The 275,142-nt window shown below is 43.2% G+C and overlaps 10 protein-coding genes across 15 annotated transcripts; 8 read left to right on the forward strand and 2 right to left on the reverse strand.

Annotated features, from left to right (window-relative positions):
• Nucleotides 1–1,094: 1,094 nt before the first annotated feature.
• Nucleotides 1,095–49,158, forward strand: EVPL (envoplakin). 3 transcript variants are annotated; one of them, XM_044000130.1, is made up of 22 exons: nucleotides 1,095–1,224; nucleotides 5,596–5,695; nucleotides 7,914–8,068; nucleotides 8,246–8,372; nucleotides 20,158–20,283; nucleotides 21,071–21,109; nucleotides 21,447–21,608; nucleotides 22,305–22,412; nucleotides 26,005–26,100; nucleotides 28,327–28,452; nucleotides 30,436–30,582; nucleotides 32,498–32,652; nucleotides 33,088–33,185; nucleotides 35,489–35,661; nucleotides 40,737–40,915; nucleotides 41,164–41,302; nucleotides 41,492–41,685; nucleotides 42,019–42,169; nucleotides 43,975–44,058; nucleotides 44,229–44,339; nucleotides 44,470–44,562; nucleotides 45,456–49,158. In XM_044000130.1, exons 1-22 carry the CDS (start codon nucleotides 1,142–1,144, stop codon nucleotides 48,903–48,905), a joined length of 6,096 nt encoding a protein of 2,031 aa, XP_043856065.1. In that variant the 5' UTR covers nucleotides 1,095–1,141; the 3' UTR covers nucleotides 48,906–49,158. The 3 variants fall into 3 exon arrangements, with proteins under 3 accessions (XP_043856065.1, XP_043856066.1, XP_043856067.1); XM_044000131.1 differs by lacking the exon at nucleotides 30,436–30,582; XM_044000132.1 differs by lacking the exons at nucleotides 32,498–32,652; nucleotides 33,088–33,185; nucleotides 35,489–35,661.
• A 704-nt stretch (nucleotides 49,159–49,862) lies between these two features.
• Nucleotides 49,863–56,967, reverse strand: CDK3 (cyclin dependent kinase 3). Its single transcript, XM_044004186.1, has 8 exons — nucleotides 55,575–56,967; nucleotides 54,354–54,483; nucleotides 53,898–53,975; nucleotides 53,651–53,771; nucleotides 53,381–53,551; nucleotides 53,179–53,280; nucleotides 52,742–52,945; nucleotides 49,863–50,647 (listed from the first exon to the last, which is right to left on the reverse strand). Exons 1-8 carry the CDS (start codon nucleotides 55,618–55,620, stop codon nucleotides 50,522–50,524), a joined length of 978 nt encoding a protein of 325 aa, XP_043860121.1. The 5' UTR covers nucleotides 55,621–56,967; the 3' UTR covers nucleotides 49,863–50,521.
• Nucleotides 56,968–57,079: 112 nt separating this feature from the next.
• On the reverse strand, nucleotides 57,080–90,412 carry TEN1 (TEN1 subunit of CST complex). Of its 2 annotated transcripts, none has more exons than XM_044001786.1 (4): nucleotides 89,941–90,412; nucleotides 70,552–70,685; nucleotides 70,283–70,440; nucleotides 57,080–57,948 (listed from the first exon to the last, which is right to left on the reverse strand). In XM_044001786.1, exons 2-4 carry the CDS (start codon nucleotides 70,638–70,640, stop codon nucleotides 57,779–57,781), a joined length of 417 nt encoding a protein of 138 aa, XP_043857721.1. In that variant the 5' UTR covers nucleotides 70,641–70,685; nucleotides 89,941–90,412; the 3' UTR covers nucleotides 57,080–57,778. The 2 variants fall into 2 exon arrangements, with proteins under 2 accessions (XP_043857721.1, XP_043857722.1); XM_044001787.1 differs by lacking the exon at nucleotides 89,941–90,412 and adding an exon at nucleotides 70,859–70,907.
• Nucleotides 90,413–90,417: 5 nt separating this feature from the next.
• On the forward strand, nucleotides 90,418–145,546 carry ACOX1 (acyl-CoA oxidase 1). 3 transcript variants are annotated; one of them, XM_044001784.1, is made up of 14 exons: nucleotides 90,418–90,554; nucleotides 91,143–91,302; nucleotides 95,993–96,153; nucleotides 117,034–117,141; nucleotides 118,194–118,313; nucleotides 119,159–119,274; nucleotides 121,040–121,209; nucleotides 121,895–122,057; nucleotides 133,266–133,456; nucleotides 134,364–134,543; nucleotides 137,793–137,898; nucleotides 138,019–138,162; nucleotides 138,292–138,498; nucleotides 141,709–145,546. In XM_044001784.1, exons 1-14 carry the CDS (start codon nucleotides 90,446–90,448, stop codon nucleotides 141,757–141,759), a joined length of 1,986 nt encoding a protein of 661 aa, XP_043857719.1. In that variant the 5' UTR covers nucleotides 90,418–90,445; the 3' UTR covers nucleotides 141,760–145,546. The 3 variants fall into 3 exon arrangements, with proteins under 3 accessions (XP_043857719.1, XP_043857718.1, XP_043857720.1); XM_044001783.1 differs by lacking the exon at nucleotides 95,993–96,153 and adding an exon at nucleotides 114,270–114,430; XM_044001785.1 differs by lacking the exon at nucleotides 90,418–90,554 and adding an exon at nucleotides 114,270–114,430 and having other exon boundaries at nucleotides 91,168–91,302.
• Nucleotides 145,547–145,886: 340 nt separating this feature from the next.
• On the forward strand, nucleotides 145,887–174,877 carry FBF1 (Fas binding factor 1). Its single transcript, XM_044005459.1, has 31 exons — nucleotides 145,887–146,024; nucleotides 146,876–146,940; nucleotides 147,197–147,288; nucleotides 148,791–148,818; nucleotides 151,073–151,114; nucleotides 151,795–151,885; nucleotides 152,671–152,731; nucleotides 153,337–153,387; nucleotides 155,505–155,649; nucleotides 156,483–156,560; nucleotides 157,311–157,430; nucleotides 159,884–160,013; nucleotides 160,173–160,306; nucleotides 160,384–160,486; nucleotides 161,013–161,465; nucleotides 163,052–163,150; nucleotides 163,572–163,672; nucleotides 163,836–163,894; nucleotides 165,165–165,320; nucleotides 165,511–165,611; nucleotides 166,789–166,995; nucleotides 169,072–169,179; nucleotides 169,287–169,426; nucleotides 169,581–169,699; nucleotides 171,180–171,302; nucleotides 171,387–171,572; nucleotides 171,887–172,063; nucleotides 172,167–172,304; nucleotides 172,643–172,760; nucleotides 173,000–173,109; nucleotides 173,613–174,877. The coding sequence occupies exons 3-31, from the start codon at nucleotides 147,286–147,288 to the stop codon at nucleotides 173,694–173,696; spliced, it is 3,465 nt and encodes a 1,154-aa protein (XP_043861394.1). The 5' UTR covers nucleotides 145,887–146,024; nucleotides 146,876–146,940; nucleotides 147,197–147,285; the 3' UTR covers nucleotides 173,697–174,877.
• An 8,526-nt stretch (nucleotides 174,878–183,403) lies between these two features.
• Nucleotides 183,404–190,121, forward strand: MRPL38 (mitochondrial ribosomal protein L38). The gene is made up of 9 exons (XM_043999806.1): nucleotides 183,404–183,576; nucleotides 183,703–183,882; nucleotides 187,444–187,575; nucleotides 187,652–187,860; nucleotides 188,206–188,278; nucleotides 188,502–188,547; nucleotides 188,849–189,007; nucleotides 189,225–189,361; nucleotides 189,566–190,121. Exons 1-9 carry the CDS (start codon nucleotides 183,510–183,512, stop codon nucleotides 189,700–189,702), a joined length of 1,140 nt encoding a protein of 379 aa, XP_043855741.1. The 5' UTR covers nucleotides 183,404–183,509; the 3' UTR covers nucleotides 189,703–190,121.
• A 10,487-nt stretch (nucleotides 190,122–200,608) lies between these two features.
• On the forward strand, nucleotides 200,609–213,637 carry TRIM65 (tripartite motif containing 65). Its single transcript, XM_043999372.1, has 6 exons — nucleotides 200,609–201,096; nucleotides 204,937–205,032; nucleotides 210,877–211,110; nucleotides 211,271–211,445; nucleotides 211,697–211,762; nucleotides 212,056–213,637. Exons 1-6 carry the CDS (start codon nucleotides 200,680–200,682, stop codon nucleotides 212,640–212,642), a joined length of 1,575 nt encoding a protein of 524 aa, XP_043855307.1. The 5' UTR covers nucleotides 200,609–200,679; the 3' UTR covers nucleotides 212,643–213,637.
• LOC122752548 (40S ribosomal protein S21-like) lies at nucleotides 209,853–210,215 on the forward strand. The gene has a single exon (XM_043999373.1). The coding sequence runs from the start codon at nucleotides 209,931–209,933 to the stop codon at nucleotides 210,180–210,182; it is 252 nt and encodes an 83-aa protein (XP_043855308.1). The 5' UTR covers nucleotides 209,853–209,930; the 3' UTR covers nucleotides 210,183–210,215.
• Nucleotides 213,638–230,451: 16,814 nt separating the features above from the next.
• Nucleotides 230,452–237,805, forward strand: TRIM47 (tripartite motif containing 47). The gene is made up of 6 exons (XM_044004454.1): nucleotides 230,452–231,136; nucleotides 232,622–232,717; nucleotides 233,317–233,547; nucleotides 233,905–234,103; nucleotides 235,604–235,678; nucleotides 236,063–237,805. The coding sequence occupies exons 1-6, from the start codon at nucleotides 230,459–230,461 to the stop codon at nucleotides 236,701–236,703; spliced, it is 1,920 nt and encodes a 639-aa protein (XP_043860389.1). The 5' UTR covers nucleotides 230,452–230,458; the 3' UTR covers nucleotides 236,704–237,805.
• Nucleotides 237,806–258,018: 20,213 nt separating this feature from the next.
• WBP2 (WW domain binding protein 2) lies at nucleotides 258,019–269,133 on the forward strand. Its single transcript, XM_044003292.1, is given in 13 exon segments — nucleotides 258,019–258,022; nucleotides 260,018–260,219; nucleotides 263,194–263,213; nucleotides 263,216–263,302; nucleotides 265,601–265,665; nucleotides 265,667–265,742; nucleotides 266,855–266,891; nucleotides 266,893–266,945; nucleotides 267,710–267,727; nucleotides 267,730–267,843; nucleotides 268,068–268,190; nucleotides 268,579–268,655; nucleotides 268,796–269,133. Coding segments are annotated over 13 exon segments (1,038 nt in total). The 3' UTR covers nucleotides 268,958–269,133.
• The last annotated feature ends 6,009 nt before the right edge of the window (nucleotides 269,134–275,142 follow it).

The raw sequence follows: 275,142 nt of genomic DNA on the forward strand, positions 1-275,142 counted from the left end.
TAGAGAGATTTGATAGGGATTGGACAGTCTGACCTCTATGGTAACATCGCTAGAAGGCCTGGCGACTAAATAACATTTCCAGAGACTCTCAGTACTGCTTGTCCCTCATCTTTCTAGAATATGTAACAAATGCAGATTAACTCCCAGCTTACTGGACAAATGCTCCTTTGCCCTCAGGGACAGTCTCCTCATGGTTGGTGGGAAAATAACAAACAAAAAGTTTGCCCTTGCCCATGAGCACAGCCTTAGGTTTCCCTTCTGAAAGATGTAGGGGTTGGATTAGGTCATCTCTAAGGTCACTCGGCAGCTCTGGCTCTCTCTGCAGTGAAGTGAAGTCTGGGTGCTTCCCCTCACAGAGCCGGGAACAAGCTGTAGTAGTCTCAAACCCTACATGTATTTAAATGAGAAGCGTGCTTGGCACAATTGTGAGGAGAGAGCTTGGGGCAAGTGCCGGATATTTGGCGGCTTATGGGAAAAGAGGGGGAACCCAGATCTTTCCATGATTGCTCTCATGATCTGCTGAGGTGCGTGTGTATATATTGTGTGCATATCTCCATGCACCACTGCAGAGTGCATCTCTGCATATCCTTTTCTCTGGATACATTTCCTAGACAGGCTCTCTTGTCTTTCTCACTGAACTTTCCTTGCTGCGCGGTCTGTGTCCCTGTCTGTCCTCATCCCTGTCCCTGAACGTCTCCCCACTTTGAGCAGAATCTTTGGGTAGCCCTCCTCCCTTGATCTCTGGGTGGCTTTCTCTTTCTCTGGGTGTGTGTGGGTGGAACAAGTCCAAACATTCCCTGGGAGTCAGCAGGCTCTGCTGCCGCACCCTCTAGGCTGTACTTACTTTCCTCCTAAACTGGTTGTGCTAGTCAGTTCTGAGTGTGAGTGTGTAAGGGGGGCGGGGGGGGGGCGGAATTGAGGTGTGTAGACTGCTCCAGCTCCCGGCCCGCTCAGTTACACTCACCTGCAGGGAGGAGCCTCCCAGAAACTACCCTTCTTCCCAGGCCAGATCCTCCGCCCTACACAAAACCCGGGCAGAAACACCAGGGACCCACTCGGCTGGAGCCTGAGCCTGAGCCCGAGCCTGAGCCCGAGTCCGAGCCGCAACCCGAGCCTGAGCACAGCACCTCTTTCTACCACTATGTTTAAGGGGCTAAGTAAAGGCTCCCCTGGGAAGGGGGGCTCCAAGGGCTCTCCTAAGGGCTCCCCCAGCAAACACAACAGGTGAGGAGGGAGCCAGGTAGGCGGGGATGTATTTGGGGTGGGAGTGGGGAGGTGGGAGGGTGGTGCTCTGTTGAGGATGGCCCCCACCAACCTGGAGGCTGCCGGTTACAGCTCCGGGACCTTGCTCAGCTCAGGCATCCCGCCCCCGAGGCCAAAAGGACCGAGGGCAGGGACTCTGTCTCATGTCTCCCAGCCCTGGCCTCTAGAAGGCAAAGGTAGAGGGAGCTGTGCCGGCTCCCTTGTGCACACCTTACAGAGTGAGAAACTGAGGTTTATGGAGGTGGAGGTGAGATTCTTAAAGAGAGCCCAATGGACCAGGGCAGTTCTCCCCCAAATAGAAGTTGGAGACAGGCAGGTGCCGGGGTGGGGGTAGTGGGACTCCGGAGCCACGGGGTGACCCTCAGGAGGTGGTGGGCAGCCAATGGGCTCTTTTCAAGTTGCACAGCCAAGAAAAGCAATCAGAGAGATGTCAGAAACTTTCCCCTGACCCTCGAATGGAACACAGAGCTGGGAGGGGGGGCGTTCCCTGATCAATAAGGAAGGCCAGGCTCTAGGAGAATCCTTCCGGGGCCAGCAGCTCCTGACTCCAGCTCTCTCAGGTGCCCCTGAAAGAGTGAAAGAGTGAGTAGGGGTAGGTCTGTCACTGACCATTAATGAGTCTTTCTTTTAAAACCGACGTCTTCCATCTTCATTTCCGAATATATCCCTTCCCTCTCCCCAGTCCAAAGTGCCTTCCCTCTAACAGATACTTAAAAAGAAAAACCAGCTCGGTAAAACCGAGCAACAAATAACTGAATCGGACAGTTGATGCAATATTCCATGCCCACAGTCCTCCACCTCTGCAAATGAAGGGAGGGAGGCACATATTTAAAACTCTTCTCCAGAGCCAAGCTTGGTCATTATAATTAAATTATAGTGAGTTCAATTTCACTCTATTGTTCTTTCTATTTACAATACTGTCATCGTGTGCATTGTTTTCGTCATTCGGTTTCCTTCCCTCTACATCAGACCTCATGTCTTCTCATGCATCTCTGAATTCTTCCTACTTGTCTTTTCTTAATGGGGCACTCATATTTCATTACAATCATGTACTACAACTTATTAAATCATCTCTTAGCCCAGAGGTACCTGCTTTGCTTCTAGCTCTTTGTTACCACGAAAAAAATGCAATAATTATTTTAGTGTATAGAGGATCTTTCTATATTTGATCTGCTTAGGGTATCTGCCTGCCACATTCCCACCCACCCTGCGAATGGATGCCCAAAGAGAATCTCAGAGGAAGGGGTTATGTCCAGCGAGGGCAAAAACATAAAGCAGAGGAATATTTCACCTTTTCTAGGGCTTGGACCCCTTTGTCAGACTAGTGAAGCCTGTGGGTCCTTTCTCGGGATAATGTTTTTAAATGTTTAAAATAAATTGCAAAGGATTACAGAGGAAATCAATTATATTGTTTTTATATAGTATTACATATTATATTATGTTGTCATGTGATATTATTGTATTATAATTATGTTATATTGGAAAAAATTATAATGCAGTTATCAAAGTTTTTTAAAACCCAAGTTTCCAGACACCATGTTAAGAACTCCTGGCATTGGGGGCAGCTAGGTGGAGCAGTGGATAAGGCGCAGGCCCTGGATTCAGGGGGACCTGAGTTCAGGTCCAGCCTCACACTCTTGACACTAGCCGCATGACCCTGGGCAAATCACTTAACCCTCATTGCCCTGCAAAAAAAAAAAGAAAGAAAGAAAGAAAGAAAGACAAGAAGAACTCCTGGCATTGTATTAGGACCTAGGGGAAGATATCAAGCACATAGAGCCAGGACCCCAAGGACAATACTCTGGAAGCATCACTTTTAGGCCTCCTGCTAGGAGCCACAAACCTAGAGCTCTTGGTTCTTACGCAGGACCAGAGTTGTAGTTGATCCTATGGGTAGTGAAAGAGGAGAAGCCCAAGTCTGGGGAGATGTTGGAAATGATGTGACATCTGTCTCTCTGAATCTCTGGCTAGGTTGGGTAATGATTTCTTTCTCGACCTCTGGGAGGAACGGCATCCTGAGGGACTGTCCCCTCTGCAATGGGATGATACCTGAGCTGATCTTTGGCCATTCTCCTCTGCCCAGTTCACCAGTAGAGTCCCTCAGGGTGATTGAGTGTCAGACATCCTATCATACAAAGGAGAGGAGACTGAAGCCCAGAAATCATAGGGGTTGGAGGGGGTACTCTTCCCTAGTGAGGGGGCTGATCTGGGCAAAAATCTTTCAGCTCTGTGGTCTTCCTTTAAAGCAGGGGTTCTTTTTGGGGGGCAGTGAAGCAATTGGGGTTAAGTGATTTGCCCAGGGTCACAGAGCTAGTAAGTGTCAAGTGTCTGAATCTGGATTTGAACTCAGGCCCTCCTGACTCCAGGGCCAGTGCTCTATCCACTGTGCCATCTAGCTGCTCCTCTTTTTTTCCCCTTTCTTTTAAAAAAAAATTTTGGCAGGGCAATGAGGGTTAAGGGACTTGCCCAGGGTCACACAGCTAGTAAGTGTCAAGTGTCTGAGGTAGAGCAGGAGTTCTAAACCTTTTTTGTACCATGGACTTCTTTGGCAGTGTGGTGAAGCTTTTGGACTCCTTCTCAGAATGATGTTTTAAATGTGTACAATAAAAAAAAATCTAAAATTACAAAAGAAACCAAACGTTTGTAAAAATAAAGATGCAGTTTTCTTTTCATCCGAGGTCATGGACCCCCTGAAATCTATCTACAGATGTTTTGAAAGGTGGAGTGTCCATGGACCCCAGATTAAGATATCTGCCTCAGATTCTTGTGAATCAGAAACAGAAAATAAAAGCAGAGCCTTTTTTTGGCCTTCTCAGCAATGAGTGGGCAAGCTGGGCTCTTGGGTTCTGTTTCCAGACCTCCCTGAGTTCCCCTCTTTTCACTTGGCATCAAAGTGACAAGTATCTGGTATCCTGGATTTCCGAACAGGCGGAGGCCCCAAGATGACACCTCCAGATGAAAGGCTCATTACGGGGATAAGGATCGGGGTAACTGCTTCAGGAGTCAGGTGTCTGTCTAGATTGGACATAAAAAGTCCCAGATAAGACTCCCAGATAGAAAATCCTGTCTGTTCCCTTGGGGGTACTGATGCCCAGGGAGGGACAACTCCCTTCAAGCCAGCAGGGTACATCCCCTAAAAGGTCAGAATGTGAGGAAGGGCATCCAGAGCCCCAGGCCCAGGCCACCACTGCTTTGTACTTTTGATGTCCTTGATAGGGGTGGACATATAAGAGTTGAGATAAGGGTTCTGTGTTCAGGATTTTAAGTTCAGAGAGGCCTCCGAGGTGACAAGAGGAGAAAGGGGAATCTATGGAGAAATATTCAGCTTCTGTCCCTGAGGAAGCCCAAATACACATCCCAGAAGGACCCACCAGTGGTGTCTCAGTATGTCAGATTGAGTCAGTGACTCACTGTCTACCTCTCCCTCCCAGCCAAGGAAGTAGGAGGAATCTGGGTGGGGTCCTCCCCTGCTGGGCCCAGGATGGGAAAAGCTAAGGGAGTTCAACAGCTGACTCCCCTGCTCTAGGGTCCTTGCAGAAAGTTGGTGATCTTGTTTGCTGAGCCTGTGGGGGATAAAATGAGTCATTCAGGTTGTGGTGGTGAGGGAAAAATAATGGGACTCCAGACCAGGAAGGGATCCCACACAAGATGATTGGGCCAGGCCAGCCTCAGCTCTCTCAAAGGGCAGTGGAGTGTGAACCTGGGCCAAGCTCCCAATCTCCAGCCAGGGGCCAGCAATGATTTGACCCACTGTTTCTGTCCAATGACCTAGCCGATTGGGCATATGCCCAGACCATTCAGGGGCCTACTGTGGTTTGGAATCCTCCCTGGTTGATGCAGCTTCCATAAGAGTTGGGCATGGACAGGAGTGGAGGCTTAATCCTTCCCCAAAGCATTGAAAGTTTTTTTTTATTTCATTTTTTTCAGTTAACAGGTATTTATTTTCTCTCCCTTCCACCCTTACTAAAAAAGGAAGGAAGAAAGGAAAGAAGGAAGGAAGAAGGGAGAATGAAAGGAGAGGAGAGAAGAAGGAAGGAAGGAAGGAAAGAAGGGAGGATGGAAGGAGAGGAGAGAAGAAGGAAGGAAGGAAGGAAGGAAGGAAGGAAGGAAGGAAGGAAGGAAGGAAGGAAGGAAGGAAGGAAGGAAGGAAGGAAGGAAGGAAGGAAGGAAGGAAGGAAGGAAGGAAGGAAGGAAGGAAGGGAGGGAAGGAGAGAGGAAGGAAAAAGAAAGAGAAATCCTCATAGCAAATATACATAATTAAGCAAAAAAAATTCTTTCATTCCCCAAAGCATTTATCCAACAGTACCTCTTTCTCCTTCTGATTCTCCCAAGGGCCTCTGCCCAGGAACTAGCACAACTCATCACCCGCATGCAAGCCAATGCTGACCAAGTGGAGAAGGACATACTGGAGACCCAGAAAAGACTCAGGCTGGTAAGGCTAGGACAGTCTAAATGGGGCAAGGGCTTGAGGGAGGTTAGGGAGAGGGTGTGTTTGTGTGTGTGTGTGTGTGTGTGTGTGTGTGTGTGTGTGTCTGTCTGTCTGTCTGTCTGTATTGGAGCATTCATTTATTTATCCATTAGCAAACATTTATTAAGCAAGTGCCATATGCAGATGGCCTAATGGCTAGAGAGCTCCCCCAAGGTCAGATTCCTCCTTTAACACCCTGGGCAAGTAAGCTTCGCATCTCTCCGAGCTCTAAGCAACTCTGTAAGTGAGTTTCCTCAGCAGGTCCAGTCTCTATCCTATGAGTGAAGAAGCACCGAGCTAGGGGCTGGGAATACAAAGATGACACGATGCCTGCCCTCAAGCAGCTTGCCTTCTCATAGTGAAATAGGGCACGTACACCAATAAATACAGGGGAAAATGTGATAGGGACAAAGGAGAGATCCAGTCAAAGACTCCTTGGAAGTCTGAGGAGGGAGAGAGCCCTTCTCCCTTAGATGCCACTTTTCAGTCTTAATATCCAAAGATTTCCCTTCTCTGAAAGATTCAGAGGGCAGAGGATCATAGATTCAGAGCTGGAAGAATCCTAAAGATTGTCTGCTTCAACACCCTCCTTTCGTCATCAAGCATTTATTAAGTGCTTTCTGTGAACCAGACAGGACAGATATATAGTGAAGTGGAGAGAGTCCCGGACCTGGAGTAAGGAAGATCTGAGTCTGAATCTGGCCTCAGACACTTGCTAGCTGGGTAACCCCAGGTGAGTCACCTAACCCTGTTTGCCTCAGTTTATTATCACATATATGTGTGTGTGCTCACACACATATATGTATACACACATATGGGATGTTCTTGGCAAAGATACTGGAGTGGTTTGCCATTTCCTTCTCTAGCTCATTTTACAGATGAGGAAACTGAGGCAAACAGGGTGAAGTGACTTGCCCAGGGTCATCCAGCCAGTAAGTGTCTGAGGCCAGATTGAACTCAGGAAGACCAGTCTACCCTGCTCCAGACCTGGCACTCTATCCATTGTGCCATGTAGCTGAATATATGTATATGTACATGCATGCATATATAAGTATATACAAATATATGTACATATAATGTGTATATAACAACAGAAATAAACTTGCTCAATGACCCTCCAATAATAAAATGAAGCAAACAGAATTAAGTGACTTCCCCAAGGTCACACAGCTAAATAAGTATCTGAGGCTAGATTTGAACTCAGGTCTTCCTTACTCTAGGGTTGGTGCTCTATCTACTATACCACTTAGCTGCCCATATACAGAATAGAGGGAAGGTAATCTCAGGGGGAAGGTTCTAGAAACTTAGGGGGAATAGAGAAAGACCTCCTGGTCTACATCTTTTTTTTTTTTTTTTGCAGGGCAATGGGGGTTAAGTGACTTGCCCAGGGTCACACAACTAGTAAGTGTTAAGTGTCTGAGACCAGATTTGAACTCAGGTACTCCTGACTCCAGGGCCTGTGCTCTATCCACTGCACCATCTAGCTGCCCCCTGGTCTACATCTTAAGGGACTCAGTATAAAAATGAGTAAACTGAGCCCCCCTTGGGGATTCAAGATGGGCAGAGGTGGTATTAGAACCCAGATCTTCTGAACCCAGACCCATCATTTTGTACCATGCACACTCCCTTTTTCACATCTGCTCTGGGGAAGCTTCCCATCTATGGTCGCCACCTGCTGCTCTCCTCATTCCTCATCCATCCCAGCAATGACAGTCTCTGCCCAGAAAGCCTAGGTTGAGAGGTCTTTCAGCAGTGCTGAATGCCTTGATGGGTCCCCTCCTGTACCTGAGGTGGACAGTCTCTAGCACCTTGCCTTCTGAGGATGCAAAAACAGTACCAGAGAGTAATAAGAACAGATGTTTGTTTATTTAAAAGTTTGCAAAGCACTTCCTGTTTGGAAAGCATTATCTTATCTGAGCCCCATGAGGTAGATAACCATCAGTCAGGATCTGAGATGTCAAATCTGAAGTCACACAGCTAATAAGGACCAGACACAGGATTTGAACATAGGTCGACTATTGGTGCTGGCAGCACTCTATCCACAAGTTGTTTCTAGGTGCCCCTGGCAATGGGCATCAAGGTAGCCGGCATGGACTTAAGTTGGTGGCAGCAGCCAGGGAAAGAGTGGTCGGCTGGGAAAGGATGGCAGAGATAAGCTGGATACAAAAATGTACACCCACAGGACAGGACAAACAATGAACAGAACCAAGCCCTCCAGTACCAAGAGGAAATAGGTCGGGACCTAAAGGAAGCTGAGATGCTGCTGAAGGACCTGTTCCTAGATATGGACAAAGCCAAGAGACTGAAACATCCACAAGCGGCTGAGATTGAGAAAGAGTGAGTGAGCTGGGGCCAAGGTCCATGGGGGTTGGGGAGAAAGGGAGAAAGTGAAGGTTGGTGGGAGGCATTGAGCCTCATAGTTCTTATGGGTAATGAAGGGAACCGGGTAGAAAAAGTCAAGGTGATGCCCCTTTGACTGAGTACTGACTCCCATGCCCACCTCCCCACTGGCAGTATCAAGCAACTACACGAGCGAGTGACCCAGGAATGCGCCGAGTACCGTGAACTGTATGAAAAGATTGTGCTGCCATCTGACATAACACCAAAAGTTGACTGGGCTCGGGTGCTGGAGCAGAAACAGGTAAGGGTTGTCCTTCTCCTCTACCCTAATGCCCTGATGCCCAAGCACCTGGCTTCCAAGATGCTCCTGTTTCCTCTCCATCTCCAGAAAGAAAAGAACACTAACAATTAGGGGTGAATTGAGGAAGACTTCACAGAGGAGGTGGTCTTTTTTGTTCAGTCGTTTCAGCCATGTCTGACTCTTCATGACCCCATTAAGAGTTTTCTTGGTGGAGATACTGGAGTGGTTTGCCATTTCCTTCTCCTGCTCATTTGACAGATGAGAAAACTGAGGCAAACAAGATTAAGTGACTTGCCCACGTTCACACAGCTAGTGTCTGAGGCCAGATGAGAAATCAGGAAGATGATTCTTCCTGACTCCAGACCTGGTGCTCTCTCCACTACACTACCTCACTGCCCCAGTGGCCTTTAAGAAAACTGAAGGGGGGCATCTAGGTGGTGCAGTGAATAAAGCAGTGGCCCTGGATTCAGGAGTACCTGAGTTCAAATCTGGCCTCAGACACTTGACACAAACTAGCTGTGTGACCCTGGGCAAGTCACTTAATCCCCATTGCCCCGCAAAACAAAAACAAAAACAAAAACTAAAAACTAAAAAAAAGAAAACTAAAGATTCTAAAGAGACAGAAGCCAGGGTGGAGTGCATTCCTGCCACAAAGGACAGCCTATATGGCACAGAGATGGGATTGGGAGCGGCATGTTCAGGGATCAGCTACCAGACCAGTTAGACTGGATCATGCAGGAATGGGATGGATTGTTAAATTTTCAGTTTGAATTTTGACACCTAGAAATCAGCAAAGGCTACAAAGCAGTTTGACTTGTGGTTTTTGATTGGCTAGACTTAAGAAAGTGATGGAGAAAATGTTGCTAATGCAGATTAAATTTAAAAGTGTATTGTGAGTACTGTTTATTTGTTTTTCCCAGGGAGCTGGTTGTTAAATATTTACCGGCACATCTCATAGTGTTTATAAAGGGAAGTAATGTGAAGGTTGAAGAGGAAGGTAGTTCTGACAGAGAGGTAAAGGTTGAGCCATATACTTTTGGATATCACCAGTGTGTGGATTCATCTTGCTTAGTGAGGTTTATTGATAACAAGGTAGTTTTTTTTTTTTAATTGAGGGGGATGGGATGGGGAGGAGAGAAAAGGAAGGGGTAATGATAATGCCCCCTTGATAAGAATATTAATGAAACATTTTTAAGTGTACTGAACAGAACAGAAGGAAGTTTGTCATTTAAAAAATAATATTCTGGGGCAGCTAGATGGCGCAGTGGATAGGGCACCGGCCCTGGAGTCAGGAGTACCTGAGTTCAAATCCGGCCTCAGACACTTAATACTTACTAGCTGTGTGACCCTAGGCAAGTCACTTAACCCCAATTGCCTCACTAAAAAAAAAAAAAAAAAAAACCCAAAAATTCTGTTTTTCCCAGTAACAAAGAAGAATTTTTAACATTCTTTTTTTAAATTGAGTTCCAAATTTTCTCTCTCCCTCCCTCACCTCTCCCCTTCCTGAGACAGTAAGCAATTTGATACAGGTTATACATGTTCAATCAAAACATATTATCATATTGTTGTTGTTGTTTGTCCTTCATTCTCAAAGAGGACTATGACATGTCATGACTTGCACTGAATTGGATTTAAGTGAAGAAGGGCTGTGAAAGGTCATCAACCTCACTCTCTCCTCCAGAGCCATCTGGGTCCAGTGGCAAGATATATATCAGGATGACTGGAGATGGCCCCAGATGTTTAAGGCAATTGGGGTTAAGTGACTTGCCTAGGGCCACAGAGCTAGTAAGTGTCTGAGGTGAAATTTGAACTCAGGTCTTCTTGACTCCAGTATTATCATATTAGTCAAATTGCGAAAGAAGACACAGACCCAAAGGGGAAAAAATGAAAAAAATAAAGTGAAAAATACTAAGTTTCAATCTGCATTAATCAGACTCCATCAGTTCTTTTCCTGGAGATGGATAGCATTTTTCACCATGACTCCTTTGGGTCATTGTATTGCTGAGAACAGCTAAGTCATTCATAGTTGATCATCATACAATATTGCTGTTACTGTGTACAATGTTCTACTGGTTCTGCTCATTTCACTTTGCATCAGCTCATATAAGTCAGAAAGAAGTTTAAAGGGAAACACCAATAAACAGGACAATTTTGGAATTAAGAGGCTAAATGTATACATAAGTTGTACATAATGGAGATTTCCCAGTTTTGTGTAGAAATCTCTTCTGTTCCTTATACGTGCAAATGCTGATATTTTTGGTGTTCATGAAATTCAAAATAATAAAAAACCCTTAAATGTATTTTTTTTTTGACGGGCAATTGGGGTTAAGTGACTTGCCCAGGGTCACACAGCTAGTTAGTGTTAAGTGTCTGAGGCCAGATTTGAACTCAGGTACTCCTGAATCCAGGCCCGGTGCTCTATCCACTGCACCATCTAGCTGCCCCACCTTAAATGTATTTTAAAAGTCTTTTCTTTTTAAATACATTTTTTAAACTATAGGGTGGAGCCACATTGTGGAAGGCTGAGTGGAAGATGGGCAGAAATGGAGGGCAAAGGAGTTTGTATTTTACCCTAATGGTGATAGGCAGTCATACATTTTTTTCTAGCAGAGGAGCAATATGGCCAGATACAAGTTTTCAGAAGTGGACAATGGATTGAAAAGAAGAAAAACAATTAGGAAGAGTAATTAGGAGGGTATCACAGTAGTCCATATTTGAATGAGAAGGGCTTGAATTAGAGTGGGGACCAAAGGAAGGAAAAGAAAGGTATACATGCAATAGAATAGACAAGACTTTGCAACTGATCAGATAGAGGAGAGAGATGAAGGACAACTCCAAGTTTATGAATTGGATATTGGTGACCTCAGTTGAAATAGAGACATCTTAAGAAGCAAATTCTATGGAAGGTAATGGATATTCCGATTTTGAGAAGCGTATGGAATATCCAAGGCAAGCTAGGTGGCTGACTGGCTAGAGTACTGAGCCTGAAATCAAGAAGACTCATGTTCCTGAGTTTAAATCCAGTCTCAGACACTTACTAGCTGTGTGACCCTGGGTAAGTTACTTAATGCTGTTTGCCTCAGTTTCTTCATCTGTAAAATGAGCTGGAGATAAAAAGGGAAAACCACTCCAGGATCTTTGCCAAGAAAACCCCAAATGGGTTCCTGAAGAGTCAGATGTGATTGAAATGACTGAACAACTATGGAATATCCAAGAGGTGTCTACTGGTAAAATGATAATGCAGAACTGGAGTCAAGGAGAGAAATTAGGGATGGATGCACAGATTTGGGAGTTACTGGCATAATAATTAATTAATGAAGCTCAGAGGAGCAGATGAGATCAGCGAGAGAGTATAGTGAGAAAAGAGAAGGTAGTTTAGGTCAGAGCCTGGGGAGACAGCCATACAGAGGAGGTAGGAGATGGATGGTGATCTAGCAAGAGAGACTGAAAAGTGATCAGCGAGATGGGCAGGAGGAGTACTAGGAGAGAGTGGTGTTACAGAAGTTGAGGGAGAAGGCGTATCCAAGAGGAAGGAGTAGTCAAAAGGATAAAAAGCTTCAGAGAGGTCAAGAAGAGAAAAGAAGGGGGTGGCTAGTGGCACAGTGGATAGAGCACTGGCCCTGGAGTCAGGAGTACCTGAGTTCAAATCCGGCCTCAGACACTTAACACTTACTAGCTGTGTGACCCTGGGCAAGTCACTTAACCCCAATTGCCTCACTTTAAAAAAAAAAAAAAAAGAAGGGCAGAAAGAAGTGCAGACAAATAGGACAGCCCTGAAGGTTGAATTTATTATATATTTATAAAGAAAAGCAAATTCTACAACCTATAGTAATTTGAGATCTGTGGTTTTACTTTGTTGTTCTTCAGTCATTCATTTGTGTCTAACTCTTCATGACCCCATGAACCATATCACACTAAAACTAGCCACAGGTTTTCTTGGCAGAGATACTAGAGTGGTTTGCCATTTCCTTCTCTAACTCATTTTACAAATTAAGAAACTGAGGCAAACAGGGTGAAGTGACTTGCCCAGGGTCACACAGCTAATATCTGAGGTTGGATTTGAACTCAGGTCTTCCTGACTGCAGGTTCAATGCTCTATCCACTGCGCCACCTAGCTGCCTAGCAGTTTCATATACCATCTTCTTTTTCCTTTCCACTATATATATAGAAACTCCCTTTTCATTTGGTTTATGTTAACTTTAAAATAAAAAATAAATAATAAAAAGAGTATGGTGGCAGAAAGAATAGAATACTTTTTTCTATGAGTATTGCAGTGAATGGGAAGAGACAGATTATAGGGTAATAGCTTGAGGGTATGCCAAGATCGAGTGAAGGATTTTTTTTTCTTTTTTTTAATGTAATAAACATTTTTATTTATAGTTTTGGGTTCCAATTTTTATCCCTCCCCTACTCCCTCCCAGAGGCGGCAAGCAATCAGATATGGGTTATACATATACGATTATGTAAAACATTACCATATTTGTCATTTTGTACAAGAAAACTTGATTTTAGGGGCAGCTAGGTAGTGCAGTTGGATAGAGCACTGGCCCTAGAGTCAGGAGGACCTGAGTTCAAATCCGACCTCAGACACTTAACACACACTTACTAGCTGTGCGACCCTGGGCAAGTCGCTTAACCCCAATTGCCTCACCAAAAAACCATCAAAAAACAAAAACAAAAAATCTAACACAACACACACACACACACACACACAAGAAAACTTGATTAGAAGAAAAAAATGAAAGAAAGTGAAAAATAGCATGCTTCATTCAGTCTATTCCATCAATATCAGTTCTTTCTTTGGAGGTGGATAGTATGTTTCATCAATAATCCTTTGGGATTGTCTTGGATCATTGTATTGTTGAGAATAGTCAAGTTGGGGGGCAGCTAGATGATGCAGTGGATAAAGCACCGGCCCTGGATTCAGGAGTTCCTGAGTTCAAATCCGGCCTTAGACACTTGAAACTTACTGGCTGTGTGCCCCACAAAAAAAAAAAAAGAGAGAGAATAGTCAAGTCATGAGTAAAAGGATTTTTAATGACGGGGTCCATCAGAACATGTTTATGGGCTGTGGAGATGGAACCAGTCCACTGAAGATGACAGAAATCTGATAGGTGGGGCAAACTTTCCAAGTAGATGGAAGGATGAGAAATGGGGGTACATGTAGAGGGATTGGCCTTAGCAAGGAAGGGCTGGCTGCCTGTTTCTTGGAGATCAGAGTAAAGGAGGAGAGGCTTGGCAAAGATGTCAATGAGACTTTAAGGCATAAAATAAGCAAGAAAAAACTCAGAGCAAATGGTCTCATTTTTCCTAGTAAAGAAGAAGACATTTGTTGAGGGGGCTGAGAGGCTTATGTTAGAGCTTAAAGGAAAGAGCAGAAATTCCCAGTAGCCAGTGATGGAAATGTGATAGTCCATCTAGTAAGAAGGAATGTGGTACAACAGTGAGAGTAATCTCAATGAGTTGAGATTAGATAATCAGTATTTGCAGTGGACCCCATCAGCACTCTTGTGTGACTTCTTGCAAAACTATTTAGTAGCTGGGAGTTGGAATGAGGAAGGCCCCTTGTTGTAGATGGGTTTCTTGCATTGGGTCAGGTGCGATAGGGTAAGCTGGATTTCTGGGGGGGGGGGGAATAAAAAGGATGCATAACACACTTTTCAGTTTAATTGCATTATTAATATTTTCTGCATCACTTTCTTAGTCTAGACAATCAACAAAATAGTAAATCAAGCCCTGATTTGTGACGTTTGCCAATTTCTGAGGGATGAATGCTCAAACTGAAAATTTAACAATCGGCTCTCTGAACTGGATGAAGCTAACTCCAGCACTCCTTGGGTATAGTAGATGAAGTAAGTGGGCAATGGACTAGTTTAGAACTCCATATCTACCCCCCAGGCACATTGCCTGCTGGGCTATAGCAGTGGGACGTGGAAAGATTACCTCCTTAGGTGATAGGATCATAAATCTGGAGCTAGAAGGGGCCTTACAGTCCATTGAGCTCAACCCCCATTTTACAAATAAGGAAGCGGAGGCACAGAGGGGTTAAATAACTTGTCCAGAGTTGTGCTGCTAGTAAGTAATGCAGGATTTGAACCCAAGTTTTCCCAACATCAAATCCAATGCTCGACCCACTAAATCGTGCTGTCCCCAATAAATGCTGGTGTGTAGGTCTTGTTCAAAATTGCAGTTTAATCGATTATTCTATTAATTCCTTCATAGCTTCTATAATTCTCAACTACTTTAATTCTTCTCTTATTCCTCTGACCCTTCTTTCTAGATTTCCTTTGCTGGCTGCTTTTCCTTCCCTCTAACCCTAATTTCAAGTAATTCCAAAGGTTCTTCTTCATTCACACTCTGTGGTCAGCCAATAGTCAATAAATATTTATTATGTGCCTACTATGGGCCAGACTCTATGCTAAGCACTGGGGATACAAAAAGAGTCCAAAGACAACCCTTGAGGAACTTACAAGCTAATGTAGCTAGGGGAATCTTATCCAATTAATTATCATTTCTATGTGAATGACTTAGAAGTTGCTATATTGCTCAGTAGATGAATCTCTGGGTATATAGTCTTTTTTTTTTGTGAGGCAATGAGGGTTAAGTGACTTATCCAGGGTAACACAGCTAGTAAGTGTCAAGTGTCTGAGGCCAGATTTGAACTCATATCCTCCTGAATCCAGGACCAGTGCTTTATCCACTGCCACCTAGTTGCCCCCTCTGGGTATGTAGTCTTGAAGATGAAAATTCAAGTCTTGCTTTTGTTGTTGTTCAGTTTCAGTCGTGTCTGATTCTTTCTGACCTGATTTGGGGTGCTTTTGGCAAAGATACTGGAATGGTTTGGCATTCCCTTCTCCAGCTCATTTTATAGTTGAGGAAACTGAGGCAAACAGGGTTACATGACTTGCCCAGGGTCACACAGCTAGGAAGTGTCTGAGGCCAGCTTTGAATTTAGGAAGATGAGTCTTCCTGACTTCAGGCTGGGTGCTCTATATGCTATACCACCTAACTGCCCCAAATCTTACTTTAGATACCATTGTGTGACTATGAATGAGTTATTTATCTTATATGTGCTTCAGTTTCTCATCTGTAAAACAGGGTTGGAAAGGGTTGGACTCCATGGCCTCTAATATTCCCACCCCCACCCCACCACACTTTAAATCTATGATCATCTGACTTGAAAATATTAATTTCTGCTGCAGATGATTTGGAGGTAGAAAAGTGATATGAGATTAATCCAAATGAAATTCTGCTGCTATTCAATTGTGTTCAATTCTTGGTGACTCCACTTGCGGTTTTCTTGGCAAAAATACTGGAGTGCTTTGCCATTTCCTTCTCCAGCTCATTTTAAAGATGAGGAACTGAGGCAAAGTTAAGTGACTTGTCCAAGGTCACACAGCTAGTAAGTGTCTGAGGCTGGATTTGAACTCATGAAGATGAGTCTTTCAGATTCCAAACCCAGCACCCTATCCACTGTGCACCTAGTTGCCCATTGAAATTCTAGAGTGAATTATTAAACCTATGGTTTCTGAACCTTTGAAAAATAAAGGTGGGAGCAGCTAGGTGGCACAGTGAATAAAGCACCAGCAGGAGATCCTGAGTCCAAATTCGGCCTCAGACACTTACTAGCTGTGTGACCATGGGCAACTCACTTAACTCTCATTGTCCCACCAAAAAAATAAAATAAAATAAAATAAAATAAAGGTGATCAGAAGGACCAAGTATGGGTTCACTAAGAACATGTAATGCTAAGTTAACCATTTGATAAAGCAAAATGGAGGAATGTAGACTGTACAGTTGGGTATCCTCATAACTGATGAACAGTTGCCCACAAAGGATATTATTAAATGAGGAAACAGTGTGATGTAATAGGAAGAGTGTGATGGAAACAGTGATGTAACTAGATTTGGAGTCAGAAGATCTGAGTTCTTATTAATTGAACACAGACTGAAGCATGCTATTTTTCACTTTCATTTTTTTCTTTTATTCAAGTTTTCTTATACAAAATGACTAATATGGTAATGTTTTACATAATCGTACATGTATAACCTATATCTGATTGCTTACCGACTTGGAGAGGAAGTAGGGGAAAGAGGGAAGGAGGGATAAAAATTTAAACTCAAAACTATAAATAAAAATGTTTTATCACTTTAAAAATATTTAACATAATAATAATTATTATAAATAATAATAATAAATAAAACAAATCATTAACAAAAAATATCTGAGTTCTGAATATAAACCCTACCATTTGCTTTTGACCTTAGGCAAACCACTCTCCCACTTCTTGAACCTTGATTTCCTTATTTTTGCCATGATCGACTAAGGTCCATTTTAGCTTTAAAAGCCACGATCCTAAGGTGTGTGGGGGTGTGAGTAGCTGGATGGGTATGCTAATCTAGCCATGTGGTGCAGTGGATGGAGCTCTGGGCCTGGAGTCAGGATGACCTGAAGATTTGAATCCAGCCTCAGACACTTATTAGCTGTGTGACCTTGGATAATCATTTAACCCTATTTTCTTCAGTTTCCTCATCTGTAAAATGAGCTAGAGAAGGAAATAGCAAACTACTCCAGTATCTCTCCCAAGAAAACCCCAAAGGGTTTCTCAAAGAGTAGCACATGATAACAACATGCTAATCCAAAGCTGAGGCTTTTTAAGACATGGGGAAATGGAATCAAAGACAGAAGGTAGTATAGAGTTGAATTGTTTAACAAAAGGCTCAATGATATTAAGAGATGAAAAAAGGCTAGACCCTAAATTGGGAGAGCTGGTAAAATGGAGGGTTAGAGTGAGGTCAAAGAATAGGTTTAGGAAGGATGAGGCAGAGGGGAGAAATGGAAGGTCCATAGGGTGTTGGGGCAGCTAGGTGGTGCAGTGGTTAAAGCACCGGCCCTGGATTCAGGAGTACCTGAGTTCAAATCCGGCCTGAGACACTTGACACTTACTAGCTGTGTGACCCTGGGCAAGTCACTTAACCCCCATTGCCCCGCAAAAAAAAAAAAAGAAAGAAAGAAAGACAAAGGGTGTTGGGAGAAAAAGGAAATTTCAGAGTTCAAAATCATGAAGGGAACATAGTTATTAGTAATGGTGAGCTGTCTCATAAGATAACATGTGATAGAAATCAAGGAGGCTGATGAACTGGGAAGACAAAGTCTGTGTGTATATATATATGTGATATATATATATCTATATATCTATAGATATATAAAATTTATTTTTTTTGCGGGGCAATAAGGGTTAAATGACTTGCCCAGGGTCACACAGCTAGTAAGTGTCAAGTGTCTGAGGCTAGATTTGAACTCAGGTCCTTCTGAATCCAGGGCCAATGCTTTATCCACTGCACCACCTAGCTGCCCCCAAAGTCTGTATATATTGAAGTCCTCAAGCATGAGGGAAGGAATTAGGATGGAAAGAAAGACTAAATTCCTTGAAAAAGGAGAGTGGAGTGACCTAGAAGCTGGTGGATCGTAGCAACTAAGGCTCGGACTGGGTGATAGACAGCTGAAATGAAGCATTAGGAAGTATCTGCAGAGGGGGCAGGGTAAAGGGAGAATCTGGAATCGACAGTAGGGTATGCCACCTCCCTCTGGCCCATTTTGTGTCTCAGGACAGGGCAGAAAGTTAGCCCTGGAGAAGGTGACCAAGGATGCAATGGATTCCAGAGAGCCAGATTTCTGTGAACACAAGGAAAGAGTGTCCAAAAGTAGGGCAGAAAAAAAAAAAAGTAGGGCAGAGAAGGAAAGGGATTGGAGGTAAACCCTCCAGGTTGAGATGAACTGAGATAAGAATGCAGGGAATACAGGAAATTAAAGTGGTGTGTAATGTTAGTGCGCTGGACTTGGAATCAGGAAGATAGGTTCAAACCCTGCATTAGACATGCATTAGTTGTGGCAAATGACTTAACCTCTCTGTGCCTCAATGACCTCATCTATAAAATGAAGGGGTTGGACTCAGTGGCCTCTAATGTCCCTTCCAGCTTTAAATCTATGAGATCCTGTGAGACATAGGAGGAGAAGGAGGTCCTTGCCTTAGGAGAAAGGGCCCAAGGGAACAGAAGGTATTAATTTGCTACCTGTGGAACTGGGTAAACACCCAGGCTCCAGCATTCTGTAATAATACTACTCCTATAATTAAAACTCATAATTTAAATAGCGCTTTAAGGTTTACAAAACACTTCTTCACAATAGCCCTGTGAGGGAGGAAGTACAAATATCATTATTTATTTCCAATTTTTATGGAGGCTCAGATAAGCGCTTGACAAATATTATCTCATTTTATGGGAGTTGGTGGCTGATTGGATGTGGGTGAAGAAAAAGATGATCAAAGATGAGTCAAATTCCCCCAAAGAGAAAAAGACCTATTTGTACAAAAATATTTATAGCAGCTCTTTTTGTGGTGGCTAAGAATTGGAAATCAAAGGAATGCCCAGAAATTGTGGAATGGCTAAACAAGCTGTGGTATATGATGGTGATGGGATATTATTTTGCTATAATAAATGACAAGCAGGATGATTTCAGAAAGGCCTGGAAAGACTTGTATGAACTGATGTATAGTGAAGTAAGCAGAACCAAGACAACATTGTGCACAGAGACAGCAATATTGTTTGATGAAGAACTGTGTAAGATTTAATTATTCTCAAAAAAAAAAAAGATTTAACTATTCTCAGCAATACAATGATCCAAGACAATCCCAAAGGACTATTAATGAGACATACCAACCACCTCCAAAGAAAGAACTGATATTGATGGAACACAGACTGAAGCATGCTATTTTTCACTTTCTTTCATTTTTTTCTTTTATTCAAGTTTTCTTATACAAAATGACTAACATGGCAATATTTTACACAATCATATGCGTATAACCTATATCTGATTGCTTATCACCTCAGGGAAGGGGGAGGAGAGGGAGGGAAAGAGGGATAAATATTGTTTATTACTTTTGACTTGTCCAGGGTCACACAGCTAGTAAGTATCAAGTTCTGAGGCCAAATTTGAATTCAGGTCCTTCTGAATCCAGGGCTGGTGCTTTATCTACTGCACCACCTAGCTGCCCCAAATGTTTATTACTTTATAAAAATGATTCAAAAGATTTGGGTTTGAATCCTGACTTTACTACCTCCTGACCCCTTTTTGCCCAAGAAATTTTTACAAGACAACAGGTATATAAGTAAATAAAATAGGTATACATAACCTTTTCCTGTTGCCAAAATTTTGGTGACCCCCGCTTCAGTTACATGAACCCACATCATTTAAATCCTTTGGACCTCAGTTTCCACATCTGTAAAACAAAAGGACTGGTCTAGATCATCTCTAAGGTCTCTTCCAGTTCTTTGCCAACAGTCCAAGCCTTCATGCCTCTTTGACTGAGAGAATGGTGGAGGCTTTGGCAGAGGTGGGGGACAACCTGCCCTAGAGGACAGCCCAACTTATCCAGCCTGGCCTCCATCTTCCCAATGACCAAATGTAGCTAGTGTTTTTTCCCAGCCCCAGGTTGTTGTTGTTGTTGCTGTTGTTGTTTGTTGTCTGTTGTTTTCTTCCTGCAGCAAGCACTGTAGGTGACTTGCCTGGGATACCTTCAGTGTTCAGGTCTAGCCCGTTTACCTTCATCATCCTCAAGTGGGTGATGGTGGTGGACATCAAAGAGAAGAGAGATGTGAATTTCAGATGCTCTGAGTCTCTAAGCTCCAGGAGGGAGGGAGGCTCTAGGGAGCCCTGGGTGGAAGGAGCTCACGTCCACCTCTTCCCTGGGCCCTGTCTGAATGCCGGCCCCTGCTTCTGTCTCCAGAAACAGATCTGTGAGGGGCAGTATGGCTCAGGCATGCCAGAACTGGAGCAGCAGATCGCAGAGCACAACATCTTGCAGAGGGAGATTGAAGCTTATGGACAGCAGCTTCGCTGCTTCAGTGGCCCGGTGGGTGAGCCCGTCTTCCCAGAACCCACCCTCCACCTCCCCATGCACCCATCACCCGCCTGACCTGCCCATGATGGGAACCCTGCTTAAATGAGGCAGTGACATTCTATGACAACTAAAAGCCTGTTCCCTTCCTCCCCCTACTCAGAAATGACCTGAAGCAGTGCTTTGTAGCAAATGGGAAACAAAGACTCGGGGCACACAAGTAATTATGAGCTGTGTGACCCTAAGCAAGTCACTTAACCTCTATGTGCCTCGGTTTCCTTATCTGTAAAGTTAGAGGGTTAAATTTGATGCCTTTAAAGTCCCTTCGGGTTTTAGCTCTATGATCCTACATTCTTTGAGTATCAGGCTTCTTTTTTGTTGAGGTAATTGGGGTTAAGTGACTTGCCCACGGTCACACATCTGGTACATGTCAAGTGTATGAGGTTGGATTTGAACTCAGGTCCTCCTGACTCCATAGCCGGTGCTTTATCCACTGTGCCACCTAGCTGCCCCGACCAGGCAGCTTTGAGATCTCGCATAGTTAAGTTCTAGAAAACTGGGAGGCATTTCCTTGAGGGTGCCTGTTGCCATGTGGGGTAAGAACAGAGGATTCTAGACTGGGGAATACTTCTCAGATAGATCAGGATACAGAGAGACCCCCCAATCAGATGACCCCCCTGCTCCCCATCCCCACTGCCCCAGGGCTAGCTTCTCAATAATTTGCCCCCCCAACCCCCCAAAAAAAAACAAAACAAAAAAATAATAATTTCCCTTATCTCCTTCTTCACCCTGCTAACCTCAGGATGCTGCAGCCATCAAGAACCAATACCGAGACCTCCTGGTGAGACAGAAATACTCCCTGGTGCAGGAACAGAGCAAGGACTATTGGGGAATGAGGGGATAGCTCAGGTGGCAGGGGGTCACTCTTGAGATCCGTGGTAGGGACAAGGGGCTGAGCTGGATTGGACAATAGGCAACCGGCAGTAGGGAGGAGAATGAATGTAAAGGGCTACCTGTGATCAAAATGGAACTGTGAAGTATATAGATCAATATGCAGATCAATGTGGGCCCCAAGCCTGACAATGTTTGAAGTGTTTCTGTCTCTCTGTATACATGTCTGTTTCTTTGAATCTCCATTTTTTTGTCCTCTATGGGGGCTTCTTTGTTCCTGAGCACAGAAGGCAGCCACATGGCGTGGGCAGAGCCTGGGGAGCCTCTACACCCACCTGCAGAACTGTACCCGGCAGCTCAACACCCTGGCTGAACAGCAGCGTCACATCCTTCAGCAGGACTGGAGTGACAACATGGCTGACCCCGTTGGGGTGCGCCAGGAATATGAGGTCAGGCACAAGTCATAACTAGCAGTTTTTACACGTGGGGATTTATTTTAATTTTTTTACAAAACACGCTTGGGATGAGCCACACCAAAGGGGTCCTCGATTCATTAGGGGGGAGAGGGACAGATATCCCCAAGGATAGCATGTACCTTCAGGTACCCAGGATACCATGAAGTGGTGGCCTCCTTGGCAGGGTGGGAGATTGGGGGTAGGCCAGAGAAGAGCTTACCTGGAGCCTTAGAAGAGGAAGCTGCCATCTTATTTAGGTATCTTTCCAATTTAGTTCTATTGATCAGTCTCAGTACATTTATTAATCATTCTACTAGGCGCTAAGCACTATCTTTGGTGTTGGAAATACAAAAACAAAAGAATGTCTGTCCTCAAGGAGTTTGCTATGCTCCAATCAGTTGTTTCTATGCTGCTGAAAGGACCAAAAATGCTCTTAGCATCCCTCAGATTTTAGGGCACTAGGACAGAGCTCCGGTCATCCCACCCTAGTTTGGCTACAGATCAGGGACTCCCCTGCTTGTTGCTGTATTTGGGAAAGTTGAAGGATGTGGGTAGGGACAGAGATAGGTAAAGGAGACAGGGCTGTAGGGCAGTGTTCCACTCCCCTGTGTTAAGGAATTCAGCCCTGACCTCGATAGGTGACACTCCCTATCTCCCCTCTCCTTCCATCTCCCCTTGTCTGTCCTCCAGCACTTCAAGAACCAGGAGCTGCTGATCCAGGAGGAGTGTGTAAACCAGCTAGAGGATGATGGGGAGCGTATGGTGGAGCTCAAGCATCCAGCTGTGGGGCCCATCCAGGTAGGAAGCCTATCTTATGGACTCTAAGGACAGGCCACCCATCTTCCATCCCTGACCTCTTCATCTCCAAGTTCCCAGTGGGGTTCTCAGGATGTGGACTTAGTGTTGAGGAGACTCACTGTGGCTCCCCAAAGAGGCCTGAGAAGAGTTCCATCTTAGAAGGAAAATTTGGAGGAGAGGAGTTGTGAGTGGGGATGGATGAATGGATGGATGGATGAATGGTTGGGTGGATGAACTGAAAGAACAAAAGGAAGGAAGGAAAGAAGGAAGGGAGGAAGGAAGGGAGGGAGGGAGGGAGGGAGGGAAAGGAAAGGAGAGAGGGAGGGAAAGATGGATGTATAGATGGGAGACAGACACCAACAGAGAAACTTTGACAGGGAAATTCAACAAACATTTAATAAGTGCCTAGTACATGCAAAGTGCTATGCTAGGCAGTAGAGGAGACATAAGATAAAATAAAACTGAGTCTCTGACCTTAAGTTTAAAATCACTCAATTAAATCAACAGGCACTTATAAAGCCCTTTCAATGTGCACGGTTAAATAGTGGGGATATCTGTGTATGTGTTTGTCTGTGGATGTCTGTGTGCATATACACATACACTGATACATATATATAACATGTATGTGTGTATATATTTGTGTGTTTGTGGGGATATTTGAAAAGCAAAACAGTCATTGCTCTCAAGGAACTCACAGTCTAAAAGGGAAACAACAATCTAGCCTGGGAGAAAAAGTGTGAACATTGTTATTGTTCAGCTGCATCCAACTCTGACTCCATTTGGGGTTTTCTTGGCAAAGATCCTGGAGGGGTTTGCCATTTCCTTCTCCAGCTCATTTTATAGATGAGGAAACTGAGGCAAACAGGATTAAGTCTCTTTCCCAGGATCACAGATCTGGTACGTGTCTGAGGCAAGATTTGAATTCAGGTCCTCCTGACCCCAGACCTGGTGCTCTATCCACTGTGCCACCTTAGCTGCCCCTGAAAGAGGAGTGTGATCATATTTTCCCAGAGCAGCCACAACTTCTCAGGGGTCCTTGAAGAATACCCTGGTGATTTCCATCCCACCCTGAAGCATTAGTTGAAGGAAGCTACATAATCATAGAGTGCTAGGTAACAACTTGGGAGGGAACAATTCCTTCCAGTTTGGGGAGGGGAGGTGGGGAGGATGTGGTTTGGAGACACCTTCATGGAGGTGGCCTTTGTTCCAACACAGAATCACAGAAGTTAAAACTGATCATCTAGTCCAGGGCTTCTTAAACTTTTTCCATTAGCGGCCCCTTTTTGCCCAAGAAATTTTTACAAGACAACGGGTATATAAGTAAATAAAATAGGTATACATAACCTTTTCCTGTTGCCAAAATTTTGGTGACCCCCGCTTCAATTACATGAACCCATATGGGATCTCGACCCGCAGTTTAAGAAGCTAGGCTCTGGAGAATGAGATGCAGATAAGAGGGGATAGTGCATTAGTAATACTATATAAGAGTTTATGTATACATAAATGACAAGCAGGATGATTTCAGAGAAGCCTGGAAAGACTTATATGAACTGATGTATAGTGAAGTGAGCAGAACCAGGAGAATGTTGTGCACAGTAACAGCAATATTATTTGATGAGGGACTGTGAATGACTTAGCTGTTCCCAGCGGTACAATGATCCAGGACAATCCCAAAGGACTAATGATGAAGTAGATTATCCGCCTCTGGAGAAGGAACTGATACTGATTGAACATAGACTGAAGCATGCTATTTTTCACTTTGTTTCTTTAATTTTTTTTTATTTGAGCTTTCATGTACAAAATTATTAATGTGGTAATGTTTTGCATGGTTGCACATGTATAGCCCATGTCTGATTGCTTACTGCCTCAGGAAGGGGAGGGGAGGGAGGTAAGGAGGGACAGAATTGGGAACTCAAAACTTTAAATAAAAATGTTTATTTAAAAAAAAAAAGAAGTGGGGGCAGCTAGGTGGTGCAGTGGATAGAGCCCTGGCCCTGGATTCAGGAAGACCTGAGTTCAAATCTGGCCTCAGGCACTAGACACTTACTGGCTGTGTGACTCTGGGCAAGTCACTTAACCCTATTGCCCCACCAAAAAAAAAAAAAAGTAAAAAAAAAGCAGCTAGGCTCTAGTGCAATCCATAGACAAAGAAATCCCCATTATAACATGCCTGGCTCATGAGGGCTCAGTGTACAAAGACCTCTAGGGAAGGGGAACCCACCCCATCTTGAGGCAACCTATTCACCTTTTGGACAGCTCTAAGGCTTAGGAAGTTTTTCCTGACGTCAAGCCTAAATTCACCTCTTTGCACCTTCCACCCATCTATACATTTACACATAGAATAAGATATCAATGGATGGGGATGGGGATAGGGATGAAGAGCATTCTAAAAGTAGAGAACTGGGGCAGCTAGGTGGCGCAGTGGATAAAGCACCGGCCCTGGATTCAGGAGGACCTGAGTTCAAATCCAGCCTCAGACCCTTGACACTTACTAGCTGTGTGACCCTGGGCAAGTCACTTAACCCCCATTGCCCCGCAAAAAAAAAAAAAAAAAGTGGAGAACAGCACAGGAAAAACATCCAGGAAGGAAAGCATGGGATGCGTTTCAAGAGACCATGAAGAATCCTTGACACTCTTGGGCTAGAGCATAGAGGAGAATGAAGGGGAATGTTACAAAATAATGCCAAAAGGTCAGTTAGAGCTCCATCATAAGGGATCTTGAATGCGGGTTGAAGGAATTTGGACTACATTTGCTGAGTATGGAGAAAGGGCAGATTGTCAGACAAAGACAGGAGCACAAAAGGGATGCAATAAGATCTAGGGGTTCTACTGAGCTCCATGCACCTCCAAGGGGTCTCTGGATAGAATTCAGAGGATTTGTGAACATGAATGGTGAAAAACGCATCTTTTTTTTCACTCCCCTCTAACTGCAATTTAGCCTTTCGTTCAATTATTTAGACCCCTTCTGAGAAGGGATCCACAAGTTTGGCACCAGACTGCCAAGGGGGTCCATGATACCAACAAAACAAGAAAGGTTAAGAAGCCCTGCTTTACATATGATTTTCACTTTATTTCGTGTTTTTTTTTTCTTTTGGTCTGTTTCTTCTTTCACAACATGACTAATATGGAAATATGGGGTTTTTGTGTTTGTTTGTTTTTTGGTGAGGCAATTGGGGTTAAGTGACTTGCCCAGAGTCACACAGCTAGTAAGTGTTAAGTGTTTTATAGGATTGCACACATATAACCTATATCAAATTGCCTACTCTCTTGGGGGAGGGGGGTGAAGGAGGAAGGGAGAAAATTTGGAACTCAGAATTTTAAAATAAATATTAAAATTTATCCTTAGGGGCAGCTAGGTGGCGCAGTGGATAGAGCACTGGCACTGGAATCAGGAGTTCCTGAGTTCAAATCCGGCCTCAGACACTTAACACTTACTAGCTGTGTGACCCTGGGCAAGTCACTTAACCCCAATTGCCTCACTTAAAAAAAAAATTTTTTATCCTTACATGAAATTAGAAAAAACCCTGCTTTAAAGGGAGGTCAGAGTGAGGGTGCAGCCACGGGGTTCTGAGGGCTCAGTGTGTGTCCCCAGGCTCACCAGGAGGCCCTGAAGACTGAGTGGCAGAACTTTCTCAACCTCTGCATCTGTCAAGAGAGCCAGCTACAGTGCGTGGAAGACTACCGCAGGGTAAGAGCCCCGGCTTGGTTTGGGGAGGGTGGCAAAGAGAAGACTGGGGGACCCATTTGATCACTGAAAAAATCACCCCAACAATTAGGAGTTTTAAAATATTCCACTGGCCAAAAAATGGATTTAATGTGAACGCGAGGACCACGAATTTAAAATAGTTCAAGTTATAACTTTTTTTTTTTTTTAAGTTATAACTTTTTAAAATTTCCAAGTTGGGGCAGCTCGGTGGCGCAGTGGATAGAACACTGACCTTGGATTCAGGAGGACCTGAGTTCAAATTCGGCCTCAGGGGGGCAGCTAGATGTCGCAGTGGATAAAGCACCAGCCCTGGATTCAGGAGTACCCGAGTTCAAATCCGGCCTCAGACACTTGACACTTACTAGCTGTGTGACCCTGGGCAAGTCACTTGACCCCAATTGCCCTGCAAAAAATAAAAATAAAATAAAATTCCAAGTCAAAAATCAAATAACATGGAATAAAGAGAAAACCACAGTTAAGAAGTCATCTGACCAGAGCCCTCAGCTAGCACAATTTCTTGTTTGCTGCCCTTCCTTCTAAGAATGGCAGAAGTCACAAGCAAACAAGATGAGGGGGGGCCATTGATTTTTTTTGAGAAGCAGGTTTCCAGGGAGATAATGTAGCTTAGTGCATGAAAGACCGACCTTGACAATTAGAAAAACCTTTATTCAAGTCCTTTCTCTGACAAATATTGATCGTGTCATTGGCCAGGCATCCGGCCTCGCAGGGCCCCAAACAGAGTAGCCAGTCTGCAGGAATGGAGGGAGTTTCTATACCACAAGTTCCCTACAAGGATGAAAGTACAGGTGTGGATGCTGCTCCTCTTCAACTTTCCCCCAAGTAAAGATCCTTTCAGAGCATGTCCTGGAAGTTAGTGTACATGCGAGGCGAGGTCACAAGTCATTAGGGACAGTCAGCAGATTTCATTCATTAACTAGAACCATTGAAAGTTATATCTGTGACCTTAGAAGTTTTGTAGGGGGGGGGGGCAGCTAGGTGGAGCAGTGGATAAGTCACTGACCCTGGATTCAGGAGGACCTGAGTTCAAATCCGATTTCAGACACTTGACACTAGCTGTGTGACCCTGGGCAAGTCACTTAACCCTCATTGCCCCACCAATTTTTTAAAAAATTAAAAATTAGTTATATAGGTGGAGAGAAGGAACAAGCATCTATTAAATTCCTACTGTGGGGGGCAGCTAGGTGGCACAGTGGATAAAGCACTGGCCCTGAATTCAGGAGTACTTGAGTTCAAATCCAGCCTCAGACACTTGACACTTACTAGCTGGGTGACCCTGGGCAAGTCACTTAACCCCTCATTGCCTTGCAAAAAAAATTTCCTACTGTGTGCCAGGCACTATGCTGAGTGCTTAGCAAACATTACCACACTTGACCCTCACAACAACCCTAGGAGGTAGGTGCTATTATGATCCTTATTTTACTGTTGAGGAAACTGAGGCAAACAGAGGTTAAATGATTTGCCTAGGGTCACAGTAAGTGTGAGGCTGAATTTGAACTTGGGTCTTCCTGATTCCAGGCCTGCTGTTCTATCCACTGGACTACCTAGCTGCTTCTAGTGGACTGTCAGCAATCCTCTTAATGATTCAAGTAAGGATTATAGCAAAGGTGCTCTCATGAATTTTATTTTATTTTTTCAGGGGATTTTTTCCTCTATTTGATTTTTTTTTATTAATTTTTTTGGGGGCTGAGGCAATTGGGGTTAAGTGACTTGCCCAGGGTCACACAGCTAGTAAGCGTTAAGTGTCTGAGGCCAGATTTGAACTCAGGTACTCCTGACTCCAGGGCTGGTGCTCTTTCCACTGTGCCACCTAGCTGCCCCATCCTCTATTTGATTTTGAGAGTTTCTGTTTTTGTATTTATTCCTAATGTACTTTAGAAAGGTTGTCAATGGGGTTGACTCTCAGTTACTCGAGAAGATTTAATTAAATGGAACACAGTTTAAGGTACCCCTGAATTTAGGTTTGGGGGCATTTTTACAAGGTAGATAAGATACAAAGAGAAAAATGCTTTTCTTTCTTTCTTTCTTTCTTTTTTTTTTTTTTTTTTTTTTTGGTGCTGGGCTAGTTATCTGTTGCTCCCAGCCCTGGCTAGTCTTAAGCCCTCCAGAGAAGTTTTAGTCCTTTGTAGGGTGGTGTTGAGAAGGACCCCAAAGACCCTGGGAGCTGACAGCCTTCTGGGTGACCCTCAGTTTCAGGATAACTTGGATGCTGTCAACCAGACTCTGAAGAAGCTGAGCTCAGACCTGAACACTAAGTACTGCTCTACTCACGGAGATCCTCCCGGAGCATCATCAGACCTGCTTCGGCAGCTGGAGGTAGGACAGTCCCCAGCCACACCCCTCAGGATGCCAGAGACAGAAAACCTCCTGGTCCCCAGTGTGAGGCTATAGGGTCACACAGCCAGAGGAAGTCAGAGACGACATGGACCCCAGAAATAAACTAACCAACCTCCCTTATTTTATATAAGAGAAAGCCAAGGCCAAAAGAGGGGAAGGGATTTATCCAAGGTCAGAATTAGCTACTTTGCCTAATTACCATAGAGAGCAAATGAAACTGTCCTCCCAGATGTCAGTGTTATACCACCATCCTTCACTCTATTCTGCCCAGGGGTGCATGCACACACACCCACATGCACACATGCACACACACACACACACACACACACACACACACGCACACCCTCCAACTAGGTCTCGGGTACTCAAAGAATGTATTGTGACTGATCTAGCTGACCAAGATAAGCTAGCATGGTAGCAAAGGCTGGGGCAAGGGGAATTCTATAATCCATCAATAGGCATTGATTAAGCATTTCTTCTGTGAAAGACAGATAGAGCACTGGCCCTGGACTCAGGAGGACCTGAGGTTCAAATCCAGCCTCAGACACTTAACACTTACTAGCTGTGTGACCCTGGGCAAGTCACTTAACCCCAACTGCCTCACCAAAAAGAAAGAAAGAAAGAAAGACACTCTGCTAGGTACCAGAGGTACAAAGACTAAAGGGAGTTAGTCCCTGCCCTCAAAATGCTTACCTTCTAAAGAGGAAGCCAGCATATCCATGATGTAGACCAGGTGGGGAGGGAGCGCACTCACTAGCAACTCTGGGGAGGGATCAGGGAAGGCTTCATGTAGCAGGTGCCGTCTGTGCCATAGTGTAGCAGGTGCCATCTGCGCCATAGCTTCCAAGAGGTGGAATTAAGGAGGGAGTGCATGAGGGACAACCAATACAAAGGCACAGAGGTAGGAAATGGAGAATTGAGTGAGGAAGAGAAAGGAGGCTCTTTTGGATCACAGTGTGTGGAAGGGTTGGTATGGTGGGGTTCAGTCATTTTCAGTCGTGTTCACCTCTTCCTGACCCCATTTGGGGTTTTCTTGGGAGAGATACTGGAGTAATTTCCCATTTCCTCCTCCAGCTAATTTTACAGATGAGTAAACTGAGGCAAACAGAGTGAAGTGACTTGCCCAAGGTCACACAGCTAGTAAGCGTCTGTGGTCTGATTTGGACTCAGGTCTTCCTGATTCCAGGCCCAGTGCTCTATCCACTGTGGTCCCAGTCTGCCCCCTGTGCCAAGGGGATTGATGTATTAAAAGACTGGAAAGGTAGGAAGGGGGACTGGTTGTAAAAGGATATAAATGCCAACATAGGATTTGATGCTTGATCCTAGGGGTAATAGAGAACCACTAATGTTTACTGGAGAGGGAAGGGGGAAGATGGAGGGTGGTGTGGTCAAACCTGAGCTTCAGGAAAATCACTTTAGCAGGTTTATGGAAGGTAAATTCAAATGGGAGGTTAATGCCTATGGAGTGGGTAGTTTGTGATGTGGGGCTGGAGCTCAGGAGAGAGGCTGGGAGTTGTCGGCATAGCAAGGGGAATAGAACCCCCAAAGAAGCTTAGGAGGCCGTTAAATGAGAGATTCTAGAGATACCCATGTGGAAGGCACTCAGAGTGACACAAATGATGGATTAGCAAAGAAAATGGAGAAAGGGGGAAGCTAGGTGGCACAGTGGATAGAGCACTGGCCCTGGATTCAGGAGGACCTGAGCTCAAATCTGGCCTCAGACCCTTGACACTTACTAGCTGTGTGACCCTGAGCACGTCACTTAACCCCGATTGCCTCACCAAAAAAAAAAGAAAGAAAGAAGGCTCTCTCCCAAGAATAGTCTTTGACATTCTTTGGGGGTTATAAAGAGGGGGTCCTAGGGAGACCCCCGGGACTCCAAATTCTAAGACTTCTGGTCCAAGTCTGCCCCAGGCCTCTCCTGATGGTTTCAGCTTTCCTTTCCCTTCCCTGCTCCCACAGGCTGAAGAAAGGCAGCTCAGTACATTGGAGAAGACCACCAAGGACCTGAAGAAGCAAGCCCAGGAGATTGCCCCCCTTCCTCTTAGAAGGAACCGTCTGGTGAAGCCCCTCCAAGTGGACAGTATCTGCGACTGGGAATCTGGTGATGTAAGTGCAATATTGCCGGCATACCTGGCTCTACACCCTGTCAGTCAGTCAGTCAGTCAATAAGCATTTATTAAGTGCCTACCGTGTGCCAGGGATCATGTGAAATGCTAGGAAGGCAGAAGACAGTCCCTGCTCTCAAGGAGCTCAAAATCCAGTGGGGGGGGTAGCTAGGTGGCGCAGTGGATAAAGCACCAGCCCTGGAATCAGGAGTTCCTGAGTTCAAATCCGGCCTCAGACACTTGACACTTACTAGCTGTGTGACCCTGGGCAAGTCACTTAACCCTCATTGCCCAGCAAAAACAAAACAAACAAACAAAAAAATCCAGTGGGGGGAGACAACACGCAAAGAAAGAGGTACAGTTTATATACCAGATAAATATAAAATAATCAACAGAGGAAAGGCACTAGAATTAAGAGGGATTAGATTTTTTTGGTAATTTTTAATTTATTTTTAATTTTTGGCACATTTAGGTTCCCCCCCCCAGGGTAATGAGGGTTAAGTGACTTGCCCAGGGTCACACAGATAGTTAGTGTCATGTGTCTGCAGCCAGATTTGAACTCAGGTCCTCCTGAATCCAGGGCCAGTGCTTTATCCATTGTGCCACCTAGCTGCCCCCAAGATTAGATTAAAAAACAAAACAAAACAAAACAAAACAAAACAAAAAAGACATGCTTCTGTTTGGGCTTCCAAAGAATCATTCTAACCAATGAAACTGCCCTTGCAGTTTCTTTTTTGTTTTGTTTTGTTTTGGGTGAGGCAATTGGGGTTAAGTGACTTGCCCAGGGTCACACAGCTAGTAAGTGTCAAGGGTCTGAGGCTAGATTTGAACTTGGGGCCTCCTGACGCCAGGGCCGGTGCTCTATCCACTGCACCACCTAGCTACCCCACCTTTGCAATTTCTAAAACTTTAGATCTAAACATAAGGGATCCAGGGGAATGTAGATTTTTTTTATGCCTACATTGACATGAAAACATTTCTTTTCATAGTAGAATTTCCTCACGTGCTATATTAAAACATTTACAGATTTGTATACAGTCAATAAATCTTTGTTGAACCCCACCCCCCAAAAAAAGAAGAGGGATTGAGAAAAATTTCCTGTAGAGGACCAAAAAGTCCCCAGGACCCTCACTCCCCACCCAGATTCAGTGGTTGGAGAGCAGGGTCCCCAGGAACTCTGTGCCCCACAAGAAGGTGGCCCAGGGCTTTTAGGAAACCTCAGGAAGGTATTGCATTAAAGGGGATCCACCTGCAGACCAGTACTGGTGTCGGAGTAGATCCATAGAAACCTTCACCACTTCTGCAGGTCCCCGGGTTCTCCTAGCATGGTGCAGCAGCCTCAGTCAGTCAGTCACTTTGTGCCGGGCACCATGCTAAGTCCTGGGACTACAAAGAAAGGTAAAAACACGGTCCCAGCCTCCAAGGATCTCACAATCTAATAGGGGAGACAGCATGTGAATAACAAGGTACATGCAAATCATGATCAGAGCAGAGGAAAAATGATCAGGGAGGGGTGGGAAAGGCATCAGCATGGAAGGGGAGCAGGAAAGGCCTCCTGCACAGACTGAGAGCTGAGCTGAGTCTCAAGAGGGAAAATAAAAGGAAGAAGCGAGAGGGCAGAGCATTCCAGGTGCGGGGTACAGCCGGGACAGAGACATGGGGACTGCAGCTATAGTGTCATGTTTGAGGAACCTGGGCTCCAGATTCCTGTTTAAAAACCAACCAACCAAGGAGGCAGCTAGGTGTTGCAGTGGATAGAGCACTGGCCCTGGAGTCAGGAGGACCTGAGTTCAAATCCGGCCTTAGACACTTGACACTTACTAGCTGTGTGACCCTGGGCAAGTCACTTAACCCTCATTGCCCTGCAAAAACAAAAAAACATAACTAACAAACAAAAACATCTCCTCCCCATCCAGGTGCAACTATTTAGGGGAGAGAAGTACACTCTGCAGGATAACAGCGACCCCCACACCTGGGTGGTGGAGGGCCCTGGAGGGGAGTCCAAGAGAGCCCCTGCTGCCTGCTTCTGCATCCCACCACCTGACCTGGATGGCGTGGCTAGGGTTGGCAGGTAGGGGGATGGTCCAGGAGGCCCAGGAGGGGACCTGCTGATTTCTAGTCTCCTGACCTTCCTGACTCCTCCTTTGAACATTTCCTCCCCTGCCCCTCAATTCTGGGTCCTGTCCCATAGTCTCTCCACACCTCAAGTTGTTCCACACCCCTGCCCCTTCTCTTTGGCCAGTTAGGTGGGGGCACCATTTTCTGGGCCCACAAAACTGGGCTCAAGCCAGGGGCACCTTGGGTCTCTGAAGACTTGCCTACCTTAGTACACTGCCCTAGTTCTCTCCATCTTCCTTTGGGTTTTCCTGGGTCAGGATACAGTTTTATCAGCACTGGGGAGTGGGGGAGGAAGTGGGAGTGCCCCAATGAGGACACTGAGGAAGGAGGGAGGGAAGAAAGGGAGGGAAAGGGGGGAGTTATCTTCTCATCTACCTTCCTATCCCAGGCTGGAGTCTGAGCTGCAGGCACTGAAACAGAAATGTAAGGACCTCCAGCGCAGTCTGGTGACTAATGCCAGCGAGCTAGTGCAGCCCAGCAAGCAGGGTATGAGGGCACAGGGGATGGTGGTGACATCATATGGAGGGCATAAAGGGGGTGTGCAGTGGGGTACAAAGGACACGAGGGTTATATGTGTGCAATCCTGTAAAATATATTTCCAAGGGGCAGCCAGGTGGTACAGTGGATAGAGCACCAGCCCTGGAGTCAGGAGTACCTGAGTTCAAATCCGGCCTCAGACACTTAACACTTACTAGCTGTGTGACCTTGGGCAAGTCACTTAACCCCAATTGCCTCACTAAAAAAATTAAAAAAGAAAAAAAAAAGAAAATATTATTGCATTTTATCTTCATAACCTCCATGGAAGTCAGGTGTTATTATTATCCCCATTTTTTAGAGATGAGGAAATAGAGGCAGTGGTGAAGTGCCCAGGGTCACACAGCTAGTAAGTGTCTGAATCTGGACTTGAATTCAGGTCTTCCTAACTCTATGGGCAGCTACTTGGTTCAGTGGATAGAGTACTGGGCCTGAAGTTCAAATCTGTCAGGCATTTACTAGCTGTGTGACCCTGGGCAAGTTACTTCACCTCTGTTTGCCTAGGAGGCAGCTAGGTGGTTCGGTGGATAGAACTCTGGGCCTGGAATCAGAAAGACCTGAGTTCAAATTTGACCTTAGATACTTACTAGCTGTATGAACCCTAGAGAAGTCATTTCTATTCATGTATAACTTATATTGAATTGCTTGAGTTCTTGGGGGTGGAAATGGGGAGGGATGGAGGAAGAGAAGCTGGAACACAAAGTTTTAAAAATTTGATGTCAAAATTTGTTTTTACTTGTTATTTGGAAAAATAAAATTCTAAATATATGTCTGAGGAAAAAACAAACAGACGAATGAATGGATGGATAGATGGATGGATGGATAGATAGATAGATAGATAGATAGATAGATAGATAGATAGATAGATAGATAGATAGATACTTAGATAGATAGATAGATGGATGGATGGATAAACAAGTCATTTAACTTCTGTTTGCCTTAATTCACTGGAGAAGGAAATGGCAAAACACTCCAGTATCTTTGCCAAGAAAATCCCATAGACAACATGCTATGGTCCATGGAGTCATGAAGAGTCGGACAGGACTAAAAGACATGACAACAACAACTTCCTGACTCTAGGTCAAGTGAACCACCAGAGATGTATGCTAGAGGCAACTCACATGAGCTTGAGAACCTGTTGTTCAATTTTCACTGTGAGCATTCACACCTCAGAAATTGGCAAACACTACAAATTAGGGTTTGATTTATTGTTTCTTTTTTTTTTTTTTTTTAGTGAGGCAATTGTGGTTAAGTGATTTGCTCAGGGTCACACAGCTAGTAAGTGTTAAGTGTCTGAGGCCAGATTTGAACTCAGGTACTCCTGAATCCAGGGCCAGTGCTCTATCCACTGCACCACCTAGCTGCCCTGATTTATTGTTTCTTGATTGTCTAGACTTAAGAAAGTGGTAGATAAAATGTTATAATGCAGATTAAACTTCAAAGTGTGTTGTGGCATTATTTTCCCAGAGAGCTGGTCGTTAAACATTTATTTAGCAACATATACTTACTACCCACTCTACCACCTAGATGCCTTTTCTTTTCAATTTATTTTTATTCTACTCTCAACAATAACCAAATAAAATGGACAGAAAAAGAGAGTTGCACATGAAACTACAAATGTCTACTAAGTACAGCTTGCTTTAAAAAAAAGTCTGTATTAAGTTCCACAGTAGCTTTCAAAGCAGTCCTACTTGTTTGTGCTTCTTTCTGGCCTTTTTTCTATTCTTTCTCTCTCTTGAAAAAAAAAGTCTTCAATGACCCTCTCCTCTTTTCCTTTTCTTTCTTTTGCTACCCCATCACTATATTGTCCTTCACTTCCCCACCCCTCCCCTTCCATTGGCAAAAAAGAAAGAGAAAAACAAAGTCCTGGGAACAAATGTGTGTAATCAGGCAAAACAAACTTCCACAGTGGCCATGTCTGAAAAGCACACCAAGAATTCTTCCCTCATCTACTTCATTCCTCCTTCTCTGCTCCCTATAAGCTGAGTTGCACAATTTGGTGGTTCCTGTGCTTAGGGTTGTGTCACTCACATTCACAGATAAGGAGCCACATTCCTATCTCCCCAGAACTTCTTTTCTTCTTTATCCCTTCCAGGCTTTATTGTGCCAAGTGTAGGATTCTGTTCAAACCTCCGTAGGTAGTGGTGACTGCTCCTTGAGAATGGGGCTTGGGGGGAAGGGGAGTAGGGAGAAGGGGTTTCTAGGAGTTGAGTTCTCATTCAGCCAACCTCCCCTGTTCTACTTTCCTCCACCAGCCCCCTCAGGGAGTGCCCCGGTCAACCCCCAAGCCCAGAAGCTGCTGAGCCAGCTGACCCAGTTGGATAGTGACCTGAACCAGATAGAACATGAGATTCTGGGCTGGGTCCGTGCCCCCCTGAACCACAAGACCCCTCTGGATGATCTCAACACTCGTATCCGGAGCCAGGAGGTAGGCAAAACTATGGGAGTTCTATCCTGGAGGGACAGGGTGATGGAAATAGGACCTTCATTCCACCAATATCTACTGAATGCTTACCATGTGAAGGCACTGTGCCAGGTTCCATGGGGGAATAAATAAGACATAGTCCATCCTCTCATGGAGCTTATAATCTAGTAGAGGAGATGACACGTATACAAACAATATTAAGAGGCAGAATGTGCCATAAATGAAGTACAAAGACAGTATAATGTGAATTGAATGGAGGGAGAGATTATATCCGGTTGGGGGAATCCCAGAAGGCTTCATGGAGTTGGTGGCCTTTGAACTAGGCCTTGAAAAATGAATAGGATTTCCATAAGAAGATATCAGGGAGGGGAAGGCAGGTGGTGCAGTGGATAGAGCACCGGCCCTGGAGTCAGGAGGACCTGAGTTCAAATCCAGCCTCAGACACTTAACACTTACTAGCTGTGTGACCCTGGGCAAGTCACTTAACCCCAATTGCCTCACCAAAAACAACAACAACAACAACAAAAGATATCAGGAAAAGATTTTTGTGGGGTTTTTTGTTTGTTTGTTTTAGTGAGGCAATTGGGGTTAAGTGACTTGCCCAGGGTCACACAGTAAGTGTCACACAGTAAATGTCAAGTGTCTAAGGTCGGATTTGAACTCAGGTCCTCCTGAATCCAGGGCCGGTGCTTTATCCACTGTGCCACCTAGCTACCCCTTGGGAAAGAGGTTTAGGGTCTAGGAATTGCAAGGAAAAAGCTACAGATGTGAGAAAATGCAAAGCAAATTCAGTATGAGCAGAAAAAGCAAGTGGTCTATTTGGTGGGAGCATGAAGGCATGTAAAAGAAGATAAGGCTGGGGGGCAGCTAGATGGCGCAGTGGATAGAGCACTGGCCCTGGAGTCAGGAGTACCTGAGTTCAAATCCGGCCTCAGACACTTAACACTTACTAGCTGTGTGACCCTGGGCAAGTCACTTAACCCCAATTGCCTCACTTTAAAAAAAAAGAAGAAGAAGATAAGGCTGGAAAGATTGTGTAAGGCTTTGAATGCCAGGCTATGGAATTTGGAGATGGCAACTGGGGAATGTTATTCCATCTGTGTTATATGGGACAGGATGGAGGTGGGGAGACCTCTTGTTATTACAAAAAGAGACATATGGAAGATCTGATCCATAGTGGTGACAGTGGGGAAGGAATGGTGTGAGGGAGCCAGTGCCAAAAACAGTTTAATGACAGAATTGGCATGACTTGGTGCCTCTTTAGAGTGAGGGAGGGTCATTTTAACAGAAATGGGAAAACAGGAAGGAAGAATTGGCTTGATGGCAGAAGATGAGCTTTGTTTTAGGAGGTGCCAGAGTGAGGCTTCTTAACCTTAACCTATTTTGCTCCATGGCCCCAGGTTTGTGCTGAAGCCAGCTTAAACTGGCTTGAGAGAGCCGATTGTTAAATATTCAGTATCAGCATTTATACCTTAGCAATCAGTAAATGCTACAAATCAAGGCTTCCTTTATTGTTTTGTTGATATCTAGACTTAAGAAAGTGATGGGGAAATGTTAATAATAATACAGATTAAACTTAAAAGTGTGTTATGTGTTTTGGGAAAACTGATTGTTAAACATTTACCAGCACTCCCTGCATGAACCCTTTGGGGATAACATTTTGAAATGCATAAAATATATAGCTTGGCAAAGGAAACCAAAGATTAGTGAAAATGATGGTGTAAATTTTTTTTTCTTATCTGGGTCCATAGACCCATTAAGATATTACCCCCTGGGGCAGCTAGGTGGCGCAGTGGATAGAGCACCGGCCCTGGATTCAGGACTACCTGAGTTCAAATCTGGCCTCAGACACTTAACAGTTACTAGCTGTGTGACCCTGGGCAAGTCACTTAACCCCAATTGCCTCACTTAAAAAAAAAAAAAGATATTACCCCCAGGTTAAGAACCCTTGTGGTAGCAGGTCATCCAGATGGAGGTGAAACACGGGATTGGAACTTAGAAATAAGGCTGAGGTTCTCAAATCTTATGGTGAGGGGGCAGCTAGGTGACACAGTGGATAAAGCACCGGCCCTAGATTCAGGAGGACCTGAGTTCAAATCTGACCTCAGACACTTGACACTTACTAGCTGTGTGACCTTGGGCAAATCACTTAACCCTCATTGCCCCACAAAAAAATTTTAATCCTTTGGTGAGGGGGGGGGGGCTTTTTGCATAGAGGGCTAGTTGAAGGCAAGCATTGTGAGAGAGAACATAAGAAGAGAAAGGAAGATGAAGGGGGTATGGTTTTTAGGGGGTACGACTATGTTTAGGGGTAGGAGGTAGAAGAGCCAGAAAGAAAAGTAGGACAGGGATGGAACCAAGATGGCAGAGGAAAGGCAGTAAACGCTCAGAGTTCCTGACACAATTACTCCAAAAAAACAAAACAAACAAACAAACAAAAAACCTCCAAACACAGCCAGAAAAGTAGGAGCATCAGAAGAATGATGTGTCATGCAGTGCCATAGCTAGGAATTTTGACACCTAGGTGAAATTCAGTGGAGCAGGGGTGGGAATGGAATGTCCAAGACAGAACTATTATTACTGTGTATGACTGAAGTAGAGTGTGTAGATAGAGATCATGGGAGTTGATAATGTTGAAGAAGTAGGAAGCTATGGAGTTTGACAGGAGCAGAGGTTGGGGTGGAAAAGACTGAGTCAGGTACTACACCTACTGGGGAGGGGGAGGAGGAATGACCTGGGAGTCCAGAGAAGATAGCAACAAGGATCTGGACAGGATAGAGTGAATGTAAAATAGAGACATGCCTACTAAGTGATGGTGGCAGAGGGAGGTTCTGAAAGTGGGGAGCAGGATATAGACCAATTCTGCCTCCTAGCCCTGTGTGTCAAGGCAGTAGTCATAGGAAAGAAGGAAGGAAGGAAGGAAGGAAGGAAGGAAGGAAGGAAGGAAGGAAGGAAGGAAGGAAGGAAGGAAGGAAGGAAGGAAGGAAGGAAGGAAGGAAGGAAGGAAGGGAGGAAGGAAGGGAGGAAGGAAGGAAGGAAGGAAGGAAAGAAGGAAAGAAGGGAGAGAAGAAGGAAGGAAATGAAGAAAGAGAAGGAAAAAAGGAAGGAATGAAGAAAGGAAGGTAGGAGGGAGAAAGAAAGGAAGGAAAGAAGAAAGGGAGGCGGGCAGCTAGGTGGCACAGTGGATAAAACACCAGCCCTGGATTCAGGAGGACCTGAGTTCAAATCTGACCTCAGACACTTGCTGGCTGTGTGACCCTGGGCAAGTCACTTAACCCTCATTGGCCCACTACATAAGTAAATAAAATTAAAATAAAAAAAGAAGAAAGGGAGGGAGGAAGGAAGAATGAAAGGAAGAAAGGAAACATTAATTGCTTACTGTGTGCTTACTATTTATTAAGTGTATTTACTATTTACTATGTACCAGACACATTGATCCCCATTTATCTAGGGCAAGAAGGGATTTCAAAGGCCATCTAGACTAATCTCTTCATTTTAAAAATGAGGAAACTAAGGCCCAAGGAAGTTAAGTGATTTGCTCAAAGATCACATAGGTAGTACCAGAGGCAGGGTTTAAACCCAGGTGCTCTAACTCCAAAGCCAGTGTTCTTTCCACTCTGCTGTACTATTTCTTAGGGTATGAGAGGAGAAACCTGCCTTGGAGAGGGTACCAAGAAATATGGTATCTTTGGAAGAACGTTAGGTTTCAGGGAGCAACAAAAAATGGAAGGAATGAGAATGGAAGAAATGAAGAGGAGTTTGTTAACAACAGAGGAAGATGCCAGAGGGCATAGTGGAAACAGAGGTGGGGCAAAGGAAGTTAGGGATTGAGGATGGGTACTGGTAGGAAAAGGGAGGGTGTTGGCATCCAGGCCCCAACCCTTTTGCCACCAATCCCCATGGCTTGTCCCCTGATGATTCCAGGTATGCATGGGTTCCAAGAGCAGATAGGGCATCAAGGACAGTCCACCCCAGTGGAAAGGAGGGCCCTAGAAGAAGGATGTGATACCCCCCAGCATGCTAGGGTGCTTTCTGGGGAGGTCAATAAGGGACTGTGTGGGTTGGACAGCTGCTCCAGGAATGGATAGTGGGAAAGTACACCACCCCTCCTACCATGTTGGGATCTGGAACAAGATCCCAGTGGCCCCATCTAAGTTCCAACTTGGATGTCATAGAAATCAAGGGAGGAGGGGCAGCTAGGTGGTGCAGTGGATAGAGCACCAGCCCTGGAGTCAGGAGGACCTGAGTTCAAATCCGGGCTCAGACACTTGATACTTACTAGCTAGCTGTGTGACCCTGGGCAAGTCACTTAACCCCAATTGCCTTACCAAAAAAAAAAAAAATCAAGGGAGGAGGAAAGAGGGAGGTGGTGGTCAGCAGAATCAAATGCTGTATGAACTTCATGGTACTAACAGGCTACCAGAAAAATATTTATTAGAGTTAGACTTATAAAGGATATCCCAAAGTTTTAATAGCCTAAAGTGGCACTAAGGTCTTTGGAACACCCTGAACATAATTATTTATTTAGAGTTATTTAAGTGCACAGGAGAAATGCAGACCAGGTTTGAGAGGGGAATTCATGGAGCCATTTCCAGCTAGAGATGGGATGTTTGGGGAGAGAAAGTGGCATTCAAAGGATTCAGAGGCAAGCAGGAGGTGAGGTCCTTGCTGAGGTCATTTGTTGGGAAGGAGGGAGGTAGGTGGGCCCATCAGTGGGCCCCAGCTCATTGCGGGGGAGATGCTCCATCCAGGAGCTTACCTTCCTTGGGACACTCTTCAGCTTATTAATGGCATTCTGGGGCAGTGGTGCCCAGGATGGAGCCCAACACTCCTAATGAGGTCTGACTAGTTGTGCTCTTAAGCACAATTGGAGCAGAATTCATTGCTGATCCATTCCCAACGCTGTTAATGGTATAGCTTACTCTCCTCCCACCAGCTCCCTGGGCAAATGGTCGATTATTCTGGGTGAAGAGCCCCAGTGCCAATGGGGCCCTGAGTGGCAAAGCAGTAAGTGGTGGTCACGCTATAGATTTAAGAATTCTTGGATCCACGGTAAACATCCACCCTTCTCTCGGCAGAACATCACCCGGAGGCTTCAGGGCCTGGAAGCGGAGAAAGAGGCCACACAGAAGGAATGTGAGTCTTTCCTGTCCTCTAAGCCAGCCGGGCCTGCTGTGCTTCATCTGCCAGTGACTCTTAACAATGTCAAGAACAAATACAACGATGTGCAAGTGCTCTGCAATCTCTACGGGGAAAAGTGAGTGTTCTTATGGGTCATAAATAGGGACTGACCTGGGGAGGGTTAGGGGGAGAGGGAGGGAAGGGGGAAGGTAAGGCCAGTAGAAATCTGATCATGGCCCTTGATTCAGGAGGACCTGAGTTCAAATCTGACCTCAGACACTTGACACTTACTAGCTGTATGACCCTGGGCAAGTCACTTAATCCTCATTGCCCTGCAAAAAAAGAGAAAGAAATCTCTGATTCTCTCCCCCTCTTCTCTCCCAGGGCAAAAGCAGCCCGTGCTCTAGAACAGCAGATCCAGGCATCAGATAAGGTGATTCGGGGCTTTGAGTCCAACCTGATCCAGGAGGCCCCCATCACTGCCAGCCCTGGATCACTGCAGGAACGCATCAGCCAGCTGCAGGTAAGGGGTCCAGGTGGGTGATAGTATGTTTAGAAATGAGACTAGGGAGAACACAACCTTGGTTGTGTGGGAGTGGATGAGAAAGATATGTAGAGGTGGATGCAAAGAGGCCAATGGGAAGGGATATCAGAATCTGGGCCCATGCAGTGTGGAATTATGTAGGGGCTGACCCTGCTCCCACCCCTTTAGTGGCAAAGACGGGATTTACGGGAGCAGCAGTCCTGCGTCCTGGGCCTACACCGGGAGCTGAAGGCAACAGAACATGGCTGTGGGGCATTACAGAACAACTTTCAAGAATTCTGCCAAGACCTGCCGCGACAGAGGCGTCAAGTGCAGGGGCTCACTGACCGCTACCATGCCGTGGCGGATCAGCTGGACCTTCGGTGAGGAGGAAGGGGAGGGGCTGGTTGATGAATAAAAGCAGAAAGAGACCATTTGTATGTGCTCCTGAGTCAAAACCTTCTCCCTCTGCCTTAGTCTTCTGGTCTATTAAACTGGAGGCTTCTGTTGCCCCTTGCACCCATGGTACCCCCCTTAACCTGGCCCCAGGAAGCCATGGGCAGGTGATGAATCATCAAAACATCTGCTTATCCCTTGGGGCCCCTGATTCATTCTCCCTAGATCCTCAGTCATGGTTCCTATGCCTGGCCCTTCCCCATGGCCCCGGGTCAGGTCCCCGGGCTGAGCTTGTCTGTTCTTCCCTGCCCATTCCCCAGGGAGAAGGCAGTGCAAGATGCCAGCCTCATTTACCAGCAGTTCAAGAATTACAGGGAGAACCTGCGCTCCTGGATGGAGCATCTCCCCCGCAATGAGCTGGGGCCCACTGATGGGCCCAGTCAAATCAACTACAAGCTGCAATCTCAGAAGGTGAGAGGGGACCATCCAATGAAAAGTGAACGTATGCGGAGGTGGCCACGCCACTGGGCAGGGGCTCCGTGGGCTCAGGTCACTGCCAGACCCTAAGCTCCTTTCCCTCTGCAAGGATGAAAAAGGCTCCCTGACAACTGCCCCTTTGACCTCGGAGGGAGGCCAACCCTTTGAGAGGCAGGGCTCCCATGCTCCCAAATCCTGGGAGAAGCAAAGAGGCAGAATGGGCAATGAAAAGGGAACTGGGCTGGAGTCAGAGGACCTAGATTTGAATCCGTGACCTTGGACAAATCATTCAACTCCTCCGGGTCTCAAGTCCCTCGTCTATAAAATGAAGGGAGCAGAGGGGAGGAAGAGAGGACTAAATAGGGTTCAATTTTCTTGTCATTTAATTTTCTATATGTGTGCACATGCTTCCCTCTGGTGGCCATGACTGGAAAATGTCCAAGTCCAACATGCAAGCTGTTGGTCAATGGAGAAAGGGCATATTGGACCCACTTAGAAATTCTTCCAAGCTACATCCTGGTCTCCTAAGACCAGCTCAACGCTGGCTGGCTGGAGGTGGAGAGGGACCTTGTCCATCATCCAAGACTAGACAGCTTCTACACAACAAAAGGCCGAGCAAATCCCCAGTAGATAACAGTTTGCAGAGGTTAAAACAACTCATGTCTTCTCTTTTTTCCTACCCTTTTCTTCCTAATCCCCAGCCTTGAGAGCTAGAGATTAATCCACAGCTACCAGTAAAATGATCTATTTGCAAGCCCATCTGAGACACCTGGGGGGTACAATGGGTAGAGTGTTGGGCTTAGACTCAAAAAAGATCTGAGTTCAAAAGCTCCATCAAACACTTATTAGCTGTGTGAACCTGGACAAATCACTTAATCTCTCTGTAAAAAGTGAAGGGGGTTGGACTTCATAATCTTTAAATTCCCTTCCAGCTCTGAATCTATGAGCTTATATATTCTAAGGTCTGGGAGAAGGGTCTAGTGTCACATTCCTTTTTTTTTTCTTTTTTTCTTTTTGTGGGACAATGAGGGTTAAGTGACTTGCCCAGGGTCACACAACTAGTAAGTGTCAAGTGTCTGAGGCCGAATTTGAACTCGGGTCCTTCTGAATCCAGGGCTGGGGCTTTATCCACTGTGCCACCTAGCTGCCCCCTAGTGCCACATTCCAATTAGGGAATTAGGAAGAACCTGAGACCCTGAGTCAAAAGATCTGGGTTTAAATCCTTCCTCTGACTCTTAATAACTCTGTTACTACCTTGGGCAAGTCATTTAACTTCTGGGTCTCAGTCTCCTCATCTGTAAAATGTGGCATTGCATTCAATGACCTCTAAATCTCTGATTCTCTAATCCCATGGGGCTAGCCTTACATAGGAGTTCCACAGAGGACAGCTAGGTGGCACAGTGGCATGGTGGCAACTACTGGCCCTGGATTCAGGAGGACCTGAGTTCACATCTGACCCCAGACACTTGACACTTACTAGCTATGTGACCCTGGACAAGTCAATTAACCCTCATTGCCCCACCAAATAATAATAATAATAATAATTCCATAGAGGGGGTATATGGAGTATTCTTGGCCACTACCCATAGGGCCATGCTGGTGGGATGATGGAAGACATGAAGTGAAAGGAACATGTCTATCCTATTGTTAGAATCTCCTTCCCTTTCATTTTATTTCATTGCCCCAGAGGGTCCCTAGAGGATGAGAGGAAAGGAATGTGAGATTCTTTTTTGGCTCAAGAGGCAGCTCCCTCCCAGCCCTGGGCTTTTACTGATTTTTCTTCTTTCTTTCTTATCTAGCGTCTGGTACAGGAAATTCAGAATAAAGAGAAAGACAAGAATACACTATTCCACCTATCTCAGGACCTGCAAGCTGCTCTCCAGGTTAGTGTGTTTCCTCAATTTTGTTCCTTCTCTTCCTCCTTCCTCCATTTATCTGCCCGTCTCTCTTCTCCAAGAGATGCCTTTCCTCCCCTTTATCCCTCTGACTGCTAGGTTTTTTGCTTCCTCTCCCTCCCCTTCTTCTTCCCCTTCCTCCTCCTCCCCCCTTACAGGACTATGAGGTGCAGGCAGACAAGTACCGTTGTTCCCTGGACCCCACAATGACTGGATCTGCTCCCAAGAGACCTCGGATCACTCCTCTGCAGGACAGCATCCAGGCCCAGGTAAGGCTGGGTTACAGTCTCCATGCCTTTACTTCTTTCTTCCCGGCCTACTGCTCCCCCATAGATTTGGGGGAGTGGCCACCCAAAGAACTGACTCCACCCTGTTGTCTGTCTCCCTTCCCAACTCCAGGAGAAGGACCTCACTACTCGATACACTGAGGTTGCTGCCAAAAAACAGCAGCAGCTGAGTCAGCTGGAGTTTGCCAAGAAGGTGTTGGAAAAGGTACCAAGCTGCTTCTTAGGATCCCTTTCCTAGCCCAGCTCTGGTTTCAGAGATAATGTGCCCACTCTTGTGATAGCATCCAGGAGCCTCCCCTGTCCATTCAGAGTGCTTCCTGATCATTCAGCAGTGCTGTCTCCCTAGCCCTACATCAGGGACATGGGCAGGCTGAGAAAGGTGGCACTCCCTGCCTGTAGCTCTCCACAGAGGCACATCTCAGCCTTCTTGGCCTGCAGCTCCTGCAGGATGTAGATCCTGAGTGTGTCGTTCTGTAGGCACTGGGCTCCCAGAAATCACAGCCTATCCAAGAATAGACTCCCACTGCCCAGGCTGGGGGACTAGAAGAGGGAGAGGGGCTGTTAAATGCTTCCTCCCGGGGATCCTCTTCATATGAAAGTACAAGGAACTCTCTTTTCTAGAGGGGATGCAAAGAATAAACCATATGGGGGAGAAGTGAGAGTTTATGCTTTTTTTTTTCTTTCTTTTTTTAGTGAGGCAAATGGGGTTAAGTGACTTGCCCAGGGTCACACAGCTAGTAAGTGTTAAGTGTCCGAGGCCAGATTTGAACTCAGGTACTCCTGACTCCAGGGCCGGTGCTCTATCCACTGTGCCCTCTAGCTGCCCCAAGTTTATGCTTTTTGAAAGGCTGGGTGGGTAGCAGGACTGGGACGCCCAGCCTGGATGGCATCACAGTTATTTGCCCAGCCTGTTGGGAGGGCATTCCACTGGGCCTCGATCCCCTCAAATCTGCTGGTTTCTGAGTGTTTTAGGGCCTCAGCCACACTTTCCCCATAGGCACCAAAGGGAGGAATCACTGAGCTGATGGGCTGAGGAAGGGAAATGTCCTCCTCCTGATCCCTCATGCCATATACACTCTTTCCCCTGTTTCTCTGCAGAAGGAAATCAGTGAGGCTAGCCAGCTGGCCCACCACCCCAAGCAGTGGTCAGAGAAGCAGAGCCAGGCCAGCGGAGAGTCAAAGGCACAGGCTCTGAAGTCCCAGCTGGAAGAGGAGAGGAAACGGGTGGCCCAGGTGCAGCAGGAACTGCAGGAGCAGAGGAGGCAGCTGCTGCTGCTGAAGACCCAGAAGCCTGTGGAAAGGCTGGAGGAAAAGGAAGTGGTGGAGTTCTACCGAGACCCCAAGCTTGAGAGCAGCCTGTCCAAAATGAAATACCAGGTGGAAGAGGAGGGCAAGAAGTGGGCCAGCATGAAGGCAGACCTGGAAGGTATGAACCGGCAGATAGCCCAACTGGAGAAGGAGAAGAAGCACATTCAGCCCCATCTGCTGACCAAGGAAGTCACCCAGATCAAGAGGGACCCCACCCTGGACAACCAGGCGACCCAGATCAATGCTGAGATCGAACATCTTCGGGGAGACAATGCCACCCTCTCTGCCCGGCTGGAACAGCTAAAGAGGGAACTGGTGACTCTGGAACAGAAGGTGGCAAACGTGAAGGAGAAAGTCGTGGTGAAGGAGGTAGTCAAGTTGGAGAAGGACCCCGGAATGGTCAAGGCATCCTGGGCTCTGAAGCGGCAGATCGAGGAGGATGCTGGCCGCAGGAAGGTGGCGGAGGAGGCGGTGGTCAAGTTACGGGCTCGTGCCCAGGAGCTGGAGCAGCAGATCAGCTCTATGGAACCTAAGGTCATCGTGAAAGAGGTGAAGAAAGTGGAGCAGGACCCGGGGCTCCTTAAAGAGTCCATGAAGCTAAGGAACCTCATTGAGGAGGAGAGGAAGAAGAACGTGATGCTGACCAGGGAGCTGAAGGACCTGCATAGCAAGTACAGTGTGGTGGAAAAGCAGAAGCCCAAGGTGGAGTTCAAGGAGAGAGTCAATGAGATCTTCCAAGTGGATCCAGAGACAGAGAAGGAGATCGCTCGGCTCAGGGCTGAGCTCCAGGACACCTCCCACAAGAGGAGCGCCGTGGAGAAGGAGGTGGAGGGACTTCTGCCGGAGCTAACCATCCTCCGGGCCCAGAAGCCAACTGTTGAATACAAGGAAGTGATCCAAGAGGTGGTGAAACATGAGAAGAGCCCAGAGATCCTCAGGGAAATTGACCAGCTGAAGGCCCAGCTCAACGAGCTGGTCAACACCAGTGGCCGATCTCAGGAGCAACTCATCCGACTGAAGGGAGAGCGGGATGAATGGAAGAGAGAGAGGACCAAGGTTGAGACCAAGATGGTGAACAAAGAGGTGATACGCTACGAGAGCGACCCAGTGCTGGAGAAAGAGGCTGAACGTCTCCGCCGGGAGGTGCGAGACGCAGTCCAGAAGAGGAGAGCAACTGAAGATGTGGTCTACGAGCTTCAGAACAAGTACCTGCTGTTGGAGAGGAGGAGACCTGAGGAGAAGGTGGTGGTCAAGGAAGTGGTGGTGACCCAGATGGACCCGAAGCTCCATGAGGACCACAGTCGCCTCAGCCACAGCCTGGATGAGGAGGTGGCCAACAGGCGGAGGCTGGAGCGGGAGGTGCAGCAGCTGCAGGCCACGGTGGAGGAGAAGGAGAACCTCCTCAGTTTCCAAGAGGACCGTGACAAAAAGCTGGCAATCGAGCAGGAGATGCGGCAGCTGAGCCTAAGGATCCAGGAGATGGAGCAGCGGCCTCCGGCCGTGCAAGAGAAAATCATCATGGAGGAAGTGGTCAAGCTGGAGAAGGACCCGGATCTGGAGAAGTCTACAGAGGCCCTGCGGCGGGATCTGGACAGTGAGAAGAACCGGGTAGCAGACTTACATCGGGAGTGCAAGAACCTGCAGGTGAAGATCGATGTCCTGCAGAAGACCAAGTCTCAGGAGAAGACCATCTACAAGGAAGTGATCCGGGTGGAGAAGGACCGCGTCTTAGAGAACGAGAGGTCCCGCGTCTGGGAGCTGCTCAGTAAGGATCGTACGGCAAGACAGAACAGGGAGGAGGATGTGAGGAGACTCAAGGAGAGGATCGAGAGGGCCGAGGCACTGAAGAGGACCTGGTCCCGGGAAGAGGCCGACCTTCAGAAAACCCGGAGCCAGGCCAGCCAGGAGCGTGCGAAGCTAGAGAAGGAAATGAGGGAGCTGGAGAGGCAGAAGCAGGAAAGGATGCTGTGCTTGCACGAGGAGTCCAGATTGCTCAGCCAGAAGACAGAAAGTGACCGGCAGAAGAGGGCCCAGCGAGGCCAGGAGCTCTCCCATCTGGAGGAGGCTATTCTCCGAGAGAAGGATCAGATCTATGAGAAGGAGAGGACTCTACGGGACCTCCAGCTCAAAGTGAAACAAGAAGAGATGAATCAGGACACCCAGTTGAGAGAGACCAACCTTTCCACGAAGATCTCCATCTTAGACCCGGAAACGGGGAAAGACATGTCACCATATGAAGCCTATAAGAGAGGCATCATAGATAGGGGACAGTACATCCAGCTGCAGGAACTGGAATGTGACTGGGAAGAGATCACCACCATGACCCCGTGTGGAGAGGATTCTGTTCTCCTGGACAAGAAAAGTGGGAAGCAATACTCCATTGAGGATGCCCTGCGCTGCAGAAGGATCACCAAGGAGGAGTACCATCTCTACAAGGATGGCCATCTTCCTATTTCCGAGTTTGCTCTCCTGGTGGCTGGAGAGACCAAAACTTCCCCACTCTCCATCGGCTCTATCATCTCCAAATCTCCCCTCCCTTCCCCAGCAATGAGCCACCAAACCACCAGCATTTTCTCCCCTGGTTCCTCACTTGGCCTCAGCGATGACACCTTTCCCATCGCGGGGATCTACGATACGGCCACGGACAACAAGTGCAACATCAAGACTGCCGTGGGTAGGAAGATGCTGGACCCCATCACTGGGCAGAAGCTGCTCGAGGCCCAGGCAGCCACAGGAGGCATCGTGGATCTCCTGACACGGGAACGCTACTCTGTCCACAAGGCCATTGACCGGGGGCTGATCGAGAACACTTCTACCCAGAGGCTGCTCAATGCTCAGAAGGCCTTCACTGGCATTGAAGACCCTGTCACAAGGAAGAGGCTGTCAGTGGGAGAGGCTATCCAGAAGGGCTGGATGCCCCGAGAGAGTGCCCTGACTCACTTGCAGGTTCAACACCTCACTGGAGGACTCATCGACCCCAAGAGAACAGGCCGTATTCCTATTCCCCAAGCTTTGCTGTCTGGTATGATCAATGAAGAGCTAGCCCAGCTCCTCCAGGATGAATCCAGCTATGAAAAAGAATTGATCGACCCCATCTCCAAAGAGCGGTTAAGTTACAAGGAAGCCATGACCCGTTGCCGGAAAGACCCAATGACTGGCCTGCTGCTCCTTCCCGCAACCCAAGAGAACTACTGTTCTTACCGCACAGCCTCCCCTTCTCTGCCTCGCAATCTGTGCTAATGGAAGTGCTCCTTGTGCATGCCAAGCAGGTGTGAAGGCATGTGTTAAACGTCATACATCTTTTTTTTTTTAGCTAAATAAAATTCCCTTTATCCTCCAAAGGCAGCCAGATCCTTGATCTCTATATTCAAATGCTTTATCATGAAGAGTGGACTCTGTATCTGAGCTTCCCTACCTTGGGTGACTAACCACATTTCCCTAGCCCCAGAGGTCAGTGTGACTTTGTCTTCACTCTCCAACCCAATGCATGCAATAAACTCCCCCACTGTCTCAGAGTCTGGAATGTCATTAATTGAAATATGGGATAAATGTATCAGGTTGGGGCAGGAAGGGTGGGGACACCTGCTGAGAACTGAGAAGACTTCTCCCAGGTGGGTGGAAGGGGGATGCTCTGCTGCCTCTGATTCTGGGTCTAGGATGAGATCCATAATGGGGAATACAAACTCTTCCCCACTGAAATAGGACTTCCTGCCTCCCCTGAATATCTTCTCCCCATTTTATTTGCTGTCTGAGCTCTGTACATCTCAATCTCTTTCTCTTCAGGGTATAGGTTCTTATTCATTGTTGTGCTCCCTTCTTGGAAAAAACTTTTTTTTTTTTTTGTGAGGCAATTGGGGTTAAGTGACTTGCCCAGGGTCACACAGCTAGTAAGTGTTAAGTGTCCCAGACCGGATTTGAACTCAGGTCCTCCTGAATCCAGGGCCAGTGCTCTATCCACTGTGCCACCTAGCTGCCCCTGGAAAAAAATATTTTTAAATGCATAAAATAAAATGCTTAGGATCACAGAGAAAATGAATTACATTGAAGCAGGTATCAAAATCTATTTTTTTAAAGTCCACAGACCTCAAGTTAAGAACCCCTGGCCCAGGAGCTACCTTCAGCCCCTTGGATCGCCAGGCTGACTTCTCCCTTTCCACTGAAAGCCCAGACATCATGAAGCTCAGAAACGTTATTTTTATTTCTTATTCTTAACTCCAGGACCAAATGAATGCAAATGCATCACAGGTAAACAGTTAACTGCTGAAAATATACCCAACTCACATACTTGCCACTGACCATGTATGGAAAAATCTCCCTCTCCTCTAACTCTTCTAAATGGAATTAAACTCTTTCCTAAACAGTTTAAACCCCAAAAGAACAGCAGGGGGGCTGGAAGTGGGGTGCAGAAGCAGAATCCCCTCTACCCTGAAATTCTTGAGCTGAAGGTAAAGTTTGGACAAGGTCAGTGATGTCAAGAGATCAATTCCTAAGGCGTAAGGTGGATAAGAAAAAAAATTGGCCCTCTTTCTCTGAGTGCCACCCCCCAGTGTTCCTAGGTACCAGGGAGCTGCTCTCTCGCCTCTCCTCCCTTACGGGGCATCTGTGCCCTCCACTCTGAAGTGATGCTGTCAAACCCAACAAAGAACACGGGAACTTTCACTAACCTGGTAGAAGGACTGGTCCAAACCTAGCCCCTCGGGGTCCCCAGGACACGGCTGAACCTAGACACAAAGCCCATCCTGCCTATAATTCTGCCCCAGTATTAGGGAAAGATAGAACCGGAACTGCAGAAGGGACTTTGGGGATCGGGCCTGAGAAGGAGGGGGAAGAGGGTAGAAGCTGGACACCTGTCCCCTTCAGCGGCAAAAATGCTCCAGCATGCACTGATGTGGGGCCGAGCATGACTTGCAGGTGGAGAAATAATGATGTGTCAGAGCTGCCTTGGCTGAGATGCGCCGGTTTGGGTCATACTGCAGCAGCTGCTGTAAAGGAAGGAGAGAAGCATGTTAATGGGCTCTTTCTGCCTTCTTCCTCAGTCGCCTAGGACTGTGGGGAGGAGGATGAGGATGAGGACAGGAGGGCATCACGTCAGGAGAACACGAGCCTAGGCCCAGAGGAGTCTGCAGAAGGCCATCCCGACGAGCCTCAGGGTTTATCTGGGTGGGAAGCTCTTCGGGAGAATGTCGAGCAGAAATTGACTGCTAGGAAGAGTTGGGATGTGACCCAATTTGGGAATAAAAAATGTTGGAACCTGTAGAGAGACTTCTCTCCTTTCTCTTGAGCCATCCCACATCTCTTCTAAACAACTGTGGGTGAGTCAAGCAACCTCTCCCCTTCCTCACTGAGCTTTCCTGCTCCCCTCCCAGCTCAAGTTGGGACAGGTTCTTCTTGAAAAGGTTAATGAGACCAGGAACATGATGGTGAAACTGTGGTGTATGAAGGCCAGGTCTTGAGGGTAGCTCTTGTGGCTCACACCAGGTCCACCCAGTCCCTTGCAGTTTTCTGCCTCAGTTTCCCTGGAGTCTTGCCTTACTGGTATAGAAAGTGCTCCCCCCAGATTAAGTCCTATGGGTTTGGGGGCAGCCAACGTGGGCCTTAGAAACCATAATGATAACATTTATCAAATGTATGTCACTTTGGACTTTGCCAAGTACTTTACACACATTGCCATTTGATCCTCCAAAAACCTGTTAGGTAGGTGCTATCATTACTCTTATTTCACAAATGAGGACACAGGTTCAGAGCAGTTAAATCATTCAGTTTCAGGGGCAGCTAGGTGGCGCAGTGGATAGAGCATTGGCCCTGGATTCAGGAGGACCTGAGTTCAAATCAGACAGTTAACACTTAGTAGCTGTGTGACCCTGGGCAAGTCACTTAGCCCCAATTGCCTCACCCCCCCCAAAAAAAAATCATTCAGTTTCTTCATCATTAATAAATTTAGTTTAAATTTAAGTCTGTGAAATAGGTTCTATAATATTCCCATTTTGCTGATGAGTAAACTGAAATAGAGGCAGCTACATGGCTTAGTGGATAGAGCAATGGGTCTGGAGTCAGGAAGACTTGAGTTCAAATCCAACCTCAGACACTCACTAGCTATATGACCCTGGGCAAATCACTTAACCTCTGTTTGCCTTAATCCACTGGAGAAGAAAATGGCAAACCACTCCAGTATCTTTGCAAAGAAAACATGGTCATGAAGAGCTGGAAATGACTAAATGACTAAACAACAACAAAGATCCAGAGAAGTTAAGCTATTTGAATGACATCTATATGGCATTTTTAAGGTTTACAACACACTTTCCATACATTAGAACATCTGAACCGTGTGCAAAATGACTTAGTCACCAATAAACACATGCAGATTGGCAATAGTGCAACTCAAGGGAATTTGTATTCCAGATGAAAAATGAAAGGGCAGTAAGAGTTCAATGTTGTTACAAACAGTTTTAAATGTGAGAATTGGAATAGGGAAGATAGGCCCAAGAGAGGCACTACAGCACAATGGATTTGTTGCCAGGAAATCCGAGGTTCAAATCTTTTTGTTTGTTTGTTTTTGGTGGGGCAATGAGGATTGAGTGACTTGCCCAAGGTCACACAGCTACTAAGTGTCAAGTGTCTGAGGTCGGATTTGTACTCAGGTCCTGAATCCAGGGCCAGTGCTTTATCCACTGCCCTACTTAGCGGACCCCCAGGTTCAAATCTTGACCCAATCTTACTAGCTGTGTGACCCCCAGGCAAATCACTTAACTACTCTATCTGTCTTCTCATCTGTAAAATGGAGACGAAAGTAGTTCTACCTCCTCTACAGGATAGTTGTGAGCATCAAATATAAAGCTCTTGGCAAGCTTTGAAGTGCTATTCAAATATCAGGGGGAATGGTTCTAATTAACCAGGTAGGGATAAAAAAAAAAAGAGGTAGGGATGAACAAGTTAAATGCCAAAGACAAAAAAAAGGTCAGCCTGGCTGATTGGATTGGCTCCTGCCAAAGCAGCCAAAGTTCCTCACCCTAACCAGACCTGATTCTGGAGCAATAGCTACAGGCCAACACCCTCTTTTCCATCCTTCATACACCTACCATGAGCAGGTCCTTGCCCTCTGGGTCAAGGCTAGGCACAATTTCCTCTGTCGACTTCCTGGTCCACTTGGGGAAACTGCCCTTATAGTCCGGCAGCTGGGTGACCCCTGGCCACATGGCCTCACTGGGTGTGCCCAGGGTTCGAAAAATTCGGAACAGCTGATCAATTTCAGAATCACCAGGAAAAAGGGCCTTCCGTGTCACCTGCAGGAAGAAAAGAGGATTCCTTGTTACCCCCAGGGCCTACTTCCTTTTCCTAGTCCCAATCCCACTCTAAGAAGAATCCAATCCCCAGAGCCATGTGCAGGGATTCTTAACTGTAAGGTATAGCTAGTTTTCTCAGCCCTCCAGCTAGCCCTATCATACATCCCCCAGGAGACTGAGCCTATGACTAAATTCAACACACCCTCCTGGGGGCCCCTTTTGTCCCCCTTTACCATCTCTGCAAAGATGCAACCAATGCTCCAGACATCCACGGCTGTTGAGTAGAACTTGCAGCCCAGGAGAATCTCAGGGGCACGGTACCAGAGGGTTACCACCTGTAGGGGCAGAAGCCAGTGCCACTCTGGGCAGCCCTGGTGGTTGAGCGGCAGTCCAGCCCACACACAAGAAGAACTCTGCTCCCTAACCCAACAGTACCTCATGGGTGTAGGTACGCAGGGGCACGCCAAAGGCCCGGGCCAGCCCAAAATCAGCCAGCTTGATGGCACCTAACTCATTGATGAGAAGGTTCTGGGGCTTTAGATCACGGTGGATGACCCGATGAGAATGGCAGAAATTGACCCCCTGGAGCAGCTGGAAGAGGTAGCTCTAGAACAGAAGGGCAAGCAGGCAAGTGGCTTAGCAGAAGGGTAGATGGGCCTGCATGGCTGGGAAGTGCCACCATCCCCACCCTCTATTTCGGGCTACCTTGACCAGGTGCAGAGGGAGCTCTGTGGCTGCAGCTGAGTCCATATATTTCTTCAGGTCCTGGCTGAGGAACTCAAACACCAGATATAGCTTTTTCTCGCTATGGACCACATCCAGTAGCCTGGTGGGAAGACTCCAGTCACCAAAAGGAGATACATTCTCCATCAGGGGGAGGTGGGTGGGCGGGGCCTTGCAGCTTGGGGCCCTCCACCCTCTCGGTGTCCTCAGCCTCTCCCCTCCAACTTACCTGACAATATTGGGGTGCTTAAGCTCTTTGAGAAGGGAGATCTCCCGAATGGCGGTGCTGGGGACACCCTCAGTCTCCCTGCAGTACAGGATGGGTGAAGGGAATGAGATTGGGGCAAGGGGAAGGGAGGCAGGAGCCAAGGGGGCAGCTTCTGTTTTGAGGGCCTGGCTATATTGCATTTGAAATGCCCCCAACCCCCACCCACCCTTACTTTCTGGGCACAAGAACCACCCCACCCTGTCTAAAATGGTGTCTCAAATGTAGACTCCCTTGCCACATAACCAGGGTGCAAGGAAGGCCCTAAGGGAGGCAGAAATCTGGGGCAGGGCAGATTGTTTCCTCGGGCACAAATGGGGCGCTCCCGGAGGAGCTGCCACTCTGGGCCTGGGGAAGAGGGAGACCCTTGATGGAGAAGGCAGACGTGGAGCTTGCGGGGAGGAAGCCCCCGGCACTCACGAGTCCAGGCGGATCTTCTTCAGGGCCACGAGCTGCCCCGTCTGCTTGTTCCTCGCCTTGTACACCACCCCATAGGTGCCCTCGCCAATCTTTTCCACCTTCTGGAACACGTCCATAGCGGTGGGGCTGCCTGGGTGACAGAGGACCTGCCCTGAGCCTCCCTGGCTGGGGCGGGGCCAGCTCAGGGATAGAGGGGTCGGGCCCACCCTGCCTCCCCACCCCCTCCTGTCAAGTGACCCAGCCTGCCTTGGGGAAAGGAGGATGGGGCTGAGGGCGGCTGGGCTGGGGGGGCAGTGGGGCTGAGCCCCTCCATCCCTGCTCCCCCCTCCTAGCTGTGCCCTGGTGTGGGGGCCCATTTCTACCTCCCACCCCCCAGGCTCTCGCCCACCCCTTGGGCCTGCAGGCTGGGCTCCCAGGCCTGAGGACAGGTCCTCCAAGGCACTTGGGGTCTCCCACTCGGCTCTCCTCAAGCACTGAAATCAACCCCACCCACCCCCGCCTGCCCTGCTCCTGCCCCCTATGGAGAACAGGCAGGATCAAACCTCCAGGCCCTCCTGTCTTCTCTGGCCCTCCCTGCTTCCCCCTGTCTGGCTCTGCCTTCCTCCAGGGCACCCTGGGAACAGCCTCAGGGGTCAGAGGTCAAAGGGCACACCTACATGCCCTGCAGGCGGCTGTCATGTCTGGCAGGCTTAATGGGCCTACTGCCTGCCTCCGGCCAGGGGACTGGGGTTCTGACCCTGTCCCCAAGCCCATGACCCCCTGACCTATGGCAAGTCCAGGAAACTAAGAGCCCACCCACACATTTTGTCCCCTTGTCTGTGGAAGGAAGGGACTGGCCAGAGGGTCTCTAGCCTCGCCTCTGGGTCCTTGCCCGTCAAGGACCCTGGGGGTCCTAGGCCCCCCCAGCCCTGCCCCAGCCCACTGGCTAGGTCACCAAGCACTCCAGGACCCCGCCCTGTTTCCATCTGGCTGCATGTGGGGCAGGTTCCCCATCTTGGCTTCAGGAGGGTGTGAAGCCACATGGTGGGGAGGAAGCAGGCTGAGAGCGCCCCTCCCCCCCATTGAGTAGCTCTTGGTGCGGGGGCAATAGCAGGTACCTAACTGTGGTCAATTGAGAAAAATCCCCCCCGTGGGGAAGGGGAAGGTTGATCAACTTGACAGTTCTGCCCTTTCTTCTTCCTGTCCCCCCCTCAAGGAACTTGATGAGATGAAGACACCGACCTGTTGGGAGCAGCTCCACACACGTGCTCTGAGCCTCTTGGGACATGAGAAAGCCCTGATTGGTTTCCAGTGACTGGAACCACCCTAGATTTGATTGGTCAGGGGGATGGGCTTGCTGCAAGAACCACCTCCCTGCCCTGGAGAGGAGGGCTCATTCTCTTTGCCTTGGACTTCCAGGCCAGAATGCAGTGAGGGGAGGGAGTGGACTTCTCCCTCCCACTAACACCAACCCCAAGAGCAGAAAATGGTGACCCTAACAGGGGAATTCCTAGATCCTCCTTTCCTAGCCGTCCTCTGCCTTTCTGGGCACGAGTCAAAGAGTTCTTAGGAATACTTTCCCAGGCTGGGGGGTTATCTCGTGGGTAATTCCAAATTTGAAAATCCCCAAATTTGAAATTGTCTGTGTTTTGAGCTCCCAAAGAGATGGTTCCTCAACAGAATGCTCCACACAGAAGGCAGAGGACCATCAGCACAGTTTCTGCAGCTGGGGAGCTAGAGCAAAGCTTCTTCTTAAACTGTGGGTCAAGACCCCATATGGGTTCTTGTAAGTGAATGTGGGAGTCGCAAAAAATTTGGCAACAATAAAAGGTTATTTATATCTATTTTATATTCCTATACACCTGGGGTCATGTAAAAATTTCTCAGGTGAAAAGGGGTCACAGTGGATAAAGTTCAAGAAGCCCTGGGCTAAAGTCCATCATGGAGGGGGAGAGGGGTCTCCCTGAAGTAAGTCTGATCCTTGTCAATTCCTTCAGTTTTTGCTGTGTCATTCTGACAGTCAGGTCTGCAGTGAATGAGGAACATTTGTCCCATATTTGACAGCACAGTGTCCCATAGCCTGGGATATTCAAATTGGCTGAGTATATTATGTTGGTGTATTTGTTCATGGGCTCCTTAGTCCCTTGAGTCATATGTCTTCTCTGTAGTGAGTCAAATAAAGTTTGCCCTATACCTATCAGACAGGTATAACTGTCATAAGCTATACCTGAGCCATGTGTGTAATCCTCTTTTTTCTGTTCTGCTTTGTATATGGAAATGCTCATTGTATTTGGTATCTGTTAAGTTCAGAATAAATTAATTACTGTTAAAAAAGAAAAGCTATACCTAAGCTTTATTTTTGGCGGGGAGAGGGGGCAATCAGGTTTAAATGACTTGCCCAAGGTCACACAGCTAGTAAGTGTCAAATGTCTGAGGCCAGATTTGAACTCAGGTCTTCCTGAATCCAGGGCTGGTGCTTTATCCACTGTGCTACCTAGCTGTCCCAATACCTATGCTTTATTTAATAGAGTTCCAGGGGGCAGCTAGGTAGCACAGTGGATAAAGCACCAACCCTGTATTCAGGAGGGCCCGAGTTCAAATCTGGCCTCAGACACTTGACACTTACTAGCTGTGTGACCCTGGGCAAGTCACTTAACCCTCACTGCCCCGCAAAAAAACAAAAAACAGAATGTGTTCAGAGAAGCCAGGTGGTGCAGTGGATAAAGCACCAGCCCTGTATTCAGGAAGGCCAGAGTTCAAATCCAGCCTCAGACACTTGACACTTACTAGCTGTGTGACCCTGGGCAAGGCACTTAACCCTCATTGCCCCACCAAAAAAAAAAAAAAAGAGAGAGAGAATTCCCTGGAGTAAATCTCTGAAGGTAGAGGTGGTAACCAAAGAAAGAAACTTATCTTCTTGGGGTCAAGCCCACAAGGATCCAACCTGGTCCAAATGGAAAGGGGATAGGGAGGGTTAGACCAAAGGTCACACAAAAACCACCCAATATTATTAAGTACCCAGCCATGTAGGAAAAAAAAAAAAATGTATTGCTTCCATTGACCTTCCCCCAGTCCCATCATCACAAAAAAAAAAAATGTGTCTGGGAAAACAAGTAGGCTCTTTAGGAAAAGAGTTAGTCCCTTATAGTTCTGTTTTCACACTATCATGTGGGCTATGATGGAGAGAAACAGATGAATGTTGGAATGCCATAAATCTGCTCCCCCAGATCTCTGGGGTGGGCTCTATCTGCTTGCCTCTAGGATTCGTGCTGCCCTCCCTGAGGATTCCTTCCAGTATTACAATATGGTGATTCATCTTCTTGGCACACTGTTTCCTCTGGCACAGCATGAAAACAAGTAAGGGACAGGGGCCAGATCGACATCTCTGCTCCAGGCAAAGACCAACCAATCTGTCAAAGCAGTACGGGTCTGGGTGCAAGCCAGAACTAGGAGTTGTCCTTGCTCTCCTGCCCATGTTCTTGGCTCCCTTTCCCTTGCTGATGAGGTTCCCTCTCCTGGTGGTACTTCCTCTGCTTCTGGATGGCTTGTTCTAACAAAGGCAGGTTTATCCCCTCCACACAAGTCAGCACACGAGCTTTTACCATGGAAACCTTATCTGAAAGATACAAAAAGCAAACAGCTTTGGAGTGCAGGTGCCAACACCACACAGTATCGCCATGATATTCTCACAGCTTCCTACATTGACCAACATCCCATCCCCCTTTTATCTTATTCCTAGCTTTTGCCAGTGGGTGGGAGCAGGGAGAGGGAAAGAATCAATAACATATAGGATGCTAAAATAACCTATACATCTTTTATCCTCAAGTTAAACGCTGGGATCTGCAGGCAGAATAAGACAATGGGGGAGAATGGGGTTATGCATTTTGGAACCAAGAGGATAACTTGAGGATTTCTGAGCAGGAGCTCATCCCTTCTCCCCCTCTCCTCAAGCTACTATTTACTTCCTGCATCTCTCCTCCCCCATTTCAGGCCCCCAGTGGGAGGTATCTCAAGAACCACCCAGCATGCCCTTAATGTGTCTGGGGGGGAGAGCTTCCTCCACTTCCTGTAGCTCATTCAGATCTGGGTAACTAGAGACACAAAGGATGGGTCAATGGTATCAAGGAGATTCTTTGGTCAATATGTAAATGACTTGTTTCTTAGGAACTCCCCACAGACCTCATTCTATCCTTTGTTTGCTAGTAGGAATTCCAGGATCCATTCCTCCCCAAACCTGCCTAATGTTTGATCTTATCTATGTGCTTTTCTATTCTTCTTAATGTGTACTTTGGAAACTGGGCTGTCAGGTTTACTTTTGGTCTTTGATCCCTATTGGCTCACTGTGTATTGGATGTGTTTTAGTCCTAGCTAAGGTATGGGGATAGGAAGTGGGGGTAGATAATAATAATAATAATCACTTATATTAACACCCAACAGTTTACAAAGCACCCTTACAGCAACCCTTGCCAAAACCTTGAACTATATATTATCATGATACCCAATTGACAAATGGGGAAACAGAGTCTTAGAGAACTGTAGTGACTTAGCCAGGATCACAAAGCTAGCAACAAATGAGACCTAAACTCGGGTCTTCTGAACTTGAGTCCAGAATTCTTTCTTTATGCTACCATTATCCTGCTTCTCCAAGACATTTTCCCCTCTAAGAGACTCAAGTTGTCTGTAGACAAATACCTCCCATCTAAGAAGACTTAAGCACTTCTAACTGCTCTAAGTTCCTGAGCCTGAATTTTGAGCGACCACTACTACAGCTCAGGGTGTGTCTGGGTGGACAGCAACCATTCCAAAGTGTTCTGTTTTTACGTATCAAGTGCATATATCCAAGCTTCCCAAACAGATATGGTAGGAATTATTTATTTCCTTTAACTACAATTCTCCTTTAGCATGGCATACTTGTGGAACTCCATGGTTTACAAAGCCTAACACAGTACCATGCTCTTGGAGGCACCTAAAAATGTCATAAATTGTCATAAATTACTCCTAAAATTTGTCATAAAAACGGTTGAGGAACTGAAAATCAGAACACTTAGGTTTTTATCAGGGCCACTAGGTGGCACAGTACATATAGCACTGGGCCTGGAGTCAGGAAGACCTGAGTTCAAATGTAGCCTCAGACACTAGCTGTGTGATCCTGGGCAAGTCACTTAACCCTGTTTGCCTCAAATTCCTCATCTGTAAAATGAGCAGGAGAAGGAAATGACAAACCACTCCAGGATCTTTGCCAAGAAAACCCCAAATGGGGTCACAAAGAATGAAACGACTGAACAAATTTTGATCCTAATTCTACTGATTAGGAACTGCCCCCTCCTAAGGCTCAGTTTGCTCCTCTGCAAAGGGAGAGGTTTGCACAGGGGCAAAAAAGTCCCTGCCATTTTGCAGGCTGTGAAGGATAATGATCCATGAAGGTGTATAGGGAAAAACCAACATTGCCTCAACCATCGCCCTGAGCCTGGTAGGGAACAAACAAAATGATCATTTGAATATTTTCCATGGTTAGAGCATGCCACCGAACCCGTCCCTTGATGCCCCAAATCTCTATCCCTTAAGTAGTATGAGTTATGCAGCACAGCCTATAAAGACCTTTTCAAAGTCTCTTGCTGAGGTGGTTGTTCTTTAATTGTCACCAACATTCTGATCTCCATTTAAACAATTCTGTACAGAGGAAGTCATTGCCTCTAAATGTTTAAATTTAGCACCTGCTTCGTTGTTTCTATAAATTCCTGAGGCCAACCTAATAACATTATATTTGCTTTGATCTCAAGCAGTTTGAGAATTGGCTGGTAAATGTATATTTGTTTTGCTTGTCTGTACAGACTGATTACAAGAAGGAGCTTGCACTGGCAGTGAAGAGAGGATGGGATACTGGAGAGCAATAGATACAAAAAAAGAAACATCAACAAAACATTTTTAAATGCACAGTAGAAAACAAAAATAAGTACACAATGGGACGCATTGTGGTACTATCTTATTAAATTTAGATATATATGTATATGTGTATATACACATGTATATATATAATCTTTTTTAAAAATCCAATTTATATAGAACAGAATTTTAGTTTCTTATATAATTTTATTGTATATTGAAATGTTTACACTTGTTGATGATTTTTACCTTAATTTTTAAAAATCCACTATTAAAAAAATTGTTGAGTACTTCCTCCAAGCTTACTACAGCTATTCAGTTAAAGCATTAAATGAATAAATTGAAAAAATAAGATTAGGAGGTTATTATAGATTGCTAAGATTCCTTCCAGTTCTCATGTTCTACATTTTTAATTCCAAGCTTGCTTCTCCCTGTGGGTGAAAGTCCATGTGAAGCTAGTCAGGTTATTCAAGATGATGCATGACAGCTTGACTGCCTGTGGGAAGGTGACTCAGAGTACAAGTGACACCATAAAGGAAAAGGTATTTGCAATTTGACAAAGTAATCTTTCTGGATTCCCATTCTAGTTCTCTATTAGTATGTTACTAAAGACCCTATTAGTACCACTAGACTGTGAGCTCCTTAGGGGCAAGAACTGTCTTTTGCTTTTCTTTGTAGCATCAATGCTTAGCACAGTACCTTAGCACATATCCGGTGCTTAATAAATGGGAGAGGATGTGAATCTCCGCTCTGCTTTCTGACCTCATGCAAGTTATTTCCACTCTCTGAGGCTCATTTCATGTAACAGAATTTTTTTTTTTTTTTTGGTGAGGCAATTGGGGTTAAGTGACTTCCCCAGGGTCACACAGCTAGTAAGTGTTAAGTGTCTGAGGCTGGATTTGAACTCAGGTACTCCTGAATCCAGGGCCTGTGCTCTATCCACTGTGCCATCTAGCTGCCCCGAGTCATCTAGCTGCCCCTCATGTAACAGAATTTGACAGTTGGAAGGGACCTTAACAGCCATCTAGTCTAAACCATGGATGAAGGGAACCCCCATCATAAACTATCAGATAAGTGATTGCCCTTCCTCAGCTTGAATACTTTCATAGAAGAGAACCTCACTGGCTCTTAAAGCAGCCCATCCTACCTCTGAACCACTTTAATTGTTAAAAAGGTTTCTCTTGAATAAAATGAGGAGGGTTTGAAGATGTCCTACACCTTTAATATCCTTTGAGCCTATGTCCAACCTTCTTTCTCTACATGGAAATTGCACCCAGATGTCAGAACTGCAAGGTAGGCTGCTTTAAAAGTCAAAAGTGTGGGGGCAACAAGGTGGTGCAGTGGATAGAGCACTGGCCCTAGATTCAGGAGGACCTGAGTTCAAATTCAACCTCAGACACTTGACATTTACTAGCTGTGTGACCCTGGGCAAGTCACTTAATCCATACTGCCCCGCCCCCCCCAAAAAAAGTCAAAAGTGTGTTGTCACCTTGGAAGTGAGGCATCCTGTCGCATATAGGCACCACTTTGTGCTTACATAACACAGAGTGAAGTAGTCCATTTGGATAATAGAAAAAACTAAACCAAATCAAGAAAATGTGTGGCCCTAAATGGTCCATATTGGTTACCTACCTGGGGAGGAAACTTGATACACAGAAAAGATAACTGGATTTGAAATCTAAGGATGCAGATTCAAGGCACACCTTCTTTTTATTAACTGGTGTTATTATTGTTTCCATTTTGTTGTTGCTCAGTCATTTTTCAGTTATGTCTGACTCTTCGTGATTTGAGGTTTTGTTGGCACAAACACTGGAGTGCTTTGCCATTTCCTTCTTTAGCTTATTTTACAGCTAAGGAAACTGAGGATCACCGAGGTTAAGTGGCTTACTTGGAGTCACAAAGTTAGTGAGTGTGTGAAGCAGGATCTGAAGTCAGGTCTTCATGACTCCAAGTCCAGCCCTCTATCTACTTTTCCATTTAGCTCCCTTTAGGAAAGATTTGGAATCAGAGGACCTGGGTTCTAGTCATAACTTCCTTACTTAGTAGCTGTGTGACTAGGAAATAACAATGTGGAAGCATACTCAAAACCTCCTCCTTAGTTTACCTAGTATTACTAAGAAATACTCTCTCTGTTCTAAAAAGCCCTTTCTAGGGGGGGCAGCTAGGTGGTACAATGGATAAAGCGCCAGCCCTGGAATCAGGAGGAACTGAGTTCAAATCCGACCTCAGACACTTGACACTTACTAGCTGTGTGACCCTGGGCAAGTCACTTAACCTCCACTGCCCCGCAAAACCAAAACAAAACAAAAAGCCCTTTCCAAAATCCTTGGAAAAGTGAGTAATAAGTCTGAGGACAAAATGTTTCTCTTGAGGAAATGGATTAAAGGTGATAACCAAACTTAACTCTGGTCTTGTTCACATCATAGCCTTCCCATCTGAAGAGAGTCTCTATCAAGAAAGGAGAAAGGATCAAGAAACCAATGAAAGGAACAAAGTCCCTTTGTTTACTCCAGGAGGGAGTGACTTGGTTACTCAACTATTCTTTAAAATTAACGCAGACTGTGTTTTAACATATCTTTTCCTTGTTCAAGATTCTTATAATAAAGGTCTTCTACTGACACAACCATTCTGGAGAGCAATTTGGAAGTATGCCCAAAGGGCAATCAAACTGTGCATACATACCCTTTGACTCAGCAATACCACTACTAGGTCTGTATCCCAAAGAGATGAGAAAAAAGGAAAAAGGACCTACACATACAAAAATATTTATAGCATTTCTTCTTGTGGTGGCAAAAAATTGGTAATTGAGGGGATGCCCATCAATTGGGGAATGGCTGAACAAATTGTGGTATATGAATGTAATGGAATACTGTTGTGCTGTAAGAAATGATAAGCAGGCAGATTTCAGATAAACCTGGAAAGACTTAAGTGGACTGATGCTGAATGAAGTGAGCAGAACCAGGAGAACATTATACACAGCAACAGCAATATCGTTCGACGATCAACTGTGATATTTTTAGCTCTCCTCAGCAATACAATGATCCAAGACAATTCCAATAGACTCAAGATGGAAAATGCTCTCCACACCCAGAAAAAGAACTATGGAGTCTGAATGCAGATCGAAGCATACTATTTTCACTTTTGTTGCAATTTTTTTGTTTTTTTCTTTCTTGTGGTTTTTCCTGTTTGTTCTGTCACAATATGACTAATGTGGAAATATGTTTAACATGATTGTAGTGTATAATATATATCAGATTGGTTGCTGTATTGTGGAAGAGGGAGGGAAGGGAAAAACATTTGGAACTCAAAATCATATAAAAATGAATGTTGAAAACTATCTACATGTAATTGAGGAAAAATACTATCAAGACAAAAATAAATAAATACATGACACATAAAATTATTTTGGGGCAAAGAGTTATATCAAAGGACATAGAGGGCTCTGCCTGTTTGGGAATCTCTCCCTCCTAGATAGAAATGCTTAGATATTAGTTTAATATTAAATTTAATAAAACTGTCCAGAATATTTAAACCTAAAACTGCAGAGGACAGTGTTAGTATTAATGTTTTTTTCTTTGACATCAAAGATAACTGACATTATTTGTAGACATAATGCATACAAAGGGCTTTCAAAATACACCTATTATTTTATATACCCAATAATCTTGTGAGGTAGATGTCACAAGTATTACTAATCCCATTTTATAGATGAGTAAAATATCTACTATGACACTCTGCCTTTCAAGCTATTCTCAACACCGATCAAATGGACAAAATATTTGCTAAATTTTCCCTTTACTTGGTGCCAAGAAATAGATCCTAGACAACTAGAAATCTGTTTTCCATATAGCTATCTCAGTCCAGCAAGAGGAGAACAAGGGAAAAACCCAAGTTCCTTCACTCACACTATTAACATTGATGGCTTGTGCTAGAATTTCTGAAGCTTTTACATTTTAGCATTTTCTTAGGCCTTTTACCAGATTTTAATGAATTTAACATCTTGTCTCTCCTCTCTCTCCATGGTTTGTGAGAAAAACCTCCTCCCCCAATTTAGGTTGTACTAAAATTCCCATTTTTTTTCCCTGTAAAGGAAAAAAAAGAAAGAAAAAGTTACCCAGTGTAAAATGATGTTTTGGAGATGTGAATGTCATGGCTGACAGGATGAGCGGTAGTCTTCCAAACTTACATGAAACTTATATGAAGGACTACAAAAATAACATGGAAGCAGGAATAAAATGGGGAGAAGAATGGGTTTGACGAGATTGGGGAACATCAAACATTATCATGTGGTACAGGGTGGTAGGGGCAGCAAGAAAGTGAAGGGAGGCATTCACTGCTCAGAAATGATCCAGCTGGAAAAGGTTTGAGAGCAGGAAACAGCCAGCAATTTGGAAAGCAACAGAGGGAGTGGGGAAAGGGCTGGGATTTTCTGTGGTAGCCGAAGACTGAAAGAAAGTTGCTACCCAACACTTGGGAATGGATTGCAGCCGTCACATATCAGTGTTGCCATGGGGCTTGGGATAAATGAGAAGTTTCTCCTGTGAGAAGCAAAACCAAAGATGACCAGATAACAGGACAGACATATGGAGGAATCAAGGGGACTATTAAAGTTTAGATTGGACAGCTAGATATCAGGACAGACACGCCTAAGAAGTAAGGGGAGATAAAATTCTATATCAGGAAAGTCAATTAGGCATGGCTACTACCTGACTGGAGCTAGGAGACAGAGATAACCTCAAAGGTCAGGACCATCATTTCAAAAAAATTCCCCTTGACCCTCAGGAATATGACAAGTATCCATGCCTTCCCTATCCCACCCCGAAAAGGAACTTTCCATTTTCAAGTGGACACCCCATCTATCTTCTATAAAAGTTCTCAGAGGAGGATTTTCTAAGCCACCTTCTCCCTGGGGAGGGGAAGGGGGTGAAGTCTTTGACATTCAGCTTTGTCACTTTCCCTAGTGTCAAATAAAAAATGACTTTAATTCTAATTGGACTGTGTGCAAGAGCGTAATTCTTTTTTTTGGCTGGGCAATGGGGGTTAAGTGATTTGCCCAGGGTCACACAGCTAGTAAGTGTCAAGTGTCTGAAGCCACATTTGAACTCAGGTACTCCTGAATCCAGGGCCAGTGCTTTATCCACTGCACCACCTAGCTGCCCCAAGTGTAATTCTTTATTGAGGAATACCTAGGGACCCCCACCTTTCCCCCCAAGACAAGTGTCATGGAATATTCCTGAGTGGTAAGAAATGAAAAATATGAGGAATTAAGAGAACCATGGGAAGACTTGTAAAACCAGGAGAATAATATAGTCTTAAAGACTATGGATGTAAATGAAAGTAACATTCAAAAAGAGCTCAACTCAGATTAAATGCAATAACCAATATTGATTCCAGAGGACACATAAAATAGACCTTCTTCTTATCAGTAGTGCCTGGGGAAGGGGCAGCTAGGTGGTGCAGTGGATAGAGCACCGGCCCTGGAGTCAGGAGGACCTGAGTTCAAATCTGGCCTCAGACACTTGACACTTACTAGCTGTGTGACCCTGGGCAAGTCATTTAACCCCCATTGCCCCACCAAAAAAAAAAAAAAAAGTAGTGCCTGGGAAGTGAGGAGGAGTATCTATGGATGCCAAATAGTAGGCTTCTGCCAGTCGTGGACAACCATGGATCAGCGCCTTGAAGAGCAACAGGCCACAGTGTGGCTGTGCAGTCCGATACAGGAGCTCCTGCCACAACGAGGACATCGGAAAACTGCACTCTCTGTTGCCCGTCAGTTCCTGCATCTCATTTGTTTTTCTTCCTCCCAAGCTTGAAGGCCCATCTCAGCTGCGCGCAAGTTGCTCCTGAGTACTGAACTCCATCTAGTGCAGTCCTTGGCCATCTCCTCCCAGCTGCCAATGTCTATTCCTAGAGCCCTCAAGTCTGGCTTGCATACATCTCTCTAGGGAAGCTGGGGGCATCCAGCAGGTCTTTGGCCTGAGGCTAACTCGCCATAGAGTAGGTCTTGAGGAATGCGCCCGTCTTGCATGTGGTGCACATGACCGAGCCAGCGTAGCCATCTTTGTTTCAGTAGTGTGTAGATGCTCAGAAGTTACGCATGTTGGAGCACTTCTGTATTGGTGATCCTATCTGACCAATATTGCCAATTGCAATGCCAAATATTGCACCAATAAATGGTAACTAGATGGCACAATGGATAGAGCACAGGGCCTACAGTCAGGATGATGTGAGTTCAGATCAAGCCTCAGACACTACCTGTGTGACCCTGAGCAAGTCACTTAAACTCTTTGCCTCAGTTTAGTCAACTGTCTCCCAAGCAGGTTGTGAGAATCAAATGAGATAATATTTGTAAAGCACTTAGCACAGTGCCTAGCACATAGTAGGCATTATATAAATGTTTCCTTCCATCTTTCCCTCCCTCTTTCCTTCCTTCCCTTTTTCCTTCCTTTCCAGATTCAGTCCTGGTCTTGATTGGTTTTTCTTTGTTATAGGGAAAGGTTCTTTTAGGAGGGAGCAGGGAAGGAAGATACACCAGGAGATGATTATATTGTAAAAAAAGAAAGAAAGAAAGTAAACAAAAGATATCATTAAAAAGTAAGAAGAAAAAAGTAAGAAGAAAGGGCACTGGACTTAGAGTCACAAGGCATCTAAATTCAAATTCTGGCTTTGATATTTCTCAGTTGTGTGACTTTGGTTAAAACACTGCCCATCTCAGAGTCACGATTTTCTCACATGTAAATAATACTTACAATGCCTTTTTCATGGGGTTGTTGTGAGGGAAGCATATTGTAAGTCTTACTTAACACACTATTATATATAAGCTATTATTATTGTTGGTTTTGTGTTTTGGAGGGTTTTTTTCAGGGCAATGAGGGTTTAGTGACTTGCCCAGGGTCACACAGCTAGTAAGTGTCAAGCTGAGAAGGAAAGAGGGAGGACCATAAAGTACTTTTCTAGGTCATTGGGTGGTATCAGTGGAGAGTCTACCAATAGCAGGAAGATGGAAAATCTTCTGTTTAGGTGTGCACGACTTTTTCATTTACATCTTGTAAGGATTGGAATGACGCCACCTGCTGGAGACATACTGTAGAAAAGCTCCGCCACGAAGTGAAGGTCTTTGAGGGCAAGACCAGGAGTCTTTTCTTTGGCGTCAGAAAGTGAAGAATCAAATGATTCTTCTGGTGGGAGGAAGAAGGGGGGAGCCTGGCGCTCTGACTCAGGCTCTTTCCTGGGGACTCTGGTGGAGAGCGGAGCTAGAAATGTGCTCTCCCTTTAATAGATAGATGAATGTAGGCCTTTCTCTCTCTCTTTACCAAATTCTTATTCTCCTTAATAAATGCTTAAAAGTCTAACTCTTGCTAAAGCTTATAATTTATTGGCGACCACTCATTAGATATTTTAGACAGACTAGCTAGAATTTTAGCCTCTAACAATCTTTAGATCTATATTATTAGCCTCGTTTTATAAGTGTTCCCATATTTCTCTGAATTCCCCATATTTGTTATTTCTTACCACTCCAGAGTATTCCATGGCACTGCTTTGTGTTGTTGTTGGTCTTTTGTTCTTGAAGAGGACTATGACATTGGAGGGATATCATGACTTGCAGTAAATTGGGTTTAAGTGAGCAGGGCTGTGTAAGGTCACCCACCTTACTCTTTCCTCCAGAGCTATGTGGGTCCAGTGGCAAGATATACATCAGGATGACTTGGATATTTAAGGCAATTAGGGTTAAGTGACTTGCTCAGCGTAACACAGCTAATAAGTGTCTGAGGTAAGATTTGAACTCAGATCCTCCCAACTGTGGCTGCTTTATTCAACCCCCAAGTGAATGGCAATGACCTTGCTTCTGGCTTTTGGCTACCACAGAAAACCCCAGCCCTTTTCCTATTCTTCCAGCAGGGAAGCAGCTCTCCAAACAGTGTTCCTTTATCTTTTCCAATACTATCAGGCAAGTAAAAAGTAAAATTCTGAGGTTCCAAAGAACAGATCTCAGGAAGGACCATCCCCCACCTTCCCTCTGCTGACTGGCCAAAGCTCTTCCAGGCAGGGCTGTTTGTATGCCTTGATGTTCCTGTGCTTTTTGATTCTTCTCTGTATAGAATTAATTGTTCTTTGAGGTTTTTATGACCCATCTTTTGGCTAGAATTTTAAAAATCCTTGGGGCTCAGGCCAGCACCTCTGCAAACAGTACGGTGTTCCACCCACTGGTTGTAGCTGTCGCCATGGCGCTGGCACCTCACATCATCACCACTTGCCGATGCCTACATGGGCCTGGCAAAATTATAATGACTGGAAGCCCAGTGAGGGCAGTCATGTGACTGTCAGTCAAAGCTACCAGCAAATTGGCTTGGGGCTGTGTGTGGTCAGCCTGGGGTCTGCTGGGAAGAAGGGAGGCTTTTCCACCATTGTGACAGGACACTGCTGTGAGTTCTCAGCTGATTCTGGGGCAGTGGTGTTATTCAGGTTGTATTATTTCCCTTTCCCCATTTTATTTCCTTTCCTTTAATCCTACTGATCCTCTTTGTGTTTTTTTAAGTTTGTTCTTGTTAAATAAATCCTGCTCTGTTTTGAGGGAGGCTGTCAGTCTCCTTCCTTGCCCCAATATTGTGGCAAGCCGCCTAGCTAACACTCCCCAATTAAAAATTAGTCCCTATACCTCAAAGGCCACCAAGTCTAAGGCCTTTAAAAGTTCACCTTGATTTGTTGCCTTGCCCACCCTTCTTTTGGGATCTGAAGAAGCCACAAGAGGTCCCCTAGGGCCTACCTTCTTAAGCTATGGGGCACTGACCTAGAACAGGGCTTTTTAAACTTTTTCTACTTGTGACCCCTTTTCACCCAAGAAATTTTTTCGCAACCCTGGGTACATAGTTATATAAAATAGGTAGACATAACCTTCTACAGTTGCCAAATTTTTCACAACCCCCACATTCAGTTCTATGACGACATATGGGGTCAAGAACCACAGTTTAAGAGGCTTTGACCTGGGGGCAGCTAGGTGGTGCAGTGGATAAAGCACTGGCCCTGAATTCAGGAGAACCTGAGTTCAAATCCAGCCTCAGAGACCTGACACTGGCTGTGTGACCTGGAGCAAGTCACTTAACCCTTACTGCCCCACCAAAAAAACAAAGAAAAAGAAGAAGCTTTGACCTAGAATACTCTAATCTCACTGGGGACATGCTGGGCCTATAGCTGGAACACAGGACAAAGTCACATAACCCTTAAAGGCAATGCTCTGAAGTTTAGGATTATTTCAGCTTTGCAAAAGGTCCTTATTACTCATCCCTTCCTTCCCCACAAGGTAGGGTAGGACATCTGTAAACTTGAGGATTTAAAGTGGATTATGATTTAAACTGAAAGTCATTTTAATTTAATTAAATCTATTACATAGGTAAACATCCTAGTCTGGGTGCATGTTCCCTCCCTCTTCCCTGAAGTGGAAAAACAATGTGCCAAAGGGTAAGATGAGATAAGTTAAAAAGCAGTCTGGAGCAGAGTCCTTCTTCCTGCTGTTGCAATCAGCTTCAAAGTCCTCATAAATCACCATTACCCTAGTTTCTCCCTCAAGAAAGAGAAGGGAGAAAGGGTAAAGTCCTAAGAATTAGCAAGCAAATATTCTGTAAAGTTCAAAGGTAACTAGCTCCCTTTCCCTGGCCACTTTTGTTCTCAATTCCTATATTTTGTTAACAGCTTTTCTATTCCCTTCACTACCACCACCATTATCCCTCCTAGTGTTACTCCTCCTCCCCAGCTCTCCTCCCCTTCCCTTCCCCACCTCTTTACCTCCCAGCCTCTCTCCCTCCTCCGAACAATCTACTTTCCTTGTTTCTGACCTGAGACCTTCAGCACAACTTCAAATCACACCTGATATCAAGTGTTTTGCCACATCATCATATGTGGGAGTTCCCATGCTCTAAGGCCGACCTCTGGTTCTTAGAGAATGCTAAGGTCAGTGAAGAAAGCACTGTTGTATCATAAACTATGACAAGGTTAGCCGTGGCTCCCTGGGGCAGATCCCAGAGTGCCCCAACCCAATCATGCCCCAGAGAGATCCTAAGATCAGTGCTTACCATCACTCAGTTCGTGCTCCCCAAGTACCATATACAGGGACCCTGTCTGGGCTTGGAACGGCTCCACCAACTTGGTGCAGATGTGGACCTGATGCTGGACCGATTCATGCTGAGCAACCAAAGTAACTCTGGAACGAACCATATCATAACAATGGAACCTGAAATTTAGTGAAAGGAGAATTGGTATCACCTTAATGAGGCCCTTAATGAGGTTCAAAAGGATATTCTACAAACAACTGCACATAAGGAAAGATGAGAACCACACTCACCTGCCAAATGTTCTCACGGTTTCTCCTTCTGGGACTACACCAGAACTGATCTCCCAAGGAAAGTAATAGATCCCAGCTCTGGGGAGCATCCTTTAGCTTCGGTAACCAGACAGGGTTTGAAGGACCCAGTTAATCTGCAGGATACAAAAGATGCAATGTTGCAAAAGCTGGAGGCTCAGAGATACAACCAGCTAGAAACACTGCCACAAGAGAATGAATTGTAGGCTCCCCAATTGTAGGTCCTCCCCAATCTTTCCTTCTCTGGTGTTTAGTTCAGGCCTTTTAATTAAATTCAATGAGCACTTACTGAGCCCCATTATATGCTAGGTGGTACAGTGGATGCAGCTAGGGATCTGGAGTCAGGAACATTTATCACTCTGATGTAGGAGGCAAAAAAGGGTTAATAGAAAAAAAAAAATCTAAGACCCAAGCTCTAGTACAGATATTAGCTCTAAAAGGGAGTCAGATCCCAGTTAATGGATAACTTACGTTAGGTTCTCATTCCCATAGTGATCAACATCCATAATGGACCAGAGCAGGTCAGGTCAAAATAACAATAAAGGAAAAAGACAACCTATAAAAATTCTAATGAAAAATGATTCTATTTTGAAACTAGCCATGGGAATCAGAAAGAGACATGCGCAGAAAAGGCCAAATTTGTCCCCAGATTCACCTTATGATGTGTAAACCCCCAAAACATATCTCCACTGAAAAAGGTACCCACCTCGGGGGTTGGCTTAGGACCCCAGGAATTCCAAATGAGGATAAACCCTCCCCTGAAACACTCCTATGTGGAGATTATTATAATGAGAAGGATAGGCCCTCCCTTGCATCTCCCCAAGGTGGAGATTATTATAATGAGACTGATAATCAATTATCCATACTATAAATATAACTGTCTTTCCTTTCCATATTGGAGAGATAGCTTTCCAATATTCTGGTTCTCTCCCTGTGGTCACCCACAGTATTGCAATAAAACTTGGGAAACTAAGACACTGAGTCTTGTAATTCTTTTGGGACGACTCACAATCAATTGGACCCCAAATTCCAGCCCACATCAACTCTGAGTTCAAATATGGCCTTGGACACTTACTAGCTGTGTGACCCTGGGCAAGTCACTTAACCTTGCTGGCCTCAGTTTCTTCATCTTCAAATGAACTGGAAAAAGAAATGGCAAACCACTCCAATCTCTTTGCCAAGAAAATCCCAAATGGAGTCACAGAGATTTGGACACGACTGAAATGACTGAACAACAAATAGGCCAAGCAGTTTGACATAGTAAAGAGAGAAAGAGAACAGATCTCAAAACCAGGAAGGCATGGGTCCAAGTTCTCTCTTGCCTCTGACATGTATAGGCTAGTATACCAGCCTAGTATTCCAGCTCAAACATAAGATAATTAATAATAACTACAACAACACTAGCTAACATTTATATAGTACTTACCCTATGTCAGGCACTGTGCTAAGTGCTTTACAAATTATTATTTCATTTGATCCTCACAACAACACTAGAAGGGGGATGCTATGATTATCCCCATTTTATAGATGAAGAAACTGAGGCAAACAGAAGTTAAGAGACTTGCCCAGGGTGACACAGCTAGTAACTGTCTGAGTCTTATTTGGACTCAGGTCTTTCTGACTCCAGGCCTGGCACTCTATCCACTGTACCACCTTGCACAAATTAAATGGATGAAGAACATCAAACAGACCAATCTGGCTGGAACACAGTGTATATGAAAGGGAGTAATGTGTAATCAGGCCATAGAGATAGGTTGGAGGTGGTTTGCAAAGGGTTTTAAAAGCAAAACAAAAGGATTTATATTTGAGCCTAGAGGCAATAAACTTCTTGGGGGAAGGGGGAATAACAAAGTCAGATCTACATTTTAGAAATATTGGGGGCAGCTAGGTGGTGCGGTGGATAGAGCACTGGCCTTGGAGTCAGGAGTACCTGAGTTCAAATCCAGCCTCAGATACTTAACACTTACTAGCTGTGTGACCCTGGGCAAGTCACTTAACCCCAATTGCCTCACTAAAAAAAGAAAGAAAGAAATATTGGTATGGCAGCCACTTAAGAAGCATTAAGGGCTTGAGCTGTAGAGCTGGCTGTGTGAGTGTAGAGAGGAGGGCCACAACCCACAGGATTTGGCAATTGATTAAGTCATAAAATCACAGATTTAGACCTCAAAGGAACCTGAAAGATCATCTGGTTCTAATCCCTTTGTTTTATAGTTAAGGAAAGAGGTGCAAGAGGTTAATCAATTAACCCAAAGTCACACAGGTAATAAAAAGGACAGTGGCAGAATTTGAACCCAGGATATGGGGGTGGGGTGGGGGGAAATAGGGGTAAATGAAAATGATGAGTCCAGGATGGCTTTTAGAGATGCAAAACCTGGATGACTGAAAGGATGGCTGTGCCCTTGGCAAAAACTGGGAAGTCAGGAAGGAGAGCGAAGCTTAGGGGGCAAGAGCTTGGTAGCTATAAGTTATTTCCAGGGCTCTCTCCCTCATTTTTCAAGCCAAGCTGCCTACTGCCTTCAGGCTAGCCATGCCATTCAGATCCAATGGGTAATATTTAACCATCAAAATAAGGGTTGTGACCTTCAGGCCATCCACTCACTGCCTGTTATAATTCTTCTGTTTCTGGAACCAGTTATCCTACTGCTCTCTCCATCACCTTTGTCCCCTTTGTCTCATTACATTTTCAACAACAAAAAAATTCATAGAATGCCTATGTGCAAGGGTTCAAATCCTGCCTCTCAGATGCTTACTTCTGTGCGATCTTGGGTAAATCATTTAACCTCTCCAGGCCTCAGTTTCCCCATCTGTAAAATGAGGGGGTTGGACTAGGTGGCCCCTAAGGTCCTTTCTCAAGATAATGATCCTATGCTAGCTATTCCAAACCCCTTCTCTCTCAGAAGATCATAGGATCATAACAATAAGGCTATTAAGCATTATCTGGTCCAATCCTCTCACTTTATAGATAAGGAAATGGAGCTCAGAGAAGTTGGATGATTTTTTTTAAGGTCATACGGTCTAAATAACCAAGCTAGGATTAAAATCCATGTCCTCTGATGCTAAAATCATTATTCTTTCTACCCTGCTGCCTCCTCTTACTTTATCAAGAAAAAAAATTGAGGTCATCAACCATGAGCTCTCTCGTTTCCCCTACTCATACCTTTGAATGCTTATACATATTTATTCAACCTCTTCTTTGCCAATAATGAGGTAGTCTTTCTCTGTCAAGGCTTTCCCTCCCCAACCTTATCTTTGATTCCATCCCCTCTTGTTTCCTCTTAGATTTTTGTCCCAACAATCATTCCTTTCCCCTCTCGCATCTTCAATCTTCCCCTCTCTACTGGTCCCTTTCTTGTTTCTTTTTTTCTTTCTTTTTTTTTTTTTTTTTGCAGGCAATGGGGGTTAAGTGACTTGCCCAGGGTCACACAGCTAGTAAGTGTCAAGTGTCTGAGGCTGGATTTGAACTCAGGTACTCCTGAATCCAGGGCCGGTGCTTTAACCACTGTGCCACCTAGCTGCCCCCTTTCTTGTTTCTTACATAAACATATCCAAATCTCTCCCATTCTTAAAAACCTTCCCTAGGATCTACCATTCCTTCAAGCTATTATCCTTTAGCTTTCTCCTCTCTTTTACTGCCAAAGTCCTAGAAAGATTTGGCTATTCTTTCTGCCTCCACTTCCCTACCACCCCACTCAGAGAATCGGCTTCCTGTCCAACTTCTCTCTGAAACTGTCCTCTCCAAGACTACCAGGATTTCTTCATGGCTAAATGTGTGGCCTTTTGCAATCTTCATCCTCCCTGAAGCTTACGACTCTGCTGATCACTCATTTCTTCTCTCCTAAACATTCTCTCCCTTTTAGCTTCCCTGATACTATTGTCTTTTAATACCTGTTGATCTCATATTCTCATCTGTCCCTTCTCTTCACTCACATAGCCATCACCCAAACTCAGTCCTTCATTATCTGTGACCTGGATTATTGAAATAGAGTCATCTCTTCTCCCTCCAATGAATCTCTGCTTGGTTTCTTAAGCCCTTCATAATCTGGCTCCAAACCTACCTTTCCATTCTTATTTCTTTTTTGTTTGTTTTGTTTTGTGTGGGGTTTTTTTTGGTGGGGCAATGAGGGTTAAGTGACTTGCCCAGGGTCACACAGCTAATGTCAAGTGTGTGAGGCTGAATTTGAACTCAGGTCCTTCTGAATCCAGGGCTGGTGCTTTATCCACTGCACCACCTAGCTGCCCCCTCCATTCTTATTTCACATTCTTCTCTCAGAAAATCTTTCCAGATTCACCACTCTCCTTTTACATAAATGAGCCCTCTCAGGGAGGAGTTCATATATATTACAGTAGCAGACATACTAGCTAAATTGTTACTCTTTGACACAAGGGACAGTTTGGGAGGAAGGGAGGGTGTCTCTCCCCCCCCCCCAATGTCTTGTAAGACAAAAAGCATCCACAAAATTTATTTTTAAATGATTGTGTATCTATTTATCTGCTTAGACAAAATCTAAACTCTACCCTTAGGGCTCTGAATTATTAGTCAAATTCTGGAAAGCAATTTGGAATTAAGTTTAACAAGCAAACAAAATGACAAAATGTCCATGCCCTTTAACCCAAAATACCATTACTAGCCACAAATCCCAAAGAGATCAAAGACAGAAAGAAAGATCCCATGTACACCAAAACATGCATAGCAAAACTTTCTGTAGTTGCAATGAACTAGAAACAAAGTCGTCACCAATCAATTGAGGAATAGCTAAACAAATTTTAGTACATAATGGTAATGGAATACTACTATTCTGTAAGACACTATGAATTCGGGGCAGCTAGGTGGTGCAGTGGATAGAGCACCAGCCCTGGAGTCAGGAGGACCTGAGTTACAATCTGGCCTCAGACACTTAACACTTACTAGCTGTGTGACCCTGGGCAAGTCACTTAACTCCAATTGCCTCACCAAAAAAAAAAAAAAAAAAAAAAGAACAAAAAAGGCACTATGAATTCAGAGAGGTATGGGAAAACTTAAATGAAGTGATGCAGACTGAATTAAACAAAACCAGAGAAACAAAATACCCAATAACAACAAGGTAATTGGAAAGAACAAATTCCCCAAACTAAATAATGTATAATCATTTATTATTATTATCATCATTTTACAAATAAGGAAATAGAGCCAGGCTAAGTGACTGATCTAGGTTCCTAGAGCTAGCTAGAGTTCAAAGTAGGTATCCAAACACAGATTTTCCTTTCTCAAACTTCTTAGCATATAATTATAATAAGCAAATTTGGCCCTAGAAAAGAGATGAGAAAATTCACCTCCTTCTTGGGAGTATCCTGGAGCTAGCCCCAACCATGAGCCAATTTTTACCTTGGAAACTGACCAGCACCACAAATCAGGACATGATTTATTGTCTAGACTTAAGAAATGAAGAAAATGTTTGTAATTCAGATTTATTTGTTTTTTACCAGCATACCCTTGCCCCCTCCTTCCCTTCTTTGCAAAGAGGGGGAACTACATGTGGGAAACATTGTTTACACTGTCAGACTTGATGTTACTGGAGATAGAAATAGATGGATAGAGCACTGGCCCTGGATTCAGGAGGACCTGAGTTCAGATCCGACCTCAGACCCTTGACACTTACTAGCTGTGTGACCCTGGACAAGTCACTTAACCCCAACTGCCTCACCAAAAAAAAAAATGTTGTGGTGATTTAGTCAATTTCAGCCATGTCTGACTCTTCATGACTCCATTTGGGGTTTTCTTGGCAAAGATACTAGAGAAGTTTGCCATTTCCTTTTCCGGCTCATTTTACAGATGAGGAAATTGAAGTAAACAAGGTTAAGTGACTTGCCTAGGGTCACACAGCTAGTGTCTATGGCAGGATTTGAACTTGAGGTCTTCCTGACTCAAGGGTGGGTGCTCTAATCACTGTGTCATCTAGGTGATAGATAAGTATGCATATATGTATATAAATATATACATGCATATACACATGATCTGTGGAATTGTGAGACACATATATCCATCACTCACTAATGGGGTGTCACACTCAAATGTATAAACTGCAATTTACCTGTCTATTTGTAGTCTGTGCAGTGGCTTGCAAAGACCCTGAAAATTCTTGCAACAAAAGTGACACTTGAGAGGAGACTTGAGAGGATGATCAGGATTCTGAGAAAGGCAATTCCTATATTACCTGTATTAGAGATAACTTTTAAAAATGCACAGATGCAGTGGAGAGAAAAAATACTTATATATGTACATATGGTCTCTCCTCATAGGAAGGAAGAAATTAAGTATTTATGAATCACCTATATGTGCCAGACACTATTCTAAGGGCTTTTATAGATATTATCTCACTTGATCCTTGTAACAATTGTAGGAGATGGATGCTCTTATTACCCCTATTTTATAGTTGAAGAAACTGAAGCAAACAGAGGTTAAATAACTTGCTTGAGATCACACATCTAGTTAAGTGTCTGAGGCTGGATTTAAATCATGCAATTCCAGGCCCACGGCAAGTTCTGTCCATATAGCTGCCTAGAATATAAGCTCCCGGAAGACAAGGTCTTGGGTTTTTATCTTGGACTTTCATCTAGCATAGTGCCTGGCCAAAAGTAAGTGCTCATTAAATGTTTATTGGTTGATTTATTGTCCTGTGTCTTAAGAAGACTATTTTGACAGGCTTATGGATTAAGACTCCATATTTTAAAATTCCTTGAACTTTGAGAGCCCACATTCCAACTACTGCAGGGAGTGGCCCTGAGAATGTAAATGAAGAGAGGACTATTTCTTGTCTTTTTTTTTTTTTTTTAGTGAGGCAATTGGGGTTAAGTGACTTGCCCAGGGTCACACAGCTAGTAAGTGTTAAGTGTCTGAGGCCCGATTTGAACTCAGGTCCTCCTGACTCCAGGGCCGGTGCTCTATCCACTGCGCCACCTAGCTGCCCCATTTCTTGTCTTTTTAACCAGGACCTAACAAAATGCCTTGTATAAAACAGGTGTTTAATAAATGTTTGACAGGGTGGCTAGGTGGTGCAGCGGATAGAGCACCGGTCCTGGAGTCAGGAGGACCTGAGTTCAAATCCAGCCTCAGACACTTAACACTTACTAGCTGTGTGACCCTGGGCAAGTCATTTAACCCCAATTGTCTCACCCCCCAAAAAAAAAAAAGTTTGACAGAGCAGCTAGGTGATGCAATGGATAGAATGTCAAGCCTAGGGTCAGGAAGACTTATTTTTGTAAGTTCAAATGTGGCCTCAGACACTTAATAGCTGTGTGACCCTGAACAAGTCACTTAACCTTGTTTGCCTCAGTTTCCTGATCTGTCAAATGAGCTTGAGAAGGAAATGGCAAAACACTCCAATATCTCTGCCAAGAAAATCTCAAATGAGGTCATGAAGAGTCAGATACAACAAAAAAAGACCGAAAAAAGTTGTTTGATAAGGTGAATGGTAACAGAAGATAAGTAGAAACACTTAGTAATCAGGTATGGATTCAGGCCTGGAGCTCAGAGGAGCTCCAGGGGATCATCCTAAAAATTAATAGCTGAGCCATGAAGGTAAATGAAATCTTGAAATATAGAGAGACAAGAGAAAAGAGATGGAGTTTTCTCAGGTAGCTCCTTCTTTGCAGAGGTTAAGACTTGTATTATTTCACTAGGTAGAATACTGCATATATTGTTCTTAGCTGATGTGATGACTAGTTTAGTGGAACTGCTTTTTTAACTCTTTTATATTCTTTGTTAAAAGGAATTACCCCCTGGGTTGCGGGAGGAATACCCGTTTTGGGTTTTGTTTTTTTTTGCAGGGCAATGAAGGTTAAGTGACTGGCCCAGGGTCACACAGCTAGTAAGTGTCAAGTGTCTGAGGCCGGATTTGAACTCAGGTCCTCCTGAATCCAGGGCCAATGCTCTATCCACTGCGCCACCTAACTGCCCCTGTGGGAAGAACATGCTACGTTAAAGGTGATATAAAATCAAAAATAGCTATGTAAAGGGGCAGCTAGGTGGCCCAGTGGATAAAGCACTGGTCCTGGATTCAGGAGGACCTGAGTTCAAATCCGGCCTCAGACACTTGACACTTACTAGCTGTGTGACCCTGGGCAAGTCACTTAACTCCCATTGCCCTGCAAAAAAAAAAATAGCTGTGTAAAGGGTTTTTTTAAAAGATAAAGGTCATATGAGGAATTCAGAAAAACATAGGAAGACTTATATGAATTAATGGAGAATGAAAAAACTGAACCATAAACACAATGATTACAACAACATAATAAAGCTGAACTCTCAAGTAATTGACAACCCTGTAACAGACCCCAAGAACAGACTATGAAATAAATCTACTTCCCTACTTTTGACAGTGAAGTGGGGGACTAGTAGGACAGAATGGCTTCCCAACTAAATTCTCATCTCCTACAGGAAGCCTTCCCCAAACCCTCTTAATTCCAGTGCCTTCCCTAGGTTAATTAATTCCTATTTATCCTGTATTTTACTTGATTTGTATAGATTTGTTTGCAGGCTGTCTCCATTAGATAGTAAGTTTCCTGAGGGCAATGATGGTCTTTTACCTTTTTTGTATCCTCATGTAACGATTGGAATGACGCCACCTGCTGGAGACTTACTGTAGAAGAGTTCTGCCCATGAAGAGAAGGTCTTTGAGGGCAAGACCAGGAGTCTTTTCTCTGGCGTCAGGAAGTGACGCGGGCTAGTGGGAGGAGGAAGGAAGAGACTGGCGCTCACGCTCACTCTCTTTCCTGAGGACCCTGGTGGAGAGGGGAGCTAGAAATGTGCTCTCCCTTTAATAGATAGGAATCTAGGCCTTTTCTTCTCTCTTTACCAAACTCTTATTCTCCTTAATAAATGCTTAAAAGTCTAACTCTTGCTAAAGCTTATAATTTATTGGCGACCACTCATTAGATATTTTAGACAGTTTAGCTAGAATTTTAGCCTTTAACACTCAATACCTAACAAAGTGCCTTTCATGTAGTAAGCACTTAATAAATTGTATTGAATGATTGAATGAATGTTGCATACATTGTCGGACTCAGTCACAGTATCAGTTGTTTTTGCTTAATTGCTTTCCTTTGTTACAGGGGTAGATTGAGTTCTTAGGGGAAGAGGTGATTGGAGAGAGGGGAAGGGTTTATTTGGAAATGATAGTTATAAAAACAAAAAAGGCATCAATGAAAGGTTTTGTTTTGTTTTGTTTTAAGGAAGTTCATAATATCCTCCACTGATGTTGTCAGAGGGCTATACCAGGCCCAATGATGGGTGGAGAGAGAAGGGAGCCACCCCAGTTGAAAGAACCTCTCCCTTTTTCATGCCACTGCTACTGAGAGGTCATCTCTAATATTAAATATTATGAGAAGTAGAGAAAGACAAGGTTGTTTTAGAAGGCCATAAGCCACTGACCTGCCTAGTTAAAGGTAGGAGAGCAGACCTCAGAAAATAGGCCTAAATCACTGGTCAAGGTCAATATGAAATAAGAAATCATGAAAGAAATATTTTTTTTAAAAATAATGGCTTTATTCCATACTAAGTAGGCTAGAAAGCATAATTCTAACATGATTTTCAGAAGGGCATTCCGTACCAACACAGGACATCTGTAGTGTGTGTTGTTTCAGACAATAGACATACTGTAAACTGAATTTTTGTAAACTGAATCATCAGAGGGCAAAGCCAAGCACCCATAATGAAAATAACTATGCCCTGATTGCTTTTTTAAGTTTAAAAATCATATATCTAGGGGCAGCTAGGTGGCGCAGTGGATGGAGCACCAGCCCTGGAGTCAGGAGTACCTAAGTTCAAATCCGGCCTCAGACACTTAACACTTGCTAGTTGTGTGACCCTGGGCAAGTCACTTAACCCCAATTGCCTCACTTAAAAAAAAAATCATATCTATATTGGATAGGAAGAGAAGTTTTTTTTAAAATCCTGAAAGGCTTAACGTCTCACCATTCCTTGTCACTATCAGAAAGTGGACACAATAAAAAGTAAAGAAAAAGGATTGTTGTTGTTTGTTCATTTTTCAGTCGTGTCCACTCAGTGATTCCATTTGGGATTGTCTTGCTAAAGATACTGGAGTAGTTTGCCATCTGCCATTTCTTTCTCTGACTCATTTTATAAATGAGGAAACTTAGGTAAACAGGGTTAAGTGACCTGCCCCCGGGTAACAGAGCTAGGACATGTCTGAGGTCATATTTGCCCTCAGGAAGATGAGTCTTTCTGACTTCAGGCCCAGCACTCTCTCCACTGAGAAATGGGATTAAAACATTCTTCTGAAAGTTAGCTGATACAACCTTTGATCCAATCATTAAAAATGCCCAAGAGAGTACACGACTCACTTCTTAACAGTGTTCATGGCAAATTCACAGACCAATAAATAAAGAGCATTTACAAGATTACATAACAACAAAGTGTCATCATCCAGCTTGTCCAGATGCCAACCAGAATAAAAGGGATACCTGGGGTAGGGCAAGGACTACTGCCTCAAGGAAGAAATGTAACATTTCCACTCTGATTTTCTATGCAGCACTGTAACATTAAAATAACCATAATTATAATTGACATTTACCAAGGGATAGAGACCGGACCTGTGATTTATTTCAGAAATGTAGGGTACTTGCTCCCAACACAAGTCAATGCCTTCTCTGCAATGTACAGTCTTAGCTACTCAGAGCATTGAGAAATTAAGTGACAGTGTATATCATATATGGCCCCTGAATCCAGGATTTCCTGGCTCTGGAAGAGGCAAGCTCTCTACCCACTTTGCCAATATACCATTCAAGGATATTAACATAGCACTTTAAAGTCTGCCAAACATTTGCTGTCTTTGAAAATCCAGTAAGCCTCACTCATTTTAAAAAGTTCAAATTATATATATTTTAAGAAAAGACAATTTTGGTTACTTTTAGGCACTACTTGTCTAGTTATGCCTTTGTTCAGTCATTCAACAGGTATTTTTTTTTTTGCAGGGCAATGAGGGTTAAGTGACTTGCCCAGGGTCACACAGCTAGTAAGTGTCAAGCGTCTGAGGCAGGATTTGAACTCAGGTTCTCCTGAATCCAGGGCTGGTGCTTTATCCACTGCGCCACCTAGCTGCCCCCCAACAGGTATTTATTAAATGCCTACTCTGTGCAAAGTATTGGGCCAGAAAATTCTGGAAAATCCAATCAGACTTGCCCAATCAGAGCTCAGAGTCTAGGAAGGGGACCATTATAGATCATCATCATCATAACTGACATTTACATGGTGCTTTAAAGATTTGTAAAACACTTTCCATCATATTATTTCATCTTAGTAATATAACTTAATTATAATATAATTTCAACTCTGTAATATAACTCCTAAAGAAAAAGGGGTTTTTGGGTGCAGATCTGATTTCATCAGTATAGGGTACTACAGCTGGAGGAACTTCCTCTTCAATACAGATCAGCAACTTAGTAATTTATCATCTTAGGGGCAGCTAGGTGGTGCAGTGGATAGAGCATCGGCCCTGGATTCAGGAGGACCTGAGTTCAAATCCAGCCTCAGACACTTAACACTTACTAGCTGTGTGACCCTGGGCAAGTCACTTAACCCCAATTGCCTCACTTAAAAAAAAAAAATTTATCATCTTAGAGAGTTGCCCAGGAAGGCATTATAGTTCATCCTTCATTTGGAAGACTGGTGACATGACAGAGTGTCCTGGGGTACTGAGAGGTCCTGGTGTCAAAACTCTAGGATGTTTGAGAAGACTGACTTGAACCCAGGACTTCCTGACATTAAGGTGAGTCACCATAACAATGCATTCAAAATCCTCAATTTATAGATAAGGAAATTGAGGTTCAAAGGTTAATTGATAAACCCATGGTTGGGCCATTTGTACCAGAGAGGAGAAACTGCCTCAAAATCCAGCTTCCCTAGGTGTAGGTAGAAGGCTCTTCAAAACTGGAAGGATCAGGGAAAGAATTTTGTGGCAGCATTTGCTATTCATACAATAAAGTTCTAATAAAATTATAAAAATTGGCTAAAATTTTTAATTCATAGTAAAGCTGCATTATATAATGAATCCTAAACATAAACCTCCCTAGTGATGTCTCCACTTTGTACTACTTATTCAGAAGGAATAATGAATACCATGTCAGGATTATCACAAATTCCTCTTAAGTGCCAAAAAACCGAGTTTAAATAAATAAATGAATGAATAAATAAATAAATAAAGACCATTTCTGCTATGGCTTAAAAAAACAAAACCCAGTTCTTTAACGAGTTTATTCTATCCTACTAACAATGTGTCACCAAAAATGGGGTGGTAGGAAAGACATTGGATTAAGATGGGGAAAATAGAAAAAGTTAACATTTATATTGCCACCCATGTGCCAGGCACTGTGCTAAGCACTTTTCGAATATTATCTCATTTGAGTCTTACCACAATCCTTCAAGGTTGAAGCTATTATTATCTTCATTTGACATTTGAAGAAACGGAGGCAAAGAGAGGCAAAGTGACTTGCCCAAGGTCACACAGCTAGTTACGTGTTTGACGCCAAATTTGAACACAGGTCTTGCTGACTCCACTATTCACTGTACCACCTGGCTGCCAAAGACGGTTTGGATACTGACTCTCCTTCCCCTTAATTAGATGTTACTCTAGAAGCCATTTAAACACTCTGAAGACTAATTTCTTTACTTCAAAATGTGAATTTGAAGTAATGACACTTCCAATTCTACCCCATTTTGTCATGAGGATATTAAATCAACTAAATTCATTGATCATAATAAATGACATGAGTTTTTTGTAACCATTACAGCATTACAGAAATATAGGCTCTTATTACTGACTTCAACTGATTTCATTAAAATGTAAAATGTTAGGGCAGTAAGAGACCCTCGATATCATGTATAGATGGGGAAAAAACCAAATCAACCTAGCATTGGACTATCTTGTAAGTAGCAGTCAGGATAAAAATTCAGGTCTCCTGATCCCTAGGTCAAAGGCTCTTTCCACTACACCACTTATAATAACCATAATAATAACTACCACTTTCACAGCACGTCTAATATTTGCTGAGAGCCTTCCATAGATGGTCTGGTTTGATCCTTACTATCCTATACGGCTAATGCTACAAGGAAGATTAGACCGTCTCTGTTTTAAAGAGAAGGAAACTAAGGCTCATTGTAAGTTAAGTGACATACTTATGATCATACAAATAGTAACTGTCAGAGGCAGGATTCTAATTTGTCTCTCCTGACTTTAAGTCTAGCAGGTTTCCTACTCTATAATTTATGTAGAATCCATTTGTTGTTTGTCTTTTATAATTTGTGATTTCATCTTCCTTGCTCTGAAATAGCTTTTGTCATTGCCTCATTATTATAGCATCCTCATTATAATATCTAGGGGCCTTTTTTTTCCCCTGTCCAAGTCTTCTATATCTGCAGCAATTGATGCTGTTCACTGTGTGTATGTGTGTGTGTGTGTGTGTGTGTGTGTGTGTGTGTGTGTGTAATCTTTCTCCTTGATGCTCTCTATCCTTGGCTTCTATAAACCTTCATTCTCCTCCTACCCCTCTGGGGTTGTTTTTTTTTTTTTTAATGAATAATATTTTATTTTTTCCTAATTACTTGTAAAAATGATTTTTAACATTCTTTTTCTTAATTTTGAGTTCCAAATTCTCTCCACCTTCCCATCCTCTACCCCCTCTTTGAGACAGCAAACAATTTGATATATTATACATGTGCAATCATGCAAAGCATATTCCCATATTAGTCATGTTGGGAAAGAAAACACAGACAAAAAAAAAACCCATAAAAAATAAAGTGAAAAAGAGTATGTTCAGCTAGGTGGCTCAGTGGATAAAGCACCGGCCCTGGATTCAGGAGGACCTGAGTTCAAATCTGGGCTCAGACCCTTGACACTTACTAGCTGTGTGACCCTGGGCAAGTCACTTAACCCCCATTGCCCCGCAAAAAAAAAAAAAAAAGAGTATGCTGCATTAGTTCTTTCTCTGGAAGTGGATGGCAGTTTTCATCATAAGGCCTTCAGAATTGTTTTGGATCCTTGTATTGCTGAGACTAGCCATGTCATTCACAGATGAACATCATACAATATTGTTGTTGCTATGTAAAATGGTCTCTTGGTTCTGCTCATTTCACTCTGCATCAGTTCATGTAAGTCTTCCTAGGTTTTTCTGAAACCATCCTGCTCATCATTTCTTATAGCACAATAGTATGCCATCCCAATTATATAACACAACTTGTTTAGCCATTCCCCAATTGATGAGCATCCCCTCAATTTTCCAATTCTTTGCCACCACAAAAAGAGTAGATATAAATACTTTTGTATATGTAAGTGCTTTTTCTTTTTCTTTTGGGATACAATCCTAGTAGTGGTATTGTTGGATCAAAGGTTATGTATAGTTTTAGTTCTTTGAGCATAGTTGCAAATTGCTCTCCAGAATGGTTGGATCAGTTCATGACTCTACCAAAAGTGCATTATCAGGGGCAGCTAGGTGGTACAGTGGATAGAGCACAGGCCCTGGATTCAGGAGGACCCGAGTTCAAATGTGGCCTCAGACATTTAACACTTACTAGCTGTGTGATGCTGGGCAAGTCACTTAACCCCAATTGCCTCACCAAAAAAAAAAATAATGACTTAGAGCATTTTTATCCATTATAGATAGCTTTGATTTTGATTTGTTTGTATCCTTGGGCCATTTATCAATTAGGGAATGACTTGTATTTTTATAAATTTGACTCAGTTCTCTATATATTTGAGAAATGAGGTCTTTATCAAAGATACTTGATGTAAAAAAATTTTTCCCAGCTTTCTGCTTTCCTTCTAATCTTGGCTGCACTGGTTTTGTTTGTGCAGAACCCCTTTTAATTTAATGTAATCAAAATTATCCATTTTATATCTCATAATGCTCTCTATCTCTTGTTTGATCATAAATGCTTTCCTTATCCACAGATCTGATAGGTAAACTATTTCATGCTCTCAGAAAGCGTTTTACTGGCTCCTTATCTACCTGCTGCCTCTTAAATGTAGACATCTCTCAAAGTGTTAGCCTCTTTTCTCTCTAGACTCTTTCATTGTGGATCTCATTGATTCCCATAGCTATGATCATCTCTTTGCAGATTATTCACAAATCTATGTATTTAATCTCAATCTCTTCTTTGAATTACAGGCCTGAATTTATCATTTCTTCTGGACATCTTCATTTCAATGTCCTGCTGATACCTCAAACTTAACATGTCCAAAATTGAATTTATCTTTCCTCAAAAACCTAGTTTCTCTATGTTTAACATGAATTGTACATATGTAACCTGTATCAGATTGCTTGCTGTCTTGGGAAGGGAAAGATGAGAAAAGAGAAAAATTTGGAATTCTAAATCTTACAAAAATGAATGTTGAAACCTATCTTTACATGTAATTGGGAAAAAATACTATTAAGTAAAACAAAAAAAGGTGAAAAGAAGATCAAGCAAAAAACCCAAACAAAACAAAACCAAAAACCTAGTTTCTCTATTTCCATTATTCACAGTCACACAGGCCTCTTTAATCTTCTTCTCTCCTACCCTTCATACTATGATCAGTTGTCAAGTTCTGTTGTTTCTACCTGGCAAGAAAGCCATAACTAGCAATTTTTGCACCCAAGACAAACATTACATAAACACAACCAAAATTCCCTTGAAGAACTAGAGGGCAGGGACAGAAGCTCCTTAGGTATTGGGTTGAGCTATTTACACATTGTTCAAGTGCTGTCAATAACCTGGTACAAATCCCCAACCCTACTTAATCCTCTGCCTGAAAATATTCCTTGGATCTGTTCCCACTTTTTTATTTCCCTGTAATCACCCTAGTTTAGGCTTTCATTACCTATCACTTGGATACCAATGCACAGCTTGGATCATACCACCTCTTTATTAAAAAACCTTACATGCTCCCTACTGCCTACTGAATAAAAGTATAAATTCCTTATCATGCTATTTAAGGTCTTCCAGAAGCTGACCTCAATCTACTTTTCCAGTCTTCTTTTATCACTTCCCTTAATGTATTGTACATTCCAGCTAGACTACTTTCTTTAACCATGCCCCCCCCAAAAAAGTTTGATTGATTTCCCTTTATATGTCATTTCAACATTTCTCCTCCAGTTGAGATCTTCATTATAACTACAAGTAAGCAAAAACACATAACATGGAGGCCATATCTGCCAATCTATAAAATATTTTGTCCTCCTTGTTTCCCGCTTCTTTGTGGTGAGATATTAACTTTCTTTATCTGTTTTTGAAAACATTCATTGGTTTTTCAGGTAGAGTTCTACCTCCTTTTAGTGATATTTTAATTAATATTGTGGTAGCCACTGTTTACATTGGGCTTTCTTTTTTACTTCCATCATTTACTCCACATCAAATCATACAAATCATCCCATGTTTCTCTGAATTCTTCATATCTATTATCTTTTACTATAAGTAGTCTCCATAACATTTATATGTCATAGTTTTTGTTCAGCCTTTCCAATCCAAAGATTACTCACTGTCTTCAGGTCTCTACCACTACAAAGAGCTCTGTCATAAATATTTTGGCATATACTGGACCTTTTTTATTTGTGTCTTTTAGTTCTTTGGGGTATATGCCCATAAACTAAGCTACATCTTCCACTGCTGGTCTGCTCTCTCACCTCCATGATGCTCATGTATCCCTGATATCTGGAATGTACTTCTACCCCTATCTCAATTTGTTTGGAGTCACTGCCATCATTCAAAGCCTAATTCCTTTGCCATTTCTTGCATAAAGATTTCCTTGACTCTCCAAGGTGAAAATTATCCATATTTTTTTAAATTCCTCATAATATTTGAACAGATTGTACTTATTGCACTCTCCTTTGCAACATGGTCATTTGGACACATATCTTTCCCCCCATTATTAGATTAAAAGAGAGAACAGGGGCAGCTAGGTGGCGCAGTGGATAGAGCACCAGCCTTGGAGTCAGGAGGACCTGAGTTCAAATCTGACCTCAGACACATAACACCTACCAGCTGTGTGACCCTGGGCAAGTCACTTAACCCCAATTGCCTCACCAAAAAAAAAAAAAGAGAGAGAGAGAAAGAGAGAGAGAGAACAAAGTATAATGCAAAGAGCACTGGATTTGGAGTCAAAGACTTGGAGTTCAAGCCCTGCCTACAAATTCTTTTTTTTTTTTTTTGCAGGCAATGGGGGTTAAGTGACTTGCCCAGGGTCACACAGCTAGTAAGTGTCAAATGTCTGAGGCCAGACTGCCCTTACATTCTATGACTTTATGCAGGTCCCTTCAATTCTCAGGGTCTGTTCCCTCATATATAAAATGAAGGAGTAGTCCTGTATGATCTCTAAGCTCTTCTAGACCTAACTTGAGAACAGGGTCCAAGAACTTTGTATCCCTGATGCCTTTGTATATATACACTTTCTCAAGTACTCAAATGAATCCAGGCAATTCCTGCTCAACCTTGTTCCTGTTCTCCCATAAATTCACCACAAAAGGTCCCCCTGGAGGCCTTCTACATTTTCTCTTCACATTGATTTCTAGGGTGCCAGTGGAGTAAGTCAGCTGACTACCTGGGCTCCCTCCTTCTTGTCACCTAATCAGACCATCTCCTTTTTCCATCATACAGTTACTGTATGATGACCTCGGTTACTGTTATAGCCCACTCTCATTCACATGTACTTTCTCATCACCCTCTATACACTTATTTTAAATTCTTCTGTTGTTAAACAGAAGCAGCTTTATTTCATGTCTCACTTTTACATAGCAGTTTTGTACATGTAGACACTTCAAAGTGGGGAGGGAAAGGAGAGAAAAGGTACCTACTATATGCCAGGCACTGCACTAAATGATTTTTTAAAAATATTATTTCATCTTATCTTCATCAAGCCCTTCATTTGATCTGTACCTCGTGAAAGAGGTACTATTACCAGCCCCCATTTTACAGTTGAGAAAGTGACTTGCCCAGGGTCACACACATAGGTGGAAGGCTGGATTGGTGCAGCACTCTATCCATTATACCACCAGATGCCTCTGGTCACTTTTATTTATTTAAAAAAAAATTTTTTTTTGGTGGGGCAATGAGGGTTAAGTGACTTGCCCAGGGTCACACAGCTAGTAAGTGTCAAGTGTCTGAGGCCAGATTTGAACTCAGGTACTCCTGACTCCAGGGTTGGTGCTCTATTCACTGGGCCACCTAGCTGCCGCTCCTCTGGTCACTTTTAAAAGGTTCTGTGAGGCAATACGATTAAATGAGAAACCTGAATTCAGAATCATAAGATGTAGTTTTTAAATTCTGGCTCCACCATCCGGAATCCATGTTCTTTCTTTTGCAAGATAGGGGCATGGTACCAGACCATATCTAAGACCATAGCATTTATAACTCCAAGTGACATCAAACTCAAATAGAAAAGGGGTCACTAAAAACCGTGCAGGGGAATAAGTGATTTAGAAAATCGACATATTCATATTATCTTACATTGTATTTTTATTTTGGTAAATATTTCCCAACTACGTTTTAACCTGGTTCCTTTAGTACTCAAGAGTGTTGCAAGCCAGGTCTGTGTTTGACACCTGGGTTGGAAGCTGTCAACTCGCCTCATTTTACAGGTGAGAACGTTGAGTCCCAGGCAACATAAGTGACCTGCCCGAGATCCCACAGATGATTTATAGCAGCACTGGGATTTGATCCCAACACTTGTTTCGAAAGCAGCACTTTCCATTGAACCACTGTTCTTCCAGCTCTAAATCCTTCTAACCTTCTCCATGACATCTAACACAGAGATACATATAGGATGATGTTAAGTTGTCAAATCAAGATTTATTAAGGCTTCCTTCCTTGCCCAGGCACAGTTCTAAACCCTCGGGACAGAAGACAACCCTTGCCCTGCACATGCTCACATTCCAACGAAGCAGACAAGATGCAAACCCCGATGTAAGGACGTGATTGACACAAGACAAATTAGAGGTAATGTCGGAAGGAAGGCCCTAGCATTGAAGGGGGATGTGGAAAGGCTTCTGGAAGAACATGTTAGGAGGCCTGAGCCACGAAGGGATCGAGGACCTCCAAGTGCGAAGGGAGAATCCATGTTTTTGGGCGCCCAGGAAATTCACAGCATCACTCATTTTTTAAAAATGGCTCCGAGGCCAAAACGTCTCCTCCACTGCAAGAGCAGGGTATCAAAGATCCCCAGACTTCCACCTCAATGTGCCGGCCTCTCCTTCAGGTGGGGAAGGTCAGTTTCTCCCAGACTTCCGGGCACGCCTTTGTCCTCGGACTTCCGGGGCCGGGGGAGAAGTAAGGCCGAGGCTCCGAGGCGCAGGCGCGGAGCCTCTCACTTCCCTTGTCCCTCTCCCGCCCCCCATCCCGATCTCCTCACCCACCTGTCCCAAGGTTCCCACAGTCGTAGCCTTCCGCAGTGGGAGATGTGTGGGGGGAGAGAAGAGAGAGAACTTTCTCCACGTGAACGAGAGCTCGTCACGTGACGGTAGCAAAACCGTCAGAGGTGGGAGACGGGAAGTAGAATGACGCTAGGCCCTACGTCCGGGTCGGCGTGGCGGAGGCGAGATGCGACGGTGCCCTTCGCCTCACGTTCCGCCCACAGCCCGGCTTCCAGTCCTCGAGCGAACGAGCTGTGGCCCAGCCTTCTCTCCGCCCTCCTCGGGGCGGGCGGAGCTCTGCTCTCGCTAGGCAAGGGCCCTCCCGCCCCGGAGGCGCAGGGCCGCGGTCACGTGCTAAGAGCGAGGGCGGACTCGGGGCGGGGCCGCACGTCCAGGGGCTGGCATTAGTCCGGGGCCCGAGACTTTGGAGCTTCTGAAGGAGTGAACGGGCTGCCGGAGCCGGGGACGTCTGATCGCCAACTCTTTCTGTCCCCTCACTGCCCTTACCATGAACCCAGACTTGCGCAGGGAGCGGGACGCGGCCAGCTTCAACGCGGAGAAACTCACTTACATCCTGGATGGGAGCCCCGAGAGGACCCGGCGCCGCCGGGAGATCGGTGAGAGAAGCTGGACGGGACCCCGGGGGGCTGCAGGGTAGCCGGGGAGAAATGCGGATAAGAGGCGCGAATGTGAGAGCCGAGCTGGTCAAGGTTTCCTGAGGGCCCTAGCGCTCAGGGCATCAGGTGGGGACGGGATTGGTCAGCACCCCCACCCCCCACCCCAGTACTCTGGCATGGCCCTATGGCTGCTAGGGAATAGTAGGGATCCCCTGCTTCTAATGGGCTTTCGCTTCCTCCACCTCCTGCCTTCCTTAAAGGCTCAGCTAAAATCCCATCTCCTGCGAGAAGCCTCTTCAGAACCCCCTTAACTCTAGTACCTTTCCTACGTCGATCGCCTCCAATTTATCCCATATGTATTTGTTCTTACGTAGCTGTTGGCATGTTATCTCTCCCATTAAACTAACTTCTTTGAGAGCTGGAACTGTCTCTTGCCTTTTTTTTTTAATTCCCTTAGTTTAGCACTTAAAAATGCTTCTTTCTCTGTCTCTTGAAAGATGGTAACGGGTTTCTGAAATTTGTGTACTCTGTCCCTCACCTTCCCCGCCCTCCCCCCATTCCCTTGTCCTCTTCCCCTCCCAACTTCAGAGAACTTGATTCTGAATGATCCGGACTTTAAGCATGAAGACTTAAATTTCCTTACCCGAAGCCAGCGCTATGAGATAGCTGTCAGAAAGAGTGCCACAATGGTGAAGAAGATGCGAGATTTTGGCATTGCTGATCCCGAGGAGATTATGTGGTTTAAAAAGTAAGTGTTCCAAACGGTAGAGATCTGAGAGCTCAAACTGCTCTTGGAATCTGTGCTTTTCTAGCTCTTGATCTTCTAGATCAGGGGTTATAACCTCTTTTGGTGTCATATCCTCTAGATCAGGGGTTGTAACCTTTTTTGGTGTCATATCCTCTAGCAGTACCAGAATGTTGTTTTTGAATACATAAAATCAAATGCATAGGATTAAAAGGGAAGCCAGTTCTGCTAAAATAGTTATCAAAATATTTTTTGAAAAAGTCATAGACACATTCTGTATAGATTAATGTTAAAAGAGAACTGGTGGTCTACTTTGTCAGATTAAGCAATGGATAGATCTAAGGCCAAAACTGAAGATTTCATCTAACTTTGTACAGTATTATTCTTCAAAGGCATAATAATTAGTAGAGGCATTGTGGAACAACTGGAGGTTTCTACAGTTTTCCCAGGTTCAAATCCTGCCTCCAACACTCAAGTTTCTGTGGACCTTGGACAGATCACTTTAGGGGGCCTTATGTTCCTCATCTTTAAGGAAGAGATGATTGAATTATGAATTCTGTTGCCCCTTCTACCTCTAATCTTACTTTAGCGACTAAACATTTTGGAAAATTGCCAATTGATAAGAGATCTTTCAATTCTTACTCTCAGGTATCTGTTCTATAGAAGGTACACTTTGGTCACAATTTCTTGTTTTTTAGAGATTTAAGCACTCAAAAAGTCTTCCTCTGCCTTGAAAATTTGGGAGGATTTCTTGTAAACCCAGAAGCATCTCATGGTAGCAAGAACATTCTTGAGAAACTGAAATTTGAAGTTTTTATTTTGACTTGGTACAGGGTTTGGCCATATGCTTTTGTAAATGTAATAAATAGCTCTTGTTAAAAATCATGAAAAAAGTGTGTTGATGGGATGACCATTAACTGATATGCTTAAATAGAATTAATGGAAAGTGTTCTAAGAATTGAACATTGTTACAGTTGGTGGTTATTTAAATGGAATTCATTTTACATGTAGGCTCTAAACAAAATCCATTTGATTTGCTGATAAATGCCAAACATACTTTGTCATTACAACCCCTATGTTTTTTGTGTTGTATGTGAGGGTTTGTGGGTTTGTTTTGGTTTTGGTTTTGTTTTGTTTTTTTTTTCAGAAATAAAACAGGTTAATGTTTTCTGCTTCATTCTGGATAAGTAGTGGTGGTTTATAGTTTATTTGGTTTATGAGTACCTCATAAACTTCATATATGTGGTGGTTTATAGTTTATTTGGTTTATGAGTACCTCATAGTCAATACATTTTCCCCTTCATAGCAGTAAATATTTTTGAACAATCAAAATGTTTATGCCCTAGACAATATGTGTTTTTTGTTTTTGTTTTTTTTTAAACTGATAGAAGGGGCAGCTTGGGGGCAGCTAGGTGGCACAGTGGATAGAGCACTGGCCCTGAAGTCAGGAGGACCTGAGTTCAAATCCGACCTCAGACACTTAACGCTTACTAGCTGTGTGACCCTAGGCAAGTCACTTAACCCCAATTGCCTCACCAAAACAAAAAACAAAAAACCTAAAAATCCTCTTGGGGGCAGCTAGGTGGCACAGTGGATAGAGTACCAGCCCTGGAGTCAGGAGGACCTGAGTTCAAATTTGACCTCATACACTTGACACTTACTAGCTGTGACCCTGGGCAAGTCACTTAACCCCAATTACCTCACCAAAAAAAAAAAAAAAAATCCTCTTAGTCATATTTGTCAGCGACTTGACCTTCATTTATGTTAGAGGAGATATTGGAAATAAGAACTTTTGTCAACTAATAATTCCATTCTTGAAGGATGTTGGACAAGTCAACTGCTAGTATTCTTTAGATATTAATTTCTCCTCATACATTGAGAATATTCTGCTTTATAAGAATATTACATGTGCAATGTGAGTATTTGTAAAATATTTTCAAATGGTCATGTTAAAGAATAAGGGCTATTTGAACCATCACTTCAGAAAATAGAACTTATTGTGTAGGGAACATTAGAAAAACAGTTTCTTTTTTTCCTATAAAGTTTTCCTAATGATCATTTTCCTTATGCAAAGAAAATACTCACTAAAACTCAGTTTTCTAGTTTTATATGTTTATACTTTTTTTCCTCTTAAGTATAAATTGAATTTGTTTATAAGTTTCATTTAGAGTAGTAGTTGAGAAGTACCAGTGACACTCTGTTCCTTAAATTAGGATTTTGAATAGGTAGCTGTTTTCATTTTAGATATCATGCATTTTTTGCAACCAGATGTGCCGATACCTTTTTAATTGTCATTGTCACCATCAATTTTAGAAATCCCAAAGGAATATATTGAATTATTTTACCTACTTTGTTCCTTCATAAAGAAATGTGATTGACATTTCAAACAAAGGCCACTATTCTTTACACTTAGGTTAATTCTCTTATTTGTAAGAATTTCTCTCAGATTTACATTCTTGCCTAGATATTTTTGGAGAGTGATTTAGTTATTACTAATTCATGTAAGACTTGATGTTATTAAGTATTAGGATCCCTCTTGTTTTTGAGATTGATTTATGAATTCACACTCCCCACTGAGATTTTGGCATTTGGTTGAATTAAATGCTGTTGGTGAAATTGATGACCAGATAGTGAAAAGACACTGGATTTGGTGTCAGAAGACAGGGTTCGCCAAAAAAAAGAGAAAGAAGAAGAAGATAGGGTTGTCACAATTCACAAACTTAATTAGTTGTGTAACCTTGGGGAAGTCATTTTATCTCTGGACTTGAGATCCCACATTTATGACATTGGAGATGGACTAGGTGATCTCTAGGATCTCTTCCAACATTAAGATTACATAATTCTAAATTATGCTGGTGTTAACCCAAATAACTTTGGCAATGAATTAACTCCTTTTCTTCCTTCTTCCCACTCCAGAAATCAAGTTTGATCTTTGCCGGTATTTAGGAATAAGCAGCTCATTTTATTGTTTTGTTGACACAAAAACCGGATTTGGCATCCAGAATGCAGTTATTCAAATAGACATCTGTAATTTTTGAGTTAAATCCATTTAGATTATTGGGATTGAAGAATATAGAATTAGTGTAGAAGTTTGTTCAAGTGACTGAAATTGTCATATTATTGAATTGGAAAAATAAGTGAGGCAGCCTGGCAAAGTGGAGTGAGCACTGGTTTTGGAGTCAGATGACTCTGTTTGAATCTTAACTTTGCTTCTCTCCATGTGACCTTAGGCAAGTCTCTAAACTTCACCTAGTTTCTTCACCTTTAAATTGAGACAGTTGGAATCTATCTAAATTCCCTTCATTTCTAAATCCTGTGATCCTATAAGCTTGTTTATATATTGCTTCGTATGGAGAAATAAGAAAGAAATGATGACATATTCCTGTTACCTCCTCTAATGATGGGGATAGTTTGATGCCTTCCTGTGAACAGTAAGCTCATCTGATCTCTTTTCCCCTCAACAAATCCTTAAATAATAATCACTCCTATTCCTTTAAAAGAACATTTCTTCAGTTTTGTTCAATTCTTTAAATGTATTGGAGGTTGACAGCATATTCACTGTATTGTTTTTAGTATTAGTAATCTATGAAAAAACTTAACTGGTTTGTGTAATTTGTTTTTGTGTTCAGAACTGACTTTGCATGAGGAGATAGTTGAGATGAATTTGATTGTGATTCAGCTTCCAGGTAGACATAAGTTAATTTCATTTTGTTAGTGTTTAATGCCAAGACCACTGAGGCTAGATTTGTGAGACATTGGCTGTACTGTTTACCTCACTAAGAATTTCTGTGTTCTAATACAATTTATGGGCAGCTAGGTAGCTCAGTGAATAGAGCTTGGGGCCTGAAGTCAGGAAGACTCATTCTCTTGAGTTCAAACCTGGCCTCAGATACTTACTAGCTGTGTGACCCTGGGCAAGTCATTTAATGCTCTTTGCCTCAGTTTCCTCATCTGTCAAATAATCTGGAGAAGGAAATGGCAAACCACTCTAGTATCTTTACCAACAAAACCCCAGGAACCCCAGATGGGGCCACAAAGTGTCAGACACAACTGAACAGCAACAACAACAAATATATTTTACCTGAGTCCATACCAATTCTAATCACTGCCTTTGGTTATCTAGACAAAGAAAAACGCCAAAATCATAGGAATACTCTGGAGGGATTTCTTTTGATCATCTAAGAAAATACTTTTTTCAGTTGCTGTCATAGGGAGACTTTACTTTCAGGAAATAATCAAAAGCAGTTTGAAGAGAAAATCTCATCCTGAATTAACAACTAGGCTAAAAGTAGAACCATCAGAGCATATACACCAGGAGTTTCAATTGCAGGTCCATCAGGTTCTAAAATAGTGAATGTGGTTTGTATAAAAAATATTGCTAAATTTGGGGCAGCTAGATGGCAGTAGATAAAGCACAGGGCCTGGATTCAGAAGGACCTGAGTTCAAATCCAGCCTCAGACACTTGACACTTACTATCTGTGTGACCCTAGGCAAGTCTCCTAACCCTCATTACCCCTCAAAAATAAAATTAATTTTAAAAATATTGCTAAAATTGAAAGATAAAGGGTGAAACTTATGACTTTCTTCTTGTGGGTGAGAACTATTTGGAGAGGAGGTTGGTATGTAGGGAAAAAAATCTTTTCAGGCAGTTACTAGAGTAAGGCTGAGATCCTTTTCTTTTTTCTCCTGTAGAGTACATATGATCAATTTTATGGAACCGGTTGGCCTCAATTACTCCATGTTTATCCCTACCTTGCTGAATCAGGGCACCACTGCTCAGCAACAGAAATGGCTGCCTCCATCCAATGGACTCCAGATAATTGGCACCTACGCCCAGACCGAGATGGGGCACGGTTAGTCTTTATCTAGAGATCAGTGAGTGAAACTGTTGAAGGATTCTAGCTGATAGTGACTCTTGGCATTGTCCCCTTTGAAGTCTTATTTAAAACCAAACTTTAAAAATGCACTTTTATCTTTTTGTTAGTATCTTGTCTAGTATATCTAGATCCCTAAAAATTTGTCAAGTGTCTTTCAGTCTTATTTCTTGAATTACTGTGCAGAGTAGTTTGTAAGAATAAATGCTGATAATATTTAAAGAGTGGCAAAACATCTGCTTTATATGAGATCAGGTCCTGCTATCATTCTTGTAGCTCTCTCCTCCATCCAATGCCTTCACAGCTTTGTTTAGTATTCTTCATAGCACATCAATGTCTCAGCAATGTAAGGCACTCATTTACCCAGAACTGGTTTTTATTATACCAGGAATGCAGGACTTGAATAGGATGTAGAATACTAGTAATGAAAACCTTCCTTATTTGTTTGTTAGGCCCCAAAGAGAGTTAGGAGATAATCAACGAACATTTATTAAGCTCTTACTCAGGCACTGTGCTGAGTGCTGGAAATATAAAGACAAAAAGAAAACAGTCCTGCCTTCAAGGAATTTACATTCTAATGAGTGAAAGAGAGAGAAAGAGAATATTAATATCAATGAATGAGAATAAACATATATGAGTATATACATATGGAATATAAAGTAACACCTTGGAGGAGAAGGCACTAGCAGCTGGGGGACCAGGAAAGGCCTCAGTGCAGAAGGTGGTACTTCAGCTGAGTCTTGAAGGAGGTGGCAGTCTGATGGGAAAGCATTCTAGGTAGGGGGGACAGAGATGGGAAAGGGAGTCTTATGTATGAGAAATAGCAAGTAAGCCAATCTGGCTGGATTGTGGAGATTGTGGAAGGAAGTAATATGTAAATACTGGAAAGTTAGAAAGGCACTAGAGTGGGAAGAGTTTCAAAATGCTGAATAGGAATTTACATTTGATAGATAATAGGAATCCACTGGAGTTTTTACTGGGGGGGGGGGGTACATAGTAGATCTGTACTCCAGGAAAATCACTTTGTCCTCTTTCTGGAGGATGAACTAGAAAGGGGAAAGACTTTGACACTAAGAGGCTATTTCAGTTGTCCTGGTGAGTGAGGGGTGGTGACTGTGGTAAGAAGGGGGACTATGTGACAGATGTTGTAGGGTAGAAACAAGATTTGGCAGCTGATTGGACGTGTGTGATGAAAGGAATTGAGGATGACACCCAAGGTTGTGAAATTGAGTGACCAGAAGGACAATAAGAGAGGGATTAAAAAAGGGACCAGTTTCAGGGAGAAGATAATGAGTTCTTTTTTGGAATCCAACATTGAACTCATTCTGTTTCCTCCAGACCTTACCCCACTTCTGAATCTCTCTATTGCTGTCAAGAGCATTCCCATCCTTTATCACCTAGATTTGTATGTAACCTCAGTATTATCCTTGACTCCTTGCTTTTCCCTCGTCCTCATTGCATATACTCAGTTGTCAACAACAATTTTTAAAAATTAAAAACAAAGGTTGTTCTTCAGTTTTTATGGATCAGTATCATGCCTGGGCAATTGTGGATAAGTCCATGGTGATAGTACTGTTCTAGTAGTTTGGTTGAAATCTCCATTAGTTTTTGAGGTCTGTATTTATTTGTAAGTATAATGATTCCAATAAATAAAGTAAGTTTCTGGTATAGAAATCTAACCACCAAATCATGTCTTGTTAGCTATCTGATAGGCACTAAATTTTCAAAGCCAGTAGATGTGTGGCCTAGTTTCTACTATTTCCTTGTGCAATCTACATAGGTCTTTAAGTCCAGCCTCCCCAAGAATAGCCTTTTTGTAATTTCTCCCAGCAGTGACCTGATCCTGAATTGCCATCATAGAGCCCTTCTTGTTTCCAGAAACAAACCAACATGACTCAGCCGTTTGCTTAGTGCTTCCTGTTCAGCATAATTGTGTGTTGGTTGTGTTCACGTGTCTGTCACCTGTGGAAGGCTTATTTATTTCATTCTTGGATCCATCAAGAAATAAACCATTTTCGGTTACATTATATAAATCCAAAAACCTATGATCAACTTTTACTACCATTGCTTGAGGAAGTACCATCTACTTGTTCCAAAAGTGTTTCTGAAGGTTTGGGACCTATTTGCCACGTGTTCCAAGAGTTTCCATCAGCGCTCTTCCTCCTTTTTGCCAAAGGAGCATTCATCTTTCTATAGCTGCCTTAGGGTGAGGAATGTTGTGTTTCATTAGTATTGTATAGGTTTTTGTTAGTATGCCTTACAAATAAATTGTGGTCCATTTTACAATTCCAAAAGCATACATTATGACAGATATTGAGTGGGTGTTAATTAATTGTGTTAAGCTTTTTCTTCTCATTCAGCTTGGATTTCAGGACATCATTTAGTCTCTTAACATGTTTAGCCACAGCCTGTTCCTTGATATCTATGTTTAATGGGTCTTGCCTGGACACCAAGGTATCTATAGTTATTTCCTATATCCATTGTGAATCCATGTCAGGCTCTTCTCTCCTCTACTAGCTCCTGAAGTCTATCTAAGCTCATGTTCATTGCTTCCATGATACTATCTATCTATCTCATCCTCTGCCATTCCTTTTCCTTTTGCTTTCACTCTTTCCCAATATCAAGGTCTTTTCCGGTTAGTCTGCAATATCTTGGAGTGGGTTCTGAATCTTTTTTAAAAAATAAAATTATATTCTCTATAGTTTGTACTATTAGTATTCTAATTCTTTGAAAATAGGTGATCCATATATGGATGGCATCCATGGTGGATGCCATATTGACCATAATATTTGATCGAATCGTCTTGTAGGATTTGGGTCTGGAAGAGAAGGGAACTCAGAGGGTATCTAATCTAACCTCATTTTAAAGATAAGAGAACTGAAAATGAGAGCAGTCAAATGGCTTATTACCCAGGGTCACGGAGATGGTTGTTAGCCAGCCAGTTATCAACCCATGTAATCTGTCTCCAAATCCAGTGTTCTTGTCCACCACACTATGTTCCCTACCTCTTGAAACATGCTGGCTGAGAGCATTTAGCACTTTTTAAAAACTAATTATAAGCTATTCTTTCAGTTTTGTGAAAATAGTGTTGTGAGTGCTTCTCCTCTGGTTTCAGTGTCCATTTCTATAAAATGATTGCTTAAAGCCTCCACCAACTCCAACCTATATTTTTTCTTTTTTGGAATCATTTCTATCTTTTTTTAAAATTATGAACTTAAGTAAATTTTAAGAGAAAAGAGCTTAATAACTATTCATCTCCATTAGTTCTCTTCAAATTTGTTTCCAGTCTGTTAACGTTATACCTGCCACTTTGTGTTATGCTTTTTTAAACTTTTATTTTACATAAATTTTTTTCATATCTTTGTCTAGGTAATTTACTTGTCCCTTTCAGTAGCTAAGATTCCACCATGTTAATTATTACAGTTCACTTGGCCATAACCTTAGTGTTGATGTTTGGTTGTTTCCAGTTTTCTACTCTTCTTAGTAGCATTGCTGGAAACATCATTGTACAGATATTTTTTTTCCTCCTTAGTTGTTTCTTTGGGTTATAATTTTGTTGCTTTTGTTATATATTACAAGATTGCTGTTAAGACTAAGCCACTCCAGAAATATATTTAATGTGATTGTATATATGTAACCTATATCAGATTGCTTTCTGTCTTGAGGAGGTCAGGAGAAAAATTTGGAACTCAAAATCTTATAAAAACAAATGTTGGGGGCAGCTAGGTGGCATAGGAGATAAAGCACCAGCCCTGGATTCAGGAAGACCTGAGTTCAAATCCAGCCTCAGACACTTGACACTAGCCTGTGTGACCCTGGGCAAGTCACTTAACCCTCATTGCACTGCAAAAAAAAAAACAAATGTTGAAAGACTAAGCTAGATTTTATAGTGCCACTTATATATAGGATAGATATGTGTACATATGTATACATATATGTACGTGTGTGTATACACACTAATTTTCTGACAGTTTCATCATCACTGAGCTTTATAATTTTTATTTGTTAATTTAGTATTTGAATAATGCTACCTGAAAGCTGTTTTAATTTAGTTTTCAATAGCTAGCTGGGCCATGCATTTCTCCATGTGATTATTTGTTGTCTCTGTAACTTCTTGCTTTGGCTTCCTGTTTAATAGGCATATTAATATTAATATATAATAGTGTGCATATACTATAGTAATATAAGTACAATAATAATAATAGACTCTTAAGTATTGACTTAATATATTTATTCCAGTTTTTTAATTTATTTTGACCAGTAAATTTTTGTTACTTATGTTTACCACTTTCACATTCTGTTGCTCTTTTTCTTTTTTTTTCCTTTCTTTTTTGGGGAGGGGCGAGGCAGGGCAATGAGGGTTAAGTGACTTGCCCAGGGTCACACAGCTAGTAAGTATTGAGTGTCTGAGGCCAGATTTGAACTCAGGTCCTCCTGAATCCAGGGCCAGTGCTTTATCCACTTCGCCACCTAGCTGCCCTCTTTTTTTCCTTTTATGATGTTTCATTGTGTACTTTTTTTTTTTTTTGGTGAGGCAATTGGGGTTAAGTGACTTGCCCAGGGTCACACAGCTAGTAAGTGTCAAGGGTCTGAGGCTGGATTTGAACTCAGGTCCTCCTGACTCCAGGGCTGGTGCTCTATCCACTATGCCACCTAGCTGCCCCTTAATAGCTTTTTAAAAATGTTTCCATCACTGAAGTTTGCACTTATCAATAGTTATTGATCCAAGTTAATTCTTCTCTGTACTGTTAAGTGTTCCTAATATTAGTTATGAAATAGTATTTCTTTTTCCCATCTTGTTACTCCAGATTTTAATGTATAGAGAGTTCTTACAATTGATTGACATATTAGTCCAGTGGAGTAGATCTCATGAGGGAAGGGTTCCAAACTGATTGGATGAAAAATCCCTGAGTATGTAAGGCAGTCAAGAAGATGAAGGTTCACATTGCCAATTCCTCAATTCTTCAAAATCTTCATGAATATTATAAACATACATATGAAAGGCCTCCTTGAAAACAATGTGAGAGGAGAACTGACTGGCTTTAGGTTTTGCAAGCTATATTTCTGCAGCAGAGACACAACCTGCTTTATCTTGTTTATTGTTTGTTGTCTCATAGTACCTGAAAGAAAAACTCCAAAGCAGTTGCTAGTCAAGAGACTTTTACCTTGCAACGCAAGGGAGAGGCACACAAATTTATTCAACACACAGCTCAATTAACAAAATATAAAAGTTGGAGGTGTTTCTTCAGATATATACACCTTTGGTGTTCACCTGTCATTCAGCTCTCACCTGTGGCTCCACAAAGCTATAGCATGTATATCGGCCATATTCCTGTTAACCTTCTCAGCAGGGAGGCTAAAACAGGTTGAAGGCAACAACTGATAGGCCTCAAACATGTCAGCGAGTTAGGGGGATGTCTACCCCAAGCATGTGAAAACTTCCCCTGGCAGAATGGGCGGATCAGAATAGTTTGTCCCAAAGACCATGAAGCAGGCACTTTGGAGTACTTAGAGTTTGGTCAGACATCAGAGATGCCAAGGTCATCCAATGCATCCTGGGCCACTGCCAGTCATCCTGACTGTTGTCTTGCTACTGGATTTTGAGGACTCTGGAAGAGAAAGTGAAGCTGACTTTGTGCAACTCTGTCTCACTTAAGTGCAGTTCATACACTAATCAAGATAGCACCCATGATGTTGTTGGTCTTCTTTTAAACAAAAGACAACAGCATTGTTCTGTTTTACACTTAACTTAGCAAACTATGGGAACCATGTAATGAAAGATGGAGTTAGGTTTAGAGTTTGTTCAACTTGATTTCAATTGTATATAATTTTATTTGTTAAGGCAAAATGTAGCCTTGAAGGCTCTGTTCTAATAAACTTTCTCTCATGCATGTACTGAGCCTTTGAGATACCCCAGCTTGGCAAGTTCGTCCTGTACATCTTTTATTCAGTACCCATTCTACTTCGTCTATGAGAATATCTAGGTTTGCATTGTTAGAGTCTAAATGTGATAACTCTGGGGCAGCTAGGTGACATAGTAGATAGCACCAGCCTTGGATTCAGAAGGACCTGAGTTCAAATTCAGCCTCAGACACTTGACACTTACTAGCTGTGTGACCCTGGGCAAGTCACTTAACCCCAATTGCCTCACAAAAAACTAAAAAATAAAATAAATCATTAGTGATTAAAAAAAAAAAGATACTGTGGCTGGAACTATGCCCAAAGGGCTAGAGAACTGTGCATACCCTTTGATCCAGCAATACCACTGCTAGGTTTATATCCCAAAGACATCTCCAAAAAGAGAAAAAGATCTATTTGTACAAAAATATTTCTAGCAGCTCTTTTTGTGGTGGCTAAGAATTGGAAATCAAAGGAATGCTCATCAATTGGGGAATGGCTAAACAAGCTGTGGTATATGATAGTGATGGAATATTATTGTACTATAAGAAATGACAAGCAGAATGATTTTAGAAAGGCCTGGAAAGACTTATATGAACTGATGTATTGTGAAGAGAGCAGAACCAAGAGAACGTTGTGCACAGTGACAGCAAGATTGTTTGACAAAGAACTGTGAATGACTTGACTATTCTCAACAATACAATGATCCAAGACAATCCCAAAGGACTATTGATGAAACATACTATCCACTTCCAAAGAAAGAACTAATATTGATTGAACACAGACTGAAGCATGCTATTTTTCACTTTCTTTTCTTTTTTTCTTCAAGTTTTCTTGTACAAAATTACTAATAATGGTGATGTTTTGCATAATTGTACAGATATAACCTATATCTGATTGTTTACTGCCTCAAGGAGGGGAGAGGGGAAGAAGGGAAGGAAGGATAAAAATTGGAACGCCAAGCTATAAATAAAAATGTTTATTACTTTTTAAAAAAGATATTGTAGTTGGTAAAGAAAAAGACTGAAGGCACATTGTAGGTGCTACATGAATGCTAGCAATTACTGTTGTTATTAGACAAAATGAGAAAGCATTATTTGATCCTCTGGTTATTAATATCAGTTGAGGCATAAGACATCATGTTATTGTCATGTAGGCAAGAGTCTGCATAGAATTCAGATAGAAGAAATTTTCCCTATAAATCCCATTCTGAAGCTACTTATTATAGTTAACAAACATGTAAGTATCTACCACATACCAGACACTGTGCCTGACAATGGAAATAAAAATATAAAAATGAAACTGTTCTTACACTCAAGGGGCTTACATTCTCTTGGGGGATGTACATGTATATAACAGGTACATAAACAATTATATCGGTAAATTTAAGGTAGTTTGGAGAAGGAAGGGCATTAGAAGTTGAGGTATCAAGAAGGGCTTTATGTATATAGTAATACTTGAGCTGAATCTTAAAATAAACAAGGCATTCTTCAAGGCAGAGGTTAGGAGGAAGAGCATTCCAGAGCAAAGGAACAGCAAGGGCAAAGGAATAAAGGTAGAAGATAGAGTTCTGTGTCTGAAAAAACAACAGTAAGGTCAGCTGGGCTAGACTATAGTTATTCAGCAAGCATTTATTAAGTGCTTCCTATGTCCCAAGTTTGGTGTATGAGAAGGAGCAGTGAAGCTAGTTGGGCTAGACCATAATCAATAAGCATTTCTTACTGTGTGCTAAGCACTAGAGACACATTAAACCATCAAGATGATATCCTTATTTCAGATCCCCTCAATTTATATATGGATAGCACTTGTAAGAATTTTTTTATATTTGGGAGAATAGGACCCTATTAGCATCTTTTTCATGTTTACTTTATTTGTAGTTCTTCCATTTTCATCTGTAAATGCCTTTGGGAAGATTTTGCTTAGTTGATTATCTTGCCAAATTTCCTTTCAACTCCTTGTAATACATTCATGGTACTTTTTTTAATGAGAAGAAACAAGTCAAAGAAAATAAACGTGATTGACAGCACACATAAATTTTTGGTTTTATAATTTACCTTCCCATAACAGGGTTGCATGAATTTTCTTTAAGCAATTGATTCGGCACTGCCAATAAGCAACACACACGAATCGGACACAGATTTTACTTCATTTTATTCATTCAGAGTCTGACAGTTCACCAACAGTTGATGGAAATGTGTCTCATTAACAGTTTGACTAATAGTATTCATACATTACCTGAGGCAAAGAAAAAAAGATGGCTGTTCATTATAGTGCAGTTGGTTATTCCAAGGGGGAAAAAGTGTGCTAGCTAAGAAAAATGCCCATCATTAGCTTGTAGGGGCCAAATTTATTATGGGGAGAGTTAATTGGGTGGCTTGCCATAATACTGGGGTTCAGAAAATAATGAGGGACCTCTAGGTCCAAAGTTTCCTCCCTTCCAAACTGCCTTTTTAGCTATTTCTCCCAGGCTAATAAGAAAGGAGATTAACAGCCTCTTTTCCACAAACAAACCAGGTTTTATTAATGGGAATAAAATTTACAACAAAGGTGAAGTTAATAAAGCCAGGGACAAGGGAACAGGGGGAGAGAAAAACAGATAAGCTCCCTGGCTCTAGCAAAGACTGACTCAAACCCCAAACTTGCTTCCAGTTCAGCTAGCTTGAAGAGCAGGCCTCGCTTCTAATAACTCACCACCTGGGGGTCCCTAGTTTCAATGGGAGTCAGCTGTGCAGCTCCTCTCCGGTATGCTCCCAAAGCTCACCAAAGGGAAAGAGAGCTTCCAAAGAGCCAGCGTTCTCCTTTCCTACCTTCTTTCTCCCTCCCCCAAAGGGGAGGTCCTTCACGCTGGTTGGCTGAGAGTGGTCCCCTGCTGACGTCAGTGGTACACCAACATGTCACTCAAGGCTGGCCAGGTGTGGCCTCCATCCAATTCAAATAATACTAAGTCAATCAGGGGGGCCCCTGGGAGTCTGCTAAATTCCATTATTTTATCACAAGCTACAGGAGATTGAGAAGGGATGTGTCCTTGTTAGTATAGCTAGTAGCGTTGAACCCAAAGGAACCTATCAGGCTGGATAAAGGAATGGAGCATTCCTTAGGCTGTTGAAGTCCTCTCTTTTTTTGGCCATTAAGTCTTTTTGTACCAATTAAGGAAAGAAGGAAGACAGTGAAGGGAATCAGATATTGCAACTGGTCCTGTAGTTCATGTAAGGATCATACATGCCAAAATGTCAAATACAGAACAATATGGAGTCAGTTATGGCCTCCAGAAATCCACTTTCAGCAACAGTAAGGAAGGAATCTCAGTTATCTAGAACCAACATTGGCCATTGTATTTGACCTGAATTCTGTTCTGTATTATTATATTGTATATTTCTTATTGTATATATTCTTTTGGTTCAGCTTTCTTTACTCTGCATCAGTTCATATAAATCTTCCCATGTTTCTCTGAAATTTTTGTATTTTTCTTTTTGTTATAATAATATTTCATTATATGGATATACCACACTTTGCTCAGCTATTCCCCAAGTGGTGAAACATGTTTCCATCTTTTTTGCTACTATAAATAGTGCTAATGTGAATATTTTGGTACATAAAGAAAACCTTTGCATCACTTCTTGGAATATAGCCCTATAGTGGGATTCCTGGATCAAAGAAAATAATCGTTCATGTTAAAAATCCTAAAATAGTATAAGAATGGAAGACCTTTCTTTAGTATAGTCAGAAACATTTATCTAAAACAAAGAATTAGCATTATTTGTAATGGAAAAACATTGTTAGCTTGTCCTTTAACTTTAGGCATGAAGCAAAGCTTCATCTTCTCTCTTTTATTATATGACATTATTAGAAATATTAGCTGTAGCAATAAAACAAAAGAGGAAATTAAGAGAATAAACATTAGCAAAGAAGAGGCAAAATCATCCCTATTTGTAGAGAATATGTTGAATGACTTAGAAAACCCTGGAGAATCAGTGAAGAAATTAATCGTAATAATAGCTTCAGCAAGGCTCCAGAGTCACATAAGTCATTAGCATTTCTATATATTACTGCAAGCTAGGAGGTAAAGATAGGAAGTGAAATTCCATTTAAAAAACTACAAAATTGGGGCAGCTAGATGGCGCAGTGGATGGAGCACCAGCCCTGGAGTCAGGAGAACCTTAGTTCAAATCCGGCCTCAGACACTTAACACTTACTAGCTGTGTGACCCTGGGCAAGTCACTTAACCCCAATTGCCTCACTTTAAAAAAAAACAAAAACCTACAAAATTAATAAAATATTTTTGGATTAACTGCCAACACAAATACAAATTCAAAATATTCTTTACAGAAAGAAAGAAATTGGGGAGAAATTTCAGTGTTCTTAACTAGCCTGTACCAATAAAATAAAAATGACAGTCCTGAAGTTGCTCTACAGATAGGGTTACTTTTATAGTAACTGAACATGTTGTTTCTGTGGTTTAGAAGAGTGGTGACAAGTTCAGATAAACACAGGGCCACTAATCTTTACATAATGATCCCTGCAGGCCACATGTGGACTTAGTTTTAAATTTTAATATTAAGTATGTTTTATTGCATTTTTTTATTTGTTTTGTTAAATATTTTCCATTTGCATTTTAATCTGGTTCAAGCCACACTTGGGAGTGCTGTGGATTCCATGCCCCCTCTAGTTTAGGAAGCTCTTACTACCAATACAGAAAGGAGGCAGAATTTTGTAACTTATATCTTAGAGAATCTTGAGGGTCACTAACAGGATTCATGACTGGCCTGGGTTCACATAAGCCAGTCTGTCTCAGAGATTGGACTTGCACCTAGAACATTCCTACTCCAAGGCTTGACTTCTATCTATAATGCCATACTGCCTCTTATTTTGTAAATAGGCAAAATAATAATTCATATGAAGGGACAAAAAGGACAGAAAATTCAAGGAAAATAATAGGGGAAAAAAGAAGTATGTCAGTATCACCAGATTTCAAATTCTTTTATAAAGCAGTAATTATCAAAACTATTAAGTGCTGGGTTTTTGTTTTTGTTTTTAAGTAGAAGAGTGGAGTGGACTAGATAAGACCAAATAAGACCAAAAAGCAGATGAACACAGCACTTGGTGTTTGAAAAACCCCAAAATATAAACTACTTGGAAGGCACTCTCCCTCTATAAAGAAATGGGAACAGGCATCTTCTCATTTCTTATCTTTGGAGACAAAGTTGTTCTTTGTAATTTAACAACATTTATTTTGAGTTATTTTGTATTGGTTGTTCTTTGTATTGTAATTGTGTAAATTGTTTTCTTCTGCTTACTTCACTTTGTAAGAATCTTTCCCAAGCTTCTTGGTATTAATCATATTTGTTGTTCTTAAAGCACAGTAATATTCCATTTACATTAATGTACCACAGTTTAGTTAGCTGTTCCCAAGGAGATGCCCCCTTAGTTTCCAGTTCTTTGGCACTACAAAAAGAACTACTATAAATATGTTTGTATTTATGGGTTCTTTTCTTTCTTTGATCTCTTTGGGGTATAGACTTAGTAGTGGTATCTCTAGATCAGAGAGAATACTGAGTTTAGTGACTTTTTGAGCATAGTTCAAATTGTTTTCCAGAATGAATGTATCAATTCACAGCTCCACCAGCAATGCATTAATGTGCCTGTTTCCTATACTCCATCCAATATCTTACTTGTTCTTCTGATTTGTTTTGTTTGCTGATTTAATGGGTATGAAGTGGAACTTCAGAATTGTTTTAATTTGTGTGTCTCTAATTATTAGTGATTTGGATTATTTTTATATGGTTGCTGATAGCTTGGATTTCTTCCTTAGAAAACTACCTGTTCATACATACTTTGACCATTTATCTATTGGAGCATGTTGACCAGTCAGTGAGAGCCAGAGTGATTTGGGCTTAAGGCATAATCCTTAAAAAAGAAATCTAGCAATTTCAAAGAACTCATGATGGAAAATGTTTTCCACATCCAGAAAAAAGAACTGTGGATTCTGAATGCAGATTGAATGATCTTGTTTCTACTTTTTGGTGGTTGGGGTTTTTTTTTCATTTTTTGAGGTTTTTCCCTTGTGTTCTGATTCTTTCACAACATGACTAATACAGAAATATGTTTAATGTAATTGTACATATATAACCTATATCAGATTGCTTTGTCTTGGGGAAGGAAGGGAGGGAGGGAGAAAAATTTGGAACTAAAAATCTTATGAAAACAAATGTTGAAAACTATCTTTACATGTAACTAGAAAATAATAAAATACTTTTATGATTAAAAAAAATAAAAAAGAAATCTAGCCACAAACCTCAAGATATCTAGCAAGGTTTCAGAGATCAAAATTTATATTCCTTTGGGCAGAACACCCACTGGCAAGGCTGTGATTCCCTGTGTGGACAGAGAAAGGGGAAGGAGAGAAGGAAAAGAAAAGAAGAAAGGAGAGAGTCAGTAGAAGGAGCTGATGGTTCAGAGTGTAAATAGTAGTTGTTTCTGTTGTGACCAGACACCCTTAGAATCTTCCCCTCCCAGATTGGGTTTTTTGGGTTTTTTTGGACTGGGTAAAAGAGGACATTCTTTGCCTCATTTCTTCTTACCTATTCTTTTTTCCCCTTGGGTGAGGTCATTGGGGTTAAGTGACTTGCCCAGGGTCACCCAGCTAGTAAGTGTCAAGTGTCAGGCCAGATTTGAACTCAGGTACTCCTGAATCCAGGGCTGGTGTTTTATCCACTGCGCCACCTAGCTGCCCCAAACAAGTTAATTACTGTGGGGTTTTTTTTCCTTGTTTTTGACCAGGCAGTGAGAGTTAAGTGACTTGCCCAGGGTCACACAGCTAGTAAGTAAGTGGTCAAGTGTCCAAGGCTGAATTTGAACTCAGGTCCTCCTGAATCCAGGGCCGATGCTTTATCCACTGTGCCACCCAGCTGCCCACGGCTTTTGTTCTTAAACATTTAAATCAATAACTTGAATATAAGAATTTTATCAGAGAAATTTGTTTTAAAATTTATGTCCATTTTTCTTTAGTCTATCCCTTTTCTGCTATGAGGAGCACGTGATTATTTCATCCTTGGTTTTTTTGAGTCATGGTATTCATTTTATTGATCAGAATTCTGAAGTCTCTCAAAGTTATTATTCTTTAATTCCAAATGAATAAATATTCTGAATGTGAAATACCACACCTTATAGATAATATCTTTAATAATTATGGATAAGGGAAAATTTGTAACCAGACACAAGATAGAAAAATATAAAAGATAATGTAGAAATTCACAATTCCATAAAACTTAAAAAATTTTTTCAATAAATAAAAGCAGATTGGAAGAAACAAATCTTTTCATTAAATGTTTCAGATGAAAGTCTGCCATCCAAAATTTGTAGGTAATCAATATGAAATATCTAAGCCATTTCCCAATAGACAAGAGGTTAAAGGATATGAACAGTTTGGGGTTTTTTTGAGGGGCAATGAGGGTTAAGTGACTTGCCCAGGGTCACACAGCTAGTAAGTGTCAAGTGTCTGAGGTCACATATGAACTCAGGTCTTCCTGAATCCAGGGTTTTTATCCACTGCACCACCTAGCTGCCCCTTGAACAGTTTTTAAAAGCAGAATACAAACTGTCAACAAATTACCGGGAAATAAATGTTTGAAAACACTAATAATTAGGAATGTAAATTAAAACAACATTGGGGTCATCAAACTTAGCATATATGCTAAAAGATGGGAAAAACTCAGTGTTGGAAGGGATCTGAGAAGACAACCACACTAAATCCTGACTGACGGACCTATGAATTGGTTCTAGCCATTTTAGAAAATAATCTGAAATTATGTAATTAAAATTACTTAATTTCTCATAGATTCCACTATTGGGACAGTATTCCAAGTAGGTGACTGATGGCAAGAGAAGACCCACATTTATAGCAGCATTATCTATGACCACAAGAAGCTAGAAGAAACAAGTTCCCAAAGATTAGGAAAAGATTGAATACATTGTAAATGACTATAAGAATAACAGATATTGGGGTAGCTAGGTGGCACAGTGGATGGAGCACCGGCCCTGGATTCAGGAGTACGTACCTGAATTCAAATCCGGCCTCAGACACTTGACACATGCTAGCTGTGTGACCCTGGGCAAGTCACTTAACCCCCATTGCCCCGCAAAAAAAAAAAAAAAAAGAATAACAGATATTAAGAAATCAGTAAAACATGTTAAGGAAATGATGCTAGGTAAAGAAAAGGCCAAAAGAAAAACCTATTCCAAGACCTCAAAGCTGTAAATTGAGTCAGGGTAGAGATACAACAGAAATCAGGTTGAAAGCAAAGCCTAGTTGTTTGTTTGTTTGTTTATTTATTTATTTTGGTGAGGCAGTTGGGGTTAAGTGACTTGCCCAGGGTCACACAGCTAGCATGTGTCAAGTGTCTGAGGCCGGATTTGAACTCAGGTACTCCTGACTCCAGGGCCGGTGCTCTATCCACTGCACCATCTAGCTGCCCAAGCCTAGTTGTTTATACCATATTGGGAAATGTGTTCTAACAATGTATCAGCAAATTAAAAATAAGGAAGGAGAGGGCCCTAGTGCTTTTTCATTAAATTAATGTCGACCTTTTGTTTGAAATATATTTTTAACCATGCATAACCAACTTTAAATGTAGATTCCTTAGGGTTTAGACCCAAAGACCATCCGAACCACCCCATTTTCAGTTGCCCACTGACAAAATTGGAGGAGGGTTGGAAGGATATAGAAGGGGGCATTAACTTTTGAGCAATCTTCACATAGTAGCAAGGCGCTAACTATTGTCTTTGAAGGAGATTTGTACTTTATTTGTACTTAATAATTATAATTATATTGTTATATTCCCAATATTTTTATGTAATTTTTTTTATTTTTTTGTTGTTTCTTAAACTGTCTGAAGTCTTTGAACATCATGACAACATAAAACCCCAAAGTATAATTTTGAAAAAGTATTTAATGATGATTACAAAAACTATGGGTGGTTAAGTGATGCAGTGGATCAAGTGGCAGGCCTAGAATCAGGAAGACTCATCTACCTAACTTCAAATCTGGCCTCAGATACTTACTAGCTGTCTGACCCTGGGCAAATCACTTTGCCCTGTTTGCCTCAGTTTCTTCATTAGTCAAATGAGCTGAAGAAAGAAATGACAAAGCACTTCAATATCTCTACCAAGAAAACTCCAATTGGGATCACAAAGAGTCAGACACGACTGAGAAACAATTAAACAACAAAATAAAAAACTGTAGGATGAATTCCTAACTTGCATACTACACTGATTTCCATCAATGCAGAATTTTTCTCAATAAAAACCTTTTCCAGCCCTCAATAAATGAGCCTCTTTTTGTGCTAGAAACCTATCCTTAAGATTTTTGTAACTAAAAGATATCCTTGTAGTCTTGTCTTTTCTCTACCAAGGAAAATCTTTACAATCTTCTTGGATATCTAGATTGATTTTTCAGAGTTATACTACTTTTTTATAGTTGTTTTTGTAAACAGTAATTATAGGCATGTGTTGTTGTACTAGTTCTACTTATTTTATTCTGCATTAATTCATAAAAGTCTTCCAGTGTTTCTGTGAATTCCTTATGCTTGTTACATGCCTAGGTTTTAAATAAAGTTTGTTTGCCATTTTTGACATCTAAATTCTAAGAAGAACCTGTTTTACACACTGAGTACACATTTGTTTGTTTATTTTGCTAGAAACCAGTATTCTTTTAAAAGCTTGACAATATAATTATAAGCCACAAGTCAGAAAGTTGAGCTTAAAATGTAGAGAGAGGCATATTTTCAGACGTTGTTTTTGTGAGAAATTTAGATTCTTGTCATGATAAAGAAAGCTTACCATGTAATTTGAAAGTGATCTTGACAAAAGTTTCTCATTTTCTAACTATTTTGTGTTTGTTCTCTATATACTTTAATTTATATACATCAGAATGCAAGCTTCCTGAAATTAATTTTTTTGCCTTTGTGTCTCCAGCCCTTAGTACAATGGCTGGCACAGAGTAGATACTCAGTAAATTCTGTGATTGGTTGGTAATCCTAGATTCATCTATTGGTATGACCTTAAGAAAAGCCATTTAACTTCATTTTCCTCATCTGTCAAATGAATCATTGGACTAGATGGTCTTTTTTGTTTTTGTTTTTGAGGGGCAATGGGGGTTAAGTGACTTGCCCAGGGTCACACAGCTAGTATGTGTCAAGTGTCTGAGGCCGGATTTGAACTCAGGTACTCCTGAATCCAGGGCCAGTGCTTTATCCACTGCGCCACCTAGCCACCCGACTAGATGGTCTTTTAAAGGTTCCCTCTTAAGAAAAGCTTCTGAGCCCTCTTGCCTTTTTTCTTTTTCTTTTTTTTTTTTTCTGGCAGGGCAATGAGGGTTAAGTAACTTGCCCAGGGTCACACAGCTAGTGAGTGTCAAGGGTTTGAGGCCAGATTTGAACTCAGGTCCTCCTGAATCCAGGGCCAGTGCTTTACCCACTGAGCCACCTAGCTGCCCCCCTGAGCCCTCTTTAAATAGGGGCTTTGGGAAGAAGGTTTTTTTGGTTATTTTTTGGTAGTTGGTTTGGTTTGGTTTTGTTTTTGCCTAGCTCTCCAATCAGTGACAGAGGTAACTGAGGGTCTTGATGAGGTATGATTACCCAAGTTGATGAGATCTCTGTGATAATGAATTTCCTAAGTGTTTGAGTGGGATGGGAGAGGAATGATGATGGTGGAGTCAAAACCATATGGAAATGAGAACCAAGTTTAAACCAAGATGGTGGAAAATGAAGATTTGGTGGCCAGAATTCTCAACCCTCTTTAACTGAGAGCTTTATGAGGAATTTTTGTTCAAATCTTGTTGGACTATTGGTTTCTAATGTATGACTTTTATGTTTGAAATAGAAATGGAAAACTTTTAAAAATCAGTATTAAATGTTTCAGGGTGGCGTAATAAAGGGTTCATAAAGATAAATTTGTAGCTAGAAGCCTCAGAATACCCAAAACAATTTTATAAAAACATTGATACATTGAGGCTCAATGACCATTTGAATCAAGATTCTTTTGTGTTATGGCTTGTACTGGTGGAGTTCCTTCCAATTGTAAGGACCTGTGACTTTTACCATGACTGAACATGGTAAAAAAATGTTCATAGCATTCTTGGATTCTTACAGATTTTTAATGGAAAGTTAATTTCAGGAAATGACTTTGAAATTAACTGAATATGTTCATAATAATCACAAATGAATACTTACTTTGTATGATCTCTTAAATAAATGTATTTATCATTTCCTTTATTGGGTCTAACTTTGATTTTTCTGAATAAATGATTGGGATGAAGAGCACTGTCTGTTTCTATGTTAGCTCAGAAGAAGATAATTATATCTTTATGAAAAAATGTGGTAGGGTATTGGGGGTTTTCTTGGCGGGGTGGAAGTTTTTTTGTTTTGTTTTTTTGGAAATTGTGACAAACAGAATTAGATCAGAAATCTTTACCGGTTTCTGTGTTAAAACTTTTAAAAAGATACTAGGCTGGGGGGCAGCTAGATGGCGCAGTGGATGAAGCACCAGCCCTGGATTCAGGAGTACCTGAGTTCAAATCCGGCCTCAAACACTTAACATTTACTAGCTGTGTGACCCTGGGCAAGTCACTTAACCCCCATTGCCCCGCCCAAAAAAAAAAAAAGACACTAGGCTAGGAAAGCTGGTATAAGAATGGCTGGCTCTCTGTAGGAGTGACTTCCTTTTGTTTACTAGTTGTCCCCAAAGGCCAGAGCAGCTGCATTTCATGGCAGGGCCATTAAAGGTACCATATGTTACCAAACCCTCTCATTCAGCTCTCTGCTCCATAGCAACATGAAATTGATTCCTAGTTTAAGACAACCTGTTCTAAAAATGTTGTTTCCTTTGATTTAAGGATCTTTCACTTGATCCATGAGATAATTATTTTTCTGTGAGTCAGCAGTCAGTTCTCCCAAGGAAAATAATTTGATAGTTTCTAATTTAAGAAACATTAGAAAGTATTCTGTAGCAAGGTCACAAAAATCAAAATAACTAAATTTCTAAATTGAAACAGACAGTGCTCCAAATCTATACTGAAATCCGCACACCTAATTCTTACTTACACAAGGTCTTTTTTGTCTCCTTCCCTTAATCTTTCTTCCCAAATTGGTGAATTTCTTGCATCTGATGACCCTCAAATGCCCAACCTTGGCATGCCTTCACAGCTTTGTGCATCGTGGGCGTCCTGAGCCTCTGGACCTTCACTTGGGCATGTTTCTGCCCACATTACTTCACCAGGCAACACAGGAGCAGCAGGAACGCTTCTTCATGCCAGCCTGGAATCTGGAGATTATTGGCACTTATGCCCAGACAGAAATGGGCCATGGTATGATACATTTGGTCTATCATCTGGGGTGGTTGGGCTTGTTGTATGGAAAACCTCTTATACATACAAAGGAAGAAGAAAGAACTTCAAATTCCAAAGCTTTCATATGTATTGTCTTGGCATAGAATTGAGCCTTGTTCAGTGGAAGTAACCAGAGTTACATGACTTCACAAATCAGTTAACTGTACATTTCTATCATGGTTCAGTTATGGTTGCCTTCTTTAAGGTAAAGGGTATAAAAATCAGTCATTAAGATTTGTAAGGATTTATAAGTCCATCGAAGCCTAGTGTTTGTACTTTTCACTGTGACTCATCTTTGTCATTTTTGTGACTTAGACCTTGCTCTTATAATCATCTCTAGTATAAACACAACTAATGTGATACCATGACTTTGACTTACTGCAGGAATATACCACAGAGCAGGCATTCATGACAAAGAAAAGGTAAGAACTTCTGCCAGAGAGAAAATATCTAGGTTAAATTATACCTTAAAGGAATCTAGCCCAAACCCACTACTGGTAAGTGACAACAGAGGCAAATTTGCACCCAGGTCTTCTGACTCCAAAGCTAGTATTATTTTTACTGTTGCACTACCTGCAGAAAAAAATCAGAATCATTTACCTCGAAGGGAGTAAAACAACTTTATTTCAGGACTGAATGGATGGAGATTCCAGGCCAAATGACAGAATACATGAAACAGCATTCCTTTAAGTTAGCTCTCACATTCTGCACTGATCTCCTTATTTATCTCTTTTCTGTTTCTTTTCTTCATTAATTATAAGAGCCATTCCTCTTAACACCCCTCTTCTCACTTGGTATTAGCTACTACCATCATTTACTACAACTTCCATTCTTCTCCAAGTTTTCTGAAAATTACTTATAGTTTGTGCTGTATACTCATAGGTGGGGGTCTTTTCCTTCCACCCAAACAGAATCTTTTTTTTCATTCAAGAGCACCTTAACTCTAGAGCCATAGAGACAGAATTATATAGGATTTGCACAATAGAACACTGTACATTTATGATGATATCCTGTAATTGTCTCTCTTGGCTTGTTAGACATTTTCATACTTTTCTTTTGAAGGACTTTTCCTGGTTGGTTGATTTGTCTGTGTCTTTTAAAGAAAGAAAGGGGGGAAGGATGATGAAAATAAAAATGCTTCCTTTCCAGTAAAAAAAAAAAATTAGGATCTGTCATTTAAATGTTCTGAACTCCTTGTATAAAGGCAGTCCATACTGAGAACTTAGGCATTAGTATTCAGCTGAGGAGCTTCCAGATGTTTTCCTTGAAACTCTTTTAATATTTACTGTGGCTTGGCAATGTGTAAGCAGTTTTGTATTGGTAAAAAGATTTCTCATAAGTAAAAAAATTACATGTTTTAAAGACCACTCATGTGACATTAGGAATTTCTGAGTTGTTTGTTCATTTAACTTTTAGGCACTATCTAACTCCTGGATTTGCTCTTGTTCCCAAAAAATTGAGGTCTTCATTAACATCCAAAGGCATTTTTATTTATTCGTAGTTGAGATGTTGCCCCTTCCCTAGAGAAGTAGCCAATCTAAAAGGCAGACTCACTTATAGACTGGCAGATTGCTGCCTGGCATTGAAAGTTTGCAAAGAAGATGCATACTTCGCTATTTTGCTTTCAGGAATTCAACAGGGCACTTATAAAGGATTCCTCCTTTCCCACTTGGCCCTTGCAAATACTTTTTTCCCTCCTTAATCTCATTACATCCTAAAATAAAATCCTTCATTTACAATCTTGCTATACCTGTTTCACTCAGTGAGCATTTATTTATAATGTACCAGGTACTTTTCTAAGCTTTAGGAATACAAAGAAAGGCAAAAACTTGAAGCATCGTTTTACACGTACTTTAATGTTATCTTTGTTTACTTTAACCACAGTGCTTTTCTTCATCAGGTAATCTTACTCTTTGTAATGACATAAATACCTAGAATAATGAGTGGGTATAACAAATATTTTGTTAGTTGATGTAGGCATATACCCACCTTAGAGCTAAAAAGAACAGTTAATAACCCCTTTGAGATTACAACATGACTTCATTCAGTGATTGTTATGCTGTAATCTCATTGGAAAGAGATACTGTCTTTCTAAATAGGTGTAGCTTAAAGTAATCTGAATTCTGTTTTGTACCACAAGTATATGGTGCCTTATTATCAAGGCTAATACAGAAACAATATGAAGCCTATATATTGAGATATTCAATAGAAAGCTTATTGCTTACATTCATCACTTTTTTGTTGTTGGCCTTATGATTTAAATGGCAGAGGAATTCCCTGTGTGGAAAGTGGAAATTTCCTCCACTTTTTGTACTTCTACTCTTAGTTATCTGTGGCACTGTGAGGTTAAATGATTTGCTTATGGTTAAAAAACTGGTATAAGACAAGACATGAACGTGGATCTTCCTGACTCCAAGACCAATCACTATATCACATTGCTTCTCAGCTCATCTGTATGAGGAGCTTTTTTAATGAGCAATCACAGAAATTGAAGAATTGAGCCAAATGTAACTCAGGAAGTTCCACATTATTCCCATTTTCCCCATGCTTTTTATAAACTTAACTGTAATTCTTTTCCATAGGAACTCACCTTCGAGGCCTAGAAACCACAGCAACATATGATCCTAAAACACAGGAGTTTATTCTCAACAGCCCTACTGTTACTTCCATTAAGTGGTGGCCTGGTGGACGTAAGTAACTTTATACACATTTTCACAGTCAGAAATGAAGATTTATTAGAAGATTCTATTTCAGATGTCAGGCCAATACTAAGATGTCTAAGTGTATATGTACAAATGGAAAAGGAATTTAATCAACCCAAATTTTATTACTAATCATCATGTAATATATGTACATTATCTTTTTTTCATTGTTGTAATGTGTAATCTTGTTCCCCCTTTTTCACTTTATTTCACATAGATTTTCTATGAATTGACATAGTATGCAAAATTGTTGTTTTTCATAGTTAATATTCCATACTTTGCTTGTTCATTCCTTTATTGTTGGATATTTGGACTGTTTCTAGTCTAAATATCAGTGATATGAACACCTTTGAACAGATGACATTTTTCCCCCAATTGAATTATCCTTTGGTAATATTTCCTATAGTGGGATCAATAGTTAAAAGTTCAGGTTTGTAGCTCTAATTGCATAATATCAGATGTTAAATAAAATTTTGATAGGAAAAAAAGAAAAAGCATTGCTAGAAACACAATCCAAAAACTTGAGAAAAGAAAATTTTTGAAAAATTTTAAATGAATTTCCTCTTTTAGAAAAGTGGATTAGTTTGCTTTTAAAATTCAGAATATCTGGGGGGGGGGCAGCTAGGTGACGCAGTGGATAAAGCACTGGCCCTGGATTCAGGAGTACCTGAGTTCAAATCCAGCCTCAGACATTTCACTTACTAGCTGTGTGACCCTGGGCAAGTCACTTAACCCCCATTGCCCCACGCCCCCCCCAAATTCAGAATATCCTGGGAAATGGAGTTGATATTTAGCAAAAACTTGTTTAGGTAGATCCTCTTTCTGAATATTGAATGTTGGTACTCTCATTGCAAAGTGTTTCTGGGAACCTTGTGGTATAACCTGGAAGCATAGTTCAGACCTTTGAACAGAGAGATAATTAGGTTTGCTGGTTGAGAGAGAGAGAGAGAGAGAGAGTGAGTGTGTGTGTGTGTGTGTGTGTGTGTGTGTGTTTAGGAATCTTTTGATCACTTTGCTTATTCTTGGTCTCAATGTTGTAGTTGGGAAAACCTCAAATCATGCCATAGTTCTGGCTCAGCTCTATACTAAGGGAGAGTGCTATGGATTGCATGCCTTCATTGTACCTATTCGTGAAATAGGAACCCACAAACCTTTTCCAGGTAAAATTTTGTTTATTTGGTACCATGGAGGGAAATGAAATGAACCACTGTGGTTATTCTGCCAGAGGCATTCCTAGTGCTAGGTAGTTTACTTTTGAAGCCATGTATTTCATTTTACATTTAACCCAGATGGAGGTTGAAACTGGTTGTAGATAGATTACTTAGATAACCATGGTGATCTTTAAAAGACTACCAAGGAGGGGCAGCTAGATGGAACAGTGGATAAAGCACAGGCCCTGGATTCAGGAGTACTTGAGTTTAAATCTGGCCTCAGACACTTAACACTTACTAGCTGTGTGACCCTGGGCAAGTCACTTAACCCCAACTGCCCCACTAAAAAAAAAAAGACTACCTAAGTTATTAGCATTAGTGGGAACTATTAGATTATTGTTGTTTTCCAGTTAAGGATAATATTTAGAGCCATTGCTAATGAAGGAAACCTCCTGTGATTAGAATAGTGCAGTGGGGTTGCCTTATCTGGCTTAAGAATGAACTAATATGAGGGGCAGCTAGGTGTCGTGGTGGATAGAGCACTAGCCCTGGATTCAGGAGGACCTGAGTTCAAATCCAACCTCAGACACTTAACATTTACTAACTGTGTGACCCTGGGTAAGTCACTTAACCCCAATTGCCTCACAAAAAAAAAAAAAAAAAGAATAAACTAATGTGATTTGAGCTTAGAATTCTCATGTATTCTTGGTTTGTTATGTTTTCCTTTGCTCCTCATTTCCCAAAAACATTTACTAGGAATAAATTATTTCTAAAGATAGATGTACCACAAAATATTTTCTGTTTATACCAGAGTTAGCTTAATGTTTCTTGACCCCTTTTTTCTTGCATGGTAGGCATTATTGTTGGAGACATTGGGCCCAAGTTTGGCTATGATGAAATGGATAATGGTTACCTAAAGATGGACAACTATCGCATTCCTCGAGAGAATATGCTGATGAAGTATGCCCAGGTATTTATAGACACAAAAGAGAAAAATATTAGTTGATTTGGAAATTCTGGTTGTGAGTAGCCATTAGAATAGAAAATTGGGGGGGGGTTGTTAATTATTAATATAATTTTACTACTCTGTTAACTTTATTTTATTTTATTTTTTAGTGAGGCAATTGGGGTTAAGTGACTTGCCCAGGGTCACACAGCTAGTTAAGTGTTAAGTGTCTGAGGCCAGATTTGAACTCAGGTACTCCTGACTCCAGGGCTGGTGCTCTATCCACTGCGCCACCTAGCTGCCCCCTCTGTTAACTTTAAATGAAAATCAAATCCGTTTCTAAGGAATATCTTTTTTGTTTGTTTTTTTTTACATATAAGGTATTTTATTTTTTCCGTTACATGTAAAGATAGTTCTCAACTTTTGTTTATACAAGCTTTACAATTTCAGATTTTTCTCCCTCTTTCCCCTCCCTTCCCCCTCCCCTAGACAGCAGGTAATCTGATATAGGTTATATCTATATATCTATATATCATATCCATATCCATATAGATAGATATATATATACACATAATAACATTAATCCTATGTCTGCATTAATCCTGTTACAAGAGAAAAAATCAGAGCAGTGATGCAAAACCTCAAAATAGAAAAAAAAAAAAAACAACAGCACCCAAAACAAAAGAAATAATATGGTTCAATCAGCATCTATACTCCACAGTTCTTTTTATTTTTTTTTCTTGGATTTGGAGATCCTCTTCTATCATGAGTTCCCTGGAACTCTTCTGTACCATTGCATTGGTGAGAAGAATATAGTCCATCACAGTAGGTCAACACTCAATGTTGATGATACTGTGTACAATGTTCTTCTGGTTCTGCTCATCTCACTCATCATCAGCTCACGTAAGACCCTCCAGGTTTCTCTGAACTCCTCCTGCTCATCATTTCTTACAGCACAATAGTATTCCATTGTATTCATATACCACAACTTGTCCAGCCATTCCCCAATTGATGGGCACCCCCTCAACTTCCAATTCCTTGCTACCACGTAAAGAGCAGCTATAAATATTTTTGTACATGTGGGTCCCTTTCCCCCTTCCATGATTTCTTTGGGAAAAAGACCTAAAAGTGGAATTGCTGGGTCAAAGGGTATGCACAGCTTTATCGCCCTTTGGGCATAATTCCAAATTGCTCTCCAGAATGGTTGGATCAGTTCACAGCTCCACCAACAATGCATTAGTGTTCCAATTTTCCCACAGCTTCTCCAACATTTATTATCTTCCTTTTTTGTCATTTTAGCCAATCTGATAGGTGTCAGGTGGTACCTCAGAGTTGTTTTAATTTGCATCTCTCTAATCATTAGAGATTTAGAGCATTTTTTCATATGGGAATAGATAGCTTTGGTTTCTTCATCAGAAAACTGCCTGTTCATATCCTTTGACCATTTCTCAATTGGGGAATGACTTGGATTCTTATAAATTTGATTTAATTCCCTATATATTTTAGAGATGAGGCCTTTATCAGAAGCACTGGCCTCAAAAATTGTTTCCCAGCTTTCTGCCTCCCTTCTAATTTTGGATGCATTGCTTCTGTTTGTACAAAATTTTTTTAATTTAATATAATCAAAATCATCCATTTTGCATTTTATAATATACTCTATCTCTTGTTTGGTCAAAAATTGTTTTCCTAAGGAATATCTTTTAAGGAACATGTTCTGTTTTGCCCAAACTACAGTTCAGAATTATCAACAAGAAAAAGCAGTCTCTGAGTCATTTTTTTTTTCTTTTAGGTCAAACCTGATGGCACATATGTGAAGCCTCTGAGTAATAAATTGACATATGGAACCATGGTGTTTGTCAGATCCTTCCTTGTGGGAGAGGCAGCTAGGTCTTTGTCTAAAGCCTGCACTATAGCCATCCGCTATAGTCTAGTAAGGCACCAGTCTGAAATCCAGCCAGGGTAAGAGTGATGTCTGAGAAGTAGGGTTTGCTAAAGACCTGCCCTTGTTTGTGCCCGTTCAAAATAGCAAACTTCCTGGATGTTGCATATCCATAAATCATGTAGCGATGCAAGATTGAGACTCGGATACTTCTGTTCTTACTGCTGAAACTCATACCTCTATTTTCACCTGTTGTAAAATGAGAATTATACAGTTTTCTCACCGTGGAAGCAGGGTGAGCCTGGGGAGAAAACCTTCTCAGATCCCTAGACATAGATATCTTGGGAAAAGGAAGTAACTTTAAGCTGAGTGTTCTTTTCTTTTGAGTGATATAAAATGGGTCATCCCTCCCTCTGCCATCAATAAGCATAGCTCCTTCATAACCCTTTCCTACCTGAAAAAGAAGTAATTAGAAGAAGAATGGACTTTTAATGTCAATGACTCTTTGGTCAACTAATGAATTTTTTAACCCTTAAATATCTCCAGTTCCTCTTTCTAAAATTATGATCCACTCACTTAGCCACAGACCTCATTGCTAAAGCTAATCCTCCATAAATGTTATTTATCACTTCCTTGGAATCTGCTCTAGCATATGATATCCTGGCTTGGTCAGAAGAGAAACTTAATAAAAAAAATCAGAACTGAACATCTGAAGAATTGTCAGCATCTATGAAACATACTGTCCTTATTCTCATTTTGCTGTAGTGATCCTGAACCCCAGATCTTGGATTTTCAGACCCAGCAGTATAAACTTTTTCCTCTCTTGGCCACTGCCTATGCCTTTCAATTTGTGGGAGCCTACATGAAGGAAACCTATCATCGCATTAATGTTGACATCAACCAAGGGGACCTGAGTGAACTTCCTGAGGTATTTATTTGATCTGGGTGACCAAACTGGTAGATCAGGAAAGTACCTTAGATATGGTATCCATAAATTTCAGTGATGCCTTGGACAAAATCTCTCATATTGTCTTTCTAGACAAAAGAGAGAGTTACGGGTTGGATGATAATACAGTTTAGGGTGTAGAAGCTTACAGTACTGAGACCTCAGTTGTTTTATAAAATGTTAAGAAAAAAATACCGTGACAGTGTCCTGGTCTGAAGTCATTGGAGTCAAATACCTAATCAGACTTCCTTGCATAGTTCAAAGAGGGCTCAGTTCCCTAAAACCAAGGCTTAGTTTTCTGAACAAACAAAAAGTGGGAGTATCTTGTTTAATCCAATTAAGAGAGGTGTCTCTTTTGTACATCCTTGACTAAATTCAAAGGGGAATCCTTAAAAGAGAATAAAGAGACAGTAATTGGTTTTAAAAAGCTGTTTCTCCAGAGGTAGGCTGATATTGACATTGCTGTTCTGCTTAAGCACATCAGAAACCCTAACCCTAAATTCCATACTTTTTAATTTTGCTGTGGAATTTTGTCTTTTGTTTCATGATAACTATAAAGTGAAAGGAGATGCTCTTTTGAGCTTCTCTCTGACTTTGGCTATAACTTTAATCTCAGCACCAAAATGATAGCACCTAATTAGATGAAATTTAATAGGATTTAAAATACTCCTTATACTTGGGTTAAAGTACAGGATGGTGGAGATATAGCTAGACAACAGTTAAATGCAAAACTCTTTGGAGTTTTATTGAATTGTAAATTCAGGGTAAATTAGCTGTGAAGTAGCAACCAAAAAAACCCTCCTATAAACTTAGGTTGCATTAATAGATACTGTCCAGAACAAGGGAAGTAGTGGTTTTACAGTAGTCTACCCTGGTCAGACCATATGGTTTTTTGTTTGTTTGTTTGTTTTTAGTGAGGCAATTGGGTCAAGTGACTTGCCCAGGGTCACACAGCTAGTAAGTGTTAAGTGTCTGAGGCCGGATTTGAACCCAGGTACTCCTGACTCCAGGGCTGGTGCTTTATCCACTGCACCACCTAGCTGCCCCTGGTCAGACCATATGGAAAGAATTTTGTTCAGTTCTGGAAGCCACATTTTAGGAAAGACATTGATAATTTAGAACATGCCCAGAAGGAGGGTGGCTAGGATGGTAAATGGCCTAAAAACCGTGCCCTAGGTACAAAGTTCTGTGAAGGAACTTGAGGTGTTTAGACTTGGGAAGGAGGACCATGATAGTTTTTTCAATTATTTGAAGGAATCTCATGTGGAAGAAAGATTCAGAATACTTGGCTCCTCCGGGCAGAACTTATAGCAATAAAGCTTGTAGGAAACTGTCAATATAAGAAAAAACTTTTAATTCAGCTTTATTTTATTGTCAGTTCCAGATTCCCTCCCCTCAACTCTTTCCTCACCCACTAAGAAATATAAAACCCATTTCAAATATGAAGTCATGAAAAAACAAATTTGAAAACAAGAAAAAAGAAAAAATTTGCTTCATTGTGCACTCCTGAGTACATCATTTCTCTATCTAGAGACAGAGATAGCATTTTTCATCATGAGTCCTTTGGAACTGTGGTAGGTCATTGTGTTCATCAGTTACTAAGTCTTTCACCGTTCTATCTTTACAATAAAGGAAGAACTTTCTAAGCATTAAAACTATTCAGGAGTAGAGTGGGCTACTTCAGGAAGTGACCTGTCACTGTAGGTCTTTAAGTAAATGAACATTTTATCAGAGAAGATGTAGAAGGGATTCCTGTTCAGGTACAGGTTGGGCTAGATAACCTCTGAAGCATCTTCCAACTCCAGAATTGTACTCAAAGTAGACTGATTCTAAAGACTACAAAGAAATTCCAGACACTTTTTCAAAAGATAGGCACTTTTTTTCTGACAGAAACTGAAAATTCGAGATGAAGATATGTAGAGTATGGGTTTGGGTGATGTGGAAGAAACTTTCTTAGAGAACACATTGTATTTATTTAGCCAGTGTCTGTCAGAAACAGTTTATTAATATTTTCAAGTATTGTTGCTTGGAGAGAGAGCCAAACAAGCAAGTTTCCCTCTGCTAATTTGAATTCTCCTTAAACCAGGATATGTCTTCTTACATTTTATGATATTCAAGAAACAAAAGACAAAAACTTCTTTAGTCTTACCAAATACGAACTCAAAGAAATACTTTAGTCATTCAATGAGCATTTTTTAAGTACTTACTCAGTGCCAGGCACAGTGCTAAATGCTGGTAGAAATAGTCTGTAATGATTGGAATGATGCCACCTACTGGAGACTTACTATAGGAAAGCTCCACCATGAAGAGAATGTCTCAGAGGGCAAGGCCATGCGGCTTTTCCTTGGCTTCAGGAAGTAACGTTTGCGCATGGGTACTGTCTATCAAGGCTACCAGCCAATCAACTTGAGGAGCCTCCCGTTTTCTGGGAGGGGACAGGAAGGAGGAAGGAGGGCCTGCTGGGAGAGGTCTGTCTCTTTTTGGTTCCTGACTTCATGGTGGTGGTGCTGGTGGTGGCCCAGGACTTCACAGGAAAATTGAGGAAAGATAGGATTGCCATGCTGTTGGAATTCTGTTCTCAATCTTTCTATCTTTCAATAAACCCTTAAAAACCTAAACTCGTTTTATCAGTGATTTTAGTCAGTTTCCCCCAAAACTGGGGGAACAGATTAGAACCCACATTTAGGGGGCAGCTAGGTGGTGCAGTAGATAAAGCACTGGCCCTGGATTCAGGAGTACCTGAGTTCAAATCCGGCCTCAGTCACTTGATACTAGCTGTGTGACCCTGAGCAAGTCACTTAACCCCCATTGCCCCACAAACAAAAAAACCCCCCACATTTAGAATCTTAAATTACACAAGTCCCTATTCTCCATGACAACTAGAACATAAAGAGATACATACATAATAGACAGAAGGGAATATAGAGCAGAAGGCACTAGCAGTTGGGGGGACCAGGAAAGAATACTTGTAGAAGGTGGTGTTTGAGTTTAGTGTTGAAGGAAACCAGAGATTCACAAGTTGGAGGTGATGAGGAAGAGCCTTTTTATCGTGAGAGACAGCCAGGCAGGGAAAGTACACAAAGTTGGGAGAGAGTGTCATGTTGAAAGCAGGAGGGCCCAGAGAGCTAGAGAGTTCTAGAGGAAGTAAAGTGTAAAAAGGAAAGTGTAGGAAGGAAATTTCACTAAATCCATCAACCCAATTCTTCAGCCAATCCTTCAGGTATTTATTGAGCTCCTGCTATGTGTCAACCAGTATGCTGGGGGTATGAGTCCAAAGAATGAAATAAGCCTTCCTCAGTGCTTTTTTTTGTTTTGATGGACAAGATGACAAATACATGTGAAAATATATTCGGTGTAAATATAAAGAGGGATTCTGAGATAGGAATGTTTTTGAGGCATGAGGGAAACAGCCCATGCAAAGAAAGGCATGGAGATGTCCAGTTTGAAGAACAGAGAGAAAGCTACTTTCCTGAATTGCACAGTGCAGGAGAGGTAGTAATGTCCACTAAGGCTGAAAATCTAGGTTGGGGGCTGGGTTTAAGTCTTTAAAAATTAAATGAAGGAGTTTGTTTTTCCTAGAGGCAATACAATACTCCTGGAGCTGGTTGAATAGGAAAATCATGTCTTCAGATCTATACTTAAGGAAAATTACTTTCACAGCAATGCAGAGGATGAATTGAAATAGGGAGACTTGAGACAAGGAGACCAGTAAGGAAGCTGTTGCTGTAATCCAGGCTAGAGGCAATGAGAGTCTGAACTAAGGTGATAGCTTTGTGAGTTAGAGAGAGGGATAAGATGCAAGAGATGTTGTAAATGTAGAAGGCAAAATGTGGTCATTGATTGCACATGTAGAGCGAGAAAGAGCAAGGAGTCCAGGACTAAGCCCAAAATTACAAACCCAGGAGGCTGATGGAATAGTGATGTGCTTGATAAAAATAGGGAAGTCTAGAAGAAGAGATAGTTGAAAGGGAAAGATAATGAGTTCATTTTCAGACATGTCGAATTTAAGTTGTCTCCAGAATATTCAGTGTCTACTAGGCAGTTAGTGATATGAGATTGAAGGTCAGGAGGAATTGAGGCTGGATACCTAGATCTAGGAATCAATACATAGAGATGATCTTTAAAACATAATGAGATTTGATGGGGTTAATGAAAGGGGCTGTAATATGGATAATGAGCCAGCAAAGGAGACTGAGTAGGAGTGGTCACATGGTGAAAACTGAGAGGAGAGAAGAGGGTGGTCAGCAGTATCAAATGCAGCAGATGGGTGAAAAAGAATTAGGCCTAAAAAGAAAACCGAACAGATCTGGTAGAAACCTCTTTGGAGAGAGCAGTTTCAGTTGAGTGTGAAATTGGAAAACATTGCAAAGGGTTGAGGAGTAAGAGGAGAGGAGGTAGAGACAGTGAGTGTAGACACCTTCAAGGAATTTGACTGAGAGAGGAGTGATAAAGGATAATATCCTAAGGGAGTGGTAGAGTCCAGTAAAGGATTTTTAAAGATGGTAGAAACCTGGGCATATTTGAAATTGTTGGGAAGAAGCCAGTTGATAGGAAGACGTGAAGATGAGGAAGGGGGAAGCTTGAAGATTCAGACCTCTAGAGAAGAAGGGAGTGGGTGAAACCAAGTGCATAAGTATCAGGGTTGGCATTGGCAAGAAGATACTGGGGGAAAGGAGGAGAGAGGAGGAAATGAAGAGAATGGGATTAAAGGGAGCACACATTGAATGGTCTCAGCTTTTTCAGTAAGATAAAAGGAAAGATCTTGAGCTGGATGGGGGGGAAGCAGGTATGGGAAGGCTTGAGGAGGGAATAGAAAAGTTTGAAAGAGGGGCTGTGGGGAGGAAAAGTGAAAGAGGAAATCAGTTGGGAAGAAACAAAAAGACTTCCATACTGCATGAGGACCCGGTTCTGGTTGGAGAACATGGATTTGTAATGTACCTAGTCAGCATGTTTGTGGGATTTCTTCCAGCTTCATTTAGCAACTGGTGAGTAGGATTAGAGTAGGCAGATTGAGAGTAATCCAAAGCTGAGGTTTGGTATGGGGAAAGTGGCAATAGAACAAAGGGGCAAGGAATTCAAGGGCAGAGGACATCGTAGAATTGAAATGGCTTAGTATGGAGTCAGGATTGGAGAAAGAAGAGAGTCAAATCCTAGCAGAGAGAACTGTCTAAGGAAGTTCTGAGGTGTGGAGGGAACGGAGGTTTCAATGAGAGTGAATAAAATAAGAGTTAATAGCGGGGTGAATCACAGGAAGAGGGGGAATGATAGGTGGTTATGGTAAGATAGAAGAGGAAATTGGAACACCTGTGGGTAATATCAAACTGTAGTGGCAGAAATAGAGTGAAGTAAGAGATTGTGGAACTTGAGGTGGTTGAAGAACTGAGAAGTTAAAGAGTTTGAGAGAATATCCGCATGTATGTTCAAGTCCTCTAGTATAATGGCAAGAGTTGGGGAGGAGATAAAGATGGTGGGCCAGATGTTGAACTCCTTCAGAAAGGAGACATAGGGTTTGTATATTCCAGCCACTATAATTTTGATTGGTTGGGGAAAAAAATTTGAGAAGACTTCAGAGGAGAAGTAATAAGGAGCTACTGGAATTTATTGAACTGAGGAGGAGGGTGACATGGTCAAATCATGTTTTTTAGAAAGAATACTTTAGAGGCAGCTAGGTGGTGCAGTGGATAGAGCACCGGCCCTGGTGTCAGGAGTACCTGAGTTCAAATCTGGCCTCAGACACTTGACACTTACTAGCTGTGTGATCCTGGGCAAATCACTTAACCCCAATTGCCTCACTAAAAAAAAAAAAAGAATACTTTGGCAACTGTGTAAGGAATGTAACATGATTGTAATATGTGACCTATATCAGATTGCTTGCTGTCTTCAAGAGAAGGGAGAGGAAAGAGAGGAAGGGAGAAAAATTTGGAACTCAAAATCTTACAAAAATGAATGTTGAAAACTATCATTACATGTAATTGGAAAATAAAATAAAATCCTATTAAAAAAAATTAAAAGAGGGGCAGCTAGGTGGTGCAGTGGATAGAGCACCAGCCCTGGATTCAGGAGGACCTGATTTCAAATCCAGCCTCAGACATTTGACACTTACTAGCTGTGTGACCCTGGGCAAGTCACTTAACCCTTATTACCCCACCTAAAAACTAAAAAAAAAAAAATTAAAAGCCACAGCAATAGTTAAGGCAGGTATTACCTAGGATGATGGCTATGTGAAAGAAAAGAAAGGGACATTTCACAAGAAATGTTGTAAAGGAAAAAACTATTTGGCAATTGATTGGATATGTAGGATAAGTGAAGATGATACTGAAGTTGCAAACCTGTATAACTCAAGATAGTGGTACCCTTGATATTATTAAGGAAGTTTGGAAAGGGTTTGAGCAGAGAGAAGGAAATGAACATGTTGAGTCTGAGATGTCCAGTAGCTATTTAGTGTTATGGAACTGGAGTGCAAGAGGAAGACTAGTGTTGGATAGATACAGATCTGGAAATCATCTGAGCTCTTGGGAGCTGATGATTTCACCATATGAGCGTACAGAGAGAAGAGAACCTTGAAAAGACACTCAAATTTAATGGGTGTGATGTGGCTAAAGATCCAGCAAGAGATATAGAAAGAAGAACTGAAAGAAAAGCGTCACATAACCCAGGGAGGAATTAAATGTGACCCACAGTTTCAAATGTAGCAAAAAAGTAAAAACTTATATGGATTGAGAAAAGGCCCATGGATATGGGAATTAAAAGATCACTGGACCCAGCTCTGCTACCCCCAGAGGATTTCCCCACTTCAGAATCCCTAGAGACACCAAGAAGGGGAGGGGATGGAACCCAGGCATCCTTCTGCCCAGTGTGGTGTCCTTTTTCTCCTAGTTTTCACTCAGATACCAAAGCCCAACCTCCCACCAGGACCAGTACCCTACAGACCACTCGACTTACAGCTCTAGCCTAGCTCAGTCTTGCTACCAGCAATGACAAGCTACCAACTACTCTCAAACACTTGCACTGATCTCAGAACATCTACAAACCTATGGCTATTGGGGGAGGTGGTGTTACTTTTGATAATATAGTAAATTGAGAGACAAAGGTATGAGCATGATAAATTGTTTAGCTAGGCTATCAGTAACCAATAAATTGGGCCAATGGCCTCTCTCTCAATAACCAAAGATGCAAGGTAGGACTTACTAACCTTCATATAGTTTGGGGAAGTACAAGAGAACAAAAAACAGGGAACATCACAAATAGAAAACAATATGATCAGTGGGAGGACTGACATCATTGTGGGGGCAGAAGCACTGTGGCTAAATTTCCTGAGGAATGTGGGCTAGTACCCACATGGGGCTAGTGTCTACTTCCTCTGTCATTAAGAAATGCTGATTGATTTATTAAATCCATCTGTATCCTGTAATCTTTACTAGTGGATCAGAGTTAGCAGACTCCTTAGCACCTAGAAGTTTGTTAGGAAGATAACAGCTTTTTTTTTTTTTTTTTTTTTGGTGAGGCAATTGGGGTTAAGTGACTTGCCCAGGGTCACACAACTAGTAAGTGTTAAGTGTCTGAGGCTAGATTTGAACTCAGGTACTCCTGAATCCAGGGCCGGTGCTTTATCCACCACGCCACCTAGCTGCCCCTGATAACAGCTTTTTTTTAATGATGCAAGGAAAGTTCAGGGAAAACAGCTCTTAGAGCTAGCTTCAGAATTTAAAGATATCTTGTATTTACCCAAGAGCCAATGGTATAGAAGATGACAGTCCTTTCTTTTTCATAAAGAATAATAATTTAACAAATAATAAGTCACTGTAGTGACTCAGGGTCAGGCTGACCTTTGAACTAGCTGAGAGGGGAAATCTGAGTTTCTGAATGTAAAGACAAAGAAAAGGGACTTAATCAGATATAGAATCAATTACAATATGAAAGCAATACAATATAGAATCAATTACAAATAAAATTAATTTGAATTTTGCAGTTTGGTCCTTGCAGTTCAATCATTTCTCACCCGTCACTCCTGTCCTAAGTAGTATTGGCTGATCTTCTCGGGGCAGTCAGGTATTGCAGTGGATAAAGCAATGGCCCTGAAATCAGGAGGACCTGAGTTCAAATCTCACCTCAGACACTTACTAGCTGTGTGACCCTGGGCAAGTCTCTTAACCCCAATGGCCTTAAAAAAAAAATCTGGAGTCAAATCCAGTCATCCTGATATACATCTTGCCACTGATCTCAGATGGCTCTGAGGAGAGGGTGAAGTTGGTGACCTTGCACAGCCCTCCCTCACTTAAATGCAAGTTATGACATTATCATGTCATGGTCCTATTCAAGAATGAAGGACAGGGGCAGCTAGGTGGCACAGTGGATAGAACACCGACCCTGGATTCAGGAGGACCTGAGTTCAAATCCAGCCTCAGACACTTAACAATTACTAGGCAATTAACCCTAGGCAAGTCACTTAACCCCAATTGCCTCACCAAAAACAAACAATCAAAAAAGAATGGAGAACGAACAACAATAATCTTCTCTAGAAGAAAGCCCCCAAGCAAGAGAATTTGGGAAGGAAAAGGATGGATTGTGTTGGGTGGTGAGGTAGAGATGGGTTAGTATTTAAAACTGAAAAAAACCTGAGATTAGATTTAGAAAAGGGTGACTTGGGGGTCAGATCTGGTGTTCTACTTACTAACTGTATGACCTTGGGAAAAGTACTGAACCTTTACTGTCCTCACTTTCTGCATTTTATAAAAGGGGGTGTTGGACAAGGATCAGAAAATTGAGGACAGGGAGGTGTTTGGTGCTCATCCTAATTTTTTTTTTAATTACTTTTTTGTGAGGCAATTGGGGTTAAGTGACTGGCCCAGAGTCACACAGCTAGTAAGTGTCAAGTGTCTGAGGTCGGATTTGAACTCAGGTACTCCTGACTTCAGGGCCAGTGCTCTATCCATTGCACCACCTAGCTGCCCCCCTAATTTTTTTTTAATCAGTCAGTAAGCATTTATTAAGTACCCACTATGGCTAGATATGCCCTTAGGTGTTGGGAATACAAGGACCAAAATGAAACAGTACCTTCCCTTAAGAAATTTCTATCCTGTTGTGTGATGCTGCAGGAATATATCACATATAAAATATATATATACACAGTATGCTGATCTGTGGCAGAAGGGAAGGTCCATAGTCTAGTACTGGGCCCATCTCTCATTTGGCAGAATCAGACAGCTCATCCTCAGCTGTCATAGCCTTTGAGAATCAGCTTTGCCAGCAAAAAAGGACTTTCTTGATATGGTATTGTTATCCAACTTCTTTACTTCCTTTGAAACTCATTTTGCCAGCCTCATTTAAAGGTAAAGAGAGTGAAGCCAGGACCAGTTGAGTGACTTGCTGAGTCACTAGCCCAGCTCTTCTGATTGAATCAATATTATTTGCACTTCATGGTAGACACTTTTAAAGATTAACTGCAGGGGCCAGCTAGGTGGCACAGTGGATAAAGCACCAGCCCTGGATTCAGGAGGACCTGAGTTCAAATCCAGCCTCAGACACTTGACATTTACTAGCTATGTGACCTTGGGCAAGTCACTTAACCCTCATTGCCCCACAAAAAAGAAAAAATAATTAACTGCATTAGTTCCTTTAAAATGAAAGAGATCCTTGGTAGCTTTTAGAGTTCTATTATTAAATGAATTTGGAAGCCCAGAGTATAGATGGCTTTTTCAAGGAATTTAACTAAGAAAGAGAAGAGAAATATAGGATGATAGCTATAGGAGGTAGTGGGAACAAATGAAGGTTTTTTTTTAAGGATGAGGAGAGCTTTGGATATATCTGTAGGCAGCAGGGATAGGGAGAGACTGGGGACTGGAGTTCAAATGATAGTGGGGCTTATAGAGAGGTTGGCCTTGGCAGGTAGTAGTGTTACTTCATCACCAGAGGTTGCTGTGAAAGAGGACATAGTAGGGGGGTGATATCAGAGAAATGTGAGAAGGGGAAAAGAGGGAACTTTGGGGGAATGACCTCATCAAGTTTTCTACTGAAGTGCCAAGGCAAGGTTAACAGGTTCACTGGCCACTGTGAAAGATTTAAGAACAGATGAGAAAGTGTGAAATAGCCATTGTTTAGAATGGAATTCAGGAGGAGTAGAAGAATTACCTTGCTGCAGTGAAAGCCATTTGAGATTAGATAAGATTTAGTGGACCCAAGAAGCAGGGTTCCATGACTTCTTATAAGATATGAATAGGAATAAAGGAGACTGGTGGTGGGAAGGATGGAGTTTTGTGAGACATAATTAGCAAGAGGACAAGGAGAAAAGGGATTTGAAAGTAGATGATATTGTAAAATTTAACAAGTTCACCAACAGGTTGAGAAGGGAATAGAGTGTAGCCAATACAGGGACGATGGCCTAGAAAAGATCTGAGATGTAATATTGGAGGTCACCATGAGCACAAAGAACAGGGGTTGGTCTGACAAGACAAAGAAAAAAAATAGAATGATAAAAGATTGTGATCAAATGTGATCCACATGCATGTGGAAGTAGACATGTGGAGGATGGCAAGGTCAAAGGTATGACCACTTCTGGATGTAGCTACGGTTGGATAGCGGGGAATCTCCTTTTCTTGGTCATGGGAATTAAGTAGATTGAGGAAACTGGCAAGTTCCACTCCTAGCTGAGTCACCACAAAATCTCTTAGGCTCAGGTACTTCAACTACTATCCTGATTGTCTTGTATTACAAGATTGAATAGTTGTTTCATTCAAGGATCTTAGAACAAGGCACTGATGTAATAGTATTTCTTAATATTTCAGAAAACAAAAAGAGGCCTAAGTGCTATATCCTTCCACAGTGGGATTTTTCTTTGTTTGGCAAGTTTATTTTAAAGCTGGTATTGAGGATATTTTATACCCAGTTGTTCATTCTTCAACAAAGGTGGCACACATGAGTGACTGCTACTATCAAGTACCAAGGAGTCTATTATAAAGTTTATCTGTACTAGGAAAGATAACAAGAACTTTGAATTCAAGTCTACTGGATGACCATCCTTGGAAATTGGAATATTATCCAATAGTTTGGAACACTTTTATTGCTGTTAGTATGGATATTTGCTTTTACTTACTGGACACATTTCTCTCTCTCTCTCTCACACACACACACACACACACACACACACACACACATACATATATATATATTTTATGGATATTTTTCTCTCTTTAGCTTCATGCACTGACAGCTGGCCTTAAGGCTTTCACCTCTTGGACAACTAATTCTGGCATTGAAGCCTGCCGGATGGCTTGTGGTGGGCATGGATACTCCCACTGCAGTGGCCTCCCAAACATCTATGTCACTTTCACCCCCACCTGTACCTTTGAAGGAGAAAACACTGTGATGATGCTCCAAACAGCTCGGTGAGAGTTCATGTATTCATGGCTGATATCTCTTGATAAACCTATTTGTCCCTGAAAGACACTTTCTTCAACTTCCCATCTTGAGTGCTAGACTGGGTTAGCATTTTTCCCTGTTCTGCTTTAGTACTTCAGACAATCTATCATTCATTCGCTTATAGGCTTTCTCCAGTGGACACAGAGCAGAACAGGAGTTGCTGTGGCAAAGAGATTCATCATCTTGTCCCCTTGTTAAGCCTCTCTGAGCTTAGGCTGGTCCTGAAATACTAATGAGTGAAAATAATGGCATGTTGCCACAATATGGTAACAAAGTTCTTTTCAGGAAATCTTTCCAAACTAAATGACATCACATGTAAACTACCATAAAGAATTCATGTCTGTTTTGTGCTATGTATGAAATAAGTCAGTATGGGGGATTTTCTACAGGTTTGTAATTTTAAAGCCTAAATTCCTGAATTTTGGTAGAAGGCTATTTATAGACAAGTTTACAGCCATTGGTTTCTGTTTCTTGTAGTATGAATGCAGGACTGTTTCCCTGAGCCTTCCTTCTTTGTGGGACAGGCCAGGGCTTTGTGTTCCCCTATTTCAATTCCCTTGAGAACCCAGCATCACTTCCATGCCACAGGAAGCCTTTGAGTATGACTTTAGGGAAGAGTTCCCTATTATACTGTGGTGAAACTATGCACATTTCAGACTCCTATCAGCCTTCTTGGCCTAAAATGGCTCCAGATTCCTAGACACAGTGGCAAGTCACTTCACCTGCCTGGGGCTCTTCTCCTTCTGTGAAATGAGGGGTTTGAGCTAGATGCACTCCAGCCTCCTTTTCTGTCCTCAGTTCTGTTAGGGGTCCTCCCCCTTTGTCTCATTGAAAAAAATATAATTCAGTACTCATATATTTGATTACTTTTAGGTTTTTGATAAAAAGCTATGATCAAGTGCATTCAGGAAAGTTAGTGGGCGGCATGGTATCCTACTTGAATGACCTACCTAGTCAGCGCATCCAGCCACAGCAGGTGGCAGCTTGGCCAGCAATGGTGGATATCAACAGCCCAGACAGCCTAGTAGAAGCTTATAAACGTCGAGCAGCCCGGTGAGTTTAATTGCTAAAATATGCTGTTGTGTCTTATTAAGATAAACTTGAACTAGCTGTGTGACCCTGGGCAAGTTACTTAACCCTCATTGTTCTGCAAAAAAAAAAGATAAAATTTTAAATGGCTAGGTGACTTAAACATAAAAGGTCAGTCATTAGGTATGTGTGGTGGAACCAGGTATTTTACTAAGCAGTGGTGAAACAAGGGCAAAAAATAGTCCCGGCCAACAAGGCGCTCACAATCTAATGGGAAAGACAACATACAAACAACTGTGTACAAATAAGATATAGACAAGATATATTGGGGGTAGTCTCAGAGAGAAATCACCAAGATTAAGGCAGACTGGGAAAGGTTTCTTGCAGAAGGTGGGACTTAAAGCTCAGACTTCAAGGAAACCAGGGGGTAGAAATGGGGTGGGGGTGGGGGGCAGATCAAGAGATTGAGTGTGCTGCAGGCATAGAGGATAGTCAATTGGGTTATCGTACAAAGAACAGCATCTTGGCCCGTGTCAGTGGATTACAGAGTACATGAAGGAAAGTAAGGTGTAAGGAGACTGGAAAGGAAGGAAGGAACCAGATTACAAAAGACTTTGAAAGGCAAGTTTATATTTGATGCTGGAGGTAATAGGGAGCCATTAGAATTTTTGAATGAGAGAGAGGGTGTCCAATAGTGAGACTTGTTCTTTGGAAGATCAATTCGACAGCTGAGTGGAGGATGTGAGGAATGGGGAAAGATTTGAAGCAGGGAGACAAGTAATAGGCTATTTTAGTAATCTTGTAGCCTGCATTATTATGTGGGCCTGTCCCAGGGTGATAGAAGTGTCAGAGGAGAGAATGAGAATAGGGAGTTATTTTGAAGGTAGAATTGACAGAACTTAGCAACAAATTGATATTCAAAGTTTAGAAGCAGTACGGAGTTAAAGACACCTAGGTTAGGGACTGGGGGAAGGATGATCATGTCCTCAACAATAATAGGGTAGGTTTGGGGGAAAGATAATGAGATGTTTTGAAGATGTTGATTTTATGATGTCTACAGGACATCCAGTTCGAGATGTCTAATAGGCAAGTAAATCAAAAGAAATAGTATAACAGGAAAAAGAAAAGAGGCCCATGGCAGAACCCTATGTGGATACATATGGTTAGTAGAAGTGACCTGGATGGAGATCCAACAAAGGAGACAGAAAAGGAGTGGTCAAACAGGTAAGAAGAGAAACAGGAAAGAAGAGTGTCATGAAAACCTGAGAAGAAAATATCAAGGAGGAAAGAGTGATCCATGATGCCAAATGTTTCAAAGAGGTCAAGAAGACATCATAAGAAAATTGGAGGAACAAGGAAGAAATTCCTTTTCATGTCTCCTAATAGAGGAAGAGTTCATGACTCAATGGATTAGATCACCCCCAAAAAAGACAATTATGATTATAAGATTGCAAAGTTTTTACACAAATGTAATGTTAAAATTAGAAGAAAAAGAGGTAACTGGAAGAAAATCTTTGCAGTAAGTTTCTCTGAAAAAGATCTTATATCTAAAATAAATAAAGAATTGATCCAAATTAATTAAACTAGGAATCATTCCTTAATAGATAAATGATCAGAGGATATGAAGAGATAGTTTTCAAAGAAATCCAAGCTATCAATAACCACATGGAAAAATGCTCCAAATCACTAATAATAAGAGAAATGCAAAATGTAGCAACTCACACCTATCAGATTGGCAAGGGTGATAAAAGAGAATAAAAAATGTTGGAGGGACTGTAGAAAAATAGGAACATTGGTGAAGTTGTGGATTGGTGTGAGAATTGGAATGACATCCCCTGCTGGGAGAGATACTGCAGGGAAGCTCCACCTTGAGGAGCATGTGACTTGGAAACCATGTGACTTTAGTGTCCGGAAGTTACCCCACGTCTGGAAGTTACATCTATATAACCATCCGTGGGACCTGTCAATCAGAGCAACCAACCAATTAGCTTGGAGCTGTATGTGTGTGTGGACAGCCCTGTTTTCGGTTTCACAAGGGGGATTCTGGGAGAAGCCCCTCTGAGGAGGGGTCTTTTGGGTTCCTGACCTCTCCTTGGCAGGTCAGATGCTGGAGTCTATTAGATAGTGAGAGGAAGTTTGCCTTTTACCTGTCTCTGCTCACCAACTTCTGATGCACTTTAATAAATACTTAAGAGTCTAAACTCTTGCTAAAGCTTCTAATTTAAGGCGACCACTCATTAGATTTCAGACATCATAGCTAGAATTTTAGGCCCCTTACATTGGTCCACCCATTCTGGAAAGCATTTTAGACTATTCCCCAATACTTAAAAAACTTCTCATATCCTTTGATTCAGCAGTATCACTAGTGGGCATATGTCCCAAAAAGATTAAACAGCGGGAAAAGACTCATTTGTGCAAAAATTTAAAACAGTTCTTTTTGTATTTGCCCCAAATTGGAAATTAAGGAGTTACCCACCTATTTGGGAATGACTAAATTCATGTAGGAATTAATGTAATGGAATATTATTTTGCTGTAAGAATTGGACATTTCAGATGAAAATAGGAAGACCTATGAACTGAGGCAAAGCAAAGTGAGCAGAACTAGGAGAACAATTTACATGACAGCATTATAAAGAAAAGCTATTTTAAAGACATAAACCATGATTTCAGAGAACTAAGGATGAATCATGCCACCTACCTCTCTGAGATGTAGAATTTTGGACATTGCCAATGTGTAAATTTTTTCTGCTGGATTTTGTATGTTGGGGACGTTTTGTGGTGTGGTTTTTTGGGTTTTTTTCCCCCAATTGTTCCATTGGGCAGGGAGATAGAGGAAGGGAGAGATAGAATAACTAAATGCTTATTTTTTAAAAAAAAGAAAGAGGGGAAGCTAGGTGGCGCAGTGGATAGAGCACCAGCCCTGGAGTCAGGAGTACCTGAGTTCAAATGTGGCCTCAGACACTTGACACTTACTAGCTGTGTGACCCTGGGCAAGTCACTTAACCCTCATTGCCTCACTAAAAAAACAAACAAACAAAACAAAAAAACATTAAAAAAGAAAGAAATCCAGCCTCAGACACTTGACACTTACTAACTGTGTGGCCCTGGGAAGTCACATAACCCTCATTGTCCTGCAAAAAAAAAAAAAAGATAAAAAGTAAAAATAAAATATGCTCTTCTACAAGTTTATGTGGGCACAGAGACCAACAAATTGAGGGAGCTGATAAAATCAATATTGCCTATTTCTGGGAAATTAATTTTTTTTCCTAACAGATTAGTGGAAGCTGCAGCAAGGAACCTTCAAGCTGAAATGAAGCACAGAAAAAGCAAAGAGATAGCATGGAACTTAACCTCTGTGGACCTTGTTCGAGCAAGTGAGGTCAGTGATTTATCCGTAAAAGTTCAAAAGAACTTTCATCCTCTTATTTAAGTTATTACATACCCTCTCCTCTTATTTAAGTTATACTCTCCCTTTATGTGTTTTTTCCCCTTTATTTAGGCTCATTGCCACTATGTGGTAGTAAAGCTCTTTTCTGGAAATCTCTCCAAAATTGATGACAAACCCATTCAAGCAGTTCTGAAGAATTTGTGTCTCTTATATGCCCTGTATGGAATAAGTCAGAATTCTGGGGACTTTCTACAGGTTAGTAATTTTCAAGCCTGAATGCTAAACTTTGGCAGGAGAATGTCCATGAACAAGTTTATAGCCATTAGTTTGTATCTTATAATTCATATTCAGAATAAGTAATGAAATTCTTTGTGTCCCTTTCAGGGAGGCATCTTGACAGAGTCCCAGCTTACCCAAGTGAACCAGCGGGTAAAAGAACTCCTGACGGTAATCCGCCCTGATGCAGCTGCTTTGGTGGATGCATTTGACTTTCAAGATGTTTCACTTGGCTCTGTGCTTGGCCGCTATGATGGGAATATTTATGAAAATATGTTTGAATGGGCCAAGAAATCCCCACTGAATAAAACACAGGTAAGTAGTACCCTTTGTTCACTTACCTCATTTTCACATCGAGTCATAATCAATATGCTTTTTCATTATAAATCTGCACTTATGTGTACCTTTTGTTGGAGCTAGAGAGAAATAACCATGAAAAGTGGTTCTTGGTTAAGATGGCCATGTGAAAGGACACGCAAAGCCCAACTCTACTACTTATACTCCAGAAATGATCTAGAAACAGCAGCAGATTGAACAGTGGCCAAGAAATCCAAAGAAAAACCTCAGGTTAAAAATGGGGGTAGGGAACTGCACAAAAAGACTGCCAGGATCTGAAGATATTGAAAGTGGCATCAAGTGAGCACCGATGCAGGTAAAACGAACAGATAGGGCCTGATCAAGGAAGCCCATGTGAAGATGGAAGACCACCTAGCTTCCAGAGCAGGGAAGGCCAACCATAGGCCTGTTTAGAGACTCAGAAACCAGTGATCTAAACACAGATACATGAGGAAGGTGGAAGCCAGTGACAGGAAAGAAAGAAATCAAGATCAGAACCAAAAAAGAGCTGGGCTGTTCCAGCTAAGAGTATGAAGTAAGTAGAGCCTGACCCTGGTAAAAAGTCCCAAACCAGGATTCAAGGCCGGAGATTTGAGTAAGAAGATACCAACACCATGAAGAAATATTATGGGTCAAGAAAAACCCATAACTCCACAACCACCAGCAGAGTCTCAGAGGAAGAACAATGGCTTAACTCCAAAGGCTACAAGAGTACTTTGAAGAAATTAAACAAAAGATAAAAAAATGAATTCTCTGGAGGGGGAAAATTGGAGGTTTAGATAACAGTCTTAAAAAATTAGAATAGCTTGAATAGGAATCCATGATGCAACAAAGAAGGGGAAAAGCAAAACAAACTTCAGTTTCAAAGGGAAAGATCACTAGCAGTATTTAAAGAAAAAAAGGTATAATTAAATTTAAAAGGTTTTGTACAAACAGAAGCAATGCAGTCAAAATTAGAAGGGAAAGGGCAGCTAGGTGGCGCGGTGGATAGAGCACCGGCCCTGGATTCAGGAGTACCTGAGTTCAAATCCGGCCTCAGACACTTGACACTTACTAGCTGTGTGACCCTGGGCAAGTCACTTAACCCTTCTTGCCCACCCCACCCCCCAAAAAATCATAGTTTAAAGTATATAGGGAACTAAATAAAACTTATAAGAATGCAAGTCTTTCCTCAAATTGAGAAATGGTGAAAGGATATGAACAGGCAGTTTTCTGATGAAGAAATCAAAGCTATCTATTCCCATATGAAAAAATGCTCTAAATCAGTAATGATTAGAGAGATGCAAATTAAAACAACTCTGAGGTACCACCTGACACCTATCAGATTGGCTAAAATGACAAAAAAGGAAAATAATAAATGTTGGAGAAGCTGTGGAAAAATTGGAACACTAATTCATTGTTGGTGGAGTTGTGAACTGATCCAACCATTGTGGAGAGCAATTTGGAACTATACCCAAAGGGCTATGGGACTGTGCATACCCTTTGACCCAGTAATACCACTAATAGGTCTATATCCCAAAGAGATCATAAAAAAGGGAAAAGCACCCACATGTACAAAAATATTTATAGCAGCTCTCTTTGTGGTGGCAAAGAATTGGAAATCGAGGGAATGCCCTTCAATTGGGGAATGGATGGACAATTTGTGGTATATGAATGTAATGGAATACTATAGTACTGTAAAAAATGATGAGCAGGCAGATTTCAGAAAAATCTAGAAAGACTTAAGTGGACTGATGCTGAGTGAAGTGAGCAGAACCAGGAGAACATTGTACACAATAACAGTAACAGCAACATTGTGTGATGATCAACTGTGATAGATTTGGCTCTTCTCAGCAGTGCAATGACCCAAGACAATTCCAAAGAACTCATGATGGAAAAATGTTCTCCACATCCAGGAAAAAACCAAAACAAAACTGAATTCTGAATGCAGATTGAACCATACTATTTCTACTTTGTGGTTGTTGTTTTTCTCTATCAGATTGCTTTATGTCTTGGGGGCGGGGGGAAGGAGGGTGGGAGAAAAATTTGGAACTAAAAATCTTAAGAAAACAAATGTTGAAAACTATTTTTACATGAACTGGAAAGTAATAAAATGCCTTTATGATTTAAAAAAAGTATAAGGATCAGTTGTCAGGATCTAGGTTGTAGAAAGACGGGACAGTAGGATTGGATGTAGGGGGAGGGTGTTTTATGTTGTTGTTTTTTAATTACAAACTAGTAGTGTTGATCTAATGCCTTCTTTTGTACCACCTTCTCTATAAAGAGAGAGAGGCAGCAAAGAGGACATAATGGAAATACACACTCTAATCTTACTTTTTTTCTTTTTCTTTTTTTTTTTTTTGCGCGGGGCAATGAGGGTTAAGTGAGTTGCCCAGAGTCACACAGCTAGTAAATGTCAAGTGTTTGAGGCTGGATTTGAACTCAGGCCCTCCTGAATCTAGGGCCGGTGCTTTATCCACTGTGCCATCTAGCTGCCCCTACACACTCTAATCTTAACTGCGAACCCAAATGGATGAACTTACTGCGATAAAACCGAAGAGTATAATAGATTAGAAAGCAGAATCCAATGATATGTTCTTTACAAGAAACACACTTGAAATAAAGATTCCTATTGAGTTAAAATAAGGGGCTGACAAGAGCCAGCTGCCCCAAAAGACTCATTTTATGACAAAAACTGCTGAGGAAACTGGAAAGTAGTCTGGTAGAAATTGGGTTTATATCAACATACTCTACTATTTACTACAATAAACTGAAAGAATACACGGCCCAAATGTAAAAACTCACATCAAAACCAAAGCTAGGTGGAGCAGTGGATAAAGCACAGGCCCTGGATTCAGGAGGACCTGAGTTCAAATCCGGCCTCAGACACTTGACACTTGACACTTACCAGCTGTGTGACCCTGGGCAAGTCAGTTAACCCTCATTGCCACACCTTCTCTATAAAGAGGGAGAGGCAGCAAAGAGGGAAAACAGGCACACTAATTCATTACAGATGGAGCTATGAAGTTGAACCATCCCCTTTGACCCAGGGATATTGCTACTAGGCTTATACCCCCACAAAAGTTAAAAAAGAACAAGAGCACCCACATGTAGAAGTATGTTCATAGCAGCACATTTCTCTTGAAAATTAGTAAATAATACAAAACAGGCCATGTTATCAGTCGCTTTTTCTTTTCTCTTTCTCTACAGGTTCATGAATCTTATCACAAACACCTGAAGCCATTGCAGTCTAAGCTGTGAAATCTGTTATGATGAGCAGCCCCATCAGCTCCAGAAAGCATAGATGCTTTGCTTTCCTTTACACTGGATGCATATATCCTGAATGAAATCTTTATCAAATACTGATAGCCTTAGAACAAGTAATAAATTGGGCCCTCATCCTTTTTATAAATGAAGAAAAATGGACATATTTGGGAGATTGAATGGAAAATGGATGTCTTAAGTGCAATTAATAGTGAGGTAGACTTTTTAAGCATTCAGAAAAGCTTTATAAAAATATAGTATGGCTTCTGTTCACAGTGCTGCTAATTTCTATGGTCTATGACCTCTGATAATTAGCAGTGTTTAACTACTAAGTAGTTGGCTTTTCAAGTTATAACTGCTAATCGCTGGAAATACTTTAACCGTGAAATAAGTGTTTTTAAGCAAAAGGTATATTTTGAGGTGTAGTAGAACCTCAATTTGTAGGCTTGTCTATCAATGTCCCACAACTCTTGTAACCCTTCTACTACTGGGACTGTCTCAAAAAGTATGACCTAAGGAACTAGATTAGAGAGGGGAGGCCCATCTGAAAGGTTAGTACCAGTGCTTTGTGGCTGACACCTTTTCCCCACTTTATTCATTTTCTCCTTTGACAAGTAAATACTATGGACATAAATGTCTTGTATCCCCGTATTTCCCAGCTCAAGTATTCTGTGGCAGCACCTTCCTAGTATGATTAGAAATTGTCTCGTTGACCTTATCCCATTAGTTTTAACTAAAAGAGCACTGTAGCTGCTTTTCTACTTATAGCCTTCCCAATGAGAAGCACTGTTAACCTCTGTGAGGACTAAGAATAAAGTTAGCACTTCAAAGTTAAAATGACTAAATGGCATCCTAAAGACAGTAGTAGTTGATGCTTGGTCTCTGCCAAAGGTGAAAGGGGGAAATCTTTTCTGAATGGAAAGAGAATAGCTCTCCTGAGTCACTATAGCAGGTTGGAGGTTGGGGGCAGAGAGGAAATGAAGGCCCACACAGGTTAGCGACTCATTGGGGCAGGTGTGGTTTGGGGTTTCTTTGTGCTCTTTATCCAAACTTTTATCTGAAATGCTAAAAAGTCCCTTTCTATTAAAGTCTCACTTGCATAATTGTTCGGTGGCAAAGATTTAAGGATGCGGTTTTAATTAAATTTTGTGATTTCATTTAAATCAATGTTATATCAAACGGCAGAAGTCACTTAATTTTATACTTCTTTCTGTGACACCTGTCTGGTGAAATCTTTGTCCTAAAATTTTACTTGACTCAAATATAGGATTGTACCAAAATCAAGAAATCTTTGGAATATGTTAAATCATCTTTGCAAACTAAGGGAATAACACTAATGAAAACTGCTAGCATAAGAATATCAAGTTTAAAAATATTAATATAGATTGACTCAAACTATAGTCTTTCTTGGAGTAAAATTAACCATACTTTTAAGTGTGACATATATTAAGTTCTATTTAGGTCGCAATGCTATTCTGTTGTCAGTCAGCAATGTGACCTAATATCTGAATTAGTGGGAAAGAGACAAAAGGAAAAAATTATGGTGTTTAATGCTATTCTTATAGAACTGTTATTTCAGTGATAATGCTTATATGTATTCTACCAAGATGTATTTGTGTAGTGATGGTATTAAGTGGATTGGAATAAGACTCATTTGGTAAACTGTACAAGAGATCTGTGATCATGAAAAACCAGTCTGAGGAGATTGCAAGTATCAGAAGGACTCTAAACACCTAATGTATCAGGTTTCATTTCCTAACTCAGGCCGGACTTTTTGTACTATTTAATTCACTAAGATTCAAATGCTTTGCACCGATTTAATCAATGCAAATAGAGTCTTTTTAAAATTAAGAATTACTTTAATATGGATTCTTAAGTAAGTCAAACTTTTGAAAATCCTTTCAGTCTTGTTTGTCATTCATTTGCATATCATATTAGTAAGATTTTAGTGCAAACATAAATTTCAAACTTAGGCAAATATAAATTTCAGATCCTCTGAATAATCAAATATAGAATCATTGTTCTGAATTGAATAGTTTTACTTAATGAGCTTTTGTTAGATAATGTTGGTGCAAGCCTTTTGGAGAAATACTTTATCTTGAACAATATAGAAAACTTAAAACTAAATGTTCGTGAATTTAATTCAGGTGATTTCTTTGTTCATTGATTAATCTCCCCCCATTGGTATTTTGAGCACCTGAATTCTGTGTTATTCTGTAATACCGGTTTACTGAGTAGCATTCAGTATTTATTTTAAGCTATGAATAGTTTCAGAGTCCTGTCCCTTTGTATTTGCATTGCCCTTTTAGGTAGTCTTGTTAAATGTCAGCTTATCTTCATCCACAGAGAGTGTACTTGTTTGTACCACAGTGACTGAATTCAGGTACTTCACAACAGCTTTAATCAGGTGCTCCCCTGCCAATTTGTCATAAACCTAAAAGCACCTGTCCCTTTGAATGTTAATAGTTACTAAATTATATCTTGATTATTTGGGGTGGGGAGAGCTCTAAGTTGGAGACTTGCTAACTTTCTGCATTGAGGGGTGAAAGTTCCTGAATTATTTGGTTGGTTGCCCATAATTTGTTGCTCTCCTTTCAGTTTTTCTGTTTATATCTGAGAGCCTCAGTTTGCTGTTTATAGGCTTTTACACCTCTATTTAACACATACTAATACTTTTTGAAATCCGAGATCCAGTCTCAAAACATCCCCTTTTTATGAGGGGGTTCTGAGGTGTGGAATTGGGTTGGAGTGACACTAAAGGAACCTGAAGTTTGAAGACTTGAATTCTCAAATCTGAAGGGCTTCCTATAGATTTTCCTGGTTCAGTAGTTTTGACTTGATGAGTAAACTTGTCTTACTGTATAATCAGATAGGATTTAATTTTTAGAGCACTGAACCAAATCACCTCATAAACAAGGCCTTAGAATAACTTAACATTTAAAACTAAGGTTTAGGGTTGGTTTGTTAACTTTAATCTAGCCAAATTTATATTCAAATTTTCAGTACCATTTCTAGGATGAAGTTTGTAAACACTAGGAACTATATGAGAGCTTTTTAGGTAAGGATAGGTGGTGTGGACTCAACAGGTGAAATGCAAATACTAAACTCAAAAGTGAGGCAGGAAAATGTTTCACTTACACTGGTTTACTGTCATTTAAAATTATGTGAAGATAATGGGAAAAGATTTGGGGGATGGAGAATGTTTTTAAATATTCTGAACTGTATTACAAAAGCTATTTTTGCTGCTGTGCTTACCTTTCATTACTGTCCTGTTTCACAAATCAAGAATTTGATGTAGAAAGTATGGAATGTTATCTTGAGAGTAATCCTTGCATACTTTCTTCCTCTTCAAATGCATACAATCATACTTCAAACTTAAGGCCACAGAATCAGTAAAATGATTTGTAATTATCTTAGTAGAAGAGCCTTGGGTTCTAGCCCCGTATTTGCCACTAACTCTAGAACCTGGGTATGTAATTTCATTCCTCTTGGCCTCTGATTCCTCACCTCTAACAGGTTCTGGGATTTCTGGTTGTGCGCAGGCGCCTTTCCAAATGATTGTAATTTTCCCCCCCAACTGCCTTGCTCTCGTGTATTGTTGGGGGGCACGTTCCACGACTCTGAGTGGGACTCACCTAAAGCGTCGCCCCCAGCGGTGACCGACCCTGCGGGGAGGAAGTGCGGGCCGGGTGACCGGGCTACATCGACCCACTTTTATCTTGCCGACCTACTGTCTTTGTGAGAATTGAAACCGTTAATAAAAGTGTGTGATTAGTACAAGTAAGACACGGAATCGTTTGTTTGGCGGATTCGGGTTTCGAGGCTTTGCCTTGGCGTTCACGGGGAAGAGTCGTGACCTATCCCTCCTCTCCATTAGAGATCTGGGGTGACGTTGTTTAAATACTTAAATGTCTGGCCGTTGCCCTCCCTAAACTCTGCCTTCAGCCCTCTGTAAGTAACTCGGACTTTGAACCTGGCGTGGTTAGCAAAATTCTGTACCTCCCTCCATACACTCCCCTACACCCGCTAACGGCCGTGGCGCGCGGTACCCTGGGAGTTGTAGTTTATCCCCCGCTCCCTGCGTCCCGATTTAGGCGGTGTTTGGACTCTATTTCCCAGGGTCCCTTGCGGGAGCGGTGCCTGGCCAACAGTGGAGGTTAGCTGCCAAGGAGCTGGGCGGCCGCGCGAGAGGCCAGGACCCTCTGAGGGGCCGCGGTCTGCTGGGAGAGGTGGTGGACGGCGGGGGAGAGCCTCCTGTCGTGGTGGGAAAGAGGGGGGTACTCGGGGTAGCGTAAGTTGGGGAGGTCGGGATCGCTGGGGACGGGTGAGTGATGACTGCGGGGATGGCGGGCGGGACGGGGCTGGGCGGAGCTTTAGCTTGTAGGGGAGGCCCTGGACGTGGTCCTTCCTGCGTGGCAAGTGAGGTGGTGACCCTGGGACCGAGTACAGCCTGGGAGGTGGGGCAGGGGGTGGCCCAGTGACCGTGGTGACCCTATCCCGCCTTCTGGTGCCCAGCAGAATGCTCAGCCCGGACGCCAATGGAGCTGTGATGTCATCGATGTGGGTAGTCCCTCCAGCGGGGCAGATAGCCACCCTTCTACACCTCATGCCATTCTAGTCCATGAATGCCACAAACCCTCCAAAAGAAAGATCCACCCAGTGAGCCAGAGATCTTCCTCTAAGTCTTTTTGTATCACTCAGCCTGCCTATCCCTTATTCCGAGTTGTTGAAATAAAGAATATAAATGAATGAATAATTAAGGCAGACAAACCAATTCCTAAAGATACACAGATGACCCCAAGCAGCCAAATTTGATGGGAAGGTCCCAGACAACAGATAATGAAACATACTTCCCTCCACTCAACATAGAGGTAGGGACTCCTAGGACGAAATGTCATATGCGTTAGAAGTGGTCTGTGATGGGGGAGGGGAGGTCTTTAATCTTTTTTTCTTTGTCTTAAGGGAGGGCTCAGTCAGGAGGGAAAGCAGGTGTCCCCTCCCCTCCAGAAATGACTAAGTCCAAAAAATCATCAACAAAATGTATTTTTTAAAGGTAGATACAAAGTTGCCACGGTTGTCATCTTTTTGCCCATAAGTCATTACTTTCTCGCAGGGAAGCCAACAGAGATATGATCCAAGGAGGAGTATGGTCTATGATACCAGACATCCTCCCTTCATGTAGGTACTTTCTATTTTGCTCTTTAGTTTCTCATCAAAACATCTGTGTTCTCTGCATTTTCGAAATCAGCTATCTGTATGTCCCAGGAACTTAATTCCCCATGCTGGTTTTAAACTGCATCTCTCCCCTCCAATATAAATATAAATATTACATATAAAGGCAAATATTCATGTAAACATATTACTTGTAAATTACGGAGGAGTCTTTAGCTGACCCCTGAACATCTTTTGTACTGACACCAATTTCCTTCTCTAGGGGAGTTTAGACATGATGTGGTCAGAGACCTAACCACCTGAACGGTCTAAGAAAAAGACCCTGTTGACAGGAGTCCCAGGAGCCCTGAGATGGTAGGTAGGATACTCTTATGTAGTTTGATTGAGCCTGGGGGACTGAAAGAAAGGGAGCCAGAGTTGTGCAAAAAGTAGAATCATTGTGTTTGGGAGCAGGGGAAGGGAACATTGATACTTCTGATTAAGCAGCAGGCAAGGATTTCTGAGCCTTTACTCTTTCAGCTGAAAGCATTTTCCCTAGTTCCTGGGGTGGAGATACAATTGCATTCTGCAGGGTCCAGGATACTAAGGTAAAAAGACTTGCTTGGGGGGTAGCTAGGTGGCGCAGTGGATAGAGCACTAGGCCTGGAGTCAGGAGTACCTGAGTTCAAATCCAACCTCAGAGACACTTTACACACTTACTAGCTGTGTGACCCTGGGCAAGTCACTTAACCCCAATTTGCCTCACTAAAAATATATATATATATAAAAGACTTGCTTGGCTTGTTGAAAAGCAGTAGATAGTAAAGACCAGCTATGGTCTTTGTTGGCTAGTAAATACAGAATTATTTTTAGCAGAATGTGGCCATCCTAGGAAACTAAATATGAAAGTTTTATAGTAAAGGACCGTCTGTTCTTTTTTTATTACTATTATTCAATTTGATTTTGTTTTCAGTTCCAAATTCTGCCCCTCTCAGACCTTCTATGCATCGAGAAGGCAAGAAGAGCAACATCAGTTACAAATATGTATAGTTATACAAAACAAATTCCTGCATTACCTACGTCCCCCAAAAAAAGAAAGAAAAAGTTTCAATATGTGTGCCACTTCTGTCAGCTCTCTATCAGGCAGTTAATAGTGTGTTTCATCATGAGTCTTTTGGAATTGTTGATTGTATTGATCAGAGTTCTTAAGACTTTCAAAGTTATTTCTCTTTACAATAGTATTGTTATTCTATAAACTGTGCTGTTCTGTTCATTTCACTTTGCATCAATTCATACAAGTCTTCCTAGGTTTTTCTGAAACCATTCCCTTCATCATTTCTTACAGCACAGTATTATTCCATCAGTCTTATACCATGACTTGTCTAGCCATTGCTTTATTAATAAGCATCCCCTTGGTTTCCAATTGTTTGCTACCACAAAAAGCTACTGTAAAAGGTTTTTGGACATGAGTCCTTTTTCTTTTCGGGGCCTTTGTGGTATCACTGGGCCAAAAAGTATATACAAGTTTAATAGACTTTAGGGCAGAGTTCCAAATTGCTTTCCAGAATGATTGGACCAATCCACAGCTCCATCTATAGTATATTAAATTACCCATTTTCCTACTGCCCCTCTAGCATTTGTCATTTTCCTTGTTTGTCATCTTAGCCAATCTGATAGGGTCCTCTATTCTTAATATCACTTCTGCCTTCTTGCTCTCTGGTTATACAATGAATAGCAAGGTATGTTGAAGAGAGACCTAGATCTGTCCCTCTTTTGCTATTCAAGCCCAAAAAAATTAGTCCCAACTCCTTGTTTCCTAAATTGTAATATCTATTCATTGTCTAATTGTTTTAATATGACTTTTTTTTTCCATTTAGGCCACAAAAATGAAGAAAGGCCTGAAAAGTGAGTGCCTACAAGACACAAAAAGAACACTTGTTTAGTAACTTTAACATCTTGATGTCTGTCTTGGAGCTAGCAGGAGCCATGATGTTGCTAGAGATCTACTCCATCCTGCCTCACTAGCCTTCATGTTTAAATAAAAAATGAGGAAGTGAGCACTTTTGAGGAGATACAGAGTTGAGAGAGACCCATGCACATTCTTCTGATTTGGCTACTTAACCAGTGGTATGGGTGGGGTGGAGATGGGAAATGGGAGATGGGAAGTAGGTAGGGGAAGGCCCACATGAAAACCTTTTTAAAGCAAATACTTCTCCTTTTGCCTAAAGGGCTAAGAAAGTTTGGGACTGAACGGTAGAAGGTGATTGAAATAATGATATCTTAGCTATCCCTAAAGAATTGGGATTCCCTGTGAATAGCGAGAAGGAGATGGATATGTGGAAATAGAATCAGCAAGAGTTGGCAACTGTTTGGATATGAAGGATGAGCTAGGCAGCTAGGTGGTGCAGTGGATAGAGCACTGGGCCTGAAGTCAGGAAGACTTAAGTTCAAATCCAGACTCAGATACTTAATACTTGTGTCACCCTGAACAAGTCCTTTCTGTCTGCCTCAGTTTCCTCATCTGTAAAATGGGAATGATAACAATAGCACCTACTTCCCAAAGCTGTTGTGAGGATAAAATGAGATAATATTTATAAAGTGTTGTGCAAACCTTAAAGAGCCATTAAAATGCTAGCTATTGTTATTGTCATTATTATCAAGGAAAGTAAGAAGTTGAAGATAATTTTAGGGTTATATACCTCAGTTATTAATTAAAGCCTTGACAGAAATAGAAAAGTTCAGAATAGGAGTGAGTTTAGGGGGAAAGTTATTGTTTTGTTTTAGACATAATTAGTTTAAGATGGTACATCTAGTGGGAAATGTCTAATGGATAGTTGCTAAAATAGACCTGGAGCTCAGAAGAGAAATAGGGGCCAGATATTTAGATCTGGGAGTCATCTGTGTAAAGATGATAATTGAATCTATGGGAGCTAACAAGGTAATCAGGGAAGAGTATGTAGAGAATAGGACAGCTTTGAGGGAAACTCAAAATTTGGGGACAGAATATCACTGAATATCTAGTAAAGGAGATAGAGACAATCAGTTGGGAGGAGAACCAAGAGAAAAGAGTGGGGCAGCTAGGTGGCGCAGTGGATAGAGCCACCAGCCCTGGATTCAGGAGGACCTGAGTTCAAATCCGACCTTAGATACTTAACACTTATTAGCTGTGTGACTTTGGGCAAGTCACTTAAACCCCAATTGCCTCACACACACACAAAAAAAACAAACAAACAAAAAAAGAAAAGAGTAATTAGGAGGTCAGCAATTTCAAATGCTGAAGACAAATCAAGAAGGATGAGGATTGTGAAAAGACAATCACATTTGGCAATTAAGGGATCACTGATCATTGGTAACTTGCAGAGAATAGTTTCAGTTGAGTGATGAGATCAGAAGCAAGACAGGAAGGGTTTGAGGAGTGAGAGGAAAGGAAATGCAGGCAACAAGCGTAGACAACCTTTTCCAAGAATTTAGATGTCAAAAAAAGGTGATATAAACTGAGAGCCTGAGAAGAATAATGGGAGTCAATCGAGGTTTTGTAAGAATGGGGAATATCTAGGTATGTTTGTAGACAGCAAAATTGAAGATTTGAGAAAAAGAGGTAGAATGTCTGGGGTGAGGGGTGAAGGAGGAGGACAGATAATGAGGAGGGGGAATATACCGAGGAGTGGAAATGGGAGATCAAGTGTACAAATAGAGTGATTGGCCTTAACAAGTTGAAAGGCCACTTCATCAGAGACTAGAATTAAGTAGGAGAGAATGAAAGTTGATACCAAGGGCTTTTGAGGTCTAAAGTAGTGGAACTCATGAAAGGCCTCTTTTTTCTCCTTAAAATATGAGTCAGAACTCTCTATTGAGGGACTAATGTAGGAGGCTTGGGAAAGAGAAGATTTGAAATAGCATGCAGTAGAGAACCAAATTATTCGGGTCCATATGAACATTAATTTCCCCAGTCCTCTGAGAATTTAATTTTGAGGGCTCCATTTGGTGTTCTGACTGATATACAGCAAGATTATGGGAAATGAAGGAGACAGCTAAGCCTCAGTCCTGACTTACACAGGGTAGTTTTAACTACATCTCAGGATGGCTCCGATTTGATTCTTGTCAAAGACAGTCTTCTCAATGTTGTTCTAAGTTCATGATGTTCACTTTTCTGTTCCAGGCTCTATTGATGATATGCTTGGTGACCTCTTGGATGATGACAGTAAGTGTTCCTTTCTTGGGTTTTCTTTTGAATTAGGTTGGGCTTGGTATTTCCCCCCAAAAGTTAGTCTTCCTTTTTCCTTCCTTTTCTCCTTGGCTTTAGAGCCTATCTACCCACATTCAGTTCAGACTCACTTCATTTAATTTCTAATCAGTTGTTAGTGTGTCTGAATGTGACTTTCTGTTTACAGTCACCAGAAGCCCAAATCCCAGTTCACTAAGAGAAGAAATGCATTCCAGTCTTTCCAATTCAAATAAGATTACCTTTGGGGTTTAGAAGTAGATCAATGACTCTTGTACCACTCAGGCCATTGGGGAAAGGGAGTCCTTCATTCACCCACATACCCTACAACTCGGAGCATCTGTAGGTCCTCCATTTCCTCAAGGTGGGGTCAGGTGAGTGATGAGATTCTTATCCCCTCCCCAACCCCACATTGGTTCTCAGAGGGCTAATGTTGGAATCCTTTTAGTTACAATGCCTTCTTCCTTTCCAACATACACAAATTCACCACTTAAAGGATGTAATCACTTTATCCTCAGGATAAAGCCTGTGGTGATCATGGCCATGTAGCATTGTCCTCCCATAGCAGGTTTGTATGGAGGTGATAGAAATATCTGCTCTCTTGACCCTGGGTCCTTTTCACTGGGCATCCACGTGACTCCTCTGATGTTTATTTTCAGCCATGGCCCCTGAGAAGCCTCTTCAATCAGCTGCAAATCCCAGGGATAGCCTAGGATCATCTCGGGGCTTTTCTTCAAAGACCAGAAAAAAGTGAGGATGAGTCAATATGGATCTCTGAGCATCTATTTTTTATCAACCATTTTTGCTGCCTGCTGGACCTCCCTGCCTTCTCCCTTACTCTCTGTTTTGCTACTGTCCCCATTGTCCCATCCCCTGCTGAGTGTACTTGTTAATTCACTGACATATCATGACATTAGTGAGGATAACTGTGTTCTTCTGATTCTACTGCCACTAATTAGTTAAGTAACCTCAGAAAAATCACTTACCTTCCCTGGGCCTCTTTATCAGACAAGAATATTGGACTAGATCAGGAGTGCTTCACCTTGGGTCCATGAATTTTGTTTTTTTAATTTTGGTAACTTTTGATATAATTAGTTTTCTTTATAATCCTATGTGTTTTATGCATTTAAAAAACATTATTCTGAGGTGTCCATTGACTTCACTAGACTACCAGAGTGTCCATAATGGAAAAAAATGTTAAGAAATGGACTAAATAATCTCTAAAATCCCCCTTAGCACTAAAATTTTGATTCTAGGGGCAGCTAGGTGGCACAGTGGATAAAGCACTGGCCCTGGATTCAGGAGTACCTGAGTTCAAATCCAGCCTCAGATACTTGACACCTACTAGCTGTGTGACCCTGGGCAAGTCATTTAACCCTCATTGCCTTACCAAAAAAACCAAAAACAAATAAAATTTTGATTCTTTCAGAAAAGAAATTGTTGAAAGTCATTTGCACCTCTTCTCTGCCTTTTTTGGAATTGTAAGCTGCACCCAGGGAATCAGTCTGTTTGTAATTGTCCAACTCTATTGCCAGGTCCATTCTGGAAGATGACTTCTTCAATACCATGGCAGCCCAGGCCAGTGCAAATGCTGAGGTGAGACACACCCCGGTCACTACCATTTGTTCCTCTGGTCTTGTTGGCCAGGGAGCAGTGTGTGATGGATAGTGCGACCTAAGTTATGACTGTGAAAAGCTTTTAAAACCCTCACAGGGCATAGTTTATGTTTAAAAGAAAGTAATGCTCCAAACCTGTTTAGTGAACCCCAAACCAAAAACATTTCCAACAACTAATCACCAGAACTCCATGAATCTGCTGTTTACTTGGATTTTGTTCCTTCTGCATGCTTCCCTTGGGTACCTAGAATCATGGCCAGCCCTGGAGGTGGGAGTTGGCAGAGCCTCTTCGTGCTTGTAGTTGTAATGACCTTTCCACATGGAAAGAATAGAAAGCAGAGACGACTGGGTCCTTGTATCTCACAATTATATGCTGGGCAGGTTTGTCTCTAGATTCTTTGAGTCATAGTGGCTAAGCCCCAAGTGATGCAGTCAGAGATGACCCATTTGTATCCCATATGGCTATTTGACCTTCCATGTACCATTTTCCCTTGCAGGAGTAGCATGATATTATGCTAGAGTTGACATTTTTAAAATATTTATTAATGTATGTGCTTCTACATATTTCCTTCCCTGGGAGCTCAGTTTTCTGATATGTCAGATGCAGACCCACAGGCTTTGCTACGGTCTATGAAGGTAATGAACTATTTCCATCATTTCTTAGTCTTGGGAACAAAGTAAAATTTGAACTGAACTGATTTGGGGGAGGGGGGACTCTCCATTTTTCCAATCTTTCTTCAATTTTAACTATTTCTAAGGGGGGAGTTGTATAAAACAAAATAAAACTCTGCAGAGACTGACACAGGCAATGATTTTAGGTATTTATACCTTTAAGTAGACCTTCTCAGTATGAAGAGGCTTTCCAATGGCAGCACCACCTTCTACAAAAATGGAAGTTAACAGAAACCTAGTAGCTATAGTGATCAGGCCTTTGGTAAAGACAGGAACACTGAGAAGCAGCTATTAGCCTGTGATGAAACAGGGCAATCCCAAGGTAGAAGACTGTACTGTTTGCCCTGGGTAACTTTTCATCCAGGAAACAAAGAGGGAGAGAATGTTTCCTCTAAAGACTGCTTCCCTAGGGGCAGTGTTTCCCCATGTTCATGAGTACCCCAACCCTTGCCCACTGCAGTGAGTACGCTTGTCTATTCAAGTACACAAGTCAACTTTACCAGTTTAAAGAAATCTTGCATATCAGATTTTTTGATGTGCTGGTTGTTATTGCTAAGTTTTTCACTGCTTTTGTATTCTTTGTTATAAGAGGTGATTCTCTGGGAGAGAGGAAGAGAGTTACACTGGGGAATGGGGTGACATTAAAATGGATGATATCAGCAGAAATGTATATAAAAATGAAAATAAAGCCCTTCATGAACTGACCCCCATCCCCCCCCAAAAAAAAATCTCACAGCCCAACCTATATGATTAAAGTAAATTACAGCTACATAATCTGGTATAATTCAACCAGCTTGACCCATGTATAAAGCATTAAATAGCTTCTGTCTGTGTTCCTTGTTTTCACTTTCCTTTATTTCCACAAGCCCCCTTCGCTAGTCCTTAGCCTTGGGATTACTGTCCACACTCAGACCCAGGCTAAGCCTTCAATTCCCTAGGCCTTTGGAGATGGGATATTTTCGAGTCTGAGACTTAGGTTTACTTACCTTGGCTTCAGGTGAAAACTTCTCCCTTGGCAGCCATTTGACCTGCATTCCACCTGATGTTCCCTGAGCTCCATCCTTTAGAATTTTGATACTGGCCTTTCTTTAAATTTGGAACTGAGCCTCTGATAGCATTTTGGGGTCTCTTTCCTGTCCTACTCTTTCAAAAAAAAAATTCTCTAGCTCCCTTGTTTATTCACAGTGTTGTCCCTGGGGACATAAACCTACATGGAGTAGCCTGGAGTTTTTATGCTCTTAGGGATAGATCCTTCCCTCTCAAAGATGAGCTAGTGCATATTCCCTCTGATCTTCTTGTCATCTAGCCACCTTGTCCTCCAGGAAGACAATGTTACTAAAACAAGAGCACGCCTACCTTTTAACTACTTTCCTATCTGCCTTGCCTCTGCCAGGCAAGCCACCCAACATCCACTATGACTTTGGTTTTGCCTCTGCTGGTTACTTGGAAGCGGTTCCTCTTCATTGAGGGCTCCATTTTAGAGTCTTCATTTGTTCAGGGATTTCTTCTCATTAGCTCACAATACACCTATTTCAATTCCTATTTGCACAGCAAATGGAGAATTTTAGAATTAGCTGCAAGCCAGTCCGCATTAGCCAATGAAAATAGATTGTGAAGTTCTTCCTATTGAGTAGCCAGCCAAAAAGAGCTAACTCAATCTCTGGAAGTGCTAAATGGGGAGTCTCAATGCTAAGAAAGATACTGGAAACTTTTAAAGGCTCAGGGTCATCAGAACATCTTTTAACATATAAATATATTTTTTTTAAGTGAGGCAATTGGGGTTAAGTGACTTGCCCAGGGTCACACAGCTAGTAAGCGTTAAATGTCTGAGGCCGGATTTGAACTCAGGTGCTCCTGACTCCAGGGCTGGTGCTCTATCCACTGCACCACCTAGCTGCCCCAACATATAAATCTTATAATAGGTCATTCCCCTAATTGAAGTCTTTCTTTCCCCATTTGAAAAATGAGGGTAATAACTCCCAAAGCTATTGTAAGAAATGCCAAATGAACTGATTGCCTTTGCCTAATGAAAACCAACAGCACTCCAGTGGGGATCCCTCCCTACCCTCCTGATTTTCTAGGATATGGACGACATGGATGCTGATCTCTTAGGCTTGAAGAAGTCCAATCTAACTAGTAATAAAACAGCTGCAAAAGGTTCTGGAAAAGAGGAGTTTCCTGGTGATTTCTCTAGACCTACAGGAAAACTGATAGCCAATGAGAGAGGTGAGCAGGAGGTAACTCCATGAATCCATTGTAAAGACTTTAGAGATTTGGAAGAATTTTGGATTAAAGATTCTTTGTCCTTTTATACTCAATTCAGTTCAGTTGAACAAACAGTCCACAAGGGCAAGAAAAGAACAGCTAAGAAGGAAGCACGGTGCAGCGAAACAAGTGTCGGATTTGGATTCAGTAGACCTGGGTTCGAATGTTAACTGTCACTTACTAGCTGTGTGACTTTGAACAAGTCAACACCTTCTCTGTACCTCAGAGGTTTCTCGTTTGTAAAATGAGGAGGTCGGACTGAATAACTTGAGGTCCATTCTGGCTCCAAATCCTTGTTCCAGTGATCTAGTTTGTCTAGAACGTAGATTTTGTGAAGAGAAGAAGCTTTTTAGAGGAGTCTTTTGTTTTCCACCCTGGGGTCGTGAAGCTAAATAAAAAGCCAAGAATGTGTGTGGGCAGTCGGTTTTCTCTCCAGGACTTCTCTAGTGCCCGTGAGCCCTTGTGGGGCAGGGCCTGGAAAACCCAGTTAGGCTAAGATGGAACTTTATTTTATGGAACTCCTGAATCCTTAGTTCATCTAGAGATTTTTGTCTCCAGACTCATGGAATTAGCTCCCAGACCAGGTTGTTCTGGATGGAGATGTGCCTGCTTCCCACAGACCACAAGTCAGCTCTGTCAGTGGCCAAGGGAGAAATGCATTTCACTTTAGAGATGCTCATTTTCTTGTCCTTCTTTCCAGAAACCCATGTCTGCTTGGGTGACACGAGATATGTGATGGGCCATGAAGATCAACAAAAACTACATGACTGTATTTTCTGTTTACTTTCTTGCAGGAGAGAACATTCCCACCAAGAAGCCCGTGCCTTCCACTGGGAGTGCTGGGCGCCCATACAGGAAGTTTTCCTTTGATGGTACCGCAAGTCTCTGTATTATACTCCTAAGGCCCCCTTAGTTAGGAGAGTATGACAGACTAAGCAATAGACATTTGCCTACCTTCCTGAAGCAAGTCACAATATATACCAGACGATGAAGAGTAAAGACTGAGGCCAAAAATCTTACTCCCACTAAACAAAAGGGGGAAGCAGTCAGAATTTTGTGTGGGTGGAAAATTTAGGGGACTTAATTACAAAATGAGATCATGAATTTTGGAGCTTCAGGTCAAGCTAGAAATGTCTATAAATATTAGAAAAGTCACCTTTCCCTTCATGTTCTGAATAGTGAGTTACAAGTTATATAACTTACAAGTCATATAAACTCACTGTGTGCTGGAGAGTATGGTATATTTATATCAGAGTAGGTATTAGGGGACCACCTAACTCCTCATCTTTATTCAGACTCGCTCTTTTTTGGGGGGGGGCGGGACAATGGGGATTAAGTGACTTGCCCAGGGTCATACAGCTAGTGTCAAGTGTCTGAGGCTGGATTTGAACTCAGGTCCTCCTGAGTCCAGGGCCAGTGCTTTATCCACTGCGCCACCTAGCTGCCCCAAGACTCGCTCTTAACAAACAACAACCTCCTGGAATTTAGTAACAGTTTGTGTTTATTAAGCATTTGGAAATCTTACCATAAGGGAAGACTAAGAGCATAACTCTCCACAATTAAGGCATGTTTTTCATAAATTTCCCTGGAACTTGATCTCATCTTTCTTTTCTGGATTGAAGATTTGGAGGACCCCTTAGCAGGGCTTCTCTCTGATGAAGAGGAAGAAATTGCCAAGAAGCCACCTTTAAAAGAGAGTAAAATAGTCCCTGAAAAGAGCCCTACCATAGTTAAAAATAAAGGTAAGAGGGGAGATGAATGGATGACTTTTTCTCATTGGGTGAGTGGTTTAGCTAGAAGCATAATGTCAGGCCGGGCTTTTCCCATACTAAAGAAATAACCCAACCCAGGTGAAGGGAGGCATGGCAGAAAAACCCTAGGACAAAGACAAAAGGCATGGGGCCTACACAGGCACAGGGCACCTGGCCAGAATATAGATGGTAGGAGCACAGAGCATATGAGCATAGGGCTGTGACAGGTGCTGCAGACCAAAATGGGCAGTGAATTTGGCAGCAGGATACCTGCCATCTTGCCTGCTCTCTTTATGCCCAACCAGAAGTTAGGACTGGGGTAGTATAGATTTTTTTTGTCTTCAGAGGAACCCACCCAGAGCTGAGGGTCAGAAGCTAATCCAATGAGTCTGTACTTCTCTAATGCTGCTTTTCTTTGATGACAGCAAAAAACTTTTAGGCATTGTGTTAAGAGTTCCATTAGGTTTCTTTTGCTTTTCAACAAAGTTGTATTTTATTAATCACAACAGCACCTACATACATTTACTCATATCCTTTGGGGAACAGCTTTTATTCTTTTTCTCTTTTTTTTGGAAGCAGAGTTAAATGACTTGCCCAGGGTCACACAGCTAGTCAGTATCTGAGAGCAGATTTGAACTCAGGTCCTCCTGACTCCAGGATGGTTGGTTGGTTGCTCTATCCATTGCACCACCTAGCTGCCCTCTGGCTTATATTCTTATACATTAGTGTTCCGTATGTTTTTTGTGTCAGGACCCTTATGCAAGTTGTTTCACACAAATGTTTTGTTTTTCCCAATCAGCAGTTTACCTTTCTATACTAATTGTGTTGGCTTTGTTAATGCAAAAGCTTTTCAATTTTTGTATAATTGAAATGATCTATTTTATCTTTTGTTATTGAATTTTACTTGTTCAGTTAAGAAATATCCCCATCACCGTGCTTGGAAAGGTGTCTAATCTGATTCTCTTATAAAATTTTTATTGTAGAATCTTTTTTTTTTTTTTTTTGGCAGGGCAGTTGGGGTTAAGTGACTTGCCCAGGGTCACACAGCTAGTAAGTGATAAGTGTCTGAGGGCAGATTTGAACTCAGGTCTTCTTGATTCCAGGGCTGGTGCTCAACTCACTGCGCCACCTAGCTGCTCATAGAAACTTTAACATTCAGGTCACATGTGTTCAGTTTAAGCTTACTGTGGTTTATAGAGTGAGATATTGCTCTATAACCTAATTTCTGTCAAATTTCTTAGCAATTTCCCCAGCAGTTTTTGTCAAAGAAGGAGTTCTTCCCCTAGTAATTTATATTCTCACATTTATTCAACACCAAATTATTGAGTTCACTTGTTTCTAGGTCATTCTCATCTAGTCCATTCTTCTGACCTCCTTTTTTATTCTTAAGCCAATACGAAATAGTTTTTATAATTACTGTTTTACAATATAATTTGAAGCCTGCAAATGTTATTCCTCCTTTCATTCCTACTTTATTTTCATTATTTGCCTTGAGTTTCTACCCTTTGGTCCTTCAGATGAATCAAAATGCAACAGAATATTATTTTACTAGATCTATCAAGTATCCCCTTAGCAATTTGATTGGTATAGCAGTAAATGTGTAAATTGATATAGGTAATTTCATCATTTTTATTCTATTGACTTGGCCCATCCATGATCGCTGAATGCAATTGCAGTTATTTAAGTTGTTCTTTATTTCTTTAAAGAATGTTTTGTAGTTATATCTATGTAGTTCTTGAGGGACATACATATATTTGTTTTTTGGGTTTTGTTTTTGGGTTTTTTTGGTGTTTTTTGGGGGGGGGCAGGGCAATGGCAGTTAAGTGACTTGCCCAGGGTCACACAGCTAGTAAGTGTCAAGTGTCTGGGGCCGGATTTGAACTCAGGGCCTGAATCTAGGGCTGGTACTTTATCCACTGCGCCACCTAGCTGCTCCAACATATATATATATATGCTCCAACATATATATTTGAAAAATAATAATACAGCTTCATTTAACCAGTGTGTAGAAGGTAGCTTGACTTGTTTCTTATTTTAAGGGAGCCACATTAAGTTCAAATGACAACACTTGGTGGACATATGAATTATAGGCCTCTTGCAGTAATCCCTTGCCTTCCTGAGAGTCCTTTGGCCATAGGTTGGGAACCACCTCTTTGGGAATCCATCCATTCCAGATGACCTGTTTACTTTGTTTTCTGAACATAAAATACATGTTGTCATTTGAACATAGTCTTGGCTATGCCTTTAATGCCCTCCCTTCCTTTTCCCTTTCTTTAAGGCCCATCTCAGGTCTTAGTCTCCCATCTTTACTGAAGTAAAGTCCAGCTTCTGGCCTGTGACAATCTCGCTCTTCAGAACTCTTATAGCATTGATGGTCACTTGCCCTCCTGTGACCTAACAGGTGCTGCCTTTGCTATTATTTACCCAGAGTTCTGGTTTTTTAGGTACCTCTCCTGGTGACAACCCCCATTCTAAAGAAGGAGGAATTGAGTTTGATGATGGGGATGACCTCATGGCCACCCTTGGGTTTGGAGACAGTCCTAAGGCAGAACGGAAGCAGGAAAAGGGAGTCCAGTAAGGCACTCTTCTGAGTGAGAGGCCCTCGGCTGAACTGCATGGTTTTCTCTCTGTATAAAGGAGGGGACCGAAGCATGGAGTTAGAGGGTGGGGACAGTGATTTCAAGTGATTAATGTTGTTGAAGTACCTATGCCTCTGTCCTTCTACCATGTCAGGGATGCGCCCCGTCCTGCTCGCACTAAACTGGACGAGCTACTGGGACGTGGAACTGCCCCCAAGCTCCTGGAGAGACCTGGTACCGGGGAGCTCCGGGAGTTCAAACTGGATAAGAAGTACCAGAAACAGCCTGGTGAGTGGACCCCGTCCCCATCTAGAGTTAGAAAAAGAGGAGACCCTGGACATGGCCACAGGCTCCTTGTTTCACAGACAAAGAAGATTCCTGGGGAGATGATGACTTTGCCTTTGGAGCCTACCAGCCCACCGTGGCCTCCTCCTCTGAGAGCCGACAATCCCGCCGGCAGTCTGTCAGGTAGGTAGGGGCCTGACTGGGCCACTGGAGCATTGCATCCCCTGAGAAATAATCTTCCTCAGTCCCTTTCCTACTTCTGTCAGCGTCAACCAACCTTGTGTGCTGACAGAATATACCAAGGGCTCATAACCTGGAGCCTGTGAATTGTTTTTTGAATATTTTGATAACTATATTTCATGTGTAATCCCATATACTTGATTTTATGCCTTTAAAGACATCCTTCTGAAAAGGGGGTCCATAGGCTCCACCAGGCTGCCAACATTGGTCCATGCCATAAAACGTTAAGAACCCCCACAATATGTTATGTTACATTTCCTAGAGGATTATGGAAGATTTTATGGAGGATCATTGTCCTCTAGATGTAGCCTAGCATAGTGGGACAAGCAGTGGCCTGGTAAACAGGAGACCTGCACTGATACATTACTCTTTATTTTGGATACTTGAGCCTGGACCCTGTTTAGCAAAAAGCAGGGCGTGGGACAGACCTCTCTCCTTTTTGCCTTACTTATGCCCTTGTCTTGAGCAGGTTCTCAGCAGAGAGTCTCACCAATCCCAAGGGAGAACAAGGCTCCAAACAGAGTACCCCAGCCACAGCCAGCCCTGCTCACACTGGGAAGGGAGGAGCTGACTGGCTGGGCCTCAAGGATGAAGACTTTGACTTGCTCCCTCCATCCCCCACCAAAGTATCCAGCAAGGGTGGCTCAACAATAGCTGCATCCTCAGGACCTAGTCCTGCAGCCCGGCACTCTGCTCCAGCCAGTCTGCCTGGGTCGGGGATGAAGCCACCCACCGAAACTACAACTGGTCCTCACAAATCCAGCCTACCTCCTAAGCAGGGAGCATCAGAGGAAAAACAAGAAGAGGATTGGCTAAGCCATGCCTTGTCCCGGAAAAAATCTCAGAATTTAGCCAAAGAGGAGAAATCTGGGCCTTCTAAGGGCCTGAACCCGACCGAAACATTGGATCTTCCCTCTGGCAGGTACACATATGGAAACTGTGCATTGCATCTTGGGGAACTGGGCTGGCTCACTGCAAGCCAGTTATCTCTGGGGAGCAGTCACCAGGGAAGGGGCTGTAGGAAACCCCAGGAGCATGAACCAGGTGAGGTCTCTTGACTTCAGCTCCTTTCCCTTATCATACTATACCTCTTTTAAGAGTATGGGTAGTTGGGGCAGCTAGGTGGCGCAGTGGATAGAGCACCAGCCCTGGAGTCAGGAGGACCTGAGTTCAAATCTGGCCTCAGACACTTGACACTTACTAGCTGTATGACCCTGAGCAAGTCACCTATAACCCTCATTGCCCCACAAAAAAAAAAAAAATAAGAGTCTATGGGTAGAATCTTGGGAAAGATGCACACAAGGCCTTTCATCTTTAGGGCTTTGTCTAGGCAGAGGAATCAGGGGAGATAGAGCCACTATAGCACCTCTGTTCCTAGCTAGGAACATGAGGCAGATGGAAAACTCAGTCTCCTTTTTTGGCAGCAGCCTGGGCTCCTCATAGAAATTCCTACCGAAACACCCCTGTGGTGTGAGGAATATAACCTGTCCTAGAATCTCAGGAGTAAACTCAGGCTGGCCAAAGCCATAAATAAAATACAGTGGAGTGGTAGATGTGCCCATGTCACCTGCAGATGTTTGTCTTAGATCAAGGGCCAAGGAGTAAGCATATGTATAACAAGACTGGCCAAAGGGGTTGTGACATAAGAGGGAAACTCTTGGTGGTGATGCTGGCGGGGAGGGTTTGTGAAGGCAGAAAGGAATGATGAACTGGAAGAGAGGAGCTGCTCAGGAGAGTGCTGTGTACCCTGAAAAGAAGAGATGAAAATGCAGGGAAATGTTGAGCGTGAGCCAGGGACATTACAACATAATGGGATTAGGTGGCTTCAGAGAAAGCAATTTTGGCCTGAAACTGAGGGCCAAACAAAAAGGAGCCTGTGTTTTTAGGCCTAACGAGATGAGAGAAATTGCTCTCACCTTGAATTGAGGAAGTAGAAGTTGTAAGGTGAACCAGCAGGGACAGAAACATGATTCAAAGATGCTGCTTACTGTTTTCCAGGCACTGTACTAATAAACACTTTACAATTCTTAGCTCATTTGGGCCTCACGGTGGCCCTGTGGGGTACTTAATAGTATTATCCTCATCTTACAGTTGAGGAAGCTAAGGAAAACGGAAGTTAAGTAACTTTCCTGGGGTCACACAGCTAGCATCTGAGGCTGCATTTGAACTCAAGTCTTCCTGACTTTACCCATCAGCTGCAACTGACTTAAATCACATAAGACTAAATAAATACTTGTAATTGACCTATTCTAGATCTAGATTGTACCCCAACATTCCTTCATGGTCATAGTTTGTATGCTTTTCACTGCCTCCTGTGTATGCCACATGCCAGAAATAAAGTGGAGGAAACGTCCACAAACCCCAAGGATGCAGTCTTGAAGGAACTAATGGAATCATGGGCAGAGGAAATGGAAGTCCATCCACTGGACAGGGGACAGCACCAGGGAGCCTTCTGTGGTCAGGCCTGAAGTTTCAGTGGTCCTTACCTTATGATCTGGCCTTTTTCAGTCAACCTGTTGTCAGCACCCAAGGGCCTGAGCAAACAGCTGCTAGAGGAACCCCAGGGACAGCACAAGAAGCTGCATCTGCCCGCCCTGGGGGCACTGGGTATGTCTGCACCTGGGGCTCTGTGGGGTTAAGCAGCCACGTCTTCAGCAAAGATTGCCCTATAAATGCAGGGAGCCCTTTAGCTAGTGGGGGTCAGGGGGAGGAGCACCAGGGTCTCAATGACTTCTTTAGAATTTTGGTACTGGTCCAGAATACTTTACACTGCCTCCAGTAATAATCTTGACTTCCAAATGAGCTGGAGCTCATGAGGAACAAGTGCTGCCCCCCCCCTCCCCTCATCCAGCAACATAACCAGGCCTACACCCATATCACTCTAGGTTCTCAAGGCTCTCCAGGAAGCTCCTTTCCCTCTCCCTTCTTGTTCCTTAAGGAAGAGATTTCTTTTCCTTCCCTTTGCCCAGAGGAGGTACTGTTCCCACTCCCCTTCCAACCACCCCCAATCTCTATGAATATCTCTTAGGGTTCCCCAGACTGAAACCCACCCCCAGATACCAGCTGCCCCTCTACTTCCTGCAACTGAACCAAAGAGAGACACTCTTCCTGGAGAAGTTCCCAGCACTGGTAGGTTTTCCTCTCTGTGTGGCAGCTGAACCATGGGCTGTTAATGTCTGGGGATCAGTTATTCTAGTAGTTATTCAGCCCCTGCTGAATCTTCCCTGAAGCTAGTTTCTCCCTTGGCCATCCACAAGAGACCACTTACTTTTTCACTTGTTGCATTTTTCAGACCTTGCAGCTTGTTTCCGGAGACCCCAAGAACTAATAGGGACTTCTATGCCTGTACAGGTAGGAAGGAGTGGGCAAACAGGTATTCAGAGCCCTCAGTCTTTTTCTTCTAAGGAAATTCTTCCTAACTCAGAGATTAATGTTTTCCTTCAGAATCTTCTAAGAGGGCAGGTAGGTGGTACAGTGGATAAAGCAGTGGCTTTGGAGTGAGAAGGACCTGAATTCAAATCCTGCCTCAGACACTTATTAGCTGTGTAACCCTGGGCAAGTCTCTTAACCCCTGTAGCCTCCCCGTAAAAATCTTCTAACAAGGGGGCAACTAGATGGCGCAGTGGTTAAAGCGCTGGCCCTGGATTCAGGAGTACCTGAGTCCAAATCCAGCCTCAGACACTTGACACTTACTAGCTGTGTGACCCTGGGCAAGTCACTTAACCCCCATTGCCCCGCCAAAAAAAAAAAATCTTCTAACAAAGAAACATCACTTGACATTTCTGGGCATTAGCATAGAGCCAAAGTTGGTACGGGAGACACAATTACCATCTAGGTAGGAGCAGTTAGAAATGCTAACCATAAAGTGAGGCTACAGTTATCCTGCCTGTTGACTTTAAAAGTATTTTTCCACTCCCCAATCCCTGTCTCAGATCTCCATTTCCTGAATCAGCCAGTCTCTTATGTCTAGGGAGCCTTTGGACCAGCTCTCATGATAGAAGTAGTGCTTCTAGGGCCTCAGAGAAGTAGCAGCCTTTGACCTAAGGCAGAGGGTTCTTAACTTTTCTTATGTCACGGACCCTCTGGCGGTCTAGTGAAGCCTATGGACCCCTTCTCAGAATCACGTTTGTGAATACAAAAAAGTAAGATGCTTCGTATTACAAAGGAAGCCAAAGGCTAATCAAAAATAAATACTGAATTATTTTTCCCCCTCCAAGTTTACAAACCCCACATTAAGAACCTTTGATCTAAGTGGTCTAGGAGCCCCATAGAAGGGTTCAGTATTAGGAATTGTCATCCTGACTCTAAGACTTGGCATCTTATTCAGAGATCTGAAGCAATTGGCTGAGGATTTAGGAGAAGGGAGACTAAAGCCTTCCATTTTGTTCAGAGAGAGGCTGTGATTCCTTTAACAAACCAGACTGGCCGAACTTCTAGGAAAGACTGCGAGGCTCAGGGTCTCTCTACTTTGACAAGTGGCACCTTCTCCAACAGAAACTGTTAGAACCAAAGATCAGAACCAGAAAGGCTACACAGCTGCTGGAGAGCTGGGGTGCAATGATCAGGTTCTTCTCCATTATTTCACATCTCACCTGCCAGTGGTTTCTTTTGACTCCTGCAGGGCTTTCTCCCAGAGAGCCTGGCCCTGAGTTTGCTGCCAACAGGAGAGTATCAGAAGAGGATCCTGGCTGCCCAGGCGCAGCTACAGTGTGGCACAGCGGAACTCCAAGAGGAGCTATTAAAAAGTCAGGCCCGCCAGGCAGAGCTGGAGACCCAGGTGAAGGGTGGGCCAGAGGGCCAGGAGAAGAGGGTTCATTCTGGGCAGGGATCCGAGTGGGCTAGTCAGAGGGATACGAACACCAAGTGTGCAGGAGAATTGTAAAGAACAAAGCAACGGGAGACCAGAAGGGGAAATAAAGATCTGAAAAACATCTCTCCCTCCTCCTGCCCACTCCAACACTCTCCAGGTACGGAAGCTGGAACTAGAGAGAACTCAACAGCATATCCTGCTTGAGAGTTTACAGCAGCGGCACCAGGCAGACTTGGAGCTTATTGAGAGTGCGCATAGGTATCTAAGTGCCCCTGCCTACTTCCCGCCCTACTCATCTTCACCCTACTGCAGACCTAAGTACACAAGTCCTGAGAGGCCTAGCTAGATTGCTTTAGCTTCCCCCGGATGAAATTCTAGTCCCAGTTTTGTATTGGATCTTTGGTTAATCCCTCAGACCAAATTGACAGTGTTTAGAGAAATGTTAGAGATTCCCCCATGCCTGGAATGCTCTCCCTTCTGGTCTCTGCCTCCTGGTTTTCTTCACATCTCAGCTAAAATACCATCTTCTGCAAGAAGCTTTTCCCAGTCCCCCTTAATGCTGGTGCCTTCCCTCCAAGATTATCTTCAATTTATCTTCTGCGTGTGTTATTTTTACCTAGTTGTTTGCAGGTTGTCTCCCCCATTAGACTATGAGCCTTTTGAAGTCAGGAACTGTTTTTGCCTTTGTACCCCCAGCACTTTACATGGTGCCCAGAATATAGTAATGTTGACAAAGAATAAACACCCAAACCTGAAAAAAGTTTTAGAAAGAAATGTATTTGGTCATTTGGCAAGGGAGAGCAATCCAGAAAGGGTGTGGTGCTCTCTCATCCAGGCTTTGGGAGGGTTACATTACATAGGGTTTTGACAAGGGTTCCAGCACATAAACTGCACCTATGCAATTAAACAAAGAGAGCAGCTTGAAAGAAAATCAATTGAGATGGATATCAGTCAGTTATAAACACTCAGCAAAATCTGGGCAAGGCCAAAACACAAAGGGGGCCCAAAGCAAGCTTTCGGTGGAACTCAAAGTAGACCTGGATGAACAGACCCAAAGCATAAATGCTGTGGGTGGATCCAAGACCTGGGGGAATCCAAAACATTCTTTTTTTTAAATAAAAGTAATTTTATTATTTTCCAGTCATATATAAGGATAGTTTTCAACATTTGTTTTCCTAGGATTTTTAGTTCCAAATTTTTCTCCCATCAGGGTATTCTTTGTAGCCATCTTGAGCATTCCTAAACAGTTACTGAGGTCAGAGTGACAGTCAAATAATCTCTAGTTACATAAAGTTAGATTTCAACAGTATAATATCCATTTTCCAAACAATATAATAATGCATTTCCATTGTAAGCCCTTAAGTGCTTGTTACTGATTTGAAATGCCAGTCTGGGTCCCAGGCTTTGAGTCCAGCCAGCCGTGTGCCATTTGCAGGAGCCGGATCAAGGTGCTCGAGACGTCCTACCAGCAACGAGAAGAACGACTACAAAGGGAGAATGAGGAACTGACAGTTCAGTATCTGTCTCACTGTCAGGAGGCTGAGAAAGCACGAGCTGAGCTTCTGGCACAACACCAGCGTCGCCTTGCTGCTGCCGAGCAAGAGAAGGACCAGGAGATTGAGAGGCTCCAGAACTTACAGAGGTATGGGGCAGGCCCAGGGTGTGGATTTAGGGAAGGCTGGCCCAAAAGGGCTCTCCCTTTAGGGAGAACTCAAGTGTAAGCAATAGCATTCTTCTGGCTTTGTTCCTGGGAAACTGTTTTCTAGTAAAGGAAAGCCCAAGGAGAACAGCTTCTGAGGAGGAGCATACTTGCGTTCCTACTCAGTCAGTCAGTAAGCATTTACTAAGCTCCTAATACAAGCTAGGTCCTGTACTAAGTGCTGAGAATAAAAAGAAAGGCAAAAGACAGTCCCTGTCCTTAAGTAGCTTACTGTCTAACTGTTTCCTTCTCCTGTACTAGTGTTGGGATAGTGCTTATCCCTGGGCCAGCTAGGTGGCAAAGTGGATGGAGCACTGGCCCTGAAGTCGGGAGGACCTGAGTTCAAATCTCACCTGGACACTTGCTAGTTGTGTGACCCTGGGCAAGTTATTTAACCCCAGTTGCCTTAAACATCTGGGGCCATTTCCAGGCATCCTGATGTATATCTTACCACTGGACCCAGATGTCTCTGGAGGAGAGAATGAGGTTGGTAACCTTGCACAGCCCCTCTCTCACTTAAATCCAATTCACTGCAAGTCATGACATCACCTCTTGATGTCAGGATCCTCTTTGGACTGAAAGACATACAACAAGTGCTGATCCCCAGGCTGATTCTGGAATCTCAGAGGTACATGAAGATCAGGAACCAAATCTCAGGATGTACACAGTTCTTCCAGCTATTTCATCAGGATGAACTCAGAGAGGGATTTATCCTATTTATACTTTATATGGCCCCAATGTTGTTTTTCTTAATGAAAAAGAAAAGGGTGAGAAAGAAATAGAGGGGCTTGACATGGCCTTTTTAAATTAACAATTGGTTATTTAATAATATTTTTCTCTCTCCCTCTTTTTTTTTGGGGGGGGGCAGAGCTGTGAGGGTTAAGTGACTTATCCAGGGTCACACAGTTGGTAAGTGTCAAGTGTCTGAGGCCAGATTTGAACTCAGGTCTTCCTGAATCCAGGGCTGGTGCTTTATCCACTGTGCCACCTACCTGCCCCTGACATGGCCTTTTAAAGGCATTCAGTTTTGTAAACTCAATCAATCAAAGATTTATTAAGTGCCTGCCAGGCACTGGGCTAAGTGCTGGGGATACAAAGAGGCAAAAGATAGTGCCTGCTTTCAAGGAGCTTACAATCTACTTGAGGAGACAATATGCAAACCTATACAAAGCAACCTATATACAGTATAAATGGGAAATCATTTAACAGCAGGAAGGCGCTGGAATTAAGAGAAGTTGGGGAAGACTTCCTGTAGGAGGTAGAATTTTAGTTGGAACTTGAAGGAATCCATGGATGTCAGTAGTCAGAGCAGAAGAGAAAGCATTCGAGGCCTGGGGGACAGCCAGACAGAATGCCTGGGACTGAGAATGCATGTTGGTATCACTGGATTGAAGAGTACATGTCAGGAGTAGGGTGTGAGAAGACTGGAGGGGGCCAGGGTGTGAAGGGTTTTAAACACCGAAAAGCATTTTGTATTTACTCCTGGAAGCAATAGGGAGCCAGTGAAGTTTACTGAGTATGGGATGAATGACATGATCAGACCCATGCTTTAAGAAAATAATTTTGGTGGCTGAATGGAGGAGGTCCTGGAATGGGGGGAGACTTGAAGCAGGCAGATGCACCAGCAGGCTACTGCAATGATCCAGGCATGAGGTGATGAGGACCTGCACCAGAGTGGCGGCAGTTTCGGGGGTGAGAGGCATTTAGAAAGATGCTGCAAAGGCAAAATCGACATGGCTTGGTAACAAAGTGGATATGGGATGCACTCTCTGATGGCCTCCTTTACTTTCATCCCTCTTCCCCTAGCTTTTCAATCTATGCAGTGTAACCTTTGCTAAGAAGCTATCTAAATACTGGAAGGGATCTGACATTGAGGCATGGTACAAGGGCAAAGGAAGATACTCTCTTCTCTCAAGAAAGCTACCCTTTCCATTGTACTTATTCCATGGATCCTAGGGCAGTAAAGCCAAAAGCTGTTCCCCTCCCTTACCCCCATGGTTTTTCGTCCTTGATATTCAGGGCATCCATCGTAGAGATACGAAAAGACCATGAGAGCAGGCTACAGAGGTTGAAGCGGCTGAAAGACCGGGAGATTGATGCCGTTACAAGTGCAACTTCCCATACCCGGTATGCCCCATGTCCCACTCCTGCCTGTAGAGCGACAAGAGGAACCATGCCATAAGCAGTGGTCACCAGTGATTGTGTGGCCTAAAGCCGTGCCTTACTTCTCTCAGGTCCCTCAATGGGGTTATTGAACAAATGGAGAAGTTTTCCTGTAGCCTGAATGAGCTCTCATCCCGTGTAGAAGCCACTCACCTTACCAACTCCCAGGAGCTCGAGATAGGGGCCCGTCAGCGTGATAAGCAACTCCAAGGTACTCTACTATTTTTTCCTCTTGTTCTCTTTTCTCCTCCTGTTTCCACACACTATCACCACTTATCCAAAATACCTGGGAATAAGGTAGCTGTGCCATGGGTCAGTTGGGAAATCATTCCCTGACACTAATTGTCTCAGGGGCATTCCTACAGCTCTGCAGGAACGGTTGACTCTGCAGCAGCGGGACATGGAGGATGAGAGGAACAGGCTACATGAGATCATTGGGAAGATGGAGGCCCGACTGAATGAACAGAGCCGTCTCCTAGAGCAGGTGAGTTTTGGGATCCATCATGTCCATTCCTGCCTTTCCATTCTTACTGTTACCACCTTAATTTAAGCCTTCATTACCTACATATATTAATATGTAATTAATATGTAACTGGCTTTCCTGACTCCAGTCCCACCCTGCTCTAGTCTATCATAATCAACCATAATCGAGATTTTCATCATGTCCTTTTCCCCCTTGAAAACCTTCAGTGATTTCATATAGTCCGGATATCATCTATATTAGATCTAAATTCTCTGCCTAGTTTTCAAGGTACTCTGTGATCTGTCACTCCCCTTTATATCTACTCTTATTTCCTATTTGTCTCTCCATTCCATTCTCCCTCTATTTCAAACTGACTTCTGCTTCTCTCACAAATACACCATGTTCATTCCTATTTCTCTTCTTCCTTCATGTCATTCCCTTAAGCTGGAATCACCTCCCTCTTCTATGTTCTCATTTCCCAAGTCTTCTCAACCTGCTCCAAGCAACTCCACTGAGTCTATCCTCTGAACTAAAACTAAATTTATCATACAAATTTCACAGTCATACAGTTCCATAGCATTCCCTTATTGTTTGCCTGTGTGTATTAGTATTGTTTCCCTGACTACATTTCAGGCTCCTTGATGGCCGGGGGAGGGGGGGGGGGGAGCAACACCTGTTCCTCTGTGTACTCTAAAGCAGGGCTTCTTAACTTTTTCCACTCACGACCCCTTTTTGACTGGGAAATTTTACATGACCCCAGGTATATAGGTATATAAAATAGGAATACATAACTTTTTACTGTTGGCAAATTTTTGTGACCCCATTTTGTGACCCACATTCAGTTACCCCATATGAGGTCTCAACCCCCAGTTTTGGAAGCTAGACTCTAACAGTACTTTTGCTTGACTGATGGGGGGGGTCACAAGAGCACAAAAAGATGGAGATAAAGGGGGAAGGAGCTGGAACGGGGTAACACTGATCTTCAGGTATCCTTAGCCTAATGCATTTCTTATGGTGCTTTGTTTTTTGTGGGGGTTTTTTGGCGAGGCAATTGGGGTTAAGTGACTTGCCCAGGGTCACACAGCTAGTAAATGTCAAGTGTCTGAAGCCAGATTTGAACTCAGGTACTCCTGAATCCAGGGCTGGTGCTTTATCTACTGCGCCACCTAGCTGCCCCCAGACTAATGCATTTCTGAAAGAATTCTTATGTCACAAGTAATATGGAAGTTAGTCTCACTCAATGCAGTGGGAGACAGGAGAGTCAGGCCAGAAATAAAAGGTTCCCCTTCCTTACTCCAGCATCATCAGGGAAACTGGTCCATAGGAATCCCATTCCAGTGATCTTCCCATTCATTACCTGGCCTTCTGAGAAAGTGCTTGTGACAAGTCACAGAAGGAATGCATGGAGTGGCCTGACTTCTTAGTTCCTGGGGAGAGATCGGATCCGATTCCAGGGAAAGGCATACTCCCCTTAAACTTTGATTTGGGGGGCCTCCTACAGGAACGCTGGAGAGTGAGTGCTGAGCAGTCTAAGGCAGAGTCTACACAGCGTTCCCTAGAGGAGCAGAGGAGGGTCATGAACCAGCAGCTCAGCATGGAGCGGGAGGAGCTGGAGAGGGCCAAGGTGAGTGAGCAGCTTGAACACCAGTAACCCAGGGCCATCTCCCGACACCTCCTCCTCCTCTTACTCCTCTTTCCTGTTTCCCAGAATGCTTTACTGGACGAGCAGAAATCGGTCATGCACAAGTGTGCCGAGGAGGGGCGGCGGCTGGCAGCAGAGTGGGCTGACTTCTATGCCCAGCAAAAGCTAAGTAAAGAACGGGCAGAGCGTGAGGCTGAACGCGTGCTGCAAGTGGACTCACAGAGGGAGGGCACCATCGTCAGTCTAGCCAAGGTAAGGAACCTCAGCATCGTGTTCTTGTTCTCTAGAATTGCTGGAACCTCAGAGGATGTGGACCCACCCACCCTTCTGTCTGACCCAGGCTTTAAACTCAGTATCACTGCCTTCTTTCCGGCCGTCTGTGCCCCATCAGTAACTCTAAGCAGAAGAGTTTAGCTCTTTGCTAAATAGTATAGGTTATTGCTTCTGAAGAATGGACCAGCTAGGGAAAAGAACCTGGAGGAGAGGTCCTCCTTGGGTGCCCCACTCTCCACAGACAAAGGGGCTGAGGCTTTGATTGGAGAAGACAAAGGATGTTCTCTTTGCAGGAGCAGGCAGAGCTGAAGATCAGAGCAAGTGAGCTGCGGCTTCGGGAGGAGCAGTTGGCTGGGGAGTGGGAAATTCTGGAGCGGGAGCGGCAGGAACTAAGGCTGGAGAAGGAGAAGGTCAACGCAGCTGCCCTGCGCATCAAACTCCGAGCGGAGGAAGTTGAGAGCATGAGCAAGGTAGGAGGCCAGGAAGATGCCACCAAGACCCCAGGGCATCAGGAACTGTCTGAGGAGCAGGAGGGAGAAGCTTCCTGGACACTCCCTTTGGTCCTCTCTGCAGGTAGCCTCTCAAAAGTATGAGGAGGGAGAGCGGGCTCTTCTGGAGGCTCGCAAGCTACAGGCAGAGCACCAGGCCCGCCTCCAGGTTGTGCAGCAGCAGCAGCAACGACTCCAGCAGCAAGAGCAGCAACTGCACCAGGCAGGCACCTTCTTTTTCCCCTTGTCTCTGTAGACCCTCCTCCTTCCTCTCTTTGTGTGAATCTGATTGGTGTCTTTTGTTCACTGGTGTCTAACCTTCCCGAGATCCCCCAAACCCCTCCGAGACTCCTCTTGTAAATGAAAAGTCAAGCAAAACCTCTGACATGAAGGTAGCATCCATCAGCCCAGGCAGCATTTCCCACCGGAGTCAGTACCACGCTTCTCCAGCCAAAATCACCTCCCATTTCCATCTCCTTATTCTGTCCTGTCTCCATTGCACAAGATGTTCTGCACCCTCATGGCTCCCTTATTTCTCTCTCTCTGGGGGTATGGAAACAGGAGAATTTGAATTTGGCTCAACAGAGGCAGAAGCTGGATCATTTTCGACTGGATCTCCCCTCTCCCATAATGGGGCTGGGCCCTGGGATCCAAGTCCTAGAGTCTTCCAGCCTGAATGGTGAGTTGGCCCCAGAAGTGAGGGATGCTGCTGAGCTGATCTCTGGGAGAGTGAATACAGGAGAAGTCGCTATGCAAGTGGTGCCCAGCCAGCTTCACAGGGAAGAGGTCCTGGGTTTAGTTATCCTGGCTGCAAACAGGAGTAGACGGAGCCCTTCCGTTCCTTCCCAGCAGCTCCCCACACTCCGTGGCCTGATGGACCCTTGTCCCCTCTCATAGTTTCCCACGGGCTTCTTTCAGCTATTGCCTCTCCTGCCCTTGCCATTCCTGGACGCAGCCAGCCTCCTGCAGGCCTGGGCCCTTCCCATTTGCAGGCCAAACTGGTGTTACTGAAACACATGGCTGAGAAGGTGAGTGAGAGCTCCCTGGGCAGCAGTCTTTGGGCAATCAGCTGTGGCCTCTTTCCCATTAAGTTACAGAGAGGTCCATTGGCTGTGATTTTCTAAAAGATAAAGGTGCAGAGGTGAGGCCAGAAGAATGGGAAGCTCTGGCTCAAGAATTAGTGAATGAGGGGCAGCTAGGTGGCACAGTGGATAGAGCACTGGCCCTTAAGTCAGGAGGACCTGAGTTCAAATGTGGCCTCAGACACTTAACACTTACTAGCTATGTGACCCTAGGCAAGTCAACCCCAATTGCTTCACCAAAAAAAAAAAAAAAAGAATTAGTGAATGATGAAGCGAGACAGGCAGGAAGGGAAATGTATCAGATGGGAACTGGCCGGCTGTCCATTCTGGGGTCCTACCTCCGAATGTACCATGGGGAGCTGGTCTCTCTCCTCTCAAGGAAAGAAGGCCTACAACATGGTGACAGCTGCCTATGCCCTGATTTCATTCTCACACACCCCTTCCTGCAGGACCGGGACTTTCTGGAGGATGAGAAATTCTTTTTGGAGACACTGAAGAAAACTTCCTACAGCATGACACCCTATACAGCCTGAGTCCCACTCTGGCCTTCTAGCCGGGAGGCTTCAGTTGCTGGAATCTATACCTACTGCACTCTGCCAACTTGCCTGCCAAATCTCATCTCACGGTGTTGGCAGAGATGGCACCACCACAAACCATGCTGGGCTCCTCCCCTTTGCCTCTGTGGCCCCCACTGGACTACTCTGACCCATTTGCTTAAACATAGCCACCTGTTCCTGATCACCTCATTCAGTGTGTGTTAACCAGACATAGTATCTACAGTGAGTGGAGAAGAATAGGGGACAGCTTTTCTACGTGACTGTGCTGCTCTGTTCCATCTCAACCCCTGACGCTCTTCATTGCCAGCCAAAGGCCTTCCAGAGCTACATCCCACCTCTGGGATAGAACGGGGTTAGTATTGCTTGATCACAAAATAACACAAAACAAAGTGGGATTCAAGGAGTAGAACCCTCAGGAAATTTCCATTTAAGGCCGGCCCTCAACCAGTTTGGGGAAAGCTCTGAATCCTAATGCTCCCGCAATAGCTGGGGTCTCCCCAGATGATTTAGGTTGTGCTTTTTAGACAGTCTTCTGACAGGGCTGGTTTTCCCCAAGGAAGCAGCCACAGAGCTTTGTGCCCCCAGAGAATTGAGGGGCGGCTAACAGAGCTGACACAAGGTATCCTGCCCCCAGATCTTTAGACACCTGGCCCTGGGGTGGGTTGGAGCAGGCACTCATGATTTCTACTGGAACTTAAACTTCTGGTTTCACCAGCGACTCTTGCACACAAGTCCATTTATTCTCTTTGTTTCCCAAGCCTGCCTGGCTAATTGGCTCACTGGACTGGAGAACTCAGCCTTGCAGCTTGTTCATTAGATTCTTCCATATGGGCAGGGGGGACCAGGGAGCTAGGGAAAGAATGCTGCCTATTTATGTCAACTACTATGGAGCCAAGGCTATGGGGAAATGAAGACAGACAGTACCAGATGTCACAGTTCCATTCTTCTCTGGCTCCGGAGAGCAGCTAATGGAATCTACTGTGTCCGGGCCTCTGCCTTTTCAATTTTCTAGTATGTGGGCGATATGCCAAGACTGGCCAGGAAGATGGCAAGGGAGAGGGAGGATTGGGGGATCAGTAATTGTTCCCTGTGGAACCAAGGTCAATTTAGCTCTTCAAATAAAATCACAGTTCTAAAGCTGCTTCTGCCATTAACCAGTTTATCAGCTTCCATCTGAAAACATCCCCAAAGTGAACAGGCAGAGATGAAAGATTTGCCTGCACTACCCCAGGGTTAAATGTAGCTACTTCTTATTTCATAACATTGCACAGAGACGTTTTACTTACCTTTTCCCATAGTTCACATTTTTGTTTAATAGGTCAGTTCAATTTTCAGTATTACTATTCCCTGAATTCCTGCAATTTACAATGCATCACACCCAGTTTCTCCTTGGTTTTCAAACATGCTTAATAATCAATTACATGCTTTGGAATTAGTTCCAGAGAGCAGGAAGGCGGTCTCAGACCCTTCTGAATGCTAAGCACCTTCTTCAGAGATGTCTTCCTGCTCTATAGCAACCCCACAAACACCCTCTACAAAATTCTTAATGTCTAGATCCTTTCAAAATGCTGTCTGGGTCGATGCCAAAACTAACATCAAGGAGAGCAACCAAATGACCTGGGTATCGAGGAGGCCCTGTTGGTTGCCTGGTCTGAGGAAGATCCACAGTAACCACTTTATTCTGAGGCAGCAGGATGTGAAGTAGTGGTGTCAAACTCAAATAGAAATGGGGGCCACAATGGGCAGCTAGATGGTACAGTGGATAGAGCACCGGCCCTGGATTCAGGAGGACCTGAGTTCAAATCCGACCTTAGATACTTAACACTTACTAGCTGTGTGACCCTGGGCAAGTCACTTAACCCCAACTGCCTCACTAAAAAAAAAAAAAGAAAAAGAAATGGGGGCCACTAAACTGCACATAGGCCTTATGGGCTGCATATTAACTTTAAAAACCACATATTAACATGTTTTACTGTGTATTTTACTAAACATTTCCCAGTGACGTTTAATCTGGATTGGGCTGTACTTGAAGAGGTTATGGGCCATCATGTGTTTGGCACCTCTGATGCAGCAGAGTCTAAATTTGGAATCAGACACTGTGGGTATATATCCTGCCTCTGACTTCTTAGTGGGGTGACCAGGGTCAAGTCACAATTTCCTCATCTGCAAAATGGGAACCTGATACCCACAATAACCAGGGTTATTGTGAGTCTACAACAGTATTTATTGTGTATGTAAAGCACTTTGCTGATATAATGTCAGCTTTGGTACAAGTAAGGCTAGTTAGGGGGTTGGGCTAGACTAGATGCTCCCTAAGGTCCCTTCCATCCTAAGATGTTTATCTTAGGATAATGAAATCTCTATGAGGTGGGCAGCTAGGTGGCACAGTAGATAAAGCAGTGGCCCTGGATTCAGGAGGACCTGAGTTCAAATCTGGCCTTAGACACTTGACACTTACTAGCTGTGTGACCTTGGGCAAGTCACTTAACCCCCCATAGCACCACCCAAAAAAAAATATCTCTATGAGGTTACCTCTGCTAAATGCCACGGCCAAGTTAGCTAAACTCAAAAATGGTCCCTGCTCCCTACTACAGAGGTATGGCTGCTGGTTTTGGGTCTCCAAGGGAGTACTGGGCTAAGATTATTTATATCACACATCAAATATCTGTAGCCTTGTTGGTGCCCAGTTGCGTCTGACTCTTTGTGACCCCCTTGGCAAAGATACTAGGACGGTTTGCCATTTCCTTCTTCAGCTCATTTTACAGATGAGGAAACTGAGGCAAACAGGGTGAAGTGCTGCCCAGGATCACACAGCTAGTAAGTGTCTGAGGCTGGATTTGAACTCATGAAGATGAATCTTCTGGACTCCAGGCTAGGCACTCTATCCACTGCACTACCTAGTTACCCACATGTAGCCTTAGGGTTATCATACGGGATTCAAAAGCCACTTTCCCTTAATGGGAACATCTCCCTCCCACCAAATTCTGGTTGCACAGAAGACTATCATGAATAATTAGTAAGCCTCTTCATCAAAGTAATCAGTAGAAAAGAAATTGGAGACATTGATAGAGTAGAAGATAAAATATTCAAGAGTAACTGAGCTCTCTGACTCAGAGTCAGGTTAACGATCTCAGATTCAGCCAAGGAGAAATAGAATGATCTCACTGAGGAGAGTGGGCTCTTAGCAGTATCTAGGGTTAGAGATTCTGTGAATCAAGGGACAAGGTGAAGGCTGGCTTCCCCACAGATCTGAGGTGCTGAGATCTACAGTCTGTCCTTTAAAAGATCATGTTTAGGGGCAGCTAGGTGGCGCAGTGGACAGAGCACCGGCTCTGAGTCAGGAGGACCTGAGTTCAAATCCAGCCTCAGACACTTGGCACTTACTAAGCTGTGTGACCCTGGGCAAGTACACTTAACCCCAATTGCCTCACCAAAAAAAAAAATCATGTTTGTTCTTTCAACCACCTCTCTCAAACTCCTCCTCTGGAAGACTGTCTACACTTACACAAGTATGCAATGTCAGAGGGTCAGAGATCTCTCAATTAATTAGGAGTCTCATTCCCTCACATAGAGGCAGCAAAGCACTCAGTGTTACTAGGCTCTCCTCCAAGGAATCACTCCACCCAAATGGGTATGGGTGTAGGTATTACATATACATTATCTCATTTGATCTTTGAAACAATTCTATAAGGCTGAAACAATATGCATAGGATGTCCTGTACTTCATGTTAGCTTAAAACTGCACCAAGACATTTGGGACATTATTACCTCCACTTAACTGATAAGGAAACTGAAGCCCCATAATATTGATTAACTTGAGGTCATTATAAAGTGAAAAAAACACAAACTGTAGAGTCAGAGTCCCCAGGTTCAAATCCTGCCTCAGTGTTTCCCCGCTAAGTCTTTTCTTCTGACCCTAACCAATCCCTTCCACAACTCCTCATATGGCAGGATCTCAAGGCCCTTCACCATCCTGGCTGCCTTCCTCTAGTCATTCCAACTCAGAGTTAAAAACAAATAATTGTTTTACGCTGGCAAAAACTATTCTGTTTTATTGGGGGATGGAGGAGTGAATCCAATGTATATAGAGGAGTAAAAGTAGCACTGAAAAGGATAATCTGATAAGCCACAGTAACATGAGGGAGAAAATGCAGCTTGTCCTCCAGAAAATCCTCATACGTTGCATAAATTGTCAGACAAGAGGATGTGGGCCGTCAACTGGGCTAAGCATACCCCTCAAAATGCAGAATAGTCCAAGCTGAGTTGGAAGCAGAAAAGTTTTATTAGGAGGAAAATCAGAGACTGGTGCTGAGGTCTCCAGTACGAGGTACAAAAGAGCCCACGGCCTAGGAGAGGCAGGGGCAATTTATGCTTGAAAACCACAAAGGAGAGGTTTGGGAAGGGGTTAGGGTAAAGAATGGACAGTCTTCCCAGGAACAGGTGGGACACAGAAGAAGGATGTTTTGCAGGAAAAGTTTACTTCAAGGCTGGTTTAGGCCCATTTGGGGTACACAGCTCAGCAAGGTGAACACCAGCAAAGGCCTCTGGGAGTGAACAAGACTTTGGCTCACTTCAGGCTCCTGATTGGCTCCTTTTGGAAAACAGGCTTACTCTATGTCCAGTGCATCTGACTGGTAAGGTAACTCATGAAAAACAGACATGTTAGTCTCAGGAGTATTTTCACAGGGTAATTTTTGTTAAATTGTTTTTTTTTGTTTGTTTGTTTTTTTTTTCAAGGGAGAGTTTCCCCAGCTCCAGACTACACACACATGGACTGGATTTAGTCCTGGGGGAGACTGTCCTAAGAAGAAAGGGGCCAGATTTTCTAGACCTCTACACTCCCATCCACGTCCTGGGGAGAACTACTAAAAGCTTAGGTTTGGTTAAGGTTTCTTCAAAATGGAAATTAGGAGGGGGCAGCTAGATGGCGCAGTGGTTAAAGCACCGGCCCTGAATTCAGGAGTACCTGAATTCAAATCCGGCCTCAGACACTTGACACTTACTAGCTGTGTGACCCTGGGCAAGTCACTTAATCCCCATTGCCTGCAAAAAACCAAAAAAAAAAAAAAAAAGGAAATTAGGAAGCAGCTAGGTGGCACAGTGGATAAAGCACCGGCCCTGGACTCAGGCGTACCTGAGTTCAAATCCGGCCTCAGACACTTGACACACTTGATACTTACTAGCTGTGTGACCCTGGGCAAGTCACCTAACCCCAACTGCCTCGCAAAAAAAAAAAAAAAACCACAAAATGGAAATTAGGAAAGTACTCACTGTATAGTGTTGATCTACCACAAACCAGTTATTTCCTTCAAACAAAAATAATTAAATCACAAAAGACAAGTATGCCTTGACCAAGACCTTGAAATGTAACAATAACTATGTTTATATTTTTCCAAGGAAGCTGATGCTTTTAAAACATCAAATAGGGCAGCTAGGTGGCATAATGGATGAAGCACCAGCCCTGGATTCAGGACGACCTGAGTTCAAATCCTGCCTCAGACACTGTGTGTCCCTGTGTGACTCTGGGGCAAGTCACTTAACCCTCATTGCCTCACAACAAACAAACAAAACATCAAAACTTAAAGCATTTTTGCGGGACTCCTTAGTAGGCATTTCTAATTCTCCAGTGCACTGTCTCCCTCAAGGTCCACATCTTCTAGCAAGTCAAGCCAGGAGGCTCCTCCTGTCAGTCAGTGGTTATCCTCCCTGCAGAAGTGCTGTAGTAACTCTAGGGGGGCAACATCCCAACATGCTGCTGACCCTCCCTGTGATTAGGAGCTCCTAACCTCTCAAACTTACAAGGTTGCCTCCAAAGCTGGAAACATCTGCCTCAGGATCACTGATAATTATCCATGCTTGAGGAAGAAACAAAGTAAAGGCAACCACAGATTCAAGCCCCTGTAGCCAAGGCCCTGTCCTAGGCGTCAGTGTGAACCAGGTGAATGGCATCCATTTCTAGTAGAGTAAATGCATTACTGAACCATGTCCTGGAGACCGAAAGGAAAAGAAAACCAGAGGTCAAAGTCACTCCTCTGAAAGTCTACTCAATAGGTAGCTCTTCCTGATTCAGGGGCCATTCCTCTCTGATGCAGCTCCCAGCCCTCACCCTCAGTCACGAAGCAGGAGAGGGAAGACACTGCCCATTTGGGGCTGAGCATGTGTTCCCTGGAAGTGGTCAGGAGCCCAGACTCGGTACTCCAAAGGGGTGTTCTAAACACAATGGTTATGGGGTCCTATGTTAAACCGTGATACCAATAACACCTTAGTTGTTGACAGATCAGCTAAAATGAAAAGAGTGATGCCACCATGGGTCAAGAAAGGGCCATTTTAGAGAGAAATGAGAGTGCCCCCCAAAAAAGAAAGCCCCCTACTCTGCTCAATTTTGCCCAAGGTCAGTCCAAAAATTTCATATGGCACCTTTGTTTCAGTCCTGCCTCCCAAGATCAGACATTTAGTTATGTGAATCAGAGGGACTTTAAGAACTTTCCTGCGGTGCTGCTGCTCTCTGGTGGTGAACTGGCATTTAGTTACTGGGACGGCTTAAAGCTGGTCTTAAACAAGAAGAAAGTGATGAGTGTATGGAAAGGATCTATTCCATTAGCCCACTCCCCCTGGTAGTCTCCCACTGCCCATGCCTGCTCTGAGGATGAACATACACTTCTTCTGGGCCACACAGGTAGGGATCACTAGATGGGGGGGTAACATCATATTCCCTACACATCTAAGTGATCCCCCCCTTCCCTATTGTTAACCTGAAAATAATTGAAACAATTAATACAAACAGAATTAAGGTCTTTAATGGGGGCAGAGGAGTTATAAGTATCACAAAGTAGATGCCTAGGAATATCCTAAGAGGAGTTGAGAACATAGTTTTTATAGGGTATAAAGACAAAAGTGAATTGGAGGAGGCAGGTAGGTGATGCAGTGGATAGAGCACTGGCCCTGGAGTCAGGAGTACCTGAGTTCAAATCCGGGCTCAGACACTTAACACTTACTAGCTGTGTGACCCTGGGCAAGTCACTTAACCCCAATTGCCTTACTAAAAAAACAAACAAACCAAAAAAAGTGAATTGGTTACCTCATAGCTTTCACCAGTATTTATTATAACAAACTGAGGGAGTAATGAGGTTGGTTACCTTTAGGAAGGTTAAGTATTGAATAGTTTCATAAGGTAAATTATTTACATAACAAGCAAATGTACATAAAGAAAGCTTGAGATTTTTTTGGAGGGGAGTTTTGGGAGATCTACAAAATAATCAGAAGCTAGAATTGACAGAGTTGGGTCAGCCCCAGGCAATTCATTGGCTTGGGAGTCAAACTAGATGAAGTCAGTCAGTCTCAATAATTGTGTTTATCACTGTGCACTACCAAAACTATTAACAATTACTGCCCAGATGCAGTTAGAATAGTAGGGCCCTATACGTGGGCAGTATGGAGCCAAAGTAGTTTGTGAATTAGTTGGGGATGAATGTAAATTATTGCCCCTTTCATTTGGGCTATTTTGATTGCTAAACCGAAAAAATTAAGTATTTATAGAGGGAGAATGATTTTTTAAAATCCATTTGAGAAGGACAGCCTCTCATAAAATTTTGAGGAGAGACAAACTGTTCTGAGGACCAGAGAGATAACAGTCCCTCCGAAGACTGTTATGAGAGGATCTGTTTGAGGGCAGAATGATGCTGAAATAATGATAGTTCCTGGACATTGTGGTCCACCAAACTGTTTACATGTGACTGTTTTTTTGGTTTGTTTGTTGTTTTTTAGTTCTGAAGGTTACAACTGAGAAATTATAAAATCAAATGACTCGGGGCAGCTAGGTGGTACAATGGATAAAGCACTGGCCCTGGATTCAGGAGGACCTGAATTCAAATGTGACCTCAGACACTTGACACTTACTAGCTGTGTGACCCTGGGCAAGTCACTTAACCTTCACTGTCCCGCAAAAATAAATAAATAAAAATAAAATGATTGTTTGGAGACTGAGGGGAGATCATATAAGGACTCCTGAGGTCATTGCTTATGAGGCATCATGGATTGGTGACTTTAGGAGTCAGAGAATAAACTATAGGAAGAAGCAGGCAAAAGAGGAGCAGAAAAAGAAGAGGCTGAGCCTAGGAGTTGGGTTCAGAAGGCACAGGTGAATATGAGACAAATGAAAGGCTATAGAATATCAAAGCTTTCAGGAGCTGAGCCAATAAGGCGTCTTTGGAGCAGTCTTGCTGAGATTCATGCTGACTGCAAGACAGAATTGCTTTGAGACAAATCCTTTTGAAGAGCAGCCTATTGCTCTTTAACGCCCCCTGCAGGCTAAGGAGGGAGGCAGCTCATAAAGGTGAAACCCATAAAGCTCTGGGCCTGGAGTTTGAGAGCCTCGAGTTTAATTCTGATCTCTGACACTTATTAACTGTGTGATCCTAAGCAAGTCACTTAACCTCTGCCTTAATCCACTGGAAATGGAAATGGCAAAACCAGTCCAGTATCTTTGCCCCCAAAAAGCCCTATGGTGAGCTATAGTCTCTGGGGCTCATGAAGAGTCAGACACTACTAAACAATTCATTTTGGGACAGCTAGGTTTATAAACATAAATTTATAACATCTCTCCTATACACCCCCTTGAGAATCACACTGCCACCACACTGGCTCAAGCCCTCATCATCTCATGCCTGGACTATTGAAACTGTCTTCTCATTGGTCTTTCCGGGCTTGTCTGCCAGTCAGAGGACAAACTGATCTTCCTAAAGTGCAGCAATGACAATAACACTAACTCCCCTCCCATGCCCCACTGAAGAAACTCCATTGACTCCTGTTACCTCCAGGATCAAATATAAAATCGTTTGGATTTGAAAGCCCCTGGTAACCTGGCCCTCTCCTATCTTTCCAGTCATCTTACACTTAATTCCCCTCTACATACAAAGGGGCCACCCTTTGTGGTTCCTCCCATTGGACACTCTCCTTACTGGGCATTTTCACTGATAGTGCCTACTGTATGGAATTCTCTTCTTCCACCTTGTCTTCTGCATCCTGGCTTCCTGCAAGGCCCAGCTACCAAAAGCCTTTCCCTTCCCTAGGTTGATGACCCCAGTCTATCTTGTATACATTTTGTCTGTCCACGGTTGTTGTAGTGTCTGCACAATTAGACTGTAAGGTCCCTAAGGGCCCTTTTTTTGGCCTTTCTTTGTATCCTCAGTGCTTGGCATACTGCCTGACACATAGTAGGTACTTATAAGTTCTAGATAACTACTGAGCACCTTGCCTGACACATGACAGGTGCTTAATAAATGCTTGTTTCGGGGCAGCTAGGTGGCACAGTAGATAGAGAACCGGCCCTGGAGTCAGGAGGACCTGAGCTCAAATCCGACCTCAGACACTTGCCAACTTACTATCTGTGTGATGCTGGGCAAGTCACTTAACCCCAATTGCCTCACCAAAAAACAAAAACAAAAACAAACAAAAAATGAATGCTTGTGGATTTGACTGGACTTGGCATGGCCATTTGGGGGAGAGGAGGTCAATAAGGACACCTGGTACAACGAGAAGGAATGAGGTTGGGGAGAAGGCTGACATCGGGCCAAGGGAAGCAACCAAACCTCGAGGCGGGGCCTGTCCGGGACTCAAAGATTCTGCCCCGCCCCCTCCCCCTTAGTTCACAGCCTGAGGGTCCTGCCCGGTGACGGTGACGTAAGGCCTGGGGGCGGGGCCAGGCGGACGCGGGCCTCTCCGCTCAGGCAGCGCAAAGGCCTCCTCTTTTGAGGTCCCGGCGGCGGCGCTAACGCTGCGGCCTTAAGGAAGATGGCGGCGCCCTGGTGGAGAGTCGCGCTGTACGGAACGCGGAGTGCCCGCGGCTTCAGCACCGCGGGTGAGGGGCTTGAATGGGGAGAGGACGAGATGGGGCTGGGGTTGGGGTTGGAGTCGCGCTCCGTGGGCTAGGGCTAGGCCTAGCCTTCTTTCTGCCGGTGATTCCCTGGTTCTCTCCGCCCCGCAGCCGTCCTGAGCCGCCGGTCGGCCCCCCTGGGACCCATGCCCAATGAACACATCGACGTGAGCGCGCTGCAGAACCTGGAGAAGTATCGCAGTTTCGACCGCTACCGGCACTCCGCCGAACGTGAGGCGAACGCCCCGCACTGGTGGAAGAGCTACCGCGACTACTTCCGGCAGCCCTCAGGTGCGCGGGGGTCGCCTCAGGATCTCCTCCCTATTATCGCGAGACCCGCCCGGGCCCGCCCCACGCGCCGCCCTAGTCTCTGACCCCTGACCCGGATTGTGTCACTCAACCCTAGCTGGAAGGAGAGAAGGATGTCCTGGTTTCCACCTCCTCCTTTTACAGATGAGGAAACTGAGGTCTATCTAGAGAGCTGAAGGGCACCAGATAGGGTTACTTTTCCTGAAAAAAATGGAGATGATAATCGTATCTCACTGGAAACTTGGCAGGTTATTTCACGCTTTTACCGCACGGGTGAAATGGGGATAATAACAATAGAATAATAATAATAACTACTGATGTTCTTTATAGCATTTAACTAGGTGCCAGGCACTGTGCTAAGCGCTTTTAAATGATGATCTCATTTGAGCCTTATAACACCCCTGGAAGTTAGGTCCTATAATGACTCCAATTTTACTGATGGGGAAACTGAGGCAAACAGTTACGTGACTGAGGCAAGTGGTTAAGTGACTTGCCAGGGTCACACAGTTAGCATGTAACATGTATTCACGGAGGGAGCACCCAAATCGAGGCCATCGCAGATGTGAGAATCAGATGAATGTATAAAGCATAGTACAGACCTAAAAGTGCTGCATCAATTTCACTTCCTACTATTAGAGTTATTATTACTACTACTGGCTTTTTGGGGAAATGATACATGTAGGAATCAAGGTGTGAATACAAGTTTTTTTTTTTTGCTCTTTCCCAGCTGTGATCCTGAGCAAGTCATTTTGTTTTTCTGAGCCTCAGTTTCTGCTTGTAAAGTGGGGAGAATAATTCTTGTGCTACTTAACTGGAAGAGTCGTTATAAGGAAAGTGCTATGTAAAGCCTTCAAGCAGGACATGTTACCATTATTGAACTCTTTTTATAAAGTATCATCTCTCACATGTCACCCTGTTTCATTTAATGCTGAAACTAACCCTGTGAAGTAGGCAACTGTTATCATTTCATCCCATTTCACAAGAGAGGAAACTAAGGATGTGAGGACAGTATGTTTGGCTTGCCCATGGTTCACAGATAACAAGTAGTAGAATCCAGGCTAAAACTGGTTTCTGGGTTTCAAATTCATTAATTTTGTTTTTAAAGATAATTTATTGATACTCCTTTTTTAAAAACGTCACCGACATTTCCCAGAACTTCCTTTTCCATAGGACACTCCCTTGTAACAGAGGTACAATTAAGTAAAATAAATCAATACATTGGCCATCTGAAAATACACTTAATATACCACCTTTCTGCTTAGAAGTGGAGGCATCCTTAACAATGAGTCAGCATTTCAGGGGCAGCTAGGTGGTGCAGTGGATAGAGCATTGGCCCTGGAGTCAGGAGTACCTGAGTTCAAATCCGACCTCAGACACTTGATACTTACTAGCTGTGTGACCCTGGGCAAGTCACTTAACCCCCATTGCCCTGCAAAAAAAGAAAAAGAAATGTGGAAGTTTGGAAATAGGGTAAGTCTGGGGGAAAGGTGAAGAGCAACAATAATGACCAGATATTTAGATGTGGAAGTCCTCTACATAGAGATGATAGTTAAAATCTGGAGCTAATGAGATGAATATCCACATTTAGTAGGGCCTGATATGGCTGATGAGCCTGCAAAGGAGACTAAGAAAGTAGGAGGAGAGCCAGGTGAGAGAAGGGTCAGGAAATCCCAGAAAGGAGAGAGTATCTGGGAGAAAAGAGAGGTTAAAAAAAAAAAAGGATGAGCTCTGATAAAAGGCTGTAAGATTCAGCAATTAAGAGATCATTAGTTTCTTTGGAGAGAGCAGTTTTAATGGAGCCCTGGGGTTAGAAGTCAGATGGCAAAGGGCTGAGGAGTGAGGGGAGAGGAGAGAAAACAGAGTTCATGAGGATAAATGGCTTTTTCTAGGAGTTTGCTAAGAAAAGGAAGAGAGAAGTGCAGTTTGAGGGGGTGGTATGGTCTGGAAGATTTTTAAAAGATGGGGGAAAACTTGAATGTGTTTGTCAGCAGTGTGGGGTGAGAGAACCAATAGATCAGGAGAGATCAGAGATTAAAGAGAAAGAAGAGACAATTTTGGAGGTAACCTGCTGGAGAAGATGAGAAGGGATTGGGTCAAGGGTGTGTGTAGAAGAGATGGCCCCCTCTTCATCAGATAATGGTATAAAGGAGAAGAGAGTATGATGTCAGAGAGTTGTGAGGTGTAGAGCAGGGGAGGAGAGGGAAATCAGGCTGAATGGCCTTTTTCTCAGTAAAGAATGAGTTGAGATCCCAAGGGGAGGGGAATGGTGGTTCAGAAGAGATGGGGCAGTGGATAGAGCACCAGTGTTGGAGTCAGGAGGACCTGAGTTCAAATCCAGCCTCAAATACTTGACACTTACAAGCTGTGTGACCCAATTGCCTCACCAAAAAAAACCCCAAACAAAAGAGGAGCTTTGGAACAGCATTGGTGAGAAGTAGGAACATCGCTTTGCCGCAGGGAGGGCCTGTTGCTTTTCTCTCATTTCAGTCATGTCCAACTCTTTGTGACCCCATTTGGGGTTTTCTTGGCAGAGATACTGGACTGGCCTTGTCCTTTTGTGGCTCATTTTATAAATGAGAAGACTGAGGCAAACAGGGTTATATGTGATTTGCCCAGGGTCACACAGCTAGTGCCGGCCTCAGATACTTTACACACTTACTAGCTGTGTGACCCTGGGCAAGTCATTTAACTCCAATTGCCTCACTTAAAAAAAAAAAAAAGAGCAGAGGAAGCAGGTGGTGGGAGTGATGCCCCAGGATCTGGGTTTGGTGGCACGTGGGTTAGCCTATGCCAAGGGAGCAAAGGATTTGAAAAGAGTTGATAAAGTAGAGTTGAACCAGTTTACTGGATCGAGTAGGGAAGAAACTGAAGCCAGAGCAGGGGCAATGGCCTGGACTAATCAGTGGAGCCTCTGGAGGTCACTGTGACAGTACAGAGCCCAGGGCTAAGTCAAGTGGGACACAGCCCTCCCATGCATTCGAATGGCCTGGGATAGTACTGAGGTGTGGACAGCTGGGGAACGTGTGGTGAGGAGGAAATAGAAATTTAGGAGATGTCAGATGTAGAGAGAGAGAGAGAGATGCAGGGATCAGAGGCTGTGATCAGATAGGGCAGTTTCATCATTCTGAATCATGGAACTGGGTTGCTTGTGGGGGATGGTGACACTAAGGATATGACCCTCCCTACTCGAGGCCGAGGTAGGAGATGTGGTGGGATCCAGAGCTGGAAGGTTGAGATGTTTGAGGGACAGTAGTTGGTAAAGGGAGGACAACCATGAGCCAGGGTCTGAACTCATTAGGAAAGGAGGGAGAATGGCATAAGGGCTGACCTAACAACCACCAAGATCTGGACTGGGTGAAAAAGTTGGGTCTAATGAACTTCACAGGGGGAAGGGTTGTCATGTGGTGATCGAAGAGGTAATGGACAAAGAATATTCTGACCTTCCCTCCAGGGCCAGTACATCAGTATTTTAATTCAAAAAGAGTTGGAAATGTGACAGGCTTGAGATAAATCTATACCCTCATGGACTTACGTTTCATCCAGATCCCAAAGACAAAATAGACATTGGACTTCCTCCCAACAAGATGCTCCAGAGGCAGCAACAGGTCCTTGAAAGGAAGAAGATCCTTCGGGAGAACCGGGCTAAGATGGAGAAGGCTCCCCACCTCCGCAATGGTGAGTGCCTTTCTCTGGATCAGGCATGGGGTAGGGTATCTGGGATTGCCTCTTCATGTGTTTCTCCCCTTCCCAGGCTTGATCCCTCTGGAAGAGGTGAGGGCTGATTGGGAGAAGACTGTTGGCCCTTACCATAAGCAGCGCCTAGCTGAGTACTATGGCCTCTACCAAGACTTGTTCCTCGGTGCCACATTCGTGCCTTGGGTCCCATTGAATGTTGCCTACAACCTGGAAGAAGAGATGGTGATGCCTGTGTTCCAGGGGAATGAGATCACCCCTACTGAGGTAATTTGTCCGCCTTTCTTTCTCTCTTTCTCTCTCTCTCTCTCTCTCTCTCTCTCTCTCTCTCTCTCTCTCTCTCACACACACACACACACACACACACACACACACACACGTGCCTTTCCTACCTCCTGTTTCAGCCCCAGGTTACAAAGCCTTGGTGAGATCTTCATACATGGTGTGGTATTAGGTATATGGTTCAGAGCAATTTAGATAAGTAGAATCTCTGCACTCTTGGAGTCTGATGATCCTGCCTTTCTGTGACCCAGTGGCTCCTCCTGAGCTGTAGTCTGTGTCCTGGACCATCTTTATCCCCAATGTCCCACTGTAGCCTCTTCTTTTTGTCAGGCCACTAATCCACCAGAGGTGACATATGAGGCAGAAGAGGGCTCGCTGTGGACTTTGCTGCTCACCAACTTGGGTATGTACCTTTGGCTGCACAGGCCATTGTCCTTCCTTTTTTGCCTGGGCCTCTGGTATCACTGAACTGTCCTGCAAACCAAAGCCCTGAGAAACGAGGAGGGGAAGTGAGGGTAGGTAGGATAAGTCCTGGACTTGGGCAGACTGGAAGGTCTCCCCTTGCAGAGCACCAGATACCATATCCATCCCAGGCTCCATGGTAAGCATCTTCCCTTTGTATGCAGATGGACACTTGCAGGAGCAGGATGCTGAATACATCCACTGGCTGGTGTAAGTGGAATGGGGAGGTGATTGGGAGTGAGATGGGGGGGGCGGGTACAGTGGAGGGAGGGAAATGTCTGCTGGGTCCTGAATCAATAATGTGGGAGAAAATCCAGCTCTGTGAATAAACTTCTATGGAGGGGTAAGGCCATGGCCAGACCATGGACATATGCCCGAGCCTAACCCTTCTGTTTCTGCATGTACTCTGGAGGGAGCTGGCATGAAGATGGAGGGACATGCCACCTCCCAGGGTCTTGGCATTAGAGACAGGTTACCTACAAACAAGAAACACAATTGCCTCCCTGACCAGGACCAACATCCCGGGCAACGATGTGTCTGCAGGACAGGAGCTGTGCCACTACCTCCCACCCTTCCCCTCAAGAGGAACTGGTTTTCACCGTTTTGCTTTCCTCCTTTTCAAGCAGCACAAGCCCATCGACTTTTCTGATGATGCCCGCCCCACTCCCTGGTAACTTCTCCTTAGAGGCCTCCCCCTGGGTGTCCCCACAATGGTTGAGCCTTTTTCTTAGCAACCTCTGAGCTTTCTGAAATTTGACTTGTGATTGGAGGAATGGGGAATGTGCTGGGTAGAACTCCAGAATTTTTTCTGGGGTAGATTCTGGGAAAGGGTGAGGCATCTATGAGGCCTCTGAACCCTTTCCAATTCTTTCATCTTCTCTTTGTAGTTATCGTCTTGCTCTGAGAACCTTCCGCACATTTGATTTCTATAAGAAGCACCAGGACTCCATGACCCCAGCTGGCTTGGCCTTCTTCCAGTGCCGCTGGGATGACTCGGTCACCCACGTCTATCACCACCTGCTCAGTAAGTGGGACAAAGGAGCAAGATCCCATAGGGAAAGGGGTACTAGGGACCTTACTGCCACCTAGCCTATGTAAGCTGGCCCACAGCCTACTCTGAGCCCTGTCACAACATGGTAGGAATTAGGTGAAAATCTGGGGGTGGTAGGATGCCTTCTCTGGGGAAGCATGGGGAACATCGTGCTGAGCCCATCCATCCATTTTATAGACATGCGGGAGCCAGTGTTCGAGTTTGTACGCCCACCCCCTTACCATCCCCCACAGAAGAAGTTCCCTCATCGGCAACCACTTCGATATTTGGATCGATACCGAGATAGCGATGAACCCACCTATGGCATCTACTGAAAGACTGAGTCATCAGGTGTACAGGGTTCCTGGAAGGGACAAGATGACCCCTTAGAGTCACTCTGGCTCACTTCATCTTTCAAGGACAAAACACAGTAGATTAGAGGCTTCTAACTCCCTGGGAGCTCTTCCCTGAGGCTGTTGTCCTGCCTGTGCTTTTCTTGTATATCCAAATGGTTTGAGAGTGAGAAGGAACTGTAGGGTATCTAAGTCAGAGAATGTGAATCAAGGTGATTCAGATATGCAGTATGGTGTATAGTAGATAGCTGACCTTTAAGTCAGGACAGCCTGGGTTGAAGTACCATGTACTGAATATGTGACACTAGCCTCTCAGTGTTCCAAGCCATACTCTTATCCCCCCCCTGCCCCCAGTATATTTTTATTTATTTCATTAAATATTTCTCAATTACTTATGAAAAGGATTTTAACATTTGTGGTTTTTTTAAATTTTGAATTGCAAGTTCTTTCCTCCCCCTTCTTGAGAAAGCAAGCAATTTTATATAGTTTATAAAGCAAAGTCATGCAAAAGACATGTCCATATTAGCATGTTTCTAAAGAAAACACAGACCAAAAGAAACCCAAGAAAAATAAAGTTTAAAAAAGTATGCTTTGATCTGCGTTCAGACTCCATCAATTCTTTCTTGGAGGTGAATAGCATTTTTCATCATAAGTCCTTTGGGATTTTTTTGGATCATTGTATTGATCAGAATAGCTAAGTTATTCACAGTTGATCATCATACAGTATTGTTATTACTATGTACAATGTTCTTCTGGTTCTGTTCACTTCACTTTGTATTAAATCATATAAGTCTTCCCTGGTTTTTCTGAAACCATCCTGCTCAATAGCATTCCATCACAATCATATACCACAACCTGTTCAGTCATTCCTCAAATGATAGGTATCCCCTCAGTTTCTAATTCTTTGCCACCACAAAAAGAACTTCTATAAATATTTTTGTACATAGAGGCCCTTTTTCTTTAATGATTTAGAGAATTTTTATTCATATGACTATAGGTAGTTTTGATTTCTTCATCTGAAAACTGCTTGTTCATATCCTTTGACCATTTGTCAGTTGGGAAATGACTTTTATTCTTATAAATTTGACTCAGTTCTCTATATATTTGAGAAATGAGGCCTTTATCAAAGAAACTTGCTGTAAAAATGGTTTCCCATTTTCCTACTTTCCTTCTAATCTTGGCTGCATTAATTTTGTCTATGCAAAAACCTTAATGTAATCAAAATTATCCATTTTACCTCCTATAAGGCTCTTTTTCTCTTGTTTGGTCGTAAATCCTTTTCTTATCCATAGATCTGACAGGTAAAATTTTCCATGCTCCCTTAATTTGCTTATGATATTCTTTCTCCTTTTTGTCTAAAATGTACATCCATTTTGAACTTCTCTTGGTATACAGTGTAAGATTTTGGTGTATACCTGGTTTCTGCCAAACTGCTTTCCAATTTTCCCAACAATTTTTGCTCAGTAATAAGTTCTTATTTCCAAAATCTTGGATCTTTGGGTTTATCACACACTAGATTACTATGGTTGTTAACTATTGTATGTTGTATACCTAATGTATTCCACTGATCACCCACTCTATTTCTTTGCCAGCACCAAATTGTTTTGATGATTATTACTGCTTTGTAATACAGTTTGATTTCTGGTACTGCTAGACCACCTTCCTGCACATTTTTTTTTTCATTGATTTCCCTGATATTCTTGACCTTTTGTTCTGGAAGATGAATTTTGTCATTATTTTTTGTAGCTCTATAAAATAATTTTTTGGTAGTTTGGTTGGTATGGCACTGAATAAGTAAATTAATTTAGGTAGAATTGTCATTTTTATTATATTGGCTCAGCCTACCCATGAACAATTAAAATTTCTGCAGTTGTTTTGATCTGACTTTGTGTAAAAATTGTTTTGTAATTATGTTTATATAGTTCCTAGGTTTGTCTTGGCAATTAGACTCCCAAGTATCTTATGTTATCTGCAGATATTTTAAATGGAATGTCTCTTTCTCTCTCTTCCTCTTACTGATAACAGGCAATATTCTTGATACTGTAAGTAATCTATCCACTGTGCCACCTAGCAGCCCACAGACCACCTAGGTCCCACAGATTCCTTAACCAACTAATCTGCTATTACAGAGATTGTCTTCCTGATTCTTAAAGCATAACACCTTGTACAAAAGTAGGTACTTATTACATATTTATTCAGATCAACCATATTTTATAAGTTTGTTTAAACCAACCACATTATATCTTCATAAAAATAGACCATGTCCTAAGGTACAGAGAAATTTTAAATAAATATAAAGTAAAAATATAAGACACTCTTAACAGATCATAATTCTATAAAATTGTAACTAATGCAGAGAACACAAGCAAAACTAGACCTGAATGGAAAATGAATAATATTCCAAATAATTAATAGGTCAAAAAATAAATCAGAAACTGTGAGAAGGAAAAATGGTGAGAACATATAAAAATTTCTGGAATACAGCTAAAGCAGACCTCAAGGAAAAATTATATCTCTAAAAGCATCCATTAACAAAATAAAAATTTTAAAAAGATTGAAAAACTGAGTTTGATTTTTTTAAAACTAGAAAACAAAAGACAATGTAATTGATAAAACTAAAAGCTGCTGTTCCTTTCTTCTTTTTTTTTTTGGAGGCAATTGGGATTAAATGATTTGCCCAAGGTCACACAGCTAGTAAGTATCTGAGCTGGATTTAAACTTGGGTCCTCCTGACTCCAGGACTGGTGTATCCACTGTAAGCTGCCCCTTAAAGTTGCTTCTTGATGGTTCAGTGGATAGAGTGCTGGTCCTGGAGTCAGTTCTTTGAACCTAAGTTCAAATCCAGCCTCAGATACCTTCTAGCTGTGTGACCCTAGGCAAGGCACTTCACCTCTGCCTGCCTCAGTTTCCTTAACTGTAAAATGGGGATAATAAAAGCGCCTATCTCCCAGGGTTATTGTGAAATTCAAATGAGATAATAATCATAAAATCCTTAGCACAGCACCTAGAAACTAGTAAGCAATATCTAAATGTTAGCTAGTGTTATTGTTGTTGTTATATCTTTTAGTGTGATAAAAGACTCAGAAAAACAAAATTACCAAAACAAAAAAGTGAAATTACAAGCGAGAAGAAAATAAGATTCTTAGAGCCCTCTAAACAAAGTTATATCATACATACCAAAACTGAATATTTAAAAGAAATTGAATTTTACTTATGAAGATATAAATTATGCAAATTAACAGAATATGAAGTAGAAATCTTTACCCAATTTCAAAATGTTAACTTGGAAAAGCCTTAAAGAAACTACCAAGAACAGGGGGGAAAAAATCCTGTCCAAATGGATTTACAGGTAAATTCTATCAAATATTTAAAGAGCAATTAATACTTGTATGACCCAGTTTATTCTCAAAAACACTGAGAAAGAAAAGCACCTTACCAAACGTATCTTATGAAATAATAATAATAGTCCTAATACCTAAACTAGTAAAGAATAAAGCAAAGGTGCCCCCCCCAAAAGAATAAAGCAAAGGGAACTGTAGACAAATGTTACTGATGAATGAATGCAAAAATATTTAAATCTTTACAAAAAATGACACTATTCAGACACAAACACAGATACACAGAATCGCTATGACCAGGGTGGGTTTACATTAGGGATGCAAGGATAGTAACAAGCAATAGCACTAAAAAACAACACCCAACCAAATGAGTATATTAATAGTTCAAAGTAGAACACTCATATACTACTAAAATTATAAAGCATAGAAATAAAAGAGCCATTTTTTTAATTATTAAAAACAATGTGGGGGCGGCTAGGTGGTACAGTGGATAAAGCACTGGCCCTGGATTCAGGAGGACCTGAGTTCAAATCCGGCCTCAGACACTTGACACTTACTAGCTGTGTGACCCTGGGCAAGTCACTTAACCCCCATTGCCCCGCAAAAAACAAAAACAAACAAAAAAAACAATGTGGGGACAGCTAGGTGGTGCAGTGGATAAAGCACTGGCCCTGGATTCAGGAGGACCTGAGTTCAAATCCGGCCTCAGACACTTGACACTTACTAGCTGTGTGACCCTGGGCAAGTCACTTAACCCCCATTGCCCCGCAAAAAACAAAAACAAACAAACAAAAAAAACAATGTGGGGACAGCTAGGTGGTGCAGTGGATAAAGTACCAGTCCTGGATTCAGGAGGACCTGAGTTCAAATCCAACCTCAGACACTTGATGCTTACTAGCTGTGTGACCCTGGGCAAGTCACTTAACCCTCATTGCCCTGCAAAAAAAAACAGTGTAAAACCTAGTTAGATTTATTTGTCATATGGATGATTTACTTAGGAAACCCCAGCAAATCACAAACTAATTGAGGCAATTTATTCAATAAAATTAACAAAAATGCATTCATTAGCACTTAGTGATTATCCTAATTATTTAGTTGACTAAATGCATTAACCAAGCCCCGTGCTAAATGCTAGGGATTCTAATAGAAAAGCAAGGAATCCCCTCCCATCAAGAAGCTCAGATTCTAATAAGTAGAGACAATGCATATAGGGGCAGCTAGGTGGCACAGTGGATAAAGCACCAGCCCTGGAGTCAGGAGGACCTGAGTTCAAATGTGGCCTCAGACACTTAACACTTACTAGCTGTGTGACCCTGGGCAAGCCTCACCAAAAAAAAAACCAAAAAACAAACAGACAATGTGTATAGAGGCTTTCAGCCACAAGTCAGATGGAAAGGTCCAGTTCTTGGAGTTCAGTGTCAAAGAATATAATTCTTTTTAAATGGCACTTCCATTAATGGAATTGTAGCAACTTCTAATATGAACTATTTTATAATGCAACCCTAACATTAAAACAATCATACATTATTACCAGAGTGAATTTATTCCAGAAATAGTGGATTCAATGAGTGAAACTAAAAACATAATAGACCATGCTAAAACCAAAATCAATAAAACCTATGATTTTTCAATAAATACAGAAAAAAGCTTTTTGATACAATGCTATATGTGGGTGTGTATGTTGTTTTTTAAATCACTGAAAAGCATAGAAATAAATAGACCTTAATATGTTAAGTAGTATCTATCTAAGGGGCAGCTAGGTGGTGCAGTGGAGAGTCAGCAAGACCTGAATTCAAATCTGGCCTCAGGCACTTATTGGCTGTGTGACCCTGGACAAGTCACGTCATCCTGTTTGCCTCAGTTTCCTCATCTGTAAAATGAGCCAGAGAAGGAAATGGCAAACTACTCCAGTATCTCTGCCAAGAAAACCCTAAAAGGAGTCACAAAGAGTCAGATACAACTGAAACAACTAAGCAACAAATATCTAAAACCAATTGAAAGTATTCTCTTGGGGAAGCTAGGTGGTACAGTGGATAGAGCACTGGCCCTGGAGTCAGGAGGACCTGAGTTTAAATCCAGCCTCAGACACTTAACACTTATTAGCTATGTGACCCTGGGCAAGTCACTTAACCCCAGTTGCCTCACCAAAAACAAACAAACAAACAAAAAACCTATAACACAAAAGTATCCTCTCTAGTGGAGAAAAATGAGGCCTTTCCAGTGTGACAAGTTTCCACACCTATTTTGTATTCCACTGCATATGCCTATGTACCTAACTAATGGATAGACATGCACATTTATAGATGCTCTTTGAGTTCAACTGCTAAGAAGAGAGAGAATTTGGAAGCTGCAGATAGAAAGGTAGAGTGGAATCTGGCTCCTCAACATATCCCTGATTTCCAGCTTGTCTCCCTAGAGACTTTGGAGGGAGATTTTCCACTTGGTTGAGACTAGGATCTCTCTTACTCTGAAGTGAGATACTATACTTCCACCTAGAAAGCACATTCACTCTTCTGTATTTTCTGGTATATTCCTATCTGTAGAACTCCAATTTCTTTTTGCTTTATGCTAAAGTATATAGGTTTGTTTTCTATCCACTATTTGTTGTGGTCTTTTGTGTAAAATGTTTGGTGGGAAGAGATCAAGCCAGCCAGTATATACTCAGATGCCAGTATATGCTCCCTTTCTCCCCCTTAAGGGGTAGCAACAAGGGAAGTGGCCTTTATTATGAGCTATTGTACTAGCACACATACATCTTATATCAAAAATATCAGGGCTAAAACAAGGTTGTCCTATGTCACTCCTATTATTTGGTATAGTTGTAGAAATACTAGTTCTAGCAATACAATAGGAAAAAAGAAATTGAGGGGATAAGCATAGGCAAAGAAGAAACAAAATTTCACTTTGCAGATGATTTTATAGTTTACTTAAAAAACCCTACAGATTTAATTAAAAACAAATATAGAGGAAAAAAAGTGCTTTAGAAAAGCATGATGATACCTCTCCTCACCTAATCCATGTCCAGAATTCCCAACAAATGTGCCTGTAATGCTCCATTCTGAGTTAAACCACTGATTCCTACACATAGATTGAGACCCTGGAGGAAGACTAACTAACTCAGGCTCAAGTTACTCTGTGAGTATGGACTCCTAAAACTAGCTCATGAGCCCCCATCTGTGTGTTTTCCTTTAATAGTAAGCCATTTGACACAGCTCCCAGAAAAGGTATTTACTACAATGAAATGTAAGAACAGTAGTAGCAAAACACTACCCCCCTCCCACCAGAACTAGAATACATTCTCCCACAAATACAACCATAGTAGGAAGACTGAGTATACCCATAGAGTTCATTAGAATAGTTGTAGATATAGATAACACACATGGCCCATGTCACTGATATTTCTGGGACTATGGGCCTTGTTGTCCTTTCTCTTCAAATCCTTCCCCTCTCTCAGCCCTCACTAAGAGGCAAACTGTAGCTCTCTCTCCAGAGGTAGGTTTTTCTTCCAAAATGACTCTCTTCTCAACTGCTAGAGCTCATATTGCCTCAGCACTGTCTCCTCAAACGGTTCCCTAGAGAATATGCCTACTTTTTGTTTTGTTTTTTTGTTTGTTTTTACAGGGCAATGAGGGTTAAGTGACTTGCCCAGGGTCACACAGCTAGTTAAGTGTCAAGTGTCTGAGGCTGGATTTGAACTCAGGTCCTCCTGAATCCAAGGCCAGTGCTTTATCCACTGCACCACCTAGCTGCCCCTATGCCTTTTAAAAGGGCCACCAGGGGTGTTGCTGGTCATCAAGCTAGTCTCCTGCCAGTTCCATCCAGCTTGAATGAAAAATTTTGCATTTCATAAAGGGGATAACAAAATATGAACAGTTCTTTATACTTTGTTAAAGAATTTGTCTCTTACTTTCCCCTTAATTTCATCAACTGGACTAGGGGAGACATTAATTGATCAGGCATTCTCTTTTAATCCCTTCCCCCACTATATACTAATTAACTATTATGCTGAGAAAGACCCACAGCTCAAAGGCCGTGCAATTCACAGGCACTTGTGCAATTCACATTCTGACTATGCACTTTACAAATCTGGGTCTCCTTGCAATCATAGGTTTTTGCCAAAAGTCAGAAAAGTTTTTGATATTACAAGCCATGGCATAGAGAAACCATTTGGCTCAAAAATCTATAGACCAAATAGGCTTTTTTCCAAACAATTTCTAGTACTATATATTGAAGAAAATGAAGAAATAACTGTCAAGGTCCATCATGCTAAATAACTGTTTTTAACTTCAAGGTAACAATGTTCCCTACAATGAATGAAGAAAAGATTATACAGTTCTCAGACGTAGGTTTGCCATATTCTACTGCCTTGTTCATTGCTACGACAAGGAAACTCATGATGTTATAAACAAACAAACAAATAGGTGAATGAATAAACAAATAGATGAATGTATAGCCTTATGTATAGTATCCCAACATCCATGAGCTGCCACTTCTATAAAGAGGGTGGGAAAGTATCTTTTCATATCTCTTCTTTGGGGCCAAGCCCATCATTTTAACTTTGTGGCATTTCGTTTCAATTGTTTTGTTATTTTTTACTTATATAGATATATTGTCTGTATATTGTAGCACTGTTTTGGGTGTCAAGGATATATACATATGTCTGTATATTGTTCACCTGCTTCTGCTTATATCCTGCTAATGCTTACTTTGCATCGGTCCATGTCTTTCCATACTTCTCTCTATTCATCATGTTCATCATTTTTAACAGCCCAGTAATGTTCAATCATATTCATATGCCACAGTTTGTTTACTTATTCCCCAATGGATGGGCATCGTCTTTGTTTCTAGCTCTTTGCTAATTATAGTTCACCTTTCAAATACATCAAAGGAAGAACAAATGGAATAGAAGGTTACTCTAACTCATTTGCCTTCCCTTATCAAAACTGCTTCAGGCACACTGGGCCTAGGTCTTGGCCCAGATCCACTTGCTCTTTTCTGTTTTGGGAAAGCTATTCAAACATGTATGAATAAAACCTCTCTCTTTGCCCCAGGCCTCTCTTTTTGTCTATGGAGCTCTTTCACAGACTACACTCACAGTTATATTTCAATTCTCAAGGATACACACTGATCAGTACTTAAATGAATGACCATGTGGTATAAGAGAAATTGGTTTCTTTTTAAACAAATGGCAAAACAGAAAAACAAATTCTTAAGAAGATTGGGTAACTTTGTTCTTACCATGTCTCTTCTCTTTCCAGGCAGGGAAGGAAAAATAACTAGACATGGGGCTGTCCCTTTGAGTGATCTCAGTAAAACAAGATTTACCTAAACATTTTTCATGGCCTGGGAATCGAAAATTGTTGAACTCAATGGTGTGGCTCTTCTTTCATTTCACTGATAATGAACACTGTTTTCCTGGTCTCCCAAAACAGCTTTCCAAGGTACCTCCTGCTCCACCATTTCTCTTGGTGACTCCAGGGCTGTGCCTATTTCCTTCTTCTCCCTCAGGAGAGAAAGTCTCACTGGTCAGTCACAGCCTACTCTTGTCAGTCCATGTGAGGGGTCATTTTGTGAAGGTTGAAAAGAGAAACAGTGTGTGGATTTCTATCCTGACCAGTGGGAATCCATCTCTGTTGTGTATATTTCCTTGGTATCCAAAAGAGCACTGCCATTGCAAAACACTCTTATCTTTCTTATGCCAAAGCACTTCAAAGGATATGTTATGGGAGAAATATCTCTTCTTTGAATTTGTGTGATAGATGACTGCTGCTGGAAATAAATCTACTGCAGTGCAGAAATTATAAAGGCAAAACTCAAGGTTTTATTATGCTTAGCCACAGATTCAGGATTAAAAAAAAAATAACCTTGAACAAAAATTAGGATTCTAACAAAGCTTTTTATAGACAAAATTACATCAGAGAGACAGAGAAATAATTATTTTACATATTGCAATCTCATACATCCTCTTAGACCAAAAAAAGATTTTTAAAAAAGATACAGAATCCCATGTTTCTTTTAATGTTCTAAACATTGAACAAACTTAGTTAAGCAGAATCATAATCTCTTATATTCCCTAAGGAAACAAACCTAGTTAAACAGACTCTATAAGTAAACTAAATCAGGTTTTAGATTAAACTATATTTAGAAGGTTAACAATGGGCTGGTTGAAAGGAAAGAGATTTACATGTCACCAAGATAACTAAGGTGTCAACTACAGTTGAGTTCCTTCTTCAAATAACTATATCACTTTGGGAAGGTCAAACTCCCCTTTAGCTTCTATATGAATAATGTCAAATAGTTCATTTCATGAATTGAGTTTTAGTCAGGTGAGGTTAATATTAATAGAAGACAGGCCTTTAGTTATTCAAAAGTTGCAAGAGGAATGGTCCTGAGCCCCAAATAATAAAAATAAAATAAAATAAACATTCTCATAAGATATTTTGATATAAAGGAAGAAACTGCCTTTTTTTCTTACTGATAATAAATAAAGATGAAACAAATTTATTTTATAACATGAAAATTATTTTATAAATGTGCAAAAGTAAAGGATTTTATCTATATATCTGTATGCTTTGTTATTTTGTTGTATGCAATTTGTTGGAAAATTGTTCTAGATATTTTCTCTAACTGTCCCCAGTGCCTGGAATGCACTTCCTCCTCTTCTCTGCCTCTTGCAATTCCTAGTTGCCTTCAGGATTGAATTCAAGCTTTATATTTTGCACAAGGACTTTCTGGGTCTTCCTAGCCACTACTGCCTCCCTTTGCAACTTCAACCCATCCCCTCTCCCATTTCCTTGGGCCTATTTTGTATATTCTTGTACTATATGTGCATGTTTCCCCTGTTTGAATGAAAGCTCCGAGGGCAGAGAAGGTTTTACTCTTGTCTTTGCATCTTAAGTGCTAGGCACATAGTGCTTAATAAATGACTGAAGAGGGCGCAGCTAGGTGGTGCAGTGGATAGAGCACCGGCCTAGATTCAGAAGTACCTGAGTTCAAATTCGACCTCAGACACTTGACACGTGCTAGCTGTGTGACCCTGGGCAAGTCGCTTAACCCTCATTGCCCCGCAAAAAAAAAAAAATGACTGCAGAAAGAGCAATCCCGATACAGACACTTGGCTACTATTTGTCACTAGGCCGGGGTAGCCATCCAGCTACGGCTAGACAAGTCAAAATAACAGAACGGGAAAAACAGGGAGGACAAAGAGACATAAAACTGAAGAGGAATGATAGGCTCTGAGTGAGAGCAAAACAAGGGGGAGACAGACAGGAAGTGGGTGGGGAACTGGGAAAGGTTAGAAACAAGGCTTTGAGAGAAGATAGATTTGCTAAGACTCGGTGTCTAGTCTGGACTCTGGGTGTGGTGGCTGGTGGCCTCTGAAAGCACACTGCAGGCTCCAGTTCTCCACCCTATGACTCTTGCCTCACTGCTTGGCCCAAGTGGGAGAAGAGATCTTTCCCATCCACTAGGCCTAAGACTCTAAGAAGGGGAGGAGCCTAGGAAAGCGGACCAACCGCTCTCCTCCCTCCACGCTTAAAGAAACTCCTGACTCCCAGCTGCTGCCCCTGAACTTCCCTTCCTGGGGCCTGGAGCTTCTCCCTCCCCGGGCCAGAGCTAAAGAATGGCCACCCTGCAGCTAGAGGAGAAGCTGGTTTGTGCCATCTGCCTGGAGCTGTACCGGGAAGCGGTCACTCTGCCCTGCGGCCATAACTTCTGCCGGGAGTGCATCGAAGACCACTGGAGCAGGAAGGAGGTGGACTGCCCTCAATGCCGCACCCCGTTCGTGCAGCGCCCCGCGCTGCACAAGAACGGGGCTCTGTGTGACGTGGTGGAGACCCTCCGGGCGACCGAAGGGCTGGGGGCGGCGGCGGCGGAGCCTCTGCCTGGCCCGAACCCGACAGCCCGGTGCTCCCGGCACGGGCGAGCTCTGGAACTCTACTGCCGGACCGAGAGGTTGTGCATCTGCTGTGCCTGCACGGTGGGCCAGTGTCAGGGCCACCGACGCGCCCTGCCCGATGTGGAGCGCAGAGAGCAGGAGGTGAGGGAGCCGTGGGGTGGGCACAGCCAGGACAGTGTAGACCAAGCCTCCACGCAACCAGCAACCAAACCCTGCCCCAGCGTGTGGAGGCAGCTGCGGCTCGTGGATGAGTGGGAGCTTTAGGCTTGGCGTCTGAACACTCACGTTCCAATCCCTTGACTAGCTCTGTGATTCGGGTCAAGTCACCTAGCTGATCTAAGCCCCAGTGATCCCATCTGTGAAATGGTGATACTATCTCTCCCCCTCCTTACAGCCTTCTTCTATAGATCAAATGAAATGTAACATGTAGAAACACCATTATTATTTTTTAAGCACCCACAATTAATGAACTAAGTGCTGGAGATATAAAGACACAACACCAAACAATCCCTGCCCTTCAAAAAGCTTACCTTGGGAGCAGCTAGGTGGCGCAGTGGATAAAGCACCGGCCCTGGATTCAGGAGTACTTAAGTTCAAATTTGGACTCAGACACTTGACACTTACTAGCTGTGTGACCGTGGGCAAGTCACTTAACCCCAATTGCCCTGCCCCCCAAAAAAAGCTTACCTTGGTTACATTACATTTTCAAGTTTTGTGTTTTTAATCCATAAAAACAGATGAAAAAGACCCTTGGATATGTAAGAGCCATTGAGTCAGTAGATCTTAATTACTGTCTCTCCAGTTCATCTGGTGACTTTCAAAGACATCCACAATGATCCAGGATATTTTCTGCACTTAATGTAAAACCTATGATTGTTTTCTCATAGAAAACTGTTCTCATCTGGGTAAGGTACCAGGGCTTAGTATCTTTATTCTTTCATTGAGTGGGGTGGGATAATGGGTCCACCAGTTCAGTGACAATGTATAATAAAAGAAAATGGGAAAAAAAAAAACAAAGGGGCAGCTAGATGGCGCAGTGGATAGAGCACCGGCCCTGGAGTCAGGAGTACCTGAGTTCAAATTCGGCCTCAGACACTTAACACTTACTAGCTGTGTGACCCTGGGCAAGTCACTTAACCCCAATTGCCCTGCCCCCAAAAAAAGCTTACCTTGGTTACATTACATTTTCAAGTTTTGTGTTTTTAATCCATAAAAACAGATGAAAAAGACCCTTGGATATGTAAGAGCCATTGAGTCAGTAGATCTTAATTACTGTCTCTCCAGTTCATCTGGTGACTTTCAAAGACATCCACAATGATCCAGGATATTTTCTGCACTTAATGTAAAACCTATGATTGTTTTCTCATAGAAAACTGTTCTCATCTGGGTAAGGTACCAGGGCTTAGTATCTTTATTCTTTCATTGAGTGGGGTGGGATAATGGGTCCACCAGTTCAGTGACAATGTATAATAAAAGAAAATGGGAAAAAAAAAAAACAAAGGGGCAGCTAGATGGCGCAGTGGATAGAGCACCGGCCCTGGAGTCAGGAGTACCTGAGTTCAAATTCGGCCTCAGACACTTAACACTTACTAGCTGTGTGACCCTGGGCAAGTCACTTAACCCCAATTGCCTCACTAAAAAAAAAAAAAAAAAAGAAAATGGGTCCACTCTTACAGACAATGTATAATAAAAGAAAAAGAGTCGCATCCGAAAAGACAATTATTTTTCTTTTAAATATGTGTCTTGGGGGCAGCTAGGTGGCGCAGTGGATCTTTATCCACAGGTCCTGGATTCAAGAGGACCTGAGTTCAAATCCGGTCTCAGACACTTGACACTTACTAGCTGTGTGACCCTGAGCAAGTCACTTAACCCCCATTGCTCCGCAAAAACAAACAAACAAACAAAAATATGTGTCTTTGGGGCAGCTAGGTGGTGCAGTGGATAGAGCACCTGCCCTGGATTCAGGAGTACCTGGCCTCAGATTCAGAATCTGGCCTCAGACCCTTGACACTTACTAGCTGTGTGACCCTGGGCAAGTCACCTAACCCCAATTGCTTCACCAAACAAAAAATAATAAATAAAAAAAATATATATCTATCGAAATTGATATCTATATCTACCTATCTATATTGAATATATATCTATATCTACCTGGTTATATGTATCTATCTACCAATCTATAGCTATATCTACCTATAATTATATATCTATCATATTAATATTGATATCTATATATATTTATGTAAAGATCTAAATCTATCTATATAGCTATATATCTGTGTCTGTCTATAGATCTATATCTAGCTAGCTACATAGATATATGAAGAGGAGACCATTAATGCAAAGCATGTAAGCTGAGCTTTGAAAGAAGCTAGGGATTCAAAAGGCCAAGGTATTAAAAAAATTTTTTTTTAATTTAAAAGATTTTTTTTAAAAATTTCTAATTAAAAAAAAAAGCCAAGATGAGGAGGAAATGCTTTCCAGGCATGGGGAAGAACCTATGAGAAAGCATGTTGGTGGTGGTGTTCATCCTTCCTCCTCAAAGAGGGCAAAGTCGCCACAGAGGATGATTTCTTGACTTGCACCTGAATTAGATTTAAGTGAGACAAAGTCCTCAGCCTCACTCTCCTCTAGAGTCATCAAAGTTCTGTGGCAAGAAGAAGCTCTAGGTGACTGATGATAGCCTAGGTTGCAGTGGGTAAACTTGACCTTTCTAAATGAAGGTCTTTCTCAGGTATCAGTTTGTTGGAGGCCACAACCATTCAATGACTTAGGGAGAAGAGCTGAAACAAGATAGCCCAATTTACCATTACAACGATGTCAATTTGGGTAGGGGGTGAAGACCCTCAGAATTTCTGGCCCCACCAGAAAACATTTACCATTTACACTCATTCAAAGCCATCCATACATAAACAATGAGCCACATAATCAGTGATTATGAAAACTTTTGGAAAGCTGGAAAGCGTTTGGGCAGGAGCTGGAATGATGAATTCAGAGAATAGCAAGTGAGTCAATTTGCTTGTCTCTTTGTGCTGATGCCTCAATTGTTTAGCTTTTCAGAGAAAGTTGGAAGGGCAGTTAGGTGACGAAGTGGATAAAGCACGGGCCCTGGATTCAGGAGGACCTGAGTCAGACACTTGATACTTACTAGCTGTGTGACCCTGGGCAAGTCACTTAAACCTCATTGCCCTGCAAAAAACCAAAAACAAAATAGAGAAAGTTGGAGCATAGGGTTAGGGAGAGGGGAGAAATGATAAGAAAGGAGCCAGGACCCTTTCCATTTGCCTAAACCTAGTGCTGAAGTTAGGAAGTCATAGAAATAATTTACATATATTTAGCACAAATCCTTAACCAGTTATTTTGTTATAGACCTCTTTGACAATCTAGTGAAACCTATGGACCCCTTCTCAGAATATATATGTACATATATTTTTTTTTAATGAAAATGAAGATGTCATTTTTTTTTTCTCATCCAGGTGAATGGACTGCCTGGAATCTGTAGCTTCCCAGTTACTAAACTTTTTTTTTTTTTTTGGCAGAGCAATGGGGGTTAAATGACTTGCTCAGGGTCACACAGCTAGTAAGTGTCAAGTGTCTGAGGTGGGATTTGAACTCAGGTCCTCCTGAATCCAGGGCTGGTACTTTATACACTGTGTCACCTAGCTGCCCCCACTAACCTCTTATTTAACACTTTGCAGATGCCATGACCTTGCTTCGATCTCCACAGTAAATCTAAGAGATAGGTATGGTGGGTATTGTTAACCCATTTTACAGATGAGGAATCAGAGCCCCAAAGGGGAAAGTGAATTGACCAAGGTCATATGTAGTAAATGACGAAGGCCTATGGCAGAACTCAGGTCTTCTGATTCCTATGCTAGTGCTTTTTGCAGGTATGATACTAGCAGGATACTGGAAGGAGAGTTCGGGATTTACGCCCTAACCCTGGACCTCTCTTTCCTTCTTGTCTCATCACTGTCATAGAAACAGCTGCAAGAACAGCTGGTAGAAAACTGGAGTCAGGCTATCCAGGCTGAGGAACAACTTCAGGAGCTGCAGCAGAAGAGTGCTAAGATCGAGGTAACAGCCCTTCCTGACACCTCCAGAATCACCACCCTTCACATGGGGGAAAAGAGAGGTTTTCTTTTTAATTTTGAATATGGCAAACATGGACATTTCCTCATACAAAGAACAGAAAAAGGGGATTACTTAGGATACCTGAGGCAGCTTCTTGTTTCTTTAAAATATAGATTAAATTTAACACCATACTTCCAACATTACCCAGCTTGTCCATTTCCCCATCAGAAATTCCTATTTTTTACTTTGTTTCACCAATAGTGCTTTTTTCTTTTCTTTTTGTTATCACCGTCACTACCTTCCCAATTCTCCCCTCCCCAAAATCTTCCCCTCCAAAAATAAAACCCTCCTTTGTCTTTTTGTTCCTTAATTTAATTTTAATATTACTGTGCTATGGGGGCAGCTAGGTGGCGATGTGGATAAAGCACCAGCCCTGGATTCAGGAGGACCTGAGTTCAAATTCCGCCTCAGACACTTGACTACCTGTGTGATCTTGGGCAAGTCACTTAACCCTCATTGCCCTACCCCCCCCCAAAAAAAATTACTGTGCTATAAGAAATAATGTATGTGATAAATACAGAAAAGCATGGGAAAATCCACATGAAGTGTTGCGGCGAAGTAAGCAGAGCCAAGGAAACAATATACATAGTTACTACCACACACCCAAAATTCAAAAGTGAAAATAACAAAATCATGGAGATCAAACATAACTCAAATGAAGAGGTATGAGAAGACATCTCCAATTCACCCCTTCATGGAGTGGGATGTCCTCAGATATTACACATTGCATATGTTTTCATACTCTTTCATTAGTATGGATCAGTTGATCTGGTTTTGGTTTTTTTTTGGTCTCTTTAAAAAACACTATTTGATATATGGGATGGTGCTCTGGGAGGGGGAAGAGGAAAGATACTGAGGATCACTGTTCTAAAAATCCTCCTTCGTAACAAATAAGTATAAGCAAATAAAACAAATCTTACACATTGGCCTTGCTTGAAAAGGTATCTATCATTCTGAACCTCTCTTCTATCACCTCTCCGCTAAGAAGTAGAAAGCTAGCTTCAGCATTGGTTCTCTGGAATAGTGACTGATCATTGCATTGATTATAGTTCTTAAGTCTTTAATATTTATTTTCCTTAACACAGTGCCTGGCACACATAGTAGACACTTAATAAGTGTTGATTGATTATCAAACACTATATGTAATTGCTTCTAAGTTTTGTGTCTCTAATTTTTCCAATGGTCAACTTTTCTGATTTTCAAACAATATCAGAGAATTTTGATGATTACTTCATTTTGTACTGTAGTTTGAGAACTGGCAATATTAGGTACCTTTCCCACTTTTTTCCCATGTTTTCCCTTGAGATTCATGACCTTTTATTCATCCAGATGAATTTTATTAGTTATTTTTCTAGTTTTATGCAGTAACTCTTTGGTAATTTCATTAGTATAGCATAAAATCTGTAAATTAGTGTCATTTTTATTATGTTGACACATCCCAATCATAAGCAATAACTATCTCTCTTAATTACTTTAGTCTGTCTTTATTTCTATTTGGAATATATTCTTAAAGTATCTGTGGGTCTTGGTAGGTTAACTCACAGATTTTTTTATACATAGTTTAGTTATTTTTAAAGGAATTTATTTTTCTACCTTTATGACTAGGTTTTACTGGTAGCATACAGGGAAGGAGCTGATGGGGTTTTGTGGATTTATATAATTATTTTCCTGAAGTTATTGTATCAATTATATTTTTAGTTAAGATCTCCAACTAAACCTACATCTACAAAGGGGCTAATTTTGTTTCCTCTGCCTAGGTTTAGTCTCTCAATTTGTCTTGTATTTTTGACATAGCCATTATTTCTAAAACTATATTAAATAATAGTGGTGACAATGAATATCTTTGCTTTTACCCCTGAACTTATGGGAAAGGTATCTAGTGTTTGTCAGTTATAGATAATGCAAGCTATATGTTCTTTCTTTTTAATCATCCGAACCATATCTTACCTTTTTCCCTGTCTCTTCTTGTTTCCTTGTTGACTTTATTTATTTCTAAACCAAACTTTTGAGTATATATGTTCAACCTTCCTTTGTTTAGGTACAAGCATCATAAGATCTCCTCCGTCCATACCCTTTCCTCCATGTTTGCATATTCTTCTTTCAGTGTACCCTAGTTAATCAAAATAGTAGATTCCTTACCTTTCTTTCCTGGTTTATTCATCTTATCCCTCCATTTTATTTCCTTTCTTAAAAACAACAAAACAGAACAAAATCACACTCACACCTTTGTGTTTGTATATATCTTAACACAATCTGTGAGCCTTGAAAATTGGGGTATTCTGAAGGGATACTTATCCCTTTCCCCCTTTTTAGGATGAAAGAACTTTATTATCATTTAGTTGCTTCCAGTTGTTTAAATGTAGGGATTTTTTTAACTTCCGTGTTTGCACTTAAAGTTTCTAACCCAGCTTTTCATCAGGAATGTTTATAAGTCCTCTGTTTTAGTAAAGTTCCATTTTTCCCCTGGAGGATGAGACTCAACTTTGCAGGGTATATTATCCTTGGTTTGGGAGCCTTTTATCTTTTGGTGTTGGTGGTGTTCAGTCCTTCAGTAGTGTCAGAACCTTTGTGACCCCTCCATGGACCAGAGCATGCCAGGCCTTTCTATTTTCTACTATCTCTTGAGGTCTATCCAAGTTCATCTTTTATCTTTTACCTTTTAGAATATTGTATTCCAAGTGTTTCTCATTATAATAGTTATAGCATAGTCTTGTATAATTCTGACTGTGGATCTTTGTCACTTGAAATGTTTCTGGCTACTTGCAATATTTTTGCTTTGGAATTTTTTAATGGCATTCTTGGGTGTTTTCACTTTGGAGGTAAGTGGTATATACTTATTTACACTTTCTCTCCTTGTTCTAATGGGTCAGTTTTGTTTCATGATTTCTTGAAATATAATAAGCAGGTTTTTTGATAGGTAATGGTTTTCATGGAGTCCAACTCTTCTTCTTCTTTTTTTTTTTTTTAATTTTGCAGGGCAATAAGGGTTAAGTGACTTGCCCAGGGTCACACAGCTAGTAAGTGTCAAGTGTCTGAGGTTGGATTTGAACTCAGGTCCTACTGAATCCAGGGCCAATGCTTTATCCACTGAGCCACCTAGCTGCCCCAAACTCTTCTTAAATTAGCTTTTCTCTACCTTTTTTTCCAGATCATTGTTTTTGTTAGTAGATACCTACCATTTTCTTTCCTTTTTTTCATTTCTTCGACTTTAACAATAGCTCACATTTATATAGGATAAGGCAAAAGTTACGAAGAGGTTTCAATATTTAATAATTCCTTTATTTTTTGTTTTTAATTTATATTACCATAGCATCAAATACAGAGTATATATAGGAAATGAATTTACATTATATGTGAAAAATAACATCTTATAAATGGCAAAAATAAAGAAAAAATAAGGGTATAAGGGTTTTAAGATTTGCAAAATACTTCACATGTATTATCTCATTTCATCTAACTTTGTTCTAATATTTCTTGTCTCATGAAGTCATTGAATTCTGATTGTTCTGTTCTGTTTTTCAAGGAGTCTATTATTTGGGTGATTCTACTTTTGGTTTTGCTTCATTTCTTCCAGAAATTCTTGTGGTCCTCAAAGCCAAGGCATTTTTTTTCTCTATGATTCTGCTTGTATTTGTCATGGAATTACTCTTTGTATCTAAGATTACCTTGTGGCTTTCTCCTAATCCATAGTATTTCTTCATTGCATTTAGTGTTTTCTTCTGTTTACTTATATTTTCCCTGGCATGATTCCATTTTCAGCCCTCCCAGGCTTCAGGTCCATTTGCCAGAACTTGCACTGACTTGGCTGGTCAAATTCTTTTCCGGTCTCCACTGTGTTCTGGCTGTCTTTTTGAGTAGTTCCTGATTGGAGTTCTGTTATTCATTTCTTTTTCTTTGCATTGGGAGGGCTAGGCTTTTCTCCAACCTTCACACTGCCATATGTACTGTTGGTTAGCCATTCCACATAGCCACTGGCACCAAGCTGGCTCGATTAGTAGGGGGGAATTGGAAGAAGGAAGCATGCTGCTCAGCTTCACCCCTTTCACACTTGCTAGTGTAATTCTCAAGCATCTTCATACCCCTTGTAGCTGCTGCTTTAACTAAGCAGTGGCCCTCTGTCTGTCCCCATAGTCTACTCACTAGTAGAAAAGGATGATCTCGGGGGCAGCTAGGTGGCACAGTGGATAAAGCACCGGCCCTGGATTCAGGAGGACCTGAGTTCAAATCCGGCCTCAGACACTTGACACTTTGACACTTACTAACTGTGTGACCCTGGGCAAGTCACTTAAGCCCCATTGCCCTGCAAAAAGAAAAAGAAAAGAAAAGAAGGAAAAGGATGATCTCCAGGCAGCCAGGTTTAGTGGAAGGAGAACTCTCAGGAGACTTGGGTTCAGCTCCTAACCTCATAAGATCATAATTTTAGAGTTGGAAGGGACCTCAAAGACAATCTAATCCAACCATCTCCCCTCAGTTAAAGTTAAAGAAGCAGCTTGGGTGGTATAGTGGGTTAGAAGGCTAGAGTTGAAATCAACAAGACTTGAGTTCAAATCCTGCCTCAGATACTTATTAACTCTGTGATCCTGGCCAAGTCACTTTTTCTCTGTCTGCCTCAGTGTCTTCATATGTGAAATAGTGATAATAATAGCACCTACCTCCCAGGGTGGCTGTGAGGATCAAATGAGATAATACATGTAAAATGCTTTACAAGCCTTTAAGGTCTATGTAAATCCTACCAATTGTTGTGAAAATAAAGCCCTCTCTTAGCCGAGCTTGGAGAAGTGCCACCTCCTTTTTCTCTTCCGCCGCTTTCGAGTTTGCACTCGGTTCCCTCAGCTGCCGACATGCAGAACGACGCTGGCGAGTTCGTGGACCTGTACGTGCCGCGGAAATGCTCTGCGAGCAACAGGATCATCGGGGCCAAGGACCACGCGTCCATCCAGATGAACGTGGCCGAGGTTGACAAGGTCACAGGCAGATTCAATGGCCAATTTAAAACTTATGCAATTTGTGGAGCAATTCGTAGAATGGGAGAATCTGATGACTCTATTCTCCGGCTGGCAAAAAATGATGGTATTGTTTCAAAGAATTTCTAATTGAAGAAACCTTGTGGAATATGTCTTAATAAATCAGAAAAATGGCAAAAAAAAAAAAAAAAAAAAAAAAAAAAGAAAAGAAAGCCCTGAGTGGGGAGGTAAGTTACCCAAGATCACACAGTTAGTAAGTGGCAGAGTCAAAATTTGAACCCTGGTTCCTCTGACTTCCAATCAATTCTCTTCATACTTTACCATGTTATCTTCTATAATGCAAGTTACTCCAAGCCTCAGTTTCCTTAGCTGTAAAATGAGAATAATGTCCCTCTAGGTTTATTATGAGGAACGCACTCTGCAAATCTTTTTTTTTTTTTTTAAGTGTGGCATTTGGGGTTAAGTGACTTGCCCAGGGTCACACAGCTAGTTAAGTGTCAAGTGTCTGAGGCCAGATCTGAACTCAGGTACTCCTGACTCCAGGGCCGGTGCTCTATCCATTGCGCCATCTAGCTGGCCCTGCACTCTGCAAATCTTAAAGGTATGAGGGACTGATATTTAATTCACCAAACAGGACAGGACAGGTACTTATGTCCCCATGATGCTGGACTCTTGGACAAATCTTTAAGGGACCCACCCTGTCACTGCTCTGTTCCACCTCACCCAAAGTTGACCCTACTTGCTTAGTGCCCCAGGGCTGCCTCTGTCAGTCTGTGCCCATCTCCACTACCCCCAACCTGAGCCTCCTTTTTCGTCCACCCAGAACTCAGCCCACACTCTCACCTTGGCCGTCTCCAACAAAGTCACTTGCCTGCTGAGGGCCCTCGAAGCCCAGCGGGATAAGGCACTACAGAGCATTGAGCGGCAAAAGGTAGTTGCCCTACAACAAGCCATGGAGAGTAAGCAACGGCTTCAGGACCACCTGAAACGTCTGGCACAGCACACCCAACAGATCCAAGAACTACTGACCTGTCCCGATGACATGAGCTTCCTCCAGGTACCCAGAAGTAGAAAGGGGATTTGTTGGGGAGAGGAGGGGAGGGTAAAATCACAGGTGGAAGGGAAGAAGACTCAGAGGAGGGAAGCATTCCTTTCTGAGTGGGACCCAGGACATTTCAGGCATTATGACTGATGGCCCCATGTCCCTGACGATTCAGAGGTCTCTGCTTCTGATACCCCCTGAGTCTTTGGCACCAGTGCCCTCACTGAAGTGGGATGAAGATGCTGGTCAGCTGAATGAGCTGAAGAATACACTAGACCAAATCTATCAACTCCTGCTGAGGGATGAGATTGGCCCTGTGAGTCTTAGAGATGCTGATCCTGGCCCCAAAGGTAAGGCTGACCTACCTGCCTTTGATGGCTTTCACCAATGCCCCTCTTCCCTCACAGTCTGGAATTGCCTCTCCCTGTCAGGGACCAGACCAAAGTTGTTTCCCTAAGTGAAAGAACCTCCCTGTTGCCTACCTACAGGCCAAGCTGAGCGCTCCCCACAGGGCTTCTCCCTTAGAATAGTAAGTGGAGGGTCTCCCAAGAAAAGAGGATGAGGTCCCTCCCCTCCACCAGGCCCTGTCCTCTAATTCTAGAGCCCAGAGGTCCCCTGGAACCAGTCCCAAGACCAGTATGCCATCAGAGGAAGGAACTGAAACAGAGTAAGCCTATTCCATGTATATGTGTGTGTGCATGCATAGATGTGGGTATCATCCATGTACTGTCTACATATATGTGCATCTTTGCTGGTTGTTGTCTCTCTGAGGTTGGTCTTTGGGTCTCAAGGACCTTACTCAGCCATGGGAAGGAGCATTCTGGGAAGCCCAGAGATGGGGTGAGATATGACCAGCCCTTTTATTGGTGGGGCAGGGAAGTCACACCTTGGATGGTATGAGTGAGAGCAGTGAGGGGACGCCACAGCCCTTCACCCCTCTGCATATCCCTCTCCTCACAGATTATCGAAACCTCACCTTTGACCCTGACACTGCCAACCACCACTTCTACCTATCCTGTCAAAACCAGCGTGTCAAACACTGCTCCAGCTCCCAGCACACTACTCACCCTGGGAGGTTTCAGCTGTGGCAAGTGCTGTGTACCCAGGGCTTTGAGGCAGGAAAGCATTACTGGGAGGTAGAAGTATCAGACCATTCAGTGACCCTGGGCGTCACCTACCCCAGGCTTGCCCGGAAAAACCTGCCTGGACAGACGGACAACATTGGGAGAAATTCTGGTTCCTGGGGGCTTCGGGTACAGGAGGATGGGTATCAGGTCTGGCATAATAACCAGGCCCGGCGAATTCTGGGCAAACCTGGACACCTCCTGGGAATGGAGCTGGATCTGACGGATGGACGTCTCTCTTTCTATAGCTTGGAGCCTCGGGTCCAGCTCCTGCATGTCTTCAATGCCTTCTTCACCCAGCCCCTCTACCCTGTCTTCTGGCTCTGTGAAGGCAGAACCATCACCCTCTGTCAGCTGCCTGAGGCCAAGCCTTACTCTGTGCCCCAGGGAGAAGCACAGTATCTGGGCCAGGAGCCCAGATAAATAATGGTTACATTAAAGAGACAGCAGGGGCTGAGGGTCCACATGCCAGGTCCCAATGCCCTTCTCTTTAGGAAATGCTTAGTGAATCCTTGCTCTATTTGAGGCCTCAGTTTCCCCATTAGTGATGCCTGGATATTTATTTCTGCCTCAAGCCTCCCTCCTCAGCACACTGGATACTTGAACACCAGAAACAACCAGAGCCAGTCCCTGGAACAGAAAAAAGTCCTCTCCAAGTTTGGACAGTCTTAGCATGAGTGACAGAGGAAAACCCGAAACATTTGTCCTCTCTGGCTACTTTGTGTTATAAAATAGATCGTTGTTGCTTTTTCCATCTGACGTTTGTAGGATGACAGTGACAAGCATGAGAGAATAAAATATAGGGGTGGGGGGACCGCAAGGTGACAGTCAATCTCAAAAACTTATCACAGGATCTAGAGCTGAGAGTTCTAGAGACGGCCATCGGGTTCCTTCATTTTACAGAGAAGGAAACTGAAGCCTAGGATGACTTCCTGAAGTCCTACAGCTCCCTTGACTCTTTCCACCCAATCTTAGTGCAGAGCTGTGAAATGGGTACAGAATGAAGGAAATACCATTAAGGACCTTCCAGAACAGTAGACAACAGGCATTAAGAATGTTTATACAAGGGCAGCTAGATGGCGCAGTGGATAAAGCACTGGCCTTGGATTCAGGAGGACCTAAGTTCAAATCCAGCCTCAGACACTTGACACTTAACTAGCTATGTGACCCTGAGCAAGTCACTTAACCCTCATTGCCCTGAAAAAAAAAAAAAGAATGTTTACACACAAGCTTAGGGGTTGCCCCAGGAGTATACTCAAATTTGAGACTTCAAGGATTAGACCTTCTGGAGCTGGGATTCTTAACCTGTGAGTCTATAAACTTTGTTTTTTTTGGAGGGCAATGAGGGTTAAGTGACTTGACCAAGGTCACACAGCTAGTAAGTGTTGAGTGTCTGAGGTCGGATTTGAACTCAGGTCCTCCTGAATTCAGGGCTGGTGCTTTATCCACTGTGCCACCTAGCTGCCCCCGAGTCTATGAACTTTTTATTTTATTTTAATTTTTTTAGAGTCTATGAACTTTAAAAAATTTTTATTTTATTACTATTTTAAAATCTTAATTTCTATTATAACTCTGTCTTTTATTTTGTGTACTAAAATAACAAACCCAAAACATTCTTACCGAAAGGAGCCCACTAGCTTCACTAGATCATTCAAGGGTATTGTGTCACAAAACAGGTTACAGTTCTCTGTACCCTAAAAAGAGAGAAGTGAGGGATCCTGAACACTGTCTCTCTGAGAGACATAATCACTACAGATAGAGTGCAGAGCCAGGATCTGGATGGAGGGAGGGGATTTTCTGGAGGAGGGAATAAGAGATCCGGACATTGGCACCACCAGGTCATAGTGAGTTACTAGGATAGGCCAAGTGGGATGAAAAAGGGAAGGATAAGAAGGATGCCTGGCCAACAGCTCAGCCATGATGAGCCTTCCTTCTGGGGGGAGGACAAACCACAGGAAACACTCCAAGTCCTGGGGCAGGCCATGTAGGACCCTGTGAAAGAGGGAGGTATTCATCATTCATTGGAATGTTGAGAGTGTTACCTTGATGATAACCCTGGGATGAGTTCTTTCTGAAGGGAAACAGTTGGAGTGATTCATGTGTTTCCAGTTTCTGTTTTTGGGCTCCTGTGAGTCCTTTCTGTCTGGGGAAACAAAGGCAGGCCTGTTTCTCCCCATCATCCCCCAGACTAAATGTTTACACAGCAGCATATGCCCCAAAATAGACAATACAGTGCAGACTTTCTAGTGTGAGTCAAATATTACAGCAAAGTGGCATGAATGTGATATAAGGCTGGGTGGGATCAGTCAGGGTAGATGTAACCCAGAAATGGATTCTGGAGTGTATATGTGTTATGGGCCCAGAGTACCCCAGAAGTTCTCTGGGGCACATCAAAGAAGCTTCTCCTTGAGAAACTAAACCAGAGGACAGACATGCCTAGAGAGATAAGTGGAACCGGATCACTACTGAGCTAGCTCCGGGGACCCCCACCCTTCATTCTAGTCTCCCTCAGCCCTGGGGAGATAAAATTAGGTGTGGCTGCTTCCTTTGTGTCCTGAGGAGAGAGATGGCTTGGGAGATCTGCAGCCACCCCTCACCCAACTCCTCCAGTCACCACCAGTGGGGGATGGTCCTCCCTCACTAAGGGAACTTTCCTCAGTCAGTTGATCACCCCATCAGTCCTCTATAAAAGTATCTGCCTGTCTCCTGCTCTAGGAGATTGGTATCTCAGAGCCATGCTCTGTGCCATGCCTTCTGCCCATGAGAAGAAGTCCAATGATTTCTCTCTTGGTTTCCCTTCCCTTCCCCTGACCTAAATAAACTACCATCTTATTCTAATTGCTTTTGTGTGCAAGAGGGTGTAACACTTACTGTGTGACCCTGGGCAAGTCACTTAACCCCAATTGCCTCACGGGGGGGGGGGGGGGGGGGGGGGAGAAAAAGACTGGATTAAAAAAAAAAACAAATGATTAAATGTGGTCGTCTTATTTCTGTCCCAAGTTTGGGGGGAAATTATGTTACTTATAAATTAGAGGCTAGTGCACCAGTTTTAGGGCATTAAGCATTTACTAAAGTATGGAGTTCAGAAAGTTCAGAAGCCCTATGGCTACCACCCCACCTCAGGGTCTCAGGCCAAAAAGAGAAAGTTCTTGTGCCTGTGAGAGCTGAAGCTACCTGGGGGTCCAGAAGAGAGGTGGTCCCTACACATTGCTCCAAGCTAATTGGCTGGTAGCATTCAAGTCTATTGATTGACATGATTTGAAGGTGGTCTTAAGTTAGTTAACTTCTTTCAGTTCGTTAGGAAGGTCGATCTACATTTCCTTTGAAATTTTCCTGACTCTGGGCTGGCCCTGCAAAACCAGCCAGATTTCCTGTGTGTGTGTGTGTGGGGGGGGGAGGTCTGAGTCACCCAAACCCCATTATTTTCTCACATTAGGGAGATCTGAGTTCTAATTCTGATTCAACATTAGTTGTGTGACCCTCATTAGATCCCTTAACCTCTGATGACCTCAGTTTCATCTCTTTTAATATGGGTTGTCTTGAGGATGAAACAAGATAATTGTAAAGCACTTTGCAAACCTTAAAACACTACAGTAGGGGCAGCTAGATGGCACAGTGGATAGAGCACTGGCCCTGGAGTCAGGAGTACCTGAGTTCAAATCCAGCCTCAGACACTTAACACTTACCAGCTGTGTGACCCTGGGCAAATCACTTAACCCCAATTGCCTCACTAAAAAAACCAAAAAACCAAAAACAAAACCACTAAAGTTAGTTGTTGTTGTTTAGATAGTACAGATCCCAAACTGGGAGATCCCTTGGTCTCCAAGAAGGTCCCAGTCTGTAGAACTGGGGTTGGTACCTGTGAGAAATGGGTCATTGTCTCCTCTCAATGTGAATAAAACAGTCAGTCATACTCCTCTGACCTGTTTGTAGGATAAAGGTCTCAGATCCCCTCCTCCCCCTCAGGTTAGCGAGGTCACATGGTTCAAGGAGACCTGGTCTCAATTAGGTCCTCTCCAGAGTTCTGTCCATATAAGGAAGTACAAGGTCCACTCCTGAGTCATGCCCATACAAGGAAAAGGGGTGGAAATACTGTGTTCCGATTAGCTAGTTTTTGCTTGTAGATTGTAACCCCGACCAGTGATGAAAAAGGGGCAGGTCCATTCGCATTAGGGACTAGGGTATAAAACAGGGCCTCCCAGCCCCCTTTCTGGGCACCAACTAGCTGCACACTAGGGTGCCTCCTCATGAGAAGAAAATAAAGCCTTTGTCACCTCGCTGCTGAGTTCCTGAGAATTATTGAGAAGAGGATGAATTTTTCCCTCACAGTACTATTTGACCTCATTGTAGGAAATAGAGAAAGTTGCCCCATCTCTCCCTCACCCACAACTAGTAGGTACAGGGAAACAAAAGCAGAAGACTGTCAGGGTCACACCAGATGCCTAAGGAACCTGGGTGAGGTGCATGAGGCAAAAGGAGTCAGAAACACCAAGCTACACCAACATGGGGGCAGGGCAGGGTGCTCCTTCACACACCTTCCATAGGTTATGGGGAAAATGGGGTAGGGGGTTTGGGATTGGGATAGAGGTTTGGGTAGGGGTAGGGGTTTGGGAAAGGGGTTGGGGGTCCTTAGGAATTCCTCTCCTGTCTCTTCTTTGGGGCCAAAATTGTTCTTCATAATTTTACAACATTCGTTCTTTTTTATAGTAATTTTATTTTTTTCCAATTACATGTAAAGATAGTTTTCAGAATTCATTTTTTTTCAGCATTCATTTTTGTAAGATTTTGAGTTCCAAATTTTTCTCCTTCCCTCCCTTCTCTTCCCCCCTTCCAAAGCCAGCAAGCAATTTGATATAGGTGATACATTACAATCATGTTAAACAGACTTTCACATTAGGCATGCTGTGAGAGAAGAATCAGAAGGCAAATAAACACAAGAAAGAAGAAACAAAAGCAACAACAAAAGGGAAACCAGCATGCTTCCATCTGCATTCAGACTCCACAATTCCTTCTCTGGATGTGGAGAGCATTTCCCAACAGCATTCAGTCTTGATTGTGGTCCTTGTTCTTTAAAATATTTTGTAGAGGGGCAGCTAGGTGGTGCAGTAGATAGAGCACCGACCCTGGAGTCAGGAATACCTGAGTTCAAATCCGGCCTCAGACACTTAACACTTAATGAGCTGTGTGACCCTGGGCAAGTCATTTAACCCCAATTGCCTCACTAAAAATAAATTAAAAATAAATTTTAAAAATAGATTATTTTTTAAATGCCATTTAAATCCTGTTCTTTACACTGGCTGTAGACAGAAGACAATCCTCCATATCAACACTCAGGTTGGGATAATGGCAGCTTCAAAGATGGTTTTCCCACCTTTCTTTTGGGTATAGGAAAATTCCTATCACTAATATGTGTTAGAGATTCTCCCTCCCACTGGGGGCTTCCAGTATGGTGATTGGTGGAGAATAATGTGTTATCTGCTGCCTCTACTTCCAGACCTATGGTTTGGAATCTTTGAGCACAGTAATTGATTGAGGGGGATGGGAGTGTAACATTCTCTGATTTACTCAAGGTTGCCTAATTAGGGGGATATAGAGGGTCATCATCTATGATGCCAGGGGCTTATGAGGCTGTCTGGGCTCAGATGGACCCCGAGATCTTGGAAGTTATGATTGGGGGAAGGGGAGGAGAGCTTCTCAGCTAGTTTTCGAGGTTAGAACAAAAAGCAATGAAGAGCTAACATGGGATACATGCCAACTGTCTGGCAAGCGGCAGGAGAACAACCTTGGGTTATCATCTCAAGAGAAGAATCAAAGACTTTGGTTTTCCCCTTCAACCCCTCTTAAGATTCTACATGTGAAATGCTAATTCAGATTCCATAGGGGAGAGGAAAGAAACTCATACAATTCACAAAGATCCTAACAAGGGGATTGAGGTCTTATTTATTAATAGAGCCATGTATAAACATGCATAACAAGCAATATTAATTCATTTACATTCCTCAGAGGGAGGACGGCTAGAGCTGCAAAATTCTAAAATGCCGAATCATATCCTTCTCTACAAACATAACAAGAAAGATAACAACATAGATCAGACATTATGGAAAGCACTGCAAGAGTTTAAAGAGTTTTGTTGGCCTTGCTATTGTATCCCAGGTCCTTTGTAAATCAATCAGTAAGAATTTATTATGAACTCACTACTATGTGCCAGGGGCAGCTAGGTGGCACACTGGATAGAGTGCCGGGCTTGGAGTCCGGAAGACTCATCTTCCTGAATTCAAATATGACCTCGGACTGTACAATTCTAGGCAAGTCACTTCACCCTATTGGCCTCAGTTTCCTCATCTGTAAAATGAACTGGAGAAGAAAATGGCAAACCACTCCAGTCTCTTTGCTTTTTTGTTTTGTTTTTTGGAGACAATAAAGGTTAAGTGACTTGCCCAGGGACACACAACTAGTAAGTATCTGAGGCTAGAGTTGAACTCAGGTCTGCCTGACTCTGGAGCCAGTCCTCTATCCACTTTGCCATCTAGCTGCCGCTCTGATATCTTTGCCAAGAAAACCCCAAATGGGGTCACAAAGAGCTGGACTTGACCAAACAACAAAAAAACTAAGCCAGGCATTGTAGTAAGTGTTGGGGATACAAAGACAACAGACAATGCTTATATCTCTTACCTTCTCAATGGGTGGGTGAGGGGGTAAGAAAGCTAGAATTTGCAACTGAAAATAAAAATTAAATTTAAAATTAAAAAAAGAGATAGTCCCTGCGCCTCATTAAGCTCACAGTCTAACAGGAGAGACAACATGCAAACATATATGTACAAACAAGCTATGCACAGGATAAATAATAAATAAATGTTTATTGATTGATTGAAATGATCAACAGAGGGAAAGCAGTAGAATTAAGAAGGATTGGGGAGGGGGTGCAGCTAGGTGGTGCAGTGGATAGAGCACTGGCCCTGGAGTCAGGAGGACCTGACTTCAAATCTGACCTCAGACACTTAACACTTACTATCTGTGTGACCCTGGGCAAGTCACTTAACCCTAATTGCCTCACACACAAAGAAGGATTGGGAAAGACTTTCTGTGGAAAATGGGATTTTAGCGGAGACTTGAAGGAAGCAGGGAAGCCAGATGAGAAGGGATAGGCTTGCAGGCAAGGGTACAGCTAGAAAAAACAATCCAGAACTGAGAGATATGGTATCTTGTTCAGGGAACAGAAAGGCCAGTGTCACTGGATTGAAGTATGGATGTGTAACGCATAAGAAGACTGGAGCGATGGTGTTGAGAGAACCAAAGTCATGGAGGTTCCTGCCCCAGCCTTTATGTTTCCTTCCCAAGGGACAGAAGCAACCCTTGTCTTATTAGGATAGGAATTGTTATTCTCTATATTTCAAAGCAGTGAAACATTGTGAAGTCTGTAAGATAGGGTTTTGACTGACTGCTTTGGGGAACGGGGGAGAGAGGGCATGTGAGGTGAATGACACCCCAGGAAGGACTTCATTAATGACTCATTCATCAACTTGCAAACATCTGGACCCGATGGCACTCTGTCCAACTTGGCAAATGGACTTGAAAGCTATTACTTGGAGGAAGAACTCTCAGGCTAGAAGCTGGAACTCGCGGAGAAGGTGGTGGCTAGCTTTTAAGTCTGAAAAGGAAGAGATTTGGTTCTGAGCTCTGGAGATATAGTGGGGGGTCAGATAAAAGGTTTGCCAGCTTTAAAGGGGCAGGTCAATTGGAGCCTCACAGATTGGGCTAATTTACAGCTCATGGAATTAAGTCTATTTTAGGAAAGAACTAGACTTCTCAACACGTAAGGATATGTCTGGCTTTTGGCCAAAGTTAGGCCATTAGTGTGTGCCCTGATTGAGGGTTTTTTTTGTTTGTTTGTTTTTTTTGTGGGGCAATGGGAGTTAAATGACTTGCCCAGGCCACACACAGCTAGTAAGTGTCAAGTGTCTGAGGCCGGATTTGAACTCAGGTACTCCTGACTCCAGGGCCAGTGCTTTATCCACTGTGCCACCTAGCTGCCCCCTGATTGAGGTTTGAAAATTACCCTTCCCTCCACCCCAGAATAAAAGGAAGAGACTAGTGTTAGAAGGAGGAAAAGGGAGTGAAACTTGCTCTTTCTTATTATTGGGTGTGTAAAAAGAGTATACAAATATAGAGGAAGGGATAGAGATAATGGAGCATCATTAGATGAGTTTCATTCTTATCTAAACCAGATAAAGGAGTGATGGACACAAACACAGAGTTTAGTGTGGAAATACAACAGGTGGCTCAGTTGATGGAACACTGGGCCCTTGAGTTCAGGAGGACCTGAGTTCAAATCCTGACTCAGACACCTATCAGCTAGATGACCCTGGGCAAGTCCGTAAATCAGATTGCCCTTGGGCCGAAGTGATCTCAATCTATTCTTTTTTTTTTTTCTGGTGTGGGAATTGGGGTTAAGTGACTTGGCCCAGGTCACACAGATAGTAAGTGTGAAGTGTCTAAGGCTGGATTTGAACTCAGGATCTCCTAAATCCAGGGCTGATGCTCTATCCACTGTGCCACCTAGCTGCCCCTCAACCTATTCTCAGACTTTCAATAGGTAAGAAGCCCGGCTCCAAGCCAGCAAGCCAGGTGTGGAAATGCGAGTGCCTAGTGGGCCCACTTTTGGTAAGCAGAACTGGCACTGTGGGATGAACCGAACGCTGGGTTAAGGCGCCCAGTGCTGATGCTCATCCCTCCGCCACACAGTTTTATCCGGTCAAGTGAATGATTAGAGGTCTTGGGTTAGATTGCCTCCTCCCAAAAAAGTTAAAAAAAAAAAAAAGACTTCAGGGCACAACAGAGATGTTACAGGATGTCAGAGGTGTTGGGGTTTTTGGACAGGCTAAAAGGGAGCTAGCACTCAAAAAAAACAACAGATTCCATAAGGAAACCAGTGGTGGGGTGGATGCGTTAAAAGAGAGAGGAAGTATTTGGAAGCAAGTGTATGCTAATGGGGAAAAAATTTCACTAGGAGAAAAAAAACTCCATGACACATTTAGATTTAATATGTATTTTTAACATTTCCCCCATTACTTCCCAAAGCCAAAGTAATCCACAAAACCATATATCACGCTGCTGATTATGATTCTGAGGTGTAAATGCTCACACAGAAACTTTAACGGGTAAGAGTTGGCTCCAGGACACCCTGTGCTGGAGAGGGAAATAGTCATAAACATAAGAAACTTCCTAGGGGCAGCTAGGTGGCACAGTGGATAAAGCACCAGCCCTGGATTCAGGAGGACCTGAGGTCAAATCAACCTCAGATACTTGACACTTACTAGCTGTGTGACCTGGACAAGTCACTTAACCCTCATTACCCTAAAAAAAAGAAAGAAAGAAAGAAACTTTCTGATACTGTTGTTGCTGTTCATCCTTTGTTTTTTGTTTTTTTTTTTTTTGGGGGGGGGCGGGATAATGAGGGTTAAGTGACTTGCCTCCTGTCAAGGTGTCAGATATAAAATAGAGAAGGGTAATTTCTATCCTACCCTTACAAAGTCTCCTTGACTGTTCTTTGACAAAGAAAGACCTTTGCCAGCTTCTAAGGGTATAGAGGGTGTTGGTCCTCTTTATCTTCCCATCAGTGTCCTAAATGGCATGCTCAGATCAGCTGGCAGCAGGTTCTACATCATTGAGAATCAAGTGGGGCAGCTAGGTGGCACAGTGGATAGAGCACCTGCCCTGGAGTCAGGAGGACCTGAGTTCAAATCCAGCCTGACACTTAACGCTTGCTAGCTGTGTAACCCTAGGCAAGTCACTTAACCCCAATTGCCTCACAAAAAAAAAAAAGAAAGAAAGAAAGAAAGAAAGGAAGGAAGGAAGGAAAAGAGAGAATCAGGACAGACTGGACTTGGAACTTTACAAGGAGCCCATTAAAGGGACTACACCCATACCTAAGGAAAACTTCTTAAACACACCCCATAGACAGATACCAAAACACTTCTAGAAAACCTAATTTGAGCTACTTGTAGTCTAAATGTCATTGGCCTCCTTGAAGGACAAGCAACAAGGCTTCATGTGATCTCTAAGTCTGAGTCTACTTTCTCCTGGACTCTGTACTTGGGAGAGGGTCACAGACTCATATGATACTTCTTTATTAACTACCTCTTTCTAAAAGCTACTTAAGATTGGCTGACTAAATGATTCTCAACCTTATAATCTTTTGGGAGAAGTATATTTGTGGGGTGTTGATCCAATAGCATTAGAGAATCATACCCTGGCTTCTCAGGTTCTCTTCTAGAACACTGAGGGGTATATAAACAAGTCAAGTTCTGGGAACCCATCTGGTTAATGGAAGAGTAGGGAGTTGTGATAAGGATGTCCCCATTGGTTACCAAAAAAATGATCAACTGTGTCTTCAACCATGTATTCAGGATAATGAAGCATGCTACCAACCTCCTCACAGAGATATACGGACACAAGGCATAAAAAGAGACACATTTTTAAATTTTATTTTTATCATAAAAATATTTTATTATTTTCTAGTTACATGTAGAGATAGTTTTCAACATTTGTTTTTATAAGATTTCTTGTTTCAAATTTTTCTCCCTCCCTCCCCTCCCAAAACAGCAAGCAATCTGATGTGGGTTTTATATATATATACAATCACATTAAACCACATTTCTGCATTAGTCATGTGTAAAAGAAGAATCAGAGCAAAAGGGAAAAAAACTCAAAAAACAAAAACAAAAAAGTAGAAATAATATGGTTCAATCTGCATCTAGATTCCACAGTCCCTTTTTTTTTTTTTTTTATGAGGCAATTGGGTTAAGTGACTGCCAAGGGTCACATAGCTAGTTAAGTGTTTAATTTTCTGAGGTCGGATTTGAACTCAGGTACTCCTGACTCCAGGGCCGGTGCTCTATCCACTTCACCACCTAGCTGCCCTGAGTATTTTCCATCATGAGTCCTTTGGAACTATCTTGTACCATTGTATTGCTTGAGAAGAGTCAAGTCTATCACAGTTGATCAACACACAATGTTGTTGATACTGTGTACAATGTTCTCCTGGTTCTGCTCATCTCACTCAGCAGAGACACATTTTTTAACAGACCTGCTATAATAGCAGTTTAGCAATGATGATGCCTCCCCAAAGGGACATTAAAAGAACTTTTTAATGAACAGGAGAGAAGAGAGGAAGTTTAGAAGGAGGCATAGACCAGGAGGACAGATTTGAAGTAATGTGTATACTTTGTAATATACTTAAATTAGGTTTTAATTTTTTTTCAAGTAACAAGCATTTTTCTTTCTCTCCCACCTCCTCCCACCAACGGAAATAAAAAGAAAAATCAAACCCTTATAGCAAATATCCATTGTTATATTCATCAAGCAAAACAAATTCCCATATTGACTATGTCCAAAAATATGTCCCATCAATCATGTACTTTTTTAAAGCAAGTAGTATGAAATGGAGATTTATGTTTACATACAGAATTCCCCTTTTGTATTCTGTGCACATGGAATGCTCTTTTTTTGGTGTTCAAGTGAGGATTTTTTAAAAAGAAAAAAAGTTTTAAAATGACCAATATCCCTCTTCATTGAAGCATTTGTCCATCTGCACAGAGAACAGGAGGTTCGGAAGGAAATACAGACAAGCAGGACAACTTGGAAAAGAACATGTTGGATTTATTATATACTTTTTTTTTTTTTTAGCGAGGCAATTGGGGTTAAGGTGACTTGCCCAGGGCACACAGCTAGTAAGTGTTAAGTGTCTGAGGCCAGATTTGAACCTCAGTACTCCTGACTCCAGGGCCGGTAGCTCATATCCACTGCGCCACCTAGCTGCCCCTATTATATACTTTTTTAAAAAGCAAGCCTACATAACAGGAATCCATGGTTTTGCATAGAATCTTTTTTTTGTTCTATGTTGCCTAGGGGAAATTTTTCTTTTTAGAGGCTGTTGGTTAATTCAGAATTAAAAAAATAAAACTTAAACGAGAGGAAAATATCGAGACTTCTCACTATAGTTTTCAACTTACTGTGGAAGACATGCCACTTGACATCACAAAATAAATACCTATATATTGGTGTGGAGTGAGATTTTCCAGAATTAATATATGTGTGTATATGTATGTATGTATGTATGTATGCATGGATGGATGTATTTATGTGTGTATTATATTGTGTGTATATATCCTCTTTTTCACTTAATTCTCTCATTTTATCTGGAGGCCAACCCACTGGTGAATAGTATAGACCCTAGCTGGACTCCTCAAAAGCAGACACACAAGGCTAGCTACCATTTACCATTTTTCCAGGCTGTTAGGATACATTGGAGCTTCTTCTTTGGTAGACCCTTCAAGAACCTAGGTTGATTCCTATGCCCGGATAAGATCCCAGAGGAAGACTTTAATGGAGAAACAAAGAGTGATATTTACAAAGTATCCTCAAACCACGTTCCAACTTCTCAACCTCCTCAACCTTCCCCCTCTCATACACACGCCCAGAATGTTAACCCTGGGTAGCATCCTGACTTTGCTTATTCCTCATCCCCATTCTTGTTGGTGGCAAGAATATTTTGCTAATGCAGGTTATCTCCAACAGGGTAACCCTTCTTCTACATACACTCATTGAAACTTCTACAATGTGGTAAATGTTCTTTGAGAGTTACTCTGGGATAGTTCCCAGCAGCCAAGAGGGTGGTGAAGTCTTTCTGTGTTCATCAAGGCTAGTCATCAGACAACAAACATGCAAATTCTTTTTTCTTTTTTCTTTCTTTCTTTCTTTCTTTTTTTTTTTTGGTGAGGCAATTGGGGTTAAGTGACTTGCCTAGGGTCACACAGCTAGTAAGTGTTAAGTGTCTGAGGCCAGATTTGAACTCAGGTCCTCCTGAGCTCCAGGGCAGGTGCTCTATCCACTGTGCCACCTAGCTGCCGCCCAACATACAAAGTCCTTTGATTGGGTGAACCAGGCAAACATTGCCTCACATTAGCATAGCCTTCAGAAACCCAGGCTGACCTGTATGTCTCAATGATGGACTTCAGTAAGAAAAACAGGTCTCTAAACAGGACAAATAGGGTCAAACTGGGGGGGAGGGAATTGCTCCGTATTTGTGTGTGTGTGTGTGTGTGTGTGTGTGTGTGTGTGTGTGTGTGTTGGGGTGGGGCAATGAGGGTTAAGTGACTTGCCCAAGGTCACACAGCTAGTAAGTGTCAAGTGTCTGAGGTGGGATTTGAACTCAGGTCCTCCTGAATCCAGGGCTGGTGCTTTATCCACTGTGCCACCTAGCTGCCCCCACATTCCACTCACTTCTAAACCCAATGCTTGGCTGAAACTTTTCTCCAAGGTTATCAACAACCTTTTTTAAAAAATAAATTTTATGGGGGCAGCTAGGTGGCACAATGGATAAACACCAGCCCTGGATTCAGGAGGACCTGAGTTCAAATCCAGCCTCAGACATTTGACACTAGCTGTGTGACCCTGGGCACGTCACTTAACCCTCATTGCCCTGCAAAAAAATAAAATAAAATAAATTTTATTGATAACTTTTGTCTAAATTTCCCCTGTAACCAATAAGCTTTTAGTAATTAAATACAAAGTCCTTTTCTCCATCCTCTTCCTTCTTTACCAAACTACACCTTTGATATTGATACTGTTGACAACCCCTTCTTCCTGGATATTCTCCCTTCCCTGGGTTCTCATGCCATTTTCACTTTCTTAGTTTGCTTTCTACCGATTTGACTAGTCCTTCTCAGCTTCCCTTGCTGAATGGTTATCAATATCCCACCTTTGCATGAGTATATAGCATGGCTTTGTCCTATTTCCTCCTCTCTTTTCTCACTATATTTTCTCTTTTGTTGGGCTCATCAGTTCCCATGGGTTAAATTATTATTTTATGCAAATGACTCCCAAAAGAGATATATTCAGCCCTTATCTCCTTCCTGAACTCCAGACCTATATAGTCCAGCTGCTTGCTGGACTTCTGTGCCTGAGTGTCCCGTGGACAAGAATTCAACAAGTCCAGATTAGCAGTTCTTTCTCTTTTCCCCAAATTCACGCTTCTTCTTTAAGTTCCCAGCCTTCCAATCACCCAGATTCAAAACCTTGGGGTCACCCTTGATATTTCACTCTCCCTCACTACCAATTGCCAATGAATTGCCAAATCCTGACAATTCTACCTCCACAACATCTCCTGCATCTTGTCCTTCCCCTGACTCATTCAGCCATCACTTTACTTCAATATATCACTTCTCACCTGGACTATTATAATAGCCTCCTAATTGGTCTCTCTACCTCCCATTGCTCCCCCTCTCTACTCTATGTTTTCACAAAGATACAAAATTGGGGTAGCTAGGTGGCGCAATGGATAGAGCACCGGACCTGGAGTCAGGAGTACCTAAGTTCAAATCTGGCCTCAGACACTTAACACTTACTAGCTGTGTGACCCTGGGCAAGTCACTTAACCCCAATTGCCTCACTAAAAATAAAAAACAAAAACCAAAAAAAAAAAACCAACAAAGATACAAAATTGATATTCCCAAAGCACAGACATTACTCCCCTGCTCAAAGAGCTTTGTGATACAATACAGCCTCTAGGATAAACTACAAATGTCTCTGTTTGGCATTTTAAAGCTCTCTCAATCTGGCTCCATCTGATTTTTCTCACAGATTTTATATTACTTCTCATTATGCATTCTATAGTCTGACCAAACTGCTCTACTTGCTGCCCCTTACACATATTTCATATCTGACCCCTGGACCTTTGTACAAATTTACCCTATGCTTGGAATGCCGCCTCCCCCCTCACTTTTACTGTTCAGAATCTCTAGCTCCTTTTGAGGTTCAAGTAAATGTCATCTGATTTCCCACAGTCAGTCCTGTCCCACATCCCATAAATTACTCCATATTGACTTCTTGCATGTAAACTGCAATATTGAACATTGGCTCCCCAAACTGGGACCCTTTTTATTGTGACTCAAGGATTGTCTGCCTAGAGAAACTGTAGTGTGTTGGTGTATTAATTATCCCTTATAGTAGCACAATATCCAAATGGCCTACTAGATGTAGGCACCTAATAAATGCTTGTTGAATTGAAGTGAAGGTTATTGCTAAGAACATCTCTCTAAGTGCTTCTTCCTCTTTCATCTTCAGACTTGATATTAAGGTTCCATCCCATTAGATCGTGAGCTCCTAAAAGGCAGGAGAACTTTTTGCCAATTTTTTTTTAATCCCCAGCACTTAGCACAATGCCTAGTTTCTAGTAGGAGCTTATTAAATGCTTGTTGACTTGACTTGACTTGATTCTCACTCACCTCCTCTGTCAGACTAAATATTCCACTTGCCTCTTTGGGTTCTCATGTCGAACTGATTGGGAGTTTGAATGGCAAAATTCCCGCATTTTGGGCACCTTCCAGCCTGAAGCAGCTAGATGATAAGCAGACAAAGCTCACTGGGACTGGAGTCAGGAGTCAGGAAGACTTAAGTTCAAATCCAGCCTCAGAAAAAAGTTTTATGACCTTGGGCAAGTCACTTAACGTCTGCTTGCCTCAGTTTTCCCATCTGTAAAATGGGAATAATAATAATACCTTCCTTACAACATTGTTGTGAAGATCAAATGAGATATTTGTAAAGTATATAGCACATTGTGGCACTAAATAAATGCTTATTTTCTTCCTTCCTAAATCTAGCACCATTTCCTTTTTCTATTATCTCAAGCTGGGTACTTCCAATTGCCACCACATGCCCAACTTTTTGGGCCACTCTGATTCACTTCTTCTTCCTGACTTAGGCATGAATAAATCCTTTCCCCCTTAAGTTCAGCTCTCACAAGGATGGGTTTTTCTTTTTTCTTTTTTCAGTCTTAAAAGTCTTTTTTCCCCAGTTACATGTAAGATAGATTTCAACATTTGTTTTTATAAGATTTCTAGTTCCAAATTTTTCCCCTTACTCCTTTCCCTCTGCCCTCCTCAAGATGCCAAGCAATCTGATATAAATTATATATGTACAATCACATTAAACATATTTCCACATAAATCATGTTGTGAAAGAAGAATCAGAACAAAAGAGGAAAACCTCAAAAAAAAAAAAACAAACAAACAAAAAAATAGAAACAGTATGGTTCAATCTGCATTCAGATTCCACAGTTCTTTTTTCTGGATGTGGACAACATTTTCCACCATGAGTCCTTTGGAATTGTCTTGGATTATTGTGTTGCTGAAAAGAACTAAGTCTATCACAGTTGATCATCACACAATGTTGATGTTACTGTGTACAATGTTCTCCTGGTTCTGCTCACTTCACTCAGCATCAGTCTTTCCAGGTTTTTTTCTGAAATTTGCCTACTCATTATTTTTTTATAGCACAATGGTATCCTATTACATTCATATACCACAAATTGTTCAGCCATTCCCCAATTAAGGGACATGCCCTCAGATTCCAATTCTTTGCAACCACAAAGAGGGGTGCTATAAATATTTTTGTACATGTGGGTCCTTTCCCCTTTTTATGATCTCTTTGGGGTACAGATATATTAGTGGTATTACTGGGTCAAAGGGTATGCAAAGTCCCATAGCCCTTTGGGTATAGTTCCAAATTGCTCTCCAGAATGGTTGGATCAGTTCACAACTCCACTAACAATGTATTAGTGTTCCAATTTTTCCACAGCTCCAACATTTATTATTTTCCTTTTTTGTCATATTAGTCAATCTGATAGGTGTAAGGTGGTACCTCAGAGTTTTTTTTGATCTGCATTTCTCTAATCAATAGTAATTTAGAGTATTTTTTTCATATGGCAATAGATATCTTTGATTCCTTCATCTGAAAACTGCCTGTTCATATCCTTTGACCATTTCTCAGTTGGGGAATGACTTGTATTCTTATAAATTTGATTTAGTTCCCTATATAATTTAGAAATGAGGCCTTTAAGGGATGGGATTTTTCAAAGAAAATTTTACTGAAAAGCTAAAAGGACAAAAAATGCCCATAGAATTGGAGTTTGCAGCATCATGATCTGAAGTTTCACTGTAATTATAAATGGCCTGCACCATACATATACTGGATATTCAATTCCTATTTCCTTTTCTTGGCATCAATATCTGGGATGAAAAAACGGGGATTTGGCCAAGTCATACTATGTTCCAAAGGGGGCAGAAAGGGTCATCACAATGTCCCAGTGGGGCAGTTCTGACAGTGGCAACGGATACCCAGCTTGGGATCACAGAAAAAAATTGATGAACAGAGTGGGTGAAGGGGACAGTAGGGCAACAACTGTCCAAAGCCAAAGTTAACAGAAAGAGCAGGCTGGGGCTGGGGCCCACAGGAAGGGAAGACAAGTTCGGGAGAGTTATGTACAGTCACGTGCACTGATCCCTCCCTTCCTGGGGTTTTCCCTCACAGACAGCTGAGGTCAGCTCCCTAATTTAGATCCAAGAAGGCCACCAGTTCCCCATTAAGTATGAGACTAAGGAGGTAAACCATAAACTTAGCAATTATTTTTTTTTGTCCTTCTTTTCTTCAGCCCATAAGAAAGAAGAGGGATGTTTTAATTGGGGGAGCGGAGAGAGAGATGTAGGTAGGTCACCAGAGTAAGAAAACATTAAAGCAAGTGCAACAGCAGAAGAACCTAGGGAAAAACAGGCAAGGGAAGTGGGAGTATTGATTGGCTAAGTGGGGAGCTACTAGAAAGGATTCGTTACCTGTAGCGCAGATGGGAAAAAGGAGAAGGTCTAAACAAAGATTCACCTCCCCTGGGAAAGGGAAGGATGTAAAAAATTTTTGTCTTCAGAGTCAGCAACTCAGGAATTTTAATAATAGGCTGGAGGAAGTGCCCTGATGAGGAAAATAATAAGCCTAGGGGTTCCTGGATGGGGTAACTTCAGAATAGGGAGATGCCCTTAGACATGCCCATTAGGGCTTCTCCTCTACAACCTCAATAATCCGTAATCGGTGTTTCTTCGAAGCCCATCCCATCAGCTGAGGGTCTATCTTCCAAAGGGAATGCCAAGTCAGGTACTTCTTGGTTCTACATGAAACAGAGCTGGGAAGGTTCAGCTAGTGAAGGCAGGGTCCCCTCCAGGGGCTAGGCTCAGAGCTATGGGCTGCAGAGTCTGAAGGCGTGCCTGGGGGAAGGGGGGGGGCGGTCCGAGCAGGCTGTGGGGGCGGGAGGGGGCCGAACCCTTGGGCCGAAGCCCAGCGGGGCGGTGCCGCTGAGCTACGGCGCTCTGTTCGCTCCTGGGCTGGAGCAGTGCAGGCGGAGCCCTTGGGAAGTGATGGACGTGAGCGGTCCCTTCAGCTGTCCCATCTGCCTAGAGCCACTCCGGGAGCCCGTGACGCTGCCCTGCGGTCATAACTTCTGCCTCGCCTGCCTGGAAGCGCTCTGGCCTCACCGAGGGCCCGGGGGACCCGGGGGATCCGGAGCCACTGCTCGCTGTCCACTGTGCCAGGAGCCCTTCCCCGACGGGCTGCAGCTGCGCAAGAATCACACGCTGTGCGAACTGCTGCAGCTGCGCCAGTCTGGTCCCAGCCAGACCCCTGCTCCTGCCCCGGCCCCGGCCCCGGCCCCGGCCCCGGCCCCGACTCCAAATCAAGCCCCGGTCCTGGAGCCGTCCGCGCCTTGCGCCCCAGAGTCGTGGCCGGAGGGCGAGGAGCCAGTGCGATGTGACGCGTGCCCCGAAGGCGCGGCCCTTCCTGCGGCACGCTCCTGCCTCTCATGTCTGGCCTCTTTCTGTACTGCCCACCTGAGGCCCCACGAGCGCAGCCCAGCCTTGCGCGGCCACCGCCTGGTACCTCCCTTGCGCCGGCTGGAGGAAAGCCTGTGTGCGCGACACCTGCGGCCCCTGGAGCGCTACTGCCGAACTGAGAGAGTTTGCGTGAGCGACGCCTGTGCGGCCCAGGAACATCAAGGCCATGAGCTACTTTCCCTGGAGCAAGAGAGGGCTCTCCAAGAGGTAGAGGTCTAGGGGGCTTAACTCCCTGGGAGGGAGCGGGCCTGAGAGCTCAGAGTGGGGAAAGTGAAGTTCCACAGGGAGCTTAGCGCTTTTTGGCCGGGTGGCACAGGAAAAACTAACGGAAGCTTGGCAGAACTCCAAGAGGGAAGTTGGGGTCTCAGGAAATCCAGGAGTAGGAGAGGGCACCTGGATCCCTATTGCAACCTGGTGGGAAAGGCTGGGCGGAGGGGGAGGGTCTTGCTCTTGCTTCCAGCTTTCTTCTCCCTTCACATCTTTGAGCCAGCTCCCACAGACAGGGCTGGAGGGCCGTTATCCAGCCCAGGCTCCCGATTCCCTTCCTGTCCCAGAACCTGGAGGTTGAGTTGATCTGATTTGCTCCTGCTTTTCAGAGTCAGCAGGGTTGGGGGAATGGGGTGTGGCTAGCTGGCAATGCCAGGCTCACAGATCCTCTCTGTCCAGCTGTCCCTGGGGCTCTTGGCGGGAGCATGTGGACAACCCCGCCCATTCCCTTCTTCCCTCTCAAAGCGCCTCTCTCCACTCTCTTCTCCCCGCCCCCCATCCCGACCGTTTCCTTTGGCTTCAGTCCCAGTCTTGGCGCCTCTGGCCTCGGGATTTTCCGTCTCCTCCCTGGAGCTCCCACCACCTCCAGCCTGGAGGGAGTGACTCATGCTACCCAAGGGTTTTGCCTAGAATCCCGTTTGCCGATACCAAGCTCGTTGGATAGTAAACCTCCCCCTCAAGACAACTTGGCCGGTGCTGCCCCAATCTGTTCTTCCCCTCCTACCTTCAGATGAAGTTTAAATGAGACTGGGTCTCTTGCCTCATACTTGCCCCCTTACCCATCACTGATTGGTGAGCAGCCAACAGGCTGAGGGGAAGCCGACAGACTGACAGCTGAATGCTTTTTACTACTCCTCTGGACTGAGCCCTAGTCGGGAGAGACATCAGCAGTGATTTAACCCAACGGGTAACTACAATGTGACAACTTCCCCATAGATACCTAGTGTGGCTTGAAAGAAAACAAACATTCACTACCCTTTTTTAGTCTCACTAACCTAGGGCAGCCTTTCCTCTTCAGGATCTCTCATTGTTAGAAAGTTGTTTTTGTTTGTTTGTTTTAATGATGAGCCTAAATCAGCCTCCCGTCTATTAGTTTTCATTTTTGTACTTGAGAAACAAGTCTAAGAATTTCCTGTGTCCTCATGACATCTCTGCAGATACAGAAAATATTTGAGGACTCTCCAGTTTTCTCTTCTCCAGACTAAACATCATCCATTTCTTCATTGAGTCAACCCTCCTGGTTGTTCTCCTCTGGCTGTAACAAATGAACTTGTTAATATATTATTTGAAGGGGAAGCAGGACTGGATTACCTCCATAATTACCCTCCCCCCCCACCTATCTATAGACACCTTCACCTGGGCCCCACTGGAAGACCAAGTCTGTGTTAGCTCATTGGGTTCAGAGATGGATGCTCTCTTCCTCAGGCTGAGAGTCCCCAGGTCCTGAGCGCTGCAGAGGACCGCTTGGATGAACTGGGTGCTAGCATTGCACAGTCTAGACGTACAGTGGCCCTCATCAAGGTAAGATTCCTAAGTCCCTCGGGACATTCAGTTTCTAGAGAGAAGGAGGTGGGGCTTGGTTACCACTATCCCTTTTCTCCTTTATTGGACATTGACAGCGTCCAGTGTGGGATTCACCAAGCAAACTAGGTAGATCTCTGTGGTGCCAAGGCACTAACTATGCAGTTTCCTTTCTCCCTTCCCAAGTACAAATAGCATAGACTTTCCCCCAGGTACATGCTCTCCCCCCTAGCTCTGATCCGGGGTAGAGTTGCACAATTGGTGCCTTTCTATGTGAGTTGCTTAACTCTTTTATTTTATGTGGAATTATGGGTTGTTCCAGTCTATGCATAGTCAGAAAGCAAAAAATAATCTTAGTCACCAACTCAGAGTTGGAAGAGACACTGGAAATGATCTATTCCAATCCCCTACCAGAAATATGTATTCCTTCTGTCCATGTCCCCTGAGTGGCTCTCTAAGCTCAGTTACACCTTCAGTGCTAACATTAAGTCATGGTAGAACTCATTGCATTTTGGGACCAGCTCTAATTTTTTTTTTTTTAAGGAATCAGGATTAAGTGACTTGTCCTCTTCTCCCTTCCCTTCTCTCCCCTTGTACAGAGTGCAGCACTGACCGAGCGGGAAAAGGTGAGCCAACTGTTCACTGAGGCTATAGGTACCCTCCAGGGCTTCCAGTCTGAAGTGATGGGCTTCATTGCAGAAGGGGAAGCCACCATGCTAAGTCGGGCCCAGGGCGAGCTGAGACAACAAGAGGAGCAGAGAGCCCGGTTGAGCTCAGCACGACAGAACTTGAGTCAGGGTCCTGAAATTGACTCCATCAGTTTTCTCCAGGTGAGGAGGGGCAGGTCCGGAAGAAGGAACAGACCTGGGAAGAGGAATCAGGACCTGGAGGGAGTGGTGTCTTAAGTACAGGGAACTGTGGAGTGATTTCCAGTTACTGTTACCATTCTGGGTGGAAAGGGTGAAGAGACCAAGGAAGGAATCTGGGTAACCTGAAGAGCAAAAATCAGGAATGAGCAAGCTCTAAAACTAAGTGCCCCTGGAAACTGTACCCAGTGACCTGGCATTCTGGGCTGTACCCAGTTTCTTGGTAAAGACAGATCCATCTTAGTTGTGGGAAGATTGGGCAAGGGAGGGGTTGTGGCAAGCAGTGTCAACCACTGAAACTGGCATTCTACCCTGGTATAGGAGCTTCTGGCACTGAAGTTGGCACTGGAGGAGGGGGGTGGCCCCGGGCCAGGCCCCCCAAAAGAACTGAGTTTTACCAAGTCATCCCAAGCCGTGAAAGCTCTTAGAGACCTCCTGACTTTGGCCTGTGCTAACCAGTGGGAGTTTCTACAGGGGATGGGAAGGGATACAGACAACTCACAGAAACTAGGTTTGGAAGGTGGGTGTCTTTCCCCCAAGGTGACTCATTATTCTTCTGTGCCCCAGGTGACTCACCTCTTCTCTTCTGCCCTCATGCCCTCCCCTCCAGTCCTGGGTGCCCACCCAGGAGCTGAAGCTGGAAACTCTTCCTGGTACAGGGTGGGGCCAGTGCTATGGGCTACACTTGGAATTTTATCCCTGGCTAATGATGGAATGGGGACCAGCCCCAAAGGGAGGGACTGGATGGGGTAACAACAGGGACCACTTAAAGGAAATTTAATCCCTTAGAACTCTTCTTCAGTAACAAGAAAGGATTGTCCTAGCCTCTCAGAGACAGTCTGAGGCTTTGGGCTAAGAAGATGGAAAGAGCGGTAACTGGAAGCAGAGAGCTAAAACAGAAGCTGGGATTTCATTTGTAAATGGGACAGGATGTCATAACCCACCCCTGCCTAGCCCTACTCCCCCAGCTTCTGCCTCGTCATTTGGTATAGCCATGCCAGGCACTGGTCTTGGCAGCAGGAGCACGGTTGCTGATGTAAACTGACACGGCTCGTAGGCTTATAGGATTATAGGATTTATTATAGGATATATTACTGATCATCATAATAATAATTAATAATAAATAATCTAGCATTTATATAGCACTCTAAACTTTGCAGAGTGTTTTATATAATGTTATCCCATTTGATCCACATAACAACCCTGTGAGGGAAAGATGGGAAAGCCAAGCTGAGAGAGGTTAAATGACTTGCCCAGGGAAACACAACTAGGAAGGATTTGAACTCGGGTCTTCATAACTCCAAGTCTGGCTTTCTGATTACTGCGTTACCTATCTACCTTAGTCCAACCCTTTCATTTTTCAGATGAATAAACTGAGGTCCTGAGAAGTAGAAGTGACTGACCTAGGGTCACATAGGTAGTAAGCAGCAGAATCAGGATTTGAACTCAGGTGCTCTCACTCCAAATCCAATATTCTTTATGTTCTTTCTTGTAGCAGCACAGGCTCCTTCCTCCCTCTTTCCTCCTTCCTTCTAGATAGCAAACAGAGGGGCAGCTAGATGGTGCAGTGGATAGAGCACCGGCCTTGGAGTCATGAATACCTGAGTTCAAATCCGGCCTCAGACACTTAACACTTACTAGCTGTGTGACCCTGGGCAAGTCACTTAACCCCAATTGCCTCACAAAAAAAAAATAGATAGCAAACAGATACCTCTAGAAGTGGCTCAGGAGGGGAGCAATCTATCCAACCCAGTCTAGGGAGAGTATTTCATTAATAATCCTGTTCTTTCTGCTTTGCTGTGTGTCAGTCAGTCAGACAGAACAATCAACCAGCAGATCAGCCAGCTGCTGGTTAACCGCTTGCCGAAAGTTATTGAGCATGAAATGTAACCACTCTGCATTCTGGTTGGCTAGTCAGGGTTGACCAAAATAGTATTTTAGGGACTGTCTCCTTAGCCACTTCCTCTTACCATCCTCTGCATAGCCTTGGACCAAACCCTTTATATTCCTCTTCCTGTAGCTGATGCAGAATCTCAAGATCCTGACAGTACCAATGGACTGGAGTGTGAGGAATCAAGAGACTACTTTCTTAAGTGTAAGTGTACGCCTGGTCCCAGGCCCCTGGGGCCTTCACTACCCATGAGTCATCTGCCATGCTCCCTGGGGCTGGTCCAGCAGCACGCCCCCTGGTGGAAACCTGTGGCATCACTTAGACAGTAGAAAGACTAGCTCTGGGGCCCTGGAGCAGGCCCAAGCCAGGGTCCTGCTACTGATTCAGAGGGTTTCTTGTCTTGAGTAGATCTCTGCCCACTATAAGGGGTTTAGGGAGTTGGGTCAAGATAACCTGTATTCCTCATGTTTTGGGGGGGGGGGCGGGGAGGAAGGGAGAATTGATTGCTGCTATACTGGCAGAGGGGAACCCCAGTCTGGTTCTGTGCTCTCTCCCTCTCTTTATCTCTGCCTCTGTCTCTGTCTCCAGTCGCCTTCATTGTGGACCTGGACAGTGACACAGCAGACAAATTCCTGCAGCTGTTTGGAACAAAGGGCGTGAAGAGGGTGCTGTGCCCCATCAGCTACCCCGAGTCTCCCATGCGCTTCACCCACTGTGAGCAAGTGTTGGGAGAGGGCAGTCTGGACCGAGGCACATACTACTGGGAGGTGGAGATCATCGAGGGATGGGTCAGCGTGGGCGTCATGGCTGAGGACTTCTCTCCCCGAGAGCCCTATGACCGAGGCCGGCTAGGCCGAAATGCTTACTCTTGCTGCCTGCAGTGGAATGGCCGAAACTTTTCCGTTTGGTTCTATGGGCTAGAGGCAACCCTTCCTCACTCCTTCTGCCCCACCGTGGGGGTCTGCCTGGAATATGCTGACCGGGCACTGGCTTTCTATGCTGTGAAGGATGGGAAAGTGAGCCTCTTACAGAGGCTGCGGGCCTCCAAGCCCCGCCGAGGTGGATCCCCTCCTTCCCCCTTGACCTCCTTCCAAAGCAGGCTGGACAGTCACTTTCCCAACCTGTTCACCCACAGGCTCAAGCCAGCTTTCTTTCTGGAGAGTGTGGATGCCCACCTGCAGATTGGGCCCCTGAAGAAATCATGTATCTCTGTACTAAAGAGGAGGTGATGCTGGGAAGGAGGGACTTCCCTCCTCCTTTCATTCCCAGGAGGATGCTCTGAGCACTCCCTGGTGATACCCCAGGAAAATTGCCAGCGTTATATTTAATACAACCTATACCCATTCCCATCCCCATCCCCATCCCTGGAGGCAAGTTCTGAGAGAGCCCCTGTCCTTACCCTCCCTCTCTTCTCTCCCCACCTCCACTGACAGTCTCCCTTGGGACATTAAGTGGCTAGCATCATACAACTGTGTGGCTATTAGACATAGTTCCTGCCAGGCAGAGCCAGGGCCTAGAAGGGATTAGCCAGCCTGCTAAGCCTTATCTAACTCTCCAAAGTGACTTTGTCTACCCTCATCCCTTATCACAGTGGGAGTCTTCAGCCTAAGCCAGAACTGACCTTGAGAGACCAAACTTTCCTTGTCAAATTACTTTCTGCTTTTGCTCTTCTCTCCCTACAACAATATTCCTGGCTCCCACAAGCTCTTGTCTTTGTTGCTGTTACTGTCTGCCTCCCCCATTGGAATTGTGATTAACACAACCAACACCACACTGTGTTTGGGAGGAAGGAAGAGGGAGGGGGACAGAGCTGAGCACTGTCTGGTGAGCCTGCCCTTAGAGCAGGACAGAGATAGAGAGCTACAGCCCTAAAACATCCCTTCAGGGACCTGGAAAAGAGAGGGGAAATTTCTCTGCCATCCCACCTGCCTCTGTTCTCTTCAGCTGCGATTCTAGGCAGAGGCAGCCAGAGGTAACCTCCCTACCTCCTTCCCCCTGGGTCCTGACCACAGAAATCCATTTTGGGCACTCAGAGTATTTGCTTTGGAAAGGTTGGGTTCCCACCAGCTATTTTCATCCCTGTTGCTGTAGCATAATTCCAAACCTTTCTCTTAGCCTTGCCCAGAATCAAATACAGACACCATTCTCAACAGCTGGAATGGGCCTCTGAAGACTGGGCTGTCCTGAAATTGGGTGAGAAGTCTACCCTACTGTGGCAAAAATGCCCCAAGAGTTGGGACAGAGACTGCTTCTCACACTGGCGCGCACACACACACACACACACACAGCTTCCCAAGGGAAAGGCCTAAGAAAACCTGTGTATCAGTTGCGACATGTATCTACAATAAAGGGAAGTCCACGGCCTTGGTAGTTGTCTTTACCTCTCGTACCCTGGTTTCCAGAGAGCCCTGGATTCACTGGCAGAGGTAACTGGGACTTCTGCAGACCTGGAGAACTATTCATACTCTTTTTTTTTTTTCCCCAAGGGAAGAATCTGTTACTTGGAGCCAAGGATGTGAAAGTGGCCAGAATTCCTAACTCCATTCCCCAACCTTTCCCTATAACATAGGTATGTCTGGATGCAGGTTTGGCAACACCAGGCAGGAGCAAGAGAGAAAGGGAGCCACTGGGACCCTTTTACGCTGCCAACCACTGAGGTCAGGCAGGACAATAGCAGAGTGATGCAAAGCAGATCTACAGCAAGGCCATACAAGTCCTGGTGCTTCCCTTAAGGCTAAAAATAGTTCATCTTACAGCATTCCCAGCCATTTACTTCTTGCCTAAGTCACCGGATGTTGTCTTTTTGGGTGGGGGCCCCGTTGCTCCTTGCTGCAGTGGTTCTGAACATGGTTCCCTTGGCAACTCCATGTTCCTATTCTTAACAATGAAAACTGCTGTTTCGCCAAGGGCCTGGGGCACTGTTCCCACTCCCTTTCCACTAAGTGTCCCATGTTCTCTGGATCCTTACGTGCAGTCCATGAGACTGGGGTTGGCCTATATAACAAGAGGGCTTAGGCTCCCCTTTCTCACACGGCTTAATTCATTATATTCCCAGTACACTGGGTGGAGAGTAAAAGACATTCAATTACAATGTAAATCAGACATGGGACAGATATTTTTTCCTATACTGGAAAAAAAAATGCTTGACATAAAAGGCACCTTGTCAAAGACTTAAGCTGACTAAACTGTCAAGAATAACTGTTGTGGGGCAGCTAGGTGGCGCAGTGGATAGAGCACTGGCCCCGGAGTCAGGAGTACCTAAGTTCAAATTTGGCCTCAGACACTTAACACTTACTAGCTGTGTGATCCTGGGCAAGTCATTTAACCCTAATTGCCTCACAAAAAAAAAAAAAAAAAGAATAACTGTTGTTATATTCTTCTGGGAGGGTGAGCTTAAATAAGAAGCTAAAGGCATTGCTGTGTTTCACCCTGAGGTTTCATACTGTCCTCTCAAAGTCCATGTCTGTCGGCCAGCCAGCCAGAGTTTAGGCTTCTCTTTGTCAGTGGTCATCTTCTCTAGTGCAGAAAATTCCTCTGCCACTGGACACCAGGACCTCTAGATCTCTTGCACTCACTAGGTTTCCTCCAGACCTGGACACATCCATCCCAAGATCGGCATTCAGTCAACTAGGATCAGGCAAAGAAATATAGAAGCAGGAACTCGATGTGCAGGCTCAGGTTTGCCTAGGTAGGGCATATGCTTTAGTAGCTACATTCTCTGCCATTCCTCATTTCTGCTGGTGTGGAGGGAAAGGGCCTCTCTCTCTGGGAGAGCTCCTGTCCACATGGAGAGAGTCCAAGGAAGAGAACTGGGGTGGAGTCCCTCTTCTTAAGAGTCCACTGAATCATCAGCTCTTCCTGCCAATAAGGAGATGGTTTTCATCATCCTCAAAGTACCCTTCCATATTGAGTCACCAGAAACAGGCAGGGGCATCATCCCCAAAGTCCTCAAGTGTACCTTCTCCAAAGGAAGGAGAACCTGCAGTTTTGAACCTGCCCATTTGATCCCTGGTTCTATCACTTGCCCCCCCTGAAATAGCTGAATTAATACCTGGAATGAGTTCCTTTCTAGAGACCCCTCTCACTTTTATAAGTGAGCATAAGGGAACATCGAGGTGGCGCAGTGGATAAAGCACAGGCCCTGGATTCAGGAGGACTTGAGTTCAAATTCAGCCTCAGACACTTGATACTAGTTGTGTGACCCTGGGCAAGTCATTTAACCCTCATTACCACCACCCCCCAAAAAAAGTGAGGATAAGATGTAAAGCAGAAGGAACCTTTGCTTATATAGGCTTAACAGAAGGTCAAGACTGGTTAATGTCAGAACCCAGGTCTCCTAATTCCTAGGGCTCTTTGTTGTTCCCTCATTTCAATCATATCCAACTCTGCATGACCCCATTTGGGGTTTTCTTGGCAAAGATCCTGGAGTGATTTGCCATTTCCTTCTCCAGCTCATTTGACAGATGAGGAAACTGAGGCAAACAGCTTAAGTGACTTGCTCAAGGTCACACAGCTAGTAAATGTCTGAGGCCACATTTGAACTCAGGTCTTCCTGACTCCATGTCCAGCTCTCCACCCACTGCGCCATCTAGCTGCCTCACAATAAGCACTTAATAAATGTTTGACTGACTCATGAGGGGGTTGAATCTAATTATTTCCAGTTTTATATATAACCACCAGAGGGTGCCGGTGAGCTCAGCTGCCCGAGCTGTCAGTTATCCACTAAGCCAAGACCGATAACGCATGCTCGTATATTTCCATTTCTCACACACACACCGCTCCCTCGGCTCCCGCCCCCTCTTCCCTTCGGCGTCGGTTTAAATCCAGCTGGGGTTTTCTGGGCAAAGGCAAGAGATGTCAGTTTCTTTCCCAATCCTCCTGTTTCTGGCCTCCCTTTACTGGGCCCATGTGTATTAGAAAGTATCTGGTTCTTCCTCAAATGAACTATTGTTCCTCCTAATGCTTGGATCCCCGGCCAGAGGTCTTTCTCTGGCAATGCTCACTTAGACACAAACCCCCAAACTGTAAATCTGCTGGCCTCCCAGGGTTTTGTTCTCCCTCAGTTCCCACGATCATTGCTAGCACTTAGAGCAGAATTGGCACCGCTCGGATCGCCATTATGTAGAGCCACACGCACAGAAAGTATTTAAAGCCATATGACTTGCAGATAAGGTAGTTTTATCAGCTGCCCTGAGCTGCTGTTTCAAGTGAGTGGGGAATGAGACTGAGGAGTGAGGAGCTCTGTGATGGGGCCCCCTCCAGCTAGTTCTCCATTAGGGATTCCGTAAAGAAAGGGAGTAACCCATCCAGCTAAAAGGCAGCTTCACCACAGCTTTCTGCATCCCTGAAAGTCTCTCGCTGGTCCTAGGCTTCAGTCCCCAGGAGTGGTAATGCTTGATGTCAGCAGCTCAGCCTGTGATGGTACAGTTGAGTGAATGCAGGCTCACACTGGGCTGGCACCGCATTACTATCTTTTTCCATCTGTCCACTAGGTCATAGTCTCTTTTTTTCCCTCTTTGCTTCCCTCTCTCCTCTCCTCCCTTCTCCTTTCTCTCTCTCTCTCTTTTTATTTGTCTTGTTTGCTGGGCTTTTCCTCTCTCCACTAGACCTCTTCAAGGTGAGAGTCAAAACCAGAACTCTGGGTAGTTTGCAATAAAGTTAAATCTGAAACCCCTCGGAGCTGAGTGAGCCCAGAAAAAGGGACTTCCTTGCTTACAGGCAGCTCTATCTGCTGGTTCCTAAGCTGTTTTTGGAGGAGCCTCCCCCAAAAGTTGGTTACATATTTTTTTAAAAAAGGTTTTTGGGAACAATGCACTATCTTATAATATTTATATAGGAAAAATGCTTTCCAAGTTTCAAAGAATCTGCTTACAAATCAGATCATGAATACTATTCCTGGGGGCAGCTAGGTGACACAGTGGATAAAGCACCAGCCCTGGATTCAGGAGTACCTGAGTTCAAATCTGGGCTCTTAACTAGGCTCTTAACAAGTCACTTAACTCTCATTGCCCCACCATAAATAAATAGATAGATAAATAAATAAATAGGTGAATGAATGAATAAATAAATAAATACTATTCCTCTGCCCTCTGTCCTGCCTTTCTTCCATCACACTGGTCTTGGGAGAGGGTCAGAAGGAGTGGGAGGAAGTTTCCTCTATTCTGACTGTACCTTTTCCCCTCCTCTTCTAGCTCAATAAATTATCTTTTTTAAAGTCAATTCTATTTTATTTTCAGGTCGACATTCTTTCCCTCCTACCCCAACACTCTTTTGAGAAAGCTAGATTCTCATGTCTATTTTGCATTCAATCTGTTGCAGTTTGTGTTTTGGTTGACCTTGGACAGATATATAGTTAGAAAAGGGAGGAGCATTTTAATGGGCAAATAACTTCTTAGTATTATTATGAATATAGTTTTGATCTTCTGGATTTCCAAACGGGTCGTGGGAACATGGGGTGACAGGTACCAGAAATGACACTTTAACCACTTCTATTCCAGAGGATAAACATGCAAAATGAGAAGACTGAAAATCTATGCATGCACACATTCACACACTTTCTCCCTGTATTGAGAGAATGGAAAAAGAGAGAAAGAAGGCACATGCATTTTTATGAAAATTTATTCTCAGTTTTGGAAAATGTGTTTTGCCATGTCCAAAAAAAACCAAACGTATTTCAATCCATACTTTGAGTCCATAACTTCTATATTAGGAAGTAAGACAGTTAAGTGGTAACAGTGGATAGCAAGCTGGGCCTGGAATCAGGAAGACAAGTTCAAATTCATCCATTGGCACTCACCTGTGTGATCCTGGACAAGTTACTTAACCTCTGTCTGCCTCAGTTTCCTCAACTGTAAAATGGGGATGATAGTACCTTATTCACATTCAACAAGAGATATGAGTTTTAAAGCAGTGGATGAGGGATCTTGAAATGATTTCTTTGCAGGAGTCCAAGGACTGATTAAAAAAAAAAAAGTTTGGCACAGTAATGAGCTGTGAACTGGTCCTGAACATTTTAGAACTATGCCCCAAAAGTCACTAAACTATGCACACCCTTTGATTCAACAATACCACAACCAGACCTATAAACTAAAGAGATCAGAAGAAAGAGGCAAAAGATCCATAAGTACAAAAAGATTTATAGAAGTTATTTTTTAAGTGGTAAAGAACTAGAAACTAAGGGGGTGCCCATCAACCAGGAACTGCCTGAGCAAATATGTCACTGTAATAAAATACTATTATTCCATAAGAAGTGAGGAAAGGGATGGTTTCAGATAAACTTGGAAAGATTTGTATGAACTGATGCAGAGTGAAGTGAATACAATGAGAGGCATGATTTATACAATAGCAAAATTGTACAGAAAAAATCTTTGAAAGATTCTGATGAATGCAAGAACCAATCAGTTCCAGAGAACTGATAATGAACTATGTCAGCCACCTCCTGACTAAGAAGTGATTTTTTTTTGACATGGAAATTATTTTATTAATAAAGATGTTGAAATGTATGCATACCAATTTAAGTACAAAGCACTTTTAACCTCAGCAATTATTACACTAAAACAGTAGCAGATTTGACAGTCTTATTCACAACTACAACAATAGTTTACAAAGCTTTTAATTAATATTTCCTCTGTTTAGTACTCCTCTGCCTCCCATTGCATGGGTCACCCCTCTCTGTCGGTTAAACTGAGGACCCCGGACTCCTGTCCTGAAAATCTGAGGCTGAAGCCTAACCCATCTGAAAGGCTTAGGTTGACTACTGCTAGTATCTGCAGAAGAGCTGGATGGAGGATCTTGGCTGGTAGAAGGAAGATAAGACTCATCAGATGCCTGAACAGGCTCTTCCTCCTGTTGGCTATCAATCTCTAGGCCGGCTTCTGAACTAATTCCTTCAGGTTCTGTCTCCACAAACACTTCATCTCCATCATCACCTGTCCCTGTTTCTGCAGTTGTGGATAAACTGCCAGTAGATGTTGTCACCATTGGGACAGACTGAGATGCATGCTCAGAAGTATCAGAAGTAAGGGGCAGGGGCGGCTAGGTGGCACAGTGGATAGAGCACTGGCTCTGGATTCAGGAGTACCTGAGTTCAAATCCGGCTCAGACACTTGACACTTACTAGCTGTGTGACCCTGGGCAAGTCACTTAACCCCAATTGCCTCACTTAAAAAAAAAAAAAAAAAGAAGTATCAGAAGTAGTACTTTCAGTAAATACAGTCACTGGAGCTGCAACTTGTAGGGGAGTAGTCGAAACACTTCGGCCACCAGATTCTTCTTCATGTGCTAGGAAGAGGGGTGTTTCATACATACCTAAGCCTCCTTGAGATGCAAGCTGACCAAGATCTGAATGGAAGAAGTGATTTAAGATTCAAGATGCAGAATGAGTCATCCATTTTGGGACAATATGGAAATTTGTTTGGCTATGAATATTTATTTCAAGGGTTTTGTGTTTATTTTAAATTGGAGATGGAAGAGAGAAGAAAATGCTTGTTAATTGAAAAACAAAATGAAAAAATTTATATGTTTCATCCATGCTGTCACTTACCAAAACTCTTCAGACCCATATGGAACCCTCCCATATAATAAATCAATATAGTTAAAACAATCCAACATATAACCTCTGTTGGAGAACTACAGACCTGTAATATCACTTCCCTCATTTTAGAGGAGGGAGAAATCTTTCTTTCTTTTTTTTTGCGGGGCAGTAAGGGTTAAGTGACTTGCCCAAGTTCACACAGCTAGTAAGTCAAGTGTCTGAAGCCGAATTTGAACTCAGGTCCTCCTGAATCCAGGGCCAGTGCTCTATCCATTGAGCCACCTGGCTGCCCCTGAGATATATTTCTTTTAAAATATTTTTACATATTTTGTTTTATAAATTGTAAAGTGCTATATAAAAGTTATTGTTGTTGTAAACATTATACTCTTGTCTTGGCATAAATTGCCCCTCCTATTGAATCATTACCATTGAGAATTGGTGGGGTAGGGGCAGCTAGGTGGCGCAGTGGATAAAGCACCGGCCCTGGATTCAGGAGTACCTGAGTTCAAATCCGGCCTCAGACACTTGACACGTACTAGCTGTGTGACCCTGGGCAAGTCACTTAACCCCCATTGCCCTGAAAAAAGGAAAAAAAAAAGAGAGAGAGAATCGGTGGGGTAGAAATATCTGCTACCTAGAATTTTCCAAGTTCCCATGGTTTCTGACCTTGATGTAATTTCTACAAATAAAGCCACATGGAGGAGCAAGAAAGAAGCAGAGGCTGCCATGGATGAATGATGGAAGATCAGGATGGGGCCTTCCAGTATTCCATTTTGGACCATCCAACTGTGGACTAGACACATGAAGACCACAAGGAGAGGAAAATGGAGAATGAAACCAAGATAGGGACTAATGCCAATGAGAACAGACTGAGATAAAAAAAGCAGGCATATGGTCAGTGAGATACTTACCCTAAGTGAAGAGCACCATTTGTCTCCACTGCCATCCCTTGGAGGTTGGAAAATTGTTTTCTATTTACCTTTCTGACTACTCCTGGTTTTCTATCCAACCCATTGGAAGGAGGTATGGCTAGAAGGCAAGATATCTTTCCCCATCTGGCTGCACAATGCAGTTGACATTTGGATATTTTATTTCTTTAGTTGCTTATTTATATGAGGGTGAAACTGATTGAGCAAACCAATCAAGACACCCTACTCCATTAAAGTAAGATGCCCTAATATCTTAGTGAGATGAAAACAAGTCTCAATTAACCAATCAAATCAAAGTCTTTACATTAAGAGTAAAAAGTTGGGGCAGCTAGGTGGCGCAGTGGATAGAGCACCGGCCCTTGATTCAGGAGGACCTGAGTTCAAATATGGCCTCAGACACTTAACACTTACTAGCTGTGTGACCCTGGGCAAGTCACTTAACCCCAATTGCCTCACCAAAAAAAAAAAAAAAAAGGAAAAAGAAAAAAAAGAGTAAAAAGTTCAGGGGCAGCTAGGTGGCTCAGTGGATAGAGCACCAGCCCTGGACTCAGGAGGACCTGAGTTCAAATCCAGCCTCGGACACTTAACAATTACTAGCTGTATGACCCTAGGCAAGTCACTTAACCCCAATTGCCTCACACACACAAAAAAGAGAGAGAGTAAAAAGTTCTTGAATAAACTGGATTGGCAGAGGAAATCTAGTCATGTCTTCTGGGTCTTCTATAAAATAGAAGACCACTTCAGAACTCAAGTTAGTTGAATATCTGAATGAGGATGACCTTGTAAGCTTCAGAGGTCTAAATGGTTTTAAAATGTGCATCTCCCCATAGACATCCAAACATTGTCCCAGGACATCAAGAGCTAGCAAATAGTACCCTAATTGAGAGCCAGATTAGACACAGATTCATCACTCTGCAAAGAACCCAGTGAGGAAGATACATCATGCATAAGGCAAACTGTTTGATCATCCCACAAATGGGAGAAAAGGGCTCCTAACAACCAGGAGATGAGTTACCCCTTTGCCACATATGATCTCTAAATTTGAGTTCATTTCCCCCTGGATTCTATGTGTCTTAGACTTTGGGGGATTGTTTTGTATCAATTAGATCATCTTAAATACCCTTTTCTAAAAGCTGACTGGATGACTGGATGAGAAGCATGATGAGAAGCACACCACTGAGGCCTCATGAGGTGTAGCCTTAAAAAGACATCCCCAACTGTTAAAAGGAAAATGCTTTGTTTAGGCTTTCACCCTGATTCACAAGGCAAAACTCAGGGAAAAGAAATAAGTCAAGGTAGCAACAAGTTGACAAGCTGATCACTGCAAATCAGCAAGGGATTCAAGATGGAGCCAGTTTTTATCAATAACTTTTTTTTTTTTAGTGAGGCAATTGGGGTTAAGTGACTTGCCCAGGGTCACACAGCTAGTAAGTGTTATGTGTCTGAGGCCGGATTTGAACTCAGGTACTCCTGACTCCAGAGCCAGTGCTCTATCCACTGCACCATCTAGCTGCCCCAAATAACTTTTGTAATGTGATAAAGATAATCTGGTTAGGTTCAGGTCAGCAAAAGGGGATGGGACAGCGCATCTTCCCCAAATGCCAGTCTGTGCAGGCTAATTATGTAGGGGGTGACCTGGTAATGATGTAGGAGGCAAAAAGGGGTTAACAGAAAAACCTAGAATCCAAGCTCTAATTCACATATTAGCTCTAAAAGGGATTCAGACCCCAGTTAACTTAAGATTTGGGAAATAAGTCAGGGCCTAGGTTCTCTTACCCACATAAATCAGTACCCATAACAAGAACATACAGAGGCAGGTCATAAAGACTTTAACAATAACAATGATACGCTGACAAGGTATAGAAATTCAAACTAGAAATAAATGAAAAATGAAGATATTTTGAAATTAGACATGGGAATCAGAAAGAGACATGTGCAGAAAAGGCCAAATTTGTCCCCAGATTTATGACGTGTAAACCCCCAAAACACACCTCCATGGAAAAAGGTACCCACCTCAGGGGTTGGCTTAGGACCCCAGGAACTCCAAATTAGGATAAGCCCTCCCCTGTATCTCCCCAAGGTGGAGATAATTATAATGAGACTCATAATCAATTTATCCATATGCCATGGGGATAATGGGGTATGGGATTTGGGGTAGGGGTTGGGGTCCTTAGGAATTCCTCTTTAAAGAATTACACCCTCAGGGGTGGCTAGGTGGCGCAGTGGATAAAGCACTGGCCCTGGATTCAGGAGTTCCTGAGTTCAAATCCAGCCTCAGACACTTGACACTTCCTAGCTGTGTGACCTTGGGCAAGTCACAGTAACGATTGGAATGACGCCACCTGCTGGAGACTTACTGTAGAAGAGTTCTGCCCATGAAGCGAAGGTCTTTGAGGGCAAGACCAGGAGTCTTTCTTTTGGTGTCAGGAAGTGACGCGGGCTAGTGGGAGGAGGAAGGGAGAGACTGGCGCTCAGTCTCCCTCTCTTTCCTCTGGACTCGGGTGGAGAGTGGAGCTAGAAATGTGCTCTCCCTTTAATAGATAGGAATCTAGGCCTTTCTCTCTCTTTACCAAATTCTTATTCTCCTTAATAAATGCTTAAAAGTCTAACTCTTGCTAAAGCTTATAATTTATTGGCGACCACTCATTAAATATTTTAGACAGACTAGCTAGAATTTTAGCCCTTAACATCACTTAACCCCCACTGCCCGGCCAAAAAAAATTACACCCTCTTGCACACAAAAGCAGTTAGAATAAGATAGTTTATTTCGGGGCTGAGGAAGGGAAGGGAAGGAAGGAAAACCAAGAGAAATCCTTGGACTTCTCATGGGGAGAAAGGCATAGAGTTTGGCTCTGAGATACCAATCTCCTCGAGCAAGAGACTGGCAGGTACTTTTATGGAGGACTCATAGGGGTGACCATCTGACTGTGGAAAGTTCCTTTAGTGAGGGAGGACCATCCCCCACTGGTGGTGGCTGGAGGAGTTGGGTGAGGGGTGGCTGCAGATCTCCCAAGCCATCTCTTCTGGACACAAAGGGAGCAGCCACACCTAATCTTATCTCCCCAGTGTTAAGGGCTAAAATTCTAGCTAAACTGTCTAAAATATCTAATGACTGGTCGCCAATAAATTATAAGCTTTAGCAAGAGTTAGGCTTTTAAGCATTTATTAAGGAGAATAAGAATTTGGTAAAGAGAGAGAGAAAGGCCTAGATTCCTATCTATTAAAGGGAAAGCACATTTCTAGCTCTGCTCTCCACCAAAGTCCAAAGGAAAGAGAGTGAGACCGAGCGCCAGTCTCTTCCTTCCTCCTCCCACTAGCCCGCGTCACTTCCTGACGCCAAAGAAAAGACTCCTGGTCTTGCCCTCAAAGACCTTCGCTTCATGGGTGGAATTCTTCTACAGTAAGTCTCCAGCAGGTGGCGTCATTCCAATCGTTACACCAGAGTTGAGGGAGACTAGAATGAAGAGTAGGGGAACTAACTCAGTCCAAACTGGTTCGGCTTATCTCTCTAGTCCTATCTGTCCTCTGGTTTAGTTTCTCAAGGAGAAGATTTTTTGATGTGCCCCAGAGAACTTCTGGGATGCCCTGGGCCCATAATGATGTGGGCTAGAATTTGGGGTCAAATTGATTGTGAGTCATCCCAAAAGAATTACAAGACTCAGTGACTCAGTTTACCAAGTTTTATTGCAATACTGTGACTGACCACAGGGAGAAAACCAGAAAAGTGGAAAGGTATCTCTCAAATAGTGAAAGAAAAGACAGTTATATTTATAGTATAGATAAATTGATTATCAGTCTCATTATAATAATCTCTCCCTCTGGGAGGTACAAGGGAGGGCCTGTCCTCATTATAATATTATCCACCTAGGGGTGTTACAGGGGAGGGCTTATCCTAATTTGGAGTTCCTGGGGTCTTAAGCCAACCACCAAGGCTGGTACCTTTTTCAGTGGAGGTGTGTTTTGGGGGTTTACACATCATAAGGTGAATCTGGGGACAAATTTGGCCTTTTCTATGCATGTCTCTTTCTGATTCCCATGGCTAGTTTCAAAACATCTCCATTTTTCATTAGAATTTCTATAGGTCGGAGCAGCTAGGTGGTGCAGTGGATAAAGCAGGGCCCTGGATTCAGGAGGACCTGAGTTCAAATCCAGATTCAGGCACTTGATACTTGCTAGCTGTGTGACCCTGGGCAAGTCACTTAACCCTCATTGCCCCCCACACAAAAAATCATATTAAAATGATATGGGGGCAGCTAGGTGGCGCAGTGGATAGAGCACTGGCCCTGGAGTCAGGAGTACCTGAGTTCAAATCTGGCCTCAGTCAGACACTTAACACTTCCTAGCTGTGTGACCCTGGGCAAGTCACTTAACCCCAACTGCCTCACTAAAAAAATTTTTAAAAAATTTTAATTTTTTTAAAAATTTTAAAAAAAGGACTGGAATAAAATTGAAAAAAAAAATGATATGGCCAATCTTTTGGGTTGTGTGACCAGCAAGATGGCAGTATTAGTTGCATTTTCCAAACCTCTTTAACTATCCAATCCTCAAAAAAAATTTTTTTTAAAGAATTATGCACTAACTGTAAAAAAATTACCACTGGAAATCCCACAAAGTAAAATCCTTATAGCATTCACTTAACACCCCTTCCCCATGAGGCTCTATGTTCCTGACACTAGGCCAAGCACATCAAGCTCCAATTCAGCTCCTACCACACAAGCAGCAGACATTGACTCTTCACAACTGTATGAGGTAGAGGGGGTTGAAAAGGTACTGGCATCTTACTGTGGCCCTTCTGTAAGTCAGCATCCCTCAAGGCTATAAAGACTAAAAGCCCTTCCTGCCCTCCCCACCTCAAATTACAAAAAAGTGGCAGATAGTCATTCAGCCAAACTGTGAGAAGAAAAGGGGAGTACTGAGGGAGGAATCAGGGTAGGGGTCAACATGTATGGTTGGCTGTACTGGGCCTGAGGGAGAAGGTATTGAAACACTGAGGCCCATTTCTGTCCCACCAGAAGGTACTGGGGAAAGGACAGGCTGGTAAACCCAACTGACGTAGTCTGAGAAAGCTTTGTAGGCCAGTCTTGAGGATGTGTTTACCAGCTTGAGCTATATCTTGCCACTGGACTCCAGTGACTGTGGAAGGAGAGGGTGAGGCTGACAACTTTGCACCACTCTCTGTGTCCTTAAATCCAATCCACTTGCAAGTCAGGTCCTCTTCTAGAGCAAAAGTCAAACAAGGAACAAGGACAAAAATTCACCAGCAAAGGGGTAGGAGTCAGAAAGTAAAAGATGGGAGAATATGAAAGGACTGAAGGACCAAAGGTTTAAAGAGAAAAACCCTTAATAAAAGCCCATAATAGCAGCATATAAATTGACAGATACCAGAAGAATGAATAGTAAACATTCAAAGAAAATAAAAACTCTCAACAAAAATCACAAGACAAAGAAAAGTAAACCAATGACTGATGAAATGCAGAATCTTGTGGTCTCCCAAGAGAACAAGGTTCAGCAACAGCAACAAAAACAACAAAATGCTAGAATTATATAAAGAGATAAAAATCATAAAATAAATTAGGAATAAATATGTCAGAACACAGAAATCAATAAAGAATTTTAAAATGATTTGCAAATTAGCAAAAAATGAATCCACAATGGAACACAAAAATAATAGAGTGGAAGGAAATCTAGCAGAAGAAAAGCAAATAGCAAAAAAAAGCACAGGAACGGTAAGCTAAACTTATTGACCTTGAAGATAGATTGCACAGAGACAACTTAAGGATCATGTAACTCCCTGAAGAATGTGACAAATGAAAAACAAAAAGAAAACTGAACATCACAATGCAGGAAATAATGCAAAAAGACCCAGAAGTTCTGAATGTAGAAAACAAAAAACCAATTGAAAGAATCCACAAATGGATTCTAAAGTGGGGAAAAAGACACCTCAAACACCAAAACACAAAATTGATATTTTTTAACAATTCCAATGACAAACAACAAAGTATTCTAGTAGCCAGGAACAAGACCTTTCAATATAAAGGTCTGGAAATTCCAATAATACAAGATTATTGGGCAGCTAAGGGGTACAGTGGATAGAGCACTGGGCCTGGAGATAGGAAGACTTATCATCCTGAGCTCAAATCCAGCCTTAGACACTTAATAGGTGTGTGACCATAGTCAAGTCACTTAACACCATTTGCCTCAGTTTCCTCATCTTCAAATGAGCTGGAGAAGGAAATAGCAAATTGCTATAGTATCTTTGCCAAGAAAACTGCAAATGAGGTCACAGTCTGACACAACTAAAATGACTGAACAATAGAATATTCCAAAAACCAAAACTCAAGCTGCATCACAAAATGCCAAATCTTGAATGAAAAAATATCAATATTCAACAAAAAGAGAGGTATTTGAAGCAGAAGAGAACTCAATCACTGTGGACTAAAGTAGGGAATAAAGATGAGTGAGGCAACCCTGTCAAGTCAATGATTTAAACATTAGAAGTTATTCTTTTGGGGGTAGCTAGGTGGTACAGTGAATAAAGCACTGGCCCTGGATTCAGGAGGACCTGAGTTCAAATCCAGACTCAGACACTTGACAGTTACTAGCTGTGTTGACCCTGGGCAATTCAGTTAGCCCTCATTGCCCCACCAAAAATGAATGAATGAATGAATATATGAAAATTAAAATGGTCCTTTATTTGGCTCTAGAGAAAGTAACCAAAGGGTAAGTGAAAGATTTCATCCCTACGGAAGAGGTGAATTAGAAACATCTTCCTCAAAAATATTACAAGCTGCCAAAAAGAAAGAATTCAAGTACTGTGGAGCCCCAGTCAGGATAGCACAAGATCTAGCAGCTTCTACATTAAAGGACGGAAGGGCATGGAATATGATATTCCAGAGGGCAAAGGAAATGGGATTACAACCAAGAATCAACTACCCAGCAAAACTCAGCATTATCTTTCAGCGGAAAAAATGGGACTTTAAAGAAAAAGAAGATTTTCAGATATTTGTGATGAAAAGACCTGAACTGAATGGCAAATTTGACTTTCAAATACAAGACCCTAGAGAACCATAAAAAATTGGAGCTGGGGGACATACCTGGGATCTTACAGTGGACTGTCTTGTGTCTGAGGCTGGGTTTTGGCTGGGATCCCCCTGGGTCCAGAGGTGATGCTTTGTCCACTGTGTCACTTAGCTAGATGATAACATCTTTAGGGTTAAATTGAGGGGTGAAGGGAATTCACTGGGGGAGGGGGAAGGGCAGAAGTGAAATCCTACATGAAAGTAACAGGAAAAGGCTTATGGAGTGGGGGAAGAGATGAGAGAGTAGCAGGGCAGTAAATGAATTTTACACTCATCAGAAAAGGCTCAAAGACCTTAAACTCATCAGAGCTGCCTCTAGGAGGGACTAACAGACACACCCAACTGGGTGTAGTAACCTGTTTAATCTGGGCAGTAAATGAGCCTAACACTCAGCAGAAACATCCTCCCCTCAAAACAGAAGGAAGGCAAAAGCTTTTATAGAGGTTAGATGGGGTGACCACCTGAAAATGGAACGTTCCTTTTTAGGGTAGGGTGGGGAAAGCTTGGATGCTTGTCATATTCCTGAGAGTCAGGCAGATTTTTTTTTTTAATGATGGTCCAGACCTTTGGGGTTATCTCTGTCTCCTGGCTCGGATCAGGTAGTACTCAAGCCTAACTCACTTTCTTGCTGTAGAATTTTATCTACCTTTACTTTAGGTGTGTCATTCCTGATACCTAGTTCAGCAATCTAAACTTTAATAGTCCCGCAATTCCTTGATATATTTGTCCTGTTATCTGGTCATTTTTGGTTTTGCTTCTCACTGAAGAAACAACTTCTGAGTTATCCTAAGCCCCATGTCACTAGTGTTCAGAGGTTTGGTGGAATTCCCTTTGCCTTGGTCCAACATTGTTGTCCTGGAGAATGAAGATGCAGAGGAGAGCAACATCTAATTTTAGCAAATTGTGTACTTTAAATTTTATTGTAATTGAATCTATTCTTATTTCATTTTAAGGTACACAATACTGCATTCCAGTCCCAAGCTTGAATCACTCACTGGACTTAACTAAGCTAAGGTTGACCCAGAAAAGGTGACATTTATTTAAAACACTGTGTAGTGGGGGCAGCTAGGTGTCGCAGTGGATAAAGCACTGGCCCTGGATTCAGGAGTACCTGAATTCAAATCCAGCCTCATACACTTGACACTTACTAGCTGTGTGACCCTGGGCAAGTCACTTAACCCCCATTGCCCCACCAAAAAAACCAAAAAACACTGTGTAGTGACAGTCTAGTAAGCCTGAATTCAGTTAGGGATACTCTGATCATTAGGAAGACACTGACCATGAAAAAAATATGGTTGATCAACTTACTGGGGTATTCTTTCCTTGAAAAAGCAAAACAGTTAATTTGCCAGTGGTTAGTCAGAAAGATAACAAAGCAGACGTGCCACAGGCACCCAGGAAGTTGGGCACCTTGAAATTTATAGCAGAAGCCTAACTGGGAGCCAGATGGGCTTGCTACATGATTAGGACCAGGTAGTGACAATAGTCTCAAGTTGGGAAGATGACGTATTTGCTGTTTCATGCATCCCACTCCCCAAAAGCTAGCATCCCCAATTAATTAAGAATGTGGTATATTTACTATTTCATGTATCCCATTCCCCAATGGCTAGCATCCTCACTCCCCAAACAACTGTAACTTTTCAGTTCTAAGTCTCTCCCCCTATCCCTTTCTATCCTCTTTTCCTTTGTTCAGGTAACTGAAATTTAGACTTCTCCTGGCTATATCTCTGTATGCCAAATTAAAACTTTTTACTTAAACTTTAATTGGATCATGTATGGGAGTAATCTTTTGAAAGAAGGATATTTTCAGATCCAGTTTTGCAGTGTCAACTGTTATTTGATGTTTATTGAGCAAAGTTATATCTAGGAGGTTGTGGACAACCATTCAGTCTGTAACAATGCTCTGGTTCCTCTACATTTTATCTGTTGAACTCTCAAGGATATTTTAGGATTTGTTTTGGTGGCAGAAGATTTGCCTCTGGTTAGTTAGTTAGTTTTTTGCGTGGTAATGAGGGTTAAAAGACTTGCCCTAGGTCACACAGCTAGTGTCAAGTGTCTGAGGCCAGATTTGAACTCAGGTCCTCCTGAATCCAGGGCCTGTGCTTTATCCACTGCACCACCTAGCTGCCCATCTCTGGTTAGTTTTAAAAGATAACAACTTTCTGATGTGTAATTCTTTTTTTTTTTTTAAACGGGGCAATGGGGTTAAGTGACTTGCCCAGGGTCACACCGCTAGTAAGTGTCAAGTGTCTAAGGCTGGATTTGAACTCAGGAACTCCTGAATCCAGGGCCGGTGCTTTATCCACTGCGCCACCTAGCCACCCCACTGATGTGTAATTCTAACCACCTGATTATGTCTGACTATCCAGAAGATGAATGAAAGAATTCATGAATGAAAAAGCATTTATTAAATATTTACTCTGTGTCAGGCACTGTACCATGTGCAGAAGATCAATCAGACAAAACAATCCCTACCCTCAAGGACCTATTTGTTTTTTATTTGTGATATATAATTAAATTTTATATCTATATCAAACATAGATATAATATACACATACATATATGACATACATAATGCATATTTTCTACATTATTATATTTAGATATATCTAGATATATTCTAATACATATAACTTAGTATTTTAAATCCTTTTCCTTTTTTTTTAAACAGGCAGGTTTTTTTTACAGGTAAATAACTGTTATAAATAATGTATACATATCAATTTATACAAATAATACATATGATAAATTTGTTTAAATATAATTACTATATAAGACCTAAATAACTCATATGTGCACAACATATGTATTTATGTGTGTGTATAGAAATATATATACATCTTGTACCCTTCCCAGCACATCCTTTCCCCACCTTTTTTCTTTTCTTTTTTTTTTGTCCAGGTTAAACATTTTTATTTATATTTTTCTGCCCCAATCTCGATCCTTCCCTCCTTCTCCCCTTCCCCCCAGCAGGCAAACAATACGACATGGGCCATACCTATAGGATCATGCAAAACATCACCATAACAGTCACTTAATGAAAGAATGTGAAAAATAGCACTTCCCAGTCTACTTCATCAACACTGGCTTCCCCCCTGGAGGTGGGCAGCATGCCCCATCAACACTCCCCTGGGATTGGCCAGGACCACCTCACTGCTGAGAACAGTCAAGTTGATGTGGGATGGAATTAGGGTCAAACTGATCATGAGTTGTCTCAAAAGAATTACAAGATTCAGTGACTCAGTTTCCCAAATCGGACTGAGCTAGCTTACTGGTGGTGGCTGGGGGAATTGGGTGAGGAGTGGAGGACCATCCCCCACTGGTAGTGACTAGAGGAATTCGGTGAGGACACAAAAGGCGAAGCCACACCCAAGGGAGACCAGAATGAAGGGTGGGAATCCAAAGCCAGTTCAGACGGATTTGGTTCCGCTTATCTCTCTAGGGGCTATCTGTCCTCTGGTTTAGTTTCTCAAGGAGAAGGTTCCTTGATGTGCCCCAGAGAACTTCTGGGGTGCTCACCCCATGACAGCAATATTTAATGTAATTTGGGGGGGGCAGCTAGATGGCGCAGTGGTTAAAGCACCAGCCCTGGATTCAGGAGTACCTGAGTTCAAATCCAACCTCAGACACTTGACACTTACTAGCTGTGTGACCCTGGGCAAGTCACTTAACCCCCTATTGCCTGCAAAAAAAAAAAAAAGAAGAAAAAAAAAGCTTTAAAGTAATTTGGGGACAGGGCACTAGCACCTCCAGATAATAGAGATAACCTAATAGAAAGTGGCTTAAAGTAAAGCCTTTGGTCTTTCTCCCCCCTCTCTCCCTCCCCCTCTTCTCTCCCCCCATTCTCTCTCGCTCTCTTTCCTTCCCTCCCTCTCCTTCCCTCCCCCCCCCACCCCCACCCCCTCTCTCTCTCTCTCTCTCTCTCTCTCTCTCTCTCTCTCTCTCTCTCTCGATGCCTTGTCGAAGAACCCTGTGAAGTTCTCAGCACCTCCCTTCATTCATTCATTCATCCTCTGTTCCAAGCCTTCCGAGCTGGAAAGGACAGCAGAGGCCATCCAGCCCATCCAGTAGCCGACCAAGCATCCCCTTATCCCCCACCGAAGGCCCTCAAGCATTAGCTCGGAGAGTCCCTAGTTAGGGGAGCACTGGCAGCCCAATCCACGTGTTCACTTCTTTAGCAAACACTGATTAAGCTCCTGCTGCTTAAAGCGTCTGGATTGGGCGGGGCATCGGGGGTGAAAGAGAGTAAAGATTGAAAAAACAAAGAAAGAAACAACTCCTGTACTCCCCGAGGGATGTAGTAGTGAGGGATAGAATCCTAACCTAGGTCACTTTCATATGTAATATGACATGAGCGCACCTTGATCCTGCACCAGCAGGCGGCGGCCCTTGCTACCATCATTGAGGGGAGCAGCCCCCGTGGAGAAGGGGCCTGACATCTGCCAACACCAACAACAACCACAGAGGAGCTGCGCTTCCGGCAGCCAAAATGGAAGTAAAGGATCTGATTATAACCTGTGAAAATAAGATGCAGACAGAGCTTGACCCTATCTACCCCCAGCTGGTAAAACGGTGTAGCCTTCTATCCTCGATGGATCTCCCAGGTGAAATGCCTCTTGATCTACTCACGCAGGAGAAGGCCCCGATTTCCCCAAGGAGCTCCACCCGGCACTTCCCAGCTCAGAAGGATATAGATTATGCCCAGATGGCACAGAACTCTGAGAACAAGAAGTCAGACTCCCACTTGCAGTTGTGACTATCCTTCTGGAACCAGGCCCCCCAGAGGCCCCCGGGGCCAGCCCAGGTTCACAGCATGCAGTGCTTACAGCCTGTGGAGCAGGACTCAGTGCAGAAACTGAATCGAGTTCTGGCTGCTTCCAGTGGTCCGCTCCTGCCTGACTCGGGGCCCAGACAGATGCAGGGGGCAGGGGCCTACATCACTCCCAGTCAGATGATCGGACAGCCTCCAAACCAAAGATCATCGGCCTCCTACCCTCCTAGGCGCTCAGCCCGGCCTCATCCCAAGGCCAAGAGAAGACTCACCTACAACCCTTGATCAGCCCCTCCCCTGGTCCCTCCCAGGTGTGGTCCAATGCTGGCTACCTTTGCCTTACTGACCTGGTGACCCTGGCTTAGTCACTTCCCTTTCCTAGCCTCAGTTTTCTTCTAAAATGAGAGGCTTCTACTAAATGATCCTTGAGGTCTCTAACTGTTCACAATGTGTAATCCTTTGTATGCCTACCTTTTAAAATTGGAAAATAAAGGGATGTCCCCATGGAAAAAAAAAAAAAGTAAAGCCTTTGACGGGATCTAGGGAGACAGAGGTAAGGAGGAAGTGTATTACTGGCTGGGGGTACAGCCAGTACAAAAGATCATGAGATCATAGAATCTTAGAGGTCACTGGGTCCATTCCCTCTATTTTGCAGATGAGGAAACAGGTCCAGAGAGTCACAATATGAACCTGATGTGGGCTGGGATTTGGGGTCCAATTGATAGTGAGTCGTCCCAAAAGAATTACAAGACTCAGTGACTCAGTTTCCTAAGTTTTATTGCAATGCTGTGGGTGACCACAGGGAGAGAACCAGAATATTAGAAAGGTATCTCTCAAATAAGGAAAGGAAAGGAAAGACAGTTATATTTATAGTATGGATAATTCGATTATCACTCATTATAATAATCTCCACCTTGGGGAGGTACAAGGGAGAGCCTGTCCTTCCATTATAATATTCTCCACCTAGGGGTGTTTCAGGGGAGGGCATATCCTAATTTGGAATTCCTGAGGGTCCTAAACCAACCCCTGAGGTGGGTACCTTTTTCTGTGGATGTGTGTTTTTGGGGTGAATCTGGGGACAAATTCGGCCTTTTCTGCGCATGTCTCTTTCTGATTCCCATGGCTAGTTTCAAAATAGAATCATTTTTTCATTAGAATTTCTATAGGTTGTCTTTTTCCTTTATTGTTAGTTTGACCTGACCCGTTCTAGTCCGTTCTGGATGTTGATCACTATGGGTACGAGAACCTAACATAAATTATCCATTAACTGGGATCTGACTCCCTTTTAGAGCTAATATCTGAATTAGAGCTTGGGTCTTAGGTTTTTCTATTGAGAACTGCAAAATTTACTGAGAACTGATTCCCCACCACCACCCCCCTTTACCGGGCAGGTGAATTGCCTGGGGCTGACTGTCTTTGTCCTTTCCAGATTCTTGATGGACTCATGGACCTTCCCCCAAGCAACTTATCCCCACCCACTGTTCCCCACCTTACTCCCTGGACTTTATGTTATTATGTAAAAAGGGTCCACCTACATTAAGTAGTTTCTATTCCGAGTCAGTAACGCCTATACTTAAATTAGGTGCTGTTCTATTATTTCTTTTGTCAAAGGTTCATTTACATTAATTAGCTATATGTCACTCTGGAGCAATCTTTTGGTTCCCTTTTTATTCTGTTACCCCCATTAAAAACCCTGTCCTCGGTTCCCATCTTTGGGTATTCCTAGCTTCCGAGCTTTGAGATACCAGGAGCTATAATTCCTCTGCCCCGATTAAAGACCTTATTTTCTCCTATATTGATTGTTTCCTTGCCTCCTACATCAAACCCAGATCTTCCTTATTCCAGGGCCACCAATCTACCTCCTCTGCTAGGCACAGAAGGAGGTCTGTTCAGCTGGACCAAAGCTTTTATGAAAGAAAATAATGTTCTGCCCCAAAAGATGAAAATCAGTGGATGATTCCCACATGATTTAATAATGCTTGATGAGCTAGTATTTAATACTGGAACAAGGATTCTTAATCTGGGGTCAGTAAACTTGGTTTTAAAATATTTTGACAACTGCATGTCAACATAATTGGTTTCCTTTGTAATCCTTTGTATTTTATTTTAAGCGTTTAAAAACCACTCTTCTGAGGAGTCAATGGGCTTCATCAGTGCCAAAAGGGTCCATTTCACATACAAAAAAGCTAAGAGAACCCCTGTTCTACACCCCGCTCCGCCCCCCACCCCCATTCCTTTGCAGGGATGCAGTCCCTGGGCCTGGTGGTGCACTACCTTGTCTACGAGTTTCTGGAAAATATGCAATTCAAAAGACAAGTTCAAGGGAGCCCTTAACAGTCCTTCACCACATATGCTTTCATGACTTTTTCGATGCATTGGTTTGTTGTTTTTTAGGGGTGAGGGAAAGCTCATATTTTTTCTTTAAAAATGTCATTTGGGGGGCAGCTAGATGGCGCAGTGGATAAAGCACCCACCTTGGATTCAGGAGTACCTGAGTTCAAATCCGGCCTCTGACACTTGACACTTACTAGCTGTGTAACCCTGGGCAAGTCACTTACCCTCACTGCCCCGCAAATCACCGCCCGCCCCCCCAAAAAAAGTTATTTGTTATATATATTATTTGTTATATATGAGTCCCTGGGAGGACGGGAGAACCAATGTGAAAAATAAGTTAATTAAAAAAAAAAAACCAGGGGGCAGCTAGGTGGCACAGTGGATAGAGCGCCGGCCCTGGAGTGAAGAGGACCTGAGTTCAAATCCTGCCTCAGACACGTAACACTAGCTGTGTGACCCTGGGCAAGTCACTTAACCCCAAGTGCCTCACCAACCCCCCCCCCCCAAAAAAAAAACCAAAACAAAACAAAAAAACCCCAAGAACCACTGTCCTAGAAGAAACAAGGAACCACTTGACATTCTGGGTACCGGGGTGCCAGATTTGTCCCCCTAACACCCTAGTCTTCCCTTCTTGAACTCAACATTCCAGTTACTTCCACCCAGCCTTATAAACCAGGAACTCAAGGCCCTGCACCATTCTGGTGCTCCGGAAGTCCATCAGCTCCTTGGGGAAGGGCGCGGCCAAATCATTGCATGCCGGGAATTGTAGTCTTTGGACTTGTTTGCGATGGGAGCAAGTGTGGGGGTGGAGGAAAAAAAAAAAACCACAGAAGGCGGAAGAAGGGGGGGAGGGGGGAGAAAAGAGAAGTAAGTGCGCTCACGTGACTCGGGGATCAGGGTGTTGTCGCCCCCCCCCCCCCCGTCCATACACACCCTTGCGATTGGCTAGACCTTATTCTGAACGACGACACGCGGGGCAGGGTACGGAGCGCAGGCGCACTATTCTCAGAAGCTCGGGAGCGGGGTGTCTGTGCGGCCCCTGCCATGGCGCTCACAGGAACCACTCGGAGAGCGGAGTGATTGTCAACAACACAGAGAAGTGTGCGGCGCCTCGGAGAGATCCGTCGGGGGTTCGCGGAAGCTGGGGTTGTTGGAAGGGGGTTTTCACGGGGGGGGGGAGGAGCGTGGGGGGGTGTCGAAGGAGGTGGGGCAGAGGAGGAAGGAAAACGAGTGCCCAGGAGGGGCGGGGAGAGTAACGGCCTTGGGGAGGGGGGGAGGTGTGGAATCTTATCCCCACCCCCTTTGGGAGGCTTTAGGGCCAGGACAGCTTCAGGTTGGGGGGAGGGTATCCCCGAAGGAGATTTGGGTAGAAAGTTGGGTGTGGTTTTGTAGCCCCACGGATGCCTAAGAATCTTAGGGTTGGACATTTCCCATTTGATGATTTAACCCCCAACTTGCGAGCCCAGATGGGTCAGTCTCCTGGTTGGTGTAGCCAAAAAGGAGAATGACGTTTGAGCCGAGAGCGATATTGGGGGGGGGTGTGGTTTGGTCCGACTCCTTCATTTTTCAGAGGGAGGATTATAAATCCCAGAAAAGGGAAATTGATGACACATAGACAGGAGACTGACTCCTGGATTCCCTACCCACTTTCCTATTAAACAAAAAACCAAAAAACCTTTCTGCTCTAAACCCCACAACTTTTTACACTGCTGGGGAGAGGTAGCTAAGACTTTGCCCCCAGCATTCACCACATGGATGGGGGTGCTCATTAAATTTATCGAGTACTCCCTCTTATGTGGAGGTCTCTGGGTGGCCATACAATAAATGATATTGCAATGTCCTCCCCCGCCCAAATCAACCCCAGGTTCTGTGTTCAGGACTGTTTTCTCCCCCTCCCCTTTGCCTACTGTGGACATAGGGAAGGATGCTATCCCTTGAGTATATCGTGGTACCTGCCTTTTACAAACCTCAGGCTCTTCACAAAGTCAAAAGGGCCACTGTGCCAGTTTAGAGGAAAAAGTACTTTTCAATCAGAACTCTTGAGAAGCAAATTTGCCCAAGTGTGAGCTTAGGCCTAAAAAATATGACCTCTTCCCCTTCTTCCCTACACAGTACCCAACAGGCTCATCCTGTTTCTAGTAATTAACCTTTTTTCTCCACCTGTATTGTTTCATGTTCTGTTCCACCCATTCTCTTTGAAGTGGAAAGGTTTTTGTCATGGGTCTTATGATGTTTCTCCTACAGGACACTGCATCTATCTAATGCTCTTGCACAGTCCCCATGTCTGGAATTTCTCTTAGAATCACTTGTTTCAAAATTCAACAGAAATTTAATCTGCAGAAAACCTTTCCTGATTGCCCTTTCCCATATCCATTAGTGATCAAATTATCTCTATTTTGTAAATGGACATGTACATATAAACACCTTGAGGGCAGGGGTCCCTGGTTCCCCCCCACACCATTTTTGTCCATATATACCCAGCATCTAGCACAATGCCTGGCACGTAGTAGGTACTTAATAAACGGAACAATAACTGCACAAATTCCATGACTAATTAGTTGGAGGGAGACAGTCCCAACCCCCCTGTGAATGTTGCTTAATTTTTATCTTGTAATCAGAGATATCCCATGATGCTCATTGGTTTTGTGACATTTTGTGTCCAAACAGGCTCTTGGAACAAGGAAACACTGTTGCTGTCATTCAGTATCATCTTTTGTGACTATTTTTCATTCTTTCTCAGTGGGAGTTTCTGGGACAAGAACTATCTCTAGCTTTCCCTCCCACACTTCTAAATGCTGTGTGATTGTTAAATAAGCATGTGCCTTGCTTTACATAAATTCTTTAGCATCATTCCAGGAAATGTGTAGAAATTGAACTTAACATTTGAACCTCCTTCATACTTTTATTATTTAAAGGGAAACCCTGGTGTGAGTCCTTTTTCATCATCATTTCATCATTTACCTGTTTTACATTTTCTCTAAGTGGGCATACCTGCAACTAGATATCTCATAAAATTACAGAGTTGGAAAAGACTTCATGTATCATCTGTCTAATCCTTATTCTTTTGGGGGGTGGGGGTGGGGAGCAGGGCAGTGAGGGTTAAGTGACTTTCCAGAGGCACACAGCTAGTGTCAAGTGTCTGTTAAGAATAACGATTGGGGGGGCAGCTAGGTGGCACAATGGATAGAGCACCAGCCCTGGATTCAGGAGGACCTGAGTCAAATCTGGCCTCAGACACTTAACACTTACTAGCTGGTGTGACCCTGGCAAGTCACTTAACCCCAATTGCCCCGCAAAAATAAATAAAAAAAAGAATATCGATTGGGGGCAGCTAGATGGAGCAGTGGATAAAGCACAGGGCCCTGGACTCAGCAGGACCTGAGTTCAAATCCAGCCTCAGACACTTGAAATTTACTGGCTGTGTGACCCTGGGCAAGTCACTTAACCCTCATCGACCTCAAAAAAAAAATAAACACCATTGATTGGGGGGGAGGGGGCAGCTGGGTGGCACAGTGGATAAAGCACTGGCCCTGGATTCAGGAAGACCTGAGTTCAAATCTGGCCCTCAGACACTTGACAGTTACTGGCTGTGTGACCCTGGGCAAGTCACTTAACCCTCATCGTAACCTGCAAAAAAAAAAAACACTCAATGATTGGGGTGGGGAGGGGCAGCTGGGTGGCACAGTGGATAAAGCTCTGGCCCTGGATTCAGGAAGACCTGAGTTCAAATCTGGCCTCAGACACTTGACAGTTTACTAGCTGTGTGACCCTGGGCAAGTCACTTACCCTCATTGCCCTGCACCCTCCCCCCCAAAAGTTATTTTTTGTGACATCACTTGAACCTTGCAGACTGCAGTCTCCCGTTCCTCCGTTGGCACTTAACTCCAGATGGAGCCGGTTTGCAGCATGTTGGGGCCTCCTGCAGACATTGCTTGTTGAGATTTGGGGGGAAGGTGGATGCAGAGGGAGGGAGAGGAGGAATTTGAGGGACTATGGGAAATACAGGGCTTTTTATCCAGGCTTCAAACCACATCTCCAGTCTTCTTAATCTTTTTTCTCCCTTCCTGTTGTAGCATTCTAATGACCTATGATCATGTGAACTCTCCTTCAGTGACATGGATCACATGACAGATGCCTTCAAAGGAACCAAGAAAGGCAGCCTCTATTTTGACTCCTTACAGAGTAAGTCTTAGGAGTCCTTACCTGTCAATTTGAGGCCTGACATTTTAGGAGAGTGACTCGGGTTTCTAGCAACGCTGACACTGGTCAGTGAGGTTGGATGCCCCTGAAACATTAATGACTTTTTATTTCCCCATCTCTGTGCTGTTTCTTTGGTGTCTCCAGGTAGGTGAGCCTGACAGCTGCTGAGTAAATTTCTGCAAACTCCAACACTGCCACCTTCTGTATATATACAGGTGGCTAGAGCTGCTGGATTGACATAGACCTAGGAATGGGTTTGGGTGTTTTTTCATTTTGATTTCAACAAAAGGCAACTGTTAGCCTGAAGCTTCTCTGGCAGAATGATGAATATGGTGACACAGCAACAAATGCCCCAGCCAGGAAAATAGGCCAGCAGTGCCTTGTAGGAGGAGAAACAGCCAGCTAGCAAAAGGGAACTTGCATCCTTCCCAAAGGCTTAATAAACTGGGTTTCCATTAGCCCTAGAGAACAGAAGGTGTTCCCTGAAAAGACTCCTCTCCTTTAGTTGCCCATTGATGCTTATTTGTGTTGTCTCTTGGGAAGGGACATTGTGTTATCTTAATCCTCATGGTTTAGCAGAGTAGAGAGATTTCTTATAAGCTGGCCGCGTATCTATAGGTCAAAGTTACCATCTTGAATTTCATACAGACAGACAAATTAAGACAGGGATTTTAGATATATTTCTAAAACTCTGAACCTCCCAGGTAATTTGCTTGATTGCTCCAGAACAGTATGGCAGGGAGCCATTGTTTGGCCTCTTAATGTCTATGAGTGCAATAGCAATTGCTTGTGTTTTAGCCAGAAACCTTGAGGGCTTTCCTCTTTCAGACTTTCCTTCCTTCCTTTCCTTCCTTTCCTTCCTCCTTTCCTCCTTTCCTTCTTTTCCCTCCCTCCTTCTATTTATTTGTTTATTACTGAGACCTGGGAAAGGCCTTGGCTCAAAAAAGGCCCTGGTCTTCCACTGCACAGGGCGGGGGCCATCTCCATTTGTTCTGATGTTATCTTTGCCACTGAAACCTGATGGCTATGGAGGAGGGTGGTAAATGCACAGCCCTCACTTAAATCCAATTTACTGTAAGTCATGACATCACTTGGATGTCATGGTCCTCTTTGAGAAGGAAGGACACATATTTGTGACCCTGGGCAAATCACTTAAGGCTATTTCCTTGCCAAAAAAGGGAGTGGGGGAGAAGGAAGGATAAACAACAACAGTCTTTAACTCTTTGAGGTTCAATGTTTACTTCAACCTTTTCAAGAAGCCTTTCTTCATACCTACCTGATGCTCAGGTGCCACAGCAGCATCATAACCTGGAAATATATATTCGTTTGTACTTTTCCAAAGTGTCCGATTCATTTTATCTTGTATTTATACCTAGTCCTGGTAAAGATCTTTTGCATTGGCCCCTTCTCAGCATATGCTTTTTTGGTTTTTTATATATAATTGGTCATCTTGCCTGAAGTTATTCACTTCAATCCGTGGTCCAAAAGTGCTACCACAGTGCTGTCCCCAGAGCACAGGTCTGATCATGTTGCTTACCCGGGACAAAGAATAGTTCTTTTACCTTTACAATCAAATGCAAACTTCTCTTTGACACAGTCTGATTCCAGCCTAATTTTTTTTTAACTCACACGGTACTCCCCTTTACGTGCTTGGTTTGGGCCCAAACTATCCTACTTCATTCTTCACATTCACACTTTGTCTCCCATCTCATACACATGACCTTCCATCTCCTGCCTCTGGGCCTTTGCAGAAGCTGTCCCCTATGCCTGGCATACCCTTCCTTCTCAGCTCCCACTCCTAGATTCCCTTGGGTGTCCTTCAGAGCTCAACTCAAGTGCGACATCCTTCATGAGGCTTATTGCCTTGTACATATCCACATAAACTTCTTCACATATATTTTGTGTATATGGTCATGTGTCTGTTTCGTGTGTTCTTGGGGCTTCTGCTCCTTGTAAAGTGGGACTGTTGTATTTCTGGTTTCCTGTTCTCCTTGCTTAGTACAGTGTCTGCCTCTTGGCAGGTATCTAATTCATGTGCTAATAGCCTCCTGAGAGGAATATTCCTTGTTCTATATGCCCCCACCCTGGGGATCTGCTGTAGTACAGTGATGCACTGTTTGCTTACTCTAGTATGATGGATAGGCTCACGGAGGCCCCTTTGAAACTGGGTGTACATTTGGCTGAACAACAGAAAAAATCTTAGGAAAATCAGGGAGATAGATGCTAGTAAAACAGCCTCAGGTTTTCTCTCGTGATGCCAGTCCTTGTCTGTTCCCACAGGTGATTTTCTGTCCAAGGGAAAAGACTCCATGCAGTCATTCATGATGCCGTTTTACCTAATGAAGGGACTATGAGATCAAGCAGCGCTTGCTGTTTGGTGGCAAATTACATCAGGGGGAACAGTGAAGGCAGAAGCCAGGAGGTCTGTCAGACTGAGACAGACTGAGACTGGGTATAGGACAAGCCTACCAGAAAGGAACTCTTAGTTACAATTGGCTGTTGCCTTGTGGGCATTTGTTTTGGTCCTTTCTCCACCCTTCCTCATCCTCCTTCCCCCAGGGGCATTTTCCCAGTTCTATATTTAATTCACAAATCAAAACTTAAGGTAGCTGATCAATTAGAGGTCTATGGGCTCGAGAAGGACAGTTGTTTTTAAGGGCCTGTGAAATGTTAGTATTTTAAATGACATTTTGGGTCTTTTCATACAAATGAAGACACAGTTTTTCCATCTGTGCCTGGAGATTATCTTTTAAAAATTTCAGCTGTGAACAGGAACCTTAAATTCTCTTGGGAGAGGGGACCTTGTATTCTAGCCTGGGTGCAGAAGAGAAGCCCTTTTTAAATGCGGAGAGGTCTTTAAAGGTCTCCCTCTGCCGGCACCTGAGAACTGTGCTTGTATTTGATCTTCCTCATCTGAGCAGGTCCTGCCACCCAGGAGCTCTCAGTTAGCCTTCAAGGCCTTCACTCTGGTGCCTTCTGCATGACTTAGGTTTCTTTTGGTCCCTAGAACATGATAATATCGACCTTTGCTTTGAGATTCTTGGCCTCATGGAGTCACTCTTATTGTTGGCTTCATTGAGACTTAGACCTAAGGTGAGAGGCTCTTCCTCTTAGTCTTGAGGCCAAAGCAGGACTGTGTCCTTTGTCACTGGATCTGGGCCTTCTGCCTCTCTCCACATTGCTGCCACCTCACCTAATGATAACTTATCCCCCACCTGCAAGGACAGGAGTGCTCCAGTAAGCACCTTAGCACTCGGGGCTCTGCTGGTGCAGGAAAAGCTCTTTGTTCTGCTGACAAATGCTGGTGGGAAGGAGGCAGCCATGCGGCTAAGCCAGGACCGGGTGTGGGCCAAAGTCCAGGTGCAGTCTTGGCAATGAGGGAGAGGCACAGCTGAGCCAAACCTTTCCCTGCAGGCTTCCAGGGGAGTTGGACAGGGTCCCAGAAAGGACGAATGACCATCTCTTCAGATAAAGCCTAGCTTTCTTCTACCTCGTTAATTTTGTTCCTGGTTTTCCTCCCTTTTCTTTCTCCAGGTGGCTGGGAAGGATCAGCTGTATATAAATTGACCTTTCAGCAGGGGCGCCATCGAGTTTGGACAGCGCATGCTACAGGTGGCTGCCCAAGGTATGAAGACTCCAAAAGTTGAGGACCAAAGATAGATTGTTTTTTAGGACTGACTGGGCTTGTGATGGGGCATCCTGGCAGGGTAGGGTCACAGAATCTTGAACATAGGAAACAGGCACGTCTGACCTATATTCGAGACAGGCAGTAAAAAGGAAAGGAATTAGGGGCAGCTAGGTGGCACAGTGGATAGAGCACCGGCCCTGGAGTCAGAGTACCTGAGTTCAAATCGGCCTGCTAGATACTTAACACTTATTAGCTGTGTGGACCCTGGGCAATTCACTATACCCCCAATTGCCTCACTAAAAAAAAAAAAAAAAACATGCATGAAGACTTTTGGGGCAGCTAGATGGTGCAGTAGGTTAGAGCACCGGCCCTGGAGTCAGGAGTACCTGAGTTCAAATCCGGCCTCAGACACTTAACACTTACTAGCTGTGTAGCCGTAGCAAGTCACTTAACCCCAATTGCCTCACTAAAAAAGATAAAAAAAAAAAAAAAGGAATTGGGGTGGCTAGGTGGTGCAGTGGATAAAGCACCGGCCCTGGATTCAGGAGGATCTCAGTTCAAATCTGGTCTCAGACACTTGCCACTAGCTGTGTGACCCTGGGCAAGTCATTTAACCCTCATTTCCCTGTACCAAAAAAAAAAAAAGGAATTGAGAATTGTGAATTCTTAGGATATCTACCCTCTTCATCTGAGCCTCAGCTCAGCCTCCACTCTTCATTGTGCCCTGATTGAGTAAGCCCCCTTTTATTCTATGGTTGCAGCCTCCAGAGGTGAAGTCCCAATGGAGCTTATGGGTACTCTTACATGCCCAATGGAGCCTATGCTTTTCCTATGCCAGCTGCCAATGGAATGTACCCAAACCCTCCAAGCTATCCCTATGCACCACCTCCACCCGGTGAGTCTGTTTCGCTTCTACTGGTCACTGGGTAAAAGGGAGGGGGGAGGTGTCTGTGTTGGTGTAAATTTAGAATTTGTTGAAGGTTTGACAGAGAAACAGAAGTCTGTCTGGGTCTGCTGATGTGCTAGTTGAATTGTATGTGTGACTCAGCGGTCAGGTGTTTACCCTAGAGAGCCATCTGTCCAGGCCGGTTATTTGGCTCTTGGTGTTTTGCCAAGCAGAGTTTTATCCAGGACCTCCCATGATGGATGGGGCCATAGGATACATGCAGCCCCCACCACCTCCATATCCTGGACCCATGGAACCACCTGTGGGTGGCCCTGATGTACCATCTACTCCTGCAGGTAAGGGACCCACTGCTAGCAGTGCTTCCCCCCACCCCTGCCCCGCTAGGAGGGTCCACTTCCCCAGCATCTCTAGAGAACCCTAGAAAGTGGGAAGGAAGCTGACAAGGTAAAAGTAGACATTGCCCATCTTCCTCCCTCTGCTTGATTGCACCCTCTGGAGATCAGTGGCCACCCAGACATCTCGGGTCCATAATTCCCAATGTCTCCAGCTGCAGCTGTGCTGAGTCAGTTGGAGCTGGGTGGAAGGGGTGGGGAGGGGCAGGCACCAGCAGCTGCTCTGGGTTAGGATCAGTGAATCTAGAGGGGCCACTGACCTCACTCCCTTGGAGAAGGGAAAGGATGGACGATAACCCAGTCATGCTGGGGCGGGGGTGTTTCTTTTTAGCTGAAGCAAAAGCTGCGAAGCTGCTGGCCAGCGCCTACTACAACCCTGTCAATCCCCATAATGTCTACATGCCCACGGTTGAGTGTGCCAGGGCTGGGTGGGAGGGCACCAGCCTGGCTGGGTAAAGCACTAGCTAGAAATCAGCGTGAGAGGGTTAGGGGAGGGGGGTTGTCCTGTGCTCTTGAGTTGGGCCAATTTCTTTTTCTCTTTTCTTTAGGACCAGCCCCCACCACCTCCATACTACCCCCCAGAAGACAAGAAGACCAGTAGATGTCCCTGCAGTCTAGTCTCCTCATCACTCACCTGCTCCCTTCTTCCCCCCAGAGCTGAGTTTGGAGTCGGTGGGCTGGCTTGTTGTCAGACCTGCGCTTTCCTCTAGGCCCGTGTGTAGGTTAGCAGTGACAGGCACAGAGAGAGAAGGGGAGTAGCCTGGGAGAGCTCCAGCTGGCCTAGCAACACTGATACCTCTCCTCTCCACCTTCGTCACTGGCACCTTCTGCTCAGTCGCCATGTCTGTTTTACCTCCTTTTTGCATTAACACTGCTTCCCATAAGGAGGGGGACTGTTTCCTGACCAGCTCCTACCCAGCAATCTTATTTGTTTTAATTCATTTTGGTCTGTACTTGTGGCTCCTCCCGCTCAGCAGCAGAGGGGTGTTCCTAGCTCCCAGACCTGCAGAGTGACTTGGCACTCATCCCCAAGGGTTCCCCTTCAGCCCTCCCCACATTCCATCACCACTCTGATTTCGCTGGCTGTGAAGTCTAGTCTGGGTTTCCAGTGTGAGCAGAAGATCCGGTGGTGGCGTGCCCTCAAGAGCCCCATCTTTCTTATTCCCATCCCTTTTGGGGGTGTCACACCTGTTCCTACTCCTACTATCTTTCCTTTTATAGCCCCACCACTTGGTTGTATTTTTTGGTCATGAGCCTGCAATGCCTGGGACTGGTGGAGAGAGAATAAAAGATAGACTGTTCAGCTAGGGAGAAAATATCCAAACGACTGCTTGGCTTTGCTCCCCTGTATTCTTAACTCATGCTTTTAAGGGGTCTTGAGGTTCCCTCCTGTGCCCAGAGGGTCACCTAGGCTCAGAGCTGAAGATTGCACATCTTATCTCACCCTCCCTAGGGCTCCTCAACAGGCCAGAATCAGGTATACCTGGGGACAAGTGTCCACTGAATCTTGGGGCCTGGCTCAGTCCTGAGTAAAAAGGTGTGTGTTGTTAGCCCCAATTCAGTTCTCATCTCTAACTTTGAGCTTCATGCCCAATTGGTGACTCCCCTGGATGCACTACTTTCATTTCCTTTTGGACTGGCCAGAGTGTGAGAAGATCGTTATTTAAAAGAGAACTCCCTATTTATTTGAACAAAAATCCAGTTAATATATTAATGTGAAATAAACCCTGTTGCACCTTGATTTGTTTGCCAAAACGATGATGTAGTAAAGATGAAGTAGCTTGACCTTCCTGTCTCCCTGTGTGTGTGATCCCTGACCTGCCTAGACATCGGTGTATTGGGGGCTCCCAGCAGCATGGGGTGAGGGTGAATCCTCTGGGAAGTGCCAGTTCTCACCAGGCTTCATCCTCTCATCTTTCCTCTCTGTCTGTCTCCTCCAAGACTGAGCCCAGATTTTGATTCCAACATGCCCCAGCTTAGAAACTGCCCCATGCAGAAGTCTGCCAGAGCCAAAGGCTGAAGAATTGTGGGAGTGTCGCTGCTTGTCCCCTGGATAACCCTTTCTTCCTTTTGCAGTCTGGTCCCAGACTGAGTGCTATCAGTGAAGGAATGCTGAGTACATCTGTGGATGTGGTTTGGACTAGAAGAGAGCTAGTCTACTTGTTCCTCATCTTACATACCTTGAATTCCTATGGTGCAGAAGTGAATTCTCAGGCACAACCCTGCTGCCCCGTCACTGAAATTCATTAGTTACAAGGGGCTCTGGGCTGATATGTGGGCCACAGTAAGATGGATCCCTGCAGATCCATCGTAAAACTCAGCCCCGTGGGATAGAGCACTGGCCCTGGAGTCAGGGAGGACCTGAGTCCAAATCTGGCCTCATGACACTTAACACTTACATAGCTGTGTGACCCTGGGCAAGTCACTTAACCCCAATTGCCTCACCAAAAAAACAAAAAACCCTCAGCCCTGTGGATTATAACTTTCCTACGCCCTATACACAGAATTCCTTCTCGTTCAGCATAGGCCATTCAAACTTCCTGGACTTCAGAGGTTAGTAAGAGATGTGGACCTACCAGGGCTGTGTTTGCCCATGCTGACATCCCTGGGACATGGAGAATGGGGGGAAGAGCACATAGACTTACACTATGGCCCCCTCCTGGGAAGCATTGGGAAGAGGGATCTGGAAGGCTGCAGCCCCCCACCAGCTAGGACTAGAAGCCCAACCTGGGTGATTGAGGTCATGGGAGATTGGCCAAGATTAGTCAGGACTGAGGCAAGAGGTGTCCTCGCCTCCCTCGCTTAAACAGGCCAGAAGTTTTTCCTGAATACACCATATCTGGGTCAATCTTTTCCAAGGCCTGGCTGGTACTTCAACAACCCCTGACACCCAGGTCAGAAAGAGGATCTAGGGACAGCTACGTAGCACATGGATAAAGCACCATCCCTGGATTCATGAGGACCTGAGTTCAAATCTGGTCTCAACACTTATTAGTTGTGTGACCTTGGGCAAGTCACTTAACCAGAAAAAAAAAACAAAAAAGAGAGGATCTAGCACACTTCTTGCTTCCCACTGTCACTTTCAGACCTTCCTTTGCCACCATCACCATTAAGAATCCCAACACCGTGGGGGCAGCTAGGGTGGCAAAGGTGGATAGAGCACTGCCCTGGATTCAGAAGGGGACCTCAGTTCAAATGTGGCCTCAGACACAACACTAGCTGTGTGACCCTGGGCAAGTCAACCCCAATTACCTCACCAAAAAGCAAAACAAAGAATAATGTATAAGAATCCCAACACCTTGTATGAACTGACAGTTTTGGGAAGAAATCAAAGAGATCAATAGTTAAGAAAAAAATGCTCTAAATCAGGATTTCTTAAACTTTCCACTTGCGACCCCTTTTCACCAGAGAAATTTTTACGTGACCCTGGGTGTATAGGTATATAAAATAGGTATACAAACCTATTTTACTGTTGCAACCCTTACATTGGGTGAAGACCCACAGTTTAAGAAGCTTTGCTCTAACTCACTATTGCTTAAAGAAATGCAAATTAAGACAAGTGAGTACTACCTATCAGATTGGCTAGCTAACAGGTCAGATTAGTAAAATGACTAATGCAGGAGGGGATGTGGAAAAATAGGGGCACTAAACGCACTCTTGGAGTTGTGAACTGATCTAACCATCTTGAAAAATCATTTGAAGAATGTTTTGAAACTGCCCAAAGTGATAAAAACTGCATACCTTTTTTTGTTTGTTTTTTGTGGGGCAATGAGGGTTAAATGACTTGCCCAGGATCACACAGCTAGTGTCAAGTGTGTGAGGCCAAATTTGAACTCAGGTCCTCCTGAATCCAGGGCTGGTGCTCTATCTATTGTGCCACATAGCTGCCCAAAACTGGATACCTTTTGACCCAGCAATTCTACCACTAGGTCTGTATCCCAGAGAGATCAAAGAAAAAGGACCTATAGGTACAAAATTGTAACAGCTCTTTTTGTGGTGACAAAAAAACCCAACAACCAAAAACCCCAGAAAATGAGACAATGCCTATCGATTGTGGAGTGGATAAATAAATTGAATATGATTGTAATAGAATACGATTGTGCTATAAGAAAGGAAGAGCTGAATGTTTTCAGAAAAATCTGGGAAAACTTATAAACTAATACAAAGTGAAGTGAATAGAACCAGGAGAACATTCTACAAAGTAACAGCAACATTGTAACGGTAATTGATACAATGATCCCACACGATTCCAAAGGACTCATGAAAAATGCTCTCCACCTCCAGAGTGCTTTTTCACTCAGTTCTTTTCTTCCACTTTGCAACATGGCTAATATTTTGCTTGACTTTACATGTTTAAACACCCCCGTCCCCCCCAATCCCTCCAGTCTATGCATAGCCTGGCAGCCGCAGTTATCTATGGACCTTCACCTCCTCAAGCTCAGTGGCCCCCTCACTATTGGCTTTCACATACCAATCCCTATGCCCTTCAAGTACTCAGGCCTCCCCAATTCCTCTACCCCTTCAATTCTCATGAACTTAATCATCAGTTTTACCTTACCTTTACAAACACCTGGTCACATTAGCCTCTACTCTCAGCTCCAATGAATTACCCTCAGATCCTAGATGGATATCTAGGTACTTGGTACTAGGAGCTCATTTGAAAGGGAGAAAGTTGGCTGTAGGTGGGGCTGGGGTTAAGACCAAAGAAGGTATCTCTTTTGCTTTCTGGGTGGAGCCAGGTATCTCACCTCGGTGGAATGTCCACTTTCGGGATAGGCTGGGTAGAAACCTCCCAGGTATCTGCACACGTGGTTCTTAGCTTGGGGGAGACTTACCTATTCTGGGAAGGGAGAGATTTCCTCCTCTCCTCCTGCAGTCCTGGGGCTTCTTGGAGCTAGTGAGGCATAGCTTCCAGGAGAACACCTGAAGGTCAAATCTGCGCTGCCATCCCTAGATCATCTTCCCTATAGCCTGTGTCTGATTTCTAGGGAAAGAGGCAGACTGCCAAACAGTCCCAGACAGCTACACTATAGAGTAGTGGGGTTAGACCTTCCCAATGTCCTTGCCAGCAACCGTACTCCTACGAGGCCCAGCTTCAGACTCTTAGAAGGGGGAGGGACAGTCCAGAGGGAGGGATCCAGATAGGAGGAAGAAGAAAGGGACCTGGGGGCCCAACCTCTATACCCCTGCATGGAGGAAACCCAGTAAGACTCTATGACTTCCTTTTCCTCTCTCTCCCCGCCTCCCTCTCACCAAATACATCCCAGCCTCACCCCACTGGGGGTGGCTGTACCCTGAGCCTGTTTTGCACAACCCAGTGTTACTGGCCGGTCTCCCTTATCAGGAGAAGAGAAGAACTATCCACCATGGCACCCCCCTCTCTCAGTCCTCTCGCCGTCTTTCCTCTCTTGCGCCAGGCCATCAAGATACAGGCGTCCGAAGGCCAAAGGTCTTGTGCTGGATGCCCTCCCACAAACTAACAACGAGGAATGAAAAACTGGGGGGGGCAGAGGGCTAGGCAGGGGCAGGAGGGAGGTGGGGCTTGTCCCGTGGGACTGGACTAGATGCTGTGCTCAGATGTGGGTGATGCCCTGATATCAAATCTCCATTAGCTGGCTCCACCCCCATGGCTCCGGTGGAGGACCCAAGGTCAGGGGGGTGAGAAGGGAGTGGGAGGAAGAGAAGGTCGGTCTGTAGTCCTTGGTTCCCATCCCTCCCTGCCCCCACCCCCAGGCTCTGGGAAGTGGTACTGGGGTAACTGATGAGTTCTCTTCCAAGGTGATGGCCCCTGGAGCTTTTTCTGAGACTCCTTTGTAAGAAAAGTTGAGAAAGAAGGGCAGTGTTGGAGTTGAGTTCTGCTCATGTGTTTTCTCATGCCTAGAATCCTAATTCCCTTAACTCGTGGCTAGAAGGGGGCCCTACACTTCTGAGGCTGGACCAAGCAAAACCTGAGTAAATAGCCAGAGACTACAACCCCCTTCCATACTAGAAAGCTCCCCAGTTCCTTCCACCACCTTAGCTCCTAAGAGTGGGCAGACACTGAGGGGCTTGAACTGGCTCATTCCCTCCCTCAGGACATCCATCTCCCTAACCTCCTCCCACCTAAGCTCCCGACAACTCCCAAGGCTCACACTATCCTCTGAAGGAGGCCTCACACTTCCGTTGCTGATGTGTTCATAGGGGAGTATTTGAGGTTAGATAAGCAGTGTGGTTTCCTCTAGGGGTAGGCTGGTGGGGGAGTGAGGGTGGGGGGTGGAGAAAGGAGAACCAGCAGAGCAAAGCAGACATATATCTCTAGCTTCTAAAGAGTGGAGCTGAGGGCAGGCACCCCCCGAAGCCCAATGGACCCTCACAGTGAGCCTCTTGAAGGCCTCGGGCATGGCCAGGACAGTGAAGAGGTAGCTGGGCTCCTCTGCCCTGACCTAGGCTTTGGCCCCTTCCTGGGAGGGAGGAGATGGTGCCACTCAGGGAGGGGGGAGGAAGAAAACTCAACAGTTGTGTTGGCGGGTGAGTAGCACTAGGACCTCACACTCCCTCCTTTGTAAGATTTTCGCAGCTGCTGCCTGGCAGGCTGTAGCCTGGACCCAACCATATTCTCAGGGTGTATGGGGAGGTGCCGACATCCTTTGGATAGCACTGGGTGGACCCTGTCTAAATCCTTGTGATCTAGCTCTTGCCCTAGCACAACAGCTCACATGGTGGCTCTTCCTCTCCTTGACCTTCCCTAGATGAAAACCCCAGCTCTTCACTTCTCCCTCAGAGGAGGTAAGAGCCAGCATTTGAGACAAAGAATAGGAGCCCCTGAGGGGAGCCCCCGCGTGCCTGGAGGTCCTTCTAAGGCCAGGGGGTAGAGATCTGGGGAAAGCCCCTTTGGGGGGGCTTGGCCCTGGGTTCC

This window comes from Dromiciops gliroides, chromosome 4 (genome assembly GCF_019393635.1).
Source record: "Dromiciops gliroides isolate mDroGli1 chromosome 4, mDroGli1.pri, whole genome shotgun sequence".
In the NCBI taxonomy this organism is placed as follows: Eukaryota; Metazoa; Chordata; class Mammalia; order Microbiotheria; family Microbiotheriidae; genus Dromiciops; species Dromiciops gliroides.

Bases quoted from the DNA above. Each gene is read 5' to 3' on its own strand.
- EVPL (XM_044000130.1), top strand. From the start codon at position 1,142: ATGTTTAAGGGGCTAAGTAAAGGCTCCCCTGGGAAGGGGGGCTCCAAG. The intron at 32,653-33,087 runs GTAGGGGGATGG...TTCCTATCCCAG, and splicing joins GGCGTGGCTAGGGTTGGCAG to GCTGGAGTCTGAGCTGCAGG. The intron at 44,340-44,469 runs GTAAGGCTGGGT...TCCCAACTCCAG, and splicing joins AGGACAGCATCCAGGCCCAG to GAGAAGGACCTCACTACTCG.
- CDK3 (XM_044004186.1), bottom strand. From the start codon at position 55,620: ATGTCCCAAGAGGCTCAGAGCACGTGTGTGGAGCTGCTCCCAACAG. The intron at 53,281-53,380 runs GTACTGTTGGGT...CTGCCCCTACAG, and splicing joins TGCGTACCTACACCCATGAG to GTGGTAACCCTCTGGTACCG. The intron at 50,648-52,741 runs GTAGGTGTATGA...CTTCCTTTACAG, and splicing joins AGGGCAAGGACCTGCTCATG to CAGCTGCTGCAGTATGACCC.
- TEN1 (XM_044001786.1), bottom strand. From the start codon at position 70,640: ATGCTCCCCAGAGCTGGGATCTATTACTTTCCTTGGGAGATCAGTTCT. The intron at 70,441-70,551 runs GTGAGTGTGGTT...ACTAAATTTCAG, and splicing joins ACCGTGAGAACATTTGGCAG to GTTCCATTGTTATGATATGG. The intron at 57,949-70,282 runs GTAAGCACTGAT...TGTATCTTTCAG, and splicing joins GGAGCACGAACTGAGTGATG to ATAAGGTTTCCATGGTAAAA.
- ACOX1 (XM_044001784.1), top strand. From the start codon at position 90,446: ATGAACCCAGACTTGCGCAGGGAGCGGGACGCGGCCAGCTTCAACGCG. The intron at 117,142-118,193 runs GTAAGTAACTTT...TCAATGTTGTAG, and splicing joins TAAGTGGTGGCCTGGTGGAC to TTGGGAAAACCTCAAATCAT. The intron at 119,275-121,039 runs GTATTTATAGAC...TTTTTCTTTTAG, and splicing joins TGCTGATGAAGTATGCCCAG to GTCAAACCTGATGGCACATA.
- FBF1 (XM_044005459.1), top strand. The intron at 156,561-157,310 runs GTACCGCAAGTC...TCTGGATTGAAG, and splicing joins CAGGAAGTTTTCCTTTGATG to ATTTGGAGGACCCCTTAGCA. The intron at 172,305-172,642 runs GCAGGCACCTTC...GTATGGAAACAG, and splicing joins AAGAGCAGCAACTGCACCAG to GAGAATTTGAATTTGGCTCA.
- MRPL38 (XM_043999806.1), top strand. From the start codon at position 183,510: ATGGCGGCGCCCTGGTGGAGAGTCGCGCTGTACGGAACGCGGAGTGCC. The intron at 183,883-187,443 runs GTGCGCGGGGGT...CGTTTCATCCAG, and splicing joins CTACTTCCGGCAGCCCTCAG to ATCCCAAAGACAAAATAGAC. The intron at 189,008-189,224 runs GTAACTTCTCCT...TTCTCTTTGTAG, and splicing joins GATGCCCGCCCCACTCCCTG to TTATCGTCTTGCTCTGAGAA.
- TRIM65 (XM_043999372.1), top strand. From the start codon at position 200,680: ATGGCCACCCTGCAGCTAGAGGAGAAGCTGGTTTGTGCCATCTGCCTG. The intron at 201,097-204,936 runs GTGAGGGAGCCG...TCACTGTCATAG, and splicing joins TGGAGCGCAGAGAGCAGGAG to AAACAGCTGCAAGAACAGCT. The intron at 211,111-211,270 runs GTACCCAGAAGT...CTGACGATTCAG, and splicing joins ATGACATGAGCTTCCTCCAG to AGGTCTCTGCTTCTGATACC.
- LOC122752548 (XM_043999373.1), top strand. From the start codon at position 209,931: ATGCAGAACGACGCTGGCGAGTTCGTGGACCTGTACGTGCCGCGGAAA.
- TRIM47 (XM_044004454.1), top strand. From the start codon at position 230,459: ATGGACGTGAGCGGTCCCTTCAGCTGTCCCATCTGCCTAGAGCCACTC. The intron at 232,718-233,316 runs GTAAGATTCCTA...CCCCTTGTACAG, and splicing joins GTACAGTGGCCCTCATCAAG to AGTGCAGCACTGACCGAGCG. The intron at 233,548-233,904 runs GTGAGGAGGGGC...ACCCTGGTATAG, and splicing joins ACTCCATCAGTTTTCTCCAG to GAGCTTCTGGCACTGAAGTT.